This window comes from Mixophyes fleayi, chromosome 2 (assembly GCF_038048845.1).
Source record: "Mixophyes fleayi isolate aMixFle1 chromosome 2, aMixFle1.hap1, whole genome shotgun sequence".
Lineage (NCBI taxonomy): Eukaryota > Metazoa > Chordata > Amphibia > Anura > Limnodynastidae > Mixophyes > Mixophyes fleayi.
Genome location: NC_134403.1, coordinates 358,124,508 through 358,390,415, shown reverse-complemented (window position 1 = coordinate 358,390,415; position 265,908 = coordinate 358,124,508). Strand labels below are relative to the sequence as shown.

Below are 265,908 nucleotides of genomic sequence, written 5' to 3'. Positions count from 1 at the left end.
GCTCTGTCCTGCTGAGTTCCGTAGTGCTGCTGGGTCCTGTGCCGTGTCCTGTTCAGTCCAGTGGTGCTGTGTCCTGTGCTCTGTGCTTCTAAGGGCATAGTTATTTCCCCACTATTCCCAAGTTTTTTAAAAATAAAAAAAAAGTTAAAAAAAATAAAAAATTTCAAAAAAAAAAATATATATAATAATTATAACCAAATTTGCAAAACCAATCCAGCAGTATAAGTCCATTGGTACTGCAATATTACCAAGTTCACACATTCTGCAGTATCTTGTGCTACATATAATGGAGACCAAAAATTTGGAGGATAAAGTAGGGAAAGATCAAGACCCACTTCCTCCTAATGCTGAAGCTGCTGCCACTAGTCATGACGTAGACGATGAAATGCCATCAACGTCGTCTTCCAAGCCCGATGCCCAATCTCGTAGTACCGGGCATGTAAAATCCAAAAAGCCCAAGTTAAGAAAAAGTAGCAAAAAGAGAAACTTAAAATCATCTGAGGAGAAACGTAAAGTTGCCAATATGCCATTTACGACACGGAGTGGCAAGGAACGGCTTAGGCCCTGGCCCGTGTTCATGACTAGTGGTTCAGCTTCACCCACGGATCTTAGCCCTCCTCCTCCTCCCCCCCCCTACAAAAAATTGAAGAGAGTTATGCTGTCAGCAACAAAACAGCAAACAACTCTGCCTTCTAAAGAGAAATTATCACAAATCCCCAAGGCGAGTCCAAGGGTGTTGGTGGTTGTCAAGCCTGACCTTCCCATCACTGTACGGGAAGAGGTGGCTCGGGAGGAGGCTATTGATGATGTAGCTGGCGCTGTGGAGGAACTTGATGATGAGGATGGTGATGTGGTTATTGTAAATGAGGCACCAGGGGGGGAAACAGCTGATGTCCATGGGATGAAAAAGCCCATCGTCATGCCTGGTCAGAAGACCAAAAAATGCACCTCTTCGGTCTGGAGTTATTTTTATCCAAATCCAGACAACCAATGTATGGCAATATGTAGCTTATGTAAAGCTCAAATAAGCAGGGGTAAGGATCTTGCCCACCTAGGAACATCCTCCCTTATACGTCACCTGAATAACCTTCATAGTTCAGTGGTTAGTTCAGGAACTGGGGCTAGGACCCTCATCGGTACAGGGACACCTAAATCCCGTGGTCCAGTTGGATACACACCAGCAACACCCTCCTCGTCAACTTCCTCCACAATCTCCATCAGATTCAGTCCTGCAGCCCAAGTCAGCAGCCAGACTGAGTCCTCCTCAATACGGGATTCATCCGAGGAATCCTGCAGCGGTACGCCTACTACTGCCACTGCTGCTGTTGCTGCTGTTAGTCGGTCATCTTCCCAGAGGGGAAGTCGTAAGACCGCTAAGTCTTTCACAAAACAATTGACCGTCCAACAGTCGTTTGCCATGACCACCAAATACGATAGTAGTCACCCTATTGCAAAGCGTATAACTGCGGCTGTAACTGCAATGTTGGTGTTAGACGTGCGCCCGGTGTCCGCCATCAGTGGAGTGGGATTTAGAGGGTTGATGGAGGTATTGTGTCCCCGGTACCAAATCCCCTCGAGATTCCACTTCACTAGGCAGGCGATACCAAAAATGTACAGAGAAGTACGATCAAGTGTCCTCAGTGCTCTTAAAAATGCGGTTGTACCCACTGTCCACTTAACCACGGACATGTGGACAAGTGGTTCTGGGCAAACGAAGGACTATATGACTGTGACAGCCCACTGGGTAGATGCATCCCCTTCCGCAGCAACAGCAACAGCTGCATCAGTAGCAGCATCTACAAAATGGCTGCTCATGCAAAGGCAGGCAACATTGTGCATTACAGGCTTTAATAAGAGGCACAACGCTGACAACATATTAGAGAAAATGAGGGAAATTATCTCCCAGTGGCTTACCCCACTTAGACTCTCATGGGGATTTGTGGTGTCAGACAATGCCAGTAACATTGTGCGGGCATTAAATATGGGCAATTTCCAGCACGTCCCATGTTTTGCCCACACCATTAATTTGGTGGTGCAGCATTACCTCAAGAGTGACAGGGGTGTGCAGGAGATGCTTGCGGTGGCGCGCAAAATTGCTGGACACTTTCGGCATTCAGCCAGTGCCTACCGCAGACTAGAGGCACATCAAAAAAGCATGAACCTGCCCTGCCATCACCTCAAACAAGAGGTTGTGACGCGCTGGAACTCCACCCTCTATATGCTGCAGAGGATGGAGGAGCAGCAAAAGGCCATTCAGGCCTACACAGCCACCTACGACATAGGCAAAGGAGTGGGGATGCGCCTCAGTCAAGCGCAGTGGAGACTGATTTCCGTGTTGTGCAAGGTTCTGCAGCCATTTGAACTTGCCACACGAGAAATCAGTTCCGACACTGCCAGCTTGAGTCAGGTCATTCCCCTGATCAGGCTGTTGCAGAAGCAGTTGGAGAAAGTGAGGGAGGAGCTGGTAAGCCATTGCGATTACACCAAGCATGTAGCTCTTGTGGATGTAGCCCTTCGTACGCTTTGCCAGGATCCGAGGGTGGTCACTCTTTTAAAGTCAGAGGAATACATTCTGGCCACCGTGCTCGATCCTCGGTTTAAAGCGTATGTTGTGTCTCTGTTTCCGGCGGACACAAGTCTACAGCGGTGCAAAGACCTGCTGGTCAGGAGATTGTCCTCTGAAGAGGACCGTGACATGCCAACAGCTCCACCCTCATTTACTTCCACATCTATGGCTGCGAGGAAAAAGCTCAGTTTTCCCAAAAGAGGCACTGGCGGGGATGCTGATAAAATCTGGTCCGGACTGAAGGACCTGCCAACCATTGCAGACATGTCTACTCTCGCTGCATTGGATGCTGTCACAATAGAAAAAATTGTGGATGATTACTTTGCTGACACCATCCAAGTAGACATGTCAGACAGTCCATATTGTTACTGGCAGGAAAAAAAGGCAGTTTGGAAGCCCCTGTACAAACTGGCTCTATTTTACCTGAGTTGTCCCCCCTCCAGTGTGTACTCGGAAAGAGTTTTTAGTGCAGCGGGGAACCTGGTCAGTGAGCGGCGAAGGAGGTTGCTTCCTCACAACGTTGAAAAAATGATGTTTATAAAAATGAATAATCAATTCCTCAATGATGTACAGCACTGCCCTCCAGATACTACAGAGGGACCTGTGGTTGTGGAGTCCAGCGGGGACGAATTGATAATGTGTGATGAGGAGGAAGTACACACTGTAGGGGGAGAGGAATCAGAGGTTGAGGATGAGGACGACATCTTGCCTCAGTAGAGCCTGTTTAGTCTGTACAGGGAGAGATGAATAGCTTTTTTGGTGTGGGGGCCCAAACAAACCAATCATTTCAGCCAAAGTTGTTTGGTAGGCCCTGTCGCTGAAATGATTGGTTTGTTAAAGTGCGCATGTCCTATTTCAACAACATAAGGGTGGGTGTGAGGGCCCAAGGACAATTCCATCTTGGAACTTTTTTTTTTGCATTATATGACCAAGCAACAGTCGTTTGCCATGTTCAAAAAGTAAAACCAAATGTAAAAAAATTCAAGAAATTAAACCAAAAGTAAAATGCCGTGTCATAATTTAAAACAAGAGGTATTGACGTGCTCTAAAACTACTGTATTGTTGTTTATATTTTATAAACACTACACTTGAAAGCTTGAGTCTTTCAATAGAAAAGTAACTGTCCATTGCACGAATATTTGCAACAGGGACAATTTTAGGGTTAAGAAAGTCAACTAATAATAACACTTCGACGCTGTGTGTCTTTATAAACACTACACTTGGAAGTTGGAGGAGGTATTGTGGCCCCGGCACCAAATTTACTACCGGGGCCACTCCACTGTGCAGTCCATATTTAGGTGTATCAGATATTAAACAACGGTGACAGTTGATGCCCAATTTTTTAATTATATTGTGGCCTCGGTACCAAATTGTGTACCGGGGCCACCCCACTACGCAGTCCAGATACTTGTTTGGTGGAATTCAGACCAGTTGAGGGTTTTATTATTATATTGTGTGGACCACTCTATCTATACCACACTACAACTCTATACCACTCTATTTCCTACTTTAATTCTATTTCATACTTTAATTCTATTTCCTACTTTAATTCTATTACTAATTAATTACCATAAAGAGGAACAAAATAAACCAATTTTACCAAAAGTATAATATGACTTAGACTTACAAACACTACACTTTAAAGATCGTGCCTTTAAATGAAAAAGTCAGTCTTCATTGCACGACTATGTGCAACAGGGACATTTTTTTGGGTTTACAAAGTCAAACAATAACACTTCGACCCTGTCTGTCTGGGGTCTCTCAATGACGAATTGTCTGTACCATGTTTGGAGGAGGTATTGTGGCCCCGGTATCAAATTGGGTACCGGGGCCACCCCACTATGCAGTCCAGATACTTGTTTGGTGGAATTCAGACACGTGGAGGGTTTTTTAATTATATTGTGGCCTCGGTACCAAATTGTGTACCGGGGCCACCACACTACGCAGTCAAGATAGATAGATGCGTATTGCGTATCATAGATAAAGTACATTCAGTGGTGTGGGGCAAATTGAAAAATATTCAAAATGCACTGACATTATCAAAAACAAGAGGTTGTCACACGCTAAAACTCCAACATGTATATGATGGAGAGGATGGAGGAGCAGCCGTATGTGTAGTGTAATGCAGATCTGTTGAAGGTTTTTTATATATTTTATTGTGGTGCCCAGTGCCCACTCCTCTACGCAGTCCAGGTACAATTATTGGTGCGAATCATAAAAGTTCAGGGTTTTTAAGATATTGTGGTGACCCACTCCTCTACGCAGTCCAGGTACAATTATTGGTGCGAATCATAAAAGTTCAGGGTTTTTAATATATTGTGGTGACCCACTCCTCTACGCAGTCCAGGTACAATTATTGGTGCGAATCATAAAAGTTCAGGGTTTTTAAGATATTGTGGTGACCCACTCCTCTACGCAGTCCAGGTACAATTATTGGTGCGAATCATAAAAGTTCAGGGTTTTTAAGATATTGTGGTGACCCACTCCTCTACGCAGTCCAGGTACAATTATTGGTGCGAATCATAAAAGTTCAGGGTTTTTAAGATATTGTGGTGACCCACTCCTCTACGCAGTCCAGGTACAATTATTGGTGCGAATCATAAAAGTTCAGGGTTTTTAAGATATTGTGGTGACCCACTCCTCTACGCAGTCCAGGTACAATTATTGGTGCGAATCATAAAAGTTCAGGGTTTTTAAGATATTGTGGTGACCCACTCCTCTACGCAGTCCAGGTACAATTATTGGTGCGAATCATACAAGTTCAGGGTTTTTAATATATTGTGGTGACCCACTCCTCTACGCAGTCCAGGTACATTTATTGGTGCGATTCATAAAAGTTCAGTGTTTTTAATATATATTGTGGTGACCCACTCCTCTACGCAGTCCAGGTACATTTATTGGTGCGAATCATACAAGTTGATGGTTTTCTTATTATATATATTGTGGTGACCCACTCCTCTACGTAGTCCAGGTACATTTATTGGTGCGAATCATAAAAGTTCAGGGTTTTTAAGATATTGTGGTGACCCACTCCTCTACGCAGTCCAGGTACAATTATTGGTGCGAATCATAAAAGTTCAGGGTTTTTAATATATTGTGGTGACCCACTCCTCTACGCAGTCCAGGTACAATTATTGGTGCGAATCATAAAAGTTCAGGGTTTTTAAGATATTGTGGTGACCCACTCCTCTACGCAGTCCAGGTACAATTATTGGTGCGAATCATAAAAGTTCAGGGTTTTTAATATATATTGTGGTGACCCACTCCTCTACGCAGTCCAGGTACAATTATTGGTGCGAATCATAAAAGTTCAGGGTTTATAATATATTGTGGTGACCCACTCCTCTACGCAGTCCAGAAAGATACCTTGTTGCAACGTTTTGGACTAATAACTATATTGTGAGGTGTTCAGAATACACTGTAAATTAGTGGAAATGCTTGTTATTGAATGTTATTGAGGTTAATAATAGCCTAGGAGTGAAAATAAGCCCAAAAACTTGATTTTTAAACTTTTTATGTTTTTTTCAAAAAAAATCCGAATCCAATACCTTAAATCCGAACCGAGACCTTTCGTCAAGTGTTTTGCGAGACAAATCCGAACCTCAAAAATAACGAAAATCCGGATCCAAAACACAAAACACGAGACCTCAAAAGTCGCCGGTGCACATCCCTAGTATATATGTGTGCATATGTATGTATGTATGTATGTATGTATGTATGTGTGTGTATGTATGTATGTATGTGTCTGTTTGTATGTATATATGTGTGTGTATGAATGTATATGTCTGTATGTATGTATGTATGTATGTATATTTGTATGTATGTGTATATGTATGTATGTATATTTGTATGTATGTGTGTATGTTTGTATATCTGTATGTATGTATACATGTATATGTATGTATATGTGTGTGTATGTATGTATGTATGTGTGTGTATGTATGTATATGTATGTATGTATGTATGTGTGTGTATGTACGTACGTACGTACGTATGTATGTATGTATATGTATATTTGTATGTATGTGTGTATGTATGTGTTTATTTAAATTCCATAAGCGGGTGCACAGCGCTGTACACAATTTATGAACCATAGAAAAGGGAGCAATATACAATAGATAAAAACATAGAATTTCACGGCAGATAAGAACCACTTTGCCCAGCTAGTCTGCCAATTTTTTAACCTATGGTAACCTGAAACCTTATTTGATGGGTAGTTCTTGTCAGGATATCCTTATGTCTATCCCAAGCATGTTTAAATTGCTCTACACTTTTAGCCTCTACCACCTCTGAATGAAGGCTATTCCACTTATCCACTACCCTCTCTGTGAAGTAATTTTTCCTCAGATTTCCTCTGAATCTACTTTTCCTTTTTTGGCATTAAACTGTAGTTTCCACGCTCTTGACCATTCCTCTAGTCTACCTAGATCATCAGTCATTTGTTTACCCCTCCTGGTGTGTCTACATATTATTTTTGTGTCATCTGCATAAAGCATACTTGCCTACTCTCCCAGGATTCCCAGGAGGCTCACAAATTTCAGGGAGTTCTCCTGGACTCCCGGAAGAGTAGGCAAGCCTCCCGGATTTGCCGAAATTCACGGCATTGAATGGCGGAGGGCGAGGATTAAGCGTGTCATTAAGCCCCGCCCCCACTATTCAATGCAGTGAATTTCGGCATTTTATAGTGGGGTGGGGCTATGGTGACGCGATGATGTTACCACGGCCCCTCCCACCCCGTCACATGACTTGAATGATGAAGTTTGGAAAGTTGGCATGTATGGTAAAAGGCATACTTTCCCCTCATTACCATTTTCAATGTCTCCAATATTGCAGATCATCATGTATACATATTACATATTCATATTCATGTATACATATTACATATTACATATATTACATATACATATTACATATTCCATATTACAGATCACTCTGTATACCTGAGGTCCATATTACAGATCACCCTGTATACCTGAGGCCCATATTACAGATCACCCTGTATACCAGAGGTCCATATTACAGATCACCCTGTATACCGGAGGCCCATATTACAGATCGCCCTGTATACCTGAGGTCCATATTGCAGATCACCCTGTATACCGGAGGTCCATATTACAGATCACCCTGTTTACCAGAGGTCCATATTACAGATCACCCTGTATACCAGAGGTCCATATTGCAGATAACCCTGTATACCAGAGGTCCATATTACAGATCACCCTGTATACCGGAGGTCCATATTACAGATCACCCTGTATACCAGAGGTCCATATTACAGATCACCCTGTATACCAGAGGTCCATATTGCAGATCACCCTGTATACCAGAGGTCCATTTTCTAGATCACCCTGTATACCTGAGGTCCATATTACAGATCACTCTGTATACCAGAGGTCCATATTCTAGATCACCCTGTATACCAGAGGTCCATATTATAGATCACCCTGTATACCTGAGGTCCATATTGCAGATAACCCTGTATACCTGAGGTCCATATTGCAGATCACCCTGTATACCTGAGGTCCATATTGCAGATCACCCTGTATACCTGAGGCCCATATTGCAGATCACCCTGTATACCGGAGGTCCATATTGCAGATAACCCTGTATACCGGAGGTCCATATTGCAGATAACCCTGTATACCGGAGATCCATATTGCAGATCACTCTCTATACTGGATATACATATTGCAGATTGTCCTGTTAAACAATAAAAGGAGAATTGAGGTAAATGAGCAGATATAACATATGTTTATTGGTAAATGATGGCAGCATCATTGTGTTTACTGATTAGACACGAAGCAGCACTGCATTACACAGCAATATCACTCCACGGGGTAAAAGTGCACACCTGTGAGTCCAGGAACGGATATATATATATATATATATATATATATATATATATACATCTAGATAGATAGATAGACAGACAGACAGACAGACAGATAGATAGATTTATATATCATGTAATGCCTCCCTTTGAATCGTCGAGCCTCTCTCCTCACCTGGTGCACATTACAGACCGCCGTACACACACCTGGTGGCTCCTTTCTCCTGACGTTATGTAATTAGAGTGTGTGTAAAACATATGTTTCACCTGTGCTGCTCTCTGCGCTCAGAATAGCTACAATTAGTGGTGGCCACTTTGAAGAAGGAAAAAGAGCTTTCAATTTATCATATGTGAGTCATCACAGACAGCGAACTCGGAGCAGACCAGATGCAAAATCATAATGATGAATGGAACATGGTTAGCCAGCTAATCTAGTAATTAGAGTGGCAGATCTTCTTCAAACAAATATAACTGCTGGAGTTGGAGCTTCTCCAGGGCAATCCGTGGACTCTGTTATACACTTTCACTCGGCACGCTGGATGCAGAGGGGCTGAAACAGTGTTTTATATAGCAAAGAAAGTAACACGCGGGATAGAACTGTCACTATAGAGAGCAAGCCGAGTTCTTTAAGCCAAGCGGCCCATCGGCAGTGATAGGCAAGCTGATACACTTCAATAGGCCACAGGTGAAGGCTCAGGGGGCCACCTGTTGCCCATCCCTGGACGAAGGCAACTCAATCCAGCACATGTACTTAATGTATGCACCCTTTGGATTGTGCAGATCACTGGTTCGTCTGTGTAATTTTATTAATTGCAGTGGCCCACACGTCATTATATCATCATAGGCAAACCGAGGGGGGGTTTCCTAGTGCCCGGGAACCCCCCTCTAGGCCTGGGGCACTGTATAATTGAGGTGGCTGGACCCTGCCCCTGCTTCACATGGCTCTGTATGAAAAGGGAGAGCTGCGTGCACCTAACAGTATTGCACGCAGCATTGCCCATGTATATTATAGGGATAGGAAGAGTTGGAGAGCAGCCAAGCACTGTCTAATATTATAGCCACACCCCCATGCATGCTGGTCACACCCACTGGTGGTGCCGTGTGGAAACCCCCTTCTACAAATCCTGCGTTTGCCCCTGATCATCAGTGACTCTATAAAGAAATACCAGTGTGGGCCCCTGATTAGATTTCATTGCAGTAAACTGCACACCATAGCACAGAAGGATTTTTTTCTTGAATGTTTGACTATCTTGATTATTCACAGCCGAACTAATCCATTGTCCGTCACGAGGTAGCATATTTTCCCAAGTTAATCGTTTTAAGTAAGGCCTTAACAAAACCTTCTGGTTGCAATGTAGACATGCTATAGGCAGTCGGGTCTGTAGAGCAGCCAGCGATGTAACTGGTAATCCTCAGCAGCCAATCACCATTCATTTAACACAGATTGGCTGCTGCAGGTCATGGAGGGGCAGCCAGAACCAATCGCTGCGGGCCGCACAATCTCTCATTATTGGTAGCACTGAGAAGAGGAGACCAGAGGTAATGATGGTGTCTTCTGTGTTTACTGGTCAGGGGGTCTCTGCTGATCTGAGTTCTCTTGATATATGGGCATGTTATAAGACAGATTGTGCTGCATACTGTCTGGTAAGTTGGTTACTGTCTACTGATCAAATGGGCGCTGTCTCGCAGACTGAACAAATTAAGTTTGTTAGTAGGAAGGATGTGACTAAAAAAGTGTGACAATAAAAATAGGGTTATGATCTAAAACTTTTGGCAGTGAAATCTGACCCATCCGGTAGAACAGAGCTCACTGTACTACGAACATTGCCTTTATATTATTAGAAGCATTGCCAAACTGCTACCACAACCAGGCAGCCCTCTGGGGGCATGACCACGGCCCTGTTTTGTCATGGCCACGCCCCCGTTTTGTCATGACCACGCCCCTTGCCGGGGACATACATGTTGGGAGATATGTCTTTGCTACAGCTTAAATTGCCTTGTGAGTAATATAGAATAGCACGCCTGTATACATACACAGGGGGGCATATTCAATTCTTACCATTTTCCGCTGCGGAAAAAGTATTACGGTAATACTAAGCCGGTTTTCAGCTCGCAGCTCCCTGAGTCGCGAGCTGAAATCCGGCATGAAAAGTACCATAATAACGGTATTTACGCACACTATTACCGTAATGACGTTAATAGTGCGCGCGGCTTTAGGCTGTAACGCCAACAATTGAATATACCCCAGAGGGTCAAACAGCTTTTATGCTACTTATAACTCTTTGTAACAATTTCACACTGAGCAAAATCATGTACAGGCATTAAAACTTGCATCTCTTTAGACCCCTTATATCAAATCTATCTGGGGGTTTTTGTTTTGCTTTTTTTATGCATGTATCAAATTTTATTTGTTTGCATTAGTTCACTTTTATATTTGTTATTTATAATTAAATTTACCTATGTAGGAACTCACTTGGAGGTGGACATATGGACATTGGAAAAGAAATAGCACACTTCATGTATGTATAATCTGACACAAGCTCACAAAGCGCACTACTAACACCAGGAGTACCAGTGTGTCTGTGCGCCTGACAGACGCGGCACTGTTAGAGATAGCGCTGCTGATAGTCATCACGTACGTCTGCACCAGCCCTCCAGCAGATGTGGAAGCAACATATCTGTGTCTGCATCCACGTCTAATTAAGTGGAAATTAAGTCATCACACCCTTTCTTTACTCACCGTACGAAGCCCCGCCCCTTCACTACCTCGTTTCGCCTTTCAAGGTCGAAGGACTCGCAAGACATATATGCAAAATTCTTGACACCGATGTATACATAAGCATTATTGGTGAGCAAAAGTATCTTGTGCAAAAGAAAACAGCCCTAAATAAGTCCAATAATGTGTCATTAAAGCTGTCTGTGCATTGTCCAATTAAATGAATACATCCTTTAAGGAAATGTGGTATCCGGATGCAATATGTTGTGTGAATAAGTGGTTTTGGATTCAAAGCCAAATACCTATATACTGTATATAAAAGGTTAACACTGCTCCTCACCTTTATAAATACACACTCAAAACACACAAATAAATTCTATAATATGTTTGCAAATTACTCTTTTGTCTATTTGACTATTCCTACTGACTGGGGCCATTTCTTGCCCTTATTTTGTTTGGTTTATTTAGGCTTTCTGCGTGGCAGTTACCTTTGCTATTCCAAATTGACTCAGTTTTCTATCCATTCGTTCTATCTGCACTTAGGGCTAGATTTACTAAGCTGCGGGTTTGAAAAAGTGGGATGTTGCCTATAGCAACCAATCAGATTCTAGCTTTCATTTATTTTGTACCTTCTACAAAATGACAGCTAAAATCTGATTGGTTGCTATAGTCAACATCCCCACTTTTTCAAACCCGCAGTTTAGTAAATATAGCCCTTAGTTTTAAATTAATAGGTATATACTAATTAATTCAAATGTAGCTGCGATGCCTCCTAAAAGGCAAATGTCTGCTGTGTGAGTAACTGCGCAGCAAGAAGCAGCAAGCAGATGAAGGGCAGAGTGGGATAAAGCCAACGACAAACTATGACTGATGACCAAAGAGGACGTGATCGCCATCGCCATGGAACTCTGACTCCTCAGCAAATTCCCCGTCACAGAGAAAACAATTGAAGAGTGAACAGGACAGAGGTAAGATCACGTCAAAGTCAGCGAACAAGAAGCCACGCCATGATGTCAGTAACTTTGAGGAAACAAGCATTAATGCTCATAACTGTGGTCCCATGAACAGTATTTGTGAATTTTGCCGTACTAAGCATTTTGTGGCTGAACAGCCATATGACAAACTATTCAATCATGCTGTCACAAGCGTAAAGTCAAATTCAGTGCAATATGGTCTGCCCCAGTTATTTTTCATAATTTTGGTGGGCTTTTAACTTGTATGTATATATATCTATAATATAAATGCTTAGTGGCGTGTGTTAGTCTGTCTGTGTGTGTGTGTGTGTGTGTGTGTGTGTGTGTGTGTGTGTGTGTGTGTGTGTGTGTGTGTGTGTGTGGAAAAAATAAAACCAAGCTGCAGCGCCACCTGCTGGGCGGAGTTATACACTGACCTACTAAATTCTTAGTGTGTGTGGGAAAAAAAATTCAGAAAGGGCTGAAATTTGGTATTCTAAGATGTTTTTAATTTGTTAATTTAATTTGTTAATTGTTAAAAGTGTTTATAAAGATTTAAAAAAAAAAATATATATATTTCTTGAAGGAGAAGTGACAGTTGGGAGTGGTTGGTGGTTGCCGGGGGTGACAGTGGGGAGTGGTTGGTGGTTGCCGGGGGTGACAGAGCGAGAGGAGTGTGATACTCAGGACCGCTGAGAGAGATCCCTGTGTCTGGATAGACATCTGGATAGATGTGGCGATGAAAATGAAGGATGAGGTGATGGAGAAGAATGATGAGGTGGTGACATGTGGACAAAACCAGGTTAAAAAAGGACGCTTGCGTCGGGAAGTAACGCTCTTCCCCTGAGGAGGCCTGGGCTATGGCCCAAATGCATGACAAGAACCTTTTTAACACCTTAAGTAGCTTTATTTGACTAGAATGCATGAGTATCATGCACGGGTTAACTTGTATATATATATATATATATATATATATACATACACATGCACACACACATACTTATTAAATCACATTGTATACTAAATTAATCTCAGCTCACATTTCCTTCTTGGCACCCTTCTTCATTACAAAAATACTTGTTAAAATTTTGAGGTTGGGTTTTTTTGTTTATTTTTTTAAATCTCCTGCCGATATTTTATTGGTTCCCCCCCCCCTCCCCCTGAAGAACACACATTAACAAATAAAGACTTTGGAATGGAATCTTCTGCTTCTAGGACTTGTGTCTCTTCTTCTCAGAAACTTCAGAAAGTCGAAAATTGAGAAGAATGTTCTTCTGGCCTTGTTTCTCTCACAGTCTGGCTGCTGACCAAGCCTCGATTTATTGCATTACAATATGGCTGGAAAATGTTCTATACAGGGCTGTGTGGCCATGGAATGTAATTTAATTAGAAGAAGTAAACTATATGGGAGAAGGGTAAAGATGACTTAACAGTAACTTAATGAGGGGAAAAAAAAACGATCGACTGGGGATTCCGTAATCAGAATTTTGCTTTTCAAATTTCCTTTGTTTTTTACTCTAATTCTCTTTTAATCAATCTCATCTAGTGTTCCTCAGCCAATTCCGCTTTTCTGCTGGTTATGTTACAGCTAATAGAGCATCCTCCTAGTGTACAGGTCGTTCAAGTGTAAGGGGAACATGTATCCACTAATCTGCTATAAAATTACTGCTACTATACTATTACATAAGTTTAGAAACATAAGAACTGCTCTTTCCAGACTTCAGTAAATGTGCAGCCTGTAAGAAATGTTCAACGTTATCATACAGTAATACTGTACAATGAAAAACAATATATAGGGAAATATCCCTGCATCCCACTTCTACCACCAACAACACTTTGGGTCACTTTGTTATACCCATGGCCATACCAGCTTTAAGCAATTGCTTTTAGCATCTGAGGATAGTATCTGGACTCCTATTGGCCAGCAGAATGGATGTTATATTATAGCAACTGATCACAGCCAATAGGATTTCCATACCTGTGTGGAATCTACTAAAGATTGTTTGTTTTTTCTATTGGTTTAAATGAATCAAAATCTCCTTAAAATATATGTGAATTCATTGTCTAAACTGTCTAATCTGCCAAACATTGTTATTCTTTCAAAATCAACTGAATTATGATGATTTTTATGATTTTTATGTTGATTTCAAAAGAAAGGGATTTACTTTATGTATTGAAGCTTTTTACATTCATTTCAATGGCCCATTCATTTCAAAGGTATTGTGCGCTACATGTAAAAACCCTATTAAAATGTATGGGACATTGAAATTCATGGGCTCATTCATTAAAAGAAATAGGAAAACCTCACTACATGCATTAAAAAGTTTTCAAAAATGATGTTCTAAATTGATATTCCATAGATTACACCATGTTCTATAGCTAACTGTAGTGTAGGGATTTGCAGAGTGGGGGAGCAGATATGGAGCAGCGAGAGAGCAAGATCAGACTTGTGGTGGTATTTAGGATCAGAGATAGTAGGGGCCCGGGGAGAGGAATGCAGACGTGAAAAGGTTGCAGTATTCGAGGCAAGGGATGATAAGACAAGGGTAAGAGTTTTGGTTGCAGGTAAGTGTTTAATATCACCTTAGTAAAACCTTCCATCTGTCTGAGTCATAGGGAGCTATTAAAAACTCAGGCGCCACTATATGTTTGGGATATGGCCAGTGCGCTGGTGAAGGCTCCATGCGTTAACCCACACCCAATCCATAGACCTGATGATAAAAGGTGTTTCAATAATAGGAGTATGTTTAAAGAATATCAAAATTTTGAGGTTTGGGTTGAGTTATTGTTTTACTATCAGTGATTACCTTGTCTGGGTAACCTATCCAAACTTAGCACATTTTCTAGACTTTATCAGAGTAATTAGTTCAGGAGTAAAACCAAGAAGATTTTGAATGCACCCATTTAGGGCGGAGTACTCACTAAATTAATTTTATTAACTCTTTCCTTTACAGATTTCTCAGGTTAGAATGAACATTGCTTTTTACTGTGTATGTCTGTGCTGATAAATTCTACTAATTTTGTGTGAGATTCATGTAGATGGTTACCTTTTTCTCTTAGTCATTCCAGGCAGTATAAAGAAACCTGTCATTATGTGATAGGACACTGTCCATATTTTAAATAAGGCCTGCAGTACCTCTGTGTAGTACTTCTTTGCTGCCAGAGCTGTTGCTGTTATTTTCGGACATTTTCTCCTTACCTGCAGGAGTTAATCTCACTCCCTTGTTTAATCACCTGTGTCTGGCCTTTATAAAACTGCCTTTTCCAGCAAACTGTGCCAGTTCAACTGTCCCTGCTGTTGCTCTCTCTCTGATACTCCTATGATCTGGCTCCAATTGGCCCCTGCTATCTGACTCTTGTTTGTTCCATCGTTTTGCACCTTCTCTTGTGATTCAGACCCCAGCTTTGTTTGATACGATAAGGTGACATCCTTTCATGACAAATTAGTGATCTAGAAGAAAAGTTATTGTGGATTTTATATATATATATATATATATATATATATATATATATATATATATATATCTATAATATAAATGTTTAGTGGCGTGTGTTAGTCTGTCTGTGTGTGGAAAAAATAAAACCAAGCTGCAGCGCCACCTGCTGGGCAGAGTTATACACTGACCTACTAAATTCTTAGTGTGTGTGGAAAAAAAATTCAGAAAGGGCTGAAATTTGGTATACTAAGATGTTTTTAATTTGTTAATTTAATTTGTTAATTGTTAAAAGTGTTTATAAAGATTTTAAAAAAATATATATATATTTATTGAAGGAGAAGTGACAGTTGGGAGTGGTTGGTGGTTGCCGGGGGTGACAGTGGGGAGTGGTTGGTGGTTGAGGCCTGGGCCATGGCCCAAATGCATGACAAGAACCTTTTTAACACCTTAAGTAGCTTGATTTGACTAGAATGCATGAGTATCATGCACGGGTTAACTTGTATATATATATATATATATATATATATATATATATATATATATAATATATATAAGCCTAGCTGCGTGTGTTAGTCTGTGTGTGAAAAAAAAAAAACAAGCTGCAGCACCACCTGCTGGGAGGAGTTATACACTGACCTACTAAATTCTTAGCATTATCTAATATATATAAAAGTAAAAGCCTAGCGGTGTGTGTTAGTGTGTGTGTGTAAAAAACTATTTTCTCAGAAAGGGCTCATCCAATTGACCTGAAATTTGGTATACTGACATTATTTGACAAAAAAATTAGAATAGTGAAGTCAGTTAACTTCCATCATCCCCCCTTCCCTCCGTGGGAGGGGTAGTAAAGGCTAAATTTACGAGTTGAGGGCTCAAACTCATTTTCGTGGGGTAATTTTACCTCATGAACACACATTAAAAAGGGCGCTTGCGTCGGGAAGTAACGCTCTTCCCCTGAGGAGGCCTGGGCTATGGACCAAATGCATGACAAGAACCTTTTTAAGACCTTAAGTAGCTTGATTTGACTAGAATGCATGAGTATCATGCACGGGTTAACTTGTATACATATATATATATATATATATATATATATATACATATATATACACACACATATATATATATATATATATATATATATATATATATATATATACAATTTTTAGGAGCATCGTAGATTTGTTATTGTATAGCATTTAGATCAGATTTAATTTATATTATGTGAGAATTGCTATAATGTTTGTGATGCTTTAATGTAATTAGAGGTTTGTTATTCTGTTATGCATTTTCACAAATTCATTTAAGGATTGCGGTGCATCAACACCTAGCTCTGTGGTTTTCAAGATTGTTTTATTGCTTTTTAAGAACTCACAGTCTCTCCACAGCTGCGGCCTATTTGTATATGTATTGTATACATTTTTTAGTATCTTAAACACTGAGGATTTAACTTTGTAGCTTTATACCCGGGTTAATTTAACTTTACTCCAGTCTACTCCCTGGTATTTTTGTGGATCTTCTGGCTTCTGACCTTGGCTTGCCTTCCTCCTCAACTAAACTTAGTAAACCTGGCAATCCTGGTTTGTGCCAGAAGTAATCCTATTGTGCTTGGTATCTAGTGTCTCCAGCTTCCCAGCTAAACCTGGTAATCCTGGTATCCTGTACCTGCAGCCATCCTATTGTGCCAGGTATCCAGTGTCTGCAGCTTCTCAGCTAAACCTATTTATCCTGGTATCCTGTACCTGCAGTTATCCTTTTGTGTCTGGTATCCAGCATCTCCAGCCAGCTTTGCAATAGCAGCTTTGCATTCTCATACTGCCAACGGGAGAATGACACCGGATTTTTGCTGGATCCCCCATGACAGATGGGGCGTGTAATATTACTTCACTGTATATTGCTCAGAGCCAGTGCATGTGCAGTTTTTTAAGATTACCTGAAGAACCCCTTTAAAGGGACTTTAAACCGGTATTATTTTATTTTCTCTTTGTATTTGGCAAAAGTAATTATTAAGGAATGCATGTAAAAATATTCTTGTTATAGGACTTTACCGACTGAGTGCTAGTAAATATGTTTCCAGAGTGCACCTTTCAGTATCTCCTACCAGAGTTCTCCAGTTAATCTCATTGAGTTGGGATAATCTTCTCACTATCTATGTCAGTATCTTCAAAGTGGCCTAGTGACTTCATTGGAGGTGGGTTATGATATCATTGGGGGCATGGTCAGGTCTAGAAAGGGCCACATATATGACGGAGGACAGGCAACGAGATAGAAGAACCAACAAAATCATAATATGACCATTCCAAGACCCTCTGTCATCAAATTACAGACACTTACTAGTTGTTTTTTAAAAACTCGTACCACGCACGTGAACGGGGGTGACATCGGAACCTACTGTCGTTCACAAATATGGATTGGGAACGTGTTGCGTGTTGACGCTGTCTGTTCCATTTTGTTCCGTTCAACTCAAGTCAAACGCTTTAAGGCCCATAAAGTGTCCTATATTGACCTTCCCCCACCTAAAAGCACTTGTTAACCACTGCATGTCACACATTCACGTTCCACATGTGGTGTCACTAGTGTTTGATCTTCCACCAGTGGGTATCCGGCTTACTAACATCCATTACATGTGGATTAAAGTTCCATGGCTGTTCCTCCTTAAATTATACAAGATAAGAGTTATATATTTTGACTATAATGATTATGCTGGCTAAGAACTTGGAACTACAAGCAGAACAAAACACAAACAGAAATTAATAATGGCTGTCTTAGATCTTTCATCACAGATACGTCCCATCCTCGCATTAAAGCCAAACGTCTCTCTTCCTGTCCAGACTTAAAACGCTGACCGGGGAATATTCTTCCTACTTATGCAGTTGCATGTTAGCAATCACAGACTGTCCTGAGAGAGACATAAAAGACAAAAGAGATAACTTCATTCACAAAAGATTTTTGGAAGCAACCTCATTATTATTATTTTTTTATTTTTTTTTCAAGCTTAAACAGTCACGCACACATTGGCTCTCAGGCTCACATAATGTTTCCACAGCAAATTCATTTGCTTTTTATGTTATTCAAAACTGCATCCTCAATGGACGGAAGCCATGAGCAAGACTGGGAATAATTTACTGTTGAACTAGATGGGGTTTTTTTTCTGTTTCCACGGGACACATCGCAAATGCCTCTCCTCCTGCTTCTCTTTTCCCTGATGTCACAGCTTCAACTGATTCTTATTACTCTGGCGCCAAATAAATGAAAATAAATGGAAACATCTAGAAAAAAAAAAAGAACATGGATTTAATGGTCCTTGTCTCTGCTAGGAAAATATTCTTTAAAACAAAAATCCTTTAAAGGTTATTTAAGCTTGAAGCCTCTGTCAGCAGTGCAGTGCAACAGAAGCCAGTAAGCACCAGGTTTTTGTAGTGTCAGACTTATTGTCAGGTATTGGAATGTGCGACTCACAAAACTTACCTGCTCCGCACTCCTGTGCTGCTGATCTCCTCTGCCTCTGTGTAGAGGTCACCACTTCCTGGTTTGGGTGGTCACATGATTGTAGCTGGGAGGCGGCATATTCAAACCTGCAGAGTATATAAAGCTCACTCTGACACTGCATCAGTGTCAGAGCAACAGGTATTCATACCCACACTGACTCTCTTTTATGCTGTATAGCTGCTGACCTTGGCCTTCCCTTGTGATTCCTTCTTGGTTGGTGCTTTTGCCTGTTAACACCTCGTTTACCAATCTTTGCTTGTTTTGACCACTCTCTCTCAGATCCTGATTTTGTACTACAATATTGCCGGTGTACCAGATACCGGTCTGTTAGTGGACTTCCCTTCTGCATACTGATTTTGTTCCTCGCTACCGCCAGTGTACCAGCCCTTGGCTAGCTGACCTTCTTCCGGATTTCTCTTTCATTGCGCTGTGTTATACCTAGTGGCTGAACAGAGGGCCGCGACCTGCATGCATCCTGCCTTGCAGCGGTTTTTGGTGAAGCTCGGGGACCCGTTAGACTAACACGTGTATCATTCGCTCTCATCGTTAAAGACAACGAGACAATCGTTACACTCAGATATAGTAAAATGTTCATAACCATCCATACCTCCGAACATTTGAGTAGGTGGTATCAGAATGGGGTGTGCCCATGTCAAGATGGGTTCGTGGTCACACCCTGGGGGTTTGCCTAGTACTCGTGAATCACTAGGCTGCTCCGTTCTCACCGCCTAACAGCTCCAAAGTTGTGCGTACCAGTACCAGTCCGCCTAAATCGGGACAGCTGGGAGGTATGACCATCATTTATGTTATGCGCAGATGGCATGATTTTTGGTTGGTCAATTTGGCACTTTTCACACAACATGACATTGATAACACATCAATCAACCTTTCATTACAAGAGATGCTGGGATGATGCAGAGTTGTTGGCAAATTGAGCGTAAATACAAATGCAAGAATAACGTCTTTCTACCCATATGCAGAGCCATACACATCTCGAGATGCCCCCGCATGTCCTGTAACATGCATAAGAGATAACCTCCTAACAGGTATATATGCAGATTTCCGCAGGTCTACATGAGCCATATTTCAGTAAAAACATCTTTACTGTACTCAGCCAATGTTAAAGCGCTCTTCATAAGCCCCGCTATCTCTAACTATGATTAATAGATGATTGGTTTGTTTGATCCAGGTAATCACTTAACTTGTTATTTATGCAGTGAGAAATTATTACTCCCTGCTTCAAGAGTTTGACGCATTTCACATCTAGAATGAGCTCATAATGATTTTGGCGCAAAAAAGGCCTACTTATGTGTGTATGTTTAGCACTAGAATCACCACCATAGCACTATAATTGCTAAGAGGGAAGTTTTCAAGCAAAGAGTCATATGAGTTGCTGCAGTTAATCCTAAAATCCTCTTGGAGCAATTAAAAAAGTTATAAAGAAATTAGGATGCTATAATTGCTGTAACACTTTTTTATTGTTAGCCCTAAAGTAAGACCAGTCCCAAATCCTAATCTGTCCCAGCCCCTGTCCTTAACATTATTCCAAGATCCAAAATTAAGGCCAAGTTCTAAGTAACCCATACCAAATTCTACACGTATCTCTGGCATTGCCAAAAATGCAAGAAATGCGTCACCCAGCATAATTTAAAACAGTGGGAACATATATAAAAAGGTTTTAGTTATTCATTAAACCTTTTATTTTTCCCTCATACACCAGTCAGTTTTGGATTACTAGCCTATAGTAGTTTTGGAATTTGGGCTCTAGTGCTAACGCACTTTAATTGAGATGATAGATTGTCAAAGTCTCATTCCTGTATACAATTCGCCTGCTGTCACACCAGACAGACAGACAGACAGATAGATAGATAGAGAGATCGTGGTAGTCAGTTTAACGATACTGACTACCCCAACAGCGACTACAACAACATGGCAATTCTGAAGACTACTACCCAGACATGAAAAAAAACGACTTACCATGACACAGATAAAGGGATGTGACGACCCAATGTGTTGCCAACTAAGGAAAATGACGTCACGTCAAAACGCGTCTCTTTTAAAGCGACGATCGACGGCCCGGCTGCCATTCATCCAATATAAGTATTATTTTAGGAGTTAGGGTTAGGAGTTAAGGTTAGGATTAGGAGTAAGGAGTTAGAGTTAGGGTAACCTTACCTTTACAAGCCGGGTCCGTCCATCAGCACTTTAAGAGGAGTCGCATTTTGACGTGATGTCATTTCTCGCAGTCGACAACACATCGGGTCGTCACTTCACTTAATCTGTTTTATGGTAAGTCGTTTTTTTTTTCATGTCGGAGTAGTACTCTTCAGAATTGCCATGTCGTTGTAGTCGCTATTGGGTTAGTCAGTATCGTTAAATGGTACTACACCCAGATAGAGAGACAGACAGCTGCACACCTTAGAGACAGAATGTTGCTCCTGGGAGTTCTAAAAATAATTCAATTTGCTAGTGTGACACTATCTAGATGAAACCCATTTGTTTACATTGGAAATCATTTATAAAAACCGAGGAACAAAGGCAGCAGAAAAACCTCTCGTGTGACACCACCTTATCTGCTGAGATGAAGTTAGCTCAAGTAGCGTTCTGATAGAGGGGTGAACGGAGCTGGTCAAAGAAGTAAACATTAATAATTATATGCACGTGTCCTTACAGAAGTAATATGAAAGTCAATAAAACAATGTTAACTTTGCATAAATGAATATTAATATGTAATGGGTTTTTTTCAATGATTTATTTTTGAAACTACACTTAAAAATACTCACCTAAGAATAAATATACAGATCAAGGAGAACAGCTAGGGAGAGGATCCAAAACAAATTTGCTTTTTGTTACATGTGAAACAGCTAATGCAAAAATGAATCCTATTATCAAAGACAAAACTCCGAATGTTCCCTCTATTATTTCTTCCAGAGAAAATAGTCCCTTTCTTCCTAGCACAAGTGTTAATGAATACCCCCTTGGTGCTTGATAATTCATCATCTCTTTCTCTACTCCAGGCACTCATATGGAGCTTGTATCATCTTTCTGGCAAATGGAACAAAGCACGTTTTGGTCTGGATGCCAAATCTGTACCATTTCACGGCTCCTTTCCAGCTTCTGAGGTTAAGACAAGCTCTAACTGGGCCAAAAACTCTCTGATCCAGTCTCTGGAAACTGACTTAAAAGCTCTTTATGTGATATTATCTCATTACAACTAATACATCATAGTGTCACGTTATGAATTACTCAAGATAGATGCTATTAAGGAGACCACTTCTAATACGCTAATAGATATTAGTGGGATTCCGCAGGAAGTCTTTATATTCAACACAGGTTTGTTTATGGGCGACAAGTTTGATTTTAATTCCTTCATATGGTATAAGGATCCCACATTAAAAAAAATAATACAAGATAGGGGTAGATTCAATTCTCCGTGTTCTTTAAAACAACACGTACCGTTAGTACGATAATTTTAACACAGATTTCTGCTTGCGGCTCAGGGAGCTGTGAGCAAAAATCAGCGTTGAAATTACCGTACAGTCACACTTCTATGCTGAGAACTGGAAATCTGGACAGCTATGGAGCCCGGAATATGGTGAAAGCATAAATATATATTGAACAGTTGTGATCCAGAAAGTGCAGAAAATGGTACAAACCGAGTATTGCAGACACAGAACAATGGATCTCTGGGTGAGGCTGAAAACAGTTAACAACAAAGAATATGGCTGATGCAGGTGAACTGGTTGAGTGGACAGAAACCAGATACAGGTATGTCGGAAGCAGCTTGTATTAGTCCCAGGGAACAGGAGGAGTAGCAGGAGAAACAAATGAGCACAACAATATCAGGAAAAGCAACATAAATGACCAGCAAAGGCAACTGGGAGAGGCAGGTATAAATAATGAGAGGACAGGTGCAGGTGATTAGCTAGTGCAGCAGGTTAACCCCTGCTAGTAAAAGAGACAAGGATTAGTAGCAGCATCTCTGGTGAAAGAGGGGTGCTGCAAGGAACATAAAATAGTATAAAGTCCAATATAGTTCCAGAGGCAGGACCTGCAGATACAAATCAGCATGCTGATGCAATACTGCAATAGAAACGAAGGCAGACCGACACATAGTAACAGTAATAATGTGCATCAATTACCGTAGTAATGGTAATGATGCGCGCCCCACGTTGTTCTAAATAACGCGGGGCATTGAATCTGCCCCATAGAATCTTTAAAAAAAACAGAGGGGAAGATTCATTCTTTTATTTGGGGGGAGGGTGGTTAGATGATCCCCTTGATAACATTTTATATTTTTAGCTGTGCTTTGCTAATTACATATATGACACAAATTACACCTGTCAAATGTGCTTGTCTGTATATATGTAATCGGGCAATGCATATGTCAATGGTCATCCAAAGTATATAAAACACTGAAGGATGATATACTGTAGCATGGTGGCGTAGTGGTTAGCACTTCTGCCTTACAGCACTGGGGTCATGAGTTCAATTCCTGACCATGGCCTTATCTGTGAGGAGTTTGTATATTCTCCCTGTGTTTGCGTGGGTTTCCTCCGGGTGCTCCAGTTTCCTCCCACACTCCAAAAACATACTGGTAGGTTAATTGGCTGCTATTAAATTGGCCCTAGTCTCTTTCTCTGTCTGTGTGTATGTGCTAAGGAATTTAGACTGTAAGCCCCAATGGCGCAGGGACTGATATGAGTGAGTTCTCTGTACAGCGCTGCGGAATTAGTGGTGCTATATAAATAAATGGTGATGATGATATAGAAGGTTCAAAATGCTAAAACATGTAAACTGATGATTACAGATGAAAGTACTTTAACTACAGTCATGATAACAAAACAGGTGATAGGATTTCAGTTTAGATTTAAAGACATACTTGCCAACTCTCCCGGAATGTCCGCAAGTATATATATATATATATATATATATACTTGCAAACTTAATAACACATTTGTATAAAAATGTACAAATTTTTTTTTTCTTAATGTTGGGTGTAAGAGACTATACTCAGGGGCAAATTTTAGTGAAACTTGGCTCAGCAGCCTATTATTGACGATTTAAAGGAAATCACATTGCAGGTAGCCCACTGACTCAACCCAAGGTAGCCACTATGAGACTGGTCCGGGTGGCAAGTACCCCCGTGACTCCCAGCTCAGTCACTCTCTGTCTATTCTATTCACTACAATAGGTATATGAGATGCATGGCCACAGACTGGCAACAAGGTACAGAATCACAAACCAGAGAAAGGGTCAAGGTCAGAGGTCAAACCAGGCGAGCAGCAATGTATAAAATCAGGATCCTAAAAAGTTGTTGATTAATCCAAAGCCAGGCAAACGAGCAGAGTCAGGTACAAGAAGGGTCCAGCACAGATATGCAGCGAAACAATTTCACCCTGGTACCCCCATCAAAATCAAGGGACATAGTAACACACTAAAACCAGATTTGTGCACAATACAATAATGCAATGCTTTGTCATATACACAATAAAGAATATTGTCTTGAGTTATTAATAAATGCATTTTCAATATAATGTAATTAAATACAAACACAATTACATAACACATAATAAAGTAGAATTGAATTATTATTTTTTTTTTAAAAAAATAATTAAATTAAGTTACATCTGTTGTTGTTTCCCTTTTAAATAAAATGGGAATATTTTTTCCTGATGTAGTCCAAATAAAAAATCCAATTAAGCAATACGAATATACGTGATATAATATAGCCGAATATAGAAAGAATTAACTGCTATCAGCTGGAGGGGTCAAGATGCTAGTAGCCAATCAGAATTGGCTTGATAGTACTGCTGTCATCATCATCATTGCACCAGATCTCCAGCATCTGTGAGAAATAGGCCTCCTAAAAAACGTCTATGTGGATAGGTCCACATCTAATTGTGTCCCAATTACGTGAGCACACATTTACTGTACTCGACCATCCATATCTGCACCTGTTCCGGCTCTCGAGCCGTGAAAAAACAATATACTGATGTACGCGGATGCATTTTTGGTGCGCAAATGCGTATCCTACGCGAAAGAAACAGATGTACGTCCAACTCTAAGGGGCCTTTTAGCAATCTCCCACAATATATCAAAAAAATATTGCCGTTGTTAGTTGTCCGATACTCAGCTGCCGCTGTCATACTAGCGGTAAGGCCTAACTTACCGTTTAACGGGGCCAGTCTGGGGGAAATATGCGCATGTGTGACCCAGCTAGCATGCGCAGTGGAACTGAAAGTGCGGACTAGGGTTTTCAGTCCCACAATAAAATTAAAAAAAAGTTAATAAAATAAATAGCAAAAATAATAGATAAAAATATGAACAAAAATTATTGTTTAAAGCTACGGACGATTAAAAAAATGCTTTATCGAGATTTTAAACCATTTTTTGGTTCTTTTTTTTGGGATGGTGGTAACAGAACAAGGATTTGAATAGGGAAGTTGTTGCAGGCGTGAATCGGCACAGCTTATGAGCTTTTCATCCTTTGATAAATAGACCCCTATAGGCGCCCCCATAGTTTATATTATCTAAACGTTCTCCTGCCTAAATTAATCTCTAGTCCAGGTGACAAAGAGTTGCTATTGATCTTAAATACCTTGTAAGTTTCTACCCTCTCCATGTTTTTTTGTTGCCAGAAAAAGGTAAACGGAGAAGAAATGTCAGCAGCAGATGGAAGGGTGCAGAATAATGTGATAGGTGATAAAACGAAATGTAAACCTTTTCTCCATAATATGGTCCTGTCCACAGCTGCTACCTGCTTGGATTCACAACCTAACCAGCAATTACAGCCCAGACCTTTTCACTAGGAGGAAGAGGCTGAGGTGCAAACAATGGCTGCAACAAAGGAACGCCAGCTCCTCTCCCTCCTTAATTAGGGAAAATGATCTGCTTACACCAAGAGTATTATTGTCTCTGACGCGTGAAGGGGAATGAAGCCATTAGATAATAACTCATTGTATGGCCCTTACCAGCAGCTAATGCCCCTCACCTGCAAAGCCATCGACACCATTCCTGGACAAATAGGCAGGTCTCCATCTCTCCGTACCCGTTTTCCATACATTACATACTTGCACTTACATGTCATTCCTGTGTTTTATTTTATTGCAGCAATATGTCAATGAGGAATATTTTCCAATCATTAAAATAAATTACGTTTAAGTAAAGTCAGGAGGAGAACATTTTTTTTAGGCACAAATCTGGCGATTGTTTTTGACTTTGCGCATCCTTTGGAATATATCCCAATTTTTTATCTTCTGATGACATCTTACATTGCTGCTCGCGTTATTCTTTCTGTATTTATTAACTCATGACATCAAGGGAACATTGGGGGTGTCTGTGTTTTGTTGTTAGAGTTTTATGTTACTGTCTCACTGTTACCTTGGTCAAGCTGCGTGAGAGATGAGCAGAGGACTAAGCTGCATAATGTTGTTGTGTTTCTTTGTTCTGCACAATAAACCTCTTATATCATATCAAACTTATCACTCTAATAATCATCATCATCATCAACATTTATTTATATAGCGCCAGCAGATTCCATAGCACTTTACAATTGGGAACAAACATTAATAAGACAATACTGGGTAATACATACAGACAGAGAGGTAAGAGAACCCTGCTCGCAAGCTTACAATCTATAGGACAATGGGAGTTTGATACACAAGGGCACCTGCTACATCATATTGCACAATGGACCAGTTAGAACGCAAAGGTAAAAGTACTGAGTGGGCTGTGTGTGTTGCATAATGAAATAAGACACGGACACCATTGTGTATTTTGCAAAAAGGTTACAGTGTTAATTATAATTGAAACAGGTGTCGGAGAAAGCAAAATGAGAGTTAAGCAAAGAACAGTCTAATACTAAACCAAAATGAGTGGATTACCAACTGGCCTGGAATCCACTAAAACCAAGGATAAAATCCCTTAAATGAATATCTGGCGCTTATCCTGGCATCAGAGACACAACACCCCCTCTGGGTGTAACGTAAATTATGGTATACTTGCCCCACTCTAGATGGTGCGGAGTCTAACGAACCCCCTGGTGTTCACCAAGAACCCCAGCAAGGCGGGATGGGCTTAGCTGCGAAGGTTCGAAGGTTGCGGTCCACCGGTCTGCCTCAGGAGGTAAGGCTGAGGGAGATATCCACGGGCAAATACCGGAGCAGGCACACAGGAGATAGGCAGATATCGTGGTCAGGATAGGCGGAACTGGTACACAAGTAGTCAAGCAGAACGTGGTCAGGCAAGCCAGGTTCGGTACACAGGTAGACAGCAGAACGTGGTCAGGCAAGCCGGGTTCGGTACACAGGAAGACAGCAGACCGTGGTCAGGTAAGCTGGGTTTGGTACACAGGGATTGGAGAGCAGAATCATAGTCAGGAAGCCGTGTCTGATACACTGGGGGTGGAGAGCAGAGAAAGTCACAAGCAGGTCTGGTGCACGGGAAAAGCTAACACAGGAACACAGAACTGGAGTCAGGAACGGAGGAAGTTGCTCTGACGCTGCCCAGGTGTCAGAGCGAAGTTTACATAGAGGTAAGTTTGAATTCCCCGCCCCACCGCGATCATGTGACACAGCCGACACCCGGAAGAGAGAGGTAAGGTGAGTGTAACACTGGGCTCTCAATGGCATGTCCACACAAATAAGTCAAAGGGTCCTCCACACAAAGGACAACGAGCCAAAGTACATCGAAGGGGGAGGTAATCTGCGGCCAATCAAAGAAAACGCCTTGTATTATCCACTGACTGCAATTCTTTCCTGCCACCTGTGCCTCGTCTGTAAGGAGGAAGAAAGAAGTTAGTTGCATTATACCAAAATATCGACAGGGGAGGGAGAAAGGGATTTTGTGCAGTAAAAGAGGCAGGATTTACCAAGGAGGCAGGGGACGGCTGGCAAATTTTAACCCAGGGAACAAGACTCAATTCAGCATCCTATTTTAAAGGGAAAAAAATGCAGGTGGCCCAGTGACACAGACCAAGGTAGGCCACCATGGGACAGGCCCACGGTGTAGATGCCCCCCTGCTCCCCAGCCCAGCCAGCCCCTGCAAGAAGGTGACCTTTGTAGGGAATCCAGAGAACCTCCCCTATGGTTTGAATTGGCTGACAAAACTTTAACCCTTACGAGGTAAGTGCTTTGTATCATCACTCAAACGTTTGCGTTTAAGTGCGTTTGGCTGTAAGCAGGGGAGTTGCTGGCAGATTTTGGCCCGGGGGGCAAGCACACAGCACTGGCCCATAAGTAGCGGCCCATTCTTAAAGGGTGGGTTTTGGTACAATATATATTTATCTATATAAAAAGATGCTATTTTAGTGTTGCTTAATCCATATATATATTTTTATGCCCAGGCCCAGAGCTGGATTAAGGCTCTGGGGGGCCTGGGCACTTTAGACAGGGTAACCCCCTATGATGTAGCATGGTTATCATTTTAGACAAATACACAGGCAATACTGTGTGTACTACTGTTAGGTGCACACAGTTCTGCCTTCACGAGCAGTACACGGTGAAGTGGGACATACCTCCCAACTGTCCTAAGTGAAACAGTCACCCAAGTTCGGGACTGTCCCACCAGATTCAGGACAGTTGGCAGACTGTCCTGCTCTCTCCTACCTGTTCTTGTCACTTTCACCACTTGTGGCTGCTGGTTATTTTAGCTCATTTATTGCTTGTCTGGATCATCCTGTAATGTTGGAGGCCCTATTTGGAATAAAAATGGGAAAACTCCAACCAGTCCCAGTGTTAAATCAATAACACCCACGTTTTATAATTAGGCCTCCCTCCATCCACAATATTAAAATAATATTCACATTTGCTAAATAGATCTATTTCCCTCCACCCAAACCCAACATTAAATTAATAGTATTCCCATTTAATACATAAAACTGCCCCCCCCCTCGAACAGACCCAGCAATAAATTAAAGTGCACTTACGTCTATATAAATATAACCAATTTACATAACCATGACCGGCATTAAATAATTCATGTTCACATTTAATAAATAGTCATCCTCCCCAAAATTAGCCCCATATTCAATTAATAGCCCCCAAACCACCCCAGCATTAAAGTTCCCATCACCTACCCTTAAATTAATAGGCTCACAACTTAATTAAATAGCCCCACCATCACCCCACAAATAATTAGCCCCCACCTGCACTTAAATAGTGTACCTCCCACACTATATTAAGACCCCCCTTCCCATACACACTATATTAAAACACTGGCCCCCACTCTCACACACTACATTGACACACTGGCCTCCACTGACACTATATTGAGACACTGGCCTCCACTCACACTATATTGAGACACTGGCCTCCATTCACACTATATTAACACACTGGCCTCCACTCACACTATATTAACACACTGGCCTCCACTCACACTATACTAACACACTGGCCTCCACTCACACTATATTAACACACTGGCCTCCACTCACACTATATTAACACACACTGGCCCTCACTCTCACACACACACTACATTAACACACTGGCCTCCACTCACACTCACTGCATTAACACACTGGCCTCCACTCACACACACTACATTAACACACTGGCCTCCACTCACACACACACACACACACACACACACACACACACACAAAACCATGTTACAATGCAAGGGGTGCAAATTAGATTGTTAAATACTGACTGTTTTTTCATGTAGCACACAAATATCAACTTTAAATTTCAGTGTACAAATAAGCTATCAAGTATTTGTGTGCTACATGAAAAAACAGTCAGTATTTGACTTATGTGAAAAACAAAATCTAATTTGCACCCGTTGCATTGTAACATGGTTTTGTCCAGGAGACTGAAATTAGAAACTTCTTAATTTAAGATCCTTAATGAATCAGGCACATAAAGAGGAACTAATCCAGAATACAATGTTTGTGACATGTGACAAATCGGCTGCACTCTAATGCCTTTACTTTTTTTTTTGCACTTGTGAAAACATCTTTGGTTAATCAGAGAATGATTTGGAAGTGATCCCTGCAGGCTGCCGCATTTCTACAAAAGCTCATTCCACACGTTTAATATTTTTTCATAACAGGTAAGCCAACCACTCGCAAACAACCACAAAGCAAAAAAAGATCAGTGTGAACAAGCCCTTAGTGTTTTAAAATAACTTAATTTCCAATGTAAGTTCCCCTCTAAAATGGGCCTGTGCTGGCGCTCACTTAGGGGGGTTTCCTGATGCCCAGAACCCCCTGTCTCCCCCCTCCCACATGCTCACATTATGTGACCCACAGTGTCTATGCCCTGGTCTCACCTGGCTCCTGCCTGCTCCTTCCCTGCAGCCAAAGCATCAGCAGATTACTAGGCAGGGACACAAGAAACTACACCTCCCACAATGCAGCAGGAAACAATATGGCTTCTGATTGGATAGTCCCACATGACACCTCTGGCCCTGATTGCTCTGAAGTAGTCAGGTGACAGCTGCAGAGACTATAGTAGCTTCTTGGCTCCTGCACAGAACATGTTGGCAGCAGAGGGCTGGCAAATTTTAGCCCTGGGGCAAAACTCGACTCAGCAGCCTATTAGGAACATTTTAAAGGGAAAAAATGCAGGTGACCCAGCCCAAGGTAAACCACTATGGGACCGGCCTGGGGCAGATGCCCGCCTGACCCTCAGCCCATCCTGCCCCTACATGTTGGGCATACCTCCTGTAGTAACCCTAATCCCACATCCTGTACCATATCCTCTGGGAATCTGTTCCTGTCTGGCCTCTGTTCCTGTCTGCACTACCATTTGCAGGTATGTGAAAGTGAAATAATTGTACAGTGCAAATTGCATCACAAATTATTATTAGTTTTTTCCCCTTTTTTTTTAAATCACAATACTACAACCAGTAGTTTAAGTGAAGCCCTAAGCTGAGGGCAATTAAAATTTTGTGCTATACTTCATCTGCACTGATATTAGGGGTTAAACAATTGTGGCAGCCAGCCTATCACTCCTGGGGGAGTGGTTTTCCAGGAGGGCATAAATTACCTTGGGGCTGGGGGCTGGCTCTCTCTTAGTCCCTGGATGTCAGATACCTCCCTCCCGCCCGGCATAAGCTGGTTATACTAAATTTAAGTCCTTGTCTTAGGACAAGGCACAGTGGGTAGGAGAGCAATGCAGTCAGCGACTAATCGAAGGTACTACCGTTTAATTGGCCGCACGTCACTGCCCCTTTTGCAGTAACCTGACTCTTGGCCTCTGGGGCGGAGGATATCCTGTTGTATGCGACAATGTGAGTCCAGAAGGGGGCAGTCACGATGACGCCAAGTTTAGTACCGACCAATCGTAAAGACTTGGGATCCGTAAAGTCTTAGGACAGCGGTATTGAGTTTCACCTTACGCTGTATTGGTTTAAAGTTTAGTCGTTAGCTGACTGCTTCGCTCTCGTCGCCATTCAGAGTTTTAAAATAAAATTCTTCCACTAAATAAATACGCCCTTTTCTTGCCAAACTTATATCTGGTGTCCGTGTCGTTATTTTAGATAAGAAGGTATTAAGTGTTCAATCATTAAGGTATAAGTGCATTGATAAAAGGTATTAGCTCTGAACATTTTATTGTCAGTATATAAATGTTTACATTGGTTGTAATTGTTTTTAAAGTAAACATCAGTTTACAACCATTGCCCCAATTTGTCAAAAAATGCCTGTTGGAGGGTTATTGATAAAGATTTTTTGTGTCAATAAGATGTTTCCATCCCAGTTAGATGATGAGACAATTGGGTAATATCATCTTGATCCCATAGACCAAACATTCTAATTCAGAAGCCAATGTTATAAACACCTAAAACCAGTGTGGAAGTGGGGTGTACATGGGGGTATGTCATACCACCACTTCTCCTACTGCCTTCATTGTAACGCTATCACATTCCACCCACTTACATTTTCCATACCTCCTCTTCCGAATTTCCACTTCGACCACTGCCTATAACAAACAAAGTGCTAAGCAACAGGATTTGTCAGCATTCAGCACTTCCTCCCGATTAAGTATTACTGGATAAAATATGATAATATTCATGCTGGATGGGGCAGCAGAGCATTTGCCAATATTAATGGGCTTTTGGTTAAACAGAAAAAGAAATACACAGTTAATAGTTTTAATATCTTGCTTTTCCTACTGCAGCTCTGTACAAGGAGGGATAGGCAATGTCTCAGTACAGCTGAAAATATAATGTCACCTACACACATGTCCGTGTTGGCAGAGGTAGAGGCCACATTAGTCTCCCTACAAATGAGCCAAGATCTAAAATAAGAAAGACAATTATTATGTTTTTTCGTTATATCTTTATAGCTCTGTTATAATTTGTAAAACTCTTCCATGTGAAGTAGTTGTTAAAAGTTCTCTGCCTCACCTGTCTACCCCTCTGTATTCTCCAGATCAGCTGATGGCATTTGGTCCACTCAGGGCCATCTTAACAACATTATGGGCACCCGGGCAAAGCAGTGCACTGGGGCCCTTATATATATATATATATATATATATATATATATATGTATATATATATATGTATAGATATAGATATATAGAGATAGAGATAGATGTACTTGCTCAGTGACCCTTGAAGGTTTTTTTCTGCAGGATTTTTCTTTAGCAGGATTATTTATTCTAATTAAGAGCCCTGCCTATGGGGCCCCCTTGCCCGTGGGGCCCCCGGGCACCTGCCCATCGTGCCCAATGTAAAAGATGGCCCTGGGTCCACTGTTTTCTCGCTGTCTACTGGCAGAGCCAAAAACCTATTTTGGTGTAAAACCTGATTGTGCAGTAAGCAACAACTACATCAGCCACCTTAGCACAGGGGCACACGCAGGGGGGGGTGTTCTGGTTCTCCAGAAACCCCTTCCCTCCGGCAACGAACGGCACTGTACAGCAGCCGCGGTGCTGTCAAAGAAGCGTCCGCGGCAGTGCTGTATTGTAGTACAATGCCGCGGACGCTTCTTTGACAGCACCGCTCTTGCTCGAGCTCTCTCTCTAAATTTTGTTTGGAGGGTGGGGAGGGGGAACCCCCCCCTTAAAAATCCTGTGTTTGCCCCTGTAGCAGGGGCATAGAGAAGCACATCACAAGATTTATCAAAAAATGTGCAGAACTCTGTGGATTCAACATACACAAACCTCCTGCAGCTTTGTGAGCAGGAATATGGATCATTCAGTTCCACAATCTGGTGATTATAGTACAATGCCATACTTGCCAACTTATCAACTTATGGCAAGTATGATCCGGGAGCCTGCTGGGGAAGGTGGGCGTACAGGAGGTGGGACTCCGAAAATCGTGTCATTTTGGCCCCGCCCTGTGATGTAATGATGCAAAACGCATCATTTTACAGCGGGGGAGGGGCCAAACGCCGCAATTCCCGGTGAATCACTGAGTTTTGGACCTAAGATCTTCCTAGTGAAGTGGGCAGATCAGGGAGATTGCCACACTCTCCCGGGAGTCCGGGAGACTCACGCGAAATGCGGGAGTCTCCAGGACATTCCGGTAGAGTTGGCAAGTATGTACAATGCAGAGCCTATATACTAGTGACCAAGGCACTGTATAATGCAGAGCTTATATACTAGTGACCACGGCACTGTATAATGCAGAGCATTTATACTAGTGACCACGGCACTGTATAATGCAGAGCCTATATACTAGTGACCCTGGCACTGTATAATGCAGAGCCTATATACTAGTGACCCCGGCACTGTATAATGCAGAGCCTATATACTAGTGACCCCGGCACTGTATAATGCAGAGCCTATATACTAGTGACCCCGGCACTGTATAATGCAGAGCCTATATACTAGTGACCCCGGCACTGTATAATGCAGAGCCTATATACTAGTGACCACGGCACTGTATAATGCAGAGCCTATATACTAGTGACCCCGGCACTGTATAATGCAGAGCCTATATACTAGTGACCCCGGCACTGTATAATGCAGAGCCTATATACTAGTGACCCCGGCACTGTATAATGCAGAGCCTATATACTAGTGACCCCGGCACTGTATAATGCAGAGCCTTTATACTAGTGACCACGGCACTGTATAATGCAGAGCCCATATTTTATATTTTGGTGACCACACAATTCTGCATAGCCGTATTCTGAGCACCACAGTCCAATGCAAAGCTCATATTCTGGTGATCACAGTAACATTCAGATATTCAGAACGTTACTGTGAACATAACATTCAGAACACCCAAATAGCTGTGACCACGGTACAAAACAAAACCGTATTCCGGTGATCATGGTATAGTGAAAGACTTATTCTGGTGATCCTACCAGAATACAAGGCCCTATTCTGGTTGCCCCATACAATGCAGAGGCCATTTCTGATGCACAGTCCATATTCAGGTAACCACAATACAATATCCACATAAAGACTTAAGACTTATTCCAGTGACCACACTATAAGCAGAGCTCTGTTCTGGTGTCCATGGTACAATGCAAAGACCACATTCTTGCGACCACAGTAAAATGTACGGAGCCTACACTCTAGTGCTTATAGTACAATATTGTACAGTACAATATTCTGGTTAACACAACACTGTATAATGCAGATACCACACCAAAATACAGAGCTCATATTCTGGTAACCACTGTACAAAGCAGAGACTATTTCTGGTGACCATAGTATAATTGTAAGGAGCGATATTCACCTTGTCTGGGTCTCTGCGCTGTCAGCAGCTCTCGGCCTCTGCTCGGCTGTCAATCATTGCTAGCGATTCTGACTGCGATGCGGTCACGTGACCGCAGAGTGGGGAATTTAAATCCCTTGCACTATATAAGACAGCTCTGAACACTAGATCAGTGTCAGATAATTAGGTTTACCTCCTAGACATCTGGTCCCCCTGATCCCTTGTTCCTGCAAACTTCTAGTGAACTTCCAGTGTATGACCCAGCTTGTTCTGGTACTTTGACTCTCTCCGGTATTTGGACTTGGATTTCTGACTACATTTACGGATCTTCCTTTTGTGCAGCTTATTGCCCGTGTGTGTATCACAGCTTGCTGACAAGGAACCTCGGATCTAGCCATCCCTTACTTCATCTATCACAATAGATGACCGTTCTGGAGGCCGCGACTTGCGAACCTTTGGCAGCGAAGGCCATACCATCTTATGGCGGTTCCTGGTGGAGATCAGATGGTTCGTTAGATTTTGCGCCTTGGTTCAGCCTGCGCCAACACTCATAGTCAACTCCATCTTGCTGTAGGGGACGTGACAATAATGACGAGCCCTTATTCTGGTAACCATGGTACAATGCAAATCCTTATTATGGTGACCACAATATAATGCTGAACCTTTATCTGTTGACCACAATAAACATACAAGGCATGATTTATGTTCAGACGCAACTTGCGGTTAAAAAAGGAGCACGTAACTTGTGCATAGTTCTGACCATATTTAAATCCAGACGTGTCTCCATAACTGTGTGGACAATTATCAAGTATAGATAAAAAAATGAAGGAGTTTTCTAAGACAACAACTCTTCTCCATGCAACACAAATTGCTAGAATCAGATCAACATTTATGGTTGACATGGAATCTTTTCTGAATTTTTGGATGGAAGAGCAAATACAACGTAATACACCACTCAGTTGGTTGACCATCCAATTTAAAGCATTGAGCTGGTATAAACAGCTGTAGAAGGACTAGCCACCAGGTACAAACGTAGACCCTTATGCAGTGAGCCATGACTGGTTTCATTTAAGTGACATGCTAAGCTACACAATATTGCTCTTAGTGGGGACGCAGCCAGTGCCAACTTTGAGGAAGCACAAAGTTTCAATGAAACAATGGCCAAGTTATTGAGGAGAGTGGCTATACTCCTCCACAGGTATTTAACGCAGATGAGACTGGACTGTTTTGGAAGAGAATGCCAAAGAGAAGGATGCTGGATTGTCAAAAGATTGCATAACACTGTTACTCAGCGGTAATGCGGTACACTCCTACCCGCCCCCTCCGCTCTGCCTCTGACCGCCGCCTCACTACTTCACTGATCACCTCCTCTCACTCTCGTCTTCAGGACTTTGCCCGGTCTGCTCCCCTGCTGTGGAACGATCTTCCACGTTCCATCAGGTTAGCATCTACTCTCAAAGGCTTCAAGCGTGCCCTTAAGACTCATTTCTTTATTCAAGTCTATCAGTCCTCCTAACTCCCTTGTACCGGCTCTCTCCCCTAGTTAGTACCACCCTTTTTTGTGTCTCCCCCTTCCCTTTAGGTTGTTAGCTCTCATGAGCAGGGCCCTCTTTCCTTGTGTGCTCTTTCTACTCTTCCTTCACCCTCTGTACCTCTTGGGTGCTTCGCTAGCCCTGTTTTACCTGTTTTATTAAGCTTCGGCCTTCTTCCATCTACCATCCCTTTCACTATCTGTCAGTTATAATCTGATTTGCTTTACCCATGCACCTGTGTTTGTATATATTTGTGTATCATGTTGTGTCTTGGTTCTGTTTTCTGTATATGTAATGTACGGCGCTGCGGACCCTTTGTGGCGCCTTATAAGTCAAAGATAATAATAATAAATAATAATAATGATTCAGGCAACTGTAAACTAAACTCAATGCTTATGTACCAGTCTGAATATCCACGGGCTCCCAAGGGTTGTTCAAAAGTATTTCTTCCAGTTATCTGGAGGAGCAACAGAAAGGCTTGGGTGACCCATGATGTCTTTGAAGATTGGACATAGAATATTAGTAAATAGAAATGGCGCTATTGATTAACGATACTATCCAAATCACAGCAATGTCCAAAAAGTCAAAAAGATTATCTTCATACATAATAGATCACTTATTCACATAGAAGGAAAAATAATGGGGGAAGCACCCACACATATGACTGAATGCCGTCCCTTGTCCCCTCTAGTATAAACCCCCTTTATGTAACATATAAAACCTCAATAACAACTGTGAAAAGACCTGAATGGCGTTGTTGGTAAAAACGATACCATAAAACAAAATACAATAAACATTAAAGTCCAAAAGACGCAGTTCAAAAGGATTTCCACACCAAATAGTTTTGTTTTAACCTCGGATGGTTCCTCTTAATTATTAATACACCGATCTGTTCATGTAGATCATGTATGTAGAGAAAAAGAGACATCCAGAAAAATATCATAGTGTAGCTTGTACCAGCAATAGTGTTGGCTAAATCAATCCACACCCCTTGTTTGGCAGTGGGATATTACACCTAGCATGCAACACCAGGGCCGGATTAAGGGAATGGAGGCGCCTGGGCTAAGGGGACCTCCCTTCCCCGTGCCCCCCCCCCCCCTCCCCGTGATCTGAGTCGCCCCCCCTGGTGAGCCGAGCTGCCCCCATGGCACTTACCTCCTTCTCCTGGCATTGCAGTCCTTCCCCGGCGTGCTGTACGCTCTTTGCTGAGGAGATCTCGTGAGAGTGAGTCGTTTATGGTGTCATATAATAATTCACTTATATTCATCTGGGATCGATGTTTTTCTCCGTTGCAAGTCCAATATAAAAGAGAAAATCTCTCATGTGTAAAATCGTACAAACTTTTATTGAACAATAAACAACGGCCTCAAGCCAACATAAAACATATAAAAACCACTAATCGCTTCAGTATCAGCTGTTATCTGGTCATGCGATCCTGCTGTTGCCAATACATATCTTGACCTTGACAAAAACCAACGTACACCTACTAATTGTACATAATCAAGACACAACCAACACAAATCTTTTTATGAAGTCATAAAGATATAATAAAGTTCTACTAATATTTTATTACAGTCTGTGTGAGTTGCCTCCCCGGGTAAGCCTAATTTTATCGATAATTTACATTTTTATTCTTTTGAGTGGTTGTGTATGTTGGGCCCCAGTGTAAAGGAAGTAGCAGTAATTAAAGTTTTGCAAAGTAAAATATTTTATAATTTTTATAAGTACAGTACTTATACATAATACAGTACAGTATTTTGTATGGGTTCAATATGTTTGATAATTATATGTACAGTAGAATACTGGGGTCAATAATTGTTGTCAACTACTATTTAGTTTTAGGGGTTTTTTTGTATCATTTTGCACTTAATTTTTTTAACTTAAGCTTTCTGGATATTGGGAACAAATTATTTTGATTTCTATTAATTTTAATAGGAAACCAATTTTCATTTAGCCCCTTTTTTTTTCGTTTAGTGCTCCAGTTTTCGGGAATGTAAAGCGGGGGATTGCTGTAATAATTAAAACGACCATCAATGTTTAAGCTACCCATAGGTTCCCCATACTTCTGTTTGAGTGGTATAGGGGGTGTTGGAGCAAAGATATTGGCTCCAATGTCCATTATACCTCCCGCTTGGACTACTGCAACCTTCTCCTCACTGGCCTCCCCCACTCTCATCTCGCTCCCCTTCGTTCTGTTCTTAACGCAGCGCTAGGGTTATTTTCCTTTCTTGACGCTCCTTTTCTGTCTCCCCCCTCTACCAAGCCCTTCACTGGCTCCCCTTAACCTACAGAATCCTGTTCAAGCTCCTCACTCTCACATACAAGGCCCTCGCCAACTCCACTACTCCCTACATCTCCAACCTCATCTCTATTCACGCTCCATCCCGCCCTCTCCTCCCATGCGCGTATCCAAGACTTCTCCCGCGCTGCCCCCCTCCACTGGAACAAGCTCCTTCCCTCCCTCAGAACATCCCCCAATCTGTCCAGTTTCAAACGGGCTCTAAAAACTCTAAAAACCCACCTCTTTCTCAAAGCCTTCCAGTCTCCCACTTAACTTCCTACCTTTTTCTGCCTCTTCCCCCTCCCCTGAATCTGCCTCCGTTCCCCCTTCTCTCCCTCTCACCCCTGTGTCTCTCTGTCTGTCTACCCCTCCCCTTAGATTGTACGTTCCCTTCAGCAGGGCCATCTCTCCTCCTGTTTCCTACACTTCTAACTCTGCTCTCCAGCTACCTTTCCCACCTCCCCTCTGGGGGTCTCCCCGTCATCCGCGCCCTTCCTCTTGGGCTCCGGCGCTTGCTGGTCTTCCCTCCCCCCTCTCTCTAGCTGTGCTTTGAGCTTACTGAGTTACTATGCTTATTGTTTACTGTACCGTGCCGTCCCACCTTGTATTGTAATTGTTTGTCCCTGTACGGCGCTACGGACACCTAGTGGCGCCCTATAAATAAAAATAAATAATAAAAATAATAACAATACCTCCCAAAGCAAAAATACATACGATACAATGTGAAAATTTGCACATAAGAAAAGGTGTCCTATGTCTGCATTTTTCTCAGTTTGTGAATTACCCCAGTTGAGACCTCATATGTTTCTATAGCGCTTTCTATCACTTCATTATTTAAAAAGTCACACTTGTTCCCCCTTGTAATAAACATGAAAGCTTTTGATTGGTCCTCTGGTCACCAAGCACAAATAACAGCAGAAGTCACCAGGGAACGGAACTTAAGCAGAACTTTTAGTTTAGTTATTATTTCTGTGTATTCTACCTTCATTTTTACAAAGTTGTGAGGATTAGGGATAATTGTACACATACTGAGGCCCGACACCTACTTGTGGCTTCCGCTCCATCAATGAGGCTTATCAGAATAAGTTGTCATTTCATTAACCACAAGCATCAACAATAGAAGCCAAGTTGTACAACACCAGTCAGGATTATTTGCATAATAAGGCACTGAGTCATTTTTTTTTTCTTTCTTTTAAAAAAACCATTCTGTGCTTTGGTATTTCGTAGCCTAAACCAAAGGGAGGGCAGGTGGGTTGAGAAAGACGTTGCTAACTGTACATTCAAGAAAACACAAGCTACATCACCGTAGTCACGTGATTAAGATGAGCCAATAAATGCGGATTATGAAAAAAAAAGAGGAACAGTTATATCTGTTTTTTGGTTTGGTGAAACACTTCTTTGGGCCTCAAAAACAACCACATTACCGCAAGCTGTGTGCAAAATAAAAAAGTCACACACGACTGGATCCGGGATATTGGTCAGCAAAAGAGGACACATCACTTTTTTTTGTTTGACTGGAAACCACAGTTTCATAGATTGGTAAGCATCACAAACCACAGCCAATGAAGTGAATATTTTCATTTATTTTGAATTTTCACTTTAGCACAAAGGCTTTTGCAGTGCACTGTGGAAATAAAATGCTAGAGAGCACAATTTAGCAGGATGGGTGCACCATGCTTTCATTTTCTGAGGTAAAAAAAACAACTAATTGATCTTTCAGACACTTTTCAAGACACAGGAAGTGCAAGAAAACCCTCTATGGCTTCAAACAGCATCTTCGATACCTTTCCTTTATACCCGCCTGGTTTCATAAGAGGTGAGTGCTTCTCTTATGCATTTTTTTCTCTGCAAGATTGCATTGCAATATTTATATTAATAATAATGACATTTTGGCTTTTCGGCATTAAATTGCAAGCTCTATAGGACAGTTGGTATCATCTTGTGTTTTCTTTCAGACATTGTTTTTATGTGAGTCTGTATTACCAACTACTTTGTATGACATTGTGGGAAATGTTGATATTTATCGCTAATATATAATGCGGTAATCAACTTATGGCTCTTGTTGGGAGTTGTAGTTCCACAGTTGAAGAGTCGCATGTTGCCTGAAACTAATCTATAGTAATGTTACCATAAATAACCATATACACATTTGTGAACATGTAAATATGTATCCGCATATATGACATAAATTGCTAAAAATTATGTATCTGTATTGTTTTGCAGTATTTTTTATATCCATATAATTACCAGTTGCAGCGGTGTGATGTAAATTAGTATTGTTATTATTATTATCACTTTCAGTTTACTTACTGATTTGTAATTGACAATACAACAGCAGGAAATTTTACTGTTTTAATTTAAAGCAACAGCCATCAATGAAATCTGTATATGAGCTTTGTGTGGTCTTATGACCATTGCATCCCGTCTAATAATATCTATGCCTACTTATTTGTGTTGATTGCACCTATATATAATTAGAATGAAAATAAAGTTAGCCTAGTGAGTTAATTAAAAAAAAAAATCAATAGGAGTTTTTATCACGGGGTTCTTTGTAAGGTCTCGATGACGATGTTGTAATCAGCCGACACCGTTTAATTACTGAAACCTGAAAGTTGCATAGTGCAGATCAGGAGACGGGTCGGTTGGTCTCAGGCAGCTGAGAGGAAAGTTAGGAGAACAATGGAGTACGGTAACGTGGTAACTTCTACCTCATGTTAGTTCAAAGGAGCCCAGTCTGGACCTATCGGTGTCTGTTTTTATAAATGTGTTTACAAACGTGTGGTGTTATGCTCTATGCATTTCTTACAGTACTGAATTGTGTTTGTTCTTCAGAATTTGTGTCGGTAGAAAGTGATAACAATTAGGTAATTATTCTTTCTTATTATTTGTGGGGGTTTTATAGTGAGGCGAACCTATCAGTGATGTCACAGAATTGACGCAGCATTAACCTGCGCCAACACTATGGGGCCTATTTTTCAAGGCTTAAACAACGTGGAAAATGGCTTTTTCCGCATGGTTTTGCCATTTTTAGGTATCACCTCTATCTAACAAAAGCCTAACGCAGGATATACCATAGATATCTCCCGCATCAGGCTAAGTTTCGCATTAAACCGCAATCCCCCTAATTTTCAATGGGAAATTCTGTATGCGCCAATTTAACAAGCTCCAGACCTGAAGACCCTATTTGTGGCCCCTTTCTGCTCTCTCCACCGGTAACCACAGCAAAATGGCTTTAGTTCGCGGGTGCGCAGTAAGACTCCCGAGACTATGCCCTGGATGATTTTTTAATAAATGGCAGCGAAATATCACCCCTTATCGCAATTATAAGGATGATATTTAGGCGGGGGGGGGGGGGGGCATATTCAGCCACTAGTAGTAGTAGGCCCCCATATGCATCTGCCATGGTCACGTGCTGCTATTTTCTGAATTCGGAACTTTCCATATTCTGCCATTTGTCTCCATCGCTCCTCTCAAACCAGCACCATCCACTCCCATTGCTCCCTCTTAAACCTTTCTCTCAGGCTGCTCCTTACCTAAGCAATTATATCCCTCTTCCGGTGTGTCACCGTCGGTCTTTAAACATACTTGCCAACTTCTTCTAGTAGGCGTCCGGGAGCTGCGGGGGGAGGCGGGCGTGTGAGGGGCGGGGACTCGAAAATCTAATAATTTCCCCCCCCCCGTGATGTAATGACGCAAACGCACTACTTTACAGCGGGGTCGGGGCTAAATGCTGTGATTCCCGGAGAATCGCGCCATTTGGACCTAATTCTGCCCACTTCACTAGGATGTGGGCAGATGCAAGAGACTGCCATACACTCCCAGGAGTCCAGGAGACCCACCCCAAATCCGGGAGTCTCCCGGACATTCCGGGAGAGTTGGCAAGTATGTCTTTAAATCTAAACTGAAATCCTATCACCTGTTTTGTTAGCAGTGTTGCAAAGTCCAATCATGACTGTAGTTAATGTACTTTCATCTGTAATCATCAGTTTACATGTTTTAGCATTTTGAACTTTCTATATCATCATCACCATTTATTTATATAGCGCCACTAATTCCGCAGCGCTGTACAGAGAACTCACTCATATCAGTCCCTGCGCCATTGGGGCTTACAGTCTAAATTCTTTAGCACATACACACACACACACACACACAGAGAAAGAGACTAGGGCCAATTTAATAGCAGCCAATTAACCTACCAGTATGTCTTTGGAGTGTGGGAGGAAACTGGAGCACCTGGAGGAAACCCACGCAAACACGGGGAGAACATACAAGCTCCACACAGATAAGGCCATGGTCGGGAATTGAACTCATGACCTCAGTTCTGTGAGGCAGAATTGCTAACCACTGAGCCACCGTGCTGCCCATCTATCTGTCTGTGATCGCCTCCCAAGCAGGTAGACATTAAGGTGTTCTGGATAGGGACCTTATGCTATAGGCTTGTAACTTGCTGTAATCATTGTTTGCTGTATTTGGTGTAAGTCACTATGTATAGTATGTTGATCTACATAATATAGGGGCACATTTATCATTTAACGTTAAAATAGAGAAATGGTTATCAATCCTTATCGGACGGATAAGTATTGATTCATTTCTCAAATTTATCAAAACCGGAGTACAGAAACAGCAGTCCCGATAATCTGCTGTTTCTGTGAAAAAAAAATCATACTTACCTGCCTCTTCGGAAGCGCTGTCTTCGGGTCTTCTCCTTACTCTTCAATTGCGCATGCGCACACAGATCCCCTCTCTGTCTCTGCAACGATAGTTGCAGAGAGAGAGCTGTGAGTGACAGGGAGGGATCATGTGATCCCTCCACACATGCGCTGTCCAGCTCTGCTCTCCGGAGCAGAGCTGACAGCATTAGATTTCCTCATGTACGCCAGCTGCAGCTGGCGTACATTAACATGACAAGTTCCCGAAAAAAATGTTTTTTCGGGACTTGTTAGATTGCGGCCAGGAGCAGTCACCATTCTGTTGAATGGTGACTGCTCCCAAAAACAAAGAGGAGTGCAAAGCAGCAGATATCCATGATATCTGCTGCGATGCCCCCTTAATAAATTTGCGGAGGACACTGTGGGACCTTAATTATCCGTTAAAAGCACTATCGTGCTTTATTAAATATGCCCCTAAACCTGTATATACATTTACTTAGGATACTTGTAGCGATGACAGAAGTGTTACATTTCGAAAAGACTTCTCTCCTTGTTTGTCATACTATAGCAGGGGGGTTTCATGCGGCTGTCGGATGTAGTGATTGCTCAGAGCCATGCCATCAACAGATGTCCCTCAGCCGTAGCATAATATGTGTGTTAGTCAATAATTATTATTACTAAGCTAGCAGAGCTATGCAGAAAATCACTCAGCTGCTAAACTGAATCATATAAACAGAGGTTAGGCACAAACCACTGTCATGTTCAACGGGAGAGGTGTTAGAGAAGGGGGGATGGGGGGGGTGCACGTTGTTAAGTTTTCCTAGCTGAAAATAAAATGTCTTTAATAAGCATTCGAGCCGGATTTAGCAAAACTGAGTCATGTAGATGTGAGTGATCCGTACATTCTTCAGGGTGTCTGTCAGCCGGCAGGAAGAGGTGAAGTAGTGTTCACAGTTTGTTAACAGCTTACAGGACCAACGTACACTGAACACTTATCACCCACCCCCCAATGTACCATATACACATAACAAGGTAGACGTGTCATTTATCCAGGGATGAACAATGTAAGATTCAAATTGAAAAAAGCCTGGGATAGGTTTACAGTTTGTGCTAGAGATATGTATGAAGAATGAGACCCTACTAGGAATAGGAGTAGGAAAAATAAAATAGATTTAGTTTACATTTTGCACTACACGCACAAATTGTGCTCCAAGTCATTTGGCAGCTATGACTGCTGTCATTGTTTGTGTTATTATTATCCTTTATTCATATAGCACTTAATGATGACAAGAGAGACCTGCTCACCAGAGCTTACACTCTAAAGCTGGGTATACACTTCAGAAATTTCGCCCAACATTTTATGCCGAGCGATGTTACATGCGATCGATGGTCCGATCGCTCGGCCCATGGACTGCATACACACTAGCCTTGTTTAGGACGATAAAGGGAAGAGCGGACGTCCCTTTAGCAACTTTTTACAGCCATGTTGTCGTGAGCAATGATTGCAATTTCGTACACATCGGTCAGAAGTTTATACACACTACACAACGGAAACGAGATTGGAATGAAAATATTAAACGGTACGACCAACCAAATGAGGCGATAATCGTCCATTTGGGCAGACTTTCGACCATCGTGTCACTGCACACACTGACCCGACTTTTGAACGAGCGGTCGTATGTCGGCTGATTGAGCCGATTATTGGACGAAAACCGTGTAGTGTGTACCCAACTTAAGGATTGTGTCGCAATCAGCCACAGGAAATCTTCTGGATTGTAAGTAATCTGTTTTACAACCTTACACAATCTCAAAATCCTTTGCTGCTTCTGTGTGTAATATTGTATCATATGTTACTCTTTACTGATCTTTATGTTTTTTCTTAGTTATGGTTGTAAATGTTACATCTTTTTAATACATTGACAGATGCAGCCATGAGTGCGACTGCTGTAGAGTGAGTACGTTGTGTAGTGCAGGTATAGGTGAGATTAGGACTACCTACTGACCTACTTACCTCCAGCAATAGTATTATGCTCTGTATTATGTCCTGTTATAGCACCATTACATGCCTACCAACATTTGGCAATCCGGGATCGGGACAGGGGGCGTGGCTATGTCACCGTGTGGGCGTGGTCATACACTCGTGGACTGGCCTATCGCTTGTGAAGTGCTCGGATGCCCCATACTCTCCCTCCTAACACCCTGTGAGGGGCTCCCTTGAGTCATGGGGCCGATGTGCGCTGCACATCTTACACGCATGATATAGACGCCAGTGCTTGGTCTGTAAGTTGAACTATTTGCAGACCTGTTCTGGTTGTTGCCCCCTCTTCTGGCACTAGCCCCTTATTAGCAGCAGCAGATTTATTAGACCCAAGTATGGCAAACATGGGAACAGGAGTAAGGGGGGTTAAGGATGTGAGGGGAATATACACAATATAAACAGTTTCTCCACCAGCAGAGGGCAGCAGAGAACTCAGAGTAAGCCAGCGCTATGCTCTGCCTACTCTAAGCAGTCCACCTCCTACTGGGCCTTATGAAGGACATAAACCGGACCAGTAAGGAAAATGGACGGAGCTACTGGTACAGTTCACCCCTTTCTCACATGTGTCAGACCCCCACCCATCCTCAGCATGTAACAGGAAGTGAAAATAAAAACCATTGTACCAAATGAGACAGTACATATCATCATCATCACCATTTATTTATATAGCGCCACTGATTCCGTAGCACTGCACAAAGAACTCACTCACATCAGTCCCTGCCCCATTGGAGCTTACAGTCTAAATTCCCTAACACACACTCACACACACAGACAGACTAGGGTCAATTTTGATAGCAGCCAATGAACCTACTAGTATGTGTTTGGAAGAAAACCGGAGCACCCGGAGGAAACCCATGCAAACACGGGGAGAACATACAAACTCCACACAGATAAGGCCATGGTCGGGAATTGAACTCATGACCCCAGCGCTGTGAGACAGAAGTGTTAACCACTTAGTCACCGTGCTGCTACATATCTGCGTTTTTACAAGCGCTCTACTTGCATGGCGCTGCAGAGTGTTGTTCTTGACTCTGTTTGTTCCATTTCATCTTCCGCGTGCCATTGCAGTTGAAAACTTACATACATCTCAATGGGAGGGCACCGTAAACACAATTATGTACGGTTGAGGTGACTTTTACCTGTATGTTCCACACGTGTTTGACTTGAACCAGGTGACAGCGTCCTGTTTGCTCACAGAAACATTTAAAAAAGCATAATAAATACCTACAAGACACATGTTAGCCATATATGTAGTTTAACGGAATGCGGTTTATATGTGTTTTTATTTTCGAGAATATAAACGCATCGCAAATCGCAGCAGGCCCAACACAGATGATCATTCACACAGCACAGGGTATGTACTAAATAAGACGGTATCCAAAAGTTCCCATAAGGTCAAAAGTTGAATGTCTTGTGAATAGGCTGCATCCTCGTTGCTGGGCTAGACTTGTTGTCTTCCAAAAAAACACAGAACAAAAGCGATCCTGCACTTTCAGGGAAGAAAAATAATCATTTCCAGGCCAAACTGTTCTCACCCGTAATTTCCAACGTGTTGTTGACTCAGGACGGACCTGAAGAAGAAACATTTCATCCAATAAAATTTATGGCACTTTCGCTACCAACTCACAAAATATAAGTTAGGTGAAAATAACAAGTTTATTTTCCTTTGCCTTTAACTTTATCAGTCTATGCAGTTGTCACAGAGGAAACCCATTATTCTTTCACGAGATGATAGCATGCAAGGCTTGTAGGAGAGAAAGGGCAGGGACGAAACAAACAACCCGAGTGACTGTTGACAAGCAGTCTGATATATTAATTGCCTGCGGTCTACCGCAGAGGGTCCAGGGTCCTATCACACGGGACCATACCCTCCTCCACCAAACTATTTTCTTACCATGTGCTCCTTATTTCTTACCATGTGTGAGTAAAGTACAACATTTCCATGTTGCTTTCTGTAAATAATAATTCTCCTATGCTTGGCTTAGACCAGTGGTCAGGGAACAGGGGTAAATTACCCCAAATGGGGTAAAAATGAAATTCCTGGGGGTAATGCTGCCGATTCACATGCTGTCAGTTGGATTCATCATCATCATCAACATTTATTTATATAGCGCCAGAAAATTCCGTAGCGCTTTACAATTGGGAACAAACATTAATAAGACAATACTGGGTAATACATACAGACAGAGAGGTAAGAGAACCATGCTCGAAAGCTTACAATCTATAGGACAATGGGAGTTAGAAACACAAGGGCATGTGCTACATCATATTGCACAATGGACCAGCCAGACTACAAAGGTAAAAGTACTGAGTGGGCTATGTGCGTTGCAATGTTGGTCAGAGGGTCGTTGTCTTGCGTTAGCAGTGTAGAGGATGGCAATAGGGTAATCTAGGGAAATTAAGATTATGGTTGAGGAATATCATAACCTTGTCTGAAGAGGTGGGTTTTCAGTGAACCCTTGAAGGTTTGAAGACTAGAGGAAAGTCTTACTGTGCGAGGGAGGGAATTCCACAAAGTAGGTGCAGCCCGGAAAAAATCCTGTAACCGAGAATGGGAGGATGTGATGAGAGTGGAGGAGAGACGTAGATCTTGTGCAGAACGGAGGTGTCGAGTAGGGAGATATTTCGAGACAAGTGAGGAAATGTATGTCGGTGCAATTTTGTTGATGGCCTTGTATGTTAGTAGAAGAATTTTATATTGGATTCGTTGAAATACAGGCAGCCAATGTAGAGACTGACAGAGTGGCTCAGCAGAGGAATAACGGTTTGTAAGGAAAATCAGTCTAGCCGCTGCGTGCAAAATAGATTGTAGGGATTCAAGTCTGACTTTGAGAAGACCAGTAAGGAGGGAATTGCAATAGTCGATGCTGGAGATGATGAGTGCATGAATTAATGTTTTTGCGGTGTCTTGTGTCAGATATGTGCGTATTCTGGAAATGTTCTTTAGGTGTAACATAGGTTCTTTTTATGTAACATGATTTAGATATAGAGTTGATGTGGGGAATAAACAACAGTTGTGAATCAAGGATTACACCAAGGCAACGAGCTTGCGGGATGGGATTTATGGTCATGTTATCGACAGAAATAGAAATGTCAGGCAGGAAGCTTCTGTTCTTGGGTGGGAATATTATTAATTCAGTTTTTGAAAGATTGAGTTTGAGTTGGCGAGAAGACATCCAAGATGAAATGGCAGAAAGACAGTCAGTAACGCGAGACAACACAGATGGTGAAAGATCAGGAGAGGATAAATAAATTTGTGTATCATCCGCATAGAGATGATACTGAAATCCAAAGGAGCTTATTAGTTTTCCAAGAGAAGTGGTGTAGATAGAGAATAGCAGAGGACCTAGGACTGAGCCTTGTGGAACTCCAACTGATAAAGGAAGCGGAGCAGAGGTGGATCCAGAGAAATTAACACTGAAAGAGCGATTAGATAGGTAGGATGAGAACCAGGATAGGACAGTGCCTTCAAGACCTAGGGATTGCAGCGTTTGTATGAGGAGAGAGTGGTCAACAGTGTCAAATGCAGCAGAGAGAACCAGGAGAATTAGAAGAGAGTATTGGTTATTATTTTTTGCTGTGATCAAATCATTGACAACTTTGGTCAGCGCAGTCTCTGTGGAGTGTTGAGAGCGAAAGCCTGACTGAAGAGGATCCAATAGGTTGTTTGCTGTAAGAAAGTGTGTGAGGCATGTGTAGGCTATTCTCTCGAGAAGCTTGGAGGGGCATGGCAGCTGGGAGATGGGGCGGTAATTTATGAGAGAGTTAGGGTCAGAATTCTGTTTTTTTAAAATGGGAGTAATCACTGCATGCTTGAATATAGATGGAAAAATACCAGTAGAAAGAGATAGATTACAGATTTTAGTTAGAGGGGGAATGAGCACAGGAGACAGGGACATACCCATTTGTGAGGGAATGGGATCAAGAGGACAGGAGGTAGAGTAGGAAGATGAGAAGAGAGTAGAAACATCCTCTTCATTTGTGGGATCAAATGAAGAGAGAGTGTCACAGGGTGCTACAAAGGAATTGAGCAGATTGCTTGTCAAGGGAGATACCATTTCAAGCCTGATCTTATCTATTTTGTCCTTGAAATAGGAAGCAAGATCCTGTGCACTGATGTTAGTTTAAGGATTTGGGGCGGGAGGATTCAGAAGAGAGTTAAATGTGTTAAAGAGGCGTTTGGGGTTAGAAGCCTGAGCATAGATGAGAGATCGGTAGTATGCTTGTTTAGCAGTGTCCAGATTGTAGACCCCTTTAAATGTGAAATTGCTGTTGTACCAGAAGAGCCTCAAGGGTTGGCAGAGGCACTTCTTGAGCTTTGATGTAATAATGAAGCACGTATTGCATTTGAAAACAAAGCAGATCTGTCATATTTTTGGATGTCAACAGCTGCAAAGGCATTCACATGAGGAGGCAGTCAAAAAGTTGCTGCCTTTTGCAACAACCTACCTTTGCGAACAAAGATTTTCCACTCTAACGAACATAAAAACAAAGCAGAGAAATCGATTGGACGCTGAAGACTGTATCCAAATTGCTCTGACATCAAAATGCCCCAATATTGATGCTCTCGTATCAAAAATGAAGCAACATCATTTCTCCAAAACCTGAAGTTTTGAAGTTGAAGCTTTCAAAGAAATTTTGAATAGATTCAATAAAATTTTGAATTCCAATAATTAATAATATATGATTTCCTTCCTTTCAAATCAAGGGGGTAACGTCGGCGTATCTAATTATATTTTACTTTTAAAAGGTAAAAAAGTTCCCTGACCCCTGGCTTAGACCATAAGGCTTATTTATGAACCCACAATGCGCATATTTGTCTGACAAGTGCACGTCGACTTTCTGGCCCTGGGGATAACCCCAGTAAAACGAGAATGCGCCTCTTTTTTGCAGGTTTTTACGGATGTACCTAAAAATGTGGATTGTTAAAACAGTCGAAATGTCACTTCAAGTTCAAATCAACAATTGCTCCAGGATCGTTCATTTATAAATTTCTGCTTTTCTTTCTCCAAAAATAACAGCTCAGTTTAGCTTCATGGGAGTAAGAAGATATTGTTTCTGCATTACAAGTGTCACTATGTGTACAGGAAAGGACAGCATGTTAGAGCAGTGGTTAGTATTGCTGCCTTACAGCGCTAGGGTCGTGGGTTCGATTCTGACCAGGGCACTTTCTGTGTTTAGTTTCCGTGGGTTTTCTTTGGGTGCTCTGTATTCCTGCCAAACTCCAAAGACATACTGATAGGTTAATTGACAAAATTAACCCTAGTGTGTATGTCCGTGTGGAAGGGAATATTGATTGTAAGCTCCAATGGTTCTCAGTAAAGAGCTGCATAACCTATATGAACTACATAAATATTTGTTATTAATAATATTTCATAGCATTTGCCTAGAAGGGCATTTTTTCTTTAAAGTGCCACTGGAAGGTTAAGTTATTTTGAGGGGAGAAAAATGTTGTGCGACCTCCCTCAGAGCAGACAGCACCCCTTAACAGAGCTGGGGCACTCAACACGGGGGATTGGGGGCTATGGTTTAAAGTTAAGAGCATAGTGCCAACACACAGACAGAGTTACTTTTGAATCACTTGGTTCTAAATGGTTCAATTTTGAATCAGATGGTTCTAAATATACTATGCTGTTAGGACCCTTGATGGTCCCAACAATGTAGTATATTCAGAACCATTAGCAGCCCCGGCGACACCTATTCCTGGACAGACACTTCCACAAAGTCCACCCCTGGACCCTGAAACAGGAAATGCCTCAATCAGTCCAACTTCTCCCAACAGATGGTGCAAATTAATGTGCAGGTACTGTCATATTGCCTCCTGAAAGTCATGCTCTTCCCCTGTAAATGTGGGAGCTCTTGCGCAAAAGTAGCTAAGTGACATCACAAAACATAATTGACAGTGCGCTATTGCATGTTCATAATTAAACCTTGATGTGTGGCTCACCAGTTAATCTGCAACTCCCAGCTAGTAACTGCAGACCTAGAGTTGGCTTAGGCATTACTAAGGACACTGGTGGAATCCGATGGGGGCAGTCACCCCCAAAGGGCGGCTATCTTCATACCTTTAAGTTGAGTCTGAGAGTTCCGATCAAAGGGGAGGAGGGGCGGGACCAACCAATCAGAGGGAAAGGGGCATGGCTATGCGAAATCACCCCACCCCTAAAAAGTCCGACCCTGACTAAGGCCTTGACATAAGTAATTACCCAAATTTCACAAGTCAACGGTGGGTACAAGAGGAGATGCAGAGAGTTTATTTTTAAAATAACATTATGTTAGGACACTGCAGAGTGGTAAAGGTGCATTGTGTTCATACTCGCCTAATTTTCATACAAAAAGAAGTGTTTGGTGCATCTTTTCGCACCATCCAGCAGGCAGTTTAAGGCGTACCGTACATGGTTGCTATTAGCATCTTCATGCCCCTGCCCCCTCTGGGCCTGATTTACACTAATATTCTGCATCATTTACTGGACACTAGTCCATAGTAGACAGCATTTAAAACTTGTGCTACCTCATACTTGCCAACTTTTCCTTGTTGGCTTCAGGGAAATCCTGGGGGAGGTGGGCGTGCGGGGGCGGGACTTGACTAATACATGATTTTGGCCCCACCCCCTAAACGATTGTCACAATTTCGGCCAGTTACAGCGGGCTAAGATGACAAGATATTTGCGTCATTAAACCCCACGCCCGCCACTTATCTATTGTGGGGGGCGAGAACCAGGAGGTTGCCCTGCTCTCCCGGGACCCCTCCCAGAAATGCAGGAGTCTCCCGGACATTCCGGGAAAGTAGGCAACTATGCATTAAAGAAAAGCAGCTATTGAATCTCTAGAGACTGAAGTGTCTTTTACATTTCTGTCTCCATTACTGAAGTCATGTTGTCTTACCTGTCAGTCTTTGATTAAATCTTGGTCTCCATGAAAATGGCCAGCTCCATAGGCATCAATACATGGACATAGGACACAATTTCTGAACTGTGTCATCATGCCATAGATGGTGAAGCCAACCACGTCTTGTACTGGCTCAGAATCAGGGAGAATGCCAGACTCTTCAGGGAGTGAGGGAGATCACCCCTATTTCAGGGAGTCTCCCTGACATTCAGGGAGAGTTGGCAAGTATGTGTTACCTTAGTTATTGCAGTGTGAGTGTAATAAGTTTGTGATTTGTATTATCCCATGGAACTGCTATACAGCAACATACCATCGTATTCAGTACGGAATAAAGCACAGAATTACTATCGGCTGGTTGCCAACATTCTAAAATAGTTTTCAGGGACCCTATGCTACTGAGTCGCTGCCTTTACGCACATGTGATAATGTTGTGGGCGACTGTGGAACGCTACAATCACCATCATGTCTACTGAGATGTGATAAAACATTTTGCATTTGAAATATTCTTCTTTAATTCATGACAACTTTTAAAGCACAGCTAATAAAAATATATTGTAAGAATTAAGATTCAGAAAACTAGCAACATTTACTGGGCAGCTGATTAATATTGAAAAATAGGGACATTACTAGATTCAAGTCTTTAAATCCCAGGTCTGTCCTGGGAAACTAGGGACAGTTGTTAGCTATGCCATGGCAAATAAACTACACAACCGAATCGTAAATGGATATGTTGCCCAAACCCCCTTCCTGCTACCGAAAATACTTTTGCAATGCCACAGTGGCAGGTATATGCAGCACTCGATCACCAATCATCTGCGAGATGCATACCTCACAAAAACTCTAGCAATCAGCACAAACGTATTAGCTTTCAGGATCGGGACTTAAACATATTCAAACCTATGCCACCATGTGCGAATCGGCTTACCCTTTGTCAAACCAAGTAGAACAGGGTCAAGCCAGCTCGAACTTTGTCAAACCAGTCCGCCTTGCTTAAATTTAGCTCAATGTCATTAATTATTCTAAATTTGAAGAAATGTTATCAATTATTTTCATTTTTGTTTCGAATCGACGAACTGGTACAAGAAACAGTTTCCAGTAGGGTTTAGTATTTCTACCGGGCAAGTTTGACATTGAAGGGGCTGCACCAATGCAAGTATTTAAAGGTTAACACAAAGAAGTAGTTATATGAGGCTTTTGTCAACTGGTGGAAGAAAATTGTGGAGACAAATCTAGCTCTGTATAAAACAGAGTTTATACATCCAACTTGTTCTGTGGTCTGTTGACGACAGAGTGAAACGCGTGAAGATCATGAATTATGTGAATATTCAAAAGGGTATGCATTTGATATTTTCATTTTGAAACCGCAAAACCTTTACTAACTAAACCAAACCCAGTTAGACAAACCTTGACTGTCTTGGGAATGAGTCAAGGAGCTCAATAAACTTTACTAGTTACTGGATTTGACTCCTGTAAGCCTAATGTGTGTTAGTTATTTATATAAAGAGTGCCATCTCTTGGCGTCACCTGTACATCGCAAAACTCTCTGCTGACGTGGGAGGATTCTGCCACTAACTAACCCTATTTAAATTATACGACCTCCTGGAAAAGAATACATTGCCTTTACGTAGTTATGTGCATTATAATTGCCATCTTGTATTGATTAAAGAGGAGGTGAAGCCAATAAACTTATCCATAAACTATGTGGCAAAAAGAATATCAAGGCTATTCTATAATACTCCAACACTCAGACGTCAACAGCACTAAGAATGAGTCTCTGAATGAAAGACACGGTGTCAGCCCCCATTGTGGGACAAAGTCTGCTGTGTGGAGAAAGTACTTTGAAACGTCAGCGTTCGACACTAACCACACATCGACAAGGAGCTCAGAAAGCTATAAGCATTATAAGGAACACAACAAAAATTGTCTGTGTAGCAGTACATTGAAAAAAAAAAAAGTTATATTAGATCTTTATAACATTCCTTCCAAATATATAAAAGACCTGTATTTATTTTTTCAGGCCCCGTGAAAGGTTTCTAGGTGGGACTACAGCATTGCTGGAAAAGTAATTTGATAAGTTATGTTTGGTTTAGATGGGGGACCTAAGCGGAAAACTTAAATTGCTCAATTCATGGATTTTTTTTTTCTGACTTAAATTCTGAGTGTGTATGTTTGTGTTAGGTCTTCAGTTTAATGTAATTCAATTTCCTTCATATTGAGTGTCATTATAACTAGGGCATGGGTGGAGAAAGGGAGAACAGGAAGTAGTTATGTTTTTTTATTTGCCAGCGTATGGTTAGAACAACGCACTCTATAATACACACAGCGGAGTTTACTAAAATTCACATTTTTAAATGTATTAAGTACGCATTAGGTATGAGTGCCATGGATGTCTGAATATCCAGAAGGTTGATTTGCCCTAAGGGACCAATAGTTCTATTGTGAGTAGATAGAATGGAGCTACAAATCTTTAAGTAAGGGTTGAAATGAAAAAAAATAGTGATTTAAAAAAAATGTTAGGGCTGGGGTTAAAAAAAATGGTATAAATGACTCAATTTGCTTTTTTCTTCATTTTGTAATAGACGTCATTGTTCAAAAACAACGTTTTAAAGACAATTTGAGCCTTTATTTAGCTTTGGTTTAGCTTCCAACACAATTTTTTGGATATGTACCATGAATAGAACTGAACGCACACAAAAAAGTTATCACATGCTCCTTGTATACTAAAATAGTGAACGTAAAGTTGTTTTGTCTATGTTTATAGTGAAAAGATAAAAAAATATGTTTTTAAAAAAATGTGAATTTGGAATGCAAGACAATTATTTTTACGGTGCACGCGTCACAAAGTGATATATGAAACTGATATATCATCATCATCAACATTTATTTATATAGCGCCAGCAAATTCCGTAGCGCTTTACAATTGGGAGCAAACATTAATAAAACAATACTGGGTAATACATACAGACAGAGAGGTAAGAGAACCCTGCTCGCAAGCTTACAATCTATGGGACAATGGGAGTTAGGAACACAAGGGCATGTGCTACATCATATTGCACTATGGACCAGCTAGAATGCAAAGGTAAAAGTATTGAGTGAGCTGTGTGTGTAGCAATGTTGGTCAGAGGGTTGTTATCTTGTGTTAGCTGAGTAGAGGGTGGTAATAGGGTAATCTAGGGAGATTAAGATGGTGGTTGAGGAATATTATAAGCTTGTCTGAAGAGGTGGATTTTCAGAGAACGCTTGAAGGTTTGAAGACTAGACGAAAGTCTTACTGTGCGAGGGAGGGAATATATGAGGATGCTCACAATTTGATTTATTATTATATATATATAATATGACATATTATAATATATTCTTTTTTTTAGATATTTTTTTCTACAAACCAAACTATTACCACATCAAATACCTTGACCTGCTCAAATGCATATTTGTGTATTGTTTTGCTGAAGAGTATAACTGTAACATTAAGTATACAGTAAATGGGAACTAAAACTGTATTAATACTGTAGTTTTAACAATGATTTTTTTTAAAACTTTTTGAAATGATACAATATACACACCCTGCCCAAGTGTTCAGTTACGACTTTTTCTATACAAAATATTTTCCTTGCTTGTATCTAAGTAGCTGTAATAATATATATAAGACACATTTTATTTAGTAAAACCAGTTCTATGTTGAAATGACATTGGGAAAGTGTTAACTGCAAGCTTCTAGTAAATGTATAATGTTTTAATAACAAAAGATAGTATATTTAATTCATATCAGTTCTAAATATCGGATTTTCCCTCAGACCATATACTGACCAGAAGGCAATAAACTGCACTTAAGAGTCCTAAACAGGAACAAACATTGCATTACCCAGAAGCCTCTTCTCCTGAATGGCAGTGGTTTTTGTGACTCCATATCTGTATGGCTGAATCCTGGTCCATGGAAATGTGTTTTATACTTAATATAAACGTCTTACTTCTCTTTGCCTAGGGCAGACGCAGGCACGTTATATGTACATTGACACTGGTGGGCTGTCCTGTGAGCTTTAAGGGCCACCGGATCAATCAATTAAATTAGGGACACCTGTTTAAAAGCACAGGCAGCAGAACAGCGTAAAACCTAATGCAATTTTAATGGTACGAGTGCCGTCCTGACAGATGTATGTTTATCAATCTTACGACCCCGAATAGATAATTCCTCATGAATATTTGGTACCCGCCCTTCAAGATGGCAGATCCTGAGGGAAACACATCTAAGGGGCAGATTCAATTAGCCGCAATGTTCCTCAGAACATTCAGTCCTCACATTTTCTGATACTACGGTTGAAACCTCTGCTCATTTTTCCTCGTACCTCTATGGGGCGCGAGGAAAAATGACACAAAGGTCCTGTACTCCTTTCTGGGCATAGTTGTGTCCAATGCAGAAAGCACAGTAAGGTTCTGCCATAACTCAATGCAATTAAAACAAAGTCTGCCTGATGATATAAAGTCAGTCTGAAAAAGCACAGGATGAAACTAGAATGAACAGCAATGATTGCTAGGTCATATATGCTGCTGCATAAAAACAACAGGGTGTATGTATGTGCAGGGGCGGGACCGAGCTTCACCAGTTGAGTTGGGGATCTTAGCAAATGGGCACTTGAGTATCGCTCATTTTTTTTTTCAATTGTGAAAATAACTGTTTTTTTATGGCCATTTAATAATAAATGATATCCTTAAGTTGGGTTTTCTCCGAACTCTAAATGATGTCTCTTTCATCATCATCATCACCATTTATTTATATAGCGCAACTGATTCCACAGCGCTGTACAGAGAACTCATTCACATCAGTGCCTGCTCCATTGGAGCTTACAGTCTAAAACACACACAGATAGAGAGAGAGAGGGAGAGACTAGGGTCAATTTCGATAGCAGCCAATTAACCTACTAGTATGTTTTTGGACTGTGGGAGGAAACCGGAGCACCCGGAGGAAACCCACGCAAACACGGGGAGAACATACAAACTCCACACAGATAAGGCCATGGTCAGGAATTGAACTCATGACCCCAGTGCTGTAAGGCAGAAGTGCTAACCACTGAGCCACCATGCTGACCCATCTTGTTAGCATATAAACCTCATTGGAGCTTTGTAACAAGACGGTTCAATGTGGTCCATTATAACCAGAGCAACCAATCAGATGTCCACTTTCCTTTTCCAAATTCTCCAGACAAATGACAGCTTTAGGGGTTGCATCGCAGTTGTGCATAGTGACCCATGTTTTTAAAGAACGCCCACTAAATAGACACTAGTTAGCAGTATTATCCGGCTAATGCGATTAATTTGTTTGTTCTTCGCAGCAAACATCTTATTATCAGTCATTTAATAGGTGCTGAAGTCAATTATTTACCGACATCTCTATAGCCCCTCTCACCAAACTCTCTTCCTCTCGCTCCCCCGATAATGCTCCGGACACTCAATAAAAATTCCATTGTGGGGTATAATTTACAGATCAGATTTCAGGCTGTCGGCTTACTGGAAGAGTCTTGTCCTACATGCTCATTAACCTTTTCCCATCTCTCTATTCCCCCTCTTAAACTTCTTGTTTTCTTTGTCGATGTTTTTGCTGATGTCCTTTAACCACCTGTTGACTAATGATCTCATGTCTCGTACCAATCCCACATCAAACCAGCAATAGACCATGTATTTACAGTCACCCCTTATCTGTATGCTGCTTTTAAACATTAGTTATTTAAGAGCAGCCTTGTAGATTTTTGGGAGATCCGTTTATGTCACGCATCAGCCCCGCACGTGACAATATGACATCATGAATCAGCATTTGTGGACTGTGTACATAGATATGTGGGACTGTACATGTACCGGTTGCTGCTAAAGAATTAATAAAGCTAATGAATTGGACAGGATGCGGGAGAATGGTCTGCTCTCCCGGGAGTCCGGGAGACCTATTCAGAATTCAGAAGTCTCCCGGAAATTCCGTGAGAGTGGGCAAGTATGGATTATCCTTACCTTCTGAACATGTGTGAGAGCATGTTCATAATTCACTGCTGGGTGGTTGCTGGGGAACATGATAATATCATAACTGGTGAGGAGCAGAACAGCAGTGCAGAGGAGGTCAGGATCAGATCTCCCCTGCTAATATCATTATTGGAAAATAATAAAAAAATAGAAATTAATAAAATATTAAAGACATTAAAAAATAGCTGTTCCTTAGAACTTCAATGTCCGGCAGCATGAGAATTATGTTTTACTTACTCTTCTCTATTTACCATCATATAGCATTTTTCCGAAATGAGTATATGGGGTTGTAATATGTGCTTGTAGTAATGTTTTTTGCATTTCACTTCAGCCCCCACATCTTGCCCCCCTTTTCTAAAAATCCGCGCACAGTATTTTTCAAAACCGCATTGCAAAATAATCACTTTATTCCGCGATATTTTGCACATTTTGATGATGAAATTTGATCTTAAGTTATCTAAACTGAACCCCATCTCTACGCCACTGCCGCTGTAGTGACTATAGAACTCCCGCGGTTCGGTTCGTGGACTGGATCACAGTATTGAACATCTATTTTAGGAGAATTGATTCCCTAATCTTTTTATTACTGGTTCAAAAAAAAGAATAGAAAAAAAAGAAGCTGTTTTAAAAAGTTAGAATATTCATTTATTCAATTTTGGTTTAATTTCACACACTTTTTTTAGAGAGAGTTTCATCTCAAAACCAACATATTTAAAAGACAATTTTGTGTTTTCAAAAAAAATTCTTTTTTTATTCAACTCTACTGTAAAGTGTCTCAGATGTGAAGCGTTGAACTTCATAGACCATCGAACTTTGGGTCATAATTTCACTCACCTGTAATATTGAGATTGAGGGCGGGATTACTTGTATAATTATTTACTGGTCTATTTAATTTCCTAATGTATGCGGCGATCAAGAAATACACTACTTGCTGGAAGTGTTGGTCTTACAGTTAGTTGGCCCCTTGGTAAGGAGTTTGGGTGGAGTTCTTTAACCCACTTTAAGTGACTTGTACTCGAGCTGACTGCTTGGGTGTCCTGTTTTTTTGAGTAGAAGCGACAGTTAAAAACATTTATTGCAAGAGCTCAGAAACCACAGGTCTGCAATAGACTGATAACAGTGCCATACAGCTTTTGCAGAAGTTCCGTCCTCATTATAAAAGGAGCTGGAACAAATATATATATATATATTCACACGCACAAGTATCAGGACTTTTTTCCTGTTCTCATCATCTTGAACTCTGACTTCCAGCCACACTATTTCAGTTAGAAACTCATTTTTCATGTTTCACTATGAGCAGTAGCAGTGTCAGACATACAGCTAAATCAGACCTGTCAACCTCCTCCCTGGTGCTGGAGACTGATAAAAACTCTACCCAGACAGGATTTAGCACATAAGATTTTTTTTGCATACCATGTGTCTATAATAGAAAATACTAGTACTAGTTTGACAGTTACCCAACTGTTCCTCTGCACCTCTTCAATGATGCCACACTTTTCGGGTTGGCTCTGAATTCACCAGAATCCTATCCACACTGAGGGGTAGATTTACTAAAGGTTCTAAAAAGGAAAAAGTAGAGGCGTTGCCCATAGCAACCAATCAGATTCTAGCTATCATTTCTCTGATTGGTTGCTATGGGCAACGCCTCCACTTTCCTTTATAGTAGATTTAGTAAATCTACCCCTGAGTTTATGTTCATTGTGGTGTTTGTGGCTTTGTATAGCTGTGTTTTATGCTAATGTATAATACAGATGCAGATTTAGAAGAGTGTGTTGCAGCAAACAGTGCAACATGGCTAAAGGTTAAGTGGAAAATATGATCTCTGACTCGTTTAGCAGTGAGTAAAGCTGGGTACACACTACACGGTTTTCATCCAATAATCGGCTAAATCAGCCGACATACGACCGCTCGTTCAAAAGTCGGGGTCAGTGTGTGCAGTGACAGGATGGTCGAAAGTCTGCCCAAATGAACGATTGTCGCCTCATTTGGTTGGTCGTACCGTTTAATATTTTCGTTCCAATCTCGTTTCCGCTGTGTAGTGTGTATAAACTTCCGACCGATCCACAACAGTGAGTACGAAATTACAGTCATTGCTCACGACAACATGGCTGTAAAAAGTCGCTAACGGGACGTCCGCTCTTCCCTTTATCGTCCTAAACAAGGCTAGTGTGTATGCAGTCCATGGACCGAGCGATCGGACCATCGATCGCTTGTAAAATCGCTTGGCATAAAAAGTTGGTGGAAAATTCCGTAGTGTGTACCCAGCTTTACACAGGGGATTCTGTCCCACAGTTTATCAGTCGATGCAATAAACTCAGCTCCATCTGTGTAACCTCGGAGTCAAGCAATTAGCATGATAGGAATAACCAGCTCTACACAGAACAGGGGCTCTCATGGGCAAATTTGAGATACAAGTTAAATTATATTTCAGTATTTGCCACCCATGGCCCTCTAAGCTGGACTATCTCAGAGCCATCCTAATGCACGGGCACCCTGGGCAGTTGCCCAGGGGCTCCACGAGCATAGGGGCCCATAGGCTTGCCAAGTTTTCAGTATATTGTTCCGGGAGATTTATTCAGAACCTTCAATCCCTCTGTAGTAAAATGTTTAGGTGGACTAATCACCTCCGTATCAGCTGTTATCTGTACATGCGATCTTGCTGTTTGTGAATACATATCTTGACCTTGACGTAAACAATGCACACATACTAATTGTACATAAGTAAGACAAAATCAACATTTGTTGAAGCTGTAAAGCTATAATAAAGTTCTTCTAATATTTTTAACAGTAAATGTCAGTTGCCTCCATTTGCTACCTACTAAACGTAAATAATGAAAGAAATGTAACGGAGTGCAATCAAGTTTGAAGGCTGTGATGCGACAGTGACTTTGTTTCGGTTTTCATTGACTCTGTTCTGCACCTTTTGACAAAAAATTGTGTTTAAGTCTACTATTTCTCCCTTCCGTCCAATTCCTCTCCCTTCCTATATTGTCCAAATGTTTGTGCAGAATAATCTCTGCAGTACAGCATGTTTTTTTAATGTTTAAACACTGATTTTGTTGGAGGTACCAATAAATATAAGCTTAATTTTATGGATAATTTACATTTTTATTCCTGCTAGTGGTTGTGTAGGTAGGGCCGCAGTGCACTGCTTTGCCCGGGGGCCTATAATGCTGTTAAGACGGCCCTGGGCTATCTAGAAAGGAAACAAATGGTTAATCTATAAGAACTCCAAATTGTATTGAGAATCTGCTTTTCAGAGCAACCCTGCACAATGTGTGTTTCACAATTAGGGGTATATTTACTAAACTGCGGGTTTGAAAAAGTGGTGATGTTGCCTATAGCAACCAATCGGATTCTAGCTTTCATTTATTTACTGCATTCTACAAAATGACAGCTAGAATCTGATTGGTTGCTATAGGCAACATCTCCACTTTTTCAAACCCGCAGTTTAGTAAATATACCCCTTAGAGTTTTCCACTTTTTCCAGATAAAGTATTAACGTTTCCAGGTCATTCAGCTTAGAGGGAATGGTGTTTGCCCCTCGTTAAAAAGCTTAGTCCATTTCATATACAAATGGAGCCTGTGGCCACACAACCTTTAGTGCCCTAAGACCGGCCCATCCTTGAGCCACGCGTTTTACCCAGAAAAATCTCTAGCTTTGTCCATCCTGCGATAAAGCAGTGTAAATGTCACTGCCCTACATAATTCACCTCACCCCAGATAACCTTATGCTTTGATTTTTTTTTAGGTCATTACTTCTGTTCATTTATCTTTGCTGAGGAAAGAAAAATGTTTTTTTGACAAAAGCAGCTTCCTCTTCAGCCTCTAAGGGTTTGATTTCTCAATGGGGAAAAAGCCCTGATGCTAGTGAAACGTCTTTGCAATGTTTATTACGCTCCTGAGCTTCTTATATGCCCGAATAAAGCATCTGTGTGGGTGGCTACTGGGTGAGAACGTAACAGATTCCGCTGACACAGAATACATTCTTAGAAGCAGACAATACAGAGGTCTTCAGAAGAAAATTAGCTATTTACAGCGCTTAATCTCTGCCATACTATATCTAATTTTAATTTGATCTGTTTTTAATTTTTCAATACAGAAGTCTTCACCTAAAGTAAGTCGCCTTTCCATAGAGAGTAACATTCTCACAGGTTCTTGCGCTCAGAGTAGTAAGTATTTATCACGGACACCAGGTATCGGAGGTGTAGGGAGACTAGCAGTAGCCGGCGGACTGCAAGGTATTGCCAAGAGGTAACCTGAGAGAATGCAATGGTCAGGACAGGCAGCAGACTATGATTCAGAGACAAGCCAAGGTCAGGGCAGGCAACAGAGCAAGAGTGGTCCAGTAAACAAAGCCAAGGGTTGCGACGGGCAGCAGACAAGGATATCCAGGGACCAGCAGGGTCAGGTAACTGGTAGTCAGCAGGTATTGGTTTGCAACAACACAGCAGGCTTCAAGAAAATTCAGGGCAAGAAAGTTATAACTGCCATGGAGACTATGCCCAACCTGCTAATTAAAGTACAGGAGGCGAATCAAGAGTCTCCAAAAGAGGCGTCCAGGCATGACATGCAGAGTAGCAGCCAGTTAGAAGTCGTCCTGACTGTCTAGCCATGGCCAATACAGAAGAATCGCAGTGAGCCTTTGCCAGTTGCGACTTGTGACAGAGAGTAGTAAACTAGGAGTTAGATTTCCTAAACTATGGGTTTGAAAAAGTGGAGATGTTGCCTATCGCAACTAATCAGATTCTAGCTGTCATTTATTTAGTACATTCTACAAAATGACAGCTAGAATCTGATTGGTTGCTATAGGCAACATCTCCACTTTTTCAAACCTGAAGCTTAGTAAATATACCCCTAGGTCTTAATGATAATCCCCATGGATATTTCACAATAGTCACTGAATGTATACAAAAAACATTTAGATCAGAGATTCATACAGTTGAAGGAATGATCCGTATCCGATCACATGGCCATTGGGGGTAACACAATGAGAACTCTCGAAGAGGGCTCAGAGTCAGGTTGCATTATTTTTGTCCTTCTGCTCTGTCAGTCTCTCAACTTCAGTTGCCCGTATGGCCATGTGAATGACTATTACCCTCTTTATAGAGATCAATGATCTCTGCTTGAGCTGCAGTCTGTTCCCTTTATCACCAGTTGAATGGAATGCAAATCAGCTAACGGGCCACGTGGCCGAACACACTGGCATATCTACCATGGGTGCAGGGTCTGCAGTGCACATGCCCCATGAGTCAAGGGGGCCATCCTCATGGCCTGTGGTCAGCCTGCAACCAGAGAGACACAGCGAAAAAAAGGAAAACATAACCCACCTTGTCTCCCATTAGCTAGTAATAGATGAATTTGTGCATGCTGCTGACCCACTACATGGGCTTTCAGTCCTACTTTAAAAATAGTAAAAATAAAAGACTAAAAATATAAATAAAGTACCAGAAGAATGATTGCGGCAGTACATGTAAGTATGGGCGTCAGGCGCCGTCTCCGCACTGACACTTGGTGCAGGAGACAGACGCCTGCACCTTCTCGCCAGCCGCGTCTCGTTGCCTGGTAGCGGAACGCTATCTCCGCTCACCTGTGGGCAGTCAGCATGTCTGACCGCCAAAATCTCCCTAACCCAATCAGGATGCGCCTTATGGTATATAAAGCAGCCTCTGACACATGTCCAGTGCCAGTATTGGTTCACTCCTGCTCCAATGTTTCCTGAACTTCTGATCCAGTGTTCTTCGGTTCTGACTCGGCTTCCTGTGACTACTCTCCTGTGTTTCATTTTGGTACCTCGCTGCCCGGCTGGTTTGACTATTTGGCTTGACCTGACTTCTCTCTGGATCCTCCCTGTGTATGGCACTGCTCGGGTGGCTCTGACCTGGATTGCCTGATTACGCCTGTCTACTACCTTCGCTACACCGGTGACTGTCTTGGAGAACCGCGACCTGCGTACCCTCTGCAGCTAAGCCCAAAATCACTTGCGGGGGTCCCTGGTGAATACCGGGGGTACGTTAGACTCCTCGCCTCCCTGTTCAGTTGCGCCAATACCAGTTAGCGACCATCTCTGCAATTCCTTGACAATGGGTAAGCTGTCATCGGCCAGACACGTTCAATCGTACCGCTGGCAGAGGGTACCACCTCCGTTAACACTGCTCTATAAAAGGTGAAGCCCCTATCTCCTGTGAAAGGGGTTGTAGCACCTGCCTAGGGCCTAGCGGCTCTGGGGGGGGCACAGCTGGGGGGGACAGGAGTAATTTTAAAAAAAGTGAAAAAAAAAAAAAAAAAAAATTCGGCCCCTCCCCCGACTCGCGGCCCCCCCCCCCCCCCCCGCGCGCGACTCGTGCGGGGGGGGGGGTGCCGCGAGTCGGGGGAGGGGGGGGGTGCCGCGAATCGGAGGAGGGGGGGTCGGGTGCCGCGAATCGGGTCCTGGCAGCCTCTTCTCCTCTCAGTGATAGAGAGAGGAGGAGAGGCTGCCGGGACCCGACGAGCGATCACGTGACTCTTTCTCTCTTTTTTTTTTTTCATCTGGACTGACGGAGGAGGAGCAGCGCGCAATAGAAAGGTAAGTAAAACAAGGGACAGAAGTGGTGATGGTGAAGGGGCACAGAAGTGGTGATGGTGAAGGGGCACAGAAGTGGTGATGGTGAAGGGGCACAGAAGTGGTGATGGTGAAGGGTCACAGAAGTGGTGAAGGGGCACAGAAGTGGTGATGGTGAAGGGGCACAGAAGTGGTGATGGTGAAAGGGCACAGAAGTGGTGATGGTGATGGGCACAGAGGTGGTGAAGGGCACAGAGATGGTGATTGGCACAGAAGTGGTGATGGTGATTGGCACAGAAGTGGTGATGGTGAAGGGCACAGAGGTGGTGATGGTGAAGGGCACAGAGATGGTGATTGGCACAGAAGTGGTGATGGTGATTGGCACAGAAGTGGTGATGGGCACAGAGGTGGTGATGGTGAAGGGCACAGAGGTGGTGATGGTGAAGGGGCACAGAATTGGTGATGGTGATTGGCATAGAGGTGGTGATGGTGAAGGGCACAGAGGTGATGATGGTGAAGGGCACAGAGGTGATGATGGTGAAGAGGCACAGAGGTGGTGATGGTGATTGGCACAGAAGTGGTGATGGTGAAGGGCACAGAGGTGGTAATGGGCACAGAGGTGGTGATGGTGATTGGCACAGAGGTGGAGATGGTGATTGGCACAGAGGTGGGGATGGTGATGGGCACAGAGGTGATAGGGAAAGGGCACATGTGATATTGTGAAGGGGCAAAAGTGACAATGAAGGGGCACAGTGTGATGATAGAGGGACAAAAGTGACAAGAGCACATACTTGGATTTATGCGTATTATTTTTGCAAACAACTTAAGTAAGTATTTCTGCCCTGACTTCAATATTTATTATGTTGTTTTGACCCAACTACTTAAAAAAACGGGACTGCTTGGTAATTATTTAGGGGTGCCTTTTTCTGCAGCAGGGTGGCCTTGCTCTTTTCACATGTTAGGTACGCCCCCAAAGATGCAAGCCACGCCCTCACCTCCTTTGGCGGCGGCACATGCTTTCATACTTTCATATCTACTTAAAGATAGGGGTAGGCATGCGGCGGCACATGCTTTCACTTCTACGTAACTATAGGGGTATATGGTAGGCTGCAAAAATATAGTGCTATGGATTGTTGCAGGGAGGGGCCCCAAAAACAGTATCCTGCCTAGGGCCCTATGAGGTCTAAATCCGGCTCTGGGTTGTAGGCTTCTTGCCCTACAATCAATAGACCCCTTAGTGTCATATTGTATTCAGGGGGAATCGCTGTTTCACTGTCACATGACAGCGCTTCGGAGACCTACAGCTGGGTAACGGTTTCCAACGGAATCTTATGTACAACGGAACAAGCATCTGATTGCCATGTTTTTCCTGTTGGAAAAAAAAGTGTTGTTCCTAAATGCCATATAGACCAGCTTTAAGAAGAGAAGCTTTGGAACGAAACACTATACAGAGGGGAAAACACTGCAAAGGTTTACAATGAAACACATTAGATAGCAAATTTATATTATAGTTTATATATTTAACAATATTGTTTCATGAGGTTTATAACAGACTGACAAGCAAATAATCCAGCTATTATTTGGGAAAAGTATTGTTATCACGTTATTTGATAGAATTAGGAATGCCAAATGCTTCAACATGACACATATACAAATAAATGATTTAACATCTTTCCTTAACAATAAAAGTGATATTTAAAAGTTCTTGTTTTACCGTCAAGAACAAAAAAACTGTCACAAGTGGACAGAGAATTAAAATATAAATAAATGGATAAGGTAAAGTAGTTTCATTTCACATCAACTATACTTTCAACTGACGCTTTATTCATAGCGCAACGTAGTTGGCACACTGAGGTTTTATATTATTTTGTTAATTAAACTGTACACCATCTCTTTAAAAATGACTTTGATTTTTTGGTGTTAAGCTAATTCCTGCCCATTATTCCTCATAGGTAAACAAATAAATTTTCAGCAGTGACTTTTTTTAATTTTTAAGTCCCTTTTACTCTATTTTTTATGTAAATTATATTATTATTATTATTATTATTATTATTATTATTTATATTATTATTATTTTAGTATAATAATGTAAATTATATTTACAGGCTAACCCAAAGTCCTGAACTAATAATAATAATAATAATAATAATAATAATAATATTATTAATAATTATAATAATAATAATAATGAAAAAAAAACAAAAAACAACATAAACTTATATCATAGCAAAAATACTCTGTCTGCAAACAGTAGATGTTCATCTGTGTTAAACACAAACCACTAATTTAGTGTTCGTCCCAGCACGGCCACTGGATTAATCCAATAGCACCTGCCAGGAACAACCGATAGCCCATTTCAGGAAGGGACAAAGAGCCACAAGACTTTACTTTACATACTCAGATTACAGGACAGCTGCGTACCAGAATCCGTTAGGCTTTTCTTGTCCAAAGCCCAGATTTCCTTTGTGTTTCTCAATAGACTTTATTTTGAAATAAAATTGTGTCCCAGATAAAAGTTAAGGAATAATAACTTATTTGTAAGCAATGGGAGGAGAGGATTTAATCTTCACTTTTTTTTTTTAGCCGCTGCAGTTAAAGGTATCAAATGATGCTGTAAAAAATCAATAGCCCCGATCGGCTTAGCACTCCAACAACTCTGGCACACATATAAAGGAGACATAATATGTGGTCTAAACCATACAATAATAACCTTGCTATATACCAGTGCGCTCAAGGTACTAAGTAAAATATTCATTTGATACACATTTAATTGAAAATAAAATTGTTAAACAAATGCTATTAAAGCATTGCTATTTACTCAAGAGAAACCCTAAATAACACTTTGGCAATGTTTAATGAAAGCAGTTAAGGTGAACATGTTACTAGGTCCTATCGTTGGAAGGCCCATAGACAAACCGAGGGGGGTTTCCTAGTGCCTGGAAACCCCCCTTCCAAGCCTGGGGCACTGTATAATTGAGGTGGCTGGACTCTGCCCTAGCTTCACATGGCTCTGCTCGAAAAGAGAGAGCTGCATGCACCTAACAGTAGTGCACGCAGCATTGCCCATGTATATTATGGGGATAGGAAGAGTTGGAGAGGAGCCAAGCACTGTCTAAAATTATAGTCACGCCCCCATGCATGCTGGTCATGCCCACTGGTGGCGTGGTGTGGAAAACCCCCTCTGCAAATCCTGCGTTTGCCCCTCCCTATAAGGCTTTCCGGTGAGGGTAACCTGATTTCGGCCTTGGGAAAACCTCAGCAGAACTCATGTTAAAGGGATCCCCAAACATTGTGGCAAACCATGGGAGCCTTTTGACCCAGAGGGTTCAAGATAAAGTTACACTCTTTTAGGAAAGGACTCTAGTGTCCACGTACTTTTTGCATGTACTTTTTTGCACTTTGGGTGATCAAAAGCAATGCCACTCAGGCTTTCCATAAAGTAAGGTATGGATTATTACTATATGGATCATTATTTGTAATCCATATAGATTCAATTTTCTCTTGTCTTACAATCATCTCATAGGCAGGGAGATGTTTTGGCGAGGCCTTATGTGACCTCTGACCTGTGGCCTCTTTATAATTTGACAAAAGGAGCATTTGCCAAAGTCCCACCAATATAGCGTGCTTTCCATTAAACTTCTTTGTCATAAAGTGGGCTCAAAGTGAGCATCTGTCTTAATTTCAGTAACCCCACCCCTGAGAAGTCTACACCCACACCTGAACAAGCCACACCCACATTTGAAAAAGCCATGCCTGATAAAAAAAAATGGTGGCATTGCGCTGTAATGCATGACCTCTTCAATGATAAAGTCTTTCTTCGGCACATCTGAGCAACTGTTACAAACGGGGACTAGCTGTGCAGACACTGGGCCTCATTATTAAAGGAAAGCAAAAAAATTTGTAACTTTGAACCTTGGCAAAATCATGTTGCAATGCAAGGGGTGAAAATTAGTTTATTATTTTGCACATAAGGAAAATACTGGGTGTTTTTTCATGTAGGATACAAATACTTGATAGCTTTATTTTTACATAGACATTGTGGGTAGAGATCTAGGATCTCACCCCAATTATAAATCTGTCTTCACATTTTAAATTTACCTCCCCCTCCAATGTAACATGGTTTTGCCAAGGTTCAATGTTACTCATTTATATATTTTTTTGCTTTACTTTCCTTAATGAATCAGCCCACTATTTTTATAAAGCAGTTGCTTCATGCTCTCTACAGCTTCATCATCACTGTACAGTTGTAGATAGCATCCTGTGAGTCTGGTGCTGTGGTCAGGAAGCATGATATTTGGTTCAAACAAAATCTATTCTGAATTAGGTAGCCCTGTGATGTCATCAGGGACTGGGAAGCTGGGATAGGTTAATGTGGAGGAATTTACTAGGTCACTTCACTGCACTATTAGAGTATACCATATACTGTGTATATTAGTAACTGCCGTGTTAGACTCTCATGGTTAGATTTACTAGAGATTCTAAATGGGAAAAATGTTGCCCATAGCAACCAATCAGATTCTAGCTATCACGTTCTAGAATGTACTATCTAAATGATAGCTATAATCTGATTGGTTGCTATGGGCAACACCTCCACTTTTATTTTTTCGAAACTTTAGTAAATATACCCCTCCACTTCCTAAAAGAATACAAAACTATAGGGTCTAGAGAATAAGTGGACGAGGACACAATGCCAAGAGACCCAGCAGGTGTGGTTAAAACTAAAGCCTGTCCTGCCCAATACATTTGTATTTCATCACCACAAGACCTGATAGATGTTTCAGGGAGACAGATTGCTGACGTATTAGCCAAGTGTTACCTTTCAACCACCTTCTCTCAGAGTCTCGCTGTGAGGCAATCTCTGTTAATTGGTCTGTGAGTGTGCCTGACCCTATGCTTGTGGTACAGTCAGAGTTGGTGTACAGTAAATATTAACATGTGGTTTGCCTTGACAGCTGTGTTTTACTGCAGGGTAATGAGCTGATTTGCAATAGACCCAGACTGCGGAGAGAGCTCGCTGCCCAGTTATAACCAGGGTCAAATGTCAGACTTAGCTGAAAAATAAATAGATTTTTTACTGATGTCCATAATTACTAAAGGAAAACCAAAATGTAAAGGTTATGGCCAGAAAAGTCCTATAGGAATAATATACAGATATAGATCCAGAAAGATAATACATAAGTATTAATATAAAGTAGAGATGTTCACTGACCCACGTGTTTTGGTTTAGGCTTTGAATCTGGATTTACTTTGTGTTTTGGTTTTGGCAAAACCGCCCTCGTGTGTTTTGGTTTTGGATCCCTATTTTGTTTCTAAAATCATATAATTTGGCTTTTTTTGTTCCTACATTATTATTAACCTCAATAACATAAATTTCTAGTCATTTCCAGTCAATTTTTGCCAAGTGACAAGAACACTGCTACCTCTGTTTCTTTGTGAGCAATGGCATTGAGCAATGTCACTGGAGACTGGAGAGTGACAAGAACACTGCTACCCCTGTTTCTGTGTGAGCAATGGCACTGAGCAATGTCACTGGAGACTGGAGAGTGACAAGAACACTGCTACCCCTGTTTCTGTGTGAGCAATGGCACTGAGCAATGTCACTGGAGACTGGAGAGTGACAAGAACACTGCTACCCCTGTTTCTGTGTGAGCAATGGCACTGAGCAATGTCACTGGAGACTGGAGAGTGACAAGAACACTGCTACCCCTGTTTCTGTGTGAGCAATGGCACTGAGCAATGTCACTGGAGACTGGAGAGTGACAAGAACACTGCTACCCCTGTTTCTGTGTGAGCAATGGCACTGAGCAATGTCACTGGAGAATGGAGAGTAACAAGAACACTGCTACCCCTGTGTCTGTGTGAGTAATGGCACTGAGCAATGTCACTGGAGAGTGGAAAGGGAGGTACTTATGGAATCCAAAACCCGCGAGATCCGACAACGCAACAATGACTTTTTGCCTCGATTCAGATCCGAGGACGCGCAAAAGTACAGAGCCGGCTTGCGAGCCTACTCGGATCCCCTAAGTTCGGGTGGGCTCGGTTTTCAGAAAACCGAGCCCGAGCATCTCTAATATAAAGTAAGGATTTAAATACTTGCTGCAAGGCTCCCCTCCATCTCTTAACTCTTTGCTGTGATCTGTGACTGCTTATATTGTATTCTAATCCTGGCTGGTACAGCAGATGAACAGAAGTTCTCGGTTGCGGGGCCAAAAGTAGGCAGAACAGGCAGCTGTCTTGGGCCCAACAAGTCTTGGAGGTTCAGATTCAGCTCTGAATTCATTATTTTATTAGTTTTCTTCTTATTCTGTATGTCGAATGTAATTCTCCTTATTTACTGTAATTCTCTGGACAGTCCTGTAAGCACGTTATGATGGGGTTTGTGGTACATTATGGTCCTCATTTTGTGACATGGTTAAAGCCACTGGAAATGATTTTGTATGCCCGTGTGTTTAATATGATGTCAGCGCCATTATCAGAAAGGGTAATTCCCTGATTTTTCAGGACTTTCAGATTAATTTAAGGTCATCTGAAAACAGAAGTGTAAAATTGTATTAAAAGAGCAACGGCGGTGGGTCCGGCAGACTCGCCAGCACAAATCAGTTATAAAAGAAATCAGTTATAAAAATAAATAAATAACTAATAAAGTTTAAAACTAACCCCCTCCCTCCCAAAACACATCCACACCTGTGCTGGCTCCAGCATCTGGCATTGCTCTCTTACTTGCCAAATTTTCCTCGTTGGCTTCAGGGAGATCCTAGGGAAGGTGGATGTGTGGGGGCGGGGCTTGACTAATTGCATCATTTTGGCCCGCCCCCTAAACGAATGTCACAATTTTGCCCAATTACAGCAAGGGGCGGGCTAAGATGATGCAATATTTGCATCATTAAGCCTGCCTCTGCCACTTATCTATTGCGGGGGCGAGAACCGGGAGGTTGCCCTGCTCTCCCGGGAGCCCGAGAGGTCTCCCAGAAATATGAGAGTCTCTCGGACATTCCGGGAGAGTAGGCAATTTCTGTGTTAAAGAAAGGCAGCTAATGAATCTCTAGAGACTGAAGTGTCTTTTACATTTCTGTCTCCATTACTGAAGTCATGTTGTCTTACCTGTCAGTCTTTGATTAAATCTTGGTCTCCATGAAAATGGCCACCACCACAGGCATAAATACATGGACATAGGACACAATTTCTGAACTGTGTCATCATGCCACAGATGGCAAAGCCAATCATGTCTTGTACTGCCTCAGCATCAGGGAGAATGCCAGACTCTTCAGGGAGTGAGGGAGATCACCCCTATTTCAGGGAGTCTCCCTGACATTCAGGGAGCGTTGGCAAGTATGCCCTTAATGTCGGAAACATCACACTGTCCAAATTTTGATGTTATTACCTATGTAAGGAAATCCTTTCTTTTACTTTTAGCTACTAGTCCATCTATCACAGGCTGTGTAAATCATACTTACCTACTTTCTTCAGCTCTCTTCCGGGAGCCAGCCAGTGGAGGGGGGCGTGAGGGGGCGGGGCGGCCAAAATCGCGTCATTTCGGCCCCGCCCCCTGTGACGTCATGACGCAAATCGCGTCATTTGACAGCGGGGGGCGGGGCTAAACGCCGCGATTCACCGGGAATCGCGGCGTTTGGGATCTAATTCTGCCCACTTCACTAGGAAGTGGGCACTTCCTAGTGAAGTGGGCAGAATTCGGGAGATTGCCACACTCGCCCGGGAGTCCGGGAGACTCTCGCAAAATGCGGGAGTCTCCCGGACATTCCGGGAGAGTTGGCAAGTATGGTGTAAATGAGAGAAAGCAATTTGTCAGCCTTTCCTCCTAAAACCATATTAAATGGTAATAAGGTCCATGATCTCACATGATTCATTGGCCTCCTTTTCCTACCAATTTCCTTTATCGCACAGACAAATCTCACTCTGAAGTCAGGGCCATTTATTAAGGATGCATATGACCAAAACACATGCAGCCTGCCTGTCGGAAACATCATTTCTGCTCAATGTCTAATGTTACAGAAGCTCCCATAAATCAGAATTTTCCTTACTATTTTTGTCATTGTGGAAAACTTAAAAAATCATTGAGTCCAGGATCCCAGAAGCACTGGCACGAGGGTACAGGAGCTGTAATACTTTCCTTGTTGTATATCGGATTTCTCCTGTGTCGCTGCGCTCTATGAAGCACATAGTAAAACCGCTGGTAATTGGCTGTTATTCAATGCACACACGACTTGCTATGGGTACATCTGCCTCTTTATTACACCGTCCTTTCTGTGCCTGTAGCTCTTTTCGTGAACATTTCCACTTGACATCCTAATATCAGTGTAATTCCATCTTGCCACGGTAGTACTACCCTATTTAAAGCTCATTCATCATTGTGCCTTTAATCGTTTCTCCTGAACTATTTGTTATTTAACTCTTTGCCTAATTGAGCGAATGATTTGTCAAGATGAATGTCAGCTCAGTAATGCTTTAATCCGACACCCCGTGCGGGGCACTACAGAGAGGCTCCGGCAACAGCGGTGAGAGCGATTCTAACTTGCATTAGTTATTGTCGTGGATGAACAATACACTATTAAAACTGAATTTGCAGAGGGAAAATAGGAGGGGAAGTGTTTAGCTTTCAAAATCGTACTTCATTTCTCATTTAGTCCTTCCGTTGCCAGAGCACTGCGCCAAATTTGCACATCAGGAGGTTACATTATTTTGTTTTTGGCATTTTCCAATTCCGGCAGCGTTTCTTTTTTTTTTCTTGTTCACTTGGCGGTCACACGCTAGTTAAATTAGAACGGCAGCATTTTCAGAAACCATTCCAGGTGAAATAAAACACTAAGGGGTCTATTTATTGAGAACCCCCCCTCCGATAAGTAGGTTATCCATCGCTGCTTATCACAGCGAAAGAAAACCTTTCAACGGGCAATTTTATTAAGAAAATTTCGCTGGGGCAGCTGGTCGATGCTCAGGTCTTCGATCACACTGGTTGGCATCGTTAGGAATCCTCTTACCGCAGTCCGGGGACCCTTTGCTTGAGCCGGCTCGGACATGCCACCCAGAACTGGAAACCTGGACTTGGGCTTCCAACTACAAATTGTACAAAAAAAAAAGTTTAAAATGTAAAAATGACATAAAAAAATAAAAAAAGATTAAAAATAATTATTTTTTGCAGGATTATATCCTTTTAATAAATAGACCAGACAAACCAGAAAAAAATTGTCACATACAAAACACATTAAGGAAATGATGCAAAATTATGGATACTAACTGGAGGTGAATTGATCACCTGAGCCTAGACTGTCGCATTAAAACGTCTTTCCTTCTACAACAGAAAAGTCATTTTCATCAAAATATTTATTTTCCTAAAATAGCATAATATTTTTTTCATATTACATAGAAATATACAATTTGTATGTAATATGAAATTTACATGGGTTGGTGGATGCTAATGGCTATGCTTGATGACTTGAATCTAAGGTTATTCGAAGGGGGGTGGTAATTACAAGTGACTTTTTATCTTAATTAAACTTGAATTTTGGAATCATTTTCCTGGATATAGGATTTAAGACCTCTCTGCCCCTTGACACATAGACACCCCATTATTAACTTAACCCACCTAATCCGAGGACCGTTCATGTATAGATCATGTGTTTTGTGCACCTATCCCTCCTAAGTGCAAATATATATATATACAAGTTAACCCGTGCATGATACTCATGCATTCTAGTCAAATCAAGCTACTTAAGGTGTTAAAAAGGTTCTTGTCATGCATTTGGGCCTATTATATAGCGCCACTAATTCCGCAGCGCTGTACAGAGAACTCACTCACATCAGTCCCTGCCCCATTGGAGCTTACAGTCTAAATTCCCTAATATAGACACAGACTAAGGTCAATTAGATAGCAGCCAATGTTTTGGGAGCGTGGGAGGAAACCGGAGCACCCAGAGGAAACCCTCGCAAACATGGGGAGAACATACAAACTCCACACAGAAAAAACCATGGTCGGAAATTGATCATGACCTCAGTGCTGTGAGGCAGAAGTGCTAACCACTGAGCCACCTGTTCTCTCCATTCTGAGATGGCTATAACAGACCAGGTATTACAGCGGTACTTAGGCTTTATCAGTCAAATACATGGGGGAAGCCTTTAGCGCAGAGGCGGAACTAGCGAGCTGTGGACATATAGGGTGAAACGGGTAAAAGCAATAGCGCTGGCCAAATTTCACTTCCGCTAGGACTTTTCACTCTTTGATGAATCTGCCATTCAGTGTTAAATCTTTTGAAAGAAAAGTGAAATCTCACAAACCCATTAAAGATACATCTTTCTCCAGCTTAAATTTTAATAAAAAAAAACAACTAAAAAGGGAGTATATTATACAGAAACAAAACAGAAAGTATATTTTAGTTACACGTGCGTCTTCTAGTAGCACAGCCCACTCAATTAGTATAGACCTTTTGCAGGAGTACCACTGATGAAAGGGGGGGGGGTGTATACAGTGATATGCCATACCACCCCTACTCCCGCTGCCTTCACCATACATGCCAACTCTCCCGGAATGTCCGGGAGACTCCCGAAATCTGGGTCAGTTTTCCGAGAGAGCAGGCAAGTCTCCTGCATCCGGCAAATACCTGGCCAAAATAATGCGATTCACTGTGAATCGCGTCATTTTGGTTCCGCCCCCCGCATAAAAAAATTAATTCCCGAAGCGGGGGCAGGGCCAAAATGACGTGATTGACCACGCCCCTCCCTCTAGTCACGCCCCCTGTCCGGGATGTCCCGGACTTCAGTGCCTAAAAGTAGTCAAGTATGGCCCTCATTATAACACTATCCCATTCTATTCACTTACATTCCTACTACATTTTTCATACCGTCACTTCGACATTTCCATTTTGATCTCTGAAAGGCACAGTATGATGACATCATCATCAAGCGCCCCACTGCACAACTATAAAACATCTATGTATACAGAGCAGATTATACTGCTAGTAAAAGAGATGGGGAAGTGCGTGTAGAGAAACCAGGCCAATCAGGTGCTACCCTAGACATATGCGCTTAAATGCCTACATCAGGTCTGGACAACCTGTGGCTCCCCAGGTGCGGTGAAACTACAAGTCACAGCATGCCCTGCCAGCTACTGCGGGGTATTGCCTGGCAAAGCATGCTGGGGTTTGTAGTTTCACAACACCAGGTGTGGACACATGCAGTAATTGGTTAGCAGAGAGAGCGAATATGAAGAAACACTGTTCAACCTGTACCCAGAAAGTGTCATATCTGGACAGAATTATGTCTCTCCCAATAGTCCACCTTATGTTAACCCTGAATATAGCAAGTTTGAGTGACGGCTCCATTACTTCTTCCCTGGGTGATGAGCTCACGTTCTTTCCACTTAATAAAGAGTCGTGTTTGATGTGGAGACGGAGGGACTGTTATTTTTGGATGTTGTCACATTGAGTAAGATCATAGATACTTTATTGAAAGCCAGACTATAATATATTGCTCCAGTGTCATATTCTACTTCTCTCATACTAAGCGAGTTTAAATAATAAAAAAAATAATTTGGAACTGAGTTCAATTTATTTGCCTTGAGATCAAAAAGTCTTTTTGAAGGGGAGAAAACAGAAGTTTGTGAGTCACTAATTGAGTCATGGACTAATGTGTCTCCCAAGGCATCGGACGAGTTGTGGCTTCTTTGCTCAGCACAAATCAGAACCTTTGCCTCTAACTGTCCGTCTGGCTTTTTTGGGGATCGGTGACTCAGAGGCCAGTATGCGACTATGTTCTTCTCACCGCATAAGGAGGTCATTAGAAAACCATAGGATAATTAATCCCATGTGCAGAGGTGAGGAGACTTTTGTTTGCTAAACAAAACCATGTTCGTAGCTGGATGTAAGTTACTGTGTAAGGAAAGGAACTTTCCGCTCTGCGTAATTGCATCAGCGCTAAGTTATAGTTAAAGAACAATCGATGTTACCCCTCTCTCCCCATTGATGACACAAAACTCTGACAGAAAACACAAGTCTATAATGTCGGAGCCTGTGATGTTTCAGATTGTTTTTCGGTTGGAGTCTGCATTGTTTGGAGCTTGTAACAGTGGGTACTGTAATATTGGCGCCTGTATTTTGGGCGTAGTGTGCAACAATAATACTGTAATGTTGGGTCCTGTATAGGTTGGAGCCTGTAAAGTTGGAGTGTGTATTTGTTTGCCATATGTAATGTTGGAACATATATTGTTGGAGCCGGTATAAGTTGGAGACTGTAATGTTGGAACATATATTGTTGGAGCCGGTATAGGCTGGAGACTGTAATGTTGGAACATATATTGTTGGAGCCGGTATAGGCTGGAGACTGTAATGTTGAAACATATATTGTTGAAACCGGTATAGGCTGGAGACTGTAATGTTGGAACATATATTGTTGGAGCCGGTATAGGCTGGAGACTGTAATGTTGGAGCCTGTATTGATTGGAGGCTGTAATGATGGAGCCTGTATAAGTTGGAGACTGTAATGTTGGAGCATGTAAGGTTGGAGAATGTAATGTTGAAACATGTAATGTTGGAGAATGTAATGTTGGAGTCTGTGTTGGCTGGAGCCTGTATAAGTTGGACAATGTAATTTTGGAGCCTGTATAAGTTACAGCTTGTAATGTTGGAGTCTGTGTTGACTGGGACCTGTAATGTTGGAGTTTGTGTTGGCTGGAGCCTATAATGTTGGAGCCTGACTTGGCTGGAGCCTGTAATGTTAGAGTCTGTGTTGACTGTATCCTGTAACGTTGGAGTCTTTGTTGGCTGGAGCCTATCATTTTGGAGCCTGACTTGGCTGGAGCCTGTAATGTTGGAGCCTGTGTTGACTGTATCCTGTAACGTTGGAGTCTATGTTGGCTGGAGCCTGTAATGTTGGAGTCTGTGTTGACTGGAACCTGTAATGTTGGAGTCTGTGTTGGCTAGAGCCTATAATGTTGGAGCCTGACTTGGCTGGAGCCTGTATAATTTGGAGACTGTAATGCTGGAGCCTGTATTAGGTTGAAACTATGAAGAATAGACAAATGTGAATTGATGATCTAGGAAGAATGAGGGTAAGCTTACCTGAAATGCAAACTTATTAGTGATCTCTTAAAGGTTAAGCAACTAACTGGGTGACAGTATACTGAAATGAGTAGGGTGTGTAGGGATGATCATAGGGAGCGCTTTGGAGACTAATTTGAGTTAAGGTTGCAAATGTAGGATGGAGCAAAATAGCGAATGACTTTATAGATCAAGGATTAGATTTTGAATTTTATCCGTAGAGGTCGAGGGAGCCAGGATTGTCAGCTGAGGCTGTGCGATTGTTGAGTTGAATAAGCCTGGCAGCGGCATATGTAATGAACTACAGTGAGGACAGTCGTTATCCTACAGATCCCTACAGTTACGGGGTTATGCATAAAATACATATTGTAGCTAGATACACTAAAAGCACATCTTATGCTTAAGGCCCATGATACGCTTTAGGTGTGTCATGAAGCAGAGGCGTGTAAGTCATCATCATCAACTTTATAATGGTGACTGGTTTGTTAATGTGTTTTATTAAATAAATAATATATTTAAAGAAAGCTTTTCCACCCCTTCTACAAGTGCTACCAGCACTAATCCCCATAGCCTAGGCTGCTAGAAGCAATTGCAGGGGGACAAACCGCCTGCACCCCTCCCCCCCAAATAAAGCCTCAACCAGCACACGCTGGGCTGGTGACATTATTGGGCCCCAAGGAGAGAGCAGCCCCGTGCTGAAGCACTTGGGACTAGATTTATGAAGCTGCGAGTTTGAAAAAGTGGGGATGTTGCCTAGGGCAACCAATCAGATTCTAGCTGTCATTTTGTAGAAAGTACTAAATAAATGAAAGCTAGAATCTGATTGGTTGCTATAGGCAACATCCCCACTTTTTCAAACCTGCAGCTTAGTAAATCTAGCCCATGGTCTCCCATGGGATCTCACCATAAACCACAATGAGCTACATTGGGACATGTAATTTTCCTTTATAAAAATACACTGAAATAAATATATAGACCCCGCGATAAAGTCCTTTATTAAAAAAAAGAATCAACAACACAAACCCTCTTTTACACATTTATTGTTCTCCTAATTCCATTGGTGCTCTTCATAGGAGAGTCACAATGCAAATGACAGCCTGTCACACGCATCATTACAGAGTCGCGTGTGCAGTAGGCAAATGCAGACTTTACACAAATAAAATGGACTTGCCTTCAACTTTACATGAGGCCCACAGAGTCCAAAATCCTTCATATGACATCAGTATTTTCTGCTTGCTTTATTACAGTAGACATACATTAATTTAGGTGTAGTCCCCTTTTATCAGTCCACGTGTGTGTTCCGGGATCTGTAATTTTTGCATTACGCTTGTGTTCATGATGGAAACAGAAGTGGAACTGACACAATGCTCCCCAGAAAGCTCTTTTCCTCTATGTACTCGACTACCGCAGTGTAATGTTTGTACAAGCACAAACCTCTTTGTTTGATTCCTTGTATGTCTGTGCTAAATACGGCAATTTGCAAGCAGACCACCAAATCATAATACGGAAAATGGATTTTCACAGTGAAAACAAGCTGACCAGAGGCGCCTCCACAACTTATTTCAGGCAAGAAGAAAGAAGGGAGGGAGCTGGCGGGTCAGAAATGAGACTTGCTTAGGTTTTATAGAGAATCGTGCTTTGTGCACTTTATAAGGGGCTTGCTCAATACACCACAGTCAAGTTATTTACATAGAGCTTATAGGATATTTAGGAATAAGCCACCATTGTGGTATAATAAGTGGATGTATCACAGAAGAATTACACAGGAGTTTCCCAGCTTTATGCAGCCTCACTAAAACATGATGACCAGAAAATCCTATCCTACACTGAAGAGTCCTGACATGGATGAAACAGTCTGGATGTAGCTGGATATTCTGTATTTCTGCGGACCCATGTCATACAATGAAAACCCAGTGGATAGAGCATTGGCTCAAAGCCGTAACAGCAGGAAATATTGTCTTTGTATGTACTAGCCACTTAATTCTGATGTGTCGAGCCACAAGCTTACATTCATATCTTAAAAGACTGATGAAGGCTCATGTTGCCCTGGACTTAGAGGAGGCTTTATCAAACCTTTTAAAGAGAAAAAGTGGAGGTGTTGCCCATAGCAACAACTCAGATTCTAGCTACTATTTATATAGTACAGTGATGGGTAACGTGAAAGAAGAAGGAGAGAGAGCACAGTGTGCTCTCTTTTACTCAGAATATGCAGCGTGACCTCCCTGCGCTGTGCAGAGCCGGTCACATGACGCGGGCCATGTCTCTCAAAGTAATGCGGCCACACCGCCTCTGTATAGTGTGGCCGTGTTCCCATTCCCAAATGTTGGATTGTTTTGTGATGTTTACACTGTCGCTTGGTGCGTCTCTCTGCAGCTGAGAGCAGAGAGTGGGCGTGTAAAACAAAGGCGTTCCGCAGTGTGCATCTGTCCGTATTTTTCATAACTCATCATCATCATCATCACCATTTATTTATATAGCGCCACTAATTCCGCAGCGCTGTACAGAGAACTCACTCACATCAGTCCCTGCCCCATTGGAGCTTACAGTCTAAATTCCCTAACATACACACACACACACACAGACAGACAGACTAAATTTGTTAGCAGCCAATTAACCTACTAGTATGTTTTTGGAGTGTGGGAGGAAACCGGAGCACCCAGAGGAAACCCACGCAAACACGGGGAGAACATACAAACTCCACACTGATAAGGCCATGGCCGGGAATTAAACTCATGACCCCAGAGCTGTGAGGCAGAAGTGCTAACCACTGAGCCACCGTGCTCCTGTGCGGAGAGGAAGTATGTAAAAAATAAATAAATGGGCGAGTCTTGATTAAGCAATTCACGTCATCACAGGACGTCCTGCTTGCCTTGCAGACCGGTAACAACTCGTCAAGGAAAATCGCCTGGTCTTCCAGGTATCCAAGAGGTCTCAACCTAGTTCAGTAGTCTTCTGGACAATCCCGGAGAGTTAACAGCTATGCCTTATTCCCTTCATCATACTTACCTCAAGCAGACATTACATTGCTCCAATCAGATATCAAAAACCCTGCACCCAACCTCTCCGCCAGGCAGGGGCAGACTGGGCTAGGGGGGGCAGGGGAACAATTGCCCCCCAGGCCGGCCCCAGAGTGGGCTACCTTGGGCTGGTTCAATGGGCCAACTGCATTTTTTTTTCCTTTTCAATGTTCCTAATAGGCTGCTGAGTCTATTCTTTCCCCCCAGGCTAAAATTTGCCAGCCCTCCCCTGTCGCCGGGTAGATCCTGTCACAGAATCACATGACACAGCTTTGTGATAGGATTTATTTCTCTCATTAAACAAAGAAAGTACAACATTACCACCTGATGACCTGAGGTTTATTTTCTCACCTTCATGAACAATACAAATTGGGGTAAATAACTTTATTTTATTTTTTTCAGCAAAGTACATATAATATTTTTCCAGGGAGAGGCTGGCACCTTCTCTCTGTCAATGACTATCCGGGCTAGCAGCGTCTCCAGTTTTAAAACCACAGTCAGGCGCGGGCTGGAAAAGTTCAGCCCGGGGGGCGCACAGGCGGACGCATCACATGACACGCGATGTGGCCGCGTCATTGATGGTGTGTCATGTGATGCGGCCGCTTGTAATATTTATGAAATATTGTATTCAACGGTATTGTATTCAATTGCCCCCCGGCCCATCCCGCCCCTGACCACAGTGTCGGGTTAACCAACCGCCACTGCGCCGTTTTAGTACGGCAAGTGGTTAAACAAAAAAAACGTAAGTAAACATAATACAATGGTAATTAAAACTATAATATTATTTCATTTGTTTGCAATAAATCTACTGCTTTATTACAAGAAATATAAGTATATTGGAAGTTACCATGATCTGCAGCCTTTTTCCTTTTATATGGTCATGAAACATCTCGATGGCCATTAATATCCTTATAATTCACAGTATGGTTTGCAGCGTCCCATATATAAATGTAATATGTGTCATGTTGGTGATAGGAATGTTATTACGACTGTACGTTGGGTATGACATCCACCTACCCAGAAATAAAGCGTGCCTGGAAATTATATTCAAAAGGTCGGCAACTTACTGCATGGAGTTCAGCCATAGAGAAGTGGACAACTCGACACCCACTTAAATTTGAATCCTTTAATTAGACTGAATTTTTCATTAGATCCTTTGCATCACGTTCCTCACCGAGTACGGCTTCATTATTAGTGAAAAGCTTCCTAGAGGGGACGTCATGTGTCCCTAGAAGCGGCGATCTTAAAAAAAAAAAGCCTGTAACGTCCTCTCTCCTCTGGGATTTGGAAGCGGAATATTTGCCAGCTTGCAGTTGTCGCTGAGACTAACAAGCAGAGCAGAGCTGCGGTAACTTCATTAGTCTCAGGACTGAGAGAGACCCCAATACCCGTGGCTGACTGCGTGTTACAGCTTCCTTGCATGTTTCAACCTTGCTAACTTGTTAAAATCACTCGTGGCTCTCGCAGAGAGACAGGGGGGACTGTTTGACTGCGAAGCAGACTAAACTGGATTTAATTGAATCTTAAGGCAATGATTCACCGAACAATGATTTGCCTGTCTGACCTGAGCTTCTCACGGTGGGGGGGCTGGTCTTGTGTGACAGTCGGCATGATCTAAACAAAGATTATTTAATGTTGTTCCAAATATCAAAGCTACTGAGTGAAGTTGAAGGAGGAATCACGGATGTACGTTAATTTGATAGCACTTAGTCCAAACACAAACAGCATGAAGAAAGTTTGTCACTTACACGAGGCAGTGCAACCCAGGACAGGAGCCCTCCTCTGCTTATCTGGCGTGTGCCGGACACTTAGGTGTGGATTTATCAACCTCAAACCTTCTAAAAAGAAAAGACAGGTGTTTCCCATAGCAACCAGTTAGATTTGAGCTATCATATATCTAGTACATACTAGTAAATGATAGCTAGAATCTAATTGGTTGCTATGGGAAACACCTCCCTTTTCTTTTTAGAAGGTATGATAAATGTACACCTTAGAGCGTGCCCGTCGGCTACACTGTGGAGGCAGCCATTTTGTGGTGGAACCAGTATTTACCAAGCACTAGTGTCATCAATAAGGCATGAGGTACGTTTCCATGGTAATGTAAGGTTTTCAACCTCTACTAGTCAAAAAAAGTCAGGTGGGAACAAAGTGTAAGAAGAGTCCTCAAAATCAAAAAACAGTTTGTCAATCTCAAAGAAAACTTCAGCTCTTGGTGTAAGGAGGGGGATTAAGAGAGAATGTTCTGATGAATGTTGTGATTTGTCCAAACAAAGGAAAATAACTAACATTCCATACACCACTCGCAGTGGCAAGACAAGGCTCAGACCATGCCCACTTTTTTCTAGTAGGGTTCCTGCTACTGCTGGTACTGGTATATGTACTAGAATGCCCATTGCAGAACAGAGTGTCCAACAGGGTCGTGCATCTTCCTTAACTTTTCGTGCACCACTTTCTCGCTTAGCTGTCACTGTCACCTACAAAACAGCCAAATCAGTGCCTGAACATAAAACCGAAGCTGAAGACCAACTTGGGCACTCGCAGAATCCAGAGGAGAGTCTAAGGAGGTTATAAGGAGAGTCTAAGGAGGGTATATATATAAGTGCTATATGTGAGTCTGACGTTCTGATTCTGACACTGTCATTATAGAGCAGCCTCCTTCTAAAATTCCTCAACCATTTGGAAATGTGAGGATGAGTGGTAGCACTAGTGATATTAATGTTGATGATTTACACATAGAAATTTAGGAGGCTACTTTGGAAGTTGCAAATGTGCATGAGGATGAGGGGGACAATTGTGGATCTGAAAGTGAATGTGTTGTACATGGACTGAGATAATGAGGAGGAGGATGATGATTGTGTTGAACTAAGGCAGCCACCATTGTTACCACCACCTCATGCCCGTGATAGGTGCATTATTGTGCCAGGGCATAAGATGAAAAAAGCACCTCTTCTGTGTGGATTTTTTTTTATTTCATTTTGTATTGTATTTTTACAAGGTTGAACAGTCACAAATACAAGTACAATACTAACAAAAGTTAAATAGTCTAAAAAACAGGATAAGACATGAAATATAAATGGGTACAATAAAAGTGCCAAGGTCACTATTGTACCACTAAAACCGTTATGAAAGTGTGTTAATAATTTTATGGGGATAGGATGGAAAAGTAGGGGGAGGGAAGGAAAGAGGAAAAAGGGCAGTGGGAGCGCAGGGGGTGGGGAGGAAAAACACATTTCGAGTTAGTGTCGGAAGAGGAAGTGCAAGGATAAGCGCTAGAGGGTAAATGGCAGACACATATTATTTTATCTAGCCCATGGCTCCCAGGCTTTGCAGAATGATTTTGCAGAGTTGTTGAGAATGACAATCATGTATTCCATACGGTATACATACCCTATCCCGGTAATCGCTGCTACAAAAGAGGGAGGAGCAACAGATGTCCAATCAGCTGCAAGCTGGTAGGTTGGCAGCAGAAACAAAGTGGTGAATAAGCTTCTGATTGTGATGTCCGGGGGAGCCAGGGGAAGCAGGTAGTACTTAGGCAGGAGCGGGAGATCAAAGAGCAAGACTGAGCGGATTAAGTTTTGTAATGAAGACCAATGATTAGATAGCTTGGGACAAGATCACCATATTTGCACAAACGTACCGCAGGCCGGACATCCCCTCCAGCATCGTTCAGAAGCATCAAGAAAAATCTTGTTGAACATAATACCAGCGATACAGTGGTTTGTATGTATTGTCCTTGACCATTACACAGATTGAACTGGAAGCGGTGCGTTCCCATATCTCTGACCACTCCCCCACGTCTAAGGTTCATATCAAATTCCCATGGGATCGCCCTCCGAGGGGCTGGGGAGCGAGAGCTCAGCGTATAATGTTGAGATCAAGCCTTTGGTGGAGGCCTGTCGCATGCAAAGCATTTCATAAGTAGAGAAGGGTCTGTTCTGTCGAAGGGAGTTGTGGGTTATGTGAAATACCCCATTCATACTGCACCAAAATCCTGGGTTTTTCCCGGGTCGAGCTCAAACGACCCGGGTCTTGGTGCAGTATGAATGGTACAAGTCAAAAATCCCGGGTCTAAAAACCCGGGTCTTCAACCCGGGATTTATCGAGGGGTAATTCCCGGGTCGGACCCGGGTTGCCTGCACTATGAATGGTGCAACCCGGGGTTTTTTTGCACAGAAAACAAGCTGATTGGCTGTCTGACCTGTAATGCTCACAATATTTACATTAACTGCATACATAAAACCAGGGAAAAAAAACTTGAGGGGAAAACAACAGTATGGACTGAAACAACTACTTCTATCATCCACACTATAAGAAACAAACGAAAGAGAAAGGTCGCACATACTTTACATAGGTGACTAAAGTAAAGTACGGAGCGGTGAGCAGTACAAAACGGAATTGGTGGAAACACTGAAGAAATGTCTGAGTGTTTACAAATGATACAATGGAACAATAAAAATTAAAATATCTTATAAGATACACTCACACATCTTTATGGACAAAACAGCAGAAAAGCAGACTATTACAAAAAAAAAAAATGTTTTCAGCCAATGAAAACTGCTCTGGTGATGACTCCCACAAATTGCCAGGGCACAGACTTGTGCAGTATGAATGGGGTCAACCCGGGAAATTCCCGGGTCCAAGGTGCAGTATGAATGGTGTTTCTGAGCTGGGATGCTCCGAGCCCTGGCAAAAACCCGGCTTGAAAAACCCGGGATATTGCCGGGGCGGCAGTATGAAAGTGGTAAAAGTTCCAAATTTGAAGGTATTGAAAGAAATGTCTGTGTAATAAATGCAGTAAGGACTGGAAGTCTGACAACTGAGGAAACAAGGTGTACAAGATATGTCACTGAGAAATCTAATTTCCTTGCCAGCCATGGAGAGAATAAAGAAGTAAGTAAGACCCGGTGTAAAATAGGAATTACCAAATATAGGAATTAGTGTTGAGGGGTCTGGAGCCAATTTATAGACCTTGTTAACTTGAGCCCAAACAGATAGGGATAATGCCACCACTGGGTGGGACTTTGCCAACAGAGGGCGGCGGGTCGGGGTAGACAGAGTAGGGAGGGCGAAGTGGGTAAGTTAAGAAACTCGGCCTCCAATGAGACCTCTAGTTTAGTTGGAGAAGGAACATTCCATTGGACACACTGTTTGGAAATAATTTTATCCCAACCCAGACAACATTTGTCAAGGCATCTGTAGCCCTTGTCAGGCCAAAATAAGTAGAGGGAGGGATGTTAACCATCTAGGCACCTCCTTACTGTTGAGTCATTTGCAGCGAGTTCAATTAAATTTGTGTTTCCAAACATGGCAAATTGTGTATAGTAGCAAGCAGCCCAGCATCAGGTAGCAGCCAAATGAACAGACAGTTTCAATGGGTGTGGTATGATTTTTCGGCACTGAGAATGCCGACACACTATAGAACGACGATAAAATACAGAGGAGTATAAAAGCGACAACTTGAAAATCTCCACTTACCATATAACAGACAGCCCCTATTTCCGTCATGTTTAATGACCGGCACCTGTAAAATGCGCCTTGTAGAAACATGGACAATTAGAAATGACTTCACTTGTAATGATCACAGTGAAAGCGACGGGTTTAAAGCGGCAATGGTCGGACCAGCCGCCTAAATAATGTAATCCAATTTGTGTTGCGATGATGATCATGACATCAGTGATGAGGATGATGATGAGGGTGATGATGACATTGTCAACATGGAGAAAGATGACCACTGTTAGTCAAATGCCCATTAGTAATTTGTTAAAATCCCTATCTATTCTATCTAGTTCAACCAACAACCAAAATGTTCTCTTTTGTGGGGGCCCAAACAAACTAAGCACTTCAACTACAAAAATGGCAGTCCCATCAGTGAAGTGTTTGGTTTGTTAAGCTATGGTCATAAACTTTTTAACGTGTGGGTAGGTGGGCCCAAGGACAGTTCTTTCTTGCACTATTTGACATTTTGGCCTTGATCTATCATCTTTTGTAATTGTAAAATGCTATCTGTTCAACAGCTAGACATTAATTTGGTCGTAATTCAGAAACAAAATAATAGATCGACAATTCAGGTGTCGACAGCATTATTAGGTTGGCTATTCACATGATGGACAGTATGATTAGGTGGACTATTCAAATGTCGACTGTATTATATAGATAGGGTTAGTGATAGATACAGGGTTAGGGATAGGGACAGGGTTAGGGACAAGGATAGTGTTAGGGATGGGGAAAGGGACAGGGTTACGGATAGGGACAGGGTTAGGGTTAGGGACAGGACTAGGGACAGGGTTAGGGTCAGATATATTGATAGGGACAAGGTTAGGGACAGGGATAAGGTTAGGAATAATACTGTCTACATTGGAATTGTCGTCAAAATAATACTGTCAATGTCATTATATTGTCAACTTGATAACCCTGTCTATTAGGGTGCACACTAGTCATATTATGCTAATCATATAACTGTCGAGCATATGTATGTATCACACCCGGGTGGTTGGCCCCAAGGACAATGCCATCTTGCACCATTTACCATTGTGCCATTATTCTCTTATCATCTGTTAAATAATGTCTACTGATGCGGACGCTGTCCATCTAATGAGCTCTGATATTGCCGCTGCTAACCCTCTCCAATGTATTTGCTGCTGACCCTCTCCAATGTATTAGCTACTGACCCTCTCCAATGTAATGCTTCTGACCTTTTTCAATGTATTGCTGCTGACCTTCAATGTATTGCTGCTGATCCTCTCCAATGTATTGCTGCTGACCTTCTTCAATGTATTGCTGCTGACCCTCTCCAATGTAATGCTGCTGACCTTCTTCAATGTATTGCTGCTGACCCTCTCCAATGTAATGCTGCTAACCTTCTCCAATGTATTGCTGCTGACCTTCTTCAATGTATTGCTGCTGACCTTCTCCAATGTATCGCTGCTGACCTTCTCCAATGTATCTCTGCTGACCTTCTCCAATGTATTGCTGCTGACCTTCTTAAATGTATCGCTGCTGACCCTCTCCAATGTAATGCTACTGACCTTCTCCAATGTATTACTGTTGACCTTCTCCAATGTATTTCTGCTGACCTTCTTCAATGTATTGCTGCTGACCTTCTTCAATGTATATGCTGCTGACCCTCTCCAATGTAATGCTGCTGACCTTCTCCAATGTATTGGTTGCTGACCCTCTCCAATGTATTCGCTACTGACCCCCTTCAATGTAATGCTGCAGATCTTCTCCAATGTATTAGCTACTGACCCTCTCTATTGTAATGCTGCTGATCTTCTCCAATGAATTGCTTCTGACCCTCTCCAATGTGTTACACTTATCTCTGCCTATCAATTACCTACTTGGTGTATCATCTTTTTTCAAATGAAAATGTAATTGACATAGACAGCTTTGATGATGATTGTGACAAAACGAGTTTGATAACACTGTAACCATCCTGTCCCTCGTTTCTCACATAATGTGGATTATCACAAGTACTTTTTATAGCCCTTGCTTTTGTTCCCCAGCTCAACAGACTACAACTGCAGTGTCTAATTAGAGGTGGATAAAGGTACATTGTAGCTTCTTCTCACTGGCCTTCCTGACTCTCACACTTCTGACCTTCAATCCACAAAGAATGCCTTCCTCTCTCATCACTCCTCTTCCGCTACTCCACTGTGTAAAACCCTTCATTGGCTCCCTATCCATTTCAGAATTCAGTTCAAGCACCTTACATTCACTTACAAAGCCCTTACTGACCCTTCTCCCTCTTACATCTCTGCCTCGTCTTGAGGTACCTACCTGGCCACTCCGCTCTGCCTCTGACCTCCGCCTCAATTAACCTCTCATTACCTCCTACCATACTTGCCCCAAGACTTTTGCTGTGCTGCCTCTAATCTTTGGAACTCCCTACATCCTCTCACTCGACTCTCCTCCAACCTTCAGTCCTTCAAACGCTTACTCAGAACTCACCTTTTCAAGCTCACCTATCCTACCACTTCTTGGCCATCTTATCCATCACCTCCTCTTCCTCGCCCGCCATCTCCATCATTTCCCAGTTGGTCCTACTGTCTATCACCACACCTCCCTCTAGAATGTAAGCTCTCGCGGGCAGGGTCCTCTCTATCTATTGTCTGTCTACTGTCTGACTCCCTCGTACATCCTGTCCTGTCTTTTGCTGCACTCTGTGTGAGTCCCCATAGCATTACTCACACTCATCTGTGCTACTTATATGTATTGCCTCATCTATTTGTTACTTGGTTCTGTATCCGGTACTATGGAATCTGTTGTGCCTTATAAATAAATAAATAAATAATTATAATAACACCCTTATTTTTAGGCTAAGCCAGGAAACATGAACCAAGATGGATTCTGCTGATGTAATACTGACTATATTAGTTGCAGATAAATTCAAGAACAAGTGTCGGCCTCTAGTGGGTGGTAGTGGAAAGTCAGAACATATTCCTAACACTGATGGCTACTATGCAATGCAGCCCCCATTCTTTGTCAGCTATTCTACAATATAGACACATTCATCCAATTTGGGTACTAGCAGTAGCCCAGGTACTACTCTGTGCACTTGTTTTTAAGATTAATGTTGAAGCAATGCTATCAGGACTCTAACTGTCTCATAGCATCAAGAGTCTTCTTGTGACGTGGACACCCACTAGAGTAGACCAGGATTGGTGACACGATTGGTGTTGTCAGGCCTAGCCGGGGGAGGCCTGATGATGTGATTCACATCTTCGCTGTAATGATCGCATACCATTACCCCTACACTTTTCATTTGGACCTCCCCTTACAACATTATATCTTTAAAACAAATATCAGATTCCAGAATTATAGATGTTCGGAGAATCAACCTGCACCTGAGTGTGTGCATAAGTTTGCAGCAAATCTTTGTTATTAGCAATGTGGCACGTTGGCTTAGTGGTTAGCACTTCTGCCTCACAGTGCTGGGGTTATGAGTTCAATTTCCGACCATGGCCTTATCTGTGTGGAGTTTGTATGTTCTCCCTGGGCGTCCTCCGGGTGCTCCGGTTTCCTCCCGCACTCCAAAAACATATTAGTAGGTTAGTTGGCTGCTATCATAAATTGACCTTAGTCTCTCTCTGTCTGTGTGTGTGTGTGTGTGTGTGTGTGTGTGTGTGTGTGTGTGTGTGTGTGTGTGTATGTTAGGGAATTTAGACTGTAAGCTCCCATGGGGCAGGGACTGATGTGAATGAGTTCTCTGTACAGTGCTGCGGAATCAGTGGCGCTATATAAATAAATGATGATTAGGGTATTGTCCTTAATATGTAATCTAAGTGTACTATCACATGCAAAAACAAATTAATAACTTGGGATATTTAAGGGAACGTGTTATTGAGTTATGTTGTTCTGTCGGCATAATATTTGGGGGGTTTTGAAGGTAAGAAACCAACTCCGTCTACAACCGTGACACTTATCAGAGAAAATGTGAGGTTGCAGGAAATCTATGGCACTTGTGACATCATCAAAGACGTTTTGTGTTTTTTGTGGGGATTTTTTTAGTAGATGAAAGTTTAAAGTAGCCAGCTGTTATTCTATCAGTACTGGCAGAAACATCAGGCTGTTTTGTAATTAAATTGCTGCAGCTGTTTCCAAGTATCAGAATTTCCTTGCTTGGTTCTGAATTACAGACAAAGAATAAAGAAAATAGAGAACAGGTTACTAATTTTGATCAGGAAGCACACAGCTGTGCAGAACAAGGAAATGCTGGAGACATGCTATAATATCTGCTTTAAAGAACAGCTACTATTGAGAAAGGTCATGTTTCACTAATAAAAACAAATTATTTACTGATGGCTCTCAATGTTCTCTGAAATGGAGCGAGGGCAGCTTGCAGGCGTATTATCATTTTTTGTATTACCTTCATAGGGATATATTTACTAAACTGCGGGTTTGGAAAAGTGCAGATGTTACCTATAGCAACCAATCAGATTCTAGCTGTCATTTAGTCAGTGCATTCTACAAAATGACAGCTAGACTCGGATTGGTTGCTATAGGCAACATCTCCACTTTTTCAAACCCGCAGTTTAATAAATATAGCCAATGGTCTCATTTACTAAGCACTAAGCAACAGATGCACAGCAGAAAGTCGCCTATGACAGGGGCGTGCACTTGGATTTGCGCAAGTGTAATGATATTTCCGCCTGATTTTTGCACCAGATTTGAGCTGGTCGGCTGTCATCCTATCCTTTTAATGGGACACATTTTGCAGCTTCCAGCTGCACTTTGGCCGAGGTGCAATAATAAGCACATAAGTACATAAAGCTTCTAACACACAAAAGTTTCACATGTAATAAGACAATCCTGATGTTCCTTTACTCTCATGATTAAGTTACGTAATTGGCTACAGCAAGTAGTATTTTAGGTGAAAGTCTGAAGTTTTATTTCATAAAAGGGGTGATTAGAAAGTGGTAGGAGGTGATGTGACATATGCAAAAGTTTGCACAATGTTCCACTTCATATTTTTCTACCTCTTCGCTCATCTAGGTGCAATCCTCGTTAGTGGAGGCATCTACTGAGAGTGGAGAGTAAGGGAGCACCTTGGTGTGTGCAGAGCGCTCTATCTAGGCACACTGGTGCATAACCAAGGCTGTACATTGAGTGTGTGTTGTGAACGGGGTCCAAAGTCTCCTTACATTTAAAAAAACATTCTGTCATATCCTCCTACATCTCACTCCTTTTATATATGTATATACAGGGCCTGATTAAGGGTTCTGGCCGCTCTAGGCTAATACGGCCGCAGCGCCCCCCCCCCCCACCCCCCCAACCCTCCTCCGAATATATAGGTTTATAGGAACACTCCTGAATATGAATGTTCAGGTGTATTCTCCAGCATTCAAATTTAGACAGATTGTGCCATTGTCTCTTACCTGTCCTTGCTCTTCTCTCTTGCAACTTTGTTATCCTCTCGTTGGCTTCTGGAAAGTTGGCGTCCTTTTTTGAAAATGCAAAAATGTATTATAATGCAAACCCTGAATGATTAGGCCCTTTAGTTAAAACAAAACACTCCATTATGGCCAGCTAAAAGTACCCCATTGGACAGGCATATATAAGCATTATCTGAATATTTGTTGTCAATCAAATACAAACCTCTACCAGCCCCATCTCACTAATATTTAGTATTCTAGTGATTGCTGAGACCACCCATGTTACCACCACACAATCATGAGATTCTGCCCCCCAAAGCTGCTCTATTTTTTAAATACCCCCTGCAGCCATTTTCCTTAACCACAACCCCCCCCCCCCCCCACAGCCATTTTCCTTAACCCCTGCTGCAGCCATTTTCTTTACCTCCCACCCTGCATCCATCCCCCTTGCAGCTATTTTCCTTACCTCCACTCTGCTAGCTAGCTATCCCCCCCGTCACATCAAAACTCCCCCAGTCACATATATCAGCCCCCCTCCTCTGCCCTCCTTCATACATATCAACCTCTCTCCCTCCCTATAGATTTTCATGGCAGCCCCCCCCCCACCCTATAGATTTGTATGACAGCCCCCCTCTCCCTCCCTATACATATGCATGACAGTCCCCCCTCTCCCTCCCTATAGATATGCAGGGCAGTTCCCCCCCTCCCTATAGATATGCAGGGCAGTCCCCCCCTCCCTATAGATATGCAGGGCAGTTCCCCCCTCCCTATAGATATGCAGGGCAGTCCCCCCCCCTCCCTATAGATATGCAGGGCAGTTCCCCCCCCCTCCCTATAGATATGCAGGGCAGTTCCCCCCCCTCCCTATAGATATGCAGGGCAGTTCCCCCCCTCCCTATAGATATGCAGGGCAGTTCCCCCCCCCCCCTCCCTATAGATATGCAGGGCAGTTCCCCCCCCCTCCCTATAGATATGCAGGGCAGTTCCCCCCCTCCCTATAGATATGCAGGGCAGTTCCGCCCCCTCCCTATAGATATGCAGGGCAGTTCCCCCCTTCAATTACCTGTAGTTGTGCCAGCGTCGCTCCTCTCCTCAGATCAGCAGATAGGAAGTGAAGACGTCCTGCTTCCTGTCTGCTGCACAGCAACAGGCAGCCTGGCGATTGGCTGTGTGTTGCTAACCACTGACCACCATTGCTTTTGATTGTCGAGCCCTCCACCCCCCCACTACGACCCCCCCCCCTCCTCCTACCCCGAAAAAAAAAATGAATGAAGGAAAAAAAAAAATATATATATATATATATATATTTTTTTTAAAAAAAAAATACCCACAGGGCAGCGCCCCCCGGGACCCAGCGCCCCAGGCTGCAGCCTGGTCAGCCTAGTGGTTGATCAGGCCCTGTATATATATATATATATATATATATATATATATATATATATATATTCTGAAGAGACCTTCACTCTTGTCCAAACTACCCCTTGCACACCACCACAGTTCTCTCAACCCTTTACCTTTCTTTTAGACAGCTCCTTATCTTTGACAGTCCATCCCTCTTGACCCACCACTGATCTTTAAGTCACAAATTAAATTTTACCTTAGGTTCACTGCTAGCCCAGTCATGGTTGCACTTATTATAACTTCACTTGTGATCTTCACTTTTAACGCAATAGCAGTTTTATCTGCTATAATCTTGGTGCCCCCAACAGTCCCATTTTTTTATTCTTGAGACAGTCCAGGTTTCCCTGCAGCAAAAGGAGGGAATAGCCACGCAATTTGGGAGTGTGACCTGGAGCATTGCCTTTCAACTTCTTAGCACAGAGGGCCACTATTTTGTAACTTAGGTGACAAAGAGCCAGATAGCTGGGAATGCATGTGCATGATCTATAGCATCAGAGTATTTAAGTCATGAATGCTGTAAGTAATGGATGGAGCAATAGTTATCCCAATGTGTTCCAAAAGGAAATACAGATAGAGTACTAATTACCCCAAACTAGAATAGTTATGTCTAAAATAATTTTTCAAAATCTGTGTAAATTGTAAATTTGTGTAAATTAGCTTAAGATGATATAATTTGGTATATTTCACTGTGGCTTAGTGGTTAGCACTTCTGCCTCTCAGCACTGGGGTCTTGAGTTCAATTCCCGACTATGGCCTTATCTGTGAGGCGTTTGTATATTCTTCCCATGTTTGCGTGGGTTTCCTCCGGGTGCTCCGGTTTCCTCCCACACTCCAAAAACATACTAGTAGGTTGATTGGTTGCTAACAAATTGACCCTAGTCGGTATGATCATCGGGTCTTTCAATCATTGGTAAAATTGTTTCAGAAATAGCATCTCAAGTAAGATTGTATAGGTGTGTGCCCAGCTTTTGGCTCTATGCAATCGCCATTATATGATCCACTATCTCAAAATGCCTAAAGGGTTAGTAACATAACCGAACATCATGTATAACATAATAATAGTAATATATTGTTAATAATGTACCCCCTACTATAAAAATAAATTATAACTATATTATGAATCACAAAGGTGTTTCATGACCATATTATATTCAGGTAACAGGTGACTTCCAACATAATACACACTGGGGGTGGGATGTTATTATAATACACAAGTATATAAGTATAATATATAAAGATTTCTTAATGAACGCTGAACTGGTGACATCAGAACTCACTGATTATAAGCGATGATGTAATAACGCATCGTTTATGCAGATTTTATTTATAGGGTATATAAATATTTTACAATCATTTATATATTATAATATAGATAAAATTAAGAGCTATAATAGCACTAGTCATATTATCATAATAAAAATAAAATCTTTGAAGTGGTTTTTCTGAATATTTTCTGCCGCAACAAAGTAAATTCCATTTATTCCCCTACTTATAAAGCTTGTTGTATTGTACACTGCAAACATCAAACAGTTTGACACTATTTATTGTCTTCACCCGAAAACCTCATCAATGTCAGTTCTTAATGAATACCTTACTTTGCCCATTTTTAACCCATTTGCCCCTTTTATTGCCACCACAGTAGGATTTACAGCGTTACCTGTCCCACAATGTCGATCTCACGTTCCCTGGAGACGACTGGTCTAGTAAAGAAGCTCAAATTATTCAAAACTCCATAGAATTTTGGGAGGTTTGAGAGTGCTGAGCTTGTATGCAGTACAGTTGGGATTTTAGTTCCAGATCTCTAGGATCTAGTAAGACCTCATCTACACACCCGGACTCCTAGAACGTAGATCATGAATTGCATGGTAACATATATAATGGTTTGTGCAGAACCTCTCTACCCAGTCGCTATTATTTGTACCGGTTTTATACACTGACATTAACTAAACCCTACATTTGACATTTTAAGCACCATTTTTAGCTGTTACTTGCTGCATTATGCTGTCTGCTGCTCCCAAATATTTTGTAGATATCTATAGGAAGAGGTTGGGGGGAGTCGGAGCTGAGATCCTGAAAAATCAGGCCAAGAATTTGTAAAATTCGTGTAATTTAACTTCCCAAAGTTTGAGCTGGTAATTACGTAATCGTGGCAAACAGAATTTGTAGGTCTTCCTAATACTGAAAGAAATCAACAGCTAAGCCAAGGTTAGGAGGAGCAGCAGGAACAGTCTTCTAAGTGGGTGAATAAGGAGGTTGTAGCTTGGTACCCCCATTGAGTGCATGGCCCAGTTGCAATCTCTGACTGCACCGATACCTAAAGCTACATCACTGGTGCAAGCAATTGTCTGAATGGTTTCTACCGCTCCCTGTCATAGTAATAGTGCATTTTGTCTCTCACATTGGCTCTGTAGTCTGGAGCAATGTGGTTCTGTTTGTGTTTCCTGGTGCCTACGTAGACCCAAACATCTTGAATCGTGTTCATGGGCAGACTCATTTGATTAATTCCGCCCGGGTTTTTTTTTTTTCTTCTCAACACTGCACCATATGCATAACAAACTAACATAGGAGCACAGTTACTTGGCTTGCAGCAGAGTAGCTGAGAGATATCATATGTTCTGCTGGCATAAGTACAAAGAGGTTCGAGCTGTTTGATCTACTGTCTTAAAGTTATATGCAAAATCTGATAATTGGGTCAGGAAGGAGAAGAGAACTTATTAGAGAAGCGATTTTCATTTCCTTTTCTTATTTGTTCCTCTTTTGTTTCATCTGTATGTTCTGTTTTGCCTTTGTCTCCTGTCTGTTATGGCATGGGAATGTAAAACGCACAGAACTAGGTGAGAAACCAAGTTCCTTATGCTAAATTCTGGTCTCTTACTGCAACCTTGGGGGAGAGTTATGAAACTGGCCGTACATTTGAACTGTGTATTTCCGCGCGAGACAGGAAAAGCCGTCTAGAATTACTTTAAAAACCGGCACCAATGCTACAAGGTGTAACCTGGTGTAAATTGCAGGCTCTATATTGCTTTTGCATTTTCAGACAGTAAGCTGCGTTACATGATTACTCTATCCACTTTGTGCAGCAAGTTAAAGGAGCCATAGCCACCAAGCATCATAAGGGGCACATTTATCAATGTTCGCAGAAGGTGAAAAAAAGTTTTCAATCCTTATCGCATTGATAAGGATTGAACTATTTCTCAAATTTATGAAGAACCCAACACAGAAACAGCAGTTCTGATAAACTGCTGTTTCTGTGATAAAAAAAAAAACATACTTACCCCGTCTCTTCGGAACGCGCTGTCTCCAGATCTCCTCCTTGTCCTCTTCGTTTTCCTTCATACTGCAATTGCGCATGTGCAGTTCAAAGAACTGGACATGTGCACAAACATCTCTCTGTCTCTGCAACTAAAGTTGCAGAGAGAGAGCGGTAAGTGACAGAGAGGGATCATGTGATCCCTCCACACATGCGCTGTCCAGCTCTGCTCTTCGGAGAAGAGCTGAGAGCACTGAAATTTTTCAATTATGATAATGTACACCAACTTCAGCTGGCATACATTAACATGACAAGTTTCCAAAAAAAAACTATTTTTCGGAACTTGTTAGATTGCGAGAGGGAGCAGTCACCATACTGTTGAATGGTGACTGCTCCCAAAAACAAAGCAGAATGCAAAGCAGCAGATATCCACGATATCTGCTGCGATGCACCTTTCATAAATATGCGGGACACTCCAACTTGCGTTGGAGCTATGGAAAGAGAGTGAAACTGTGCTAGCACCACTTCATAAATATGCCCCTAAGCATCGTTATGTCAGATGTGCTGATCAATGACTTATTTTGAAAACAATAATTAATCTATATGGCTCCGTCTGCAGAGAAAATCCATGGTTGAGAAATGATTTGTTCAAAATACATGGCCAATGAAGTCCTAATTTGCCCATGGCTGCCACTGTTTATTGTCAGTGAGACTCGTTTACCAAACTGTTCTGCACCACATCAGACCTGCAAATTCCATTCTGATGCCACAACACAGCATCCAGAGGCTGTGCACGAAGATACACACAATCAGGCATGGAATCTGTACAGTGCTGGAATATTCACATATTGAGACCTATTTACATTCGGACATTTGCCCCATTAATTATCACTTGTCATCTGACTGATGGCAATCTTCTACTGAAGTCATCTGATAGGAGGCTGTGCCTGGGATGGCTTCTTTCTAATGTTAACTCCGGATTCTGATCCGGAGTCCTTACTGCCCATGTACGACCCATTCACATAAAATGAACCCAAGGAAGAGCAGGAATGCTGCGGAGAGCGATCAGAAGTTCCCTCTACCACCATGCCTTCCCATATGATTAAATGGCTAATGCCATCTTGCAATGGCATTAGCCATCTGGGACAAGTTCTACAAAGCTAAGCTTTTCAGAGCTTGATAAAGTTCCAGACCGCAGTCCCCGTTGAGTATTATGGGGACTGCAGTTAATGCAGCACTTTGTCTAATGTAAGAGATATCTATGATATCTCCTGATCAGGCTTTTCTTAAATTAATATTTTACCGCATGGTTTAGGGCATTATAAATAGGTCTCTTGATGAGAGGACTTGGGTGGGAGGATAGGAGTTTCTTGGTGCTTGTGTCTTTGCAGAAGAAGATTTTCAAATAAGCTGGTAGGGGGAAAGTTGTGTATATTTCAGGAGTGATTTTACTGAACACCACAGGACTTTATGAACCCATAAATGATCCTAAACAATATGCTCTCAGAAAGGTTATGAAGTCCTGATTTCATTAAGTTGTCACCCTGTTTGCCTGGATGAGAGGGCAGTTTGTTATTCCTACCTTGTAGCACCCTTCAGTCGACCACCTTGCTGTAGCTGAGTCTCTTTCACCGTAGGGTACTCTGGGTTACACCTGTCCCTGCACATACAGGCCTGATGAGAGTGAGACAGGTGTAATACAGATGCAGCTCAGTACCTGTGAAAGGAATGAGCACCAGGTAATAAAATTAATGTTAGTGATTTTATATATACAGTGCCTTGTCTGTCTCTTCACAGCACAAATGGTTTAGCTGCATTAAGTTATTTTGCAGGCAAACTCGCTCCACATCTCAATTCACATTGTCTCATGAACTGGAAGTGGCGAATCGGTTATCATATCTGTACTGAGCTGTGCTGAAGAGCTGGCACTCACATGTTGTGGAACTGCCATGTTCATTTTTCCTTGCGGTCTTTACACTGTAGTCTTCACATGGTCGGGATAACACTTTGGCTCTCTACTCGGAAGACCTCTCTCCGGGAACACAAGTCACACCTTCTAAACACCTGGCCCGGGACACTATCATGCTGCCATTTTCGGTATTACTCTCACTCTCTCATGCTCTCGAGGGTGTTACACGGTCACCAGTTGCAACAAGTCAGACATAATACGGAATCCACAGAAGCAGGTACAAGTACACCAATAAGAAACTAAAGGAAATCTATAGTAGATTAGGAGAAAGAGAAAATTAAGGAGAGGAAGGACCTAATGTGATAGCAGATAATAGTTTGTAGTCTGGATGATGCTCATAGATATGGACACATCCTATTACCTAATTACTTCCAGTGTTTCCTGCAAAGCTGATGACCTAAATACACCAGGTGTTATCTATAAAGTTTTGCACCTAAATTTCTGCTTCAATTCCGTCCAGATGGACCATCTTCTCAATCTCCTTTCTCACTGTAGCCCTTCTGGCTTCAAGAATGAGGTACGGGTCTGCTTCACGACATCTCCAGGCGGAGTTACAATGTTGTGTTCAATTAAAGTAGTACGCCCAGGATTGGGAGAGAAGACATCCCTATGCCGGTGTATCATTTCCTCAGCCTGCTGTTTTTGCCTAACAGATAAAATTAGCTCTATGGGAACTTCAGACTTTTTAACAACTGTACCCACTAACTGAGAAGAGGGGTTCTCCTCATACCAAGGTTTAAAGAGATTGATGTGGTATATTTGCTCTTTCCTTCTCCTTCCAAAGTGACAGACCATGTAATTGACAGGGCCGGCAGCCTCTAGGACTTCATACGGTCCTTGCTAGTAGGCGAAAAGTTTGCTTTCCTGGGTTGGGACCAGAACTAGGACCTTGTCCCCAGGATTGAAACAAACTACAACAGTTTTAGCATAACTTCACTTTTGCTGTTCCTGAGCCTCTTATACATGTTGTTATACAATATGCCCTATCTTTCCCAGCTTCTCATACATTTGGTCCACAAATTGTGCCAGATTTGGCTCTCTGGGACCTTGCTGCTCCCACCCTTCCCTCAGCATAGCCAGGATACCCCTTGTTTATCTCCCGAAAAACAACTAAAAAGGACTAAACCCAGTTGAGGCTTGAGGTACCTCACGGATGGCAAACATCAAATATGGGATAAAAGTGTCCTAATCTTTTTTTTCCTGCATCGACTGTTCTCAGCATGTGCGGTTAAAGCGCTCCACCAAGCCGTCCATTTGTGGATAGTACATGAAGGTGTGAAGATCCGTCACCCCTAACAGCTTACACAAGTCCTTCCTCAACTTGGACATGAACGATCTGCCCTGGTAGGTGACAATTTCATTGGGAATTCCCAAACTTATAGAAATCAACAAGAGCTCTTTAGCACTTTACAGGGAAACTGCCTCTGCATATCGAGTCGCATAGTCAAGCACCACTAATATATATTAGTGACTTCATCAGTAGCCCAACAAAGTCTATACCTATACGTTCTAGTGGGACCTGAATTACAGGTATTGGTATGAGAGGTTCCCAATACAATAGTTTGGGGCAGGTTCTCTGACAAACGGAACATGTTCGGCAATGCCTTTTCACATTGGACCAGTAAAACCTCGATCAACACTTGTTGCCGTGTTTGATCTTCTCCCAGGTGTCCCCCACAGATATTTGTATGTGCTGCTTTTAACACTAGAGCTACATGAACCTATTCAAAGAGCTTAAAGGGGTGCTGGTAACACCATTAACAGAATTATTTAACAAGTGACTAGATACAGGAGTAATTCCAGAGTAAATTATGATTACAATGTACAAATACATTAAGGGTCAATACAGAGAACTTTCATGGGAACTTTTTACCCCAAGGACCATACACAGGACACGCGGTCACCCCCTAAGTTTAGAGGAGAGGACATTTCACAACCAGCAAAGGAAGGGGTTCTTTACAGTAAGGGCAGTCAAGATATGAAATTCACTGCCAGGGAAGGTTGTGATGGCAGATTCAATAGATATGTTTAAGAAAGGGTTAGACAAATTTAGACATATTTTTACCAGAAAATTGTATCCAGGGATACGACCGTTAATTAAAATGAAGGATAGTAGTGGATATAAGGTAAAAATAGAACTCCAATATTGGGTCTGGGGGGATTTTCACAATTGAAACAGATTGGTGGTTGCTTACTCTGGATCAATTTCAAATATAAGTTAGGGATTGCAGGAGATCCAAAATAGGTTGAACTTGATGTACTGGTGTCTTTTTTCAACCTCATCAACTTTGTTACTATGTTATAGAGGACTAGAAAAGAGTGAATGTAGTCCCACTGCACAAAAGTTGAAGCAAGGAAGAAGCAAGCAACTTTGACCAGTGAGCTTTACATCTTGTGTCAAACAAATCTTATTGACTTTTTTAATTGGTTGACAAAAGTAATAGATCAGGGTAAGAGGGGCGTAGGTGTAGCTTGTCTATCTTTTAGTATGGCTTTTAACACTGGCCCACATCTGCTAAATAATCTCAGTTTGGGATTGGATTATAAAATGGTTGAATGGATAAGATCTTGGTTGCAGCATAGAAAACGGAGTGCTTTTAGTAAATGGAGTACTTTCACACACTATATATGAACAATTGCAGAGTGTCACTTCTATAGTACACAATTTATATTGTACCATAGTTATCATAGCCTTGGGTGACATAGCATGATGAAAGAAGGACAAAAAGGAACACACATTGTGAAAAGGGGGCATGGAATAAACATTTAGCAAGGAGAACTGTAGTTACAAAACTCCATGTGCCGGGTGAAAAATGTCCTTGTGCTACCTCTGCACTTTAGGCCACACTCCAATCACTCCCCCTGGCCTCTTGTCTGTCTCCTTTGTCTCTTGTCTGCCCCCTAATGGCTGTACCTGTAAATTAACTTTATGTGATTTGATTGTGAATTTTAAAAAGGATCTACCAAGCCTGCTTGCCGCTTACATGGCATTTTCCACCAAATACCTTGTAAGCACTGAGACAAGCATTGTAGTTGTCTAATGACGAAGGTGGCCCGTTCTCCAGTAGCTCTCAGAAGATTACTGAATAGACAGTCATAGGGGGCGTAACTATCATGAGTGCAGGGTGTGTAGCTGCTATGGGGTTCAGAGGTGAGAGAGCTGAGAAATGCCAAGTTGCCCCCACCAACGAGACCCAAGCTCCCCCTTGTGATAATGTGCCGATACCCTGGACAGAGCATGCTCAGAAAAGCCTTGTCTCACCTGCTCTGCTCTAGAGAGGGGGGCCAAGAGGCCCCTTACCCAAATTTTGCTGTATAGACACCATCAGGATTTTGGGTAGAGAAAACAATTCTACTTTATTTTGCTATTCATTTATTCTGACCCACTTTAACAGACCTCAGCATCCCTGAAGGACATTAACCCAGCAACTGGTTCCTGATGGTTTTAAAACCGGAAAACCTGCGAGAAACTAAAACAGCTGCTCCCTGTAGATCCTTAATGCAATTACTTGATAAGAGAAATGTCATTTAATTTCATAACCGCTACAAGAATATGCAATATAACTGTCAATAATTTCAGAGACGAGAGCAGGGACCGGTGGTCAGCATCAGACCACATCTTAGCATGGTCATTAACACGTTTTAGCGTTACTTAAATATGCACCCAGCAAAGTCTAAGGAACCATCAGGGACAAGCTGGGATGACGGTGACCTTTAAGCTGATCAATGAAATGAGTGTTACTTATTACAGAATGTAGTACACATTATAAACGTAGACGTCAGGTCTCTATCTGCGTCATGTCATATCACTTTAAAGCTGTCTGCTTTGTCCCAGTTGACATGGGTGCAAACATAAATATATTCTTGAGTGTTCACCAAAATTAGGCCATTTCAATTATTTAATTAAATGAATTCATTCAATATGAATGGAAAACTCATAGCATATGCATGATGTCAGATCAAGTCATCTAAAATATATTGTTTAATACAGCGTTTCGCTTCTCTTACTGGACGCGTCTTCGAATTGTTTGACATTTTACGCTAACGAGGCTACATCAAGCGGATCTGAATGTCTTGATTGTTGGTTTTAAAAGCAGATTAGAAGGTTTGTAACTATAATAGGGTTGTAAGTAGAATAAAATAGTTGCTGAATCTGTCTATTCTCCCTTCATTATAACAGACTCTTTTAGTAATGTTTGATACGCACGGGTCGGGAAAGGAGCAGTGTAAAACTTAGTTACGCATGTATGTCATCATTTTAGGGGCGTGTCCATGTCAGCCCTGGGGCTGTGACCAGCGTTTCATTCATTGCCGCGCACCGACTAGCAGGCTGTGCAGTAGTAAACGAGACTTATCCTCCAACATTCCGAGTGGCGGGACAAAGATGTCCGCAGGCAGAACAAAGCGGGACTGTCCCATCTAACTCAGGACAATTGGGAGGTTTGCGTTATGTCTGGTTCAGTCCAAAAATATGAGGTAGCAGACACCAATCTCTTTGGCCTGCAAAGAGGAATAACTTAGAACTGCCTAGGATACAAGGTATGTCTATTAAATAACGAGACTGATTAAATAACTCACCTTTATTTATTGGTATTACAAATGTAATGTTTTTCCCCTTCAATATACTCCCCATTTGCACTAATACATCGCTGTAGTCTTGTTTTCCACTGGTGGAAGGCACGGAGAAAATCAATTTCTGTCACTTGTTTCAACATATCTGCCGTTTTCTTCTTTACAGCATCAACTGACTCAAAATGTGTCCCTTTAAGCACTAATTTAACTTTTGGGAAAAGATAAAATTTGCAAGGTGCTAAATTTGGCGAATATGGAGGATGTTTAAGTGTAGTAATGTGTTTGTCAGTCAAAAACTGCTTCACAGAAAGTGCTGTGTGAGCAGACGCATTGTCCTGGTGAAGAAAGAAACCATTTTTCCACAGTTGCGGACGTTTCTTTCTGACTCTTTCTCTCAGCTTTTTGCAAAACTTCCTTATAATAATGCTGATTAACTGTTGTGCTTTCTGGAACCCATTCTTCCAAAATTACACCCTTGATATCGAAAAAAACAATGAGCATTGCTTTGAATTTTGACTTGCTTTGACAAGCTTTTTTCATTCTTGGTGATGACGGTGTTTTCCAGTGCATTGACTGTCTTTTGGTTTCAGGATCGTACTGGAAGATCCAGGTCTCATCACAAGTGATTACTTTAAGCAACAGGTTTGGATCTGTGTCAAGTTGCTGCAGAATGTCAACACAACATTCCTTGTGACGTTCTTTTTGCTCTGGTGTGAGAATCCTTGGGACCATCTTTGCACAAACTTTCGTCATGTTAAGATCCTCACGCAAAATCTTCTATACGGTGTCTTTGTCAATGTTCACGAATTCAGTCGGTGGTCTTTTCGAACAATCTGACTGATTTTTTTCTACATTTTCTTCAGTTCTTGAAGTGCAAGGTCGACCAGGCGTTCATCATCTTTAACATTCTCACGTCTCTCGCTAAATCTTTTGTGCCACTCAAACACACGCGCACGAGACAAGCAGTCATTCCCATAGGCCGTAGTAAGCATTTGAAAACATAATTTTTGTGTTTTGTGCAATTTTACAAAAAAATTGGCACTCTACAGAAAACACAACCAAACTAAATGGCGACTCACAATCAACTGAACGTCATAGAGTGTTGCAGCTTGTCACGCAGGTTCAGACAGGTTCAAGGTTACTACGTATGCAGTTATAACCGGTTCTGACTGCATTGTTTATTAGGTGGAATCACAGTCTCGTTATTTAATAGACATACCTCGTATAATTAAACATATCTTTTGAGGTTATTGTTCCTTTCTGGATGACTCTGGGTCTCCTCTATTAATGAGATCCTTTTTTATTGTCTCTGTGTTGCACTTCAGCAGTTTTACACACACAAATGCCACATGCGATTTAGACAGCCTCAATGTCCTCTTACTCTCGCAATTAATTTAATCTATAGATTAGGCTGGATGTAGCAGTACTTTAGCAGAAAAACTGAAAGGTTTCCATTTAGGGGATGGTAGACGTGTGCCATCCAGACATACTGGTGCAAAACCATACTTGAGAACTTTTCTCCGGGATGGGAGATCTCACCGACGCATCCTGGGGGCGCGGCCATGCAAATTGCATATTTATCCATCTGCTAAACTTTACTAATTTTGACCTACTACAGTAGGGGGCAGGGCCAGGATGCACCAATTAGCCCCTTCTTCACTCACTTCAGTAACAAAGTGGGCAAGATGTGGGAGGTTGCCTTGCCCTCCCGGGAGTCCGGGAGAACTCCCAAAAATTTGTGAGTCTCCCGGACATTCTGAGAGAGTAGGCAACTATGAGAAAATCTAAGGTGTTTGTGTTGCGCATTGGGCGAGATTTGGAATGACCTCAACTGTGCTTAGGTGACAGGCTGACTTTACAATGGTGTGGAATGCTGATGTCACTGAAAAAGGGGCGTGTTTATGTCAGAGGCAGTCACACCCATCAGTGGCATCCAATGAAGATCAGCTAGATCCTGTGGACATCATCAAAGTGGGCTGAGTGAGGTGATGGACATCACCAATATTTTTGGGGGTGAGGGCATGCGATTACAACCCCGACACAGTGCATCACCCTGGGTAAAATTAGAGTCTTATCAAATTTTACTTTAATAAAAAAAACTTTTCGAGAGTTTGCCTAAGCACATGGCATTTCAATTTTTCCCTGCTGTTTCTCCATATTTTCTTGTATTAAATTATATATAATTTAGTTGCATATCTTGGCACAGGAACAAATAATTAAATATGTAGCCTTACACTGCTTTAATCCTGACTGTTGTATTTAGTCTTCACTATGCTCAGAAATGCATTACTAAGTCAGCCTATTTGGCCACGTAATTAAATTACCTTTTAATGAAGGAATAACAATTGTCTAGAATTACTCCACGTATGCAAACGGCAGAGTCCGCTTCAAAGCGAAAATATTTGTTTTTATAATATTACTAAATAGGGCGACCGATGGAGAAAGATAAAATACCAAAACAAACCAGAAATCTGACATGAGGGAATCTAATTGGATGACGAATCTGGGTCTTTAATGTAGAGGAGGGGGATTGAATATCCACGCGGAGCATTGCACCCGGGTGGTCTGTGCCATCATCCGTAACATGTGCTGCTGTGTGACCATCTCTTTTCAAACACAACAAATTTATCACATATTTAATTCAGAGACGCACATCAAAGGAGCCACTTCTGGGAAGGGCAGTAGCGTAATACCAAGTAATGTTTAGATACTATCTTAAGTGTCTGTTGCGCAATGTATTCATTTTGTTATGGTGCCAGTAAATAAGGACAAAACAATTACCCATGTATGATTTAAAAATGCAACTTTTTTCCCTTTCTTTTTGTGTCTGTTTTCCAGTGTTGGTGATAAGCATTAACACCTTTATTCAGATTAAAACTCCTTCACTGCTCAAAACACACTCAATACCAGTTATTTACAAACCACAAAACTGCGCACCTGCAATGCTTCATTATGTGTTCAAGCAGGGACTTAATCACCATAACTGAGGGAGGCCTGTATATATCTGTCAAAGCTCCATGTGTGAGTTTGTCACCATTGGACAGTGCATGGGGGCCCTTTAAAAGTTTTGCTATGGGACCTACAAATGTCTAGTTATGTCCCAACTATTTGTCCACTTAGCATATTTCAGTGTTTTCACGGCCCTTGGAACTGCACCAGGAAAATTCGCGCCTAGCTTTAAAAGTTTGCGGATACACCTGAAGAAGTTCATTGTGGAAAGTGCTAAGTTTCAATTCAACCACCACCGCACCTTAAGTTACTTTAATTTAATGTAAACTGACTTAATAGTCCCCATAAAAAAGAGGGAAACGATTTGCCACTCTCAAATTACATAAATGAAATTTAGTCTTCCTCATATCATATATGCTCAAAAAAATTCAAAAGGGGTGTAGCAATCTTGTTCGCTCGTCATTTGACATTTGAGCCATCCAATTAGCTGGGTGACTAGGAGAGCCACTATCTAATCCTTGTAGGTAAATTAAACAGTAAAGTGTGGACCATTTTCAACTAGAGATGCTCAGGCTCGGTTCCTCGAGAACCGAACACACCTGAACTTAGCCGGCTCGGTACTGTCGCGCGCCCTCGGAATTGAAAACAAAGCAAGACGTCCTTGTTACGTCGTCGGATCTCGGGAGTTTTGGATTCCTTTTTAAGATCCAACATAACGGTGGGTGGGAAGGATGGCGGAACCCCATTTTTCTTTTTTGCCACTGCTGTGTGCCAATGTGTCCTAGATGTGCTAGGAACTGTCGTGTGTTTGTGTCATTGCTCTGTCGCTTACCATCCAGCCAGGTCGCTGCAGTATTTGTCCGAAAGTGTATGAAAATAATATCGTGATCTGTGAGGTGGTCAAAATTGACTGCAAATGACTTCAAATTAGTGTTATTGAGGTTAATAGTAATGTAGGAACAAAAAAAGAGCAAAATTATGTGATTTTAGCATATTTTAGAAAATACAGAACCAAAATCAAAACACACAAGGGCGGTTTTGCCAAAACCAAAACACAAAGCTAATCCAGATCCAAAACCAGTTCACGGGGGTCAGTGAGCATCTCTATTTTCAACATATATGCTCCTAACCTGAACCAACACTCCTTCTTTAACAAATTGGATGGGCTCATTTCTCACATATGAAACGGCGACCTTATTGTTGCCAATGATTTCAATGCTATCCTTAAGAACTCTCTGGATATGTCTACCCCTGGGGTCACTCCTCCCAAAAATTCAAATTTACAGAAATCCACGCCTCATGAAATCGTACCTTCTCTGTGATAACTCTCAGGTCCCAAATAAGTTAATATCATCCCACAAGCATCTGTTCTGAATTCCAAAAAATATTATCCTAACCTATATAGCTTAACCCCTGGCTCTTCACCATCTCCCAGTCAACCCATTGATGACACATTCCTTACTGAAGCCTAAGTACTGATTTTGTTGGAGGAAATAGAGGCCACTAGAACGGCAAATCCCATGAAATCCACAGAAGCAAGAAACTAGAAAGAACAGCGCTGTGAGGATACTCTAGATGATTCACTATACAACTACATATATATATCTCTACATATATATCTCTATATATATATATAGATATATATATACAACAAGTTAACCCGTGCATGATACTCATGCATTCTAGTCAAATCAAGCTACTTAAGGTCTTAAAAAGGTTCTTGTCTTGCATTTGGGCCTAGTTCAGGCCTCCTCAGGGGAAGAGCGTTACTTCCCGACGCAAGCGCCCTTTTTAATATGTGTTCATGAGGTAAAATTACCTCATGAAAATGAGTTTGAGCCCTCAACTCGTAAATTTAGCCTTTACTACCCCTCCCACGGGGGGAAGGGGGGATGATGGAAGTTAACTGACTTCACTATTCTAATTTTTTTGTCAAATAATGTCAGTATACCAAATTTCAGGTCAATTGGATGAGCCCTTTCTGAGAAAATAGTTTTTTACACACACACACACACACACACACACACACACACTAACACACGCCGCTAGGCTTTTACTTTTATATATTAGATAATGCTAAGAATTTAGTAGGTCAGTGTATAACTCCGCCCAGCAGGTGGCGCTGCAGCTTGTTGTTTTTTTTTTTACACACACAGACTAACACACGCCGCTAGGCTTATATATATTAGATTGTAAAATATTAATTAATACATAACAACACACAGGGTCCGATTCATTAAGGAAAGCAAAGCCAAGGAAACTAGTAACTTTGCACCTGGGCAAAACCATGTTGCATTGGAGGAGAATATAAAGTAAAATGTGGGGACAGGTTTATAGTTGGGACAGGGCATGTCCTAGATCAACTTTAAATTGTAGTGTAAACATAAAGCTATCAAGTATTTGTGTGCTACATGAAAAATCAGCCAATATTTAACTTAAGTGCAAAATAATAAACTAATATGTACCCCTTGCATTGTAACATGGTTTTGTCCAGGTGAAAACTTACTTATTTTTTTTATTACCTTCATTAATGAATCGGACCCATCATCATCATCGTCACCATTTATTTATATAGCGCCAATGATTCCGCAGCGCTGTACAGTGAACTTATTCACATCAGTCCCTGCCCCATTGGAGCTTACAGTCTAAATTCCCTAACACACACACGCAGACAGACACAGAGAGAGAGAGAGACTAGGGTCAATTTTGATAGTAGCCAATTAACCTACCAGTATGTTTTTGGAGTGTGGGAGGAATCCGGAGCACCCGGAGGAAACCCACGCAAACACAGGGAGAACATACAAACTCCACACAGATAAGGCCATGGTTGGGAATTGAACTCATGACCTCAGCACTGTGAGGCAGAAGTGCTAACCACTACGCCACCGTGCTGCACATTAGTTTGAAAACACATTAAAATGTCGCTAATGTAAAATTCCACATTCAAAGTTAGACAGGTAGCGCTGTTCTCTCTTACCTGATCTTGCAGTGTAGACGACCTGATGTTCTCTCTTGCTTGTTCTTGAAGCGTTGTTGTCAGTTGTCTTCTGGAACCTTGGGGCCCTGTATTAAGAATGTGCAAAAATGCAAAATGTTAACAAACCCTGAATGATTCAAACAAAACACTCCATTATGACCAAATCAGGCTGATCAGGCCCTGGCCAGGATACTTGTGATTTATAAAGAGGGCAAAGATCCACACAATTGCACCCGCTACAGATCTGTCTTCTTCCTTAATAATGATATCAAAATATATGCCAAAATCCTGGTCAACAGATTAAACCAATTCCTCCACTGATATTATCATCAAGTGGTCTTCATCCCAGAGCGTCAGTCGGAGAACAACACCAGGCAGGCCATAGACCTCATTCATATCAAAGTCCAGGGAATCTCCCACTATTATTCTCTCTCTCGAGCTTGAAAAAATATTTGGTAGAATGTTCTGGAGTTTCATGCAGTTAACTCTCAGATCTTAGGGGCATTACTGGTCACTTTATGAATGGCATCCTGGCCCTTTATGAAGCCCCCTCAGGTAAAATCCTAATCGATGGTATCCCATTTGATAGTGTGGCAATTTATAATTGCACCAGACAGGGTGGCCTGCTGTTCCCTCTGATTTTTGCCCTGATGATTAAACCACTTACGTTGCACCTTAGATATAGCCCCAATACCCAGGGGATGCAGGTGATGAATATCGATTCCAAGAACTCGGATGATAATTTACTCTCACTATCCCAGCTGAGAATCTCACAGCTCAACCTATGCAAAGATATAGTGTACTATCTGGCTACAAAATAAATTGTTTAAAATAGAAAACCATGTTGCTCCATGTCTCCCCGTAAATTTTACTTTAATTTTGTCTTCCTCACATCTTGCTATGATCAGTTATTTCAAGAAAGCATCACCCAACTTTTCTCCAAACTACAGGAACCGGTTCATTATCTCCTTGCTGGGCAGGATCATAGTGGTTAGAAAGAATATTATCTCTAAATGGCTCTTCAAGACTCTCCCGGTAGTGGTCCCTCTTTCTTTAATAAACAATGTCCAGAAAGCTCTGGTTTGTTTCATCTGGAACAACAGACCCTGAGAATCTCAGCCAATGTTTTTTAAAAATCTATAACTAGATGGGAAAGGCTTCACACGTCTCCCCAGTTGCTGCATCACATGGTACATCCTCCTGGCTAGACATTGAGCCTACTTACCAAATCTGGACAGATCTATCTCCCCTATGGGGCATGTGTTGAGAGCAAAAATGATGGACTTCAAATCTACCCCAACATTAAAGTTTTTAACCAAACTCTGGGACCCCCCCATTTCCCCCAATGACTCCTATTTGGTGGAATCCAGCATTCCCAATCTAAATCCAGATTAACCAACTGACTCCAAATTTATCTTAAATTCCCCATTGATTTCTGATTTCTGTAGACAGGGCTAGTGGCTTAATATTGCTGAGTTCCAGCCGATGTCATCTTCTCACTCACTAAACCTATTTGAATACCTGCAGACACAACATTTTGTGCACTCTCCACTCTTAGAGACCTCACCCCTTTTGAACTCATTTGCAGACGTCAGCCTACATGTAAGGGGATGATTTCACAAGTATAGAGCATTCTGATTAACGCTGTTCTGCCTACTCAAAACTATCAGGAGGCGAAGTGGATAAAAGACTTTGTAATATTCCCTTAAGTTGTGTCTCAAGACAAATATAATCATGACCATTTAATCGTTTGATCTATGTAGCATCCATTCATAACCAATGTTTAATATTCTTATCAGTCGTGTCATATAAATAAGTAATTAATTCAAGAGACCTTATGGCCTATACATGATGAATGTGAAATCTCTACCAAATTCTGTTTGTCATTAAATTATTCTGGAAGACCAAGACATTGGAAAATTGTGATTTATGTGTATCAATTGCACGGCAGACAATGCAGCAATGCTAGAGATTTATATATATGTATATATATATATATATATATATATATACTTATGAAATAAAATCCATATACAGTGTATATATATGTTTATTTATATATATATATATATATATATGTATTATATAAATATATATATCATCATCATCATTTATTTATATAGCGCCACTGATTCCGCAGCGCTGTACAGAGAACTCATTCACATCAGTCCCTGCCCCATTGGAGCTTACAGTCTAAATTCCCTAACATATACTCAGACACAGACAGACAGACAATGAGAGACTAGGGTCAAGTTTGATAGAAGCCAACTAACCTACTAGTATGTTTTTGGAGTGTAGGAGGAAACCGGAGCACCCAGAGGAAACCCACGCAAACTCCACACAGATAAGGCCATGGTTGGGAATTGAACTCATGACCCCAGCGCTGTGAGGCAGAACTCAACTATAGATCGATCGATCGATCTATCTATCTATATACACAGTGTATATGCATTTTATTTCATATATATATATGTGTGTATGTGTGTGTGTATTTATACATATACCTCTTTGTGTGTGAGCTTGTGAGAAAGTCATGGCTGCACTATTGTTCAGTATCAATGAGCACTATTTATAAACAAGTGTCATAAAAACATGAGAATGTGTTTGCAGTCCATGTCCCTATTTTCAAAGGTCCATACATGTACATTGGTATGCATTGTGCAGTCATTGTGTATACATTGTGTGTGTCCATTGTGTAATAAATCACAGAGTGGTAAATGGACCATGATGGACGAGGGCCAGGGCAGGCTGGGCTGGGGGACAGGAGGGATTTGTTCCCCGGTCCGGGCCCATACCAGGCTACCTTGGGCTATGTCACTGGGCCACCTACATATTTTTCCCTTTAAAACGTTCCTAATAGGCTGCTACCTAAGTCTTAGCCCCTGAGACAAATCAACTAATTCTCTGACACCGGGAAGGATGTAGTGTTGTGAGATTTATAATGTGATAATTAACACAACTGTAGAAAGTCCTATGTGAAATATTCTTACATTCAGTTAAGTCATTAACAGATTATTATTATTATTTATGTAAATCTTTTATAAATAAATATATGAAATATCATTTTTTTATTTATACAATGTAACAAGTTCCAAGTTTGTTTTTGTAAACTCATTTCACATCTAATTGTCTTTCTAATATGTAGGTTTCTCTAATTCAGCTGTTCTCAGTTATGTTTTAATGTGTGTTTAACAAGATAACTAACAAGCTAAATGGAGTGGCCACTGGCTAATGCCCCTCTGGCCTTTTATTTACCTACCAGGGGCAAACGCAGGATTTGTAGAAGGGGGGTTTCCACACCACGCCGCCAGTGGGCGTGACCAGCATGCATGGGGGCGTGGCTATAATATTAGACAGTGCTTGGCTGCTCTCCAACTCTTCCTATCCCTATAATATACATGGGCAATGCTGCGTAGACTACTGTTAGGTGCACACTGCTCTGCCTTTTCAAGCAGAGCCGTGTGAAGCGGGGGCAGGATCCAGCCACCCAAATTATTCAGTGCACCAGGCTTGGTGGGGGTTTTCAGGCACTATTAACCCCACCTCGGTTTGCCTATCCCTACCCAATATTATTCTTATCCTTTATATATACACCACAAACATATTACACTGTACAGTATAGATTATGTTTATTCACATAAGTTCCTGCCCCAGAGCAGCTCACAAACTAATTTCCCTATTCCAGGCACCAGGTCATCATGCTCCTCCGTAAACATCAGCATCTTGCTCCTCCGTAAACATCAGCATCTTGCTCATCTGTAAACATCAGCATCATGCTCCTCTGTAAACATCAGCATCTTGCTCTTCTGTAAACATCAGCATCATGCTCCTCCGTAAACATCAGCATCTTGCTCATCTGTAAACATCAGCATCATGCTCCTCTGTAAACATCAGCATCTTGCTCATCTGTAAACATCAGCATCTTGCTCATCTGTAAACATCAGCATCATGCTCCTCCGTAAACATCAGCATCTTGCTCCTCCGTAAACATCAGCATCTTGCTCCTCCGTAAACATCAGCATCTTGCTCTGTAAACCCAATCCCCAACATTTAGCCACACTTGAGCAGATCGAGGTGCAAGGCAGGTCCAGTGCTGGCTTTACTCTGCGTAACAGACACTCTGCAGTTCATAAATTACCTCCATTGTAGTTGAAATAGAGACTTAATAGAGTGATTGAATGAATAATGAATGAACTGCAGACAGATTTTTCTCTATGCAAAGAGAGCACTTGCCTTAAAAGGGCCATAAATTGAAAGGCCAAGGGGATTACAGGTGCCTGGACACTGCTGGAGGCAAAAATAATGCATTACTAAAAAGGAACATGTTTGACCATATAACACACAGCAAAGTTGCCTCATCTAGCACCATAACTTGTTACCCAGAGCAAACTTGGAACACAGCCTTTGTTATCTGCCCAAGTGGTCTTCCATGTCCCTTATACCATTTATACCACAGCTTCCCTGCACACAAGGGTACAAACCATTCTCTATCTCATATGGAGACCCCTCTGAATACAGGATTTCCCCCTCGATTTCTTTTCATGACGTCATGTTTGGACCCTCAGGAAAGTAGTAATTATGATGGGGAAGTAAGAGAAACAGAAGGTTATTTTATATCAAGTGTAAGTTTCCTATAGCTTGTGATAATGAAAACTTTCACTTGTGTCATACCACCAGCCAAGAATATCTTCTGCATCTACGACATCAAATGCACCCGACTGAGAATCTTGGTTGTTTATAACTCCAAGCTGGCTTTATAAAAATGGCCTTTGCATGGGACAGACAAGCGCGTATGGTTAAAATTCATCAAGTTGCGGGTTTGAAATAGTGGAGATGTTGCCTATAGCAACCAATCAGAGCCTAGTTATCATTTATTTAGTACATTCTACAAAATGACAGCTAGAATCTGATATGTTGCCATAGGCAACATCTCCACTTTTTCAAACCCGCAGCTTGATCAATTTAGCCCTTGGTGTCCTTATACATAGTAGGAAACCTGTCATGTGTACTATCTAACGTCCCCTTGTTGCTCATGAACACATTTTGCCAGTAGAGACTGAACATGTGGTAGAAACATCACTGATATGGACGGTCCTAAACTGCTCATCATCTGCAACAATCACTTGTTGTTATCTCCAAGCTCTTCTCATGCAAGTTGAACACACAGGAGCAGATGTGGACCACTAACCTAGTTGTTATCAACCAAATCAGAAGGCTCTGTTCTCTTTCTGTGGATTCAGGGAACTACTATACTTTGGTTTAGTGGTGCTGAATATATAGGGGGCTGATCTGCGCAATTCGGTCCTTTGCCTGCATTACTAATCTGATCATAGATCCATTTATTTGACGATTAGTAACCAAAAGTTCCCATTTGTAGGTTGCTTCCGGCCATATGTCTTGTTCCTTTCAGTCCATATAATGACTGATTGGCATATAGCATTGTCTGGAAGGGAGATCAGAGTCTGCAACAGGTTTCGTCAGTGAACAGGTCAAGAGATATCACCAAGTGAGGACTGGCTGCTGTGAATGTCTCTTAGATTGTACGCTTCTTCGATCAGGGCCTCCTCTCCTTCTGTTCTCCACCACCTTAACTCTGCTCTCCAGCTCCTTGTCTCTTCCGTGAGGTCCTCCTGCCCTTCTACCCCCTTCTCTACCCCGCTGGGGGCTCTCACCTCTCATCTAGCTGTACATCGAGCTTCTGAGTTACTGTGCTTTTTGTTAACTGTACCGTGCTGTCTCACCCTGTATCGTGTTTCTGTCTGTCCCTGTACGGCGCTACGGATACCTAGTGGCGCCCTATAAATAAAAATTAAAAATAATAATAATAATTATAGAGATACTATGGTGTTGCACATGATTCCAAGAAAATAATACTGATTTAAAAATGGACATTTAATTTTTGTAACATTAGACACCACCCTAGACTTGAAAGCATCACCAGCTAGTAATCATATTCATGCTAGTGTCCCTTTAAATAAAAAGCTGCTGCAGTAGCACTGTCGGCCACTAGGTGGCTATACAGAAAGTGTGTGTGTCTGCATTAAAGTTTTCATGTGTTTACTTACTCTCTATTTTTGGTTGTTGACTGAATCCCTCAAACCCACTAAACTTCTGCATTCCTGAGTGTACAGAAGTCAGGCAGAATATCTTATTTATTGCACAATATTGCATGAATTTGTTGATCTAGTCGAGGTTCCAACTTACACACTTTCCAACATTCACAATTTGAAATTCAGGGAAAATTAGATACCACTCTGATCCACACAGTCCACTCCACGATCCATCCACGCCACTTTCTTTCCACAACTCCACATCCCTTTCCCGTCAGACCAAAACATTTTGCCAATGTCCAGGCCAATAACAAGGGAATATTCAGGGGTACTGTGTTTTCGGACAGGTTATCTGGAGTTGTGTTCTTTCTAGAATGTGGAGTGAGAACATACTCTGCACAGGCCAGTAATAAGTAACCAGAGTAACGCTTTCTAACATCAGAGCTAGAACACTATACTATACAGGATGCTTTCATGTCATTTATGTCAGAGCTCGCCAAGGTAATAACAGATAATTATTCACCTGCTATTATTAATGAAGGATATATTGAAAGGTTTCCTTGTCTGCTTATATTTCACTCAAGGTCTGTAAATAGATTGAATAGTGCATTGGAAAGCAGTAAATGTGAATAAGGTTACACCATACTTGCCCATTCTCCCAGGATGTCCAGGAGACTCCCGAATTCCGGGTAGGTCTCCCGGACTCCTGAGAAGGCAGACAATTCTTCTGCATCCTGCCCAGTTCACTAGGAGATGGGCCTCAATGATGCGATTCGCAGTGAATCGCGTCATTTTGGATCCGGGACCCCCACAACAAAATGTAAATTTTGCCGATGGGACAGGGCTAAAATGACGCAATCTGCCCCACCACGACCCCTCCCTCCCTTCCGCTACAACCCCTCCAGGATATACCGGAATTAAAAAACTAAAACTCAGCATGTAAGAGTTGCACTCATTCCGACTGCTAGAATGTTGGGAGGTATGAACCTCTCACCGCTGCTCTGAACGGCATTACATAGCTGATTTTAGGGGAGGGGTACTAGGGAGGGCCTTGTGATTTCACAGGTATGCCCAGAGGGGCCTGTAACACCCCTAGGGCTAGATTTACTAAGCTGCGGGTTTGAAAAAGTGGGGATGTTGCCTATAGCAACCAATCAGATTCTAGCTTTCATTTATTTAGTACCTTCTACAAAATGACAGCTAGAATCTGATTGGTTGCTATAGGCAACATCCCCACTTTTTCAAACCCGCAGCTTAGTAAATCTAGCCCCTAATGTTATGTGACCACGCCCTAACTGGATGCAACCACACACAGAGCTAGATTTACTAAACTGCGGGTTTGGAAAAGTGGAGATGTTGCCTATAGCAACCAATCAGATTCTAGCTGTCATTTATTTAGTGCATTCTACAAAATGACAGCTATAATCTGATTGGTTGCTTTAGGCAACATCTCCACTTTTTCAAACCCGCAGTTTAGTAAATATACCCCACAGTCTTTAGGGAGTGTCTTGATTCAGAAAGGGGATGTGTCGAGAGGTATAGCTTTGGTGTAAACTTTTCAGGTGCATTTGACAAGTGCCAAAGCAACTTTTGCAGCCATTTTTCCTCTCTGGCTTGTCTCTGGCTTCTAAGAATTAAAGTAGGCAGGATTAGAACAAGCACCTATTATTTCAGGAGAAGAGTGGGCTGATCTTGTGGGAGGCAGTGACCCGTCCAGTCATGTGATTGTGCATATGACAGGGGCTGCGTTATGCCGTCAGGAGGGTATCAGAGATAAACAGGAGGCCACAGACTGAGAGTTATGTAGCAGTAGGAGCAGAGTCCCCAAACAGCACAGAATAGTGATATGAGGCTCCTGTCAATCTCATGAGGGAGGACTGAGGTGTGACATTTCCCTCTATTTACAAAGAAGGTTCATACATCCAATATGTTATTTCCTTGGTCTATTTTTGCTTTTCATAAAAGAGTAACTGGTAACATTCACAAATACATATAAGCACAATTTTCTGAGTTTATCCGAATATCAAATATTTACAATATTTACTATAAAAGATTGCACATGGGAGAGGCTTCCTAATTACTCATGGGAGAATTATTAGGGTCACAATACCCAGACATTTTTTACATTTTCAGATTTGAACAAGGAAGGTAAAATACTTTGCCGCTCCATTACAGACAGCTGAAACCCCTCCAATATGTTTAGTGACATAAGGGGATCTCATGCAGATCCACACTGTGCGTTTTTGAAAAGTAAGTCTGCCGAGCTGTCAGTCACTCTCTGTCTGCTGCTAGAGAAGCTCCTCCCCCCTGACATGTCAGCCTGCTAACGAGGAGTGAAAGAGAACATGACGGATATATACGGTTTAAGCCAGTGGTCAGGGAACAGGGATAAATTACCCCAAATGGGGTAAAAATGAAATTCCTGGGGGTGATGCTGCCGATTCACATGCTGTCAGTTGGATTGTAGACCCCTTTAAATGTGAAATTGCTGTTGTACCAGAAGAGCCTCAAGGGTTGGCAGAGGCACTTCTTGAGCTTCGATGCAATAATGAAGCACGTATTGCATTTGAAAACAAAGCAGATCTGTCATATTTTTGGATGTCAACAGCTTCAAAGGCATCAAAATTGCACACGAGGGGGCAGTCAAAAAGTTGCTGCCTTTTGTAACAACCTACCTTTGCGAACAAGGATTTTCCACTCTAACGAACATAAAAACAAAGCGGAGAAATCAATTGGACGCTGAAGACTGTATCCAAATTGCTCTGACATCAAAATGCCCCAATATTGATGCTCTCGTATCAAAAATGAAGCAACATCATTTCTCCAAAACCTGAAGTTTTGAAGTTGAAGCTTTCAAAGAAATTTTGAATAGATTCAATAAAATGTTGAATTCCAATAACTAATAATATATGATTTCCTTCCTTTCAAATCAAGGGGGTAACGTCGGCGTATCTAAATATATTTTGGGGTAAAAGGTAAAAAAGTTTCCTGACCCCTGGTATAAGCAATCCAGCTATATGTATATATTTCATCTCAGAAACACACAACTCAATGAGTGGCTTTACTTACTTTTTTTTAATAAATCCTAAATGATTTTAAAATAATGGGAAGGGTCCGATCTCCCTTTAAACTACAAAAGAGATCAGCGGGGTGTATTGTCAGGGTTTGCCCTGCCCTACGGTAATGGGCCATGGAGCATTAATACAATGACAATGAATGGAAATTCAGAATAAAGAAGGTTAATTCATAGCTTGGCAGTGTGGGCTTATTGTACACTTGTACTTGTGCCTCTGCTCCATACTCCCTCGGAATCACAACCACATGCTGCAGAGATGGCTCTGCTACCAGAACACTACTGTTAGATTCCTCGCCAGCGCCTTTCATTGCTTCATGTGGCTTTTGTTTATTCCTATAAACGATTAATGATGTTTTTTTTCCTCTTCTTCCATAAAGTTAAATTTAGTCAAGGCCTTTCCTAATATGAAACATTTTATGGGAACACAATGAATCAGGAATTGGTAACTTATTAATGACAGTTAACAATGGATTTGAATGTGTTCTATATATGTCCAAAGCAGAAACACATCACATCGAGCCTTAAGTAACGTAGACCCACAATAACTATGTCTGTGTATTATTGTGCTAAATAATATAAATGACAAGTAGTTAGGGATAGTGTTTATATTAAATCGTTGCAGTCTACAGTCTGTCCCTGACTAATGTGTTGTGGGTCTGATTGACAGATTAGTACAGATTATCCTTTACAGAGACCTCCCACCAGGAGGGGGCACTGTAGAGCACACAATATGCTACACAGCCCATGTGGGCAGTGCTATAATCCGCTCCCTGATTTATTAGTATGCAAGTAGGAGGAGCTCAGATTTTCTCCAGCGCACTGCTGCACTTCTTATTGGCCAGGACAGCTGACAAAGAGGAGGGGGCTGGCAGAGGGGCGATAGCTCTTGCCACATATGCTGTTTAGCATATTGGGTGCTCAATAATGTGGTTTCTCTTCCAGATGAATAAGATTATATAATATCTCATGAGATGAGATATTTTATTTTTTAATACATGAAAAATGTAAGTGGGAGCTTGTGCCACTGTCTACAAACCCTAGCGCATACTTGCCTACTTCCAGTAGGCGACATCCAGGAGAGGGGCGTGACCAATGGGAGATAGGGCTCCTCGAATCGCGTCATTTTGGCCCTGCCCTCACAAGTGAAATGACGTTTTGTCGTGGGGGGCAGGGCCAAAATGACGCGATTCTCCGTGAATCTCGTCATTTTAACAAGCTAATTCTGGGTTGCGGGAGAAATGCCAGCTCTCTCAGGAGCCCGGGAGACTGACCCGAATTTCGGGAGTCTCCTGGACTTTCCGGGAGAGTTGGCAAGTATGCCCTAGCGGGTAAGGCATTGACTCGTGGCATAACGCAGAGATACTACCCTCCCAGAATATCTGGGGGACTCACAAATTTCATGTAACTTTCCCAGACTCCTGAGAGATGGTCTTTCCCCCCAATTCTAACCAATTTCTAATGAAGTGGATGGAACGGTGCACCCCCCCAACCGACCTACGTGACGAAAAGCGTCAATTGTGGCATCACATCGCAGGGGCTCTATATATAAAAATATAATTTTAACATTTTTACTAGTTTCTCAAATAAAAATTGCAAATGTTTATAAAAAAAAAATCCAATTTTTTCAAAACAAATTGCAATTTCTGAGTCTCTACAACACCACCCAGTAAACATCAATATCAGGCTCCTACCATCCCACAACCAATAGATAACCTATATATCATCCCAGTTGTCCTTGAACTACAACTCCCAGCAGGCTCTGCCTACAGTTGACACAATTAAATCTCACACAGTGTAGTAAAGTGATTAAAATGGATCGGAACGGAAATTCTGGTCCGACTGCTGCTCATTGAATGCAAAAAAAAAAAAAGATTATAAATTAATTCTACTTTGTATTTTCATTTCCTTCTCGTCAATATTTTGTCACTTTTTCCCAGCATGCATTTGGGCAGGAGGCAGTGTATTGATCCTAATGACTATCAGTGTCACATGAAGTGCACGTTGCAAGACAAGTCACCTGACTCAGAGGCAGAGGAAGTGAGGACATCTGGGCTCAAGTGATTAAGCCCATCGTTAAACACCATCTGCTTGCCACTGACATAGTGGTAGTCAGCAGCTAGGACACACTTCTCTCCTTTCAATCACACAGATGAGCTGTCTTCCCTCTGACTTACCCTCAGGTGTCACTTCCACGTGGCAGATACCAACCAATAAACTGATAGTATGCCCCTCTACCCTGTCCCACTGACCTGGTCACTCCGTGGGGTACAATGATGGACAGTTAACACTTTCGCCACCAAACTTCCTACAAATAGGGTCACAGTTCCATGAATTAAAGCCAAACACAAATGAAACGTACATGTTACATGGCGAAGGTGGTACTATAATGCCACGCCAACATTTAAAGAATAAATGCACCAATGTGGATCATTTTTTCTTCACTAAACCAGGCTTAAAAGCCCCCAAAGTTCCATTTTGTAAATAGAAATGCCTGTCTACCTTTAAACTCAAACAGAGCATATCTTAGGCTAGGTACACACTGCCCCGATGATTGCACGAAAAACCAACCTTAAGCTGTCTTCCGACCGCTTGGTCAGATATTGTGTCAGTGTGTATAGTGACACGATGATCTGAAGTCGTCTCAAAGTGACGATCATCGTTTCATTTGGTTGGTCGTACTGATTAATATTTTCCGACCAATCCCCGACCGGTCATGTAGTGTGTATGCACTCATGTTGACGATCTCCATAGAGTTTACAGAGTCGGCCTCTTTTCAGCCGATGCTAGCGATGAATGTCCTGGTGAATAAATGTAGAGAGTGCTGTAGAAGGAATAATTCATTTGTTCGTACTGAGACAGAATGTTTTGTTTCAGAATCACAGAAGCTAATGAAAATTCATTAGGACATGTGGATAGATGTAACAAGGCGGTTTTAAGAGTTTGTATGTTCTCCCCGTGTTTGCGTGGGTTTCCTCCGGGTGCTTTAGTTTCCTCCCACACTCCAAAAACATACTGGTAGGTTAATTGGCAGCTGACAAATTGACCCTAGTCTGTGTGTGTGTGTGTGTGTCTGTGTGTGTGTTAGGAAATTTAGACTTTAAGCCCCAATGGGGCAGGGACTGATGTGAGTGAGTTCTCTATATAGCACTGCAGAATTAGTGGCGATATAAAAATAAATGATGATGATGATGATGATGTGACAAGAATGAATAAATGAATATTGTGCTGTCATTCTCTGAAGACTAGAGGACCAGACGAAGGACCAGATGAAGAGCACAGATCTGAAGGTAAATCGTGTCAGTGTGTATGGATGAATCGTCAGACTGATCGGACTTTCAGTCACAGGTTCAATCGTTTCAGATAACACGTCAGTCGGAAAATTCTTCAAGCAAGCAAAGGACTCGGACAGTTTAACAGAAGACAAAGATTAACTCAAATAAAGGTTCGACCTCCCTTATAATTGCTACAAACAGAATACATTTTTCTTTTTTTTAGGGTTGTGAATTAATTCATGTAATATTTTCGTAAGACGATGGAAGAGATGAAGGGACGTGGTTGGGGAAGAATGGGCAGTACTGGCTGTGATCTTGTTGTCACTCTGTAAAATGTAGATTGTTTCACAAACAACTTGACATCTGCATTGGATTTACTATAGAACCCAGTGTTTGGCCGGCTGGAGAGAATTCCTGTACGAACTACAAGCAATGACTCAACTGCCAACAAGATTTCCATCAAATTTAAAGTCAAGAGTTTAAAAATAGCTTTCAAAAGATTATGAATTATGTGATTCACTTATTGATCAAATTTTCCTTTTAAGGACACTGTTCCCCTCTGCTTGGCATATGCAGTATAAAGGATCTGTAGGGGACTTTTACGAAAACTAGCGCCCAGGAGTCAGGTGTTGTCACTCACAGCAGCCAATCACGTTCTGTCATTTTTTTTTTAGCTGTGTTTAAAAACAAAAGTAAATGCCTTTTCGGTTGCTTTGCATTATAGCATCTTTTTCCGGTGCGCCAAACTTCAGAAAGGTACCCCTGTCTATATATAATGTTGGGTCATTTTATTGAGTATGACCAAATAAATATGACATCACAGCAAATGGCTAATTGGACACCCATGATGTTGTTGTGCAAAGAAAAATTGCCTCTACCCAAAAGCACAGTAAAACAGACAACAGCTTAAACACTATCAATGCGCCAAACTATTTGCTTCAGTACAACTTGTGTTTAAATGACTCTTTATCACACAATCACATTTAAGTCCATTCAGGGCCAGCAACAAAGCTAAAAGTGATCCTTCAATAAAAAGACAAAGCAACACAAAACGGTTTAAACTTTGCATTCTGGGAAATGAATTTACTATACTATAAAAATTGTAGCACAAACACTAGTAGATCGTTCTTGCGTTTTAAACCATCCCTTTGAAAAAATAAAAGGGTCTTGGAGCTGCAGGCTGGCTGTGCAGTTTAATAAATCATTTGTACAAAAACCGGTAGACTTCCTGGAACTAATTTAATTACATCTGTTCAAAACAAGACCACCCTCTGCAAGCTCCGATACTCATAGACGTGTGTTCATTTGTTTGTCTTTCTGAGCTAATATTAAGGTGAAGAACGGCCTTGAAGCAAATGCAGTTAAATAAGATGTTGGCTACAATGTTTTGTCTCACTGATATTTTTAATACTTAAAACAAATACACAACTATCTACCCTTTTAATTGTGTGTATCTCCCCTAAATGACTAAAATATTGTGAAACTAAATGTTGAACTGTTTATTCATGTGCTTTCTTTTTTACTGTTCTAAGATTTTGTTATTTTGCGTTTTGCCAATCTTACGAAACAAAAAATAAAGAGGTAGCATTTTAATTTTAACCTTTCAATGCAAATTCTATCAGCCTATAAAATGTTCTTCGATGCTGACAGTTTAAGGAACAATGTAAGTGACGGGAGCTGTACACAAACATTCTGACAGGCATTCGTTCGCTTTGCGCCAATTGAGCCTGTAGCGCTTCCACCCCGGTGTGTACGAAGCCTTATAGTAAAACTTGGAATCAAGGTGAAAGTTTTATTTTCTACCCAGAGTATTTCTGACTGGAATCAAGCATTAGAGTCAACAATAGGCAATAAAAAAAAATAAAACACTGGAGATAAACTATTTTCTCCATATTCATGTGACTCGTTTAGAAATCCTGAGGAGGCGGGGCCTTTATGGCACAGTAAACATTTGCTGTAACCCATAGCAACCTATTAGATTCCATCAGTGTTTAGAACATTGGAATTAATTTATAGGTTGTAGCAGATGTTTGCTGAAAATGGGCTTGTTCTTCAATGTTGACCAACTACACCGAAAATATTAAAAGGGAAATGCATTAAATAAACACAGGCGTTCACAAGCAATATATATACACATATATTTATATATATAAATATTGCTCGTGAACACCTGTGTTTATTTTTGCAACTCAACAAATGATAAATAATCCTCTTACAGTGGCCTAGTTGTACTACAGCTATATTAACAATGCTATCTAGAGAATATGCCCCTTATAGACCATTGTTCGGGTCCATCCCATGCCTGAAGTTCTGATTAAATCATTTATTTATTGCACTTTTGAGTAACCTGTGCAGCAGGCAGCAGCCGCAGTGATTCATGTGACTTGGCAGCGGAGGTTGAATCTGACACTACGCTGTAAGTGACTGTCCTACGTCCTCTCACTGATTATGTCAGAAAATCAATCAATGACTTCAGCACAATCGGGATACTCTCTGCCATCTATCAAGAGCTCTTAATTATTTATAACGAGTCCTCTTTGTCATTTAAGCCACGTACTTCACAGGATTTCTCCATTTTCCTGAGTTTTGCAGTTACAACGGTACTTATTCCATGTAAAGTATCCTCACTATTTACAAGACACAAAGGAATGAATCATTAAGACCTCTTCACCTTCTCATCCAACAACAGGGCAGAGTTTAGGGTCACAAGTGAATGTCACTGACTTAGAAGAACCACTCAAAAACTAAAATTTAGTTTTGTGTAGCGTTTATTAAGTTATGGTAAAAAAAAAATACAGAGTTTGCTTAACTGGGTACCGATCATAGAACTTCTGAAAGCTCTAAAGATCCAGCACTACTGACCTCTCTGCTACTGCAGCAGGCGTGTTTTAAACACTCGGCAGTGTTGTCAATGCACCTCCCACGTGAACACCCAGTTCTTATAAATGGGAAGTGCAGAGGGGAGGGGCATCTACAACACTGCCGTCTGTTTTAAACAGGCAAGCAACAGTATAAGATATAAGAGCAGTGTTTGACCATGGGGAGCCACGCCACTCCGTGACGCACCCCAGGCAGGGGCAAACGCAGGATTTGTAAAAGGGTTTCCACGCTACGTCGCCAATGGGCGTTACCAACATGCATGGGGAGTGGCTATAATTTTAGTCAGTGCTTGGCTTCTCCCCAACTCTTCCTATTCCCATAATATAAATAGGGATCCCCATCATATACATGGGGCAAGACTCCTCAAGCATACAGTGCCCCATGCTGGGAGGGGGTTTCCAGACACTAGGAACCCCCCCTCGGTTTGCCTATGCCAGGTTTATAGACCTCAGTATCTTACCATTTTAAGATTTCAGTTGTCCGTTAAGTTCTTACCTCTTCATGAAAATTATATTTCAGTTCTATATTATTAGTCTATGCAGTGTGGGATCTCCCATGACCTCTGACAAAGGGGAGAGCGCTGTGTGATATATATGTTTAGAGACCATTCCAAAATGTTACTCTGATTGGTTACTTATGTTTCATAAATTGGGTATATTTAGTTTTAAATAAAAGAAGGTAACAAGTGTTTTGTATAATTTAATGGTGCTGAAAGAAGGTTAACTGTGGTTTTATAGGACGAGAGATAGGGAAAACGCCCACGGATTGGGTTATAGGGCGACATGCGACATTGGGACAACAGTTTAATTTTCAGCTAATCAAGTCACAAATATTCTATCAGCGTGTCAAGAAAAAAGTTAAAACAATTCTTAAAAAAAAAAAGCTCCATTGGTGATGTACATTTCTTTTAATCATTTTTAATGATCTTAAGATTTTTAATGAACTTACTGTTAAAAATAAACTTAACATTTTAAAAGACTAATTTGTTTAAAAATCTGCGCTTTTCGATGCAAGTTTATTGAAAACAAAGTACCATATCTGGGAGGTCAATGATATATGTGTATATATATATATATATATATATATATATATATATATATATATATATATATATATACACACAGTAACTTAGAACGTAGCCCAGATGTACAACCGACAATACAGAGTACACATATTTGGTATCCCTGTAAATGTTAGACGTTGCAGATTGAAATGCAGGATATATATAACAGACTCAAACCCCTAAAATCTATTTTACATGCTTCGGCAAGACTGATTTTCCTTGCAAATAGCTATTCCTCTGTTGAATCACTCTGTATGTCTCTACACTGGCTGCCTGTCTTCTACCGAATCCAATATAAAATACTTTTACTAACCTACAAGGCCATCAACAAAGCTGCACCAACATACATCTCCTCTCTTGTCTCAAAATATCTCCCAACTCGGCAACTCCGTTCTGCAAAAGATCTGCGTCTCTCATCCACCCTCATTACATCCTCCCATTCCCGGTTACAGGACTTTTTTCGGGCTGCACCCACTCTATGGAACTCTCTCCCTCGCACAATAAGACTCTCCTCTGTTCTACAAACTTTCAAGCGTTCTCTGAAAACCTACCTATTCAGACAAGCTTATAATATTCCTCAACCACCATCTTAACCTCACTACCTTTAGCCTGTTACACAATTTCACACAAGACAACTACCCCCGGAATAACATTGTTGTGTGACAGGATCATTTAGCTTATGAGTCACCCTACCTTTGCAGTCTGGCTGGGCCAAGATGCAAAATGTATACTTAACCTCATGTGTCAATCTCCCATTGTCCCATAGATTGTAAGCTTGCGAGCAGGGCCTTCTCACCTCTTTGTCTGTTTTACCCAGTTTGTTTATTAGTTTATTACGTTTGTCCCCAATTGTAAAGCGCTACGGAATATGTTGGCGCTATATAAATAAATGATGATGATGATGATGATGATGATATATATCTTTTTAATAATTTCATTATGCAAATGTAGCTGAGGAACAAGTTATTTTTGTAAATGTTTTCCCATATAAGGCCTATAGTTTCAAATAATAATTAATTAACTAAGGTAAGAAAATAAACCCCTAGCTATGACCCCGCTTCCCCCCCCCCCCAAAAAAAAAACCCAAAAAAACAAAACCTTTGCTTGGGTAAGTTAAACAAAAAAAAATTATACCTGCTCTTTGATGTGCAACATTTAGAATGGATCCCTGGCAGTTTTATTTTAAAAAACATAATTTTAACACAAATTTGAGCTGAATTGTAAAACAATTTCAGCCCAAACTTCACAAACGGATTTGCCAGCCACGAAGCTCTGATGGTTCTAGAATCTCAAAACGTGTTTAAATGTTCCACTGATCTCTATATAGCACTTTCCTTCTAGTAAGCTGGATAAACTGGGCTCTCCTAACACTGACAATGACTTATTTCTGGGACATTGGTGAACAGTGCCAGAATATTGCAGCTGCTCACTATAAAATCTATATAGAAATCTTTCTTGCATGTTACTTTAGAAAAGAGGCGTCTAAGGGGAGATATGATTACTATGTACAAATACATTAGGGGTCAATACAGAGAGCTTTCATGGGAACTTTTTACCCCAAGGACCATACACAGGACACGTGGTCATCCCCTAAGGTTAGAGGAGAGGAAATTTCACAACCAGCAAAGGAAGGGGTTCTTTACAGTAAGGGCAGTCAAGATATGGAATTCATTGCCAGGGAAGGTTGTGATGGCAGATTCAATAGATATGTTTAAGAAAGGGTTAGACAAATTTTTAGCGGAAAGGTGTATCCAGGGATACGACTGTTAATTTAAAATAAAGGATAGTAGTGGATATAGGGTAAAAATTGGATTGCAATATTGAGTCTGGGGGGATTTTCAAAATTGAAACAGATTGGCGGTTGCCTACTCTGGATTAAATTCAAATATAAGTGCAGGATCGCAGGAGATCCAAAATAGGTTGAACTTGATGGACTGGTGTCTTTTTTCAACCTCATCAACTATGTTACTATGTTACTATGTATTGGCCAACAATCTCTGTGTGTCCTCCATACGTCTCTTCAGGTCTCGATGTCAGATATTGGTTACAAGTGCTGTATTGAGCTACAAAGACTGAGCAGTTCCAGGATAAACCTCGGTACACACGGCCAACGTAGGCAGCCAGTTCTACATGAAGGGCCCCACCTGACTGACCTCCCATCACACCCCAACTTTCATTGTGAATGATAAAAAATAATTTGATCTAAAATTTTCAGTCATTTTGGAAAGTTGAATTTGCCGCATCAGCGGGTTGGTTCAGTCATGAAATGACTGCTCGGTACGTGGTCACCTGTGATCTGGTTGTCCCATCACCCACAGATCCAGTCTTTTTGTGACCAGGTCGACGAACCAATAATTTGGTGGCAATCGAATGCAACGGCTCATGTGAGGCCTGTACATTGTTTCTATAGGGGGCTTGGATCTGAACGTTCAAAATAGTTAATTAATTATTTTACCTTTTTGACAATGATTAATGTATTTTGTTGTGTTATTGTTCGTCGGCTTAAAGTGGACATTTCATCTTCACACAGTGGAGGTATCCATTTTGTGTGCATGAGATTGTAGGAACAATTGCCTCATAATATTACACAGTGTCTCAGTGATGTCACTGGTTCCTAGTGAATTGATTGGCTGCACACTTGTCAAGCAACTAAAATGACCCCTACACTGTGCGGACATTTTGTATAGTTAGTTGGATCTGATGGACTTACCTTGTGAAGGAGGCATACGTCCAAACGGGTCATTGTTCTTATTATTTTCCTTCATTTATAAAGTACCAAAATGTTACAGAGGGCTGTACATTAAAGGGATCATGTTACAAATCCTACTATGTATGATCAGTTGGTAAAGATGACCCCATCCAAGCAAGCTCATGTTTCCTAATTAATTATGTCCTGACTGTGTTGTTAAAACCCAAACAAGTTGAGATATCAACACCAATATCATAAGCAAACCGAGGGGGGGGGGGGGGGGGGTTCCTAGTGCCTGGAAACCCACCTCCAAGCCTGTGCACTGTATAATTGAGGTAGCTGGACCCTGCCCCCGCTTCACACGGCTCTGCTTGAAAAGGGAGAGCTGCGTGCACCTAACAGTAGTGCAGGCAGCATTGCCCATGTATATTATGGGGATAGGAAGAGTTGGAGAGCAGCCAAGCCCTATCTAAGATTATAGCCACGCCCCCATGCACGCTGGTCACGCCCACTGGTGGCGTGGTGTGGAAACCGCCCTCTACAAATTCTGCGTTTGCCCCTGAATATCGCACTTTGTGTGTCCCTAATAGCAATCCAGATCCCACTTATAGGCCCCGATGTTTCCCGGAAGTGATCCAGTCTCAAGCAACAAATGGTTCTCCTGGAATTTGTCTAATGACGTTTGGTACCAACTTGGACAAAGTCACTAGGTGGCAGGGTCCATCTGGACTGGTGGGCAGGAGTACTTCTGCCCTCTGTGTCGGTCTCATAGTGGGCTATGTTGGGCTGGGTCATTGGGCCACCTGTAGTTTCTTTCCTTTAAAAGTCGAGTCTTGCCCCCCCGGGCTAAAATTTGCCAGCCCTCCCCTGCTAGACGGCCATGCCTACAGTCAGGGTGGCGTACCAAGCCAGCTGTCGGCAGATTCATTTCCAGTTAAAGAGGACACTGTTTTCACTCGCACACTCCACTTCCTCTTACGTTTTACTTCAGTGTAAGTGAAACATCGTACTCAGACCTGAATTGACTGCTGAACTAAGATCTTTTTTATTTCATCCTCAGAGAAAAAAGCCAACCAGAAGTTTTATTTTAAAAGTAAAGAGCGACGGCTGATATGACATCACCCGTCGTGCTATAAACTGACAATAAAGACCTTACAAACAGATACTTCCTCTTTAACAACATCTAAGTATTACATATTAAACACAGTGCTGTCGTCTTGACTTTATTTGAATGTTTTTAGCCTCCGAGCCTAAACCCCTTCAGTCAGTACGATGAACCTAGTCATCCGGCCCAATCAACAGAGGAATCGCCCCTTCATGTCAACGCAATACGCTGTTAGCTGATATGTCAGAAAATCAATTAATTACTTTTTAAGTAGCAGTTAAGAGAATGCACACAATTCCTCCATTTGAATTATTAAAGAAAGCAAAGCTGACTCTTTTTCCCCCAAACGAAACGCTGTCTTAAACGAGAGTGCAAAACCGTGCTCCTGCCCTGGAGCCCAATTAAATATATTGAATAGGCTTCAGGGGCATGAAAAGAAAAAAAATGGGTTGATTTATATTGCTGACAAATAAAAAGTTATCAGAGTTTACAGATTAGACACCCTCCTGCCAGGAAAATGAACTCTATAGTCTGGCTCCTTAATAATCTCTTATCTCTATCTCTGACCCAAACTTCCTCCGCAGATTAAACTTCAGCAATTCAGAGGTTTCTGCAACACTCTGACATCTGCAGCTTCACCTCGTCGCTCAGACAAGCAAAACCGGGAATGAGTTTATGGTTTGCATTTGTGGAAAAGTCTGATTATTCACTGATGGTAAAAAAATCTCATTGGATTTCTTTATTTAAAGAGACAGTATCACCTACAAATCTAAGCGTTTCGGGAGCAGACTAACTCATTGTTTATTGCTGATTAGAACGTATCCTAGAACGTATTACTGTGAGCAGTGTCGCCAACCGTTTTTGAGACAGTTTGGTGTAACTGTCTCTGGTGTAATATGTTAGTAAATATTTTGTCTGTCAGTAAATTTGTAGAAGGTTGTCAGAGTTGGCAAGCCTGTTTATGAGATGCCCTGTCCAATTGTTATAGCTTTGTTAAGTGACATACATAGTCTTCAGCATGATTAATTTAGTACTAAGGGATATACCAATTAAGGCTGGCTACAGACTACAGTGAACGATTATCATTTCAAAGCATCGTATCATTTCATTTGATTTTTAAACCAGACTAAACATCTTGTTCAACAATGGAACAATATCGTTCCAAACCTGCAGTGTGTATGTACTCAGGACCGGCAGTGTCCATAGATCTCTATGCAGTGTGCAGAGTTACAATGTTTTCAGCCGATGGTTATGACAGGTGAAGAGCACAGATCTGACGGTAAATCTTTGTAAAACGTGTGTAGTGTGTACACAGGAATCGGCTGATTGGGACTTTTTTTCTTCTGTCGTTGGAAAAAATCGTTAAAGATGTCGCGAATGTGGAGAAATTTTACTGTAGCGTGTACCCAGCCTTAGCGAATGTACGGATAATATTTAATTTATCTTAACTGAGCAAGTAGAGGGGAAACTGCCCCTGGTGCCATTAAGTGTACCTCCTTCACACAGAGGAGGCAGCCATTTTGTGGTTTTAACCCATACTTGACGTCTTTGCGTCACCATAGCCACGCCCCCACAATAAAATGACGAAATTCACGGGGCGGAGGTTAATGACGTGATTAAGCCCTGGCAACAATATTGAATGCCATGAATTTCAGCATTTTTTAGGATCCAGAAGGGTTGCCTACACTTCCGGGGAGGACTCCCCGAAATTCGGGACCGTCCGGAATTTCCGAGAGCGTAGGCAAATATGTTTTAAACTAAGAATTCATGAAACGCCCTGATTGGTGGCGACGTCACTATGGTCCTGCCCCCACTATAAAATGGCAAAATTCACGGCATTGAATAGCGATTGACGCGATTAAGCCCCGCCGCTGACATTTGATGCCGTGAATTTCGGCGAATCCGGGAAATTTACCCACTCTTCCGTGAGTCCAGGAGGATTCCCCGAAACTCGGGAGTCTCCTGGGAATTCCGGGAGAGTAGGTAAATTTGATGTATCTGGAGATGTTTCTGCTACAGAGATGAAGAAGTGAATCCACATAACTGGCAGGTCCAGGGATAGGACATAAAGCCAGTAGTAAGATCTGCACTCACAGAGCTACAGTAGCAGCAGTGATAAGAAGGTGACAGACGTCTGATAAGAACATGAAAAGGCCGGTGTCTGTCTACAGTGTAATACAGTCACACAGCCATAGGTGCTGATCCCCGCTGCCTGCTACAGAGAAGTAGAAGTGTCTTATCTCCTCTACAGCAGAGGGTCTCACAAGCCCACTGACCCCTTGTCTGCACCAGCAGGAAGCACCTGGCTGCAAGAGTTGCTGAAACACACAAAGTCCTCTCCAGACTTTCATCTGCTGCTAAAAAAAAGAAAGAGGATTGTGAAATATTTGTTGAAACAGTTAAAGTTGGGACATATCAGTCACCATCAGCCTTTTCTTTCAGGAGCTTGCTCAACCCACGTCCTGAGAAGGAAACAGTTACCAGCAACGATCTGTGTGTAATCTGCCGATCAATGTAGACTGAGGGGTTTATCTGACACCCGTCACCGTGTAATGTTTCAAGATTGCAGCTCGGTACTTTTCTGATTGACCTGTATCTGTCACCTGCACGCAGCGCAGGCAGCCATCTTTTGGGCGGAGACCATGTTTATGAGAATAGTCTATAAGGCACTAGGATCCAGCGTCATCACTGAGGCGCACAAAATGGCTGCCGCCGTTCTGTGCAGGTGATGGGTAAACTTAAATCGTTTTGTGGCTTGAGGCAGTATTCATGAGACAGCAGCCTATCAATTCACTCATGACCGAGGCCCACAGTGTTTTCCTCTACAAGCAGACACAGGGCCGAAAGTGGCCCTCCGTCCCATCACCTGCGGCCCCCAGCTCCGTCCTCTTTTATTGTCAGATTTGGTTGTTATTCACTTGTTTATTTGACATTAAAATGTCTGCCTATTAATTCACTGGTAGACACCATCGAAGTGTGTGTGCGGCCATCTTCCCCACTAAGAGGACCCACTTAGATGACCCCATAGTCTTTAGAGATCATTTTTAATGTCTTCCCAGCTTTAGAGTTGCCCTTCTTTTTTTTTAATTTACAAATAAATCCCTAGTCCCGTGCCAATAGGCATCCTTGTTATAATATAATAATATAGCTAGTATAAACTATATTTACATACATATATCAGAGAAATAGCCAGATCTCCTAGTTGCCAACTATCCCTAATTTCTAGGGACAAATATAAGTTTTATAAATGTTCTCCTTAAAATTTTTTATCCTAGACAAGCTGCACAGTGCAATTCATGTTATTCTCTACATTGTTGTATATAAAATGCAAAAAATTACTTTATAGCCCAGAACGGTTATAGGCTCATGATGGGTATAGATTCAGCAAGATTCCAGTTGCAGGAGGGGGGGCAAATGCAGGATTTGTAGAGGGGGGTTTCCAGACCACAACGCCAGTGGGCGTGACCAGCATGCATGGGGGCGTGGCTATAATATTAGACAGTGCTTGGCTGCTCTCCAACTCTTCCTATCCCCATAATATACATGGGCAATGCTGCGTGCACTACTGTTAGGTGCATGGAGCCCTCCCTTTTTCAGCAGAGCCGTGTGAAGCGGGGGCAGGGTCCAGCCACCTCAATTATACAGTGCCCCACGGTTGGAGGGGGGTTTCCAGGCATTAGGAACCCCCCCCCTCGGTTTGTCTATGGTGAGGAGGGCATAAAAATGCTAATGTCCCCCATAGCCCTAATCTGAGACCCCGCCACACCACAGGTGGTCCTACATCACGGGCAGGTGAGGATACAATGACCCTAAGTAAACTTTGCTATTGGTCCCAGCACTGCCCACTTCCACTCCTGCCTAGGCCTAGACATAGTATTATCATTAATAATAGAATAGACAAAGCAAACTTGGATAATATTAACTTTAACCATGTAAGTGTGTGTGTGTGTTTGGGAATTTAGACTGTAAGCCCCAATGGGGCAGGGACTGATGTGAGTGAGTTCTCTGTACAGCGCTGCGGAATCAGTGGCGCTATATAAATAGCTGATGACGATGATGATAAGTGTAGATTATAGATTATGCAGAGCTTATTGGATAATGTCCAATATAATAATTTCCTGTGTTTTTTGGGTGCTTTAAAAGAACAACAAATCAGGAAGCTAAATATAATCCCGCTCCTCCCTATTATTCGTTCGCTTTGCCTGCTCTGAAACGCGTAGGCTGGGTGCACACTACACAATTTTCTGACCAATCTGTTATCTACAACGATTGTACCTACGACTGAAGGTCCAATCAGTCTGGTGATTCATGCGTACACACTGACACGATTTATCTTCAGATCCGGGCTCTTCATCTGGTCTTGTAGCCATTTAGAGAATGGCAGAAAAATATTCTTTCATTCATTCATTCATTCGTTCGTTAACTGCCAAAATAAACTTTGACTTTTCCACAATGACATTATAAATTTCGTTGCCTTCTATGACTCTGAAACAAAATATTCAGTCTCAGAACGAACGGACGAATTATTCCAGCTACAACACTCTCTACATTAACTCCCCGGTACATGTTCATTGCCGGCATCGGCTGAAAAGATCATGGGGTATATTTACTAAACTGCGGGTTTGAAAAAGTGGAGATGTTGCCTATAGCAACCAATCAGATTCTAGCTGTCATTTTGTAGAATGTACTAAATAAATGACACCTAGAATCTGATTGGTTGCTATAGGCAACATATCCACTTTTTCAAACCCGCAGTTTAGTAAATCTAGCCCCATGACTCTGTAAACTCTATGGAGATGGTGATCGGGAGTGCGTACGCACTGCATGATCGGAAGGTGATTGGAACGAGATTATTAGTTTCACCGACCAAGCAAATGAATCGGTGGTTTGGAACGACTATCAGTCATCGTGTAAGTGTAAACCCTACTGCGATATTGGGACAAACGGTCGGTTTACGGGTGTTTGGCCCAATAATCGACTGACAAATCGGCTGAAAAACCTGTAGTGTGTATCCAGCCTTACCTAGAATGAATCTCGTGAAATCCATTTTAAGGTTAATGTTAAGATTATTCATTTTCACCTGATTAAAATGATGGATTTAGTTATGAGTTCCAGTCACATTGACACATGGTAAACTAAGGTAAAGTGGAATAATTAGGGTCTATAATGCCATTTAGATGACTAAATAAAGCACATTTACTAACGTATATACTGACTGACATTCTGTACTATTAGCAGGAACTAGACAAAAGGCTCCGCTTAATGAATGATCCTTAGGCACGGTCTCCTGTCCACTTAAACAAATAATGGACAAGACAGATATTGTTTCTCTCTCTCACGTACGTAGCGTTGTGACTTGACTTAAGAAAGTAAGTGAAGCAGAATTCATACAAATATCGCCTCTTTAAAAGAAAAAAAATCATTTGTGCAGCTAAATGAAAAATTCTGGCCTTAATATGCCTCGGGCAACAGAGAAGTAAATTCTCCAGTGAGTTTGGTTTGTGCAAAAAAAAAAAAAAAAAGAAAAAGAAAACGTAAGTCTGACTTGCTGTCATTTTTCAATTTGCTCGTTCTTAATAATGATCTCTGGGGCAGTTAACAAGTGAAAAGAGGAGCTTTAAACGCCTTCGGCTTAGCAGAAGTTCATAGTTCTTGGCGTCTGGCTGAGGCTCAGGTGTAAGCGGCAGCCATGAATCACGGGCAGTTTGGCGTGGCGTCAACGCTGTCATGGGCCATGTATCTGATGAGGAAGAACAGAGCACACGCGGGATTCTTTGGTAACGTTCCTCCTGTTATAGACTTGTATTCATGCTAGTTGCACATCTGTATTGACTACAATCCTAATTTATTAACCTGCTGGGTAGGGAGTTACAGTACTTATATCCCTCTATATAGTATATACTGTAGTCGTGTCAACGCTGTGCCACCTGGTTGTCTATAACTGGGTGTATGCCATCTATTTCTCTCTTTACTGATAGTTTAAAAACGTCTTTTATAACTTAGATACCAGTAGTAAGTAATGACAAGGGGTGACAGGGGATAAAAGTATTTAAAAAGTGTCCTGTCTTTAGAGCTACAGTATGTGGGGGCGATATAACAAGAAAGTAGAGTTTGCTAATATGGGTGAGATGCAAACACCCAAAAAAGGTTAAGAGATCGTGTAAAAAGAAAGTCTATTTTTTTCTAAGTCCTGCTCTTCTGATTGGCTGTCGGGAGCAAACACAGATAGCACTAAACTGAGGTAAATAGATGTAAATTGTGTAATTGTCTGCATGTGTTTTATCTTATTATTTAGTTTGTTTTCCATTATTATTATTATTATTATTATTAGTGTGGACTAGATTGAAGTGAATGTGAACGAGATGGATGAAAATACATATATGCATTGGATGTATTTGTGTGATAATTGTATTTACGATTCCACATAAATTTCGATCAGCCGACATACATTGAAATATTTTCATATTTATTCAGTAAAAAAATAAATGTAACTACTCTGGTTTGAAATCAGGTGAATGGAGAAATTGTAACAGGTTAATCTGGGAGTACGTGGGACAGAATTGGGTACTGGAGAGATTTATATCAGTACAGCTTGTTAGAACCTCTCTCCACACAACAAACTTTCAGTCTCATACTTATGTTTTAGTAAAAGTATAAATATTGTCAAAGCTGAATGGGACCACGATACCCATTGATAGTAGAAAAATTATGTCTGAAGCTATTGATCGCACATCAGCAGAGAGTACCGATAGGAGAGTCCTGTAAAATGTCCGTTTAGACCTAACAATATTTAAAATAGAATTTAAATAGTTTATATCTGACCACTGTTACGGGGACATATGAAACAGGTACAAACTAGTGCTGATAATGAACATGTATTTGGTGATGAGATTTAGCCATCCAGCATTTTAACAGTTAATACTGAAGCGCTGACAGTTTTGCAGAACATGGTAAAAATTTAGTTATTTCTTATTTGTTGTGATTTTCTGATGCAGACACGTGACTTTTACCCTTAAATGCGGGAATTTCTGAGCAATGTATAATGGTCCACATACACCCACAGGCAAAGCGAGATTTCAGGAGACAGAAATATAGACTGGACTTCTTCCTATATGGAATTAAACTGTTATATTCCAAGCACTGTAGTAATATAAGCACTGGCTTCTACTGGCCAATGTACAGTTCACATACATAATAATGCACATGCAGTTAAAAAGATTTAATGTTACTTAGACAAATGAAGTTGCTTTACAGACACCACCTAGGTCCTAGAAAATAGTTATAAATCATAACCAGTAACAAAATACATATTGGTGTGAAGTAAAAATAAACACTGACTATATCTATATTAAACTCTGTGATACAGAATACATGTATATACATATATATATATACTTAGATAGACAGATAGATAGATAGATAGATAGATAGATAGATAGATAGATAGATATACAGATAGATAGATAGATATGAGATAGATAGATCGATCGATAGATAGAGAGATAGATAGAGAGATATAGACAGATAGATAGATAGAGAGAGAGAGAGAGAGAGAGAGAGAGAGAGACATATAGATAGATAGATATACATATAGATAGATAGATAGATATACATATAGATAGATAGATAGATAGATAGATAGATAGATAGATAGATAGATAGATAGATATAGAGATATATAGACAGATAGATAGATAGAGAGATAGAGAGATATATATATATATAGACATATAGATAGATAGATGGATAGATAGATATACATATAGATAAATAGATAGATATACACATATATAGATATATATATATATATATATATATATATATATATATATATATATACACACACACAGAGAGAGAGAGAGAGAGAGATTAGATATAGACATAGATATATATGTATATAGATTGGATATAGATATAGATATGGACATATATATATATGTATATATATATATATATATATATATATATATATATATGTATATACAGAGAGAGAGATTAGATATAGACATAAATATATGTATAGATATATAGATATATATGTATATAGATTATATATATATATATATATATATATATATATATATATATATATATATATATATGTACACATTGATAGATAGATAGATAGATAGATAGATAGATAGATAGATAGATAGATAGATGGATAGATACACACACATATATATATATATATATATATATATATATATATATTAGATATAGACATATATATATATAGATAGATAGATAGATAGATAGATAGATAGATAGATAGATAGATAGATAGATAGATATATACACATAGATAGATATATACAATCCTTCTGTACTAAATGACATGTTTGAATCAGACACTCTGAGCTACTGACAGTATTTTTCCTCACGTTACACATTTGCACTGGACCACAATGCTGCACTATATCCCTAATAGTGGTCCTTACATACCATTAGCAGCTACAAACATATACACTGGTAGAAGTGACTGACTGAGGTCTATCCCGTCCTCCTTCGTCCTGCTTGTAATCAGCAGCTGGTGCTATGAAAATAACACTGCACAAGGCTCTGCTGGCTGTGTAACGAGCCCCTCGTTCCTGTAAGGAGACCCCCTGCCCGTGTCACACAATCTGCAGGATAAATAAACGCAGGAGCTTAATATATACGGGAGGACTGAAACAACGCTGCATACATTGTAATTCATGTAATACGGGAGTGCTAGAGTTCTAAGTAACCTTTTTATATTGCTATATTTGTTTTATTTTGTTTGGTCTCTGGGGTTAAGAAGATATACATCTCACTCCTTGGGTGCACAGGAGCCAGATGTGATCAAGCGCAGGATTATTATGTAACATCTGGTAGAGAGAAGCAGAAATTATCCCCATTTTTTTAGTTTCTGCGCTGCCCATATCTCACTCTTCAGCTAAGAGAACTGTTCAATCTTCATGGGTTTCCTCCGGGTGCTCCGGTTTCCTCCCACACTCCAAAAACATACTGGTAGGTTAATTGGCTGCTAACAAATTGACCCCAGTCACTCTGTCTGTGTTTGTGTTAGGGAATTTAGTTTGTAAGCTCCAATGGGGCAGGGACTGATGTGAGTGAGTTCTCTGTACAGCGCTACGGAATTAGTGGCGCTATATAAATAAATGGTGATGATGATGATGATCTCCGTCCTGGAGGACTTAACGCTGGAAAGCTGAGGATAAGCGAGTGGTAATTGTTAGAAAGCAATGATACAAGTGAGGATGAACAGACAGTCACTGTAGGAAACCATTTACAATAATTATCTTTCAAGGATGTCTACACAGAAAACTGGGACAAGAAGGTGACACTTGCTCAGCCGGAGCAAACTTCATTTTAGCATTAAATACACTAAAACTGGAGATGAGGGAACTGATTTTTGGCAGAAGTTGAAATTGTTTTTCAGTTTTTACTCATTTCGTATTAATGACTGAGAGTTCTTAAGAAAAATTACTTTATTATAGTCATATCCTATTCCTACTTATTTAAGGTGGAGCCATGACTCACTGGGAACCACTTCCCCAAAAAAAAAAGTCCCCATAACCTGTATTCTATAAAAGTGGCTTTTTCTATTGAGGTGCTAACCAAGCCACACCCACTTTTTGGCTCATTAGCATAAGAAGAGCAGGAAGTTGCGGGAAAAAAAGGACGGTATGGCGTTACAGGAAAATAATACAAAGAAGGACAATCCTACAGGTGAGTTGAGGAAACATTTCCATTCCTTATCTTTTAGAAAATATCCATCCTTGAAGGATTACTTTGAGCTGAATTACTGTGATATAAATGGCAAAGTTGGGACCATCCCTGCACTAAGTAGGTGAAGGGGAGGGTAAGGGGGAATTGAATATCATACCTCCCTAAATGTGTGTCCCCGGCAGCTGGAAAGGGAACGTGACCACGACAGAAGAGGAGGCATGACCTCGACCCTTAGATACCTCCCTTCCCCCAACAAACCCACCCACAGGGCAAACATATCCCTGGGCGGGACAGCAGGACAGAGCACTAAATTCAGAACTGTCCTGCTGATATTGGGATAGTTAGGATGTATGACTAAGGCCAGGTACACAATGGAGAATTTTCCGTCCAATCTGTTTCCATAATGATTGTACCTACGACTGAAGGTCCGACCGGTCGGGCGATTCATGCATACACAGTATACACGATTCACCTTCAGATCTGTGCTCTTCATCGGGTCCTATAGTCGCTTAGAGAATGACAGCACAATATGCATTCATTCATTCCTGTCACAATGGTTAACCGCCCTGTTATAGCTATCCACATGTCAGAACGAATTTCGTTAGCTTCTGTGACTCTGAAACGAAATGTTCAGTCTCAGAACGAACAAACAAATTATTCCATCTACAGCACTCTCTACATTTATTCACCGGGACATGTTCATTGCCGGCATCGGCTGAAAAGACCATGATTCTTCTGTAAAACTCTATGACAGAGATCGTGAGTGCGTAGACACTGCAGGATCGGAAGGTGATTGGAACAAGAGTATTAAACAATGCGACCAACCAAATGTAACGACAATCGGCACTTTGGAATGACTGTCGTTCTCCGTGTAAGTATACACAGTAACATGATATGTGGCCGAGCGGTCGTTTATTGGGAGATTGGCCCAATAATTAGCTGAAAGACCTCCAGTGTGTACCTAGTCTAAGTAGGTGAAGGGGGAAAGGGAGGGGAATTGAACAGGGATATCAGGTAAGTAACAGAGGGGGAGCTGGTTAGTATGGAAACAATGGAGGAGAGGGAAGAGTAAGGGGAATGGCCAGAAACGATCCTAGGGGGGTGTATTGCTGCCCATGGGCACATGCCCAATAATATAAATGTATGTCCAGGTACCTATAGCTGACTGGTAAAAAGGTCATTAGTATGGGGCAATATTGGCTATTGCTTAGAGACAGAGTAGATTTCAATGAGTTGATGGGTATAGAATTGGGGGGGTCATGTCTCATTTGTATAACGTAAAATCCGAACTTCACTCCTGCGTGTGTGCAGAAAAGAGACTTGCGTCCATATGCAGAGTCAGTCGCATCTTGCGTTTACTAATCCTAATGCTTATAGAGGCAGATCGGTGTAAGCATGAATGTCGGCCAAGCACAGTAAAGGCTTCAAGTAGATGGGACTGATGTAGACTTGGACGCAGACATATCTGCTCAACCCACGGTGTAAGATACGTACTGATAACTATGATGATCAGCTGTGATGCATCCAACTCAACATACCATGTAGAAGGTGTGGCTTTTCCGAGCGCAATTTACGCTTGAGTTTTAGACAGAAATTGCATCCAATTGTACATCAGGCCCTGGAGGTAGAAGTCGGAGAATGTTACTCGAAGCTAAGTAAGTTCTATTTTCTCCTCTGCTTAGACATAACATCTATCAGTAAGGGCTCATTCACATATCAGTGCTCAAGTAAACTTGAGACGGAGTGGCCAACCAGTGCACAGGATATAGAACATGCTTCGGGATCATCATCGTGTACCGTGTGATACAGTGTGTACAGAGGAGCTGTGATTACATCAGGATCAATCATGCGTTATTTAGAGGGCGCTGAGCATGCGACGCTCAGACCGCACCTCCTGCACAGCGCACTTCTGTGGTTATACCGTATATTACCCAACAAATCCCTCAGTAATTCACCCTCGCTCCTCCTGACAGTTTTCCTATGCAGGAAAATGAGATTTCATCTCGTTGCAGCCCACGCAGTAATTAGATAAACATTAAAGCATCCCGGAGGTTTTATGTGTGTCCTGGTTTTAAATAAAACACTTTTCAGCACTTATTAGAAACATGTTCCTCTGTTAAGACTACAAATATGTATCTGACGGAAGTATTGTGTGTGTGGGGGGGAGTGGGGCGCGAGAGAGCAGGGGGCTCATATGCCACTTAAGGTTTGGATAATAAAAATAATCTGGAGACTAATATTTTGGCTTGGAGACATTTATCTCTGAAAACAATTAGTGCTCGAAGCCAGACCTACAGAGGAGAGAGCTGGAGCTGGCTTGTGCTAACAGGCCATTCACTTCTATTAACTTAGCATTAACTTGTGTTTGTTCGGTGGGAGGTGGGATGAGGGGTTCCGGGCTGAATTTGCTTCTCAGTATAAAATAAAGTCAATAAGAAGAATAATTACTTACAAGATCTGACTCCATCTTACTTCATTATTTTTAAGCACAAAAAAAAATAAATAAATAAATATTATAATAAAACTTTAGTTATTGCAAAAACGATATAGAGAATATTGATGAAAACTGGTGTACAGGAAAATATGCTGTAACCTTTACCAACCAAACAGAGTCTAAGGGGTATATTTACTATGGAGATGTTGCCTATAGCAGCCAATCAGATTCTAGCTGTCATTTTGTAGAGTGCACTAAATAAATAACAGCTAGAATCTGATTGGTTGCTATAGGCAACATCTCCACTTTTTCAAACCCCCAGTTTAGTAAATCTAGCCCTCGGTGGCTTATGTAGAGTTGAATGGAAACTGCGTTTTCAATGCATAATACATCTTTTTACTGCTATGCACACAAAGCACTAGTTACGTTTGCAGTCATTGCTCTTACAGTCCCGTACGGTTGAAGAGGCGGAATGGGGTAAGAAGGGGGTGTGTAAGGGCGTGTTGGAGCAAATGTGGGGCAGCACGGTGGCTCAGTGGTTAGCACCTCTGCCTCACAGCACTGGGGTCATTCCTGGGCCTTATCTGTGAGGAGTTTGCATGTTCTCCCCAAATTTGCGTGGGTTTCCTCCGGGTGCTCCGGTTTCCTCCCACATGTCAAAAACATACTAGTAGGTTAATTAGCTGCAGACAAAATTAACCCTAATCTGTGTGTGGGTGTTAGGGGAATCTAGACTGTAAACTCCAACGGGACAGGGACTGATTTGAATGATTTTGAATTTTCTATGTACAGCGCTGCGGAATTGGTGGCGCTACATAAATAAATGATGATGATGCGACTTATGTAGACTGAGATTCAGATGCCTATGTACCTACCAGAAGACGGAAAACTTGCGGGTGCTCGATCACTGGTGTAAGGTATAAGCTGATAGTGAGGACGACGTCTTCTCTTAGGGTTGATCAAGCTCTATAGAAGCTCTCAACTTTGTTATAAATACAATTATTATGAATAACTATGACCTACTTCTTTAACTGGCCACCTGCTGACAAATAAGATGAGCCTAATCCTTATTTATAAACGGGGCATTGCCTCCTTTCTTAGAGGTAGGAAAACACCCAACCACATTGCACCATTTACAAAAATGCATCCTGGGGAAAGGACAGCGGACGTACCTCGCTAAAGAGGATTGGATGAGATAGTCACATGACCTACAAATGGGCACCTCTTCAGTCTCTCTGCTGTCCTGTGTCCTGATACATTGAGATAAATGTTGTGGCCTTTAAATTACAATGCCCCATTTTTATACTGCCAGCTTAATCCACCAATCAGAGCTTTTATGCTCTGAGCTACATTACAAAATGAGCAACACTAAGGCTGGGTACACCCTACAGGGTTTTCAGCCAACTAACAGGCCAATCAGACGATAAACGACTGTGCAGCCCGATATCGCATTAGTGTGTGCGTTCCAGTGATTATCGGTCCAAAGCTCATCATATCGTTTCATTTGATTTTTAAACCGGACTAAAAATCTCGTTCAACGATGGAACGATGTCGTTCCAATCCTGCAGTGTGTATGCGCTCAGCACCGGCAGCGTCTATAGATCTCTATGGAGTGTGCAGAGTCACGTTCTTTTCAGACGATGGTTATGACAGATGAAGATTACAAATCTGACGGTAAATTGTGTAAATTGTGTTTAGTGTGTACACATGAATCGCATGCTGATCGGGGTTTTTTTGGGGGTTTTTTTTCGAGTCATTGGTAAAATCATTAAGGGTATTGAGAGAAATTTTGTATAGTGTGTACCCAGCCTAAGAGGTGTCTATTTTCAGATGCAATTTACATCTTCGATTTAGAAGAAAACTTAGTTCAACTCTACACGAGGCCCCAAATGCAAAGTGTTGACCTCTGTGTGTAACAGGTTTCGACAAACGGAAAAGATTTTGCTACCTAATAATATACTTTTATAGATGCATTTTAAACATATAAGGAAAGATTGTCAAATGCAAAAAAAGTGACAGTGTGTGCGACAGAATCACTGCCGGACTGCAAACAACCAGATCATCAATTGGAGGATATGAATGGGAAAAAATTATCACATAAATATTCGGCTTCCATGAAGTCTGGATATTTGGAAAATTACAGCTAATTTTCTCCCACGTACCTCCTAATCACTGTGTAACTGGCGGTCGTATAGTTTGATTTGTGACTCTGAAACTGCAAAACAAGAGAACATTCCAAATGAATTTGGAATTAGTATATTTAAAATGATGTTTAAGTAAAATCAGCCACCCTCAGTTATTAAGGTGTTGCAATGTGTTGTTTATTAAACTGTACAAAATACTTTCATAAAATAGAGTGCGATGGACTTTTCAGTGAAATAATCACTAGAAATAAACCAGGACACAGCTCTGAGTAGACGGCAGGGTGTAAACTGCTGCTATAAAGCAGACATTTATTAATACTAGTGCACAGGGAAACTGTGGTGTTGCCCATAGCAGCCAACAAGAGGTTAGCTTTTATTTTGTAAACTGCACTACAAAATGACAGCTAGAATCCGATTGGTTGCTGTGGGCAACACCTTAGTTTTCCTGTTAACTAGTTTTCATAAATGTCCTTCATTGTCACAGGGACATTTCTCAATCTGTTCCTTTATGCACATGATCAGCAGCAACAGATTAATGGTCAAGTTGGCCGGAAGCTAATAGTTATAATCAGTGCTTTATTTGTAAGAGAAAAGGTTCCGGAGCTCACCTCTTTCTGCCCCCTCATTTTTCTGTAGCCGTCTCTTTCTACCCCCTCATTTTACTGTAGCCCTCTCTTTCTATCCCCCTCCCTCGCTTTCTATAGTCTGTACTTACTTTCTATGCTTCTTTTCTCACTTCTCTGCTTGATCGCGGCTTCTCTCACTGGCCGCGTTGTGACGTCACGACGGAAACAGGACACACACTAAGATGCGTTGCTGCACTGTAGCAGCACCGCAGAGAAAAAAAAATGTTAAAAAGCAAATTAAACTTTGAAAACCCATGTTTTGAAAAACCAAAAGGAACGCCGTTCTGTGCGCTCTATGACAAAAAAAAAGCCCTGGTTATAATGGTCCTAGTATGGCCAATGGATTTGTTTGAAATAACTCACTTACCCCCTCCCCAGTGGCCAGGTAATCAGCTTTATCAACTGACCAGTGCCTAATTTTGCTCTTCCAACCTATTTCTGCTTAAGGACCAACCCCTACTTTAAGTTAAACTTTTACATTTTTCTTCTAAAATATTACATGACTGCAATTACAATAGAAAATGTATTTAATTTCTTCTTTAAATATAAAGTTAAGTACCTTATAAGCTTGCCTCTGTCATTTTATTCTTAGCTATCCTCCTAACAATCATTATCTCATTTTCAAAAGCTTTTTGGTTGGCAAACAAAATTTCCTGCCAGACAAAGTCAGTCTGCGACAGCGACACTAGCTCACAGCTCTCAGCATGTCATGTGATAACAGAGGGGAGAGGAGGGTGTCACCGTGCAGACAGAGCTCAGAGGGGCGTTCCAAAGCCTCCCTGCTCACTACATCACGTGTTATGTGGCTGTGGTTGCCATGGTAATCAAGAATCATAAATCAGTAATAGCAGTCTGTAGAAGAAACAAAAACAGGGATAATGGTTCTTGCAGCCTGCAACAGTGATTTATGTTAAAAAAAAAACAAACACCTGATTTGTTCATTGGATGGCTGCTTTAAGTTAATCATGAGAATACAAGCACATTGGGACAGTCTTTATTATATGTGTTATGTTTGTGAGTTTGTTTATATCAGTTTATATTACATTGATCAAATTGGTAGAAATGTGCTCTCATTATTCCTAGATCATGAACTGTGTGTCCCATTGCAAGCAAGAGATGAGGCTTGATCACTGGATCATGCATATATAAAGTCCCATCAGAACACATAGAGAAAGCAAAAATCATAAAAGGGTACCAACTCATAATTCTATAATCATTAAGAAAAATGAAATATTTTTTTTACATGAAATACATAATTTAGGATGTCCTTAATGCATACTGTACATACATTTCATTTTTATAGATTCTATTCCTTACATACACATGTGACACACATACGTGTAGTTTATAATACAGGGATGATGATGTGCCAGTCATCACTATCAGTCGGCACCTACACCTGCCCTGTAGTCGGTGTAAATGATACAGGTACAAAACACGTACTTAAGAGAAACGTGGGACTTTAATCGGCCACATCTGCCCTTACTAAACATGGCCTACGTTCATCTGCGCCAACACTTCCTTGTACCGCCCTTTCAGTCGTAGGTAGTGGTAAGTGCCATTTGCATTCAGAGATGATTTACAGGCAATTGTGTTCATTGACATATTGTGGGGAATTCAATTGACCACGAGATTTTTTTAAGACCAAGTTAAGTCATTTTAACGCTGTTTTTTCATCATTTCCGAGCGTGTTGACTTTACCCACGATTCAATTCCATTTTAAATGCTACGTTTTTTTTCATGAAACGGTCCTCTCGCGCTCCAGTAGACGGTCTATTAAAAGTATAGGGTATGCGAGAGGCAGCCGCGTTAAAAGCTATTCAATTGTTTTTTAACGCGGCGCGTTAAACAGGCCAATATGTTTTATCTCGCACCTCTTTGAGATGTGATAAAAATAAAAAACCTAAGAAAACTATTTGAAATCATGTAATAATGAAAAAAAGATAAACTATGTTTATCAGTAATGCCTAACATGTAAAAGTTGATTTTCTTGTGAAAAAATAATGAAAAAAAACATATAAAAATAAAAATCATTATTTAAATATATTTATGTATGTTTTTGGTACAAATATGTATGTACTAATGTGTTTTGACATGGTATAGATGATTCTATAGTAAAAAATAGTTAAATAAAAAAGAAAGTACTGTAATGTAGATATTCAAATAGAATGGTTGTGTAATGCAATCTAATGTATGAAAATGTATTCCAATCCTTTTTTTTGTGTTATACATGACCGCGTTAAACATTCCCCTTCATTCCCCTAAAAACTTGCAAGCACAATGATTAACGCACTGGGGCAGCGTTCCCTCTTTTTCAATTGAATTGCACGAGTTTTCACACTGCGTTAACTAAAAACGGTCGCTATAGTGTGATTTTTTTTTTTTGCGGTGCAGGGGAAAAAAAACTTGCAGTCAATGGAATACCCCCCCCCCAATGTCCGTTTCTGAGAATGTACAGAGTTTATGAGCATATGCTATACAAAGGGACTTATGTCCATAGATGAATCAGACCTTGAGTACCGATTGTAGATGCCACCATCTTGGCCTGTATGTGCTTCCCTCTAAAACAGGTGCATCTGCTCAAAAAGCCATTACGAAGCTGTCTTTGCTCTGTACCATTCCACTTTCTCAAATGAGTCTTAGGGCTAAATTTATCAAGCTGCAGGTTTGAAAAAATGGACGTGTTGCTTATAGCGACCAATCAGATTCTAGCTGTCATTTATTTAGTACAGTCTACAAAATGACAGCTAGAATCTGATTGGTTGCTATATATTGATAAATTTACCCCTTAATGTCAAAATGAGGTACATATGGTCCATGTGTAAATATAGTTGTTAGGTCCCTTTAGAACAACAGTAATATTTTTATCTATAATACACATAAAATGAATATATACAATAGTCTGCAGAATAGATATATGAGGTAAATATTCACCTTTTCTTTGTTTTCCTTGCAGCAAACATGCTCCTAAGGCCTATTAATTCTCAGTCACCTCCAAATGATGCTCTGATTGGTCAGACTGTCAATTATTGCCAGCATGAGACATAACTCGCACAAAAACCAGGTTACAGAGCCTAAGCAGTGTGCATGCGAAGCGTTTCCATCTGCCCGCTCGTTGCTCCATTTTAGGTGACAGAATCCAGGCCAGGCTGGACTTCCTCTTGTCCAATTTCTATCTTCATGGCTTCAAATAAATGTTTTTGTTGTGGCTAGTGACATTTAACCCTCTCATTACCAGTGGAAACTGGATGGGGATTATTCTTTAATAACAACATAAAGGAAAAATGGGGTATAAAAAATGTGAAGATATTCAGATTTATGTCACATTCTACCATTAAAAGCAAGTCCAAGCGATTTTTCTTTAAGATAGCATTTCTTAATTGTTGCATAAAAAAAAGGTTTGTCAAGGACATCAAATTCTATAAAAATACATTACGATGACTTAGACATCGTTTAAGTCACTCTCTCTTATTTATAGAATAAGCCCCTATGTAATGAACTTCGCACTCGGTCAATTGCTGCAAGAGTTAAAAAAAAATCCAAGAGAGAAAATGATCATATCTTGTCTTATCTTCTTTACCACAGAGATAAAGGCATTTGACCTCTCTGGGGTCTGATGTCGGTCTGTGGTGCTTGTGCTGCTGATGGGCTGTGTGTGGTGGCGATTTGTGGTCGGCGGCCATCGCTTGTTCCCCTCTGTGTCTGAGGTAACTAGACACGTGCTGTAAGTCATTGACACATCCGAACTCAGAAATATCTGTGTAAAAAAGGCTGAGAACGGATATGTCAGGGGCGCTTACGGTTCTATTGCACCAAGAAAAATAATTGGGCACTAGAAATTTGGCGCTATATACAGTATATAGTGGTAAGCCTATTCAGCAAAGACCACTAGTTCTATGCCCTGTCCACTATTCCTACATTTTGAACATATTTGTACGTTAAAGTAGAATTCCAAGAAAAACTTATTTATACCCAATGACCCCTCCATACAAACATGGGGGGACCCCTACCCAAGACCACCAGGGCCAACCTGTGGCACTCTAGGGGTTTATGAAACTACAAGCCCCAGCATGCTTTGCCAGTAGATAGCCTGCCGATAACTGCTAGAGCATGCTGGGACTTGTAGTGTCCAGTGGGATAACTACTGAGGAGGCAAACATTGAAATTCTGATAGTGTCCCCAGGGAGCCCAAACCACGTACAAGCAGCCTTTTTAGTGCCATTTTAGGAAAAGAAACACGACAAATAAATATTGTGCAAAATTAAATATGATTGAGATTTGTACTTATTTTTTCAGGAAAAATTACATTAAATGCATTTTTTTTTTAAACAAAATTTACAGTTTTTCACTATAGCGCACAATATTCTCTCTGTCAGAGCTTCACCAGCACGCAGTGGGGATTTATTAAGGTGGTAGGTATTATATCCTAGCACAGAGCACTTGTGTTCTCTTCACAAAGTTTAGCAAAACATTATTTTATTTGATTTTTCCCCATTTTTCTCCTAACTCAGTTGTGGAGCAGAAAACGTATAGTACCTATAGTAATGTACCCCCTTAGCTGGGGGTATATAGTACATCATCTGGGTGAGAAGTCCTTTATTCATAGTTGTAGAATAAATGACAGCAAATTATTTCTTTTTTTTTTTTTTTAATTCAAATTATATTTATTGGAATATAAAACGCAGACATTTTTCTAGTTCAAGGAACTGGAATAAACTGCATTTGTCTTATTCTTGTAAGGTTTCTGTTCCGTGTCCCAAGGAATATTCTTCTTGGCCCAATCCCAGCCTCACACCCCTTCCATGAGACGCTAACAAGATGCGCTGATAACAGTTCATTTAAACACTACAGCTATTCACTCCTTCTCTCGCTGACTTTGTACCAGATGTGACAATCAAATTGTGGTTTCTTCTAAATGATCACTGGTGGTTTTGAGAGATTGGTATCATATTGCCTTTCAGTTAAATCTTCCTGGCACTGGAGAAGTCCCAAATTAATCTTAGCTCCGTCTTACTTACTGCAGGAATATAATATACGACACTAAGCTATTATTAATCTAGGGACTACCTATTTTATTATATAATGTATAAGGGGATGCGTTAGACAATGCTGACAGCTGTCCCTACTTTTCAGAGATAGTCCCAGGTATTAATTTAGTAAGTATTCATTTTTATTCTCTGGGCTTTATTGTGTAATATGTATTTAATAGAAGCATTGAAATCAAATTCTGTAAACATACCCTGATGGGTACTGTAGACCTTGAATGTCTATCTAGACCAGGGGTCAGGGAACTTTTTTACCTTTTATCCCCAAATATATTTAGATACGCCGACGTTACCCCCTTGACTTGAAAGGAAGGAAATCATATATTATTAATTATTGGAATTCAAAATTTTATTGAATCTATTCAAAATTTCTTTGAAAGCTTCAAACTTCAGGTTTTGGAGAAATGATATTGCTTCATTTTTGATACGAGAGCATCAATATTGGGGCATTTTGATGTCAGAGCAATTTGGATACAGTCTTCAGCATCCAATCGATTTCTCTGCTTTGTTTTTATGTTCGTTAGAGTGGAAAATCCTTGTTCACAAAGGCAGGTTGTTGCAAAAGGCAGCAACTTTTTGACTGCCAGCTCATGTGCAATTTTGAATGCCTTTGCAGCTGTTGACATCCAAAAATATGACAGATCTGCTTTGTTTTCAAATGCAATACGTGCATCATTATTACATCGAAGCTCAAGAAGTGCCTCTGCCAACCCTTGAGGCTCTTCTGGTACAACAGCAATTTCACATTTAAAGGGGTCTACAATCCAACTGACAGCATGTGAATCGGCAGCATTACCCCCAGGAATTTAATTTTTTACCCCATTTGGGGTAATTTACCCCTGTTCCCTGACCACTGATCTAGACTGTACCACACATAACATACTTAGATACACTTGTTTTGCATGAAATTTATTTTAAGATGTTGACAACGACAATAATGCAATTTGTAGCCCGTTTTCTTGGTAACAGCGTAAATATGCACATGACTAGAGGCTTAAAGAGGATCTGTGATGTTTGTTATTAGTCTGTATTACAGTAGATTATGCACATTGGATGTCCCCCAATGCTTCCTCCACCATCTGAGAGACGAGGGGTTAAGAACAGTAGGGATCATTTACTAACATTTTAATTAGGTACATTTGCTCCAAGTCACATCAGCAACCAATCAGACACTTGCTTTCATTGTCTAACTTGCCCTAGACAGATAAAAAGCTAATTGCTGATTGGTTGCTGGGGTCCAATGCAGATTTAGCACTTGAATGCAATGTTACTAAATGGGCCATATTTGGGAGAGCTAATTGTGTGCACGCTGCAGGGGTGCATCAGCGCTGGCCACGTGGCGTGGATTTTAAATGGAGATTTTAGGTCATCATAAAGAAGACCCTGGGCTAGATATACTAAGCTGCGGGTTTGAAAAAGTGGGGATGTTGCCTATAGCAACCAATCAGATTCTAGCTATCATTTTGTAGAAGGCACTAAATAAATGAAAGCTAGAATCTAAATGGTTGCTATAGGCAACATTCCCACTTTTTCAAACCTGCAGCTTAGTAAATCTAGCCCCCTGATTCATCAGTATATCATCATTTTGCATTGTCACAAACCCTATAATCATTTTATTGGTGTGTTTTTTTGGGTGTTCTATAAATAAGCTCATGTAAACGTCTATCTGTCACCGAGATAAAGCGGATGCAGCCATTTTATGGCCTGAACCAATATTTTTTTTTATGTTTTACCTTCCTAAGCAGATAACATTATCTTATTTAGCTGTAATAGACAAACACACACATCATCATAATAATAAATAAGACACTAAATCATATGCAAACGTAAATGTTCTGTAACTTATGACACCACCTAAATCCAGCAGCTAAAAAACAAACCTCTGGGTTACTGCATAATTGTTCCAGACGGTGGTATTTTTGTGCGACAAGAGGGTCCTCCCCTCTCTGTGATGTTCTACTCTTCCACTGCCAATGTTTTTGAGGGCATAAGCGGGGCAAATCACTAAAATAAGGGGGAGATTTGTTTGTTCTACAAGTCTAGAAATGGTCGAATGTCTCATCTTTCCTTTTACTATTACCCAAGAAATAACATGTGGCGTTCCATAATGGTACATCGGTATGCATTTCTGCATGTGGTTCAAAATAGTATACAATTGTAGAAAAGATACTACTGCAATTTCAGTTCCACAGCATGGGTGAATGAAACAATGCGACCAGTTTGCATGCATGAATATATATATATATATATATATATATATATATATATAAATTATATATGTGTGTCTGTATATATATATATATATATTATATATATGTATATATATATATATTATATATGTGTGTGTGTGTATTTATATATATGTATATATATATATATATATATATATATATATATGTGGGTGTGTATATATGTCATACCTGCCGTCTTTCTTCAGCTCCCTTCCGGGAGCCAGCCAGTGGAGGGGGGCGTGATGACCAAAATTTGCTTCATTTTGGCCCCGCCCCCTGTGACGTCATGCCGCAAACGCGTCATTTGACAGCAGGGGGCGGGGCCAAACGCAGCGATTCACCGGGAATCGCGGCATTTGGGATCTAATTCTGCCCACTTCACTAGGAAGTGGGGCACTTCCTAGTGAAGTGGGCAGAATTCGGGAGATTGCCACACTCGCCCAGGAGACTCTCGCAAAATGTGGGAGTCTCCCGGACATTCCGGGAGAGTTGGCAAGTATGATATATGTGTATTAATATGTATGTATGTATGTATGTATGTATATATATATATATATATATATATAAATATATGTTCACAATTATACAGTGCGCCAAAAAAAAAGTTCATAAAGTCTTTTGATACGAATATCAATCCAGCTTAGTTAGTTGATATGTATAGCTGCAATCTGTATAGCACTAGCGGTATATGAACCGCGCGTCTTCCCTCCTTTAACCCGACCTCCACGGGCATCCAAACATCTAATAAAATCAAACAGAGAGGGGCGCTTCCATAGTGCATTATCATACTTTAATGGTAAAAGACAATTGTAATATGCACGTACCAAATAAATTCTTGTAAAACAGCATATAAAATCACACGAACACGGTGGGTGATCACTTGGACAGTAGTAAGCAGTTAGAAACAAAGTTATAGAGGTTCTAAAATTCTATGACGATATCCACAATCATCGTGATTTAAATTTTAACCCTAAATAGCATTGGTTGTATTAGCACCTGTCACATCCTAGCTCAGTATAGTTTCTCCTAATAATCCTTAGATAACGACCACACAATAAAGAGAATGCGCCACTAATTTCATTTAGATAACACATACAGATTGTATTGATGTATCGATCTTATAAATTCAGTTATTCATTTATCCTCAGTGCCAAGAGATATTTTCAAACTTCATATTTCCAAAATATATCTCAAAGTATTTGAGAGCTTAATCCTTTCATTCCCCGATATCTGAATTTTTCACGTATCAACCATGATCACTTCTATATCATAAAGCTTTGAAAAGGAGATACTGTGATCAGTTCCAGACGTGTTAACTCTTTCCTTCAAGCGTTATTCTATGAGACCTTTCTAATAAGCTGAATAATCACATCCCGGACAATTGACATAGACTTCTTGTAAAACACTTCGTAAAAACATTCATTATCCTACACATAAGATCTTAGTAAATGATTGCCCACTCTAATTTCTTAAATATATATATTAACAACTAGTCAAAATTTTCCTTATTTCATGATATAATCAATGGGATTTATTTCCCCCCTCTCACGAGGGACCTGATTATAGATAGTTTCCATACTATACGGCTATAATATAATTTCATCTAGATAAATTCTAAATGTTGTTATATTCGATGATCATACTAAACTAACAATTACCAAAGTAATATCTATTCCTTACTGGAATTTTAAACATGATGAACATTTCAGCACTATAGACCTTCTAAAGGAATGGAGTCATTTCACAGCCTTCATTTAACCCTGTAGGGGAAAATGTATTAAGCGCACAGATCAAATATGTCTCTCTTTGAGATAATCTCAAGAGATGGTCCCCTCCCCTTTATATCGTCTTTAATATGTTCTATAGCCTTAAAACGTACATTTCTCGGATCTGATTTCTGATCATCGAATATAAGAACATTTAGAATTTATCTAGATGAAATGATATTATAGCCGTATAGAATGGAAACTATCTATAATCAGGTCCCTCGTGAGAGGGGGGAAATAAATCCCATTGATTATATCATGAAATAAGGAAAATTTTGACTAGTTGGTTATATATTTATTAAAGAAATCAGAGTGGGCAATAATTTACTAAGATCTTATGTGTAGGATAATGAATGTTTTTACGAAGTGTTTTACAAGAAGTCTATGTCAATTGTCCGGGATGTGATTATTCAGCTTATTAGAAAGGTCTCATAGAATAACGCTTGAAGGAAAGAGTTAACACGTCTGGAACTGATCACAGTATCTCCTTTTCAAAGCTTTATGATATAGAAGTGATCATGGATGATACGTGAAAAATTCAGATATCGGGGAATGAAAGGATTAAGCTCTCAAATACTTTGAGATATATTTTGGAAATATGAAGTTTGAAAATATCTCTTGGCACTGAGGATAAATGAATAACTGAATTTATAAGATCGATACATCAATACAATCTGTATGTGTTATCTAAATGAAATTAGTGGCGCATTCTCCTTATTGTGTGATCGTTATCTAAGGATTATTAGGAGAAACTATACTGAGCTAGGATGTGACAGGTGCTGATACGCCCAATGCTATTTAGGGTTAAAATTTAATTCACGATGATTGTGGATATCGTCATAGAATTTAGAACCTCTATAACTTTGATTCTAACTGCTTACTACTGTCCAAGTGTAAGCTAATTATATAAAATTCAATGGAAATATCTTGAAAATATTAGCCCAAATGAGGAAGAGGCATTTTTTACAAAATGCAGTAGTTATATCATCGTTGTAACTCAGTATTAGGATACTCAAAATAGATCTATTAAGGGTCAAATTTAATATGAAATATACTTCTGAGCTGAACAAACATATTAACTATAATTAACGAAGGAAGTCTCTGTTGAAAATGTGATGAATTTTTGGGAGGATTCAATTTGCTTGTAATTACTCTAAGATTCCGAGAACAGCAGCTTAGCGGACACAAAAAACATCTGCGCCGCTGATTTCTGAACTGCCGTTGAAACTATTAAGAGAGAAATTAAAACACAAAGGTGAATGTTTTTTAATTGGATATCATGAGATGTGTTTTATGTTTTGTTATATTTGAACGAACAATGATGTTTTGTGGAAACTTTGATCCGAATTCAATCGGAGGCGGAAGCCTAATTAATGAAACCGGATACAAACTACCCTTTAAAATAAGACAAGGGAACGGAGATGATATTATCTCCTCCTGATGAAGTTGGTTTACAACGAAACACGTAGAGGATTAGAACATTACATCAAGTGTATGTTTGCTGACTACGGATCACCCACCGTGTTTGTGTGATTTTATATGCTGTTTTACAAGAATTTATTTGGTACGTGCATATTAAAATTGTCTTTTACCATTAAAGTATGATAATGCACTATGGAAGTGCCCCTCTCTGTTTGATTTTATATATATATATATATATATATATATATATATATATATATATATATATATATATATATATATATATATATATATATTTTATGCATAGAAAAGTTAATAAAATAATTATATATTTACCCCATTGCACAGAAGCGATCTCTGGAGGTTCCAGCACACATGAGATAAATGCATTGGTACATATAACTGTGGCTGCAGAATTTCGGTGTAAGGATTATGTAACTATTGCAATGTATTTATTGTAGAACAGTAATAAAAATTTCACGGTCCCAGCAGCCGCAGAATATCAGGTCACAAACGAAAAACCCCGTTGACTATCTATGCACCCCTTCACCAAACCGCTGTCTGTGATACATTGTAACCAACAAAACCCTCAAATACACCAATATTCCACGAATAACACGTCCTCGTTTATTATTAAACCCCTTTACAATCAATTATCCGTTTGAGTCTAGAAAAAGCCGCATCCCGAACCGTATATTGGGTGTGCAATTTATTAAGAATATTAGAAATTCAATCATTTAACCTGCAATCTATACGATGGTGTCCAATCTTGTATTCGTTTGTAAATGATACTGTAATTTACTGTGTATATAAAGCAGCTGATTGTATATATTCCATGACAACACACATTTAATTCACTGCGAATACATTTATTTATTTTACTGCATGATGTTGTTTTGAGGCGAAAAGTAAATATTTTACCCATGAAAATAATTATTTAAAAACAGAGATTGCATGTAAAGGGATGATGATTTCATAGGACCTACGTCGAATTATATATAAATAAATACATAAATATATATAGACCGATTATGTTACCAATTGTCCTATCAGTAAATTCTACAGTCACACCCAAGCTATGCCTATATAGCACTATATATTTGTATATATACACATATATATAAATATAGATATATTATTTTGGCAAGGACTTGACTATTATTTTAATATATTAAACAATTAAATGGTTAAAGTTCTTTAAAAAAAATATTAAAGGGAATGTATATATTGTTGATGTGAACAGTTTGTAAAGAGGTAATTTAATATATACATCTTGCTAAGGAGAGGAGAACATGAACCAGTGTACATATATTAATAGTTAATAGGAGGCATCGGGGTTAATTGAAATTAACCTCGTCATTGCTACAAGGGGCCTGAAACGCGTTTAATTGCAGTGTAAGATACAATGTAACAACAGATGTTTCCTTCCGTGTAATTGATGAGTTTATTTAAGTCTCGTGTATGGGGTTTGTGACCGCACAAATCGATTTATACACTTCTATATGTTCCTGGAGCGGTGATTGCAGCTAATGTGACAAATGCAGCCCGTTATTTGGAAACATCTCATTATCTGGGCTGAAAGGTTAACAGGCTTAGTAAATACGCCTTTAAGGCAGGTATCTGCAGCTGTTCTGCAGCGATGTCCCAGCGGCTAACAGGTCTATTGGCGCCCTCTAGTGGTAATAACGCAGTATTAACGTGTAGATAACATGCTGTACTGGGGGGGGGGGGGGGTCGTTCTTTATCCCTCTCTGCTTATAACACGCTCTTCACTCCCCTTTCTCATTATTATGGGATAATCATTGTTTCCAGGTATTGCTACTTTCTATAGTGCTTTGAATTCATTTATTGAAATCCAATTCGATAGGATTTCACTTGAAGGGTTAATAAAGGACGCTCCGATTGCGTTTACTTGCAATAAAACATGCAGCGTCTCCCAAACAGCAGGAGCAAGCTGTAGTGGGTACAGGGCCATTGAAACCAATAGGTTCCATGCCCATAGCGGTTTGTATGCGTTTTTTGGCGTTACACAATGCTGATTAAACACATGCATGTTAATGGCAGTGGGTAACAAGCCTTCAGCAATGTTTTTAAAGGTTGGGGGGGGGTATCAGTATTTTACTTTACACCTTTGTTAACCATTTATGTGTTGAGCTAAGGAACTGCACTCCTACGTCATCATCATCATTTATTTATATAGCGCCACTGATTCCGCAGCGCTGTACAGAGAACTCACTCACATCAGTCCCTGCCCCTATTGGAGCTTACAGTTTAATTTCCCTAACACATATGTACACACACACAGACAGACAGAGACTAGGGTCAATTTTGATAGCAGCCAATTAACCTACTAGTATGTTTTTTGGAGAGTGGGAGGAAACCGGAGCACCCGGAGGAAACCCAAGCAAACACGGGGAGAACATACAAACTCCACACAGATAAGGCCATGGTCGGGAATTGAACTCGTGACCCCAGTGCTGTGAGGCAGAAGTGCTAACCACTAAGCCACCATGCTGCCCTCATTGGCCATGTCTGGTCAATGATTAAATCTTGTGTTTTGCTCTCGGTTTTTAAGATTTCTTTTTGTGTTCGGGTTACAAACTGAGACAGCTGTCTCAGGCAGTAAAATTTTGGGGCTCAGCACAACTAAGAGATTTAATTTTTTTAAAAAGTAAATTCTAATGATGCAAAATTCTACATCAGTAGTATTTGTTTTGTCAATAGAACTAATAATGCTTACAAATGACAATAGTCCATACAACTCATATGCAAATGTTTAGGGTACTTTCTATAAAGGGGGTTCAATTTTAGACTAAGCACACCCCTATTTTACACAGCTATTTATTTATTTTTTTGCAATCAGAGTTGTTGAATTAAATGTTGTCAAACACTGAGTAACAGAGGAGGTGTAGGCAAAATGTACAATTTGTAGATACAGGCTTTCTAACATTAACCCTTAATAAGTAGAAGGACAGACAATTTGGGGACTTAGAAAGATGTTACAGGAGAGCTGGAGATGAAACAAAGGACATTTGCAGTACAGTCATCCCAGACTTATAGTACAAGAGAACACTGGTGATTCCTCAGTCCGCCTGTCGTTCCCACAAGATTGTGTGTGTGTGAGATTGTGGCCAAATTCCTTCTTTAACATTTACTGGAAATGTAACACACTGGCTTCCAGCATTGCCGAAAACAAGACGCTCCCCTGGTTGGTTTACGTTGTAATTTTTTTTTTCTTCCAGCAATGTAAACTACTGGAATTTATATGGAACAAAAAAAGTCCAAATCTAAAGTCAGTCGTCCAAGAGTCAATGTTTTTAACCCCTTGTGGGTCCTGCACAGGATTATAAGGATTGTATTTGTGTGCACTAGGTAAAAAAATACAAAGTTTTACATTCCCTGTATAACAGGGAATTTCTTAGTAGTACACAATCTTACAATTCATGGAGTGAGGAAAATTATACTGTTGTGTGACTGTACAGGTAGATGTAGGGGTTCAAGGTCAACCATTTAAAAATAAGGACCAAACAAAATACGTTCTGCGTGTCCCGGCTGTAATTAGTCTATGTAGATTCTGCATGCAATATCTGCAGCTAATATTCCACAAGCCCAAATATTGCATCTAATTACTGCAAATCCATGTGGCATGTGTATTTCATGTGTCTAGTGTTAAGAAGATCTGATTGCGTTAGTAAGCTTGGTTAAATGCAATAATGCCTTGCATGTGGTGCTGTTTGTCTAACATGCAACTAGAGATTAGGAAATGAACGTTGGGACAGAATGTACCAGCGGAAGCCTACGGGAATACAAGTATCTGGATGATAATGTGCAGTAAGCTTTAAAGAAGAACTCTGCCCAGGAACAATGTTTTCCAAACAACTTTCCTTCCTATGGCTGATGCGTGTGTGGTTTACCAGGTACCCCCCCCCCCCCCCCCACCAGGGGCAAACGCAGGATTTGTAGAGGGGTTTTTCCACACCATGCCACCAGTGGGCATGACCAGCATGCATGGGGGCATGGCTATAATTTTAGACAGTGCTTGGCTGCTCTTAAACTCTTCCTCTCCCCCATAATATACATGGGCAATGCTGTGTAAACTACTGTTAGGTGCGTGTAGCTCTCTCTTTTCAAGCAGAGTGTGAAACGGAGGCAGGGTCCAGCCACCTCAATTATACAGTGTCCCAAGCTTGGAGGGGGGTTTCCAGGCACTAGGGAACCCCCCTCAGTTTGCCTATGCCCCCCCTCCCCCCTGGACATTTTAATGGTCACTTCCCTCTGGCCAACAACTGAGGCAAGTTTGAGTGGAAAATGTGGTCACTTGTTGGCTGTCGGTTGGAGCTTGATGGATGGGTGTCCTGTGACTGTGGCTGCTAGGACATGCTTGAATTTGTAGTGCCAAAGCAGCTGTTTCGGCGCTGGTTGCCTACCTTTGGGTTATGTATGATGCCACATAGACCAGTGTGACCATGGATCACAACTCTTTATAAAAACCAATGATCGCTATTTATTATACATTACCACCCACCCCAAAGACTTCTTTTTCACCTGCAACAATGGATACGTCCACCACGTAGGATTTTAAATGTACAACATAGGCCCGAAGGGTCTGTTTTGCTACAATTACTAATTATTGGTTAGATAAGCATTCTAGCAGAGTGTATCTAACATGTCACTCTATGGGGGGGGAATTCAATTGGCCGCGTTACTGATGAAAGTAACGCGGCCTATTAATACGGCAATTTTAACCTGGATTTCTGCTTGCGGCTCCCCGAGTTGAGCGCAAAAATCAGCTTTGAAATTACCGTACTAGCGGTAATAAGGCGCACTATTACTGTAGTAACGGTAATAAAACACACTATTACTGTAGTAACGGTAATAAGGTGCACTATTACTGTAGTAACGGTAATAAAACACACTATTATTGTAGTAACGGTAATAAAACACACTATTACTGTAGTAACGGTAATAAGGCGCACTATTACTGTAGTAACGGTAATAAAACACACTATTACTGTAGTAACGGTAATAAAACACACTATTACTGTAGTAACGGTAATAAGGCGCACTATTACTGTAGTAACGGTAATAAAACACACTATTACTGTAGTAACGGTAATAAAACACACTATTACTGTAGTAACGGTAATAAGGCGCACTATTACTGTAGTAACGGTAATAAGGCTCACTATTACTGTAGTAACGGTAATAAGGCGCACTATTACTGTAGTAACGGTAATAAGGCTCACTATTACTGTAGTAACGGTAATAAGGCGCACTATTACTGTAGTAACGGTAATAGTGCGAGGGCCGCATTACTTTCACCAGTAACATGGCCAATTGAATTCCCCCCTCTGAGCGGATTCTGCTTACCTGCTCACAGAGCCCTCTATGTACGCTCGGATCAGGGCGTCATCACAAACCCGACATCATGCAGTCTCACCTGTCAGCTGTGAATTGCATATTCCCGCCTCCCTTGTATATTAATAATCTATTACAAAAAAAATATATATGTGTATGTTAGATACACTCTGCTAGATAACGTATCTAACCAACTAACATACTGTATAAGGGATATACTCAGAATAAAAAACATATGTTTGTTTCGAACATGTACCCATCAGAATCCCCTCCTCCCCCCACCCAGAAATAAAAAAACGTCCCCAAAGTTCGACTTGCCCTGTACGCAGAGGTCACATGGAGGATATACAGTCAAAGTTTGGTTAATTCTCTATGTTATAGTAATCAAGCAGGTAAAATGAAGCCGACCTAATAGCAATGATATAATATAAATACTTCTCATCTCTTCCCTCTCTGAGGCCTGTGGATTCGGTGGTTAAGCTGCTGATCAGTTCGTGGCCTGTGGCTCCTTCTCCCGTTTAACACGGACTCCCTGTAATTTCCTGTCACCTTACACGGCCTCAGGGCCACGATCTTCACATAGGAAACCCTGCAGTGCTTGTTAGGACTGAATAAGGTTAAGTGCTACGCACACTTGTACGCTATTCAGAAGGATTATTTATTTAAGGAATTTTAGGACGAAACAAGACTGGGACATGTGTTCACTCTTCTGAATAGATACATAGAGGTGAAACAAATCTACAAATCCTTCTGGGTTTCACGTTTCATCCAGGTCAGAAAAGTTTTTGGGGAATTTTTTCTGTGCGGTTAAACTTGAGGGGGGGGGGGGGGGGTGAATAAAGTGCAATCAAGTCCTAAAACAAGTTATGCCAGATATAAACTAATAATAAAAAAAAATCTGTCAGCACTAAACTAAGACACAGCAGACAGCTAGCTTATTATTTTAGCATGCAAACTGTTATCAGCAAGACTCGCGGTAGCAGGGGACCCGACTGTAAAAAGAGGAGAGCAAACGGCTCTGGAAGGATTGCGCAGGCGCCTGGATACTGGTGCCTAACGCTCTCTGACATAGCAAATATGTGATAAACCATAGATGAAAATACAAGTCGGTTTAAAGTGAAGGCAAGACTTTGTATTCTGTCCTCACTTTTCAAACATGATCTAAAACCTTCCCTGCAGCATGGTGTACGATGTACTTAATGAGCGCTCCCATAACACTCCCTTATATTGTACCGAGAGTTAATGCTCGTGAATGCTACAGGCAATGTTGAAAATGACGCAAAGCTACGTGCGTTGAAGGCGTAGAAGTAACGCCCATGTGTACGAACCCAAATAATTCTTATTGCAATATATTATAGAGTATATTTTGTGAGGCCTTTGGGTATGGTTACATGAGCAATCTTGGCCTGCATTTGATCAATATTGGTAACTAGCAGCGCCATAACTAGACTGGCTACATGTGATAATTTCTCCCATAAAAATTGTGGGCAGTCGATTGAAATCATTAACACTTAGTTCTGAGGCATTGAAAAACGCTACCTCCCCTCCCATTGTCACTACTGATGTGTGAGGTTTTTTTTAAAAAAAATAATTGGTATGAAGATGCCTTATTATATAAGACTAATTGGTATATTTACTAAACTATGTGTTTGATAAAGTGGAGATGTTGCCTATAGCAACCAATCGGATTCTAGTTATCATTTATCATTCTACAAAATGACAGCTAGAATCTGATTGGTTGCTATTGGCAACATCTCCACTTTTTCAAACACAAAGTTTAGTATTTATACCCCTAAGATATTTTAAAGCAAGTCTTTATTTCCCTATGAGTGCCTAATGGGTATAAACTGTTATTGGAATCCATCCTCAAAGGTTCTGTTAATCTGAGTGCATTGAACATTGAATACATGAGTAAACCAGTATTATAACATTATACTATATCAATCTTATTATTGTGTCTTTAACACAAAACTGCACAACTAGAGTGGAATAAGTCAATAATGCAAAGTCCATATTTTTAAAAAAAATAATAATTACAAAGAGAACTAGCACACAGATTTTCCCTGAACCTGCTACCTGTAATCTTTCTCCAGTCTTCTGCTAAAGTCTAAACACTTTATTATATATATTATAATTATTTTAAATAGTTACCCTAGTTTGACACCATTCTGGTAAATAACCACCCCTCCTACACTTCAGCCTTCAAGCGAAAAGAAGAACCAGATTAACCCCCTGTGCGCTGGGAAAAAATACACTTTAACTCAAATAAAGCCTGGTCTACTGGGAAATTATAATAACATTACAAAATGCCCTGCCCAGCATAGAGGGGGATACAAGTAGAGGTTGGCAACCTGTGGCATGACCTGCCAGCCTCTTGCTGAGACTTGTAGTTCCACACTTAAGCCTGGATGAGTAGTGAGTGATTGTAAGCCCATGTGCCCAGACACTAACCCTCTCCCCAGCCACATCCCTCCTTCCCAGTAGCTCAGCTGCTCCCTACAGCTCCAGGCTGAGACTTGTAGTACCACACCTAGTAGTGAGAGTGATTGTAAGCCCATGTGCCCAGACACTAACCCTCGCCCCAGCCACATCCCTCCTTCCCAGTAGCTCAGCTTCTGCCTGCAGCACCAGGCTGAGACTTGTAGTTCCACACCTAGTAGTGAGAGTGATTGTAAGCCCATGTGCCCAGACACTAACCCTCTCCCCAGCCACATCCCTCCTTCCCAGTAGCTCAGCTGCTCCCTACAGCTCCAGGCTGAGACTTGTAGTTCCACACCTAGTAGTGAGAGTGATTGTAAGCCCATGTGCCCAGACACTAACCCTCGCCCCAGCCATCCCTCCTGCCCAGTAGCTCAGCTTCTGCCTGCAGCACCAGGCTGAGACTTGTAGTTCCACACCTAGTAGTGAGAGTGATTGTAAGCCCATGTGTCCAGACACTAACCCTCTCCCCAGCCACATCCCTCCTTCCCAGTAGCTCAGCTGCTCCCTACAGCTCCAGGCTGAGACTTGTAGTACCACACCTAGTAGTGAGAGTGATTGTAAGCCCATGTGCCCAGACACTAACCCTCTCCCCAGCCACATCCCTCCTTCCCAGTAGCTCAGCTGCTCCCTACAGCTCCAGGCTGAGACTTGTAGTTCCACACCTAGTAGTGAGAGTGATTGTAAGCCCATGTGTCCAGACACTAACCCTCTCCCCAGTCATTTCTCCTTCCCAGTAGCTCAGCTTCTGCCTGCAGCACCAGGCTGAGACTTGTAGTTCCACACCTAGTAGTGAGAGTGATTGTAAGCCCATGTGCCCAGACACTAACCCTCGCCCCAGCCATCCCTCCTTCCCAGTAGCTCAGCTTCTGCCTGCAGCACCAGGCTGAGACTTGTAGTTCCACACCTAGTAGTGAGAGTGATTGTAAGCCCATGTGCCCAGACACTAACCCTCTCCCCAGCCACATCCCTCCTTCCCAGTAGCTCAGCTGCTCCCTACAGCTCCAGGCTGAGACTTGTAGTTCCACACCTAGTAGTGAGAGTGATTGTAAGCCCATGTGCCCAGACACTAACCCTCGCCCCAGCCATCCCTCCTTCCCAGTAGCTCAGCTGCTCCCTGCAGCACCAGGCTGAGACTTGTAGTTCCACACCTAGTAGTGAGAGTGATTGTAAGCCCATGTGCCCAGACACTAACCCTCGCCCCAGCCACATCCCTCCTTCCCAGTAGCTCAGCTGCTCCCTGCAGCACCAGGCTGAGACTTGTAGTTCCACACCTAGTAGTGAGAGTGATTGTAAGCCCATGTGCCCAGACACTAACCCTCGCCCCAGCCACATCCCTCCTTCCCAGTAGCTCAGCTGCTCCCTGCAGCACCAGGCTGAGACTTGTAGTTCCACACCTAGTAGTGAGAGTGATTGTAAGCCCATGTGCCCAGACACTAACCCTCGCCCCAGCCATCCCTCCTTCCCAGTAGCTCAGCTTCTGCCTGCAGCTCCCGGCAGCTCAGCCACGCCCCCTCTTCCACACCGGAAAGCTCCGCGATTGGCCAGCCCGCTCCCTCTATGCAAATGAGCCTGGGGGGAATGACATTCCTCCGGACTTGTTACTGTAAAAGCAAATTTATTTCCAGTCAATTCTCATTCATAGATCCAGTGGGCGCAGCGGAGGACGGAGCCGGCTGCTCCCTGCTCTCAGCTCACTGCACGGGGGAGAACTTCCAGCCACAGCAGCTCTCTGCTCCATCTCATGCCTGCAACTCACTTAACTCTTCTTGTAACAACTTGGCAGGAAAACTGATAGGACTTTATCACCAGGAAGAGTTAACCCCATCCCAGCCTTGAGTCACCACCACCAGTCCTCATTGTTTGCTGGTTGTCTTATTACTTCTCCCCCCTCTCTTGTGTGTACCCATAAAAACCACAGAACCAGCCACAAGATCCAACCCCCAAAAACCCCAACTTGACTTCCACCACAAGAAGCTGGGAGGACCTCATAGACCACGTCTGGATGGGAGAAGCCACCAGAGATGTCTGTCTGTCACTGACTGCAAGGACTTGATACATTGAAACTACTTGTAACTTTTATTTTGTGTCCCCCTCACCCAGAGCAGGGAGCGCTCCTTGGATTGTGTGTCTGTAACTAGCCGGTGCCTATTACTAATAACCATTCACCCTCCTAGGTCCTCACACCCCAAGTGCTCATCTTGCCACCAGGATAGAAGACACGAATGTATTTTGTGTTCTATTGGGACTTTAGAAAGATTACCTGGAAGAAGCTCATAGGATGTTAGCTGCTCTTGCCTAGGCTGCCTAGTGCCTGTGATACAGTAATAAGACATCTGTGCTAAGCCCCCTGGACACAGCTCACACCTGGGGGTCTCCTCTGCTTTCTGCTACTGATCCCCCCCTGTTAAGAGGTTACATTTATTCACCAGGCTTGTTGTGATGCGTATCCCCGTAGATACCAGCACCAGCCGCCGCTTCACGCCGCCTTCCACCACCCTGAGCCCGGGGAAGATGACCGAGCCCCTGTCGCTGAGTGCCCCAGATGGCAGCGCCGCCCTGGTGGGCAAACTGAGGAGCGCAGACCGGAACATGGTGGAGGTCCTGTCCGATCACCCCGGAGAGCTGGTCCGCACTGACAGCCCCAACTTCCTCTGCTCCGTGCTGCCCACACACTGGAGGTGCAACAAGACCCTGCCCATCGCTTTCAAGGTAACATGTTGGGGTTATTATGTGCTGTTATCACTTAGATATGAATGTATATATGTATGTGGTTAGGGAGCTTAAATATACAGAAGTCTTAGTAAACATAACTAACAACTACATTTCTATATACTATCTTATATCTATCTATTTATCTATCTTATCTATCTCATAACTATCTATCTATATATCTATCTCATATTGATCTATCTATCTATCTATCTATCTATCTATCTATCTATCTATCTATCTATCTATCTCATAACTATCTATCTATATATCTATCTCATATTGATCTATCTAGCTATCTATCTATATCATATCTATCTCATAACTATCTATATATCTATCTATTTCATCACTATATATTTATATATCTATCTCATATTGATCTAGCTATCTATCTATCTATATCATATCTATCTCATAACTATCTATATATCTATCTATTTCATCACTATATATTTATATATCTATCTCATATCTATCTATCTATCTCATATCTATCTATCTATCTATCTATCTATCTATCTATCTATCTATCTCACATTGATCTATCTATCTATCTATCTATCTATCTATCTCACATTGATCTATCTATCTATCTATCTATCTATCTATCTATCTCATAACTATCTATTTATCTATCTTATATTGATGTATCTATCTATCTATCTATCTCATATCTATCTATCTATCTATCTATCTATCTATCTATCTATCTCACATTGATCTATCTATCTCATATCTATCTATCTATCTATCTATCTATCTATCTATCTATCTATCTATCTCATAACTATCTATCTATCTCATATTGATGTATCTATCTATCTATCTATCTCATAACTATCTATTTATCTATCTCATATCTATCTATCTATCGTTAATTATCTATCTATTCCTTACAAAGCAAATGCAGGGGTTATTTTATAATGTACTTATTAAATGTTTATTTAAGTATATCAGTGTTGATAAACAATACAAATAAGAAATCAGAACTTGTAAGGATATAAATGACATATTAGATTCCTGGATGGTACTACACCGTCCGCTTACAGTAAGAGGATCAGAGTGACCCGTAGTGTATGGCAGGATGACCCATGATTTCATTCCTTACCCCTCAGGCACAGAACACCTGGGCCAGTCTTGTATTTATATAAAGTGAAGTGTACAGATAAGACTTGAAGGATGCAACACTTCTCCTGTATTTTTGGCACTAAGCTAATTCTGAGCTGCTGACTCCGGCCAGACAGATGTTCCTTGTTATCAGCCTCCATATTATTCATTTTCATGAGACATTCATGTTTTGGTCATTGGGAAACAGTAGCTTATCTGGCAATTATCAGGATTTTCACTCTACAATCTCCCCTGTAACCTTATACAATGACCTGGCGCTCCCTACTGAAAAATGGCGTCTGCTAACAGGCCAGGTACATAATGTCAATTTAAGTAAGATACAGTTATTCAAAACTTTATCTGCAATAGCTCAGACAACACCAAACCCAGCCATTATCAAGGAGGATCTTGTTAGCCTGCAATGATCCAACCTAAAGATCCCAATGAGTGGTGGAGTTACTTTTTACTACAGCACTTGTTTATCACTATTATGTTTAAGCATCTATTTAGGGCAGTTTTTTTTCCTTTCAACCAACTTTATTTTAAATTAATTTCCGACAGCGCTGTGTAATTAAACCAACCTTTTTTCAATGACAGAAATGATATTTAATAAAGAATCACAGCATAAGAGAGCGCCCACACACCAGCTATGCTATACCTCACCTGTGTCCATAACATTGCATCCCAGGTGGGAGAAAGCCCATAGAGATGTATTAATGTATCCTGCAATCCCCCACAGATCTTTCCACCAGCGGGCTGTGTAATACTCATGTTTACCCCCCTCCCCTAAATGGCTTTGTGCTCCCGTCTGGACCGTTTGATGTTTCCAGGAAGAAAATATGTTCTTGTAAAATGATTTAGTCACATGATCATCTGACTCACTGTCCTGTAATGTGTCTAGCCAAGTATTTTAAAGCTGGACCCACTAAGCATTTTATCTGATAGTTTTACCTAAGTGGAACAAAGGGGAAACAGCAATGTAGTCGATTAATCTGGAATCACAAATACAGGTTCATTCATCTCGTCTCTCTGCCACGTCCGCTGTTTTATCAAAATGTCTAATTACACACTTTAATATATTTAAATGTGAGTTATATAGCATGAGCCACATCGGCTGTTAGGCTAGTAGCATCCAACAATGGTGTAATATAATATTATGGAACCAGAAAAGAGATTGCACCTCTTATTTCAATACCTAAAAAAACAAAACAATGGATTTAATACAAATATTGGGCTATATAAAAATTTTTATTTTATTGTTTTAAAATTCTGGCTTCATCCAAATGGGGGAAAAGAGGTAGCAATCCAATAGCGTTTATACAATTTCACAGGTACTTACGCCTCAAATAAAAGTGCGTCATAATTGTTTACAATAATTCTAAAGGAACTTCACATTTACGTTATTTTTGGCAGTTTACAATCAAGTTCATTTTTTGCGTTACAGTTTCTGCAGATGACTTATTAGAGAAGAGGAAATTGGGGAATTTATTACACCTATAATCCATGGAATGTGACACCTTTCAGAAAAAGGAATGCAAAATTGTTAAAATGAAGATATGTTTTACCCCCTGACCCCCTCACCCAATCCCAATAATTAAAGCGTCATCAAAATGATAACATTATCCAAATTACCGTAGTTTTAATTTAAGAAAGGGAATACCAGTCAATGACCCAGGCACTAGGCTGTTGCATTGTGTTAATTTGTTTTTCTATCTAGAAATAAATATATATATATATATATATATATATATATATATATATATATATATATATATATATATATATATATTAATAATGATAAGCTATCTAATCAATTGCTAACGTAGGAATCCGTTATAACATTTAATATTTAATCATTCCAATAAACATTTCATATTTTAGCCCTTGAAGCTTTGGTATCTCCTACAGTAAAGGCATTTGATAATTCATATTAACTAAACTATCCAAATATTCATACCTTATTGCCTGAGCACCTTAATTTAAAGCATAATATTACGCTTGGGTTTGGCACATAATTATATTCTATTTTGGCAGAGGTTCCAAACCTTGTTTGCATACAGGTATAGTTCTTATAAAAAGAATACATAAGTTAATCTTATTTATAATGTTGCATAGCAGCCTAACGTAGATCTTTCAGATCACCAAGCACTTTCATATTAAGTTTATAGGTTAGGCAGGTTCCTTGTGAGAGTTACATATTCTAATATAATATATAATGGTGACATTAGCCGGTGGTATGTTTTAACGACTGGGAGATGGTGACAATGCTTCTCCCCCCCCCCCCCCTGCTCTCTGTGACATAAATTTAACACCTTCCTTACTCACTACTAGTTAAAGACCAATTTTGCTGGCTAATGGGCTGTGAACTGTTAATTGGATGCGTGCTGCTTAACCCTTTGAAGTCTGGAAAAACGTTAAGACGTTTGCTTTTTTTTAAAAAAAAAGCATGATTGTAAGTTAGATGAGACAGCTTCTAAAAATCTGCAAATTGAATCATCGTAGGCAATTATTTACACCATTTCTGACTGCGGCAGAGGTTTGTCCAAAAATAAAATAAGGCAAAATAAAATATATTTATACCGTAAACCTTTATCCTGCAAGTCAGCAGTATTTTCAAGACATATCTGCCTCTTTTCAAGGTAGCCTAATGTAAAATGCATTTTAATGAACGTTTGCACTGAGAAGTGATTTTAAAAAAAAGAAGAAAAGAAGACAACATTCTCTCGCCCATTTAATCTTATTATTATTAATATTATTATTATATTATCTGTTGTGCGTTCAAAAATATAAAGGTGCACTGTCATATAAAATGAAAGGACGCACAAGTGACAACCCCCAGCTTTGTGAATAGTCTAAAACTAAACAGGAATTTAAAAAGCAAATTAGAGCAAAGACAATTCTGCAGAATTTAAGTCCACCTTGTGACTGTGCTCAGATTAAAAACAGACGATATTTATAGGAAAAGGTTATTGAAAAGCATGTTACATCTGTACAGCACACCATAATATGTAAAAGCATACAAGATTATCCTATGTAGAAGTAATATGCAAATAATATACAAAGAAAGTTTTAAGCTATACTTTTATTTTTCTGTGCCTGAATGGTGAAAAGAGCTATTGAATCTTACCTATAACGTATAAAAAAATACAGATCTGGGAGCAGAATAATGCTAATAATTAGTTTTATTGGTTTTATTTTTAATATCCTTTGGTGGTTTTTACATGACAAATTAGAGAGTTAATCTCTGGAAATTCATATAGAGAGAAAACATGCAGAGGACACACGTTGTACTGTCATACGCGCTCTAGTTAGAATTATACTTTATTAGGGTATTACAGGCTAATTCAGCATGTCAGCTGACGTACGTATAATTTGCCTTAATGACCGTACAGCCTCAGTCAACTTTCGGATTGAAACCCGCTCTGAAAAGAAGAAAAAAATAAGTGCGTTAAAACATAAACTCACTGGGCTAATGAATTGATGGAATTTAGTACATAAGTCAATTCTAAATCCATCTGGTGTCTTTATAAAACTTGTCATTTTACACCTATAGGTCCTATTGAAGCCTCGTGAGAGGTTGATTCATAGAGTACAGTAATTGTACCCAGGTAGCTTACAGCTAATCCTTTAAGGCTGAACATTTAAACCAAATACTGTCAAGAGCTGTGCAAGTCTCTTCTTGTCCGTTTAGTCTGTCTTTAACCTGTTTGTGTTTTTAGTTTAATTCAGCTTTAACGTAGATAATAATAAAAAAAAAAAAACCTCCTAAAAGCTTTGCAGTATTTTTTTACGCTTTTCATCTTTTTTTTTTACTTTTAATGTCTGTGTTTTGAAAGACGGGACATTTAGTTCAGCTTCTAAACTTCTTAAATGCAGACCTAAGTTTATTTAAGACTCTTTTCAAACAATTGGCTCCTAGTGCCGTGGATCTCTCCTCCAGAAGTAAATACAGGTACGCGCTATACAATGTCTGCTTCTACACCCCAGGACCATCAATTTAGGGTAGTTGACGATTCTTGGGAACTTTTATAATGAGGAACTGTGTTACTTCTCCAACTGTCATAATCAAACATGTTATAATGAATTGTGAACCACAAATGAAGATATTAGATGTTTTTTATATATATCGATTTAGATAAAGCTGTTTTCAAAATGTTCCATTCATATTTGAATCGCATTAAGAATGCAACACCATTTAAGTATATAAATTGCAAATATCCTATACAGTAAGTCGAAATATTCCAGAGTGTAATTTAATTGTTAAAACAATAACTGTAATTATTGCATAATATTTAATAATTATCCTTCTCCTCTCTGTATGTTTTTTTTTTTTTTTTAATAAAACTCTTTGTATAAAGCAAATTGTTTAAAACACAACACAGGCTTACAAACTATATTTATATATTAGTTGTAATTCTAAGTTGAAATATTTCTACGCTTATGTCTATTTGTGTACAGTAGGCAAATTTAAAGTTCTAAAATATACCAAATAAAATAGCCACAATGAAATTCAGTGGATGGCAAGGACAGATATCTATGGAATTCTGTATATGTTCTTTGGTACAAAGCGGGATTAGACAGGGGAGGAAGCTAACGGGATTCGGTATTGAAAAATGACCTGTGGCGTATCTGACATGTAATTCCTATGTTCCGACCAGGTGGTGGCGCTAGGGGACGTTCCGGATGGGACATTGGTCACGGTTATGGCTGGCAATGATGAGAATTACGCAGCAGAGCTCCGCAACGCAACAGCGGCAATGAAGAGCCAGGTGGCCCGGTTTAATGACCTGAGATTCGTTGGGAGATCTGGAAGAGGTAATGGTGCGATAATGCTGGGTTATAACAACCGTTTATTTATTTATTTTATATTGAAATGGTCAATGAAAATGTATATTTTATTGCATAATGACTACGGGCAGCCCACTGGTTCTGGCTGATTTGTACTTCATAATAAGTTTGTGCTGTGTAGCCCTGAAAGAGACCACAGGGTAGATTTGTAAAGCTTTCTAAAAAGGAAAAGTTAGAGGTGTTGCCCATAGCAACCAATCAGAATCTCGCTATCATTTATCTGGTACATTCTAGAACGTGATAGCTGGAATCTGATTGGCTGCTATGGACAACACGTGAGACAGACCCTTCGGTGCATTGGTTATGTGGCATTTGTGGTGAATTATCCCAGGGCATGGTAAATACACCACAGTAATATGTAAACATTCATACACAGTGATGCAATGTCCTTCCTGAGCCTTAGATAACTTGCAAATGTTTAATCTCTACAGAAGTGGAAGTTAACTTTGAGCAACTTCTACTTCCATATTAAACGTTTGCCCGTTATCTAAATTACAACTGACTACAACGTCTTAATTAGAAAATATTATGGCTACGGATTAATTTAAATCCGCCCTGTCACTACCAGGCATTGTTCCGACGTGACAACCCCAATTTACATTTATATCATCATACTTAAGTCCGTGAAAGTGGATTGATTGACAGCTGTAAGAGGTTATTACCGAAATTATGTCACAAGTTCATAACTCCTGTTACAGAACACACCTGCAGACATCCTAACCAGGAGACACAGCGTGACTGTGACCTCACAAGCATACGAAGGGTGTTTGCACAGTCCCCCAGTGATTGACAGCTCCACACACACACACACCTCCCGTGTGTAGCCTGCATCCACTGACAGATTGTCCGTGAGACGCAGAAGCCTTCGCTGTCCAATTTGACAGATCGGGGGGACGTTTATAAAAAGCAGAGCTGGTTAAGAGGTTGTGCAGACGGAACTGCTGCAAACTGACCTGTTAAATAAAAACCTTCCGTTCTTCTATAAATTCGTCTCACCCTCGGCTAGGATAAATCGCCTATATTTGTACACCTGTTTTTTTTATATTTGTACTTATATCGTAAGTCAGTGTGTATACCACACCTTGAAGAATTAATGTTGAGCACCATAGTAGAAATAGCGGCTTAGGAATGCAATATGAAATAGATCTCTTCGCTACATAGCTTACAGTCTAATTTATTGAACATCTTTGAAATAAAAACATTAGCTATAGAATATATTTCCCTTTGATGTCCATTTAAACATTCTTCTTTCGTTTTCACACACATTTATACGTGACATATGGAAAATCAAATATGTTCATATGTTATACATATGAGGATATATTATACTTTACAGTTATACACTTATTTTGTTTTTCTGCCAAAAAAAATCAGAGAGCTTTATATACTTCCAGCCTCCCTAGTAATTCCTATACATACGTGATGGACACAGCAATCCTTAAACTAACTGAATTGTTTGTCTGTCCATTTCAGCGGTCAGGGAACTTTTTTACCTTTTACTCCAAAATTTATTTAGATACGCCGACGTTACCCCCTTGATTTGAAAGGAAGGAAATCATATATTATTAATTATTGGAAGTCAAACTTTTATTGAATCTATTCAAAATTTCTTTGAAAGCTTCAACTTCAAAACTTCAGGTTTTGGAGAAATGATATTGCTTCATTTTTGATACGAGAGCATCAATATTGGGGCATTTTGATGTCAGAGCAATTTGGTCTTCAGCATCCAATCGATTTCTCTGCTTTGTTTTTATGTTCGTTAGAGTGGAAAATCTTTGTTCGCAAAGGTAGGTTGTTGCAAAAGGCAGCAACTTTTTGACTGCCTCCTCATGTGCAATTTTGATGCCTTTGCAGCTGTTGACATCCAAAAATATGACAGATCTGCTTTGTTTTCAAATGCAATACGTGCTTCATTATTACATCGCAGCTCAAGAAGTGCCTCTGCCAACCCTGGAGGCTCTTCTGGTACAACAGCAATTTCACCTTTAAAGGGGTCTACAATCCAACTGACAGTATATGAATCGGCAGCATTACCTCCCAGGAATTTCATTTTTGCCCCATTTGGGGTAATTTACCCCTGTTCCCTGACCACTGGTCTATTTAGACCTCAATTAATTCTATCACATTGCATATAAGATGCCACAGCCTATGAGTTATAGGTAAACACCGCACAGAGCAGTAAGCTCATTTATTTGCAAAGTCCTATGGACCTCCCCCAGGAAAAAGAGTGAGATCCTCATTCGAAATGTTAAGAACCCCAACGGTCGGAAACAAAACCCCTGCCCCCCCCCCCCCCCCCACCTCCACCCTATTGTTTCACACACCATACACTGTTTGTGCATTGGCTTCCTGTGTTTCCTAACCGTACCAATCTTGCCACCGTGTTGTTAAGCAAAAGAGGAATTGGTCAAAGCAAAACAACACGATGGATAACGCAATGAGCCAATGACAAATATCTATCTGCTTTGTTTTCCCCGCTGAACGAAAAACCGCTGCTTCCTAGATATAACAACGGTTTGGAATGACTAAGTTGTTGAAGCAAATCTAAAGCTACTTTTGTGGTTGATGTCAATTTTTCAAGTCTGTAGAATATCCTGGTGTTCTGCACAGATCTGTTAAGATCAGTGACGGTGCCCCTTGCATGATCAATGAGTGTAAATACTGGATATAGAATTTAAGGACAAATTCAACTTTTTTGCACCTAACTGAAATGAATTTTTAGAATCTTAAGTGATACATTAAGGAAGTTTAACCATATCCTCAAAATTATACATTGATACGTGAAACAAATTTAGATTAAAACTAGATTACATAATAAGAGGCTGGATTCTCCTAAATACATTGATAGCAGGTGTATGTTGTTCCCACAACAGTTCCCCCCCCCCCCTAAATGCAAGGGAGCCAATTTACAAAATGTTATATTGCCCCCAACTTTAGTGGAAAGGGGGTGCATGCTCAAAGGATAAATGTTTAAAATAGAGATTGGAGGTCGCTCCTTCTCCAAATCCAGAAATCCGATAAATTTAAATTAAAAAGAGCAATGTATAAAGTATAGTTGTTGTGTCTAGCAGTTGTCAAAAGTAACAGTGAAAGGGGTAATGAGGCGCCTGTCTGAGGCATCCAAATTTTGGGGAGCAGCGAAATATAAAGCAATTACGGTATTAAGGCTGCAAAGGTGTAATGCATTTGTAGATGTAAAAACAAATATTTCATCATGGTGTTTCATAATGAAAAAATGTTATTTAGGACTATGAAAAAGGAGGAAAGGCAAATAATGAAGGGATCTGTGGGCTATAGAATATGTTTTCTTGGTCACCGGTCATTGTAAAGTCCCTTTTAAATAAAATAAAAAAAACCCAACCTACAATGGATAGTTAAAGATAGCAGCAACTATGGCCACAAATCACAGACCACCAATGAAATAGCACCACCAAGTGGTCACATCTAGTAATGGTCTGAGTATTTCGGACTTGCAAGTCAAGTACCATTTGCGGCATTGACCTATCCAGATTCAAATAAATGTGCTGGCCTTAGATACTGCATATAATCCCAGTGCTGCTAAACAGCGTAAAGTATGGAATTCTAAGGATGTATCTGTTCACTTTGATGTTTTTAGATGTTTTGGTTTTTTTTTATCATATGGAATAAAAATGGATTTTTTTTTTAGTTTACTATATCCTGCAGCATATTTGTGGCTTGACCAGTTTTAGGCAAAAAAAGGCTAATACAAATATAAATTCTATTGGATATATATATACATATATATATATATATATATATATATATATATATATATATAACCAATGGAATAATTAGAATAGATAATAATTAGAATTAATAATACAATAAAAGTAAGAGTTAGTAGATAGTGAGAGAGCTGCCTGACTGTTGCGGAAGTGTAAGTCTGGCTGGGTATGCTGATACTTGTAGTTCCACAAGAGTTGGAAAGCCACAAGAGTACTAGGACTTGTCTAACACTGTGCTTTGTATTTAAAAGAAAAAATAAATAAATCCAGTGGAATCAGGTTGAACACATGAGTCCACCAAAGCCTTCAGTAGTGGCCCCTGTACATCTGTTCCCTGGCTGGGAGGGCCCGTCGTACGTCTCTGTCTCTTGGCGTCCGTCCAGCCCGTACATGTGTCCAGAACCTTCAATGTGTTCAGCTGCTGCGTGGGTGTGCAATAATTTATTTATTTTTAATTATAAATCCCCAAATCCGTATCCCAAATGTTGGAACATGTTCTCAGTGCTTGACGGTTTATTAGAGCTTGACGGTTTATTAGAAATGTCCATAAAAACTCTTGGGCTTCAGTTATCCTGAATGTCGAGCCTTATTTATTATGATTAGTCTCAAGTGACAGATGCCATATTTCATGTATTTCCTGAGGTAAAGTGATATAATATTGATCTAGCGCAGAGCTGGGAGCACCCAGTGGTCAGAAAATCCTGAAAATTCATACAGAGCTTCTTGGGTATTTTAACATTTAGTTCCATTCACAATATGCAGGATTCTCCCCAGCAACGAATGCTATAAAGTATAGATCGCTGGGATTAGAGGGTACAGTAGGTGTATGGAGCGATCCATAGCACGTAATTTGTCTGTACTTTCCTTTAAGCTGAGTACACACTACAGGTCCGATATCGCATTAGCGTGTACGGTCCCAAGATCATGTTTTATCGTACTAAAGAACATCGTATCGTTTGATTTGATATTATAAACTGACTTAAGATCACAATCAATGATGGAACGATGTCGGCAAATGTGGAAGTGTGTACACACTCACCACCAGCAGTGTAGTCAGATCTCTACATAGGCAAACTGAGGGGGGGGGGGGGGTCCTAGTGCCTGGAAACCCCCCTCCTAGCCTGGGGCACCGTATAATTGAGGTGCACCTAACAGTAATGCACGCAGCATTGCCCATGTATATTATGGGGATAGGAAGAGTTGGAGAGCAGCCAAACACTGTCTAATATTATAGCCACGCCTCTATGCATGCTGGTCACACCCACTGGCGGCGTGGTGTGGAACCCCCCCCCCCCTCTACAAATCCTGCGTTTGCCCCTGCTATATAGAATGTACAGAGTCACAATCTTTTCAGCAGATGGTTATGACAGATGAAAATCACAGATCTGAAGGTAAATGATCATCGGGACGTTCAGTCGTTAGTAAAATCGTTACAGATATTGCATCGGGATAAATTTTCAGTAGTGTGTACCCAGCTTTATACTTGTTTTTCGGGGGAGGTTATAAACTCCACAGGATTGAGTAAAACCAATGGATGAGAGTTAACGAGGGCTAGTGACATGGCTCATGTGTTGGTGATTGTGGGTGGAGCTAGTAATCTAATGGGTGGAGCTGGTGATTCAGTAGGAGGAGCTAGTAACTCAAAGGACGAGGTTTGTAAATACGTAGATGGAGCTGGTGATTGGGTAGGCAGCGTGAGAGTCATAATGGGCAGTGTTACAGTAGAGTCATCTCCTTGCTCACCAAACCTTTTGTCCATGAAAATTCAGTGCCATGTAGGTTTTGACACAGCTAAGATCCTGTGCATGTACCACTGTATCTGTGGATGTACCATATATGGTTAAGAACAAAAAAACTTTATATATATATATATATATAAAATAAAAAACTTGATCATCATTTGCTAAAATACTCCCCTCCCCCCTCTGTAAATACTAGTAGTACCTAGTGAATTGCATTGTTTTAAAATAAAGCTCAATTCACATTAAAATAGGTGACTCTTCCCGTGAATCATGCAGTCGGTTGACTGATAAGGTCATTTTAGTGAACCCTCTACACGTTCACTCTGCCTGTGAATGACTAAGACATTCTCCTATTTATACACAATGCCTGGCTGTTTTCCTAAGGTGTACGCTGTTTGCATATGCCTGCATGGATTGCAATGTTCTGTTACTGTGTTTGCACAAACGCTGTTATGTCTAGAGTGTCTGGTTTGTCAAGAAATTTAATGTTAAACTTTTTTTTTTTTTGAGAGGCTTATAACATTTGGCAAGTAGCTGAGAGATTTGTTTTAAATACTTGGGTGTGAATGACCCCCCCTTCCCCTCCATACCACCCCCACCTCCCAATTTAACAGACTCACCTCAAGAATATGTTTAATTGATGATTCAATGGGAAAATAAACGTATGAATAACAGTATCTAGCAGTTGAGGGAAGTTATTCTCGGGGATGGTTTTGATATTGAATATTCCAAAACCCCATAAAATGACGTCATTCATGTCCCTTGGTAATAATGTCATACACACATTCATGGTCAACAAGCATTTCGCTCTATTGTCACCGTGAGGAGCACTGCAAAACGTTTTCATAAAAAAAGGAAGTTTTAGTTGCTTTGAAGCATGCTGCTCCGTGTATTCTGGATAAAACAGCCGATAACCATATATCAGAGTTCTGGTGAACTGTTAATTAGTAAATCACATATATATTGTCCCTCTTGTCACCAGGATTGCATATCCCACAAACCCAATGATTTACATTATTATTGTCTGACTGTATTTTGTGTGGGTGACTGTGCAGGCAAAACAAAGAGTGTCAAATTTACCACAGATTAACAGGACAGACTGGAGACTGTTTGCTCCGTCTGTGTAACATTTGAATAATGCTTGTCTGACTACCCACAGAACACGAGCGCCAGCAAATTATAACCACTAATTTGAATATGGAGGTTTTTTTTTTGTCTTCTCTTTGTCTGTAAGCCACATCTGTGGTCATTGAAACCACCGTCTACAAGTTCCAGTTTATGCAAATGTCTTTCAGCCTTTTTCGCAGTCAGCATATTGTCTTCGGGAACTCGTGTCTGTCCGGCTGGAAAGGCTTACGTTGTCTGCCGTGATGTAGCTGCGCACAGGAAGCGAAGGGTGCATATGAAAATAACTCCTCCCCGCTTCTCTGCACGGGGCCCTCAGCTCACTAGTTCGGCCTCTGGTCTGCAAGCCTCTTATTCAGAAACCAGCCCCTTCTCATGATCCAAACAAACCACACCGGACCCACACAAGCCACGCCCACTTCACCCAAACCACGCCCAGATCCAACTAACCGTGCCTCCATTCTCACTAAGCCACACCCCTTCCTGAGTCAGAAGGGCATTTCTGAAAACAGGCGCACAGGTAAAATCTTCTGTTGCCCAAACTCTAAACTATACTAAACCTCAAGAAACGACATCAAGTTAGATGACTTTTTATAAATACCTCTTCATGGGCAGCAGTGAGAGCGCCACCTATAGGTTATCATAATCAGGGGCAAACGCAGAATTTGTAGAGGGGGGTTTCTACACCATTTCACCAGTGGGCGTGACCAGCATACATGGGGGTGTGGCTATAATATTAGACAGTGCTTGGCTGCTCTCCAACTCTTCCTATTCCTATAATATACATGGGCAATGCTGCATGCACTACTGTTAGGTGCACGCAGCTCTCCCTTTTCAAGCAGTGCCGTGTGAAGCCGGAGCAGGGTCCAGCCAACTCAATTATACAGTGCCCCAGGTTTGGAGGGGGGTTTCCAGGCACTAGGAAACCTCCCCTCGGTTTGCCTATGTAGAGATCTGCCTACACTGCTAGTGGTGAGTGGGTACACACTTCCACATTTGCCGACATCGTTCCATCATTGATCGTGATTTTAAGTCAGTTTATAATATCTACCCTATGACAATCAGACCAACCAAAATATTAAATAACATTTTATTAAAAACTTCATAAAAATAGTATCCAATGCATTTTTTTTACTTACTGAAGTCAATGACAACGTGTGCTTATATTTAATTGTACACTTTAAAGACTGTATTTTAGCCACAGTTTTCCTTTTAAGAGCAGGTCTCACTTTCTGGAATGCATTTAGCTTCAGAATGTGCCAAATCTCTCTGTATTGGGACAATAGGGAGTTCAATGACTTCCCAATAGGAAATAGCAGCGTACTTTATGCTTCCTCTTAGACTACAGTGTACTTGTGTCCAGAATAATTTCCTTCCAAGATTATTTTTCTTGGTCATGGTTTGGGGTGGGGTGGTTCCCCTGAGTCTCGTCATATTATTCGTCCATCTCCCCCCTCCTGCGTACTAGGGAGTCCCTAATAATATCCACTTGTACAGATGTTTTGTTGCTGTCAGGAGCATCGCATCAGAGCCGCGCTGCCGTCCCATCCTGGGCTCTCCGGCCCGCCTGGCATTTAAGAGGTTAATTGAGTCACCTGTTACACAGTCAGATTACATTTGGTTTAGCGGTAACTGAGACATATGTAATATATACATTTCTATGTATATAAAATGGTATCCATGACATTGGCATTCCTTGCCCGACGTCCTAGGCCTGCAGGCCGTCTGGGGATCGCTGGCTGTTGTTGGACTACAGATCCCAGGAGGGCTTTGGTTGTATCTCAGCAACGGCTGCAAGAGAACCTTAGTTTGTCTCATCCTGTTCTAGATCGGCGTCTCTTTTAACTTAGCTACTGTGGAACTACAAATCCCAGCATGCCATCTCCTTCTTTGAGACTTTATCGGAGAGGTTGAGACACAAGTAACAACAGGATCTTGCACAACTGTGTACGACCAACTGTACGTTTCTGGTAATGTTATCTTGTTTGTTTTGTTACATTTGTATCAATATTGGGTTTGTTTGTTTATTAGGACAATATACAGATTAATAGTTTATAAAGTAAAGGTGGGTAAGTTCACGTTATTAAAGTTGTAAAACACATTTCTTATCCCGCCGACTTTGGGGTAAAATAGAAAATGATGTGTCGGAAACTTCAGGACAAGAGGGCGCTACGGAATCTGCTGGCGCTATGTAAAGGATGATGATGAGCGCAAAGAGTAGTATTGTCCTATACATCTCATACAGCGAGGGCCAATGTGAAAGAGGTGGGGGCCAGGGCCCTCTTAACAACATTTGGGGCCCCCGGGCAAAGCAGTGCATCGGGGCCCCTATATATATATATATATATAAAAAAAAAAAAGATTATATATATATATGGGCCCTGCAGCCCAGGGGGCCCGTCAGAGGCAGCTAAAAAAAAAAAAGTTCCTGAAAAAAAGAAGAAAATACTTACCTTGCTGTCTGCTGGTGATCCGGCTCCCTCCCTGGTCTCCTCCTCAGTGCTGCGCTCTGCAATGGATGTCGGGCGGGCGTGATGACGTCACGCCCGACATGCACTGCGAGCGCCGCACGGAGGAGAGGACCAGGGAGGGAGCCGGATCACCAGCTGAGAGCAAGGTAAGTATTTTCTTCTTCTTTTTTTCAGGAACTTTTTTTTTTTTTTAGCTGCCTCTGACGGGCCCCCTGGGCTGCAGGGCCCCCGGTCACCTGCCCACCGTGCCCTATGGAAGAGACGGCCCTGGTGGGGGGGCCATACTGGTCTTCCAACCTTTAAAGTGACCGCACAGAGGAAGGAGAGAGGGCACAGCGCACTCCCTCCTCCTCCGGGCACGCCGACGCGTGATCTCCCTGCACTGTGCAGAGAAGGTCACGTTACGCCTAAGGCGGCTGCGCCCGTTCTGATAAGATCGGGTGACGCTCGGCGGGTCAATCTTACCTACCACTTATCTAAAGGCTTCAAGGCTTGGGGAAGCATATTTAATAAGTACAGTGGCGATATCCTTTCTGTTAACGACATCTCAGTATAACGTTAACGAGGCAAAAGCCTTTTGAAAAAGCTATTAAAATTTACAATACTGACATTTTTTTTAATCACATTTTTGTTTGCAACAGAAAATATTTAATTTTGAAAATAAATACAATAATGTTTTTTACACTTTATTTAGATTTCTGTCTTTTGTGTTGTTTTTTTTTAAAGTAGTGGAGTTGAAAGCCCATATCAGTCATTTCAATTCCATTGATAGTGAGCACATCTTAGGAGACTGAACCGGCAGGATGGTCAGGAAACTCTTATTGCTCTGGGCTAAGTAATTCAGCCATATATTTATGTAAGTCTGGGCATTGTAAAAATAAACAAATAAAACTTAACTATCATTGCAATTGGTGGACTGTTAATAAATGCTACCCTATAGCTAATATATTATTGACCTCAACCTATACTAAATAATACATGTATAATATAATACAAAAAGTGACCTTCGTTGATCATTTTAGATTTTGTAGAGAAATATTTAAGTGATTATATATAGCCCACATTCTTCATACTGAAATGAATCCATCTACCCTGAAACAGATCTCTAATGATACATTTTACAGATCATCTCTATACCTAGAAGAATTAGACCTTGTCACAAAGTTGGTGCTTCTCTATCTCACTTGACTATGGTGCAGTTTAAAGCCAGAGCTAGTGTGATTGGCTGGCAATCCTTCTAGCTAAGAGCAAGGCTATATAAAGGCTGATTGGTAGATTCATATGCATGGAAATGGACAGTGATGTCACACAAACAAAACTGACATATTATGCTTTATAATTTATGCTTTTTGTCCTATATCAGTTTTCGTTGTATTACTGCTTCTCGGAGATGCTGCAGTAGATTTAACAGTTTTTGATGAAGGGAATACTACTTAATGAAACTTTACTTTTTAAAAAAGCTAAGTGGGGATGTCAGGGTTAGACTAAAACAACACGTTATACCTTCTTAAGCTGGGTACACACTACATAGTTTTCGTCCAATAATCGGCCGACATACGACATACGACCGCTTGTTCAAAAGTCGGGTCAGTGTGTGCAGTGACACGATGGTCGAAAGTCTGCCCAAATGGACGATTGTCGCCTCATTTGGTTGCGTCGTACCGTTTAATATTTTCGTTCCAATCTCGTTTCCGCTGTGTAGTGTGTATAAACTTCCGACTGATACACAAAAGTGAGTACGAAATTACAGTCATTGCTCACGACAACATGGCTGTAAAAAGTCGCTAAAGGGACGTCCGCTCTTCCCTTTATCGTCCTAAACAAGGCTAGTGTGTATGCAGTGCATGGACCGAGCGATCGGACCATCGATCGCATGTAAAATCGATCGGCATAAAAAGTTGGTGGAAAATTCTGTAGTGTGTACCCAGCTTTAGTTTGTAGTTGTCCGTTCCTGCAGGTAATTTATTACATAAACTCTGCATTCACCCCATATCACTAATCATAAAGCCATTGTTTGCTCCATATGACATTTTTGCGTGGCTGTACGCAAGTGTCTTTCTTTCCTGAAGTGACATGGATTATAGCAGGGGCATATGAGTGAATGAGTCTCTCCTCTGGAACCACTCTTTGGTCCAACAAGACTGATGCTTTCTCCTTTATTCCCTCCGGGTCTGTGCTTGTAATCTTCTTGCTATAGCGAGTAGCAAAAGACCACGAACCTGCTGTAGTTCAACAATATGCATTATATTAAAAAACATTATGCCTGACAAAAATTGCTGCCCCGGTCGTTTAAAGCGTGTATAGTGTGTATGCGTGAAACCACCATCCCATCCGGCCTTCGGTCGTAGGTACAATCATTGTAGATAGCACATTGGTCTTCAGTGTGTACCCAGCCTAAGAGGGGTCGGTTCACAAGCTCCTTGTTTACCTTTAGAGAAGGCAATCCAAATTTCATACTGGGAGTTTCCTGCCGTAATTCTAGCTGGCTGAACATATGCCTATTTGCATTATGACTGTGTCAGTTATTTTAACAAATAACATAAGCCGTGCAGACTGTTCCTGCAGAGCTGATGAATGGGACAAGACTTGATTCTGCCGGAATGTTCACGATGAATCTTCACTTTCAAACCCACTTCTAAATAAAGCCGCCCTGCCCGCTGGTTTATTAATACTGTGGTGCTTACAGACAGCGTAGCCCTGTTGAGAAGGGGAGATTTAGAGGTGCAGGCTTTTGCAGACAGCTCTCCAAGAGAGCAGTGGCCTGGTATTGGCCGATATCCAGATCTACAACCGTTCATATCAAGTTCAACGAGCTACTGGCAAAACCTGCTCGTCTTGATCTCAGACCACCCTACTGTGTTAACTCCTTCAGTGCCAGATAGATTGGATTTTTTTTCTATTTAAAAAAAAAAGTGTTTTTTTTTTTTTTTCCTCTAACGCTGACAATGTATTAAGTTGTATGTAGGATTTTAAAGTGCAGCTGTCGCCCACACACTAGAGGCAGCCATTTTTTTGTGCAGGGCCAGTAGGACATCACTGAGGCAGGAGGCACACACTTTGTATTAAGTTCATCAGAGCTGCAAGTTCTTTGTTACCAAAGCTCCTTAAAGTGGACCCATCAGCCATATATATTGGCGGCAGCCATTCATCATCATCATCATCATCATTTATTTATATAGAGCCACTGATTCTGCAGCGCTGTACAGAGAAGTCATTTACACCAGTCCCTGCCCCTTAGGAGCTTACAGTCTAAATTCCCTAATACACAGACAGACAGAGAGAGAGAGACTAGGGTCAATTTTAATAGCAGTCAATTAACCTACCAGTATGTTTTTGGAGTGTGGGAGGAAACCGGAGTACCTGGATGAAACCCACGCAAACACGGGGAGAACATACAAACTCCACACAGATAAGGCCATGGTCCGGAATTGAACTCATGACCCCAGTGCTGTGAGGCAGAAGTGCTAACCACTGAGCCACCATGCTGCCCATAATTGTGAACTTTTACTCAGCGTTCTTATGACTATCGGTCCTTGCTACGTCTATGCAAATATAATTGCCTCATTTTTGTACCCGGAGGGGAGATCCAAAGGACAACTACAGGGGTTTTGATGATGTCATCACTGCCCATTCCCCTCAGGGGCAGGGCCACGATAGTGCGATTCGTGTGATCAGGACACGATAATTGCGTCATCAAGGCCCCATCCTCTTTACAGTCGGAGAGGCGGGATCCGGCATGGTAGTCTTCTCTCCCGGGAGTCTGGGAGGGTTCCTCAAAATTCGGGATCCTCCCAGATGTTCCAGGAGAGTAAGTATGTGTGTAGGTGACAAGGACACTTTATTGCGTGCAGATCATGGATCACTTACGGATAACAATCTGTACATTTTGGGGCTTTAGGCACTGGAAGAGATTTTTGCCAAAAAAAACAAAAAAAACTATTGCATATTCACCTGTAGTCACTAATCAGGCCCCTCCTACCTGTGCGTCGTCGCTGTTTTCAGATGTGTTCCGCGAAGGAATGTGTTCCGGAACACAATCACTGGGATACACACGTCTGTGAGGATCATCTCTTATTAAATCTATGCTCACATTATAATGTAATAGCGCTAAAGATGTCTGTGGAACATGTTACTGAGCATAGATACAGGATCCCAATGTGGGGCCTCGGAATCTGTTTTTGGGGTCCCCTTAATATCAGATGGGCAATAAATTTAGGCTCCCAAAAAATGGCACATTGGCACTTATAGTCCCAGGATAATGACACTAGTCGTCCCAACTAAAAATAAATGGTTGAGGACCAATGAGCTATACAACATGTTGGCATCTCTTGACCTTTACCAGAGCGGTGGGGTAGCCATTTTTGCATAGTAACCTTCCCAGTTTGACTGGCACTTGCCGGAACAACTTGGCAAAATCCCATCAAGTGCCAGACAAACAGTTTATCAAACCTTCTAAAAAAATAAGTGTTACCCATAGCAACCAATCAGATTAAAGCTATCATTCTCTAGCGTGTACTACAGAACAGATAACTAGAATCTGATTGGTTGCTATGGGCAACACCTCCACTTTTCCTTTTTAGAATAAATGTACCCCTGACAGGCATTGGGATTCGGCAGTGGCTCAGTGGGTAAGACCACCACGCTCTCCTTCAGCACACTTTAACAGAGTGCCTCCTTTCTTATATTCAGTGAATCTTTTTTTTTCTTTTGAGAAGACATTGGTTAAATAAAGCTTCTTATGTATTTTGCGGTGTGTCAGTGACATATGTAAACATTTCCGTGGTTAATGGTAATATTTCTGCTTTTTGTCATTATACTTTCAACATCTAGCGTTAAAACCACATCATTTCTTGGTTAGCCGCACTGCACATTAAAGTGAAAGTCCACCCTGCAAGTAATACTCTGTCTCCAGCAGTCAGATGTAGTGATTTTTCCATGCAGTAAGACCGTGGAACATTCTCTTAGTCTGACTTAGGTGAGTATGTTAGAAGGAAATAAATGGATTTACCCTCCATAAAGCTAATGTAATATTTACCATTCAGGTTGGTGGATGTGATGTGTGGAATACTTTGCAGACTCTTCTTTTTATTTCTAAGCTGCAGCATTTTTCTAGTCACTGGCTTTTATTATATACAAAGTAAAGGAGCCTGAAAGGAGAAATATATACATTTACGTTGTTAAAAGTGGGATTATTTTATAGGGATTTATTTTGCTGCATAAGCTGGAGGTATTCTCATCTCAGTGTGGTTCCTTATTAAACAGAATTAAATATTTCATACAGACTTTTTTGGTAGTTTCTCTCTGGTTCCTGTTGACGGAGTAATTTTTTCGACCCCCAAAGGCCTGGTCCATTTTGAATGGCGTTGTTCCGTCATGGATATTGTGCTTTGCACTGTAAGCAATACTGAAGCTCACGCCTGCCAAAATGGTACGATCCTAGCCCTAGAGTCCAATTCATCCCCACACGTAAGTGGCCATATTTGATGAGATTTGATGATTAAGGTGACGATGATTACACACAGATAGTGGTCACCGGCAGACCTCATTAACCAACATGTCTGATAACGATCCCATACCGCCCAGCACTGAGATATCATCATCATTTATTTTTATAGCGCCACTGATTCCGCAGCGCTGTACAGAGAACTCATTCACATCAGTCCCTGCCCCATTGGAGCTTACAGTCTAAATTCCCTAACACACACACACACAGACAGACAGAGAGAGAGGGAGAGACTAGGGTCAATTTGATAGCAGCCAATTAACCTACTAGTATGTTTTTGGAGTGTGGGAGGAAACCGGAGCACCCGGAGGAAACCCACGCAAACACGGGGAGAACATACAAACTCCTCACAGATAAGGCCATGATCGGGAATTAAACTCATGACCCCAGCGCTGTGAGGCAGAAGTGCTGACCACTAAGCCACCGTGTAAGTTGCGTCCCTCAATCCACCCCTAACATCCACGTATGAGATGAAACTTCAACCATATTTTAGTATGCTACACCGCTTTCAAGGTACGCAATACAGGGCTATTCCAACGAAATCGGGGCAGTTGGTGAGGTCACTAATTGATAGTGAATTCATCAGCCAATAAAATGGCTGCCTCAACCATGTGCTATCAGTGGTGTTGAGAGGTGGGGAGAGCAGGTACAAAGTACCAGGGGCCCTGACCTGCCTTGGTGTGGCCCCACCCCTATTGGAGCTTATGGAAGGGGCCCCAAGACGGGGCTGTACCCAGGGCCCCATATTCCTCTTGGCGGCCCTGTATGTTGGTGATGGGTGCATTTTAAAAACAACTATTTAGTGATGTTCAAAAATACTACAATTATTGTATTTTGCTGCAGGTTTTTATTTTTTTAAAAAATGAATAAAACACTACTTTCCTGTTCATCTGGCCGTATCTCCCAACATTGCTGCAAATCAAGACAGTCCACCGGTAAGGAGGCTTCTCCGTGCCACAGGTTTGCCCATTCAGTGCCGAAAAGGGATCTGACATCATTTGCTGTAGGAAATGTGAAGTGGATGTTGGTAACCGCTCATCCTGTAGTTATTTGTTTTATGCTCATTTCACACCTCAAGGTCAGAAATAACGTTTTCTTTTTAATCTTGATTGTAATTGTGGAGTCATTGCCGAGGGCTGATTCCTCTTGTAAGAAATGGAAGCTCGGTTGAAATGCAAAATGTAGAACCTGTGTTGGCTGCCAATTGTGCAGACTCACCTTCCTTTATAGTCTCAGTCCTTCCGAATGCAAAGATAGTGCCTATTGCGTCAGGGCTCCAAAACTCCTGCCTCTAAAGACAAGGGCCTTCCTAGCTAAAGGGGATAGTGTAAGCTTAAAGGGACATTGTCTTACATGGATATATATTGAATTATAATTTATAACTGCATAGCATTGGAAACCATTTCTTTATAGGCCAGAGGGGGTACTATTGCACACTACCCCAAATAGGCAACATACAGACATTTTGTGTCCGAGACATCATATGAGGCTCAGTACAATAAAGCAGGCAGGTTTTGCAGCATAGAGGGTGTGGTTGGGTGGATTAAGGCTTTAATTGGAGGCGGGGTTTGGACATATTGGGGGCTGGGCTAATTTTGAACTTAATTTCCCATATATTTTGTTGTTTTTTTGCTTTGCTTTGTTATGAACGTTGTACTCTGATTGGCTACAGGTTGGTTCTAGCACCTCCTACTTCACAGTCACGTGTTTGCTTTCTTTAGACTAACTGGTAGTAGACTAATGAACGCTAAAATCTGATTGGCTGCTATAGTATACAACATATTATAAATCACCAGTATTCTTATCTATGCCCCAGAGGTGTTATTAAATAAGTTATTAGTCACTTCCTTAAGACTTTCATGGCTTAAAATGCCACATGTCAATTTCTCTCAGCCGGTGGTATTTTTTACATTTTTTATGGCGGCCCACTGATTTTCTGCACTAATATTGCATAAAAAAAATACGCAAGTCATTCAAAACTATAGACTTTCTATGGAAAGTAAGTCTAACGAACACGAATATTCATTAGAAGAATGCCGCTCTGGCCACCTGTTTTTAGCACCGCACCTATGTTAAAAATAGCCTAGACCCATTATTATCTTTTTATACACTGATGACAATGCGCTCTTTGTAAAAGATACTGAGACACTAGAAAAGGACTTTAGATTGGGTCTATTTTACCATGACAAGTAGCCTCATCCCAGATTCCCAGTGCGGGCTGGTTTGGTGCTTCTGGTGCTAGAATTGCGGACGGTCATTCAGAACGAGAGGTTGTATTGTTAGTGTAAATATCACTACGGATACTAATCACCATCCAGTCGCATCTAACCAAGCGAAGGGAGCCATTTTGTGGGCGGAAATAATTCAAATAGCTTTAAGTAAATGTCTATACACTTTAGTTCTTTATATTTAATACAGTGGTTTAATCAGTTTAGGTTTATTTAAATTGAATTGAATTGTGTGAGTGTATTTTTTTTTCTATTCTATACAGCCAGGTCTGGTTGTCACTATGACATTGAGACCTGGAGGGTGGAGGTCTCAAGATTATAGCGTAAAATATACTATTCATTTTTTTTCAAGCCCAAATGCAAAAAAAAGGTTAAAAAAACGAGGACGGGCTCTTCTGTCCCCTACTCCAAAGACCAAAAGGTCCTTTAGTCTTCAGACCCCCTTTGTCACAAGGCTAAGTGGGGTCCCTTTGCCCTAGGATCCACTTCTAGGGCTTGAAATACCACTGGCTGTATGCTAGGCTGGCAGACTGGCACTATGGCGAGAGGGTATGAGGTGTATCAGTGACTTGTGGTATCCTTTCGTACATTTGTATACTTAAGGTAATCGTTCCATGTTCAGAGTGAGCCGTCTAAATATTTGAAACCAAGATGTTTTTGATTTTAGAATGGTTTATCCTGACAAATTAATCCTGCCCGTCACTTTCTTACAATCAATTGTGTACTCTTCATGGGAAAGGGAGCAGTTTGGTGCTAAAAGTCCTTCCACCCCTTTATACAAACATGAATAAAATGTCAATATTTATGATTCACAGAGATATTGTGCATTTCCTAAATAAGCATTATCTAATGATCCCTTTGAGTTGGCTCGTTGCCTCCGAGGAGAGGAGCCCGGCAGCCCAGCGTTACATTCTCTCCATTTCTCTCACCTCCGCCCAGTAGACTCTGCAGGAGATTGTGTTACCGGAGCATGCCACACACTAGATATCTGCTCAGGGCATCTTAGGCCTCAGTAATACGGCACTCGCTGCTGCTTCGCTCAGGAGTTTATCATATGGGTGCATTAAGCAAAAAAAAAAGTCTCCCATTTCTGTGTTTTATGAGCGGCGGGGGATGAGCTACCAAGTACCCGGAGAGACGCCAACTCAGACAAGCTTTACACAACATTTTTTATTTAATGGGATGGTCCAACTTCATTTGACTTTGATTGATTGGCTCTTACATACGCTCATGCAACTTTTACTAACACATGCAACTTTTACTAGCAAAAGTGCAGGGGGGCCCTGCACTTTTTTTGTCTGATGGGGGGGAAAGCACCTTAAACTTTATCCATGTTTTAGACATAAATCCGCCAACACAGGTCTTTGGTTTATAAACAGGTTACATTGGGGGCATGGCTAACGCTTTTGAAGAGCTAGACTGCCCCGCACCAGCGAACAGACAATACCTGCCAAATTTCCCACCAATCGGAACATAGCTGCCCCCGATTTTTTTCACTTGGAAGCACTGTTTGTGCAGTCTTTGTACAAGAGACCTGCACAGCAGCTGTGAGGACTGTAGACAACACTGTCAATTAATCAGTGATATTACTAATCCCCTACTGTTTGCAGCATAGAGAAAATTTGACAAGCTAGTAACTGAGGCAAAAAAGGCAACAAAAATAAAAAGTTGCAGCTCCATAAATAAAAAAAAAAGTAAAACATTAAGATGTTTGCGTTAAAATTTACCACACAAAGGGGTATATTTACTAAACGTTCTAAAATGGAAAGTGGAGGTGTTGCCCATAGCAACCAATCAGATTCTAGCTACCATCTATCAAGTACACTCTGGAACACTATAGCTAGAATCTGATTGGTTGCTATGAGCAACACTTCTACTTTTCCTTTGGAGAAGTTTTAGTAAATGACACCAAAGTAGCTATTACCTATACGCTATTAAAGACTACGGTTATATACATTTAAACTATACACAATGATAGTTTCCCTTTAACATCTATACTGAACAGCAGTCTGTTGTTGAACAAAAGCAGCCATCACGTTATACATGATGTGAATTATCTAAATTACAGCTGTCCCAAAAGGGTTTTTTTTTTGTCACCCCCCCCCCCCCCCCCCCAACTTCCACAGGGACTTCATAGACTATTAAATGACATCATTTTTTCCTTGTGTATTAATAACATAAATGCAGCCTGTTCGGGGAAAAGCATGGACATTAGTGACTTACTATACACCAACAACAGCTGGGTGCGGAGATTGGGCTAGATTACATTACCACTCCAGGCTTCCTTATCACTAATGTAATGTATGCGTTATTATAAAGCCATAGAGTCATCGTCTGTTCACATAGGGCGCAACTTGTTCATTGGTTCAGTGTACAATTAAGAGTTATTTGTGTGGGTGTGAACATGTATGCTACAAATTAACAGTTTATTTACTTATAAACCCTTATTTATAGAGTGCCAGTATATATTATATAGTGCTTTACAGAGATTGTTCAGCCATTCACATCAGTCTCAGCTTCAAGGAAATCCCGGGGTGGGGGGTGAATTTCAAGAATGTAGTGGACGGGGCGGCGCAAATGGCACTAATTTGACCCCACCATCACATCCATATGACGCAATCACATCATTTCATCTCAGGGACGGGGCCAAAATTGACGAGATTTGTGGAGAATTGCATCATCGAGGCCCCTGGAAAATGTCCTGCTCTCAGGATGTGAGGCAGCAATGCTAACCACTGTGCCACCCATAAATTATAAATGAAACAAACCTCTAAATGGGAAAAAAAAAAAAATCCATTTGCGATGTGTACAGCTTTGAAAACACAGACAGTCATTTTAATTTGGTTGTGAAATTTGTCTAACGAGTCGTTATTGTCTTTTTTTTTTTTTTTTCGTTTGAAGGGAAAAGCTTCACACTCACCATCACGGTCTTTACCAACCCGCCGCAAGTGGCCACCTACCATCGAGCCATTAAAATCACAGTGGATGGCCCTCGAGAACCGAGACGTAAGTCAACTTTATTGACATCATTTCCACAGTCTGTTTTGGAAGCGGCCGTCCTGTGGGCTGCACGAATGCTCAATTCACTAGCACCTAGGGACACCACTGAGACACTTTGATCATTCCTAATTGTGATGACCCCTGCATCTCCCAGAGGGGAAATCCAAAAAGTATTATTGGATAGGCCACATTCTTGTGAATATTTCTCTAGCCAACAAAATGGCTGCCTCCGTGCGTAGGAGACAAATACACGATACATTCAGTAAAAAACAACAATGTAGATATGAAATGTTTTAGAAATACATTTATAAATGCGCTTTTATACACACACGGTAGATTGTGTTGTGACTATACCTCTCATTTTGTGTCTCATTTGCAATTCTGTGTAACAGTGCACCATGCTGGCAGTACAATGTTTTCCACCAGGACGTTTCCTCACATGCCAGGTACATAGATGTATTCCTATGTTTGAGCTGGGGCGGGGGGGTCTAATATTACACTGAACAATGAATGACTTGTTATCCCCAGGAATAGTTTATACCTATGATATATTAAAAATGAGATTTGAAATGTATAAACAACTATATTTTTATTATTGGGTCTATTTTGAATAGGTAATTACGTCCGTCATCTTATGTATTGGGAAACAAGAGTGTCCCAAAGTATTCCAGGGCTGAATTGGCCAATAAACGCACACTCTCAGGCAGTAGATAAGAGTCTTAGGTCTTATTTTATATTCTTTTATATTTTCCTTCTCTCTTTCTGCTTCGTTGTCTCTACCAATCACAATTTCCCCAGTATAAAATAGCAGAGTATTGGAGATTGGCATAGGCATAGGTATCATTGGGGTGAGCAGTTGCTAACTATAACTGATTCTGCAGCGTTATACAGAGAACTCACTCCCCATTGGAGCTTACAGACTAATCTCCCTGCACACACACTGAGAGTGACTAAGGTCAATTTAATAGCAGCCAATTAACCTACTAGTATGTTTTTGGAGTGTGGGAGGAAACCAGAGCACCCGGAGGAAACCCACGCAAACAGGGGGAGAGCATACAAACTCCTCACAAATAAGGCCATGGTCGGGAATTGAACTCATAACTGAGAGACAGAAGCGCTAACCACTAAGCCACCGTGCTCACCCTCTATTACTTATCTCTGGCTCACTCCGAACAACAGACCTTGACAAGCATCCAGCTAAACATTCCGTCATTTGATTTATTTTTAAAAGCTATTATACATTTTAGAAACCTAACGCTTCCACTGTACCGCCTGAACTTACCCCAGGGCATCTAATGGGCTTTATATTTGCCCTCTGCCATCCTGGAAGCCACTCACTTTACCCCCGAAAAAAAAAAACAACACAAGCGGATATAAAATAAACGAGTTAAATGTTACATCTTAGACCCTCTCAATGATATGAAATCTGCAGGACAGAAGGTGAAAGTAGGGGAATGTTTAATAAAAAAAATAAAAATATTTATTTATTTATTAAATATAAAATACTGGATTGGAAACATGTTCTGCCTGAACCTCTATAATAATACGTTTTTAATTTTAGTATAATGTCCCATTAAGATTTACATTTGCAATGTTCAGTAATTTGAGCTGCACGTAACGTATGGTGACTTCAGGCAAAGCATTGGGAATAGTCAGGGTCGCCATTAAATTAAAGGTTCCGCTCTGGCTGTAATTTCTGCTTTGCACTACAAAGCAGAGTGCAGGGCTCCCATCTTTCAGTCACATAGTATTTGTAGCATGTTGAGTATGTTTCATTTCCCGGAGGCCACCCATAGACATATGGTGAAGGCATATTACCTAAAATAGGGGTGTAAACTGGTTCTATATTTTGCTGTTACAGACGTCCAAAGATATTTTCTGGGGAGGGTCTATGACAGTATAAGGGCTGACCCCTGAGTTACTGTAGCTGTTAATAGCTCAGATTCTGGTGGTTTAACGCATTTCACTTTCACTCGTTACTTGAATTCTCCCGAGTCTGTTGAATCGAACGTTCCTGTAATTCCACAATCTGTTTTTGTTTTTATAATAACACATTTTGGGATTTGTTTCATGCAGGTGGGGTGGTAAGGTAAATAGTTCATTGGAAAGGGGAAGTTTTGTTGGACATGATGAAGAAGAAGACATAATACACCAGGATCCACCTAGACCCTACATCATATGACCGCAGCTCACCAGCAAGTGCCCCTGGATATTATTTTAAAATACTACTAATTATGGACAGATGAAACCACTGACTTGAAACGCAGTGTACTTCTAAGTCTTGATTATAAGTCCCTTATACAGCATGCTTTATATCCAGGCAAAACCAAGACAAAATAAGCCCAACCCCTGATCCACACAAAGCATGTCCTCAATTCACTCAAAACCCACATTACCAGCCCCACCCACTTTCCTGTAAGCCCTGCCCCTTTTGTAGTCCGCAAATATGGACAGTCCCGCAAAATTGGGGACTGTTGTGAGGTATGATACAGTGAGGTCTCCTCCTGTCGTTGATTCTGACATCCAAGCAGACTAAGGGGTATATTTACTAAGCTGCAGGTTTGAAAAAGTGGAGATGTTGCCTATAGCAACCAATCAGATTCTAGTTGTCATTTTGTTGAGTGCACTAAATAAATGACAGCTAGAATCTGATTGGTTGCTATAGGCAACATCTCTACTTTTTCAAACCCGCAGCTTAGTAAATCTAGCCCTAAGTGTGTAACTGTGGCGGAAACGTGGTCTGAATCACTAATAATGAACAAGCTCTTTCATAATGCCCAGTGAGCTACACCCTCTGGCAGGCCCAGAATTAACTTTTTTTGCACCCCTAGGTCATCCTCGCTTCACCTTTCCTTCTCCCCTTCTCCATAGAGGCCTATGGTCCCAACCACCTCCCCATGTATCATCTGCGTAAAAGAAATGAGTATAGCATATAAGCTTATTCTACCGGTATTTTTAATGTGATCATAGTGATTTTTATGCAAATTGTGGCCTCAAGCCACACCCACCTCAAACAAACTTTTTTAACATTACCAATTTTTTTATTTTTTTTACTGTCTACTGAGATGGGAGGGGCTTGATGTGACTGCCCCGCCCACTTGATACAAATCACCTCCTGTATGAGTTGCTAACTATACAATATAGGACCCCAGTCTATTCTACAACTCAGAAGGTAGATGAATATATATATAAAAAAAATAAAAAATTTCCTATATAAAAATCTACTTTACAAAGATTTGAAAAAATAAATTTCCCATATTCACATCAGAATAACAGTAGAGGAATGGTATATTTATATTAAAATGTCATTAAATAACCATCCTGGCAGATCATCGAGCAAGCTAAGCAGGATATGAAATTACTATATATATATATATATATATATATATATATATATATATATATATGCTGCACATTCTGGGTTATTCAGTACACAATGTAAGATAATACACATGGTAAGTCACGCAGGTGATTTTAATGTAACTTAATTCTACGGAATAGATCACATGTCTGACTTATGCCGTGTAGCCCACATTTGAATGGTGCCGGGTCACCTGCCGTATCGATAACATATTTTGGTGTAAGATTTAGAGATGCTGCAGTCACAGCTTATTTCAGTAGGAAAGCTGCATTAATCTTGTAAATTCCCCAGACTCCAGTAAAGCGAGTTAATGCTTATGAAGTATTGTAGGACTTCCGCAAACTGTTTTTTATTAAACATCGGTTTGGCCGAGAGCCACAGTGTTCTTTAAATCTCCGTTAATCAACATGTGGCGGTGAGGGTTTTCTGGGTGTGTAACAGACATAGAATGTGTGTATTGATTAAAAAGTTCCATAGAGTTGTACAAAGGGGGAATTATATAATAATCACTGTAACTACTACGTAGCATCCATTAAAATGTTTGTCCTCATTTCCTAAACTGTATTAGAAAAATGTCAGTCTGAATGGTCGCTGTGGATTACAGTACATTAAATAAGCCCGACCATGTGTTTCTTTCTCCCCCTCCCCCCCCTCTCTCTCTCTCTAGGGGGGGATTCATACATCTCTATGGGTTGTCAGCCATAACATCGGAGCGAGGTGTCTCCGTGGACATTCCAGTGACACCTCGCGCTAAATTGATTTTCCCCCTATCAATGAAAATAGCAAATTAGGATAACAGCAAATCAAAAATAGGTTTGAAATGCACCCATACCTACATATAATGGAGGCCGCCATTTGGTGGACTGGACCAATGTACATGAGGATGCTTCCTGTCAGTTCGCTAGGCTATTTTCTGATGATGTCATGAAGTGCCTCAGTGATGTCACTGGTTCCTAGGGGACTGATAGGCTGCATTCTACAGATAGGTTGCGCTCACAAAATGGCTGCCTCTATTGGGTAGTCAACAGATGCTCTATAAATGAAGATTATAGTAATATGCCAATAAACTCAATAAAAGATCATAAAAAGTCAGTCAGGAGGTGAAGTCAGACCTCACTGATAGACGGCCGTGCGTCCATTTACGAAACTATATTTCCAAAGTTCAGCCTTATTGGCTGTGGTTCGTTTGTCTGCATGTGTTCTGCCATAAACCATTGATTCAGTTATAATACATCAGTCTGTATGGCACAAGTATGACTTTTATTAAAAAAATATTAAGTTAATTATTACCCAAACCACTGAAAAACAGGTTTAAAATATCAAACACAAAAAAGTTTCTTCATGTAATTTACTGGTGAAAGACAATAGAAAACAGAAGTCCTGGAGTTTAATATGTGATATACAGTGAGTATTATGTTGTTTATTTATCAAGAAATAACACGAAATATTAAATATTTTGCTAGGGCCCAGAATAGTGATCCACTAAAGGCAGCCATTTATAACTAGAGCAATTAGCAACGTTTTTTTGGGGGAAGATGGGGTAGGGGGTTGATAGTGACGATGCATATCTACTTACCTTAAGGGGCCAGTAGTGGCTTGTTTGGGATTTCGGTTCCACTGTGATAATTACTGTAGCCGCATGGACTGCTATGGCGGTAGTTACGTCCCTGTTTATGTGGGACTAGCCAAAATCTATGGCTGCTTCCTTTGTGTGTGGGCGATCGGCTCATTTTAAGATACGTAAATTTTGTATTGCGCACTGGTCATATAATTTCTCTAACTAAACATACCTTGTTCAAGCTTATATTTTGACACTAGGGGCTAGATTTACTAAACTGCGGGTTTGCAAAAGTGGAGATGTTGCCTATAGCAACCAATCAGGTTCTAGTTATCATTTATTTAGCACATTCTACAAAATGACAGCTAGAATCTGATTGGTTGCTATGGGCATCTCCGCTTTTTCAAACACTCAGTTTAGTAAATATACCTCAATATATGACTCATAAGATGCTAGAACACTACAGTTTATATTAAATATGTCTGTGCCCTGATTGCTGGAAAATTTAATTGATTCTGCCCTCCCCTGTATGGTATGGAATTAAGACCTATATTAGATTGCCTTATTTGGTGTCTGTTGTGATTAAGCGCGACAGACAGGTTGCGTCTATCTGCCCCCGCCATCTATCTCCATGTCCTGGAATTTTGACAGGAAGGGGTCCGTATTTGCATGTCTTCTTTTCCTTATGTAATCATTGCTAGTGTACCACCTTCACACGGGAAAAGGGAGATGTACAAAGGAAAATTGTCAGTGAAAACCCAATTCCTTTTTAAATACCTAAATTCCCGTACGAGCACAGAAACGTTGTATCATCATAATCACCATTTATTTATATAGCGCCACTAATTCCGCAGCGCTGTACAGAGAACTCGCTCACATCAGTCCCTGCCCCATTGGGGCTTACAATCTAAATTCCTTAACTCACACACAGACTAGGGTCAATTTGTTAACAGCCAATTAACCTACCAGTATGTTTTTGGAGTGTGGGAGGAAACCGGAGCACCCGCAGGAAACCCACACAAACACGGGGAGAACATACAAACTCCTCACAGACAAGACCATGGTCAGGAATTGAACTCATGACCCCAGTGCTGTGAGGCAGAAGTGGTAACCACTGAGCCACCGTGCTGCCCATATATATTTCATTGTGTTCTATAGCGCTCTTCCAAGCTAGAGCAAAGCAACCGAGGTACACTGTCTTCACGTGGGAAAAACCAGCGACCTTGAGTGACAGGTGGAAAAAAAAAATAGTCCCCCTGAGCTGTGTGACACAGCGCTGAGGAATGATACACACAGACTCATTTCCGCGCGATGACTGTGACTCACAGCTTAGGAGCAGAACACAGGTAACCAGAGAACAGTTGTCTCTCTGTGGGTGGCTCCAGGACCTGTTCCTTCATTTCACCTCTCAGCAATTATTGTGCACTTAATAAGTGTTTATAAGTCGTACAGAAAAAAAAAAAAAAAAAAAGAGCAGTAAAGACAAAAAACAGTGCACTAATCCTCACCGAGCAATAATACCTACATGTCAGCTTAACCCCTTCACTGCCGGAGGAGAAAGTTCTGCTCGCTTGCTTACTAGCAGATCGGCTAGTGCAGGGGTAGGCAACCTGCGGCTCGCCAGGTGTTGTGAAACTACAAATCCCAGCATGCCTTGCCACCTATCTGCTGGTTATCTACTGGCAAAGCATGCTGGGACTTGTAGTGTCACAACACCTGGCGAGCCGCAGGTGGCCTACCCCTGGGGCTAGTGGTTTACCTCAGACGTAGGCAACCTGCGGCTTGTCTGCGGCTGTGGAACTACAAGTCCCAGCATGCTTTGCCAGCCCCATGACAATTAACTATAACCGCAGTTTAATTACAACCATGCACAGCGGAATCTTCCTGGTGAAACTAGAAGCTTAGAAGTAGAGAACAGACCGTAAGAGCAAGCCTGTGGAATGTTAATGTTATGCTATTCCCACCACAATAACCTCTAATCTAATATAATAGCTGACTGGGAGAACCGTAACTGTTCTCTGATCTGCTGCTTTAGGACAATTTTGCCTTTTTCTTTTTTCTTTTTTTTGTTTAAATCCCAGTACGAAAAAAATGCCTCCGCTGTGTAAGGCTCCACGACCAGCGGTCATACTCGGCGGAGCTATCTGCAGCAGCGTTTCCACTGTTTAGAAACGATGAGTCAAGCGCCAAATGCAGATCTAAGTCGGTGCTGTTTTTTTTTTCCAAATGATTTGCTGACTACTCAACAGTCATCAGATACATTATCTGTTAATCCTCTATAATAGTGCGTAGGAATGCTCTCCAGTATAAGCGGCATCAGGGGATAGATATATGTGGAAAAATAAACAAGTGCTGTTACAGTAAAGGATGGTGGTACTTTTATATAGATCCATATTTCTTTTAGTTTTTTGTTTTTTTTGGACAGAGGATGGGGATTTATTTTTCTTCAAAAAATGTTCTTTATCGATGAAAATATGAATATGGGGGATAAATACGGTTGTAAGAGGAAATTAATGAAGTGGCGTTACCTGATCTTAGGACATTGTGTGGTACTTATCAGTTGCGTAAATAACAGGTAATGTGTGATTCTGGCACGATATATGATCCGCACTTGTAGCAACTTAATTCTTTTCTGTCTTTATATCCCTTGTGAGTTTCAGAGGGGAAGAATTAATTATTTTTTTTTAAAGGAAATAAAATTATAACTAAATCCCCATTATAAAACAAGAATGAGGGGCCTGATTCATTAAGGATCTTAACTTAAGAAGCTTCTTATTTCAGTCTCCTGGACAAAACCATGTTACAATGCAAGGGGTGCAAATGAGTGTTCTGTTTTGCACATAAGTTAAATACTGACTGGTTTTTCATGTAGCGCACAAATACTTGATAGCTTATTTGTACACTGAAATTTAAAGTTGATATTTGTGTGCTGCATGAAAACACAGTCAGTATTTAACTTATGTGCAAAACAGAATACTAATTTGCACCCCTTGCATCGTAACATGGTTTTGTCCAGGAGACTTAAAGAAGAAGTTTCTTAAGTTAAGATCCTTAATGAATCAGGCCTGAGGTCTTTAAACTATAAATAACAACTTTACTGTGTTCACTGTTTTCATCTATCTTTTTAATTCTCAATTTTATAAATCTCTCTCTCTCCTCCTCTCTCTCTCTCTCTTTATATATTTATTTATATCTATCTATATATATATATATCTATATATATATATATATATATATATATTTTATTTTTTCGGGGACAGTTCGACTTTAGAGAAGCTTAGGGCTCTTTTCCAGCGAGTTGTTGATACTGATCATTTAGGGGTGGATTTCTCAAGCCTAAACAGTAAAAGTGGAGATCTTGCTCACAGCAACCAATCAGATTCCAGCTATCATGTTCTAGAATGTACTACACAGATGATAGTGAGAATTTGATTGGTTGCTATGGGCAACACCCTCTATTTTCCTTGTTAGTAGGTTTGATAAATCTAACCCTTAGGAGAAGATTTACCAAAGCTTCTCCAAAGCAACAGCACAGTTGTTGCCCATAGCAACCAATCAGATTCTAGCTATCATCTGTCTAGTACAGTCTATAAAATGATAGCTGGAATCTAATTGGTTCCTATGAGCAACACCTCTGCTTTACCTTTTAGAAGCTTTAGTAAATCTACCCCTTAGTATATTAATACCACTTATTAATACCACTCTGATACCTTCCCATTGTGTTCAAACACAAATGAAACTTTAGTACGTTTGTAAGACTGTGAACGGTGGAGGTAGTTTAACCACGTGCAGTTTCAGTGGGCTGCGTATATTGTGTGAAAAATAAATGCTAAAAACCTAAATCAACACAAATTCATTAAAATTGCCTTATTTTAAGCAGGCATGGGAAATTCTTCACCGTTTGAAAGCTGCCACGATGTACCCCCTGCAGTAACCCCATACAGTATTATGTTCCTGTACAATGAGTACATTTTGTCCTATATTGGTGCTGCTCTCAGTCCCTTGGCTGCGTCAGATTATATTCAGGACGCCACTCACTAAATCCACTAGACATATAATATTTGCACTTCATTACAATGCACACGGCCCGTATTACAAGGCCCCAGTCTTGTTTTCCATTGTCAAAATGCTTGTGGTTTAGGCAAAGCACCAGTTTTCCTGTTGTTCTTACACCGGATTTCTGTGTCGCAACCTTAGCCTATAAACCAGCGGTAAGGTTCAGCGGGGCCCCTGATCAGCCTGGCGTGTTTCTGCTTTAAGCCACTGCGCCGCAGACCGCCCTCCAAAGAAATCTGCTGTACCTATCTGCACAATCAAGCCGCAAACAGCTCCTCCTGACCGCATCGCTTCCCCACTGAAAACTAATACTGCTGGATTCATTCTGTGCAGCCTGTGTACAGCCAAGGAAAACAGTCCAAAGAATAACTCGCTTGTGTGCAGCTTGGAAAGATCTCAGAAGCCTCCGTTTCATAATCCCATACAGTAGCTTTACTATATCTCCTCCGCAGCTGCGGAGACAACCTTGGAGGCTAAAGTGCAACGAGGCAGGTAGAAGCACGAGCACTTCAAATCTACGAGCCATCACTAAATATATATATATAAATATATTCTTGTACAGAGACTGTTACAAATTCTCAGAAAGGTGCGGAGTCTGTCTGTCACCAGTAAATAGCCTTGCAAAAAAAATGCTGTGCAAAATGACCGGGAACAGAAATTGGCAAGTAGCATTGATTTGGTTTCAGATGGAAAACTAATAGCTATGCATTATGGGACCTTATACCATATCTTGTGTGACAAATCAGAGGCTTTCATAGTTGTGTTTGATTCTGCACACGATTTCAAAGCATTAAAAGACCTTGGAGTATATTTACTAATCTGCAGGTTTGGAAAAGTGGAGATGTTGCCTATAGCAACCAATCAGATTCTAGCTGTCATTTATTTAGTACATTCTGCAAAATGACAGCTAGAATCTGATTGGTTGCTATAGGCAACATCTCCACTTTTTCAAACCCACAGTTTAGTAAATCTAGCCCCTTGTCTTTATGTCATTGTTTGCTGATTGTTTTAAGGCGTTGCCATGTCACAGTGAGAGAAAATTTAGCATTGTTTCAATGTTCCGCACCTATGCCTTTGTGTGTGTCACAAACAATTATGTCACAAACATTGTCCAGCAGGTAGGCCTTTTGACGATCCATTATGTGGGAAAATATACATCTCCCGGAAATGAAATCTGAAAGAACTTGGCACAGTTAGAGTTAGGTAGGGTGCAGCTAAAATTGCTGCCAAAGACTTGTGTGACAAGGGCATCACGGGTCAAAAGACTTTTTTCAACTTTCTGCTCTTGATCAGATTCTGATTCTACAGCTTAGAAAATGAAAGCAAATGTTTGGTTCATCATCATCATTTATTTATATAGCGCCACTGATTCCGCAGCGCTGTACAGAGAACTCACTCACATCAGTCCCTGCCTCTTTGGAGCTTACAGTCTAAATTCCCTAACACACACACACACAGACCGACAGACAGAGACTAGGGTCAATTTTGTTAGCAGCCAATTAACCTACTAGTATATTTTTGGAGTGTGGGAGGAAACCGGAGCACCCGGAGGAAACCCACACAAACACGGGGAGAACATACAAACTCCACACAGATAAGGCCATGGTCGGGAATTGAACTCATGACCCCAGTGCTGTAAGGCAGAAGTGCTAACCACTAGGAATGATTTCGCCAGAAGTTCCTAAAACATGGTGACTCAAAGAGAATTTCAGGTAAATCTCCCTGGGAGAGCAGGCCTTACTCCCGTATCCCGTTCACTTCCTAATGAAGTAGAGTATTGCGTAGTTTTGACCACATTCCCGCGGCGCGATGATGCGATCGATGCAGGGGCGTTTGCACAATTGCACAACTCTATTGGAGCCGTATAAAGGATTGATCACAAATAATAATAGTTTTCCTCCTACCATTCATATCATCTCACCCCAGCTGCTAGTAACAAATAAAAGGGTTAATGTTGACCTAGGCTACAGCCTGTAATGGAAATCATTGTGTAAGTCATCAGCTTGCTGGCTCGGTGCGTAAGATAGTAAAAATAATAATCTTCTCTCCAAGCAAATAAAACTGCTGATGAGAGGTGGCTAAATACTATCTCGTTAGGGAGCCACAATTACTGTCATGAAAGGAATTAATATTTACAGTTAATATTAACGTTAAAAAAAGTGAGGGTCTGCCAAAACGCTTTACCTGCTTCAGCTGTACACTCGGGCGTCCCAGCCAGGTGGACACGAGCCAGAGAGCGCTGAATAGTTACCTACAAGTTTATACAGTAATGTCTGTTGCGCTGTGACTTTTTCTTCTAATAAAATGCATTCCATTCAGTATGGGTCCTGCATCTCTTCACTCTTCCTCTCATGTGTCTTTCGTGAAAACAATCAACAGTAAATAAAAGGACAACACTGACGAATTAAGCCGGGAAATAATATTATTGTGTCAAATGGATTCATGGTAATATCAGGCTAACCTTTACGTCAAACAAAACTGTCTTCTGCTGGCAGAAATATATGCTCACACACACACACATATACATATATGTATATATGCACACAAATTCTTACACATATATACACACATACACATACATACATACATACATACATACATACATACATACGTACGTATACACATATATACACACACATACACATACTTTATATACATACACATATATACAAACAATAGATATACATAGATATACACACACACACATACACAGTAGTTGCGCACACACACACACATACATATGTATATATATATATATATATATATATATATACATGCGATATATAGATAGATAGTTCATACTTACCAACTTTTGGCTGTTGCTGTCCGGGAGGGAAGGGGTATGGGTGGAGGGGCGGGGCTTGACAAATTGTGTCATTTTGGCTGTAAGATGATGCGTATGCATCAGTACATCGCAGGCGGGGCCAAAGTATCGCGTGAGGGCAGCTCTAATGCTGACAACTTCCATAGGAAGTTAGCAGATGCGGGTGGGCTGCTCCTCCTCCCGGGAGACCTAACCGGAATTTGGGAGTCTCCCGGACATTCTGGGAGAATTGGCAAGAATGAGATAGATAGATAGATAGATAGACAGACAGACAGACAGACACACGACCTGGAAACTCTACAGCCATGTTTGCTGCTACAAGTCTTTGCACTCCAAAGCAGTAGTTCCAAAACATTTGGGGAACTATTTTTCAAGACCCCTCCATTCTGAATATTTTCTATCACAGCGTTAGAAAATCTTCACTCACCGGAATTTATTCAAAGAAATGTCACTCAACTCCTCACGATATTGACAAGCAGCGGTAGGAGGAGTCTTACTGCTCGCCACGCCAGTCTACTGTCAATCTGCTCGTGTGTGAGTCGTCAGTTTGCAGTTTCCCGTTCCAGATTCACTAAAAAAATAATAATAAAGTAAATAAAATAAAAAATAGAAATAAACAAGCAAAGCCAAAACTTTATTAAAAAAAAATAAAATGTGACAGCTACTAGTTTAGAGCAAACGCCCTCTCCATCCTCCAAAAAACAAAAGTCTTCCCTGGTTTATCTAGATGTTCTTGGTAACGGTACATACTGATAACGGATAAGCTTGGTCGGGCAAAATTGCCAAACCTGTCACTGTTTGGGCATCTTAAAATTTAAGGAATTTAAACATACAACCATTCATCTTCCGTCTACAGAACAGTAGCTCTTGTGGCTCATTTTGCAAATAAAACTGTTCATTTAGAACTGCGTAAATCACTCTTGTTCAGTCCTAACACCATAATTGTATTTGCCGTAATTCTGTCAGGGCTGGTTCAGTGGTTACAAAGAATACCGTCTCTCAGATGTCAGAGACAGGCGGCTTTTTATTTGGTATTTATTTTATTTGCTATGTTTATTTTACATGAGTCTAAAAGAAGAGGTAGCTGTTAATTATCGCTAAAATCATTCACTGCTGTTCCCCCGGTCACTCACAATGTGCTGCTTTAATTATACATTCCTAGCACAACTTTTTTTCTTCTTTAGCAGAACTGTGATTTAATACATCCAAAACGCAGGAAGCTGGCAGTAGCCTATACATACAGAATGTACAATTTCTAGCTTCCTGTTTTTATTACTGTTTTGAGTGGCAACCTGACCTAAAAAAAGCAAACGAGAGGGAGCGTTTTTCTGCAAGATAGATAATATGCTATTTTTAAGGTGCGCCCGAATTTCAGTTTTCTCTAGGAAAATTGTGTTTTGGATTTAAACAAATTCCTTCCTGCTGTCTTAGGGGAAATTTCACGTTCCTTCTAGGAAAGGCACGAAATAAAGTAGAGGGGATAGGTTGGGAACAGTGAGCTTTTGTGGCCGATCGCTTTCAGGTAGGATATTGAGTTAGCAAATGTTGGGACTGCAGGAATATGTCAGCTGGGATGAACAGTGGGAACATGTACAAACCCACCACAGTTAGGTTTCATGGGGCATAGATGAGAGTAAGGCCGTTATATTTGGCCCATCGCCCAGTTTAATAAGGAAAGGCCGGCGGGATGGCTGAGCGATGGTCAGCTCCCCGGCAGCACTAAGAGGAATCTTACACATACCTTGCCAACTCTCCTTAGAATGTCCGGGAGACTCCCGAAATTCGGGTAGGGCTCCCGGGAGAGCAGGCAAATATCCCGCATATGTCAACATGCTCCTTAAAATGACGCGATTTGTGGTGAATCGCGTCATTTTGGCCCCGCCCCCGCGACAAAAACGGCATTTTGTTGCGGGGGTCGGAGACAAAATGACGCGAATTGCCGCACCCCAGCCCCTCCACCCCTCCAACCACGCCCCCCTGCCTGGGATCTCCCGGAATTAGCTTGGCAAGTATGACCTTACAGCTTGCCAGCCCAGTGCAGGGTCCCTCTGGGTATGCATGAGCCAGATTTGTTTAAAAAAAAAATAACAATAAAGTTCGTTTAAAAAAAAAAATATATATAGGAACATTTGAAATAAATAACTTTATTTAAAAAAAGAGATACGCGTTATTTTACTAATAAATCATTTTTTTCCCTTACAATACCCCCGGAGAGCACAGGCACCTTTCCCCAACTCTAAATCATCACATTTTACATTTGCCCTCCTTGCAGTGCCACAGGGTTTTGCCAGTGTACAAAATTGCCTTTTTCACATGGATTTGCTCTGAATGATGCCGTACACCAGGCCTGTCCAACCTGCGGCCCTCCAGGTGTTGTGAAACTACAAGCCCCAGCATGCTTTGCCAGTAGACAACCAGTTGATATCTGGAAGGGCATGCTGGGACTTGTAGTCTCACAACACCTGGAGGGCCGCAGGTTGGACAGGCCAGCCTTACACTTTACCAGTACCATCTCCTGCCTGTATCTGCTAAGGGTAATCACCTGTAACTTGCCCTACAAGGCTAATTGTCATCTAGGGGTATATTTACTATGCTGTCCGCCGATTCCCGGCGCTTTGAAGTCTTTTTTTTTTTTTTTTTTTTTAAACGCCACTTTTATTAAAATTAAAGGCCATCGGATTTTGTCTTTAAAAAAATTGCCGTTTGAAGAAAATTACTTCAGAACGCCGCAAATTGGCGATTCTACAGAACCGCCACAAAGTACCTACACCCCCTGGTTTTCTACAGCTTGCTGTGTAGAAAATAATGTGACATTTAATTGCTGTTGTAGAAATGACAAAGCGAGACAATATTTTGAAAACCATGTCCTGAAAATTAAACTACTAATCCAAATAAAATTATATGTCACCCAATACTGCAGAATCTATCAAAAAACTTTCCTACTCCGACACAAATTTCTTGCATGAGCTGATAGAACTGCAGAATGAGGGAGAACATAATTAGACATACGAACATAGTATAATACATATGTATATATATATATATATATATATATATATATATATATGAACTTTCTCTAGTGACAGGACCGTGCTCAGTACTTTATAGTCGGCGGTACAGCCCCAGGCCTTTAGTACAGAAGGATGATACTTAAAATAGCTCATATCAGACAACTAACATGTGTAAAGAGCTTGCGTGACTCCATGTGTTTGCATTCAAGTCCACTGTCATGAACTGGAGAGCTAAACAGAGGCCGGAGATTTGCATGCTTGACAAGTTAAGGAGCTCCAGCAACATTTGTCCTGCCAAAGTGAAAAAAATATATATATATATATTTTTTTTTTTCAAACCGCACAAGTTTCTTTTCTCCCCCCCAGATAAAATCATTGCAGTAAAACTGGCTCCGTTTCTGAGTGCAGCGTGAAATGTGATATAGCGCCGTGTTCGCCAAAGGAACTGGCGGGAGGAAGGGAGAGTCGGCCACTCAGAAACCCCAGCCCCAATAAAAGTTTACACATACTTTTATTTTAGAAATTGTAGCAACTGGAAATTTCGCTTTGAAATGCAAATTTTTAGACAGCTGGAAAAAATTATCCCACTCCTTGTTGAAAGAAAGAAAAAAAATAAAAGAGACTCAGGCAGGGGGAAAATGGACAATGATATTGTGGTGTGATGTAGCCTAGGCCCTTCTGTATGAGAATATCAATGGTGGAATTAATTTGCTGTTAAAGGGGCATTAAACCCAACCTAGACGTTTCTTCGATACTTTTTCGGTAGCCTTGCTGCAATAATGTCTGACGTACTTAGGAAAAAATACACCCCCCACAAAGCAAGAATATTATCAGAAATATATATGATTCTAAAGCATTAATGCATTGCAGTGATGTCTTATTGCTCAGGAGGGAATCATAAACTGTAAATGATTAAATATGCTTATATAAGTTGTTTATAGAGATTCTGTTTGGTGCAATGTATGTAAATAGAAATCGGATGAAAGCTCTAAAAAGTTAACTGTCCGTCAAGCATTTCTTTATTGAAGAGACAGTGGGAGTGGAGCTGCACTGGCTAAGCTACACTGACATCAGTCACGATACTCTATATATTATTTTGCTCAAGTTTTACATTTGAAATGAAAAGCTGACCGTTCATTTACTGCCCAGTCTGAGTGTGTTTCCCCCCGTCTTGCTGTTAACAGGACATCGGCAAAAATTAGACGAGCAGACTAAACCTGGCAGCTTGTCGTTTTCTGAGCGGCTGAGCGAACTGGAACAGTTACGTCGGACAGCGATGAGGGTCAGCCCGCACCACCCAGCTCCCAATCCCAACCCACGGGCGTCTCTGAACCACTCCACAGCGTTCAATCCTCAGGCGCAGTCTCAGATACAGGGTGAGTCCTCCACCATTGCAGCCCCTCCGTGTAACCCGCCTCTTTTGAGTGACGCATTTCGCTAATATTTAGTGCAAAAAAAAAAAATATGTTGGTTTTTATTTTTTTGTTTGAATGCTGGTGTGCTGAACAAGAAGTCACAGGAGTTTCATTTATCCGATTTATCATTAGACATAGAGAGAAAAGCAGTTTTGTCTTGGCGTAGGTCACATGACTAAGACACGTGATCATGTAGACAACCAGTTTCTCTAGCACAGTGCTATAAGCTTACAGATGGGTTGTCGTTTTCATTAAAACCAAGGGCTCAGTTAGTTTTTCTATTATCACTAGAGTGTTTAATAAACTTTAGCCAATATTATCTTAAACTGGACTAATCACCCCCTCACGGTGCTGACAGTGGTTTTGTATGTTGAACCAATATTTATCATTATCAATTCACTAGGAACCAGTTACAACCCTGAGGCACGAGACACATGGTGCATTTTGTACCTCACACCTCACTGTCGGTGTTTCTTTTTAAAGCTGAGGGAGTTGCTATGTTTGAAACTATCCAATCGTAGCCCAACGCACTCACACCCCATTGCCCTACCACTAAAAAAAATAAAATGAAAGCTCTTAATAGGAAAATGCAAATCATTGCTTTAGGGGTGGAGTTTGTTCAAGAATTATATTGTCTCGCAACAAGCTCCGCCTACTTACAACATATTTCGCTGACCAATCGTTCTGTCCTCAGTTATGGTTTATTTATTACAAAATTTGGTAGTATTTCATGGCATAGATACACGTCATAATTGAAGATTAAAACTTTAAGCAAATGTATTTTCATTTGGAAAAAAAACCCCAGAACAAAAGTATTTGCAAAACATTGAAACCGCTCTGTCGATCTTCTGTGTGCCGTGTAAAACCCCAGAATGGGTACTTAAAATGTTTTGCAACAGTCTTTAAATCTGATATGGCCAGGACTGCAGCCCCTGCACACAGGGCTAAGGAGACAACAGGTGACTGGTCCCACACACGCAGCCACAGATGTCAGACGCCTCCTCGCTGTATCCGACAAAGATCTCACTGAGGCTACGCTGCTTAACCGCTTAACTCCCCTGCCCGGAGGACAGTGGTGTCCATATCTCAGAGAAGGAACGCAGACTGTCCCTTTAACAGCAGAAAATATAATTGTCAGCAAAAAACAAAAAACAAAGTTGGCTTTTAAAGGTAGTCCTTCTGTAGGCTTACAGTCACTTTTACTGTAAAGGTCACTTTAAATTCAAAATGTTGGGATGTGTTGTCAACCTTCAGTCTACTTTAATTTATTGGCTTCTACATATCCTACTGCAACTTCCTCTAAATGCATTTTTTGTGGCGTTCCAGGCATGTATTCATTTATTGAGGTACACTCGTTTTTTTTGCTTGGGTTATCCCACATCATTGCATTCAGAAAGCAGCGTTGTGTCATATTCCAGGTATGACCAGCTCTGGCTGGTGGGACAAAGACAGGACTGAAAAGCACAGGTGGATTCTGGGAAGAAAAAGGAAGGCGTGTAGTCAAAGGTGCAAGAGGGCACGTAAAAGACACTAAATTAATCTACAAACATAATTATTTTTGTATTTAATCTGGAAAATACAGATTAAATACCCAGACACAAAGCAAGTTTGTACAATGCATATTAAATTCAGTTGTTATTATTTTTGTTGGAAACATTATAGAAGATTAGCAATTTAGCATTAGATTTCTATGTGTATTCTGCAGCAATTAATATATACAGCTATACAGGGCTTTTTTTTGTCTTAGAACTCAACGGAACTGAGTTCCGGCACCTTTTTTTAAGTTTTAAAAGTAACTGTTGAACATTTAATGTTTGGTTCACGTGGACTTGAATCGCCCTGTCGAGCGTAGCAGGTCGGCGGAAAAATCATTAAAACGGTGCATGCGGGCTGCTTGTGTGTCGAGTCCGGTGCATGCGTACTTCGTCCGCGCTGGTTGTGGTGGCACTGCTGGGCTTGTGATTGGTCGTGTGGTGGCGCGCTGAGAGCTTACTGTGGGCGGCGACCTTTATGTTTCGTTACACAACTGACGTGCGTGGGTGCGTGTACTGTGAGTGACTACGTGATGTGAGTTCCGACACCTTTTTTCTTACAAAAAAAAGCACTGCAGCTACATATAATATATTGGTAGATATAAGTAACGGAGATACCTGTGTACATAATAAAGGCATGTACTATGCGTCACAAAAAAATAAATAACTAAAGCTGACGTAAGACAGGTTGCCTGGAAGCCCAAAAGTATATAGAGCCCTTTTGTGTGTTATTTTTTCCCCCTGCCACGCAGTGCGAGGATAACAGCTGTTTTTCAGCGATCTTGTGTTAAAAGAACGAGACCAGTCGTCCTACCCACAATGCACTGCAGCAAGTGGTATGCACTAAAATAATATGGATGTGCGTGTGAGGAAAGTTAAAAAAAGGAGCCACTTTCACTACCACTTCGAGATGTTTCTAAGAAACAGTCTCTAAAACAGAACTGACACTTTGGACATATCCTGGTTTAACTTTAGAGACGTGCAAAAAAAAAAAGTAGGAAGTGTTAAATGTTGGGTAAAAGAAGTACAAAAAAAGGATTTGATGTAAATGAAGTAGAATTACCTAACATGCTGCTTCCAAACACATCAACACCCATAATATAAGTTCATCCAATGTTAACAAATGTATGTGGAAACATTTCCAAACTGTGTTAGAAGTTAAGAAACTTTATTCGTTTAATTTACAAAGCGCACTGGACGTTCAGCGCAGAACGCCTTGGACAAGTTAGTGCCCCGTGCAGAAGTGTACTTGTCAGATCTCCACTATAGGTGCACCCCTTTCATTAAATTCAACTTTTTCCATTTGAATACTATAAAGACTTGTCATGCATCTAACTCAGACTATTTTTTGTTGCCGTTAAAGACTCTGAAAGGGTTGTTGAAGTGTCTTTGAATTGGTTTACTACCAGAAAACAGGGTATGCATAGGATAAAAAGCCTTCTCCATAATTGTAACATTATTTCACATATTATCATCATCATCACCATTTATTTATATAGCGCCACTGATTCCGCAGCGCTGTACAGAGAAATCATTCACACCAGTCCCTGCCCCATTGGAGCTTACAGTCTAAACTCCCTAACATATACACAGGCAGAGATAGAGACTAGGGTCAATTTTGATAGCAGCCAATTAACCTACTAGTATGTTTTTGGAGTGTGGGAGGAAACCGGAGCACCCGGAGGAAACCCACGCAAACACAGGGAGAACATACAAACTCCACACAGATAAGGCCATGGTCGGGAATTAAACACATGACCCCAGTGCTGTGAGGCAGAAGTGCTAACCACTTAGCCACATATACATTTGTGCCCGTCTAGTGGTCCTATTAAATTACTTGATAGTAGATTTATCAAACCATCTAAAAAGGAAAGTGGTAGGTGATAGCAACCAATCAGATTTTAGCTATCATTTTTCTAGTACATTGTACAAAATGATTGCTAGAATCTGATAGGACATCTCAAAGCTATTTGGCTAGTGTCGATTACTAGTGATGTTTGCATATGAATGCTGTAACATGTGTTTGCAATTAGCAGCAACTGTAAAAATATATTTTATATACAAGTGTTACACAATAAATATATTTTATGAGGATAAAAGTGGGAAAAAACTAAGACCCTATGTTCCTCTCTTTGAGGGAAAGGAAATCAACATGAAACATCAGATATAGCAAGTTATAAGAAGAGGAGTGAAGCATAATGAGAATGAGTGTTGGTATCGTGTGAACTGAGGGAATCATATATAAACCAATCGCAACCTGTTTTTTAAGTTTAGCTCCTCCTCCAATGCAACATGGTTTTGCCAAGGTGCAAAGTTACTCATTTTTTTTGGCTTTACTTTCCTTAATGAATCAGGCCCAATACGTTGGTTTTGCGTGCCTTAATGAATTAGGCCCAAAATGTGATTCTTCAACAGAACAATGTCCTATCTCAGAAATGTATTCATTCAGCACCAGTGAGAGTTATGAGAGGTGAATTGAGGTAAATGGGGTTCTAAAGGGCATTTGCTGGTGTTTTGGGGCAAATGGGGGGTTTGAGGTTAATATGAGGACCTATTGAAGGTTAAAGGGCCAATGTATCAAGGTGCCAATCACTGACTGAGAGTATCATACCTGCCAACTGTTCCGAATTAGGTGGCACAGTCCTGATTTAAGCACCACCCTGTAGCGTGACCATGCCCTCTTCTAAAAATGGACTTGCTCCGTCCCCAATCCTAAATCATAAACGTTGAGACTTATGCAGTATGCTGTGCACATAGGAGGGACAGGACACCTGTTAATACGAATCATCTAACCAAACAAGTATCCAGACAAAAGAGAGGGATGAAGAAACACCACATCAAATGAACGTGAGGTTGAAAGATTACCTTCTGTGTAGAGGGAACATAAATTAAAGGCAACAAAGCAGTTTATCTGCAGACTCGCTCTCTGGGCCATGCAAAACCATGCAAAGTGATATTCTTGTTTTGTGCAGCGGCTTTTGTCCTCTCCCAGGTGCAATGAGGTTTTACTTATGCCTGACAGGCGGTATGCCTGCTTCTAATCTTCTACAAATGTCCTTCTTTATCCAACACCCCACCTAACCCAGAGCGTCTGTGCTTGTTTCATCCCTCAAACTTTTACTACATGTTTTGGAGTGAAAATGTATCAAGTTTTAGTACAAATTATATATGCCTGTTTACCCTGAAAGTGTCTCTTATTAGAAATCTACGACCTGTAGATTAAAGTTAGTGCCCCTATGGGTCCTGATTTTTCCAGGTCAGTCCCCTTTTTTTCCACTCAAAATATGCTTATTTTCCCATAATCATATCACCATTTATTTATATAGCGCCACTAATTCCGCAGCGCTGTACAGAGAACTCACTCACATCAGTCCCTGCCCCATTGGGGCTTAGAGTCTAAATTTTCTAACACACACATAGACAGACTGAGAGAGAGAGACTAGGGTCAATTTGTTTGCAGCCAATTAACCTACCAGTATGTTTTTGGAGTGTAGGAGGAAACCGGAGACCCGGACGAAAACCCACGCAAACACGGGGAGAACATACAAACTCCACACAGATAAGGCCATGGTCGGGAATTGAACTCATGACCCCAGTGCTGTAAGGCAGAAGTGCTAACCAGTGAGCCACTGTGCTGCCCCGAAGTGGACAGAATAAGTAGGAATAGATTTCTGTAACCTTATTTGGGACCTTAAAGGAAGTAGAAAGAAGATTTCATGGCCTTAGAGAACTCCCAAGTGGCATGGGTGTCACATGGTTTAAAATGGGCCTACATACAGTGGAGGCAGACATTTTTGTATTAATGTACTGGGACTTAGAGCGGTGATAGGCAACCTGATACACTTTGGGGCCACCTGGTGGGGCCCTATAACCTTCAAAAGGGCCACACATCAACGTTAATCTCAGTAATAAGTTAAAACAATACATTTAATCAAACAGAGACACCTATCGGTACTAACATATCAGCAGACATTTTAAACAAGTGTCAACAAACTTATCTGAAAATAAAGCAGAAAGGGCCTAATGACCACAGTAGTAATATAATAACTAATATAAGGCTTTTTTATTATAATTCGGAGCACTGTGCCTAAAATATTACTGTAAATTATATCTATAAATATTTCTATTTTCCGCCAACATTGATCTCGACATTCCCGTCTTCATTAGATTTCTTAGCAGTGCTCCTCATAGTGATGACAGGAAAAGATCTGCGTGACCATGTCTGCATGTACGACATTAATTAAAAGCAGAAACCCCTTGCTTTTTTTTTTTTCTACTTTCCGGTTTTCGGAACTCCCAGGATAATGAGTTCCCGGATAAACGATCCCATACCAGCGCTCTTAAAATATGCCTATCCCGCTAGACACTGTTCGGAGAGCTCAGCGCTGCGTAAGGCATGTGGGAAAAGAAAGTCTAAACAATTAACTAGAACCGTTAAGATCGTTGAAAATAAATACTCGGCCTGTCTGTTTAAATTAAACCTGAGGTGGCTTTCGTTAAACAAAATATGAGAAGCAATTATTTATGCTTATTTTACTGTGCCAAAGTTCCATTTGAATGTAAGCATATAGCCAGATTTGGGGCAACAAGAGAGAACAACATCAATCTCTCACACAAAAGTGTATTCACACAGGGAGTGCTCTAGGGTAGGTAGCACAATGCAGTGTTTATCAGGCTGCTGGCAAGCACGCCTGTAGGTAACATGTCTGTACAGCAACACAGGTTCTTTGAACACAATAGAGAGTGGCTCAGCACCAAACTAGTTTGACTCTTTTATGTGGTCATAGAGGCACAAGTTTTAGGAACCTCCACCAGTTGTTCAGTTGCTAGTTGCTCTAGTTACCTAAGGTAAAATCACCACATAGTGATTTTTCTACAGGAAAGTACCTGACTCAGACCCTCAAATTCAGGATTTTTGTTTTAATATCAGGGTCTTAAGCATGACCAAAATATTAGGTTTACCCAGAGTAGATTCGTTTATTGGGGGGGGGGGGGGGGGGGTCCACTGATTTTTGCTGATAGTGTAAGTTTGTACATTTTACAATAAGTGTCAGCTCTTAGGTCCTTCATGTTGGTGGTTTTCACACGCCTAGGCAAAAATGGGAATACATTTTTTTTATTTCACTTGTGTGTCCTTTAGCATTAAGCATACTACAAATTCTGATTTTAGGACCACAGAATTCAACAAAATGATTGATCTACCTATATAGGATCAAAGTGACTTTGCTAATGAAAGCCTTACATTGTAACGCATCCCAGGATCTCAATGTTTATATAGATTCAATCTCAGGCCACAATATTTACAAAGATTTCACCTCTGAGGACAGTGTTTACATAGATTCAATCTCAGGCCACATTGTTTACATAGATTCAATCTCAGGCCACAATGTTTACAAAGATTCCATCTCTGGGTACAATGTTTACATAGATTTAATCTTAGGGCACAATGTTTACAAGATTCCATCTTCGGGGACAATGTTAACATATATACCATCTCAGGGCACAATGTTTACAAAGATTCCATCTCAGGCCACAATATTTACAAATATTTCACCTCTGAGGACAGTGTTTACATAGATTCAATCTCAGGCCACAATGTTTACATAGATTCAATCTCAGGCCACAATGTTTACATAGATTCAATCTCAGACCACAATGTTTACAAAGATTCCATCTCAGGCTACAATGTTTACAAATATTCCATCTCTGGGGACAAGGTTTACTTAGATTCAATCTTAGGGCACAATGTTTACAAATATTCCATCTCTGGGGACAATGTTTACAAAGATTCCATCTCAGGGCACAATGTTTACAAATATTCCATCTCAGGGCACAATGTTTATAAACATTCCATCTCAGGGCACAATGTTTACAAAACATTCCATCTCAGGCCACATAGTTTACAAAGATTCCATCTCAGGCCACATAGTTTACAAAGATTCCATCTCAGGGCACAATGTTTACAAAGATTCCATCTCAGGGCAAAATGTTTACAAAGATTCCATCTCAGAGCAGAATGTTTACATAGATTCCACCTGAGAGCTCAGTGTTTACATTGATTCCACCTCAGGGCCCAAAGTTTACAAAGATTCCATCTCTGGGGACAATATTTACAAAGATTCCACCTCAGGGCACACAGTTTGCAAAGATCTCACCTCAGAGCACAATGTTTACAAAGATTCCATCTCGGGGCACAACGCTTAGAAATATTCCCTCACTGGACACAAAGTTTAGAAAGATTACATTTCTGCCATTTTGTTTCTTAACATGTAATTGTAGTTACACGAGACATCATGAGATCTCATATTGATCTTTAATAGCCATAAACATGGCTGATGAGCACAGTCATTTTTTGTTGTATCTTTGATAGCATAATATGATTTCTGACAATTTTTTCATATATTGGAGGTAGGTTAAATAATTCCAGAGCAGACATGTACATACATGCGTGTGACTGAGCTGCCAAACAACTGTATTACATGGACACAAATTAGTGTGGACGACCGATGACCATGCACATAGATCACACTCATGAGACGACTGCATTCTTTGGCCTATACAGTTAAAATACCCAGCCGTTCTGGACCTGCACGCTGTGATGACTACTGAAATTGATATGCTGACCACACATGAACCAATCTTGCAAATCGGCCAGGGGATAAATATCCAATTTGGCCATGCACGTGGCTGGGATCAATTCCTTGGTCATTGTGACCTATTAGCGCAGAAGCAGACCTGTATTGGAGATCCTACGACTGCATTTACCAAAATGACCAATAACAATCCGATCAGTTTCACTCTTTTTTGGCTCACACGTTTCAGTATCTGGCCAACGGCCAACTGGCTAATATCGCTGCCAATATTGCAGCATGTGTGGCCAACAGAAGAAGTCCCCCGTTTAATAAAATTATATCATATTTAAGTAGACGTAACTCTTTAATAGTAGCGTGATAACAATCAGCTGATCTATCGCGTAGGGCTGTTTACGCTAATCTCTGCTAGACCATATGGCACCACCTTGAAAGAGCAGAAATGCACTTTATGACTTAACACCACTTAGCAAGTATGGCACACAGCCGCTCCAAGGCTTAACAAGTGCAAACCACATACGTTTAAGCTTAGCCAAGTTTAGCCAAGTCATTTTCTCTTGGCTGCCAATGCTGAAGACTTTGTGCAGATGTAATGGATTACAAATATAGTTCTGATTTATTCTTTGCTCTTTTTTTTTTGTTTTGAACGGTGAGCTGCGTTTTTATTTTAACATTATAACGGTGAACTTAAACCCTGAACACATTTTCAATTAGTGGCTTAATTTACCGTACACTTCTGTTCCTCTACTGGCCCTGAAAATACTGTACATAAAACATAGTTACTGGTAATATTGAGCTGGAGAAATGACACTATGTACTAATCAATTAAATAATAACTGCCCCAATGTCAGAGTGACAGCCCTTACTTTAAATGTAGCACTAAACTAATAGATGGAATTAGTAGCTGTAGTCTTATCGTAACAATGACTTAAGGGAAAAATCTATTTAAAAAAAAAAAACAGCCATCCCCACCGCCATAATCTTTACTGGCCTTGGGTCTTTCAGTCATCCATTTTTATTTCAGCCTTACTGATTAAGCCAGCAGATTTGCTGCCATACCCAAAGAACGGGGGTCTGAGGTACTCGTGTCGTTTGACTACTTGGGGAGCGGGAAGGCAGGGTTGAGCAGGGGCAAACGCAGGATTTGTAGAGGGGGGGGTTTCCACACCACGCCACCAGTGGGCGTGACCAGCATGCATGGGGGTGTGGCTATAATTTTAGACAGTGCTTGGCTGCTCTCCAACTCTTCCTATCCCCATAATATACATGGGCAATGCTGCGTGCACTACTGTTAGGTGCACGCAGCTCTCCCTTTTCAAGCAGAGCTGTGTGAAGCGAGAGCAGGGGCCAACACCTCAATTATACAGTGCCCCAGGCTTGGAGGGGGGTTTCCAGGCTCTAGAAAACCACCCTCGGTTTGCCTATGTTGAGGATAGTGATACTTTTTAAATGGAGTTTTAAACGAGAACATAGACTCAATGTATAGAAAATATTTTCATTTTATAAAGCACCATTTGAAATGTTCTGCTTTTGTCTTTTCTTCATTGTCATTTAAAAGATCTCAGCTGCCCTTTTAAACTGTATGCCACCCTAATACTGAACTATAATATATATATAATATATTGTTCACATGCTTAGAATATTACGGGCATTTGGTATCAGATCTTCCTTTTGCTTCCTTTTATTCTTCTTTTATTATTTTGACCATATACCATTTCCCATAATAACATTGTTGGGTTCCTCTACGCACCATCATGCCCATCACAAATTCTGCCCCATCCCTAACCGCTATCCAGTAGGACAGAGTACTAATTTACCTTAGTAAAAATCTGTCACATTAGTCTGAATTATATATACAGTCATTTTATCCTCATTATTTGACAAATCATATACCTGTCTGGATAAATCTGTTATGAAGCCATATTAAGTTTGTACTTTAAGCCACATTTTTTTCCCCCCTGAGCTAGCGGACCCCATTCCAGTCACATGGACCGCTCGCTATGTGTATAGTTACACACTACCTTTTTGATGACTGTTAGAGCGCTACGGAATCTGCTGGCGCTATATAAATAAATGTTGATGATGATGATGACTGTCAGTAGTCCTTATACGTCAATAACGGCTCAGATTTCATTCGGAATTCTGACAAACCCTAAGATATGTTTTTGATGTAACCATAACAGAAAATGTTCATTCCCAGTAGAAGCTTCATATATTCTCAGTGGGGAAGGGAAAACCAGATGATTGCGTTTTACGAGTTGCTGAAGGTGAGATGATAATGTCGCCGGAAGATTTATTATCTAACAAGTTGTTGGGTTATTGAATTCCTACACATTGGATCATTGACTTCCCAGAACTTAGGCAACTGTTTTACGACTGTTAACCCCTCTGGCACATTGAGTGTTAACGCCGTGATTGTGCAACCTCGTGAATCTTAATCTGGTGCTGCCGTAGACTCCTGCGCCGTGTTTCTGTATACAGAATAGGCTCTTATAATCTCTTCCTGGCAGTACACTCCAAGTATTGATGCAGGTTCGAGTTACACAGAAAAAGTAAATAAATAAGAAACTCCTCTGATCCTCAAAGGCAAACATTTAATGAAACAAAAATATACTTTTGATTTTTTATTTTTTTTTCAAAAGCAGAATGCCAAAAAACATACCCCATATTCTAAGGTCAGCTCAGTTGCGGGACGGTTATTTTATTACAGGGTGTTACAACTTTTATTTCTTAGCAGTTTCTGCTGATAGGGTTTTTCTGTAGCCTAGAACAGCATCCATGCTCAGGCCTGTGAAATATTAGACACTCTCTGGGACACGGAATAATGGATTTTTTTGTTGTCTGTTCATGCAGTTTGTGTTTCCGATATTATCAAATAATAAAGTTTACTTATTAATTATGTGTATTTTTAGTTGTTGCGTTCACTGACATATAGCAAGGGCAAGTGGTGAACGCTAGAGAAGTGATACAGATAATTGTACCCACTCGTATTTCAATGCATCATCGTATATATATATAGCTCCACTAGTTCCGCAGCGCTGTACAGAGAACTCACTCACATCAGCCCCTGTCCATAGGAGCTTACAGTCTAAATTCCCTAACACACGCACAGAGACCAAGGGGTATATTTACTAAACGGCGGGTTTGAAAAAGATGGAGATGTTGCCTATAGCAACCAATCAGATTCTAGCTGTCATTTATTTAGTGCATTCTACAAAATGACAGCTAGAATCTGATTGGTTGCTATAGGCAACATCTCCACTTCTTCAAACCCGCAGTTTAGTAAATCTAGCCCCAAGAGTGACTAAGGTCAATTTAATAGCAGCCAATTAGCCTACTAATGTGTTTTTGGAGTGTGGGAGATCACCCAGGCTTCAAACAGAAGCCACGGGTTCCATATTTTCTATACCCGCTCCAGTTTTTACACGCATTTAGGTGTGTTACGTTTTTGTTGCATTTTTCCAAACGCATCATACTTTATTCAGCGGTCAACCCATTAGGGAATCCTACATTGACTTCCTAACATTAATAAAAAACACAAGTAACCAACGCATTTTACTAGCATTTTTACTTGCGTTAAAAAAATGCAGATACCATTCCAGTGGGTCCCTGGCCGTGCGTAGATACCCACGTCTAACCTCACGTATATAGCTGCCTAGTGCCATCAGTTTAGAGGATCTGAGTCATGTAGAAACAGGCCTCTTAGAAAGACATATTAAAGAAGACTTTCCTGTCCCCACCCATACTTGGACCCCATTGAATAAATTCACCCAAGAGGTGAGTAACCATTTTTTTAACATCTCCCAACTTACAAGTAACACCAAAAAAATAAAAAGTGAAACGCAGTTGAAAATTTTCCTATTTCAGAACATTGTCTAAAGCTCCAATGTACAACCAGACAATATAGTATAGTAATAAAAAAGAACAGCAAAATAAGAGGAACTAAAATAGCTAGTATAATAATATAATAAAAGTCCTGATTTCTCACTACATAAAAGCTATCCCTGCCAGGATCGTCAGCCCACAGGAAAAGCCGCAGCGTGAGACGGTTATTTTACATTTAAAAACATCCAGTATAAATTCCGGACGTGAGTCTCTCCAGTGGCGATGACTAACGCTTTGTTAATCCTCATCCACGTTGTCGGACTATGCGGAGGGAGAGAGAGAGAATGTTACTATGTTCAGGATAGCACAGAGGGTTTGCAGAGATCTGGTTCAGCTGCTGGCGAGAGATTTCTTATTTGTCAACAAATTAACCATAGAATGCGTAACATACTTTTATCTTCCCGCTTCCCGGACTATTAGGAGCCAAACCTTTCTGCAGATTATCTGTTACTGCAGTAGTTACTGTAACTCTATCTGATTTATTGTAGTTGTAAGCCATGCTGGTCACTGGCCTACAGTCTTCCGGATTATGTTTCAATTTAAAGCAACACTGCACTTACTTAGATGATTTATTTTAAAAGCAATATAAGTTTGGAAGTCTCTCCATGCTGACAGAAGTAAGGAAAACTCTAGCGCTACATAAGATGTTGGTACCTTATAACTATTGCTCTATAATAATATTGATAATGTCTAAGAGGCTTTCATGTTGGTTGGAATTCTACCATGTTCTAGAACGGTTCATATTTATTTTTACCAGGGCAGCTACATCTCCTGTGTTAATAAAGATCCCTGCATGTATTCTAGGGGATCATTCATTGTGACATAGCCCAGGGCGATAGAAAGGAACAATGATGCCTGATGATATAAAAACCGTGGCTGAAAAACACACAACAAAACTAAAAGGAAAAAGATATGTATTTAGTAAAAGTTGCAGAAGAGCAAACCTTGAAGCTAAAGTCAATCGAAGGTGGATAAAAAGCATTTAACAGTAGGGGAAGAAAACATTCAGGAAGTTAAGCTTAGCGCGGGGCTAAAACAATATTCTGTAAGTCAAGCATTCTGTACATTTCCACTTAAAGTCCTAATATTATGGTGCGTCATATGTATTTTGCACTTGAGCTGTGGATGGGCTCAGGCCTTCCCTTAAAGGGCCCATTCCTGGATTTGCTAGCCACGGTTCTGTTTTAGCACATTGTCTCATGTTTGGGATGGTTTAAAGCAAATAGTAGGAGCCTCTGCCAGGGTATCAAGTTGATCCCACTCATGAGCTGAACCTTCCAGGCAGCTCGCTGGCAGCTGTGCGTCTCTGCCACTTTCCTCAGCAAGAAGCACGAGGGCCGACAGGTGTGTCTGACAGGAAGATGTCGACAGGCCCACAGCTGTGACGGGCTCTCGTCTATTAATGGCACGGACAGCTCGCAGCGAGAGAGGAAGCAGAAGCACCGCTTGGTTTTCACTCAGCAAACGAAGACTTTTAGTCACGGAACAGAAATTTCAGCTACAGCTCGTACGCTGTTTACTGGAAGGACTTGCTCAGAGGAGATGAGAGAGTACAATGGCAGGCCGTGGAGCATCCAAGCGTGCTAATTCAGCCTTCCTGTTTAATATTAGTATGTGTATGTGGTCAGCACCCTGCCAATGGGTTACATGGTACCGATAAGTGAAAGGATCTTTTCAAATCTATTTTTAGGTTCAGTTTTTTTTTCTATTAGTGCCATATAACCGGTCAAAAACAAAGAGCTTATGTTGTATAGCTACAGGGCTGTGTTTAGCATTTAGGAGAGCTAGTCTGATGCCTAGGGGCGTCACTGATCAGGGTCAGCGCAGGAATTATCGCGTGTCAGTTTTATTTTGTTTATTTTTCTTTCATTTAATTTTTATCCAAAGTAAAAATAGCAGAGGGGAGATGTTTCTTAGAGGTAAATTAATTTGTGGGTTGCGCACTAATTCTGGGCGTATTTAAACACAAGAGAGGAAGGATTCAATTATCCGGGATATTCCTGAGAACATAGCGGCTGCGCAACCGTTAGTACGGTAAAAATGTCCGCTCATTTTTGCCCGCAGCTCTATGAGGCGTGAGCAAAAATGAGCGGATATTTCACTGAAAAAATATGGTCGTTCTGGAGACACTTTGCACATATTTTTTTTCTAATTGAATCTCCCCCAAGGTCTTAGGGTGAGCCGTTTAATACAAGTCACCGTAAATATACATACTGGGCCTGATTCGTTAAGGATCTTAACTTGAGAAACTTCTTATTTCAGTCTCCTGGACAAAACCATGTTACAATACAAGGGGTGCAAATGAGTATTCTGTTTTGCACATAAGTTAAATACTGACTGTTTTTTCATGTAGCACACAAATACTTGATAGCTTATTTGTACACTGAAATTTAAAGTTGATATTTGTGTGCTACATGAAAAAACAGTCAGTATTTAACTTATGTGCAAAACAGAATACTAATTTGCACCCCTTGCATTGTAACATGGTTTTGTCCAGGAGACTGAAATAAGAAGTTTCTTAAGTTAAGATCCTTAATGAATCAGGCCCACTGATTGCTGTTAGATCAGATAAATGGTACATAGTGAAAGCATAAATTGGAACTAATTGTACAGCACCCATACAGGAGACATGTTTTATAAGTGTCCGGCTAAGAGGTAGATTTATCAAACTTTCTAAAAAGGAAAAGTGGAGGTGTTGCCCACAGAAGCTGTCATTACTTGTGAACAGCACCAAGTGACATGTGCACAATCACCCAGAGCGTCTAAAATAAACACGTTCCGTCTGTATGTTCTGTGTTTACATCATTTAGCACCGTAGAGGGTCATCATTCTTTGCAAATATTCACAATTTACTAGCTGTAAGTAAACAGGTTAAAAAAAAAAAAAAAGAAAAGAAAGAAAGTTTGTCTGGACAAGATAAGACGAAGTTTAAATATGCCTGAACTAGCTGCTCCACCCAGACTGAATAACCCAAACAGGAGAGGTTTGATGTGCACAGACAGTCTGCAGGCTTCTGCCCAAGTGGCTGACGGTTGGCTGGTTCATCTTCGTCTGATTTATGTTGTGTGTGTTGTGTGTGTGTGTGTGTGCTAAGCCTTAAATTGTTGAGTCTCTGGCTGGCTGCAGTGGTATTACTGGATGCTGGGTGCATGTTTTCAGCTTGCAGAGCTGGCTCTGATACCGACCCTTGGCTTGGAATATGTTCCAATCTCACACCTGTCTCAGACAATGAAGCTCTTGTCAGGAGCCTCTCAAGTTATGGCAGCCCGCGCTGATTTTTTCACATGTGAGGATTAGGGTAAATCATGGAGAAAATACTAACCTTTAAAAAGATCTATTCCCTCTACACACCGCTGTGATCTCCATTTATAGCTAAACAAGCCTCATAACAGTGCTACGCTTCACACGTATCCCCCCGTAGATTCTTATTTTATTACTAGTTTAAGTGTCTTGTTCCTATGTGTTTTTTCTTTTTGGTTGTTAATATTTAATCTTATGAAAATCCCATAAAACTTTTTCTTTTTTTTAAATATGTCTTAACTTGGGATTTTATATTTAGGCACATAAAAAGAGAGATTATCAACATTAATGGAAATGACTTTTAGCCACATAATGTACAGTGTGTGGCTCAGTTATAAGTAAGGGTTTATTTCACCCTTAAAAGTGTTACTGTCACCTGCACGCAGTGGAGGCGGCCATTTTGGGGTGGAACCAAGTGGTTCACTAGGAACTAGTGACATCACCGAGCTCTAGTGAAAAGGATTGGATGGATTGTTGCACAAATTTTTTTTTGCTTGAGCGAAAATGAACAGGCTGCTACGGAATGAACTGGCTCACAGCTTCAGGTAACGGGGTCACCTGAGAGTAGGACCCCCAATTTGCTCTTTTGGGGGGTAAGGGAGGGTTATATTAAAGGGTAGTCTCCACCCGACACACAGCACGGGTGGGAGACCGTTCAGATAGAAACAATCTGCACACAAGCTACAAAGTGGCTGGTCCCAGGCGCAGGGTCCAGCCACCTCAAGCATACAGTGTCCCAGGCTATGAGGGGGGGTTCCAGGCACTAAGAAACCCCCCTTGGGTGCGTCCCTGAACTGGAATCCTTTCATTCCACCTACGGACAAAATCCTAATTTGCCTTTAAACTGTTAGTAGTCACCTCCAGATCCTGTGTCTGGTCTGTACAGTCTCCCATTGTACCAGGAGCCTGTACCCTTCTGAAATGTTCTTGTTATACTTGATGTTTATATTGGATTGGATGCAGCAAGACTCTGTGCCTGACAAAGAGATAAAAATCCCCCAAAGGCTTGAACTTAAATCTGTTTACCCAATGAAGAATGTTACTTCAGTTCATCTTTGTTATTGCTATATTAGATTGCAAGCTCTGTGGCTCCCATTTAGCCTTGTTAGAGTATTTTTATTTTCCCCCCCATAATGCAAACTGATCTGACAGCCCCAACGTGAATACACTAGCAGAGGATGTGAGCAGATCTTGGGTGCCGTGAAACAAGGACGTGCTGGGTCCAGTCACACGAAAGCCGGAAACAGAAAGGAGAACAGAGAGCTGGAACAGAACATCTTTTGTAATGCAGAAAAAAAGGAAGTAGATATATTTATGGCTACAGAGTCCTGACAAAAACAAGGGGGTGTCTGTGGCCTGCCAGAGGGAAGATCATAATTCAAATTTATTCAGCGTTAATGGCACAAGGTAAAGAATAGGAATGTGCATATCGGGTCTGCTGTATTGTAAACTTGATACCTGATATATTGCAAAGACAGGTAGAGAAGATTCCACTCCTGCACTAACTAAATGTGCTTGGCTAATGTTCAGGTGAACTGGCTACCGTCCACTAAGCCTCATGTTATTAGCATAGAATGTATATTCCTTAATGGGCACTGTTATATGGCATATGGGAATAAACATTATGGCCGAATTATTAAATCTCTTCTTAAGCCGCAAGAGCAGCAGCAGCTGAAAGTTTGTGCTATTTCAAACTTTTGGATTTCAGCTCCCGAGACACTACAAGTCACAGCCAGAGGCTCAATGGGGGCATTGATAGTATAAGACGGTGGGTCATGCTGTGACTTGTAGTTCCACAAGAGCCAGAGAGTGTAAATTTGCCAACAACTTAATGTGCTGTAACTAGCAGCAACCAATCAGATTAGCTTTTATGAAACTGTCTTGCAATACACTGATCAGACATTGGGGTAAATGTATCAAGCTGAGAGTTTTCCGTCAGGTTTGAAAAACCAATCGGATTCTAGCTATCATTTATATAGTACATTCTACAAAATGATAACTAGAATCTGATTGGTTGCTATAGGCAACATCTCCACTTTTCAAACCCGCTGGAAAACTTTCAGCTTGATACATAGTCTCCGATTGGTTACTACGAGGATGAGCACTTTTATACATATTTTATATCATATCCTTTAATAAGTCCTAATGGGGACGCTGATGCAATAAACTGAGAGGACTTGCTGGGACTTGCAGTTCCACAACTGTTGATTCTCCATAAGTAGCCTAAGCCCGCTTTAAAGGATCAATAATTATAAACAGAGTAACATATTGTTTCATTTTATGAAAAAGTAGCTACAAAAATTATATGTATTATTTATTTGACTAAAAAAACAACTTAATTTTTCTGGATATACACAATGCGTGATGCCCAGTTTTTGCCCTTCCCCTGCCACCCACCACGCTGGCACCACACACTTCACTGACTGGAAAAATGGTGCATTTATCCTGTGCAGGAGTCTCAGTGGTTCCCTGCCTGATGGCAGTGCCGCTCGGCCTCAGCACAAGGTGTTAAGTGACTGGTTGCTTCTCTCTCTCATGTATCTACACAGCAACTTACAACATATATCAAAACCACATTCAAAGTCAGTTAAAACAATATAGCTTTTCTTTCTTCACATGAAGGAGACCTGACTTCACCTTGTTAATCAAAGCTGTGCCCTAGAGGGAGGATTCACACTGTTGTGCTGGTATCATTTTCCCCCAAGGTGACCTCATCTTTGCAAGTCTGAAGGTTGCACTTGATACGTGTCTCGCTTTCTCTAAGTCAGTAAAATGAACCAGCTCATCCTTAGATCATCACAGCTCTCCAGCTTACCAGAAATGGCTTGTTACCCCCCCCCCCCCCCCCAATTCCTCTTTGCCTAGATGTTAAACAAGGCAGGGTCTTCCTTTGCTTCAATACCGTTTGTTCTCCTGTGTTTTATTACTTTACTCCTGTTTTCTTCTCTGCACTGAGGGATGAGATCATGCAGGGGGGAATTAGCTATTATCTTCCAAGACCCCTCTGACAATGACAGAGACCTGTCTGGCCAACCTGCATGATTAATCTGCTTCAATCCCCAATTAGTACACATGGCGTCTCCAAGTGAGGGGAGAGGAATGGACTCTGACGTCCATGTCTTTGTGGACCTTCCAGAAATCCCTCAATATCTCATTTCGTATCTGTTTGTCATTGACGAATGATGCAGAACAGAAGTAATGTGTAAATGAAGCATTTAAAATGGAACACGTGTGTTTTATGAGGCTTAAGTTGCACCTGTTACATTTATACAGGCAGATATTTTCACTATCCATTCTAAGACAGTGTTGGCTAACCTGTGACACTCCAGGTGTTTGTGAAACTACAACTCCCAGCATGCTTTGCCAATATATAGCAGCTTATTGCTGGAAGGGTATGCTGGGACTTGTAGTTTCACAACACCTGGAGTGTCACAGGTTACCCAACACTGCACTAGGAACTAGGTGGCATGCCATGAGTTTTGGATAAGCCCACAAGATGGCCGCCCCACGGCATGGAGGTGACTGGAGTACTTCTACTTCCGATTGGCATTTTTGCAAACATGTGAGCATAAGACATTGTACAAGATGTTCTTATATGAAAAAGTATGGTGGTACATTTGCAAATATATATGTAAAATAATCCATGTCCTTTCAGGTTTTGAGGAACTTGCAGTAGCGGGTTCTTCTTGATAAGAAGATGGATTTTAATCAGTAGCAACCAGTCAGATATTAGCTTTCATCGGTCTAACTTACAACTTATGAAAGGTGATCTCTGATTGGTTGCTCGGAGTTTAAGCACTGATCTCTTTTACGTTATGTTAAGCGGAGCATGAAGTGCATTTTTGTAATACAGGGATTTTCTGCCTTCAGGTGACTTTAAGTTATTGCTTGGTAACCCCCTTCTGCGTCTTTTATTAATTATATTACTTTATATAAATGGCACAGATCTGTGCGTTTCACCCATGTCTTCGTATCATCAGAGTTGTGTCTCTTTTTTGCCCTCGGTTACAGCTGTGTTCTGCTTTCTACATTTATCAAATTGTATCCAGAGAGTAGGTTTCTGTTGTCTGTCAACTTTGTCAGATGTTATAAAGACATGTCTGAAAAGCAGAGAAGAAGCTAGGTAAAAACAAATATCTGTATGTAGTTAAGGTCGCAAGAGGGTATGCACAAGCGTGTGAGACAGTACATATAGAGACAAATTGTATTTGTACTAGTGTTTTCCAGCAATTCTTCCTATCATACGCAGTTGCCAGTATAGGTTGTTAGTCACTGTAGTAGTCAGTGATTGCTCACTGCAACAAGGCAGTGAAAGTTAATTAAGACATCTTGAGGCATTTTAATAATCAGTGAATAAATCAAAGGTGCAGCCATAAAGGTGCTATAATATATACTTTCTGTAGCAGGTGAACCATTCTGGTTTTCTGAGTATTGTTCCAGTTAGTTTCTGACTTAACCATTCAAAGTGCACCCATCGTCTTCACCCGATGGTCTTAGCTACTTTGTGGGCTGAAGCAAGGTTGTGCCAGTGTTGCCATCTCATAGAAAAACCGTCTTCAGAATACATGTGTTGATATTAGCTGAAGTAAAATAAAAGGTTATTGACGTATGTAATTTAATTCGTTAAAAAAATCACTTTATAATATATATTATTGTATGCGTTGCAGTATGTATGTATAACCTGCAGGTGGCAGTATTGCTACTTTCGTCCAAGACTAAAAGGAAAAGTTGAGGTGTTGCCTATAGCAACCAATCAGATTCTAGCTATCGTGTTCTAGAGTGTACCAGATAATTGATAGCTAGAATCTGATTGGTTGCTATGAAAAACACATCCACTTTTAATTTTTAGTAGGTTTAGTGACCCTTAAAGTTCTCTATATGTTACAGAGAGACCCTGCACACTACACTAAATAAAATGAAGGCCGTAAATGTTTTCCTAACTATACCCATTGCAATACTGAACTACATTAACTTCACCCCATATCAGCGTGGGCGTGGCAGGAAATGCCATGTTGTGCCAGCTTGTCCCGTCTGCCTATTTATGTGTTTTCATCTCCTTGACTAATGTGTGATGCTCTCACACAGGATTCTTAGTCACTCCTCTGTCACCAAACGTCTGTGGAGCAGATCATCCACCAGACAGACTGGCTCGGGTTACTTAAGTGAAGCTGCGGAAAACCATTTGATCACTTTTGTAATGAAATAACTGAGAAAAGTACATTGGGCAGAACTGTACACATATTTACTCACCCGGCGTATGGGCTGCTCTGCGTAATGATGCGTGTGGAACCATGAAGCAGAAGCAAAACCTGGGAGCACTGAGCCGCTCGTTCTGTGTACACATTCTTACACTACATCCCCTGTCTCACCGTTCCTCACTCACAGCCTTCCCCCCCGTCTGGGCTGAGTCAGCCTTTTAGGTTATTATCCGTGCTGGAACGGACAGGAGGCCAAAATAAGCTCATAGTCAAGACGATAATGTTCATTTAGTGCAAAATTATGCCGAAATCTTAATTCAGTTTTAGGCTGATGCGTCTGTAGTTTCCTTTACTATCAAATGATTGTTTGGTACAAGGGACTTATTAAAGGTCAAGAGGACCTGACTCTAGGATTCCAACCAAGGTCTCGGATGAGTCAAAGTCACTGTAAGGGGCAGGTTCAATTCCCCGCGTTGTTCTTTACCGTTACTACGGTAATATTACCGCTGATTTTTGCTCGCGGCTCAGAGAGCAAAATGAGGAAAAATCAGCATTGAAATTCCCGTAATAACGATAATAAATTGCTCCAAAGAACAATGCAGGAATTGAATCTGCCCCTAAGTGTATTAATCTGGGCTAATTCTCTCCAAGTGCAAATGGTAGCATGACACCTTTCCATATATTACCAGACCAGCTCGGAGACATTCAGTTATTTCCCAATGCACAAATATTTTCTTTAAAAGATATAGTTAGGAAACATAGGGGCCTATATAACAAGCTCCTAGACTGCAGTTTTCGGGGGACCACTGCAATTTTAAGTATCCCCTCTGTTTATAACTAAAGAATCGCAGCCTGATATCTGCTACGTTCCCTACGTTTTCAAACGCAAAAGCAGTCCCCATAGCGTCATTTTGACGCAGAGGGGGGAGGCTAAATGATGCGATTGGCAGGAAACGGGAGACTTGCCTGCTCTCCCGGGAGTCCAGGAGACCTACCTGGAATTTAGGAGTCTCCCGGACATTACAGGAGAGTGGGTAAGTATGCTTTAGGAATTTGTGTGCGACTACAGGTAAAAGCTGTTGCTTACAATAAAAACCTATATTATTTAGTATCTCGGCATTTACTGTTCTGCGTCATTGTCACATCGTTCTTGCAATGAGATCATGCAGCGCATTGGCCAAAATAATGTGAAAAAAGTTGAGTGCCGGATTTTGAACTAAGCAAACTTTATCAGTTGTTTGACATTCGTGTCCGGTATGTCTTGTCCTGTGGTTCCCCCAGTCATAAAATAATTTGCATTTGTTACACACAGCCTGAGTCACTGACATGGATTACCAGCAATGCTTTTAATGACATGACTGGCAGCTGTGAGGGGACGGTCATTTGTCTGCTTGTACTACCAGGGCCTGGGACAGCAGTTTGCTTACTCAGTGGGGAAGGTGGGTTAGATTACATTACCAGCAGATTATGTACAATCCTATTGGGACGCTAGAGACATTGTGAAACCTTATTCAGAGGGGGATGCTGTGAGACCGACAAAACTGCCCTTGTCTCCGGAACCACTGCAATAACGCTCATGTGGGTTCAGAGTCAGGGTTACATCCATCCACGCTACCGTCCCAACTCGGGATAAGTTGTCATTAGGAATTATTCCTTATTAATACAAATGTAGACACAGGTCTTTGAAATAATTACTAGTGCCAGACCTGCGCGTTTCACACCCTTCATTTAATGAAGAGTTGTTAAAGGATAACGGCATTAAAAAATTAGTTCTAAAAGCAAAAATGATTTTCCATAATTAAAATAATTATGCCGGGTACCACAACTTATTAGAATAATTCACGATACTTGAAGTAGGATTTCTACCCAAAATTGTCCGTTAGAAGGGACAGGAAAGATATATCTATATAAAAGTGTAAAACCCGCTTTAAAACCTACTGAATTATGGTGAATGTACCATAGACTTTTTATGTATCTGATATATGATAACTGTAAATTGCAAAGTTTTTACAGTCTATATACATCTATACAGTCTATATACATCTTTATTTTGTGTAGACCCAATGACGTCACTTGTTCTGTTCTATATTCTCATTTCCACCTAATATCATACCGTGTGTTTCATATCCTCAAATCACACAGCTATGCGCTAAAACCACTAACTTCCTGTAACACTATATATATATATATATATATATATATATATATATATATATTTATATTATACTATTTCTCCAAAAGCCACCTTCATTCGCCTGCTCTCCTTGTATACTCATCATTATCATCATCATTTATTTATAAAGCGCCACTAATTCCGCTGTGCTGTACAGAGAACTCACTCACATCAGTCCCTGCCCCATTGGAGCTTACAGTCTAAATTCCCTAATATAGACACACACTCACACACAGGGAGAGAGGGAGAGACTAGGGTCAATTTTGATAGCAGCCAATTAACCTACCAGTATGTTTTTGGAGTGTGGGAGGAAACCCACGCAAACACGGGGAGAACATACAAACTCCACACAGATAAGGCCATGGTTGGGAATTGAACTCATGACTCCAGTGCTGTGAGGCAGAAGTGCTAACCACTAGGCCACTGAGTTGCCCCATGAATAGTCCCCATCCAGTGCTGTGACATCACTCGCTTTGAAAGTGAATTTCATGAAAGTATTATGTAACATAATATTAATGGCAAAACAAAGCTTGTCACACGGATCAGCTCATGTAATTAATGTGTTATATTACTTTTTTTATTTTTGTTTGAGTCATGGCCCTGTTAACACGATCCTTTGATTTTTGTTTTTAAACCGAAATCGGCCTCGATGAGTGAAACCCATAAAGTTCAGTTAGAACTTGAGGTAATCACATGATTAGAATTAATCAGTTAAAGTTCGGTTACATTCATAACAATATTAATGGACAGTATGTTAATTAGAAACTTCTTTAAAAGAAAGGGAATGATCGCATCTGTGTGGAATACACCGTGTTCTAAGTTAGAACACAGGATTCTCTGGCCCTATCAACGTATTATTAAATCTTCGTCTAATTCTTCTATCTTCACTGATTTTCTTCAATTTCAAAACTTTTCTATCTTCTATTTTAAATATTAAAATACAATAATGACCTGGTTTTCAGTTATTGACAAGAACTACTATCTACCGTTTGTTCTACTGACACTCGTACCGTAACCATTCGTACAACCGGTCTAGGCTATAACTATATAGCCTGGAAACTTTTGTTATCCCAGCTGTTGAAAATAAATACATAAATCAGTGAAGCGATGAAGAATGGAGCAGACTTGAAAGCAGCGGGGATTTTTGAATCATTGTACACTGTGATTCTGGGATTTGTACTTGTGAGTAATGGCCTTTAGAATGGTGTCCAAAGGTCACTATTGCTATTCATAGCCTAGTGAGAATGTCACTGCTTAGCATTGTGTGTGAAATCCTCATACCGGCATAGTATTTCTGTTATGCAACAATGACTTTATGTCCTGTAGCTCCAGGTGGGGTTGTACTGTAAATGCCATTTTAATCCATTTACTGCCCTCTACTGCCACCTAGTGGCAGTGATCTATTACCTATTAGGAAAACTTTTAAGAAGCCAGATTAACCCTCACAAGGCCAAGAAGTGGTTGTTAACATTTCTTTGGTGAATAAAGTTTGAAAAATCATTGGTGTATTTAAAGAATAATACGTTTTTCGTTTTTAAAGAATTGGGTTTATAATATTTTCCATACGCCTTACACTGTAGAGGTTAAAAATGTTTAATTCTAAGTACATCTTGTAGATTATACTTGAAAAAAACCTGTTGTTGTAAACAATAAAGTGAAAAAAAGCACAGCGTGGTAAAAATAATTGTACTGTATTTAACTGCAAGAAAGTGAGCAAGACCTACGTGCACAGTAGATGTCTGATATATATAAAAACAACTGCAATTTGAAGCATAGACCAATTTCCCACCACTGAGGGCTTAGGCTCCGTTCCTGCTACCACACATAGGTAGGAGTTAGTAAAACTACTAACAAATTACAGTTCAGTCAGTCTATATTTGTATTACTGTTTAGCATTTTCTAAGGTGTTTTTTCTTACATCAGGGGGTATATTTACTAAACTGTGGGTTTGAATAAGTGGAGATGTTGCCTATAGCAACCAATCAGATTCTAGCTGTCATTTTGTAGAATGCACTAAATAAATGAGAACTAGAATCTGATTGGTTGCTATAGGCAACATCTCCACTTTTTCGTAAATATACCCCCATGAAATCAAAATGGATTTATTAGGGAATTCTTATCAGTGCAAAATACAATTTAATGTCAAATAAAACAAAAACAACTTTTAATGAACTACATATAAAACAAACAATAATGGATTACATAGCTAATCACCACTTTCATTTTAATACTTGGTAGAAGCACCTTTAAGTGCAATTATTATTATTCTTTCATTATATAAGCGTCCACATATTGCGCTGCTCTGTACATTGAGGGGCTTATGATACAATTGGCATACGATGACGTGAAACAGAAGCTAAAGACGGCCCTGACCAAGTGAGCTTACAATCTAAGAGGTGCTGGGAACGTTTGATTCACAAGGTAGCGGAATAACAATTCTAGCTGGTGACGGGGAAGGTCTGTGTGGCTGCGATAAGGCAGAAACATTATCAGCCTCCGTTATAAAATATGAAATTCCTTATCTGACACGTGCTCTTGTTTGCTTGTTTCTTCTCTGTAGACACAAGACAAGTTCAGACATCTCCTCCTTGGTCGTATGATCAGTCTTATCAGTACCTTGGATCCATTTCCGCCCCTTCTGTGCACCCAGCCACACCTATCTCACCCGGCCGTGCCAGCGGAATGACGTCGCTCAGCGCTGAGCTCTCCAGCCGTTTGTCAGGTACGTCTCCTGGTTACAGAGTGACACCAAGTCAATCAATGGCGTCCAAGCCGGGAGTCCATTGTGTACCGAAATGTGAGCATGTTCCAAAATAAAGTATCATCGGTCTGTTAGTTCATGTGGAATTGTCAGTCTGTATATTATTGTGTCATATGTCAATGGTAGAATTATCTATATAATATCCCAGCTGTAAAGATATATTTTTATATAATATTATATGATTGAACGCCAATGAGCTGGGGCATAATTTATCATGGAATATGTTTTACCAAAGAAAAACTTTTACACATAGCGGCTCTCATAAATGGGAGTAACCTTGTTTTAATAAAGAGATCTCTGCAAGACTGTGGTGTGAGCATCATCATCATCATCATCATTTATTTATATAGCGCCACTAATTCCGCAGCGCTGTACAGAGAACTCACTCACATCAGTCTCTGCCACCCTGGAGCTTACAGTATAAATCCCCTAACATACAAAGAGAGGGAGAGACTAGGGTCAATTTGATAGCAGTCAATTAACCTACCAGTATGTTTTTGGAGTGTGGGAGGAAACCGGAGCACCCGGAGGAAACCCACGCAAACACGGGGAGAACATACAAACTACACACAGCTAAGGCATACAGTGCACATGTTTAATTCAGAGGTTGCACAATGTTGCTTTGAGAATTGTAGCAGTGAGATTTTCTTTGCCAAGTGCATATATTATATTCTCAGACATTGAGCAATGTTAGGAATTGAGCCTGTTTTCAGATTTATACAGCAGGGGTACACCTCTCGGTGGGCTGGAATCCAAACCACCTAAATTCTGCCTCCATATCACATGTTAGAAAGAAGTGCAGGAGACAGGGGGATATCACATTATAATATTGTGAGAGCGCTGAAAGGTGATGTTTTTTAGAGTATGAAACCCTCTTATCCTCCTAACAGGGTACTGCTGCTGTAAATACAGATACACAGAGGTGCGTTGTGCTCTTTATAAATGCAGAACTAAGAACCAATCTGCAGTTTCTGTCCCTAATAGTAGAACTGCCAAGGGCTTATATACTTATTATCTTGCCACATGTGACCAAAATGATCTAACGTCTAATCTGAGTATTCAATACCCTATGCTTGGGCCAAATCTTTTACTTCCCACTGCAATGGGGAAACTATGGGGCAGAACGGCCCTCGAATGGCGCAGTACACAGCCTTAATGCTGGCCAAACACAGTGCGGTATTGTTGCTATCGGCCCATTATAGCAGTGCTTGGGGCTTGGGAACAGCAACAATGCCCAATGGTAATCCAGTTTAGATAGATGGGTCATTATCGGGCATGTTGGTGAATGCGGTTGGTAGATGAACACAGGCGGCTACCATAGGCCTGTGTGTGCGGTCTTCACTAACTCCGGTGATGCCAAAAGTAATCACAAAGGTTTCTATATGCAGATTTTGGCCGATTTGGCAACCTATGTCTGTGGCCACATCAGACACTGATCTCATTAACGGCAGGTTCGGCCTGTGTGCGGACAGGTTAGAGGTGCACTGACTGCAAAAGTTCTCTTGTATTATGGCATAAAAGAAAATGCAAAAATACTGTCTGTTAGTACGTTCAGTCCCTGGAGAAAGGCACTTCTGTGGGAGTTTATTTAGAGGCTGTTGGCCACCATGAGTGGTCCTCTGTGGTTCCTCCTGCCCCTTCTCCCTCCTTTCCTCTAAACAAATATTTGAAAAAAGGAAGTAAAGTACTTTTATGGAAGGGATGCAGCGGAGAATTAAGGCGTGGGGGTGTAAATGTCCAGCACCCACTTATAGGAGACGGTCTTACGTGAAATGACTTGATTGTCTAGCCAGAGGGCCAAGGTGCTTGGGAGCCCTTTTTGCCAGCACACAATCTCTACCCTTCGGGGGGGTTAGTCCCAGATCACAGAAGGGGGGTGCCTAGTCACGTGCGCTATTGGAACCTATGTTCAACAATTTACTTCTGCCCTGAAGCTTTGATCCGGGATTCATAGGGAAGGTGGTGGGATCTCCTGGTCCTACTCCTCTGCAGATTTTGGACGGTGGTGGAAGAGGACCAGGTCCTAGGAGGAAGAACCCAGTAATAGAGGGATCTCCTAGCCTGGAGAGCATATGTTACCTGCTAAACCCTCCCTTCTTGTCTTGTAAAGTCTCTAATTCTTCCCCACAACTATTGCATTTACGTGGTTGAGCGAGACAGACAGACAGGGATGAGGAGTAATTATTGTTGTCTTACTGACGTTGACTGTTTCTGTTGAATATTTTTTCTTTTTTTCTTCCGCATGAAAGAGACATCAGGCAGCGGGGCTGAGCTTGTACTCAGTTGTCTGTGTTAAAGAATAAATGAGTTTGTTCTGAGAGATTACTACAAGGTTGAAATATGGATAGAGTTTCTTGATCTAATCTCAAGATGTTACTGTAGGCAAAATATCAAACCGTCCCAGACAGGTAGAGATACCAATTATATCATCTGTTTATGCTCAGATTCCGTTTCATATACCATAAAAACTAGTTTACCGCTTGATTTTTGTGCGTCATTCAATTGTTAGGTGTGACTTCTGTCTAAAGCTTTGGATAAGTATTTTTTAAACCTTTTTTTTACCACTCGTACAACTTTTTACCAGCAAGAAACACGTCCATTAACGACCAATTTCACAATGGTGCCTGGAATCCTCACTTTAGACAAAACTCACGGATTAAAATATGAAAAAAACTAGGCACTGGGCAAGCACTTGGTATGGCTCCTCTTTGCACAGAAGTGTGCTTTGTACACTTTCCTAGAGCGAGATTCATATACTGTATACGATTGGCTTTGTATACTGTATGTAGTATTTGTTGTGTGTATGTAAAGTTGGAATCCTCTGTACAAATCCTCCCAGAACGTATACGGAATTCAGTGCAAGTGTGTGAATGAAGCTGATTGGACAGCCGGCCTGGGTTAGTGGCAGCTGTCCAATCAGTTTTTTGATACATCTGTTCTCAATGTTCCGTTCATTCAAAGAGAGCGAGAGAGAGTCGCTGCTACTGGTGGGGGTAGTGTTGAGTTTCTGTGGAACTGCAGGGGAACTAGGTGTGATTTATTAATAATCCTACCGCAGAAAATGAGCAGATCGGGTGTGTCAGTTCGTTGGTTTTTTTAAATACAGTCAATATTTCCATCACATTGGAACAGGATATCTGTCAGATAATTGTCTGTTTTATCTGTTTAGAATATGAGATAACTATTACTAGTTGGCTTAAAAAAAGGGGTGTCTTTGGTTTGCCAGCCATTCATTTAAAGACATGAGAGAAAAATATAATTTTGGCACACATTCTCTCCGCCTACTCTATACTTGTGTGCCCCAGGGACTGTTATCACACAGTGTCTGTTATCTGCTGCATAAATAGGGACTTTTTTTGTCTGGCACAAGAATACATGAATGAAAGATCTCCGGTTTTTCCAGCCTCCGCATTCCCAGATCATAAACTGATTCATCCTGTTTTGTAGCATGTGGCTCTGTTCAGGGTATTAGGACTAAAGAGGCAAATTGGGCTTTTAAGGGCAGGCAGTCTAGTCACAAACATTGCTCAAAGGCACTAAAACTGCAGCAACCAATCAGCAACAAGCTTTGATCTGTCTAGGGCAATTTAGCCAATGAAAGCACATGTTTGATTGGTTGCAATTGATTAAAGCACAATTTCACCATTGAGATCGGTTTGTTAAACAACCCAGTAACTAAGTGACTATAAGTAAATAATGCATAATATTGAGTTGTTCATTTCATGGTCTCTCTCTCACAATGTTTGTTTTCTTCAGGTGCCTCGGACCTCACAGCGTTTAGTGACCCTCGGGTTGGAATCGATCGCCAGTTCTCCACCCTCCCATCCATTTCGGATCCACGCATGCACTATCCAGGAGCGTTTACATACACCCCGACGCCAGTCAGTTCGGGCATAGGAATCGGTATGTCGGCTATGACCACTGCTACCAGGTACCACACCTACTTACCGCCTCCTTATCCAGGATCTTCTCAGGCTCAAGGAGGACCCTTCCAGACCAGCTCCCCGTCGTACCACCTCTATTACGGAACGTCGGCCGGGTCCTACCAGTTTTCCATGATGTCCGGAGGGGACAGGTCTCCGCCCCGCATACTTCCCCCTTGCACTAATGCGTCTACAGGGTCCACTCTCCTCAACCCCAACCTGCCAAACCAAAACGACGTGGTAGAGACTGAAGGAAGCCACAGCAATTCCCCCACCAACATGGGCACCACGCCACGGTTGGAGGAAGCCGTATGGAGACCCTACTGAGTTGTCAAAGCCTTGTGAAGTCTTCATGTCAATTGGCTTCGACACACGGACGCGTTGAAGAGTCCCCGCTAAGAACAGAGGACTTGATCTCCAAATGCTGTGAAGCCATCTGGATAGCAACGAAAGGATTTCATACGTATATTTCTACATATACAATTCAGCGGAGACGTGTTGCAGGACTTAACCGTTATATATTGTACATTTCCAATATGGACTTGGAAGGAGCATGGAATCCTATCTCTTGTCGGCATCCAAATGTGTATTCTTTACTTTTTTTTTTAAGTGGGAAAAAAAAAGGAGATTTTAAGGGTTGATTACTTTTAACCTCACCCTAAATTATTTGAACACGTTCACGGCAATTATGTTGGCGATTTAAGTTCTCCCGCAGCTCATTTGTAAAGGAATGGCCCAAACTCGTTTCAGTTACTTTGCTTTAAAAAAAAAATCTTTGTTTGTTTGTCTTTTTTTGTTTTTTGGCACCTGAAACCTTTTTCATGCCTTCTTTTAATTGTATATCTTCCAGATATAATTTAATTTGTTTTTTGTTTTTTTGTTGTTGTTTTTTACATAAACTTTGTATTGTTATATTTCGTGTTGGTTTTTAAATATCAGGCAACGATATGTAATTATTTGAACAACAACTCCCCTTTTGTGAGGAGTTCCTGTTTTATTTAAATATGTATAGTATTCAGGATTTTTATGTGTTTTTCTCGTATTATCCCAGTTGTACAGGAATATTGTTTACATTTCAGTTTTTATTTGGAGGAATTACCTGTCCTAAGTCTTTAATTTCCCCCCCCCCCCCTCAAATCACTTGCAAATGATTACAATTAGCCCAACTGAGACAATGTTGCAACGGAGAACGTGCGTCGTTCGTTTCTGTTCTGTAGAATGATATCACTGACCGCAATGCAAGTGTTTAAACATTCGGGAGAATTCATAATTATTCCAACAATGGAAAGTGCCCATAAATAATATAATACTGTATGTACCACTGCAGAATGACTCTGGGAAATTTTGTTGTCTACAGATGGTGGATTTTTATTCTACAAATTACAACTATCAGTTATTTATCATAATTATGTTACAAATTGTTCCTACAGACTGAACTGGGCTGGAAAAAATGATAAAATATTATACCCATTATTCAGCCTCATACACCAAGAAGTATGCTGCTGGCATTAAACATTGCTGTATAGTTTGCATGTAGCCTATTTTCCAGAAAGAATACGAAATACCAAGATTTGAGTTCTAAATTCCATCCTGGGGAACGCTAGAGGGATATATATTAGCTGCCTGATTTTTGTTCACACAATTGCATTAAAATTAAGATATATGTTAATGCTACACGCATTGCTAATTGGTCCAACGTGAGTTACATTAAATAAAAAAAAGGATTTGGAGTATTTTTCAGCCTCAGTGGTATCTTGCCGTGTATTGACCAGGAAAGTGTAACTAAAACCTGGGACTGTATGTATCCCTGTTTGACACACTATATAAAGCCATACGTTAGAAATCAAGTGATAAACAGCAGGGTTCACGAGGCAGGTTTAAGGGTTAATGGACAGGAACATAATTATCAGGTATCGTCTTGTTACAAGTCGGACAACCCAATTTTTCAAGAGCCAAAGTGGCCACAAAATAGTATCTTGCCCAGGGCCCGGTATGGTCTTAATAAGGCTCTGGTCTCAGTAATGTCCTTGGCTCCTAGTGAATTGATAGGCTGTTATTCTATTAGCATTGTGTCAGCCATCTTGTTCCTCAGTGATGTCACCGGTTCATAGTAAATTGATAGGCTGCATTGTTATGAATATCAGTTAAGCCCAGTCAATGGCTGCCTCTGCACGATGCATATATTTTGTTGCAAGTGCTTTGCCTTATACCCCACATAATATAAATATTTATATATATATATATAGAGAGAGAGAGAGCGCATCAGTGGAGGACTTGTGGCCTAGCTTATCTGGTCAATCATCTTATCTACAGACTGCTGTTATCATTGCTTTGATGCATTTCAATAACTGCACTAAGACTATTTCAGTTTTGTTTATTTTTTATATATATTTTTTTTTTTTTTACTCCGTCCTTTGGTAATCTAAAAAAAAATCCGATCACAGCACAAAAAACAGCTTTTAAATGTGCACTTTTGTAAAAGAAATCGGCTACCGTCTCCATTCCAGATTTGGTTGCACGACCTGTCCTTTGAATGCAGCCGGCTTAGGAAACGTCCCTTTTCTCAGTTATGCATTTGTGTTAGAGAATGTATCAAAGCAGGATCTGGAGAATATAATGGGCAGGTCATTATTTTCTATGTATGGAATTTAAAAACATATTACAAAAATAACTGAATAACTTATTCTGATATTTTCAGTAACGAAATCTCGCCAATGAATATGCCACATTATCCTGTGATACGTATTAGCCTGAAATATTGTCTCTAAATTTACATTATACAGCATCATCTGAAAACCAGTTCAGTCTATAGAATTAATATTGTACCTATGGCTTATCTATACATCTCTAAAAGTAAAGTGAGGGTCGCATTTTAATTTTGTGATGTTATTTAATTCCATACTTGTTGCCGTCACATGGGAAATGTAATCTTAGGGCTAAAGAAAGGCGCTAATTCATTCACGGAATTCATAAGGGTTTTAATGGCACTGGCTGATTTAAAAAAAAAAAAAAGTTTATTTAAATGTACGTATTGCAGGTCAACTAAGTATTTGAAAGCAGGTTTTCAGATCAGTGTTTGATAGAAAATAATAAAATAAAAAAAAATAAAATAAAAATAGAGGCTGCAGGCAGCACAACTTAGGCTTATTTAAGACAGTTTTGTTTCCTTTAGCATTTTTTTACAGGATGGATATAAAAAAGATATAAATATATTTTTTGGCTTATTTGTACTTTTACGATGCAGTGGCGCTTGGGTCTAGAAAGTGTACAGTTAAACATTATGCATCATCTTTCAGAGGCTAAATGTCAGATATGTTCAAAACCACCGTCAAGATACGTAAAGTTCTCCTCTCTGGCGGTAAATAGGTTAACGCGTAGCTTGCTGGTTTTGTTAATGGTTTATGATGTATGATCTAGTTATATACCTGGACTGCCACTCGGTGTCAGTAGAGCTCCAGTTTCCATTCCTTCTTGTATCTCACACCAATCTATGGCGCTCAGTTGCAATAATCAAAGAGCAATGTTGATTATTTTTTAATTTAGCATAAAATAGATGTGAGGTAGAAGGATAAGATTTCCATGTAGTTCTTTTGTTCATGTTCTCGTCTATCTGCTTTACGGGTGGTGAGATATAGGTTGACATTGCAGATGCCAAGTAGTTAATACGCGGATGCCGCCATGCAGGGATGGACGTGGAAATTTAGTGGCGGTATGGAATTTTAGAAGTGGCGGTATAGAGAATTTAATGAAATTAGAAGTGAATGGAATTTGCTAGGTTTACAATCAAAGCAGTAGGAGAAGTGACGGTACGGCATACGCCGTATACTTCCCCTCCCCCCACCACACGCACAATTCGCCCGCCACCGCTATGTAATTTTCTAGTATCAATCATCTTGCAAAATTCAACAAGTCCCCGTTACGTAGGAAATTTCAGACTATACTGAGCAGTGAACCAAAGGGTACATTTAGATTTATTGTAATTTAAGTCACTGTTGGCTGTGTTTTGTTATCTGACAAATAAAAAACAGCTTATTGTCAAGTGAATATGGAATGCTCCACAAATCAAGACAACATGGGATGCCATGATTATACTATACAGCGGTTCTCTTAAGTGGTCCTGTCACCAACACACAGCGGACGCGGCCATTTTGTAATTTGAACCAATTTGGGATGTGAACCAATGTTCATATGATTAACCTATCAATTTTTAGGAATAAGTGACATCCCTGAGGTACAGAAGAACATTGTACCATTTATCTCAGTGATGTTACCTTCACCTAGTGAAATAATAGGCTGTATGTTAATACAACTCACAAAATGGCTGCCTCCATTGTTCACAGTGATGGGTACACTTTATTAATGTTACAAGTTTTATATTAACCCATTATTTCCAGAGTTAATATACTAAAGGTACCTCATGATTCCTCCTAGTATTCCTATTTTGTCATCCCAGTACAATGTTGTTTACATTTTTGAGTGTCTTAGCCTGCGCTGGGTATAAAGGAATCCCTTTCTTAGTCCGTAGTATTTAGTAATACAAAAAAGTTGCCAAAGAACCATAGTAAAGTTAACCAGTAACCAAGTAAAATAGCCAGTAAAGTTTTAATTAAAAAAAAAAAGCACGTTTTGGGACATTTATGAAAACTAGTACAAAGATATCTGTATATAACGCGTGCTGTTAGCCACGCCAACCAATCACATTCTAGCTTTCATTTTTATAGCATAGTTTAACAATGAAAGCAAACTTCTAATTGGTTGCTATGGTTTACAGAATGTTTTGCCCCAGCAAAATTGTCCACAGATCTGGTTCTTCAGCAATTCAGCCAAATGACAATATCTGCCAGCTTTACGAGGGCAAATAACCCTGGCATTTCCTCATTGCAGTGTTGAAGAGAAATTGTTTGCGATGACGCCAGATCACTAATGACCAAAAAAAAAAATCCCAGTGTAAACCAGTCTGTGCTTTTTTTTTCACTTTAATGACTGGGAAGAGAGTCATTTTTTGCTCAATACCAATTAAAATGCACACACACACAACGGAGGCAGCCATTTTGTGGAATGGAGAGATGCTCAGCCTATCAATTCACTAGTTACCAATGAATTGGTAGGTACAAAATGGCAGCCTCCACTGTGTCCCCTTTAAAAGCCATATAAATATGCTCGCTTGCTTCCGTAACCCTTCATTTGGAAATACGGCCATTTAAAATGTATCATAAAAATTGTAGCGTTTATCTGCATCATGTACATTTTCTGGGTTTTTTATTAATAAATTATCTTTTTTTTTTTTTTTTTTTCCTTTGCTATATAATAATAATTGTATTTATATAAATGTAAATAGATTTCAAATGCTTTTACCGGCATGAGATTCCTGATGCTTTTAATTAAACCGCTTTACAAACTTTTAGCAACATTTGTCTTAAAGAAACACTGAAGTGAGATTTATTTGTTTTTCGTTTGTTTTTAAATACAGGTTTTTCGTTGTTGTTGTTGTTGATCTCTTTTGTATACCACTTATGAAGCATGGAAATGTTTAACTCTTTCCGGCTGCATACAGGGTCTGCAAAAGGAAAAAAAAAGAAAAATGAACATCACGTGTTGCTGTAATAAGGGGGTTTGAGTTTGCATAGAGCTTTGGGTGTATGTTCAATGTTTACCCTGTTTCATTTTTCAAATAAACTAAGCACATGTTGTAGCAGGACTGCTGTTGTGACAATACATTGCAATGCCTCTTGGCAAAGCCGCCGTGTTAAGCCTAAGAGCCGCAATCCACTCCTGCCGTTACCTTCGGACCCTACACCAATATATTTTTCCCCATGCTTCATTAGTAACAAGATAGTGGTTTTTAAATGTGATAAAGACGAACATAATATTTGACTATGACATTTTAATAACCACAGCACCAAAAGGAGGTGGAGCAAGCACATTCAGACAGTGATTACACCGCGTTTGCGTTCCTAGTGTAAAGCAGCACGATTAAACTGCCAGCAATAAATGCCTGTTCGGTTCCCATGGACATCAGTGAAATGCACGCGGACATGATTTGTGTTTGCATTCTCCTCTTAGTCACGTCTTTCAATGCTGTCTTTAAGGACAGCACAGTGCGGGGATCAACCTGTCCCTATTTTTACCAGCGTTTTATCTCGCCTTGGAATCCATTAGGAACGCAACGCAAGTACTCTGCTTAAAAGTGATAACTTGGACGAGGCCTAACGCTCCCATATTAATTTTACTGATGGGTCTTATGTTCCTGTGTTACCCCTGTCCTCTCAGGTCAACCCCAGGTTTCTTCCGCATTTTAAATCTTTAACTTGGAATGCTTTTTCCTCTAGAATTCAGATAAACCTACATGGAATGCATTGAATATCTATATATATATATATATATATTACCACATTTAAGCTAAGTAAGTTGACATTAAATTGGTTATCCCTGTATAATAATAATAATAATAGGAGCCCAGAACTACTGCCTACATTGACAGTTTTTCTACTAAGCAAGTGTGACAGGATGGACCTTCTATGCCACCCTGTGTGTTGTGTTGCTGGAGACCAGCTTGGATTACCTTGCCACCATCCCCTATTCTTTATCCCAAATGCACCCTCTAACCGCAGTAGGAGGGGCTTTTGCTGCTGCAGCCATTAGGCTCCTTAGCGGCAACTAGAACCGCGTCCTTCTGGGTACCCCGACCTCTTACCTTCAGATCAGGGTTGCTGTGGATGGTCCCACCTGGCCTATTACACTGGCAAGAGCTGCAGGGTAGTGGGCGGAGTGTTGGTACTGGCTGTAGGGTGCCAACCTGAGAATAGATGGATAATGGATTAGATTTGGTCTAATCTGCAGGTAACAGGAATTACAGCAGGTAAATTGGCGTCAAAGCAGGTTCTTGAAGCAGTGATGTTTTATTAGCTCAAGTGTCCTAGTAAGGACAGTTACATACACTAGTTTGAGGTACTAGTGCTATCCAGAAGTACAGATGGTATAACACATTACATGGTCAAAGAGGGCCATTTTTATACACATTGTGACACATATATTAGCAGGGGGTAACACCGCCCCTGATCCTAGATGGCTCTGCAAGGACTGATACATCACATTCAATAATTGCCATTAGGATGTAATATATCCTTTAACCGTGGAGCTAACACAATTTAAGCTTTAACAAAATTTCCATCAATCTCTTGATTTCCTAAAACTGGGTGTTAAGTTTCGTGTATTATTACCATCCTGAGTCTACATTGTTCAGACAGGTCCCAAGATTAAGGAAGAAAACCTACACAGGACCGAAAGCTAACAACCTTCTTCTGTGTTGGTCACTTCACAAGAAAAGACTTAATTAGCGTGATTAGTCTGCCTTCAGAAGGTACAAAACAAAAAGTGAATTTTCTCCCCTGGCACTGTCTCAGAAATAAATACATTTCCTATACAAAAGTGCAACACAATATAATAAAAATCAGTACTTTTGCAATAATAATTTAAATTTATTTATCCAATAAGTTATTTATAAGTGATCCAGCCACAGCAAGTGAATGGGCCAACTAGAATTAGTTGAATAATCGGTTTGTCTCTTTGCAAGAACCTGGTTACTAGGAAATATAATAGAAGTGAATTATAGCAAGATTCAATGTGGGTTACTTATGGACCACAACAGCCTCACAGCAAAAACAGGATTGGTGACAGTTTGTACCTATTTTTGCACACGTGTCAGTTTACAGGGGGCTCAGCACGTCAACATGGATGAGACAGAGGGATAGAAAAGATTTCTCTATCTGATAAGAGGAGATTTTACTATTAAAGTAATTCTATCGTTTTCAAATAAGCATTGCCCAAGCGATTGTATTGTGTTTCTAATGCACAAAGTGATTTATTTTAGCAGATGTAAATAGTTTAACAGTTCAATACATTATTATATTAAGATACAGTACAGTACAGCCAATACCAAAAGATACATACATACCGCTGCGCTTTGCATGAGCTTCGCTGCGCTTCCACGGGTCCCAGTGAACAGCATATCTGCTTAGAATACTGTGGTCAGAACATGACTGAGAGTGGTGGGGGTGCAACTATGATTATATATACAGTCAGTGTTAAAGAGTGAACAATAGAGATGACGTGGCTTGCTTCTATAGGTCCAGACATCAGATGGGTCCAGGGTAAACAGGTCATAGGCTGATTCAATCTAAGGAATCCAAAGGTGGGGGTCGTCTCTCCAGGGGATGAGCTCCTTTCTTCCCGCCAATGCTCCAGTTACATCTTAGTCAATTAGCATTTCATAGCCAGCATCCTACAAAGGTTTATCCCCTAACATCAATAACTAAAGTATGCAATGTGTGATCTCTTCGCCGAATGCACCGGACAGCTGCTGATGATTAGGGGTTTAATGTGATATTAGACATGACACCTTTCCTATAACCTGAACCTTGAATATCACTGAAGTGCACATATAATCATATTATATAAACTAATAATAAACCAAATACTATCTGCTCATAAATTACAGTGTGACGGAACCAATATGAATATGAATTATATAAATAACTAAATGATGTAATGCGAGTGTGTACGTGCATATTTTACCGTGCGATCGCACCATGCTACGCGTTACGTTACGTACGGATCTGTGTTACGTGGCGTACGGATCGCAATCGCACGATAAAACAATATTAACCAATATACTTTCGTTCATCCAATTATACGACTTCGATATTACCAATGACTGGAAAAAAAAAAGTCCTGAACAGCAGCCGATCCATGTGTGCACACTAAACACATTTTACAAAATTTACATTCAGATCTGTGCTCTTCATCTGTCATAACCATCAGCTGAAAAGATTGTGACTCTGCTGGTTGTGAGTGGATACACACTGCAGAATCGGAACGACATCGTTCCATCGGTGAATGAGATTTTGGTTCGGTTTAAAAACCAAATAAAATGATACGATGAGCTTTGGAACGATAATCGTTGGAGTGTACACAATAATGCGACATCAGGCCGAATGGTGTGTACCCAGCCAATTAATGACCGCTGTCATCTGCAGGTGTGGTCAGTGACGTCGAAAAAGTTCATGTAAGGCCGGCATTTCAGTATATGCGCTATGTATTATCTGTCCCTTGTTGTTTTAAGCAGATTTATTTCCACAATTATTTTCATAACTTTTTTTTTCTTCTCTATGCAAAATGATGGATTTAAAGTAATCGATGGTCTCATTTGTTCTAAGTGTAGACGTGATAAAAATCATTACAGGTTACTGCGATGGAACCGGCTCCCCGCTGGTCTGCAGCACAGAGCAGCGTTCTCTCCCGATAGCTTTGTGACGTCACTGCTGCCGTGTACACAGCAGATTACACTGTTTACTGAGATAACGCAGCAACAGAACAAGTGAAGGTGACATTTCGGAAAATAAAAATATTCCATCTAGGAGAACTCTAGTTTCAAAGGATAATAACTCGTTTATTAAATCCAGTAAAACCTTTTACAGCCATTGACTGGGGAAGACTATGGCAGCTATGTTCAGACTTGTTAAATTGATAACATACTCTATTAAAGTAATGTTTATTGTCAATTTATTTCTGTAAATATTCAGTAAATTCTATGAACTTAAATGTTGTGATGAAGCTGTGAGACTGGACAGCGGCGGGAAGAGTTTTACCAGGATATGCTGTGATACGATACCGATCATATGACGTTCTCATTCAAACCTGTGATGACTTGTATGTACATTCAGCTGCTGACCGGTCCTTTGGCCACGTTGCTGCGGTTTCCTACTGTGATGCCAGACGTCAGAGACTGAAATGAGCCCCTAGAACCGTCTGTACGTGGCTTTCACCTAGAGTTGCACCCTTTCACATATAGCGTGATGTGCCTGGTTGCCCACAGGACTTAACACTTGGTAGTAGGGGCTTATACCAGTTATGCTGCTGATGCAGGTTATATTGGAGGCTGATTTAGATGACGGTAGTGAATAGGTAACAGGAAAAGGTACAATAACCAGGTAGGCAGCTAAAAGCAAGGTCAGTATTCAGGCAGAGATCAGGGCAGGCAGCTAAAAGCAAGGTCAGTATTCGGGCAGATGTAAGGGCAGGCAGCTAACAGACAAGGTCAGTATTCATGCAGTGGTCAGGGCAGGCAGCTAACAGACAAGATCAGTATTCAGGCAGTGGTCAGGGCAGGTAGCTAACAGACAAGTTTAGTATTCAGGCAGTGGTCAGGGCAGGCAGCTAACAGACAAGGTCAGTATTCAGGCAGTGGTCAGGGCAGGCAGCTAACAGGCAAGGCCAGTATTCAGGCAGAGGTCAGGGTAGGCGGATAACATACAAGGTCAGTATTCAGGCAGAGGTCAGGGCAGGCAGCTAACAGACAAGGTCAGTATTCAGGCAGTGGTCAGGGCAGGCAGCTAACAGACAAGATCAGTATTCAGGCAGTGGTCAGGGCAGGCAGCTAACAGGCAAGGTCAGTGTTCAGGCAGAGGTAAGGGTAGGCGGATAACATACAAGGTCAGTATTCAGGCAGAGGTCAGGGTAGGCAGCTAACAGACAAGGTCAGTATTTAGGCAGTGGTCAGGGCAGGCAGCTAACAGACAAGGTCAGTATTCAGGCAGTGGTCAGGGCAGGCAGCTAACAGGCAAGGTCAGTATTCAGGCAGAGGTCAGGGCAGGCAGCTAACAGGCAAGGTCAGTATTCAGGCAGAGGTCAGGGCAGGCAGCTAACAGACAAGGTCAGTATTCAGGCAGAGGTCAGGGCAGGCAGCTAACATACAAAGACAGTATCCAGGCAGTGGTCAGGGCAGAAGGCTATCAGACAAGGTCAAGACATGGCTCCCGGAAGTATAAGTAACAGAGCCAATCAGAAGGCTCCTGCTAAGCCCACTTCACAATGATTAGCTGCAGTAAGATCATGTGATCACACTGCACTGATTGTCCAGCTGCCTGTGGGTTGCCTACGAGACACCCAGGGGTTGCGGCGGTGCCTCTGCGCCAGCTGCTAGTGACACTTACACCTTTAAGCGTTTCCACACAGAAAATCTTATTTCTCTGTATAATTACATTTATTAATATAAAAGAAAGCTGCTTGCTGGAGTGAGGTTAAATGAAATATGCTTCATAGATTGTAGTAAGAATATATACTCCAGAGGCCAAATTGTCATGGCAGATTGTAGGATAATTGTTTGATATAAATGAAAACACAAAGTGTGGAAGTAATGTTAGAACGGGGAACATCTCATAGAAAAGGTTGAAATTGTATAAAAGAAAGCAATGCTGACAAATGGGTGTTAGGTGACAGATATCCTGACCAATGGATAGCCTTTATTCAGCACATTGGACTATGTGCTTTCTATGTTTTTGCTTCAGATCACTCGGCATTCGAGTATTCCTGATTGGCTAGATCACGTCCAGTTAGCTTATAAGATCCTACTTGCAGATGTCAGGATATGAGTTGACAATATGTGATAAGAAGGTGCAGTCAGAGATCTGAGTCTCATTCCTAGTGGGAAGAGGGTGCTAACAGCTGGATCAATCTTAAGGATAAAGAACAAAATATTAAACATCATGGACCAGAATATAGCCCAAGTTGGACAGGATCACCGAACATCAAAGAGGGCTCTCTCAGCAGTGATCTGGAGGAAGATATCTATAAATAACTTAATAGATAATCTCCTTATAGGTCACATAGATGAATGTCTTACCCACCTCATACCAGAGACCAGTCCAGGTTTTGTCCATCAAGATGGGTCCTGGGTCCAGGCTCCAACAATATATTGACAGCAGAAGGAGGTGGTAGTTAAAGCCATAATAAGGTAAAGACTAGCGATGAGTCTTGAATGCTGGAAACACTGAAAGCAGATGGCCTCAATCTCAGACTTTTAATATCGAGTGGTAGGAATTCACAAATATATAGGTAATTGTGGACGGTGGCACAGAAGCGGAGCATGGAGCCATGACGCCTGGGGCATGTGGGTGCAAGTTGAAGGGGAATAAACACCAAAATCAGTGTAAGACTGGGCACGAAGGGCCCACTGGGGAATGTATTTGTAGATGCCAATGATACAGTGCATGTGTATTACATGGCCGGCTGTATACAGTGTAACCTGTGGCTCTCCAGTTGTTTTGGAGCAACAAATTCCAGCTTGCCCTCTAGCAGAACATACTGTGCTTTGTAGTTCTGAAGCGCTGATAAAAGTAGGCCCACATACCTTGCAGCTTGTCTTCTGCCTTGGCTGCTTCTCCTCTGCAGCTTCTCTGGAGCAGCGCAGGAGGCGGAGTCATCCATGTGGGAAGCTTGTGTTGCTATCCAGGGTAAGTATGGTATGTAATGTGCAAATCTTATATTTTAAGGTATCTTCCTATACTAAAAAAGACACATGGCAATAACTAGATTGAAAAAAAAATATTTATTGATTAATTCTGATACTGCTTGTCTAAACTAGTGTTATAAAGATGGCCAAGAATCGGGATGAATTTAATTTCTATTCAAAGCTTCAAAGATTCAATTAAAGGATATGGAGAACCATTTTTATCGTGTAAAAAATAGCTTATTACCAAAATCTATCAAAAATATATCTCCAGTGTAGCTCAGTTATACTCAGCCCCAGAGATATTGGCCCAGAGCAGTAACGTTAACCTACCCCTTTGGCAGGTCAGCTTGCCAGGTTTGGGTTTTCACTGCCACTAAAATGGAAAAAAAATGTTTAAAAATCGATAACACTGATTTAGAATTTTTTTTACAAAGGTAATAAGACATTTGATAAATGATTTAATATATTTTTTTTTATCATCAATACATTTTTATTAAAAAAAATTCACAGGATAAATGAAGGGTTACAGAAAAAGAAAAGGGGGGTAGAGGGGGTACAGCAAGGGGGGCGGGAGGTTACTCAGATGGAACATGTAATATAAACAGTCACAGGCATTTCTACATAAGAGATATAGATCAAAACTTATACCGTAATCAAAAGGAGCTAAAAGTTTGGGTCAAAACAAGAATCTATGCATCAAAAGTCCTCATACAGGAACTAGAACAGGTGGGTGCAGAGGATGATTTAATAATTTTAATAAGTTATCTATTAAAATAATAAACTTTGTGGCGGTACAAGTACCACCATAATACGTGTGCAATTCACACGGGGAATCCTTGGCTGGAGAAAGCATGTGAATCTTACCACCGCCAGGGTTATTGCCGGCGATACGGCAAATACATTTAAAATCAGACAATTGCGGTTAGCTGCCATCCTCAGGTTCATCCACATCTTCTGGATCAGCCACCAGGGGGTAAATTTATCAAGCTGAGAGTTTTCTGGCGAGTTTGAAAAACCAATCAGATTCTATTATTTATTTAGTACATTCTACAAAATGACAGCTAGAATCTGATTGGTTGTTATAGACAACATCTCCGCTTTTTAAACCCGCCGGAAAACGCTCAGCTTGATACAATTACCCCCAGGAATCCATTTACTACGGCAGAAGAGGAGGAGGAAGGATGAAGAGGGGCAGGAGTGGAAGAAAAGGGTGACAGGAGAAGGTGCAGGGTAAGAGAAAAAGTGGGTGGTGGGAGAAAATGGTACAGGAAGGTGGGGGATAGACATAGGCAAACCGAGGGGGTTTCCAAGTGCCTGGAAACTCCCCTCCAAACCTGGGGCACTGTATAACTGAGGTGGCTGGACCCTGCCCCCGCTTCACACGGCTCTGCTTGAAAAGGGAGAGCTGCGTTCACCTAACAGTAGTGCACACAGCATTGCCCATGTATATTATGGGGATAGGAAGAGTTGGAGAGCAGCCAAGCACTGTCTAATATTATAGCCACGCCCCCATGTATGCTGGTCACGCCCACTGGTGGCGTGGTGTGAAAATCGGAAACCACTACATATCCTGCGTTTTCCCCTGATAGATATGATGAAGGGTAAGGGGAGAAATAGCACAGATATCTCCTGCAATAGTCAAACTACTGCAGTCCCCATTATTCTGAAGTCTGGACCTATTTAAAGCAAAGCTATTCGAAGCGTGACCACGACAACACACACCATCTGAAGACGATGCCATGTTATCCTATGGAGAGAGCATTGCAGGAGAGGGATTTTCGGAGGCTTTGTGCTCCTCCCCTCCTTCCTATAGCAAATTGTACTCTGAGCATGCTGCTAGTCCCGGCTGAAGAATTTTAATAAATAACCACGTTAAATGTTTTCTTATCATTGCAATAAGAAGTGACAATTAAAGTGAAGAAAATAGGATGGGTTGTAAATAGACCAGACGGTCTGCTACAGCTAATGAGTCAGAGCCAAGAATCGGCCAGGCAGCCTATTAGGAACATTTTAAAGGGAAAAAGATGTCCTCCAGCCTGGTCAGCAGGATTCTGCAGTTTTGAGTCTCTCAAGTGTAAAACAGCATTAGTAAGTACTTTATCTTTACCAAATGGCAGCATGAAAATAATAACATTCATTTGCAAACAATCTTATTAGCAACTGGGGCATCTTAATTCTATAAGTCCACAATTTCATCAATCCAATAAAGTTTACACATTTTATAAAGTTGTTTTTTTTCATTACTAACACTTTTGACACTCTATTTTTTCCAACTGAAGAAGTGAATAAGACTTATAAAGCTTACATGAGGATATTCCCTAATCTGACTGAACCTTCAGAAATATCTTGAAAAAGAATGTCAAAAATTCATGTAGGACAAAAAAAACCAACAAAAACACAAAAGTAAAAAAAACACATCAAATCCACTGCAGAAAAAGAAGCTACAACTAAAATGTAAAAGATATTTTGAAGGTAATGTTCGTTGTGAGAAAATTGACTATATAATGTCAAAAGAAACAACATTATTTAATGATTTGGAAGGTTTAGTTTGGATGATGTGCACAATCCAATCAACTTGGCCCATTAGTATGTTTGCAATATAAAATAAAAAGCTTGATTACTTGTGTGCATCCGTGAATCTACTACTGCTAAATGGTGTGCGGATCGCCCAATATTTTATGACACACAGCGGTCTATATTCAAGTGACATTTCAGGTTTCTTTCTTGGATTGTAAATGTTCATTTGTAGACTGACAGCCTATTCTGTGCTTCTACAAGATGTAAAATACACAATAACAACTAAAGGAATGGTATATTTACATTATATCATATTTAATACCTTCAGTATATCCCACAATGGGGAATACTGTCCAACTTCACAGATCACTAAGAGTAAACAAAGATAACTCAAAATATTCCCCAACTCGACACCTCTGTTCTGCGTCTCTTTTCCACTCTCATCACATCCTCCTATTCCCGGTTACAGGACTTTTTCCGGGCTGCACCCATTTTGTGGAATTCCCTCCCTCGCACAGTAAGATTTTCCTCTAGTCTCCAAACCTTCAAGCGTTCTCTGGAAACCCACCTCTTCAGACAAGCTTATAATATTCCTCTACCACCCTCTCAATCTCCCTAGATTACCCTAATACCACCCTCTACGCAGCTAACACAAGACAACAACCCTCTGACCAACATAGTTGTGTGACTGATCACACAGCCCACTAAATACTTTGTAACCTTTGCATTCTAGCTGGTCAAAAATTCAATATGATGTAGCATGTGCCTTTGTGTATCAAACCATTGTCCCATAGATTGTAAGCTTGCGAGAAGGGCCCTCTTACCTCTACGTATGTATGTATTACTCAGTATTGTTTTATTACTGTTTGCTCCCAATTGTAAAACGCTACGGAACTTGCTGCCACTATATAAATAAATGTTGATGATGATGATGATGATAACTTCAAATATGGAAGTACTTGTGATCTGGTATATTTTCTACTAGTTACTCAAATTTCAAATGTAAAAAATTAGGCAGTGATAACAATTTGACACATGTATGTATTTGAATGTTAAATCTAACAATTAAACTAATAAGGATGTTTTTTTTTCCATATTATGTAAGTAAAAAAAACAAAGAAAATATAAGAAAACTATAAGAGGAGTAAAGCATATGACATTACATTGTAATTTAAATGTAGGATTTTAGGGAGTGTGGCCTCTTAATCCGTGGCATTAATCACATTTGGTTTTTTTGCATTTTTTTTTTAAACAACATATTTCTGTTATTGAAGCAGCTTTACAATCAGTGACATAAGATATATTACACACACATAAAATATACATGGAAACATAACATCAAACTACTAAATTGGAGGGAGACACGTATAGACTTTCAGAGAGGAAACGACAATTTATCGCAACAAACACTCAATCTAATGGGGACCAGAATTCAACATAACGAGTCTGAGTCATTAAGGAGAGCAAACCAAAAAAAAAAAAGGACTATCTTTTCTCCTGGATAAACCATGTTACAATGCAAGGGGTGCAAATTAGTTTATTATTTTGCACATAAATTAAATATTGGCTATTTATTCATCTAGCACACAAATACTTGATAGTTTTTTTTATACTGAAATTTAAAGTTGATCTAGGACATGCTCTACCCCAACTATAAAGCTGCCCATAGATTTTAAATGTACCTCCCCCTCCAATGCAACATGGTTTTGCCCAGGTGCAAAGTTATTCCTTTGTATGCTTTGCTCTCCTTAATGACTCAACAGCTCTCAGGTAATATGTGGATCTCTCATATACAGCATATACCGGTCTCATGCCACGTGGTGAAACATTTCCAAATCTGTTTTTTAGTTTATGGTTGAAAAGTATTAATAAAACTCTCTCTGAGTCTCCTTGTTTGTATCGCTCTATGGCGAGGCTTCCAGCCAATCCGTACGAAAAGCAAAGAAAAGTTTTTTCCTGAACAATTTATATGCAGGGAGGACAATCTGATCCCACTTTTACAAGCTGCTGTCGGAATAGCCAATATTAATTTCCTTCCTCCTTTAGCTATCCTAATATTTGACGGCCAGATTCCCAAAAATGCCCATTCAGGAGTAAAAGGAAAGTCATTTTTTGTTTTAAATTCTTTATTAAAAAAGGAAACAACATGAAGAATGCCAACATGACAGTACTCAAAAAATATGTATATATACAATATTTCCTCTTATTTTTATGTGTTATATCAATGGGAAGTGGGGAGGGGGGGAGATGGATCGGAGATGAGGGAAGGAAGTAGAAGGGGAGAAGTTGGGGGGGTGGATTAGGAAAAGCACTAACAGTATCAAAAATATTGCTATTGACAATATGTGCAACACATTCGTGGACAAACATCCCATGCAATTAAAGATCTAACATCAACAAGGACAAGATTCTTACCCACTTTGCACCATGCCCAGCACGGGGGATCCGGAGGTGGCCCAAAGACCATGTACCACGGGGCCCACGTGTCATAGTCTCCATGCTTGCGTGTCCACAGCTGTACCCTCAGCAGTTTGCCTACAGAGTCACACAGCTCAGTGTATTCCGGTGGGACAACCTCTCTTTGTATCGCATCCATATATCTTCTGTTGTGTTCTCCCATAAATACAAAACTCCAGGTTCTCACAAATTGGCCTCTGCGTGGGATATATAAGCCCTTAGATATATATAAATGAACAATTTCCCATATGTTGATGCCGATAATAACTGGGCAGAGGGAGGTCAGTGCTTTAAGCAGTTCTTGGACGACCAACTCAGGAAAATATTCTAACCACTGTTGGAGTCCTGATCTAGCTTGAGAATTATTTCATGGAGGGAAGGAGGAATTCATAGTGTATGGAGATTGCCCTGTGTGTAGGGGGAGTCTTTAAATGTAGTGCACCTAATGGATTACCCCAATCAGTTGTAGGTATAGAACTGAGAACCTTCTGAGCCTAGTATTGAGCTTATAAAAACTCGTATTTGTGCAAACCCACAACACTAAATTTCTCTCTTATTTGTGCATAGTGGAGAGGTTGTTTTTTTTTTTGCAATGGTGTCTATCAATTGGCCAATCGAGAGAAGACCCTCACGTTACCAGCAGGTAACGTGGCAATGAACGATTCCTCCCTGAACTTCAGGGTTCCCCAGGAGTGGCAAATGTAGTATAGTATTGGTGTAATTTGAATATAAGGTTTAAAATTAACCCAAGTAACAATTATTTCTAGTGTCACCATACCCATTAACACTGTTACTAGCATTTGCTAGCGTTGATATTCTGCACCTTGGTCTATCCGCCTTGCATTTACTGCACATAGATGCATTGTGGAAGCCTACGGTGATCACCAAACACTAATCAAAACGCCGATAATGTTTCACTAACATTTTGTAGCATGTTGTGACAGCGATAGAAAACGCTAGTGCAGTGTTAGTGTGCACCTGGCCTAACAACAATGCATTCATCCTTATTACATTTAGTGATATTTGATGGTAATTGTTCGTTTTGGTTTATGAAATGTTTATGTAGTTTTTCTTCAGTTTTGGCAGATTAGGGCGAATTCACGTGGGTACAAAGACCTTTTGCCGGCAGCAGATGAGTTTTGGTAATGCCTATAATTGTACATAGCATATAACTTAATTATTAATTGGTACATAAGGTAAACTTGGTTTAGAAATAAGGTATATTTTGCTGTAAGTGAAATCCACTCTTGGTTTCATTTATCAAATATCTTATGTTTGGACATTTACTATGCCAACTGCTGACGTCACGGGCATGTCAGAAATGTCCTTTGTAATGAGCCCCTCGGCTCCGAGACAATGGGGATCTTCAGATATTTAGTGGAGTACAGATAGCTGAATCAGAGAATCCTTTGCAACGTTTGCACACCCATCTGGGGGACCCTGTTCAAGCAGTGATAACACACATTTAATGTGTTTGCACAAGCAGAGAAAAGGCCTCTGACGTTGGCAATGCTATTACCAAGCAGACACAATGCAGCCCGCACAAAATAGCCGGGGACTGGTCGCCAAATGTCAGAAATGTGAGTTAGTAAAGTGGAATTTGATGGGGGTCTCGGTCATGGGGGAGAGACGGAGGTGTATAAGAGGGTCTGCAGCTCACAGCGTGCCAGACAGACAGGATCCACTTGACAAGCCTTATCTTAAGGCGCTCCGAGCTAACTTATAGGAACTGTACCAGGGATAGGGATGGACACAGTACTACTACTAACTATAATGACTACAGCTCTGTTCTCAACAAACCGGCTGGTGACATCTAATCCACTGGGGCCAGACTCCCTGCAACTTACAGAAGGTACAGAAGGTATGTCAGTTATTACATATATATATGTATACTACACTATAACTATTAAACTATATATATATATATATATATATATATATATATATATATATATGACATTTATTTATGTGGTGCCACAAAGGGCACCACGTAAGCGTGGGATCAAAACAGGACTCTGCATACAGGACATACAAGATACTTGGGTGCAATTGACCCTGTGACATTCCAGAGAGCAACATCCGAATAGCAAGCAAGACACTCAACATAGATAGATAGATAGATAGATAGATAGATAGATAGATAGATAGATAGATAGATATGACATGTATATGACATCGATAGATAGATAGATAGATAGATAGATAGATAGATAGATAGATAGATATGACATGTATATGACATCGATAGATAGATAGATAGATAGATAGATAGATAGATAGTTATGAGATAGATAGATAGATAGATAGATAGATAGTTATGAGATAGATAGATAGATAGATAGATAGATAGATAGATAGATAGATAGATATGACATGTATATGACATAGATAGATAGATACATAGATAGATAGATAGATAGATAGATATATAAATAGTTATGAGATAGATAGATTATACTTGCCAACTCTCCCGGAACGTCCAGGAGACTCCCGCATTTTGCGTGAGTCTCCCGGACTCCCGAGAGAGAGTGGCAATCTCCCTGATCTGCCCAGAAGTAGGCACAATACGGTTCAAACGCCGCGATTCACCGGGAATCGCGGCGTTTGGCCCCGCTAAAATGACGCGATTTTCGGGGCCCTGCCCCCTACACGCCTACCTCCGACTAGCAGCTCCCGCAAAAAAAAAATGAAATGTTGGCAAGTATGAGATAGATAGATATATAGTTATGAGATAGATAGATAGATAGATAGAGAGATAGATAGATAGATAGATAGATAGATAGATCGATATGACATGTATATCACATATATAGATAGATATGACATGTATATGACATCGATAGATAGATAGATAGATAGATAGATAGATCAATGTGAGATAGATAGATAGATAGATAGATAGATAGATAGATCGATCGATATGACATGTATATGACATCGATAGATAGATAGATAGATAGATAGATAGATAGATAGATAGTTATGAGATAGATAGATCATACTTGCCAACTCTCCCGGAACGTCCGGGAGACTCCCGCATTTTGCGGGAGTCTCCCGGACTCCCGAGAGAGAATGGCAATCTCCCTGATCTGCCCAGAAGTAGGCACAATACGGTTCAAACGCCGCGATTCACCGGGAATCGCGGCGTTTGGCCCCGCTAAAATGACGCGATTTTCGGGGCCCTGCCCCCTACACGCCTACCTCCGACTAGCAGCTCCCACAAAAAAAAATTAAATGTTGGCAAGTATGAGATAGATAGATATATAGTTATGAGATAGATAGATAGATAGATAGATAGATAGATAGATAGATAGATAGATAGATAGATAGATAGATCGATATGACATGTATATGACATATATAGATAGATATGACATGTATATGACATATATAGATAGATATGACATGTATATGACATCGATAGATAGATAGATAGATAGATCAATGTGAGATAGATAGATAGATAGATAGATAGATAGATCGATAGATAGATAGATATGACATATATATGACATAGATAGATAGATAGACAGACAGACAGACAGATAGATAGACAGACAGACAGACAGACAGACAGACAGACAGATAGATAGATAGAGATATAGATAGATAGATAGATAGATAGATAGATAGATAGATAGATAGATAGACAGACAGACAGATAGATAGATAGATAGATAGATAGATAGATAGATAGATAGATAGATAGATAGATAGATATGACATAGATAGATAGATAGATAGATAGATAGATAGATAGATAGATAGATAGAGATATAGATAGATAGATAGATAGATAGATAGATAGATAGATAGATAGATAGATAGATAGATAGATAGATAGTGGTAGGGGATTTAGACTGTAATCTCCAATGGGACTATATTTGTATTAAGCTGTTTGTGTACTGCTGACTGTACGACGTTGCAGAATCTGTGGCCTCTCATAAATAAATGATGATGATGATCATTTTTTTATATAACATATTTGAGTTTGATCCTTATGACTTTAGGATTGGTGCTGTTTTTTTTATACGTTTTAATATTCTCTGTATCTCACTGATATGTTTGGTGCTATATAAATAAACAATAATAAATATAAAGTAATTAGAACAGATGTTCCTGATCTATTTATATAAACTTGAATTCAATGCACATTTATGAATTTTAAAATATTTCTTAGAAGACCCAGAAGCCACTGAGGGTGAGCGTCGGGCGATGGAGCAGCAGGAGGAAATTGTGACATTTTTAGCCCTATTGGAGAAAGCAGAAAAAATTGCCAGTTCCAGGTTTGCAGCAAAAATCACTGGTGTTAAAGGTAAATGTCCCCATTACCTGCCCAACAATAACCCGTGCAGACAGCAGTATTACTATATCCACTAATCCTGGCTCACGTGGGCCGACCCTGCACCCACAAGTGGCTGGTCAGACTGAATAGAGCCGGCCTTTCGGTGCTGATGGCGGTCTGATCGTGGTAATCTGCAGAATGGAACTATATAACTATGTAACTTTGCACCTGGGCAAAACCATGTTGCACTGGAGAGGGGGGCGGTGAATTTAAAATGTGGGGACAGATTTATAGTTGGGGTAGAGCATGTCCTAGATCAATCTTAAATTTCAGTGTAAACGTGAAGCTATGAAATATTTCTGCGCTATATGAAAAAACAGTCAGTATTTTCCTTTACGTGCAAAATAATAAACTAATATGCACCCCTTGCATTGTAACATGGTTTTGTCCAGGAGAAAACTTACTAATTTGTCTTACTTACTTTCTTTAATTAATCAGGTCCACATTATTCTGTAAACACATTAAAATGTCATTACAGTAAAATTCCACATTAGAAGTTAGACACATTGTGCCGCTCTCTCTTACCTGATCTTGCAGCATAGACGTCCTGATGTTCTTTCTTAGTTGTTATTGAAACGTTGTTGTCAGTTGGCTTCTGACAACTTGGGTGTCCTGTATTAAGAATGTGCAGAAATTGTATTATAATGCAAAATGTTAGCAAACCATGAATGATTCAAACACAAACACAACACTCCATTATGACCAAATAAAACAACTCCCTAGTACAGGAAAATATACACAATAGAATATATGAATATTATTTATAGTCATATACTAACATCTACCAACCCCTGACGGTCAGTTAATTAACCCCCCCCGCCCCTTAGCCAATTAATAATATTGATTCCCCTGCAGCCTATTCCCCCACCCCATAGTCATGATCTCCCCCCTCCTAGACAATTATTAATAATGATGCCCATGCAGCCTCCTTTTGACTTTAACCTTGTGGACTGCTAGACTGGTCCTCTTCTCTCCCGTGCGACGCTCTGCTGCTTCTTCCTTCTTGCAGTGTGGGCGCAGTCATCATCATCACCATTTATTTTTATAGCGCCACTAATTCCGCAGCGCAGTACAGAGAAATCATTCACATCAGTCCCTGCCCCATTGGAGCTTACAGTCTAAATTCCCTAACATACACACAGACAGACAGAGACTAGGGTCAATTTGATAGCAGCCAATTAACCTACTAGTATGTTTTTGGAGTGTGGGAGGAAACCGGAGCACCCGGAGGAAACCCACGCAAACAGAGGGAGAACATACAAACTCCTCACAGATAAGGCCATGGTTGGGAATTGAACTCATGACCCCGGTGCTGTAAGGCAGAAGTGCTAACCACTCTGTTTAACCAGTCTGTTTAGTGTGGTCACATGAGATATTAAAATCTCACCTGACCACATTAAACAGCGCACCCGGCCTGCACTGCCTGGCAGCTAACAGCTTCTGATTTGCTGGTAGCTGCTGTCTGTCTGGAGGATTGGGGAATGCCTCTATTGAGCTGGTGAGTGATAGGCTGACTCTGGGCCGTCACCTTTAGACCAGCGGGGGCCCCAATAAGTGAGCTAGACAGTACGATTGGGGTGGGGGGGCCATGAAAAAAAGACATAGAAAAAAAACCCAAATCTTTTTGTGGGCCGACGCTGCGCCCCCCGAACCCAGTGCCCCAGGCTGGAGTCTGATCAGCCTATTGGTTGAATCTGATTGGTTGCCATAGGCAACATCTCCACTTTTTCAAACCCGCAGTTTAGTAAATATACCCCTATGTCTTTGACCCCTCTTCCTTTAAAAATAAGTAATATAGGATTGATAAGTGTTTTTTACAAGCTGTGGTTTTTCAACCATGAAGTAATAACATTTCTAATACAAATTTGCTTTGGTCTAACATTACAAGTGTTTTTTAGCACTTTACTCTAGATTTCCCTGAAGCAAGCACATATATTTTTGAACCAAGGGTACTATATATGTAAAAATGTAGTATCAAGTACTCTTTGGGCCTGATGCAGAGTTAAACGCAATTTGGGGGCAATTTACAGCATAAAACCGTGCACTCAAAGATTGAGTATTTCAGCCTATATGTTGAGTCGGAGGCTCTGTATCTATAGTATATGCGCTAGGTGTACAGCAGTATATTCAACTACTTCTGTAGAATAGGGCCAAAAGCGCTGTCTGAAAGTCAAGTGACCCGGTGCAACTGATGGAGGAAATGACAGCTGTCTTCTGATTGGGTCACACTAGTCTGAGGTACGGGGGGCATTTGTGTAAACCCCAACCAAAGGACATCTGCCTTACTGATGTCCCCCTTTGAACATGTATGGTATAGAGGGTCCATATTTCTCCTTAAAGGAGATCCCAATTTTCTTCAATCATCCACACCTGAGATTGGGAACTACGTAGCCATGCACATTGTTGGCTCTGCTTCTGCTATGTAATTCAGATTAATTTTACCTTAGATATCTTATCTTCCAACACTTTAGGTACCAGAGACACCTACTTAACAGGATAGCTTGGAAAAGGACTATATATCAGGTTTAGTGCACTTGGCACCCAAAATGAAATCAGGGTGCCAATTCTACAAAAGAGATCCTTTATTTTACATGGGTCTACTGGTTTTGTTTCAGTTATGGAAGCCTTAAGCCATAAGACCCAGCGTTGATATTTCCTTTCTACTGATGCCAACTCTCCATCCTGTATGCAGCCTGTGTGACTGTGTGACCATGCCAGGGCAGTGCCAGGGCAGCTGTATCACTACTAACAGAGAGGTCTCCCATGCACTGCGCCTGGGGTACTCAGCTCCGGCTCGGCGTTGTTACCGTTCCCCAGATACCGAATCGTTAAACAGGAATGTGAAACTATGTACATTAAGGGGACTTAGTGAGCCTGAGAAGAGCAGCTAAATGTTATCCATCTATTAATGGAATAAAGTCCAGAAATGTCAGCCCTCTAGATAAATACATGTGACAGTAACAGAGACGTTTTAGCCTCCATTGTCTGAGCGGGTACAAGATTAAGAGGTTATGTTGGTCGTCCCTGAATAATACACTCAACAGTCATTTCACCAGGAAAAAGATCATCTTAATTTTCTGCAATAACTTGTCCCTAAAGAATATCCTCCCTGTCCACCGGTGGCTGGCTGGCCGACCATCAGTAAATTTACTGACAGACAGCAAACATGTAGTGAACGTTTTATAAGTAAAATCTGATATCTTCCCAACACTATTATAGCCCACAGAGAGGTACCAAGCCAATGATTAGGAGACCCTTGGGGGCTTCAAACCATTCTCTTATTTTCCCTGATATTTCCTCTCGCTTGCAGATGCTGTCGTTATTACTTTATCTTGTAGAGATTATTTAATAGAACCTAACAATGTGTCACAGTGAAGCATGTTGTCCGTCAGTAGCCGTCTCTAATGGTCATTTAACCATTGTGGAAAATTTTGCAGTTACAGTGCATGTTGTTTTGTATAAAGGCACCTATATGACTTTAATGTTTATCTGGAGTATTTTTGTATGACATAATTTAGCGCTTGTCAATCTATTCTTTTGGTTTTATGTGTATTCAGGAGTGTGGTCTCCTGTTAATGTGATTTGGGCTGCTGTTTTATATTGAAGAACTCTGGGATAATATTTTTTAGTACCTATATGACTGTCAGACTGGTGCACCAGAACTGACAGCTGGCGCCTGGTTACGGCCAGATATATTGGTATTGGCGCTACTAATAAGACTCTGCGGTATGTTTGTTAAACTTTCTAAAAGGGAAAAGGGGAGGTGCTGCCGATAGCAACCAATCAGATTGTAGCTATCATTTATCTAGTACATTCTAGAAAATTACAGCTAACATCTGATTGGTTGCTATCAGTAGCTTTGATAAATCTCCCCCTGTATGTCCCATGCCTATATTATAAATGCGCTGGTATAAATTAAAATGAAAGTGAATGTGCTGAATGTATTCGACAAATTTTAATGAAAATTCTGCTCCTAGGGACATTTTGCTACTTCATTAATTGGTTGTTAATTATCTTAGTGTAAATAGCCAGTTTGTGGGCTGAGTCAGTCATGAAAATGCAGCCAATCAATTCACGAGGAGCCAATGACATCACTGAGGCAGGAAACACAAAATTATGTATTAGTTCCTTGTGCACCAATAGGCTACATTCTCATCCAATCAAATGCCTGCCCCTGCTGTATATAGGTGATGGCTCCCACACATACTATCAATATGAAGGGAAATAGGTGCAGAATTCGGCAACTTAAACACATATATTTTACTAGACAATTCAATAAAGATACGGGGAAAAATTGGTCTAAAATGGTGACTTTGGCAAACGAGATCCATTCTGCTGAAGATAGTATAATTATAGGGTAAAAGGGTCCTCAAAAACATGTTATTATTCAATTAAAAAGGTGATAAATGCACAATTTTAATTTCAGATTTTTTTTGTATTTTTTAGCCAACACCAAATTATTTGGAAAGAAGAACAGAATGGTAAGTTACATGGAGAGATTTGTATCTTGGTCAGTTTACCTTGACGCACTATAGGGTTGTTATACGTACATTTATACTACAATTAGTGACCCTTTTATGCAAAACGTAACACCATCTGCTAATAATCCAGATCGGGAAATTAGGTCACATCTCGGATTCACTCAGGCCACGCCCATTTCTACCCACAATTCAGTGCTCTGGGCACCAGCAACCCTAGGTATTAATAAAATGACAACATGTACTACATAAAAGCTTCCACTTACCTATTTCACCCTGTAGTATACTTCACCCCTTCATCCTCCATCTCTCTGTCTTCTTGTCCTCAGATCCCCTTACATTGGCTCACCGCCATAGGTCAACAGTTTGCCTGTCCCTACCCCTTAGATTGTAAGCTCTGGTGATCAGGGCCCTCTTCCCTCCTGTTCTCATTACCTATAACCTCTGCTCACCAGTACACTGCGCACCTCCTCCTTGTGCTCTCTGGCCATTGACTCCTGCATTGTCTTCGTACCTTTTTCAGTGGATCTAAACCTGTTAGTTGTGCCCACACTAATGGGCACAGGTTTCAGCCTGTGCTGAATATACCCCTTGTACCCCAAAAGCTGTGTTGAGAGTTGTTGTGTTGTTTACTGTACTATACTGTTATACCCAGTACTGTCTTCCCTCTGTACGGTGCTGAGGACCTTATGTAGCGCCCCATAAATAAAAGTTTAATAATAATAATTGGCAAATGTGTTTAATAAAATCGCACTCATTACTAACTACCTGAGGTTATGTCCAGGGATGATTTCTGTTTGTATTTCACACTCTTTCAATCTGTTATAGTGCTCCCAATACACTTTATGGGGCATATTCAAATAGAATTCGCAGCTGCACGGGTCCCGGTACCGCAACATTGCAGATGTCCGTGCGCACCCCATAGGGCTGTGCACAGAAATCCGCGATGCTGCGGTACTGTAGTGGCACTCTATAGACGCAGCAGCGTGTACTCGCGGCGGCAAACTCTAATTCAACATGCCCCTATATGTACTTATGGAGGTCTATGTATATTAAAAAAAACACTTAAAAATAAATTAAAACATACTTAAATGCTAGTGGGTATTTTTAAACAAAGATAGGATAAAGAAACCATAAATAGTGCCAGGAGTAATGTGCAGATAAATAACTGGTGCCAAGACTAATGTGCAGAGCCATACCTAGTACCAAGACTAACGTGCAGAGCCATACCTAGTACCAAGACTAACGTGCAGAGCTATACCTAGTACCAAGACTAACGTGCAGAGCCATACCTAGTACCAAGAGTAATGTGCAGAGCCATACCTAGTACCAAGACTAACGTGCAGAGCCATACCTAGTACCAAGACTAATGTGCAGAGCCATACCTAGTACCAAGACTAATGTGCAGAGCCATACCTAGTGCCAAGAGTAATGTGCAGAGCCATACCTAGTACCAAGACTAATGTGCAGAGCCATACCTAGTGCCAAGACTAATATGCAGAGCCATACCTAGTACCAAGACTAACGTGCAGAGCCATACCTAGTACCAAGACTAACGTGCAGAGCCATACCTAGTGCCAAGAGTAATGTGCAGAGCCATACCTAGTGCCAAGACTAATGTGCAGAGCCAAACCTAGTGCCAAGACTAATGTGCAGAGCCCTACCTAGTGTCAAGAGTAATGTGCAGAGTCATACTTCGTACCAAGACTAATGTTCAGAGCCATACCTAGTACCAAGAGTAACGTGCAGAGCCATACCTAGTACCAAGACTAACGTGCAGAGCCATACCTAGTACCAAGACTAACGTGCAGAGCCATACCTAGTACCAAGACTAACGTGCAGAGCCATACCTAGTACCAAGACTAACGTTCAGAGCCATACCTAGTACCAAGACTAACGTGCAGAGCCATACCTAGTGCCAAGACTAACGTGCAGAGCCATACCTAGTGCCAAGACTAACGTGCAGAGCCATACCTAGTGCCAAAAGTAATGTGCAGAGCCATACCTAGTACCAAGACTAATGTGCAGAGCCATACCTAGTACCAAGACTAATGTGCAGAGCCATACCTAGTACCAAGACTAATGTGCAGTGCCATACCTAGTGCCAAGACTAATGTGCAGAGCCATACCTAGTGCCAAGACTAATGTGCAGAGCCATACCTAGTACCAAGAGTAATGTGCAGAGTCATACTTAGTACCAAGACTAATGTTCAGAGCCATACCTAGTGCCAAGAGTAACGTGCAGAGCCATACCTAGTACCAAGACCAATGTGCAGAACCCTTACCTAGTACCAAGACTAATGTGCAGAGCCATACCTAGTGCCAAGACTAATGTGCAGAGCCATACCTAGTTGTGTTTGTGTTGAAAACAAGAGTTTGAGGGGATGTGGTGTAATTTGGGAGGCAGAGAAACGTCCCTTTGCGGATATTTTGTGATCTTCCTGATTCTCCATCCAGCTCGTGACTACATACATAAAGCAGGGTTAGTGCAAGGTGTGGAGGGGCGCTGTTGTGGTCTATTGGTTTGTGAGCAATGTTAATGGGTTACGACCTCTCGTATATTAATAATGGATGGGGTAACCAGTGGTTCATAGGCACATGTAAATATATCCTATGCACAGAACTGAGCTCATATGTTGTTGTACCCAAATAAACAAACCTCCCTAGTAGACAATGTAATTCTCAGGAGGTGGCGTTCCCCTCTAATGTTGTCTCTATACTACAGGATGAGGCACGAGAGGACCACTCCAATCCTTCTTTCCATCATGAAGAATCCGTTGACCAAACCGATGAACTGACCGTCAATAACCCCATGAGGGGCAAGCACTTTAGGAAAGTTCCTCAAACCGTCCCCAGGAAAACCAAGAAACGAGGTAAAGTTTTACCACCGCTAGATTTAAAATAGATACAAATTTTCCCCTCCCCCCATTGAATCAGGAACATCCTGTGAAACCCAGGACAAGTGAGGGGGGGTTGTGCAGTTCTTAGAGGAACAGTCTAGTTTTAATTCATTTTTTACTCAATTGTTGCCAAAGAAACACCAGGGGTTAGAATTATCCAACATTCTAAAAAGAAAAAGTGGACATGTTGCCTATAGCAACCAATCAGATCCTAGCTATGATTTATCTAGTACAGGCTAGAACATGATAGCTAGAATCTGATTGGCTAATATGGGCGACACCTCCACTTTTCCTGTTTAGGAGATTGGCTCTCTCTACCCCCTATTTTACCAGCTTGTTCTATCTGACTGTAGATCTAGAATACATAAATCTTAGTCTGAATGATTTCCACGCTGAAATGTAGACGAGAAACATTAGAAGCAAATCTAAATATATATTATGATATTACAAAGCTGTATTATATAACAGAAAACATTCACAAGTTACAGATGTGTGAATTATTATTTTTCTCTCCCTTGCAGCTTGCTTTTGGAAATACTGTATTCAAAACAAGTGACAGAGACGATCGTGTCCAGTGAACACGGACATTATAAACTCGATGACGGTGAAACCTTCACCCTCTCACATTAGTAAAATTAGCGACAAGGAACATTCTGGTTTTGTTCCAGCACTTAAAGTGTAAAAATAAAAAAAAACCTAAACAAAATGTAAATATGTATAAATGAAACAAAAAGTATAATACATGAAGGAAAAGCAATATAGACCAAAGGAATTTTATTGTACAACGAAAAACAAAAATCTTGTTTGAAATGTTTATTTTTAATTGAGTTACTAATATATGTTTCTATGTGTATTTTTTTTTTTTAATTAGCCTTAAGACACTTTTGGACATACATGTTAAAGGCATAA

The 265,908-nt window shown here is 40.9% G+C and overlaps 1 protein-coding gene across 2 annotated transcripts; it reads left to right on the top strand.

The window, feature by feature from the left end:
• Window positions 1-39,864: 39,864 nt before the first annotated feature.
• On the top strand, window positions 39,865-241,705 carry RUNX1 (RUNX family transcription factor 1). Of its 2 annotated transcripts, XM_075197220.1 has the most exons (8): window positions 39,868-39,959; window positions 40,141-40,236; window positions 164,400-164,653; window positions 170,422-170,578; window positions 190,328-190,432; window positions 206,421-206,612; window positions 231,890-232,051; window positions 235,847-241,705. In XM_075197220.1, the coding sequence occupies exons 2-8, from the start codon at window positions 40,179-40,181 to the stop codon at window positions 236,338-236,340; spliced, it is 1,422 nt and encodes a 473-aa protein (XP_075053321.1). In that variant the 5' UTR covers window positions 39,868-39,959; window positions 40,141-40,178; the 3' UTR covers window positions 236,341-241,705. The 2 variants fall into 2 exon arrangements, with proteins under 2 accessions (XP_075053323.1, XP_075053321.1); XM_075197222.1 differs by lacking the exon at window positions 206,421-206,612 and having other exon boundaries at window positions 39,865-39,959.
• Window positions 241,706-265,908: the final 24,203 nt, after the last annotated feature.

Bases quoted from the DNA above. Each gene is read 5' to 3' on its own strand.
- RUNX1 (XM_075197220.1), top strand. From the start codon at position 40,179: ATGGCTTCAAACAGCATCTTCGATACCTTTCCTTTATACCCGCCTGGT. The intron at 190,433-206,420 runs GTAAGTCAACTT...TGCTGTTAACAG, and splicing joins TGGCCCTCGAGAACCGAGAC to GACATCGGCAAAAATTAGAC. The intron at 206,613-231,889 runs GTGAGTCCTCCA...TCTTCTCTGTAG, and splicing joins GGCGCAGTCTCAGATACAGG to ACACAAGACAAGTTCAGACA.